Source organism: Scyliorhinus canicula, chromosome 2 (genome assembly GCF_902713615.1).
Source record: "Scyliorhinus canicula chromosome 2, sScyCan1.1, whole genome shotgun sequence".
Classification (NCBI taxonomy): domain Eukaryota; kingdom Metazoa; phylum Chordata; class Chondrichthyes; order Carcharhiniformes; family Scyliorhinidae; genus Scyliorhinus; species Scyliorhinus canicula.
Genome location: NC_052147.1, coordinates 131,505,891 through 131,794,248, shown reverse-complemented (window position 1 = coordinate 131,794,248; position 288,358 = coordinate 131,505,891). Strand labels below are relative to the sequence as shown.

Genomic DNA, 288,358 nt, shown 5'->3' with positions numbered 1-288,358 from the left:
ACCGTTCTGGGTTCATGAGGCGTTCCATTGCCTGCATGGCCATTTTCTCTTTCTCTCTTAATTTAGGACAGGGGTGTTGAGGTAATGTTTTACAAGACGGGTAAGGCTTTCGCTATGTTCCGCTCACAAAACTCCCGACAGTTCGTCGCAACAAAAAAGCTCTCAGGTTAACCGTACAACCCTGTTAGTTCATAAAAAGAACTTAAGTAAAACACACTTCCGAATTATCTTTATTGGTTTGAACACCTTGATTACTTGTAATTTTTCCTTTTTCTTTACTCAGATTTCTAATTCTAATTTTTGGGTCCTCGACGGAGTGGGGGTGCCACTTGTAACCGCGTCCCGTCAGGAAGTCGACACTAAATGTTGCTCGTTTTACTGGAGTGTGATTAACACGCCTCCGTTTAAAGGCCGTGTGCTTAACACTACTATGGCTCTGTATGTGTAATTATGCTCGGAGTCGCCAGGTGCCGTATTGACAGTGCCGGCCCTAGGATTGCTGGCGCCCCGGGCAAGCAGAACTTCAGCACCCTGGGGGAGGGGGGGGGCGGGGCCGGGGGGGCGGGGCCGGGGTGGCGGGGGCCCGAGGCGGGGGGGGCGGGGCCGAGGCGGCGGGGGGCCGGGGGCGGACGGAGGGGGGGGGGCGGGGGTGGGAGCGGGGGGGGGGGCGGAGGGGACGGGGGGGGTGGAGGGGGCCGCCCTGGGGGAGGGCGGCCACCGCGCATGCGCTGGTTGGCACCGGCCCAACTGCGCATGCGCGGGACCCGAGTCTCTGGCGCCCCCTAGCACATGGCGCCCCGGGCGACTGCCCGAGTTGCCGGTACCTTGGGCCGGCCCTGCGTATTGAGACACCGTCACAAGTATATCAAGGTCAGGTTCAAAGTAATAAATCCGTACACCGATTAGTAAGTCCAAACGATTGGTGTTTATTATAACAAATATAATAAATACACATGCATACGCTAAAGAGACTAACTTACTTCTAATACTAAACAACTAAATACTTATCTAGACAGGAACAGGCAAGGTCAGGGGACAAGGCCTTCGTCCCGTTCTTGGTCTGCAACTTTCTGATTCGCAAAGTTGTCAAGATCTAGCAAGGTCTGGATTACGTAGCGATCGTTGTGTTGGCACTTACAGTTCGATGGCTGATGCTCAACGGCCGGTGATGAAAACTGGAGTCAGGGTGCGATGTAACAGGTCTGGGCCGGAGCTAAAAACAACAGACCTGGGCCGGAGCAAGCAGATCGAACCATATGCGGGACCTACTCTTATAGGTCCTATAAGTCCGTGCCCCCTTGGGGCGGTTCTTTCACCTGCCAGGTATCGATTGGGTCTCTCCCAATCGATATCTTCCAAACTCCCCAATCTGAGGGTCGTTCCTCGATGGGTGGGGCGGTCCCTACGGCTCTTTGTGTTGGTTGCTTTGGCGCCATTCTGTCTGGGCGTCTACGGAAAAGTATCCATTGATACTTAAATGTTTCTATTGTGCGAGGTCTGGATCTGGATCACCTCATTACTATGCAGATCTGTTTCCCATTTGCACCTTTGGCTGAAACTCTGCACCTGGCCAGAAACTGGTTTCTGTACGTGCAGAATGCAAAACAGTCTTCTGCAAGCTGCTTGTCCTCACTAAGACTGTTTTTCCCTGTAGCCTTAGCAGTTCTCCATTTTGTAGCCCAGTGTCCATCTTAGATGGCTACATTTCCATTAACATTTTTCCAATCCAATGGAACCTGTCCCGTGTCCAGGGAATTTTGGAATATTTTAGAAACAATGGATCTACTATCTCCACGGCCACTTTCTTTAACAAACTAGGATGTAGGTCATCAGGCCCAGGAGTCCTGTCTGCCCTCAATCCAAATAGTTTGTTCAGTACTGTTTCCTTATTGACGCTGATTGTTAGAATCATAGAATCACTACAGTGCAGAAGGAGGCCCTTTGGGCCATCAAGTCTGCACTGACCCTCTGAAAGGTTACCATACCTAGGGTCAGACCACCACCCTATCCCCTTAACCCAGTAACCCCACCAAACCTCGAACCTTTTGGACACTAAGGGGCAATTTATCATGGCTAATCCACCTAACTTGCACATCTTTGGACTGTGGGAGGTAACCGGGGCACCCGGAGGAAACCCACACAGACATGTGGAGAAAGTGCAAACTCCACACAGACAGTCACCTAAGGCAGGAATTGAACCCGGGTCCCTGGAGCTGTGAGGCAGCTATGCTAACCACTGTGCTGCCCTTCTAAGTTCCACCCTTTCTATTACTTCTGAAATACCCATTCCTATAGGGATGGTACTAATGCCCTCCACCGTGAAAACTGAGGCAAAAATATTGAATTAGCATCTCTGCCATTTCTGTGTTCCCCACTCCTAACTCTCCCGTTTCATTTTCCAAGGGATCAACATTCACCTTAGCAATTCCCTTTCCTTTTATGTTCTTATAGAAGCTTTTGTTATCCTTTTTAAAAATAAATTTAGAGTACCCAATTCATTTTCCAATTAAGGGGCAATTTAGCGTGGCCAATCCACCTAACCTGCACATCTTTTGGGTTGTGGGGGTGAAACCCACGCAGACACGGGGAGAATGTGCAAACTCCACACAGACAGTGACCCAGAGCCGGGATCGAACCTGGGACCTCGGCGCCGTGAGGCTGCAGGGCTAACCCACTGCGCCACCGTGCTGCACCTTTGTTATCCTTTTTGATATTGTGCGCTTGTTTTCTTTCATAATTTACCTTGGTTTTTTTTAAATTACTTTCTCAGTATCTCTTTGTTTATGTTTGAAAGTTTCTCAATCTTCCAGCCTGCCACTGGTCTTTGCAACATCGTATACCTTAGTTTTTGTCTTTATAACGTCCTTCATCTCCTTGCTTAGCCATGGATGTTTTTTTTTAAACCCCTCTTACCATCTTCTTCCTCCCTGGAATATACTATAGTTGTGAGGAATTGAGTGTCTCCTTAAACAACTGCCACTGTTCATCAGCTGTCCGAACTTTTAGCCTTTCTGCCCACACTACCTTTGTTTAATTCCAGAACACTAGTGTGGGACACCACTTTCTCACCCCCAAACTGAATTTTGAATTCTGACATACTATGATCACTATTTCCTCGAGGATCCTTAACTATGAGGTCATGGGCAGCACGGTGGCGCAGTGGTTAGCATTGCTGCCTCATGGCGCGGAGGTCCCAGGTTCGATCCCGGCACTGGGTCCCTGTCCATGTGGAGTTTGCACATTCTCCCTGTGTTTGTGTGGGTTTCGCCCCCACAACCCAAAGATGTGCAAGGTAGGTGGATTGGCCACACTAAATTGCCCCTTAATTGGAATAAATTAATTGGTCACTCTAAATTTATTTTAAAAACTATGAGGTAATAAATTAATCCCTCCTCATTACACATTACCAAATCCAGAATAGCCTGCTCCCTGGTTGGTTCCACAACATATTGATCCAAGAAACAACCTTTTCTTTTAAATTATTTTATCCCAAATTTTCAACATTTTTACAATTTACAACAAACACAACCCCCCTAAAACATTGAACTTCCCACCTCCCCCTCTGCCCCTCCCTCAGCAGTTAACGGTAACCAACTCTCCAAAATGCAAAATGAATAAACCCCAACAATTGTCAAACCCATCACTCGCCTCCCCGCCCTCAAGAGCAAATTTCATTTTCTCCAGGGCCAAAAACTCCAGCAGGTCCCCTCACCACACCGAGGCATGGAGAAGCTGACCTCCACCCCAACAATACCCGCCTGCGAGCAATCAGCAAGTGAAAAGCTAAGACATCTGCCCCGCACCCGCCTGCAGCTCTGGCCAATTTGCGACCCCTGGATTCCTCGAGACCGACTCCACATCCACATGCAGAACCCCTGAAATGATGCTGAAAACCATCCTCCAAAACCTTTCCAGCTTCGGACAGGCCCAAAACATTTGTACATGGTTCGCAGGGCCCCTCCCACATCCCTGACTGACATACTCCACCCCTCGAACAGCTGGCTCATCTGGACTTTGTAAAGTGTGCCCTCTACACAACCTTCAGCTTTCATGTTGAATGGTAGGACCTTAGGGAGTACCGTGGAACAGAGAACCGTTGGAGTTCAGGTGCACGGTTCTCTAAAGGTGGAGTCACAGGTAGATAGGGCAGTGAGGAAGACTTTTGGCATCCTGGCCTTCGTCAGTCAGGGCATTGAGTATAGAAGTTGCGAAGTTATGTTGCAGTTGTACAGGACGTTGGTGTGGCCGCACCTGGAGTATTGTGTTCAGTTTGGTCGCCTTGCTGTAGGAAAGATGTTACTGAACTGGAATGTGTGCAGACCAGATTTGCAAGGATGTTGCCAGGACTCAAGGGACTGAGTTATAGGGAGAGAATGGACAGACTAGGACTTTTTTCTTTGGAGCGTAGGGGACTGAGGGGTGATCTTACAGAGGGGTACAAGATCATGAGAAGCATGGATAGGGTGAATGCACTCAGTCTTTTTCCCAGGGTTGGGGAATCAAGAACTAGGTGGCATAGGTTTAAGTTAAGAGGGAAAAATTAATGGGAACCTGAGGAACAATTTTTTTTACACAGAGTGTGGTATGTGTGTGGAATGAACTACCGGAGGACGTGGTTGAGGCAGGGACCTTGACAACATTTCAACGGCATTTGAACAGATACATGGATAGGAAAGATTTAGAGGGATGTGGGCCAAATGTAGTAAAATGTAGTAAAACCAGGGTCTGGTTTAGCACACTGGGCTAAATCGCTGGCTTTTAAAGCAGACCAAGCAGGCCAGCAGCACGGTTCGATTCCCGTACCAGCCTCCCCGAACAGGCGCCGGAATGTGGCGACTAGGGGCTTTTCACAGTAACTTCATTGAAGCCTACTCGTGACAATAAGCGATTTTCATTTCATTTCAAATGGGGTTAGCTTAGATGGGCATTTTGGTTGGCATGGACCATTTGGGGCTGAAGGGCCTGTCTCCGTGCTGTAGGTTTTATGATTCTATGAACACCGTTGCTCTATCCGCAAGCATGATCCCAACCTTTTGGTTGCTTGCCATTTCAATTCAGCACCTTGCTCTCATGCCCACATGTCCATCCTCAGTCTGCTGCAATGCTCCAGTGAAACCCAATGCAAACTAGAACAACACCTCATTTTCTGATTAGACACTTTACAGCCTTCTAGACTCAACATTGAGTTCAACAACTTCAGACTGTGAACTTTCCCATCCATTTTGACTCCCCCTTTTTATTTTTCAGTTCTCTTGGTTTGCCCCAGTAGAACCCCACCCTTCCCACAGGCCATCTGTCCCTTATTTTTCAGTTTTGCTTCCACTTAGCACTGATCTTTGTTCTTCTATTATTCCGATAGTTTACCTTTCTGCTACTATTAGCACTTCTTCAGTCCTTATTGCCACCATTAACACCCCCTTTATCTTATGTCTATGACATCGTTGCCAATCTCTCCTCAGCTCTGACCTTCCATTGTGCCCCATGTCTCTCTCCAATTCTATAATTCATTGCAGTTATATCTCTCCAGTTCTGTAGATGGGTCATATGGACTCAAAACATCTCTATCCACAGATGCTGCCCAATCTCCTGAGTTTTTCCAGCAATTTCTGTTTTTATTTCAGATTTCCAGCGTCCGCAATATTTTACCTTTATTACTCATCTGTTTCTCTGTCTGTTCTGTCGTTCCACTTCCCCCTTTGCCTGTGGCCATTTAGGAGTTGCACTGTGATAGTGAGTGCCTGTGACTTGCATGTAATCGGCAAAGGTCTGTGAAATGAATTGGTTTTTTTTTAAATACTTTTTATTGAAGAAATTTTTCAGAGTACAAACATTTTAACCCCCCCCTACATTTGAGTTATATCAAAACAAAGTCAAACCCCCCTACTTAACAAGAATCCCCCCCACCCCCTACCCGCGCGCCCCCCCCCCCCCCCCCCCCGCCTCCCCCCCCCCGCCGACGAACCGGCCGCCAGACCATCTTGTCGTTTCTGGCAGTGTCCTCGGGCAGGCCTTGCCCGTGACACCACCGATACCGTGTTTCCTTCGTTGTTATCCCCCCTCCCCCCCCTCCCCTCCCCCACACCCTCCCCCCCCCTCCCTCCCGCCCTCCCCTCCCCTCCCGGGTTGCTGCTGTCACGACCTCAGTTTCTATCTCTGATCTAAGAGGTCCAGGAAGGGTTGCCATCGCCTGAAAAACCCCTGCACCGACCCTCTCAGGGCGAATTTGATTCTTTCCAATTGGATGAAGTTTGCCATGTCGTTTAACCAGGTGTTAACACTTGGAGGCCTTGCGTCCCTCCACTGAATCAAGATCCTCCTCCGAGCCACCAAGGACGCAAAGGCTAATATTCCAGCCTCCCTCGCCTCCTGTACCCCCGGCTCCACCCCAACCCCGAAGATCGCAAGTCCCCACCCTGGCTTGACCCTGGACCCCACCACTCTCGACACCGTCCCTGCCACCCCCTTCCAGAACTCCTCCAGTGCCGGACATGCCCAAAACATGTGTGCATGATTCGCAGGGCTTCCCGAACATCTGACACACCTGTCTTCACCCCCGAAAAACCGACTCATCCTTGTCCCCGTCATGTGGGCTCTATGCAGTACCTTAAATTGAATGAGACTCAGTCTCGCACATGACGACGACGAGTTGACCCTCTCTATGGCGTCTGCCCACGTCCCATCCTCTATCTGTTCCCCCAGCTCTACCTCCCACTTGTCTTTCAACTCCACTACTGGTACCTCCTCCACCTCCTGCATAATCTTATAAATGTCCGAGATCTTCCCCTCCCCGACCCAGACCCCTGATAGCACCCTATCACTCGCCCCCCTGTCGGGAAGCACGGGAAACCCCTCTACCTATCGTCTGGCAAATGCCTTCACTTGGAGGTACCTGAACGTGTTCCCCGGGGGGAGCCCGAATTTCTCCTCCAGCTCTCCCAAGCTCGCAAACCTCCCCTCTATAAACAAGTCCTTCAGTTGCCTAATGCCCACCCTCTGCCAGCTCCGAAATCCCCCTCCTGTATTTCCCGGTGCAAATCTGTGGTTCCCTCTTAGTGGTGCCCTTATCAAACCCCCCACTTCCCCCCTGTGACGCCTCCACTGCCCCCAGATCTTGAGGGTGGCCGCCACCACCGGGCTCGTGGTATACCTCGTGGGAGGGAGCGGCCATGGTGCCGTTACCAGTGCCCCTAAGCTTATGTTGCCACAGGACGCCCTCTCCATACACTTCCAAGCTGCCCCCTCCCCTTCCATCATCCACTTTCGTACCATCGATGCATTTGCCGCCCAGTAATATCCTGAAAGATTGGGTAACGCCAGCCCTCCACTATCCCTACTCCGCTCCAAAAAGACCCTTCTAACTCTAGGGGTGCCATGTGCCCACACGTACCCCATGATACTACTCGTTACCTTCTTGAAAAAGGCCCTAGGGAGGAAGATGGGCAGACACTGGAACAAAAACAAGAACCTCGGGAGGACCGTCATTTTAACTGACTGCACCCTCCCTGCCAGCGACAGCGGCACCATGTCCCACCTCTTAAACTCCTCCTCCATCTGTTCCACCAGCCTAGAAAAGTTCAGCTTGTGGAGGGTCCCCCAGTTCTTTGCCACCTGCACCCCCAAGTACCTGAAACTTTTTACTGCTCTTTTGAAGGGGAGCCTCCCAATTCCCTCCCCCTGGTCTCCCGAGTGTATTACAAAGACCTCACTTTTCCCCAGATTTAATTTATATCCCGAAAAGTCCCCGAACTCCGCTAGTATTTCCATAACCTCCGGCATTCCCCCCTCCGGGTCTGCCACATACAGCAACAGGTCATCCGCATAGAGCGAGACCCGATGCTCCTCCCCTCCCCTTGTCAGTCCCCTCCACCCCCCTGAACCCCTCAGTGCCATCGCTAACGGTTCAATCGCTAATGCAAAGAGTAAGGGGGATAGGGGACATCCCTGCCTAGTACCTCGATGGAGTCCAAAATATTCTGACCTCCTCCCGTTTGTTACCACACTCGCCATCGGGGCCGAATAGAGCAGCTTTACCCACTTGATAAATCCCTCCCCAAACCCAAACCTTTCCAACGTCTCCCACAAGTATTCCCACTCCACCCTGTCGAATGCCTTCTCCGCGTCTAGCGCTACCACTATCTCCGCCTCCCCCTCCACTGCCGGCATCATGATCACGTTTAACAATCCCCGGACATTTGTGTTAAGTTGGCGTCCCTTCACGAACCCCGTCTGGTCTTCATGGATTACCCCTGGCACACAATCCTCTATCCTGGTTGCCAGGACCTTTGCTAACAGCTTGGCATCTACATTTAAGAGGGAGATAGGCCTGTAGGACCCGCACTGGACCGGGTCCTTGTCCCGCTTCAAAATCAAGGAGATCAGGGCCTGCGACATTGTTGGGGGCAAAACCCCCCCCTCGCGCGCCTCATTAAAGGCTCTCACCAGCACTGGGCCCACCAAGTCCACAAATTTCCTGTAAAACTCCACCGGGAACCCATCCGGCCCCGGCGCCTTCCCCGCCTGCATCTGGCCTATCCCTTTAATTAGCTCCTGCAGCTCTATCGGCGCCCCCAACCCTTCTACCAGCTCCTCCTGTACCTTTGGGAACCTCAATTTGTCGAGAAAGTTCTCCATTCCCCCTCGCCTCTTCGGCGGTTCAGACCTATACAATTCCCTGTAGAAGTCCCTGAAGACCCTATTCACCTCTTGCCCCTTCTGCACTACGTCCCCACCCCTCTCTCTCACTCCCCCAATCTCTCTGGCTGCATCTCGCTTACGAAGCTGGTGTGCCAGCATCCTGCTCGCCTTTTCCCCGTACTCATACGCCGCACCCTGCGCCCTTCTCCACTGCGTCTCCGCCTTCCTAGTGGTCAGTAGGTCGAACCTGGCCTGTAAACTGCGCCGCTCCCTCAAGAGCCCCTCCTCTGGTGCCGCCGCATATTTCCTATCTACTTCTAGGAGCTCCCCCACCAGCCTCTCCCTTTCCTGCCTCTCCTTCCTCTCTCTGTGTGCCCTTATGGAGATCAGCTCTCCTCTAATCACTGCTTTCAGGGCCTCCCAGACCGTCCCCACCTGCACCTCACCCGTGTCGTTCGTACCCAGATAGTTCTCAATGCCCGTTCTAACCCTTCTGCACACCTCTTCATCCGCCAACAGCCCCACATCCAGGCGCCACAACGGGCGCTGATCCCGCGCCTCCCCCAATTCCACGTCCACCCAATGTGGTGCATGGTCCGATATCGCAATGGCCGAGTACTCCGTGTCCTGCACTCTCGGTATCAGCCCCCTGTTCAATACGAAAAAGTCTATCCTGGAGTACACTCTGTGGACGTGGGAGAAAAAAGAATACTCCCTCGCCCTAGGCCTACCAAATCTCCATGGGTCTACCCCTCCCATCTGCTCCATAAACCCCCTTAACACCTCTGCCGCTGCCGGCCTCCTATTCGTCCTGGAACTCGATCTATCCAGCCCAGGGTCCAACACCGTATTAAAGTCCCCTCCCATGATCAGGCCCCCTGCCTCCAGTCCCGGGATGAGGCCCAGCAGGCGCCTCATAAAGCCCGCGTCGTCCCAATTCGGGGCATACACATTCACCAGCACCACATTCTCTCCCTGCAACCTACCCCTCACCATCACATACCTGCCCTCCTTGTCTGCCACCACTTCTGCCGCCACGAACGACACCCTCTTTCCCACCAGAATCACCACCCCCCCGGTTCTTGACATCCAAGCCTGAGTGGAACACCTGTCCCACCCACCCCCTTCTCAGGCGGACCTGATCTGCTACCCTCAAGTGAGTCTCCTGCAACATCGCTACATCAGCCTTCAGTCCCTTCAGGTGCGAGAAGACCATGGATCTTTTAACCGGCCCATTCAGCCCCCTTACATTCCACGTAATCAATCGGATCGCTGGGCGACCCGTCCCTGCTCCCTGTCGATTAGCCATGTTCTGTCCCTTGCTCGCCCCGGGTCATCCCTCCCTTTCTGACCCGTTTCCCATAGCGATGCCCCCCCCCCCCCCCCCCCCCCCCCCAGCTCTCCCCTTCTCGTCCCTGGTCTTTCCAGCAGCAACCCGGTATCTCCCCCTAACCCTCCCCCCCCCCCCCCCCCCCCCCCCCCTGGCTAGGACCCCTCCTAGCCGCAATGTGCCCAACATCGTACTCCCGAGAGTCAGCTGATCTCCGCTGACCCGGCTGCTCCTGCCACACTCCGACTCCTCCCGGTTCGAGGGGGGGGGAGGGGCCTCCCCCCCCCCCGCCATTCCACTCTGACCCCGCTCCAGCGCGGGAAAGGCCGCCATTACTGGCCACGCCCCACTCTTCTCCCCTCCTCTCTCCTCCATCCCGCGCGCGGGAAAAACAGAGGAAAGCCCGCGCTTTCGCCCGGCCACACCCCGCCCCGCCATCTTCCACTCCCCCCCATCCCCATCCACGCCCGTGAAGGATCCCCTTAAAACCCCAGAGATAAACCCACATGATCAACCCACTCCCCCCCGTCCCGTCTTCCCAACTTAACAATATAAATACCCAATGGCAAATAAATACATAAATACTTAACTACATACTTAAATAACAAAATAATTAACTAGCTATCAACTAACAATGTGCTTAACCATCACCCTCCGTCAAACAGTATAAATAACCACAGATAACCATAACCAGAGAAGGAAGAAAAAACAAAAAAAAAGACCAAACACCCGAAGAAAAAGGGGTAAAAAGGGTAAATGACTAAGGGAAGTTGGAAACGGGAAGAAACACACCATAAGAAGAAAACGACCCGCAATAGAAATTTCAACAGTTCAAATATACAGAAACACCAAACAACTCGAAACCTTCAAGATATTCAAAAAGTCAAACGTTCAAGAAAAACCAAACAATCCAAGAAACTGTTACCCAGCTCCGACCTGGCCTGAAAAGATAAGGGCCACTTGCTCAATCAAGAGTACCCAGGCGGCTACGACCGCCGGTGCTCCCAGGTTTTAGTTCATGTCCAGCTTTTCTTCTTGTACAAAGGTCCAGGCCTCCTCTGGGGACTCAAAATAATGATGTTGGTCCTTGTAGGTGACCCACAAGCGCGCCGGCTGCAGCATTCCAAATTTGATCCTCTTCGCGTGTAGCACCGCCTTCGTCCGGTTGAACCGGGCCCGCCGCTTTGCCACCTCCGCATTCCAGTCCTGGTACACCCTTACCGTCGAGTTCTGCCACTTACTGCTTTTCTCCCTTTTTGCCCACCTCAGGACTTTCTCCCGATCACATAGACGCTGGAACCGCACCAGCACCGCCCTCGGGGGCTCGTTTGCCCTAGGCCTCCTGGCCATGACCCGGTATGCCTCTTCCAGCTCCAGGGGCGCAGGACCGGCCCCTTCCCCCATCAGGGAGCTCAGCATCTCCGCAACATATCTCGGGAGATCCGACCCCTCCAGGCCCTCTTCTAGGCCCAGGATCCTCAAATTTTTCCTCCTCATCCGAGTGTCCAGCTCCTCGAAACGGCTCTGCCACTTCAGGTGGAGTGCCTCGTGCACCTCCACCTTTGCCCCGAGGACCGTGGCCTTCTCCTCCCTCGCGGTCATCTCCTGCTGCAGCTCTCTGATCGACGCCTCTTGGGTCGCCTGGGCTCCCACCAACCTGGTGGTCGTCGCGTTCATGGACTCTAAGAGCTCCACTTTCAGCTCCGTGAAAAAACGGAGGAGAGCGGCCTGCTGCTCCTCCGCCCATTTCCTCCATTCCTCCGGTGCGCCGCCGGCCGCCATTTTGATTTTCTTCCTCCGCTTTTTTTGGGGAGCTGCTGCCACTTTTCTTGCCGCTCCACTCCGAGTACCGACCATAAAATCGGTCTAGTTCTCCTCAGGGGACCTTCCCCCACCGGGATTCGTCTTTTCAGCACCGTTGGGGCCCTCCAATTGGCCCGAAAACACCTTTGTCGCAGGAGCTTCCAAATGTGCGGCTTAGCTAGTCATAGCCGCAACCGGAAGCCGTGAAATGAATTGTGACCCACTGTCTGAATAACAGAGTGACTGGTAGACTGTACTTTGGAAATATTTCAGTCACTGATGTAGGACCATTTAGGGCTGTTGCAGACTTCATAGCAACATACTCTGTACTCATACATAGTCCATAGTAGTCAATCACCATTAGTATGGACCCTGCTGATGGAAGTCGGCTGAATAACTTAACTGCTATATCCTCTCATGGACAAGCCAATAACAGTGTGCTGTGTACTGGTTCTGGTGAATTGATGTTTTGACAAATTTTTAAAAAAATAATTTAGAGTACCAAATTCATTTTTTCCAATTAAGGGACAATTTAGTGTGGCCAATCTACCTACCCTGCACATCTTTGGGTAGTGGGGGCGAAACCTACACAAACACGGGGAGAATGTGCAAACTCCACACGGACAGTGACCCAGAGCCGGGATCGAACCTGGGATCGAACCTGGGATCCCGGCGCCGTGAGGAAGCAATGCTAACCATCACGCCATCGTGCTGTCACGTGTAATAATAATAATTCCTTATTGTCACAAGTAGGCTTCAATGAAGTTACTGTGAAAAGCCCCGAGTCGCCACATTCCAGCGCCTGTTCAGGGGGGGCGGTATGGGAATTGAACCCGCGCTGCTGGACCTGTTCTGCATTACAAGCCAGCTGTTTAGCCTGCTGTGCTAAACCAGCCCCTGTATTTTGACAAATTGACATCCATGACATATTCTAAAAAAAACTATTCCACATCTTTCTCCATTCCTGACTTTGATTCACAAATGTTGCTTAGTGCCAACCATTGCCAAGTGACCCTCAAGAGCAAATGTCATCAGTTTGGGGCTAAGCTTTTGTGGCACTACAAGTTAAAAAGTTTTTTTAATTTTCCAATTAGTCTGGTGCAGCCAGGTAAGTGAAACTCTTTATAATTCCAAACATTGAGGACCCGCAGCCGTTCAAGAAGTAGCTCAATGTACTGGCTCCAATCTTCCAGGCCTCCGGGAAGGCTTCTAGCTTACCGAACAGTTGCATTTTGAACTTTTAGTCCATACGTTCCAGGTTATTAAGCGTTCGAGGTGGCTGGGCGGTTCCACAAGCGAGTCGCCAGTGTCTCTCCACAATCCAGTCTCTGTTGGGACAACGAACAACACCGGGCCCTGCTTGGGCTGGCTTTTATGTGCAAGTCTAATGAGCTCCAGCTGGGTGGCCTCTGTAGGGGCTGATTTAGCACAGTGGGCTAAACAGTTGGCTTTTAATGCATAACAAGACCTGTATCGGCCTCCCCAAACATGGCACTGGAATGTGGCGACTAGGGGCTTTTCACAATAACTTCATTGAAGCTTACTTGTGACAATAGAACATAGAACAGTACAGCACAGTACAGGCCCTTCAGCCCACGATGTTGTGCCGACTATTTATCCTAATCCAAGATCAACCTAACCTACACCCCTTCAATTTACTTCTGTCTATGTGCCTGTCTAAGAGTCGCTTAAATGTCCCTAATGACTCTGACTTCACCAGCAGCATCCTGGAAAATCTCCTCTGTACCCTCCCCAAAGCAATTATTATTACCCTGCCTGGGAAGCTCGTACTCCACAGGTCCCATGGGGAGATTGTCAATGGTTCCCCGTGGTCCTCATTGGGGTTATGACAAGGATGACGAATGCATCCAAATAAAAGAGTATTGCAGGGCAGCACGGTGGCGCAGTGGGTTAGTCCTGCGGCCGCACGGCGGCGAGGTCCCAGGTTCAATCCCGGCTCTGGGTCACTGTCCGTATGGTGTTTGCACGTACTCTCCGTGTTTGCGTGGGTTTCGACCCACAACCCAAAGACGTGCAGGTTATGTGGATTGACCACACTAAATTGCCCCTCAATTGGAAAAAAAAATTAATTGGGTACTCTAAATTTAAAAAAAAAATAAGAGTATTGCCAGAATGGAAGGCCAGATTATACTCCCAACAATTTAGTTTTTCACCCATACTTCAAACAGAGAAATTATCTCACAATCTTCAGACCAGCCAGATCTATTCCTGGGGAGGAGGGCGGATGCCCTTGCCTTTGCCTCCCTGATTGCCCGCCATAGAATCCTGTTCGGCTGGCGGTCAGCAGCATCACCCAAAGTTGCAGACTGGCTGTCCAACCTCTCGGAATCTCTCCAAATGGAGAAAATCTAATTTGCCATCAGAGGGTCAGACGACGGCTTCCACAGAACGTGGGAGCCATTCATCCAATTGTTCCGGGACTTGTTTGTGGCCAACAAACAAGTAGAAGAATAGCCAGGTAGCCAAGAACCAGGGGAAAGCAGCCAAAGCCTGAGAAGGAGAGACAGACCGGGAAGGGGGGGTGGGAAAGCTCAATCTAAGAAGAAGGAAAGGCGAACCACAGGGTCGGAGGGGGAGGGGGGAAGAGACAGGGAAGAAAAGAGGAGTGCCAGGGAGGTAGGTGGGGAGGGGGGGTGGGGGAAGCAGGGAAATGTTAACTACCTTGACATCCACAGGAACAGAGAAAAAGGAGAATACAGGCGGAGGATAGGAGGGCCGGCTGAAGCAGTAGTGTGCACGAGAAGACGTCAGCGAAGTCCGTCCGGGAGTAGCAAGGGGCAACACCGGCACCAGACCCATTCGAGGATTGCCCTCCGGAAGTGCCTCGCTGGCACAAACAGATGCCTACATATATACACACACACACATATATATATATATATAACCTGTGTATATAACGGCAAATATACTCTGTTCAAAAATCCAATAAAAAAACATTTATTAAAAAAATAATTTCTTTGTTTTTAATGACAGACTAATCATCACTAAAATATTTTTGATTCAACATTCTCCAAAAAATACATCAAAGTCATTTGGAAATAGCGAAACGCTGAGCAAGGACTCAGCAGCAGCAGTAACCATGCATCAGTTACTCTTGAAGAATTTATCATGAATTTCCTTCCATGTGCTCTGAATAGCCAATGGCAAAGTGAATCATTGACACCTCTTTTCTTTTGAGTGCCACATAATGTATTGTAAAAAATAAAGAGTACTGCATTTAATGTAACGTCAAATTGAACTGTCTTGTACTGTACTACTATTCTTTTACAAATTTTTTTATTTTAGAAAATATTTTATTGAAGCATTTGTAATTTTCACAATTTAACATGTTGACATTTCTAAAACAATCGCGCGGGTCGATGCACAAAATATCCCCTAAAATAACAACAAACAATAAACCACATCCCCCACTTCTCCCGCCCTGTCACCAATTACCCGTATACTAAGTTCCCTGTTTCTTTTACAAATTGAATGAATAAAACATGTGTTTTGGAGAAAACTAGCTTAATATAGGACTGATCATACTTCAAGGGCAATAGTACCACTTTACCAAATAAAACAGCCACAGTGGACAAAAAAGGTGAGATATAACCTAAAATTAAACGGAAAAGCAGCAAATGCACACTGAATGTTGTAGTTCCAGGGATCTGGGAAAGATATATAGAAGAGGAAAGCAATACTATAAAAGTAAGCTGCAAAATGTAAGGTGTTTGTCTGGGTGTGAACCTGGGAACAGCCTGTACAACACACAGTCCTGTGTTAAGGCGCAAAAAGCAAAGCCAGGCAAGAGCACAGTGGGCGAGACACCCATGGTTAATGTTCGTCGTTAAAGGTTCACTTCAACAATAGAGGAGGAAAGATGGGAGAGGCTTGAGTGGTGCATGAACACCACCATGGACTGGTCCAGTTGAATGGTCAGTTTCTGCATCAAAAAAACACTGCATTTCTTTCCAGGCCTTCTCCAGAAAGAACATTCCAGAATGTGATAGGCGACGGTCTCTTCCCTATTGCAGTTACATTGAGGACAGAATGATGTACTGCTGAGACTCCATGATAGTAGAAGAAAACAGTCATGAAGGGCAATCTAGGTAATTTAAAAACGGTTGTGAGTAAGGGTGTAAATGGAAATGGTTTTTTAAAAATTATTTTGTGTCAGTCTTCATTGTAAAGAGATATTCTAGGCAAATGCCAGGGAATATTCTCGGCATTCCAGGGAAATTAATACTGAATCAAGGACTGCAACTAACTAACTTCTATGCAAGCAAGAAAACACATTAGAAAAAAATAATGGCACAAAAGACTGACAACTCCATTGGACCTGATGATATTAAAGGATGTAAGTGAGGAATTTGCAGATGCGTTAACCATAATTTGACAAAGTTCTCTCAATTCATAGATCATCCCTCTAAATTGGAAAATTATTCTAAAATGGCGAAAGAGATAAACCAGGAAATCATATACCTGTTAATCTAACATTTGTTGTGGGGATATTATTGGAATCTATAATTAAATATAGCCACAATCATATTGGAGGAGCAGCCTCAAGAGGCTAAATTGCCTACTCCTGCTCTTAGTTCTTATGTTCTAAGAAAGAACTAGTCTGTCTAATTCCAGTTTCCAGTTCTTGGTCTGTAGCTCTGTAGGTAACAGCACCACCCGGGGAGGCACGGTTGTACAGTGACTACTGTCATGATATGCAGACATGCACATAATGAGATACAGACAGGCAGCTAATGAACACAGAGAACAGGACATAACCAATCAGCAGGCAGAGCACTTGGGGGTGGTTTCCCACTATAAAAGGCACGAGGCACTCACACTCCACCTCTTTCCACTGGGGACATCTACAGAGTGAGTCAGGGTGTATATATCACATAATATCTCTAACATGTGGCTAAGAGCTAGTCTGGTTCAGTCAGACAGAGTAATCACACTTAGGTTAGCAGAGAGTCGAAATCACAGAGAACTGAGCTAACTGTGTGACAGGTTCAATATATCAGATTGAACCAACCTCAAGGTCTGGAGTATCTTTCAGTTAAAGCTGCATCCAGTTGCAGCCTGTGTTATCTCAGTGTGCTTAACACGACAACTACCACTGTTGCCTCACAGCATCAGGGACCTGGGTTCAATTCATGCATTGGGTGACAGTCTGTTTGGAGCTTGCACGTTCTCTGCATGTCTGTGCAAGTTTCCTCTGGGTGCTCCGGTTCCCTCCCACAGTCCAAAGATGTGCAGGTTTGCTGGTTCAGCCATGCTAAATTGTCCCTTAGTGTCCAAAAGGTTAAGTGGGGTTACTGGGATAGTGATAACGCTGGGATACAAGCGTTGGTGCAGACTCAATGAGCTGAATGACCTCCTTCTGCACTGTAGAGATTCTATGATTTAAGCATAAATCTGGTGTTCTTGATTAATAAGGGGATCAGGGGATATGGGGAGAAATTATGAGAAAGGAGATGAGGAACATATCAGCCCTGATCGAATGGCGTAGACTCGATGGGCTGAATGCCCTAATTCTGCTCCTATATTTAATGGTCTTAATATAAAGTGACCGAGCACTTAAATAAATTTTGGTTGATTCAAGAGAACATGGATTTGTAAAGGTTTGGTCATGTTTAATGAATCTATTTGTCTTTTCCAAGACACTAAAGTAAGTGGACATGAGAATGTCTACGAATGTATTTTAGAAGGATTTTCAAAAGGTTCCATAAAAAGACCAAGCTAAAATTATAGTGTCTGGAATTGAAGGCAAATTATTGTCCTGCTTATAAATTTGGTTAGGTGGCAAGAGAACGAGAGTAGGGATAATGAATATGTACTTAAAAATTGGAAATAAATAACTTATATTGTCCCATGAGGATCTGTGCTGGGCCTCGAGTGTTCACTGTATTGTTATGGGCCAGGGTTTAGAAAACTCCAAGATATATCATGGAGTTCACCTGACCTTTATTGATTTTGGTTACGATGAGCACAAGGGCCTGTATTCAAGTGTTATTCAACAGAGGCTTTAAGCCCTTTTAATCAAAAGCAAGCTTTATTCTACGAATTTAGTTAACATTTTTATAAACACACACAGTAAGCATTTTTATCAACTACAAATATAACTACCCCACACAGCTACAGTAATTTATGTATAACCCTTAATAAATTCCCCCAATTTAATAACAAGATCCCATAAACCAGTACCCCCTTTTCTAAGGTGTGGCCCAGCCCACAGCACTCAAGACCAGATATGGATATACTTGTTTCCTTTCCGAAACAGCAGGTTTGAATTCCTTCCAGAAAACAGCTATTTCTTTTCAAGTTATCAAGCAGTCTGGAAACATCTTTTAAAATGAAGATAGAGGGGCAGCAAGTTGGTGCAGTGGGTTAGCCCTGCTGCCTCACGGCGCCGAGGTCCCAGGTTTGATCCCGGTTCTGGGCCACTGTCCATGTGGAATTTGCACATTCTCCCCGTGTCTGCATGGGTTTCACCCCCACAACCCAAAGATGTGCAGGCTAAGTGGACTGGCCATGCTAAATTGCCCCTTAATTGGAAAAAATGAATTGGGTACTCTAAATTTATATTTTTTTTAAATTAAGATGGAGAGAAAGGCCCAAATGCTTCCCTTTCTGAGTACAGCAGCCAAATGTGAAAACGAAAGCAAAAAAACCCAGAGCCACCAAAACAGCCCCAAACCAAAGCAAAAGTAAAACCAACTCCCAGAGCCACAGCCCAGCTCCACCCACACAATGACATCACAGAAGCCATGTGATAAGACAAAAACATTTCTGAATGTTTATTCATGGATTAAGTAGCACAATAGAGAGAAATATTGCCAATTTATCAATAATACAAAGATTGGGGATATAGTGAACAGTGTAAACAGAAGCAATTAATTATATTTACAGATTAAATGACTAGGCAAAATATGGCAGATGGATTTAAATGAAGGTAAGCATGATGCCTCTCATTTAGATTTGAAAATAAAATATCCCAGTCGTTTTTAGATGATGAAGAGCTAAGAACAGTGAAGTCCAGAGAGACTTTGGAGTCTATGTACACAGATCACTGAAAAATAATGGTCAATTAAATAAAAGTACACAAAAAGCAAATGGAAAGTTTGCCTTTCTATCAAGGGGACTACAGTATAAAATGGAGAAAGTCTTGCAACAGCTATACGATGCTCTAGTTCGACCACAGTTGGGCATCACTTCTTAGAAAGGATATGCTGGACTTGGAAGGAATGCAATGCAGATTCATCGAAATGTTAAGAGTTTAAATTATGAGGAAAGACAACATAAACTAGAATAATTTTTCCTGGAATATGGCTGGTTACTCGGAGATTTGATTGTGGTTTTTAAAATGTATTCATTCACAGGAATTCTTGATGTGGAGATGCCGGCGTTGGACTGGGGTGGGCACAGTACGAAGCCTTACAACACCAGGTTAAAGTCCAACAGGTTTGTTTTGAATCACTAGCTTGCGGAGCGCAGCTCCTTCCTCAAGTGAATCCATTCAGAAACAGGCCATTCAAAAGAGAAGTTAAGAAATAGTTTTACATGCAAACTGTGGCAAAATATGGATCTCTCTTTCCATAAAAAGCAGCAATTAGTAAACAACTTTGAATTGGAAATCAATAGATTTTTTTTGGTAGTCAAGGGAATAAACCAATTTGGAGCCAAGACTTAACATGACAAAGGCACACCCAGCTCAATTAATTAATCTCACTAAGATCTGGGACTATCATAGAATTTACAGTGCAGGGGGGCACGGTGGTGCAGTGGTTAGCACTGCTGCCTCACCTCGGGTTCGATCCCGGCCCTGGGTCACTGTTTGTGTGCACAACCCAAAAATGATGTGCAGGGTAGGCGGATTGGCAACGCTAAATTGCCCATTAATTGGAAAAAAAGAATTGGGTACTCTAAATTTATAAAAGTAAAGAATTTACAGTGAAGTAGGTGGCCATTTGGCGCATCGAGTCTGCACCGGCCCTTGGAAAGAGCATCCTATTTAAGCCCACACCTCTACCCTATCCCCATAATCTAGTAACGGTAATTTAGCATGGCCAATCAACCTAACCTGCACATCTTTGGACTGTGGGAGGAATCTGGAGCACCCAGAAGAAACCCACGCTGACATGGGGAGGAAGTGCAAAACCACACAGACAGTCACCCAAGGCCAGAATTGAACACAGGACCTTGGAGCTGTGAGACAGCAGTGCTGACCACTGTGCCACCATGCCCCCTAAAAGTGGACTTCAGTGGAATTAAAATAAGGCAGTTCTACAAAGAGTAAATCACACCATAAGATCACCACCCAGGCAGTTAACATGAAAATATATTTCAACAGTGTCTTAAAAAAAGTTTTGTGTCTCAGAATACAAATGCTTTAACTTTTATTTTAATTTAAAAATGTTAGGTTCTCTCATGGGATTAGCTGACACGTTACTGAAGCTGCTTGTACTGGAGAAAGAAGGGCAGTAAATGAACAATGACTTGTGGCACAAGTGGGAGAGCTCTCACACAGTCTAGTTAAGCAATGGCCTCATATAGTCAAACTCAGAGAAAACAGTCCAAACTTCTCCATTACCATCCTTGTGTCTGTCAGGACAGACACAGCTGAGATCATGGCACTATGGAGGCAGTGGCCCTGGGATTCCTCAAAGTTGCTTCTGGATCCATGAAGTCTCATGGCACTTGGTCAAACATCGACATGGAAATCTCCTGCTGGTTACCATCTCCCACCCACTCTCAGCTGATGAATCGGTACTCTTCAATGTTGAGCATCTCTTGGGAGAAGTACTAAGTGTAGTAAGGGCACAGAATGTACTATTGGGTGGGGGACTTCTATGTCTATTATCAAGAGTTGCTCAGTAGCACCCCTACTAATTGAACTGACTGTATCTTGAACGACATAGATGCTGAACATGGCATCTATGAGCGAATCAACATAACCTGGGCTTGACCTCATCCTCACTTTACTTGTCCACGATGCCAGGAGTAACCACCCACAAGACCTATCCCCACACTGAGGACAAACTCCATCATTGGTTTACAAGTGCAACAGGTGATTAAGAAGGCAAATGGAATTTTGTCCTTCATTGCTAGAGGGATGGAGTTTAAGACTACGGAGGTTATGCTGCAATTGTATAAGGTGTTAGTGCGGCCACACCTGGAGTATTGTGTTCAGTTTTGGTCTCCTTACTTGAGAAAGGACGTACTGGCGCTGGAGGGTGTGCAGAGGAGATTCACTAGGTTAATCCCAGAGTTGAAGGGGTTGGATTATGAGGAGAGGTTGAGTAGACTGGGACTGTACTCGTTGGAATTTAGAAGGATGAGGGGGGATCTTATAGAAACATTTAAAATTATGAAGGGAATAGATAGGATAGATGCGGGCAGGTTGTTTCCACTGGCGGGTGACAGCAGAACTAGGGGGCATAGCCTCAAAATAAGGGGAAGTAGATTTAGGACTGAGTTAAGGAGGAACTTCTTCACCAAAGGGTTGTGAATCTATGGAATTCCTTGCCCAGTGAAGCAGTTGAGGCTCCTTCATTACATGTTTTTAAGGTAAAGATAGATAGTTTTTTGAAGAATAAAGGGATTAAGGGTTATGGTGTTCGGGCCGGAAAGTGGAGCTGAGTCCACAAAAGATCAGCCATGATCTAATTGAATGGCGGAGCAGGCTCGAGGGGCCAGATGGCCTACTCCTGCTCCTAGTTCTTATGTTCTTATGTTCTTATGTTATATGGAATTACCACGGTGTTAATGAGGTATATTCAGGATCAACAACAGCAATAAAATTGTATTCCACCAGTCTGTATCCTCATGCCATGGCATGTCCAACCACTATTAGCATCAAGCTGGAGAATCAACCCTGCACAATAAAAGAGCATGTCAGGAGCAGCACCAGGCGTATCTAATGTCAAACTGATGAAGCTAAAACATATGCATGCTAAACAGCGGAAGTAGCATCATACAGAGAGAGCCAAGTGATTCCGTACCAACAGATCAGATTAAAGTTCTGACGTCCATTCATATCCAGTTGTGATTAAAGAACCAGTGGGAGCTGGAGGCGCTATGAACATTCCCATTCTTAGTGATGGTGGAGCCAAAAGGCAAGACTGAAACTTTTGCAACAATCTTCAGCCAAAAGTGCTGAGCAGATGATCCTCCTGAGTTCACACGATGAATGAACGGGATTCAAAATTAGGACTATGGGTCGTGACAACATCCTGACAACGTCCAGGTACGTCCTTTTGACGGAACCAGGACAAATCCAGCCATAAATCTATTCTTAATCAGCAGCAAAGTGCCCGCATCGACCGTGCTGTCAAGCACTTACTAACCAATAACCTACTCATTGATGCTCAGTTTGGGTTTTGCCAGGACGACTTGGCTCCACATCTCTTTTCAGTTTTGGGCCAAAGAACTGAATTTGAGAGGTGAGGTGAGAGTTACTGCCCCTAACATCAAGGCAGCATTTGACCAAGTTGAACCATCATTATATTGAAGTCAATGGGAATCAGGGTAAAGTTCTCCACAAGCTGGAGTCATACCCAGCATAAAGGAAGATAGGAAGAAGGAGTTGTGCTTGGAGCCCATATCTTTTTATTAAAACAGTTAAAAATATATACAAGGCTAAATGGTGCAAACACTCATTTTGTGTTGGAGAAACAGGATATCCTCCCCTCAGTACCAAGGTACGGGGAGGCGGGATGGATACTCTGATTATTAAAACAGTTCACAACACGTTTCTACAAACAACAAATGGTACAAGCACTAAACTTTGCGCTGGAGACCAGATACCCTTGCCTCTGTACCAACAGAAGGGAAAGGAAGGGGGTGGTGGGGAGAGATGGGAAAGGAGGGTGGTGGGGAGGGAGGGAGTTGGAGTATTGGTGGGTCCAATAGGACACTGCCTGAACTATCTACAGAGGCAGAAAAACAAAAGAATCTTCAATTATCATGTGCCAGCTTCTGGAGTTCCCCAGAGGGGATGAGGGGCGATATAGTGCCAGCACGAGTGAGCCCCGCACCCTGCTACAGAGCGTCTCGTGCACCATGGGCTCCCGACACTGGGCAGCTGACACCTTTCCGAAGTCACCCTCTGGGCCCGAATCCTCCACCACACTGAGTGCGGCGGGCGACATGGGCCCACCACCCAACCCAGGGCCTTCCTTGATCCCACCACCGGGATCATCGACAGGCGGGATCTCCTCAGGCTCCTCCCGGGGTACCGGGCCAGTGATACAAGGTGGTACAGTTGCCGGCTCCGCCCCCACTGCCTGGTCACTGGAAGGCCCCAAAAATAACTCCGGAAACAGGTCTGGGATGGTGGCAGAGGTGCCAGAAGACAGCAGTTTAGACAGAGGGTCTTCCAAACTATAACCCGCTAAGAACCTAAGAAGCAGGGGGTTATCGCTGACCCCCTCCCCTGAGAAATTGAACAAGTCCGGAGTGCTAAATTGTACGGGGCTGGTTTAGCACACTGGGCTAAATCGCTGGCTTTTAAAGCAGACCTTTTTTTTTATAAATTTAGAATATCCAATTCATTTTTTCCAATTAAGGGGCAATTTAATGTGGCCAATCCTCCTAACCTGCACATCTTTGGGTTGTGGGGGTGAAACCCACGCAGACACGGGGAGAATGTGCAAACTCCTCACAGACAGTGACCCAGGGCCGGGATTCGAACCCGGGTCCTCAGCGCCGTAGGCAGCAATGCTAACCACTGTGCCACCGTGCCGCCCCTTTTTAAAGCAGACCTAGGCAGGCCAGCAGCACGGTTCAATTCCCGTACCAGCCTCCCCGAACAGGTGCCGGAATGTGGCGACTAGGGGCTTTTCACAGTAACTTCATTGAAGCCTACTTGTGACAATAAGCGATTTTCTTTTCTATTTTTTCTCCTGGGTGGAACGGACTGTCTCGAGTCCCGCCCGACCCCGAAGCACACTGCTCGGGGGACAGCGACAGCTGCTGGGAGTTCCTCACTATCCCCCTGCCTCTTTTCTTTTGGGGACAGGGTGTGACATCTATGGGAATGAACCTGGAGTGACGCTGTTTGCGGGGGAGAGGGTCACACACCGGGGAGATCTCATTCTCTGGAGACCCCTCCAGGCTGACTCCTTGTCCTTCAATGCTTCTCTCCAGAATGTGTGGCTGGGACAGAGGACCCTCTGGTTTTAGGTCGCGCACATCACTATCGCCACCCAGAGGGGCCCGCCCAGAAGTGTTGCCGGGCCCGGCATCTGATGGCGAAATGTCACCGTGCTGAGGGTATTGCTGAGTGATGGTGGGGTGAGGTGTACCGGCTGCACCCGAGTCAGTAGCCGGGGCACTGGGTCAGTCAGGGTCAGAGGGTCAGGAGGATCCAAACCTGACCGCTGGCGAATCGCCCTGTTGGTCTTCCTCTCAGCCTTCCGGCCACACGGCTGTCCCCTCAACTCCGCGCCAGTGGAAGTCTGTTCCAGGACCTCCTCCCGGGCCAGGCAAACAAAGACCTGGCGCTGGAAGGAGAAAATATGCTTGAGGATGGGGTCTTTTTGAAAAAATATAAATTTAGAGTACCCAATTATTTTTTTTTCTAATTAAGGGGCAATTTAGCGTGGCCAATCCACCTAACCTGCACATCTTTGGGTTGTGGGGGAGAAACCCACGCAGACATGGGGAGAATGTGCAATCTCCACATGGAGAGTGACCCAAGACTGGGATTCGAACCTGGGTCCTCAGCGCCGTAGTCCCACTGCGCCACATGCCGCCCCCAAGGGTAGGGTCTTTGATGATTAGGGTGAGAGGTATCACCCCTGACCGTACCTCCCCCAGTTGTTGGAGGTGGTTGAGGAGGAGCTCCGTGGGAATAAAAGGCAGGACATTAGAGAGAATAGTTCTCTCGGCAGTGGCCTCCAGCGGGTCCACCGCCAGGTAGATCCTGCCCACCGTGAGCCCTTTTTCCAGGCGAGGTGGACCGCCCGCTCAGCTCTCAAAAAGAAGACATCTCTGCCATACACCTTCGAGGCTGCAACTATGGTCGAAGAGTCAACAACTTCGTCCATAGCACAGACTCAAGCCTCAATTTAAAAAAAATAAATTTAGAGTACCCAATTCATTTTTTTCCAATTAACGGGCAATTTAGTGTGGCCAGTTCACCTACCCTGCACATCTTTGGGTTGTGGGGGCACGGTGTACCCCAAGTACAAAGGAGGAAAGGGAAGGGAGGAGCAGGAAGGTAAGGCACAAAAGGACAGGCTGGTGCCGAGGAAAATCTTGTGGGCTGGTCCCCCCAAAAGGTCTTTGATCCAGCAGTGGGTGGGGGAACAGGGTCTTCAGCCCAGCAAGGGTGCAGCAAAACAGTCCATGGATATTATCCTGTCTCGGAGTTATCGGCAGATGAAAACAAAGATAAAGTCCAGTTGCACTGACCTTCTTCTCTTCGTCCCCTTCCAAGTGTTGCAGCAACCTCCTGTTTGCTGGGAGGCCTCATGCTCTAGGGCTCTGTCGGTGAAAGTCAGCAAACTGCAAACAGTCCCAGCTCCAAGGGCCCTGTAGATGGAACAGGCAGCAAACAGTCCCAGCCCCTCCTCCTCTCCTTCTGCTGCTGGCTCTGGAAATGCAGGGAAGTAGGCAGGCAGTGTTTCAATCCAGTCCCAGGCTGGAACTCGATCCACTCCAGGCCAGGCCAAACCTTCACCTGTGAAGACTGCATTCCCTCTCTTGCAGCTCCCTGGAACATCCGGTGAGCTTCAGATAAACCAGGCAGCAGCAAATGTCATCCTCCCTCCTTTCTCCTTCATCCAGGCAATTCAGCATTGGCCACACTAAATTGCCCCTTAATTGGAAAAAAATAATTGGGTACTCTAAATTTATTTTTAAAAAATCTGTAAGCCACTGAATGTTGGGCACGATTCTCTGCATCCCACGCCGGAGAATCGTGGGAGGGCCGGGCGAATAATGCCACGCCGCCCTGGCACCCCCCGCGATTCTCCCACCCCCCAAAATGGCGTGTCGCGTTTTGCGACAGGCTGCTCGGATGGGCCGAGCGGCCTGCCAAACCCGACCAGTTCACGCCGGCGCCAACCACACCTGGTCGCTGCCGGCGTGAACAGCGCGCGACCGGTGTGTGTGGGGCCTGTGGGGGGCGGAGGGAGAATCGAGCACCACGGGCGTGCTCAGCAGATGTCTGGCCCGCGATCGGTGCCCACCGATCGTTGGGCCGGCGTCTCTAAAAGACACACTCTTTTCCCTCCGCCGCCCCGCAAGATCAAGCCGCCATGTCTTGCGGGGCAGTGGAGGGGAAGACGGCAACCGCGCATGCGTGGGTTGGCGCCGGCCAACCTGCGCATGCGCGGCTGACGTCACTTCGGCACTGCCAGCCGCATCATTCCCGGCGCGCCGCTTTGACGCAAGCGTCAAGGCCCAGTGCGCGGAATTCACGTGCCGCCGCTCCTAGCCCCCCCCCCCCGGAGAATAGGGAGCGAGAAGCAACCTCCGACGCCAGAGTGAAACACTCCGGGCGGACTTCTCCGCTCCCCACGTGGCGTGGGAGGGCCTCCCGACATTTTCTACGCCCCCCTGGCGCCCCCAGTGATTCTGCCCCCCTCTCGGAAAAATTGCCGCTCGCCGTTTTTAACCGCGAACGGCGATTCTCCAAGCCCGATGGGCTGAGCGGCCGGCCCTTCACACCCGTTTCACCACGGCAGCAACCACACCTGGTCGCTGCATTCGTGAAACGGGCGCCGGATGCCCGTTTGGGGCATCCAGGGGCCCGATTGGGAAGGGAACATGGCGACTGTGCTCCGGAAGGGACAGGCCCGCGATCGGTGCCCACTGATCGTTGGGCCTGCGTCCAAAACGGACGCACTCTTTCCCCTCCGCTGCCCGGCAAGATCAAGCCGCCACGTCTTGCCGGGCGGTGGTGGAGAAAGACGGCACCGCGCAAGCGCGGGTTCGCGTCGTCTGCGCACTGATGTCATCCGCGCATGCACGGGTTCCTGCGCATGTGCGGATGACATCCCCGAAGCACCGTTCGGGCGTCATTTCCGGCGGCCGAAGTCGCGGCCGGGAACGACGGGGGCCCGCTCCTAGCCCCCCGGGTGGGGGTGAATTAGGTGCGGGGAGCGGGTCCCGAGGCCGTCGTGAACCTCGGCCGAGTTCACGACGGCCTCCGCGATTTTTGGAGCCGGCGGAGAATACCGCCCTCCAGGTTTCACTCCAGCGTCGGCTATTTGTCTCCCTTTGGGAGAATTGCGCCCGTTATCTTTATTAATAAGTGGCATTTGACCTGTGTATAGATTTTGCTTAATGGAAGTTTAGAAATAGATAGAAAAGTAAGCTCAAAAACTTTCTTTAATTTTGTGTTAGAGCTGTTCAACAGTTAAATGAAGAGCTGTTTTTTTTCCTTGATTTAATGGGGTAAATTATGTCTTAATAATAAAGTTTGTTTTATTATAAAGATCCCTCATTGTCAGTGGAATCATTCCTGGAGCGAAGTATCCTTTCCTCACAGTTTACAAATTGAAAAATTAGTACATAGTACATAGAACATATAGTGCAGAAGGAAGCCATTCGACCCATCGAGTCTGCACCGACCCACGAAACCCTCACTTCCACCCTATCCCCATAACCCAATAACCCCCTCCTTACCTTTTGGTCACTAAGGGCAATTTATCATGGCCAATCCACCTAACCTGCACGTCTTTGGACTGTGGGAGGAAACCGGAGCACCCGGAGGAAACCCACACAGACACGGGGGAGAACATGCAGACTCCTCACAGTGACCCAGTGGGGAATCGAACCTAGGACCCTGGCGCTGTGAAACCACAGTGCTATCCACTTGTGCTACCGTGCTGCCCACAAAAATTGTTGGGGTTCTGTCCGGTTTTCCTAATATAAATTGGGGTTTGGTCTGGGTACTATAACACAATACACAGGCTTTGGTTGGGAAGTGGTAAATAACATTTACACCACACAAGGGTCAGGCAATGACCATCTACAACAAGAGAGAGTATAATCACTTCCCCTTAACATAGTAATTATTACTATTACTGAGATAAAATACAAGAGCAGATATGTACTTCTGAGGCTGTATAAGGCTCTGGTCAGACCTCATTTTGAGTATTGAGAGCAGTTTTGACCCTGTATCTGAGGAAGGATGTGCTGGCCTTGGAAAGGGTCCAGAGGGGGTTCACAAGAATGATTTCTGGAATGAAGAGCTTGTCATATAAGGAGTGGTTGAGGATTCCGGATCTGTACTCATTGGACTGGGGGGGGGGGGGGGGGGGGGGGGGGGAGATCTTATTTAAACTTAAAGGATACTGAGAGGCCTCGATAGAGTGGATGTTGAGAGGATGAGTCCACTGGTCGGAAAAATTAGAACCTGAAAGTGAAGGAACGATCCTTTAAAACTGAGATGAAGACAAATTTCTTCAACCAAAGGGTGGTGAATCGGTGGAACTTTTTGCCGCAGAAGGTTGTGGAGACCAAATCATTGAGTGTCTTTATGACAGAGATAGATAGAGTCTTGATTAATAAGGGGATCAGTGGTTATGGGGAGAAGCCAGAAGAATGGGATTAGAAACATATCAGCCATGATTGAATGACGGAGCAGATGGGCCGAATGCCCTCATTCTGCTGCTATGTCTTATTATGGTCTTATATCAATTCCTGAAGCTCACAGTTAATCAGAACTGACCTGGACCAGCCTTGTAAATACTGTGGTTATAAGAGAAGGCCAGAGGTTGGGATAGTGTGTGGTGAATGACTCGCCTCCTAACTTCCAAAAGTTTTTCCATTATCTGCAAAGCACAAGTCAGTAATGTGATAGAATCCTGTCTATTTGCTTGGATTAATGTCCATCATGGTTCCAGGGATGAGGAACTTCAGTTGAAAAAGCTGGGGCTGCTCCCTCTGGAGAAGAGAAAATTAAGAGGAGATTAAGAGGAAATTTGTGAGAAGTATTCAAAATCATGAGTGTCTCAACAGAGTACATAGGAAGAGACTGTTCACATTGATGGAAGGATCAAGAGCCAATGATGCCAATTTAAAGTGACTGGCAAATGGATCAATAACAACATGAAGAAAAATATTTTTACAAGACTTCCAGTAGCGGCCATAGAGTGAGTGGCCGGACACAGGGCTGCTTTGGCTCAGAGGCGTTGGTTTGAGCTCTTTTTACCTGCAAGTGTAGCACAAGGTGTGTAGTTTCGGCAGAAAAGTGTAGCAGAAGGTGTGGAGGAGAAGTTCTCCATGAGTCGCATGTCTACTGGTTACTGGACCCAGCAAAAAACAGTTAAGGACCTGGCCAAGGAACTGGACGAGACCTGTAGCGCAGCAACAATTGTGAAAATGGCAGAGGGAAAGGGTTGTCACAAGTGGGAAAGTCCCAGGTGGATCAGTTGATGGCTTCTATCAGAGAAGGGTTCCGCCAGCAAAATAAGGACATGCACAAGGACTGGTCGAAGGCCATTGAGGTTGCGGTAGTACCCCTGAGAGGATCGAAGGAACGAGTGGAGAAATGCCTCACGGCACAGGGCTCGCAGATACAGGAGATGGAGAAGGTGATGTCTGATCACAGTGAGCGGGTGTCGTTGGAGGTGAAGGTGGGGATCCTGGGGAACCTTTGTGTGGTGAATGTGATTCACACCGGATTATAATCTGTATATACATCTCTCTATATTGTAAGTGCAGTTGCACTACCTGACCACCAGGGGGAGTAGCTCTGGGAATGCTCGAGAATTGTACTGGGCTCCTCCCTTGGCTCCGCCCAGGACTCCTCCCCCTGGAGCTGCTGTATAAAGATCAGTGCCACATGGTCAGCCGGCCAGTTCACCGAAAGTTCAATGGCTAACAGGCTGGCTCTGTTGTGAGTATATTAAAACCGCTATTCTAATCTTACAAGCACATGTCCGTAGAATTGTTGGTTCCAACACTTTGCAAGTTGCTGAGGACAAAGATAGAGGAGCATGAAAACAGGTCCAGGAAGCAGAACCTATGTATCGTCAGCCTGCCAGAGGGTATGGAAGGTACAAGAGCCATGAGATACGTTTCGAGGATGCTGGCAAGGCTGGTGGTGGAGTGGACAAGGCCCTAGCGGTGGATAGGGTGCATATGTCTCTAAGGCAGAAGCCGAGAGTGGGGAAGCTGCTGTGGGCATTGATTGTGAGGCTCCACAAATTTGTGGAGAAGGAAAAGATCCTGTGGTGGGTCAGGGAGAAGTGAAATTGCGAATGGGAGAAGAACCAGGTCCGTATTTACTAAAATATTGGCGCTGGGCTCGCAAAGAGGCGTGCCGGATTTAACAAGGTCAAGGCGGTGTTATATCAAAGGCAGATGTGGTTTGGGGTACTGTCTCTGGCAAAACTGTAGGTAACTTTCAACTGTTTGGAGTACTATTTTGAAATGCCAGAAGAGGCCAATGACTTCATAAGAGACCATAAATTGGGGTAGAACTGAATGTTGATGGGAGATGGAGAAACTGAATCTGCAGAGGTCAGGTGATGTGGGTATAGTGGGTGGCCGGAAGGTGGAGATTTAGTCTTTTTCAAGGGCAACTGCCCCCCCCCCCCCCCCACACACACACCTGCCGTTGTGGTTTTTTCCTTTTGAAGGGGGTGACCTGTGGTTTTAGGTGTTTAGGTCTTTATTTTTCTGGGGGAGGGGGCCCACAGGGAGCCATTTGCACAGGCCAAGATGGGAATGGTGGATGGAGGGGTAGGTAGGAGGGGCCTTCGGGCAGGAGCTGCCATGCTGAATGGGAGCACGGTGGGGAAGGTGTCTGCGGGAGATAGCCAGGTTGGTGGAGGGGCCGGGTATGCGACGTGGTAGAATTGGAGACTGAGCGTGGTCATGGGTAAACCTGGATGGGCCTGGTTCAGGGCGAAATTCAACGAGGTAGAATTGGAAGGGGATGATGGCAGATGGTAGAGGGGAGTGGAGGCATAAGCCTCCTTTAAGGTTCGTAACATGGAATGTACGGGATACTGGACAGACCAGTTAATAGGTCTCGGGTCTTCGCGCACCTGAGGAGTTTGAAGGCGGGGGTGGTCTTTTTTCAGGAGATGGCATCTCTGGGTGAAAGATCAGGTCAGCTTGAGGAAGGGATGGGTGGGACAGGTATTGCATTCAAGGTTTGACTTAAAGTTGTGGTGGGTAGCTATCTTGATGAGCAAAAGGATGGCGTTTGTAAGGACCAAAGAAGTGCAGGGCGGGGCGGGGGGGGGGGGGGGGGGGGGGGGGGAAGGTACGTGATAATGAGTGGGGTGCTGGAAGGGATGCCGGTGGTGCTAGTGAATGTGTATGTGCCAAATTGGGATGATGTGGGGTTTTTGAAGGGGTTGCTGGGAGTGATCCCGGACCTAGACACCCTCCAGTTGGTAATGAAGGGTGATTTTTTTTTTTTTTTTTTTTAAATTTAGATTACCCAATTATTTTTTCCAATTAAGGGGCAATTTAGCGTGGCCAATCCACCTACTCTGCACATTTTTGGGTTGTGGGGGCGAAACCCACGCAGACACGGGGAGAATGTGCAAACTCCACACGGACAGTGACCCAGATGAAGGGTGATTTTAACTGTGTGTTGGAACCGACACTAGATTGGTCAAGTCCATGTCAATAGGAAGGTTGAGAATGGCGAAAGAGGCTAACTTTCGGTGGCGGCTATGCGGTAAATGGCCGTGGACTTGGTGGCTCCCGCGTGGGGAATTTGTTTTTAACCTAATTGGGCTTTCCAACATAATCCCAAAGTCAGGATTCCAATCAGCGAAGTTGTCGGCAAACTTTTTGAGCGGTCCGACATGCACCCAACAAAGAATAACTGGAGGGGGAAAAAACGGCAGCAGACAGATCGCGAGGCTCTGGAGAGCACGGTTGAAGGCATGATGTTGGCAGGCCTGGAGCTCCCTGCCCAATGGTCTACGGCACACTTTTTAACTACTCAATTTCAAAAGGAGAGGATGGAAACCTCCGAAGACCTGATAAGGGCCATTGACCCGATAAAAGCAGTAATGGAGAGGTTTGAGCAGCTGAGTCCCAGGGAGCTTCGCTCCAAACAATGGAGATGTCTGTCACCGATTACGAGGACCGGCTGGCTGCGATGGAAGCAGAACTTTCCCTGATTGCTGGTGGTTTTTAAAAGGTCTGGGATAGAGTGGACGACCTGGAGAGCCAAGAGCAGCAGCTGAATGTCCAGATAGTGGGTCTCCCGGAGGGGCTGGAAGGTTCGCAACCTTTGGAGTATGTGGCACAGATGCTGCGGAAGCTGGTAGGTGAGGAGGTTTTAATCACCCCCAGAGCATACAAGGCACTGAGAAGGAAACCAAAGGCCAGGTGAACAACCAAGGGCGATGGTGGTGCATTGCATCGATTCCTGGACCAGGCAGGTGAAGAAGAGCAAGTGGGAGGGGAGCGTAATCAGGATATACCCTGATTAACCTGTGGAATTGGCTAAACGCCGTGCTGGTTTTAATAAAGTCAAGGTAGTTTTCCACAAAGAAGGTGTGAGATTTGGAATGCTGTATCCGGCCAGTCGGTGGATCACCTTCCGTAAACAGTAATACGTCTTGGACACCCGAGGCAGATAAGTTTCTTCGAAACCAAGGGATTGGGAATTTGTAAATATGTAAAATTGTTAAAATGTTCTTGATCTGAGTCGTTGGGGATTGTGTTATTCATTTGATTGCTGTGTATTCTAATACTGTTACTATGTTCTTCGATCCATCACTCTCCGGTTTTCTTTTAGATTCTAATGAGGCAGGTCTGGTGCTCATGAGTTTATTAAAAATAAATTTAAAGTGCCCAATTATTTCTTTTTTCCAATTAAGGGGCAATTTAATGTGGCCAATCCACCTAATCTGCACATCTTTGGGTTGTGGGGGTGAAACCCACGCAGACATGGGCAGAATGCACAAACTCCCCACGGACAGTGACCCAGGGCCGGGATTCGAACCCGGGTCCTCAGCGGCAGTGCTCATGAGTTGGGGGGATGGGGGTGGATGGGAGAAGCGGTATCTACTTGCTCGGTCACTTTCCTTTTTATTGGTCTGGGATCGGGTATAGGTTTAAGGTAGTTGCGGGCCTCCTGCGGGGCCCACCATGCTGGTGTGAAAACCAGTAAACAGAAGAGATGTGGGAGACAAAATGGTGCGAGGAGTGTAGGGTTTCGTATATTTATTTATTTTGGTTTAACTTGAGGGTGAGGAGGGTGGGAATTGGGAGAGGGGTATGGGATAGCCGATAGTTTGAATTTTGTTAAGGTGCTGCAATGTGGAGGTCGATGGCAGTGGAAACCTAGCGGTGGCCCCAAAAGGTGCGGCTTGAGGACCTGGGAGGGTTTGGCTCCAACAAAAATATGGCTGATTTGACTTCAGTGGCAGCCACAACCAGCTAGGTCACATTCACGGCAGCTCCCGCCAAGATCAGGATTTTGGGCCGCTAAACGGGACGGCGGAGGCAGAGACCGGTGTGGGAACGGATGCTGGAGAGGTTCCCCCCGGTGCTGTATGGAGGGAACCAGGAGTGGGGCCGTCAGACGTGCAATCGCTGGAAAGAAGGCTGCGAAGGTCCGGGAAAAGAAAATGGCAGCCCGAGTGGATCGAGAGGTGTGGGCCCAGTGGGCCAGAGAGCAGCAGGAGTTTCTGAGAAACTGTTTCACAGAATTAAAAACGGAGATCTGGCCCCCATGAAGGCCTGTATGGAGAAGATTGCCGAGGTCCGGAAGGCACAGGAGAAGGCAATCAAGGAGGTGGGGAGGAAGGTGGCGGAGAATGAGGACGAGATCCTGGGCCTGGCGGTGAAGGTGGAGGCGCATGAGGCCCTACATAAGAGATGGCAGGAGAGGCTGGATGACCTCGAGTACAGGTCTCGGAGCCATAATCTGCGTATCCTGGGGCTTCACGAAGGTGCGGAGGGGGCGGACGCGAGCACATATGTGACCGCAATGTTGGGGACGCTGATGGGCGCGGGGGCCTTTCTGCGGCCCTTGGAGCTGGATGGGGCGCATAGGGCCCTCGCCAGAAAGCCAAGGGTGAACGAGCCACCGAGGGCGATGGTGATAAGGTTCCACCGTTTTGCAGAGAGCGAGGTGGGTGCAATATGAATTTGGAGAGAAGGTGAGCTGCATGCTGGTTCACCAGGTATGGAGGCAAGCTGCATCTAGGAAAATTCTGAGGGTGCAGACAGGGAAGGGGGAGGTAGTGTTAGAGCCAAGGAGGATAAACAAAGCATTTAGGGATTATTATGAGAAGCTACACAGGGCCGAGCTGGGCAGTGAGGAAGGAGATATGGGACGGATTTTGGACGGGCTGGAGTTCCCCAGGCTGGATGAAGAGAGGAGGCAGGCGCTGGAAGAGCCGTTGGAGCTGAGGAAGGTAATGGATAGTATAAGGGGGGATGAAGTCGGAGAAGGCCCCAGGGCCGGATAGCTACACGGCAGGGTTCTATAAGGAGTTCTAGACAGAGATGGCATTGTATTTGCTGGGGTTGTTTAGTGAGGCGCTGGAAAAGGGGGAGCTGCTCGAGACATTGACACAGGCATTGATTAGGTTAATCCCCGAAGATGGGGAAAGACCTGCTGGAGTGTGAGGAATATAGGTCTATTTCACTATTAAACACAGATGTGAAAGTTTGACCAAGATAGCAGCCGGGAGGATGGAGTGGAGTGTACCAGGGGTGGTCACTGAGGACCAATCGGGTTTCTAGTAACATTAGGAGGCTGTTAAATCTGATTATGACCTGTCGGCGGGGTGGGTACTGGAGGTAGTGGTCTCTGGATGCGGAGAAGGTATTGATTGGGTGGAGTGGAGGTACCTGTTTGAGATCCTGGGAATGTGTTGGTTTGGTCCGAAGTTTGTGGCGTGGGTGCGTCTGTTATATGCGGCCCCGGTGGTGAGTGTACGGACAAATGGCATGAGTTTGCGGAGCTTTGGGTTGCACGGGGGAACGAGGCAGGGGTGTCCGCTGTTTCTGCTGCTGGCGATAGAGCCCTTGGCGATGACCCTCAGCGGGTCAGTGAAGTGGCAGTGGATTGTGAGGGGGAGTAGGGTATACCGGGTGTTGCTGTACGTAGTCAATCTGTTGCTGTTTGTGTCTGAGACGCTGGAGAGAATAATAATAATAATAATCTTTACTGTCACAAGAAGGCTTACATTAACACTGCAATTAAGTTACTGTGAAAAGCCCCGAGTCGCCACATTCTGGCACCTGTTTGGGTACACCAAGGGAGAATTCAGAATGTCCAATTCACCTAACACCACATCTTTCGGGACTTGTGGGAGGAAACCTGAGCACCCGGAGGAAACCCATGCAGACACAGCGAGAATGTGCAGACCGTCCGCACAGACAGTGACCCAACCGGGAATCGAACCTGGGACCCTGAAGCTGTGAAGCAACAGTGCTAACCACTGTGCTACCGTGCTGCCCTGGACATACTGGAGAGGTTTGGGGCCTTTTCGGTATAGAAGCTAAACGTCGGGGAATGTGAGGTGATCCTGGTGAATGCGGCAGGTCAGGGGCCAAACTTGTCGTTTAGGGTAGCCAGGGATAGGTTTAGGAATTTAGGGTCCCAGGTGACAGGATGGTGGACAATTATGCACAAGTGGAATTTGACAACATTGATGGAGGAGGTTAGGGGGGATTTTAGGAGGTGGGATAAGTGCACCTGACATTGGTGGGGAGGGACCAGGTGGTTAAGGTGAATGTGCTGCCAAGGTTCCTGTTTGTATTCCAGTCCCTCCCGAGCTTTATCTCCAAGGCTTTTTTCCGGATATTAGAGACAGTGATCTTGGTGTTTGTCTGGGTGGGGAAGGTACCAAAGGTAAAGAGGGCTCTGATTCAGAGGCAGAAAAGGGGGCTGGCGCTCCTGAACCTGCTCCATTATGACTCAACGGCAAACATGGAGAAGGTGAGACATTGGTGGGAGGGGGTGGGGTTAGACTGGATTAGGATGGAGAAGGAGTCCTGTAGAGGGTTCAGCTTGAGAGCCAGGGTGACGGCATCACTTCCGCTGGTGAGGTATACGGGGAGCCCGGTGGTGCAGTCTACAATCAGAGTGTGGAACCAGTTGAGGAGACACTTTAGGATGGAGGGGATATCGGTGCTGACACCGTTGTATGGAAATCACAGATTTAAGCAGGGGGAGCTGGATGACATGTATAGGAGGTGGAGGGAGATGGGAGGGCGAGGGATTTGTACTTGGAAGAGAGGTTTGCAGGTCTGGGAGAGGGTGGAGCTGCCGAAGGGAAGTGAGTTCAGGTATATGCAAGTGAGGGACTTTGCGTGGAAGGAATGGAGAGTGTTTCCCAAGCTGCCGGAGTATACCCTGTTGGAGCGGCTGCTGCTCCCACATGTGGAAGGGGAGGGGAGGATTGGTGCTATATATGGTTGGTTGAGGGAGCAGAGAGGAGCGCAGATGGTGAGGATCAAGAATAAATGGGAGAAGGAGCTTGGGGGGGAAATAGGATGGGGAGTGTGGAGTGAGGCGATGTGCAGGGTAAATTTGACCTCCTTGTGCACGAGGATGAGCTTGATTCAATTCAAGATGGTGCACAGGGTGCATATGACCCGGGCGAGGATGAGTGGATTCTTTCAGGGGTGGCAGACGAGTGTGAGAAGTGTGGGCGAGGGCCAGCAAACCATGTGCGCATGTTCAGGGGCTGTGAGAAGTTGGGGAGATACTGTGAGGTGGTGTTTGGGAAGCTATTGAAGATTGTGGGGGTAGAGGTCAGGCCGGACCCAATAGTGCCGATCTTTGGAGTGTCGGAAATGTTGGAGCTGATGGAGGGGCAGGGGGCCAATGCCGTGTCCTTCGCCTCTCTAATTGCCCAGTTAAGGGTATTGCTGAATTGGCGGTCCGCAACGCCGCTGGTGGTGGGGCCTGGCTGGGGAACCTGTATGACTTCCTTTGGCTGGGAAAAATCAAGTTCGAGTTGAGGGGATTAGCGGAGGGCTTTGAGGTGGGGACTGTTCATGACAATGTTTGAGGAACTGTTTGTAGTTGGGAGGGGGAAGAGGGAGGGGGTAAAAAAGGGGGGAAAATTGTACAAACTGGGAGTGTTGAGATGTTATTCACTTGTGTTGTTCTATTTTTGAATATGTTTGGAATAAAATACATTTTTAAAAATTGTTTTACACAGCAGGTTGGGGTCTGGAATGTACTGCCTGACAGTGGGACAGAGGCAGATTCATTTATCACTTGAAGATAAAATTGGATAATTGTCTGAAAACAAGAAAAATTGCTGAATAGACTCCTTATGTGCTGTAGCCATGCTATGACTTTATGTTGCATTGTCAAAACTTCACTTGTTACTCATCTCCAGTATAGACCATCTTGACCTGCTGCATTTCTTGTGGTGATGTGTTCTACAATGGCATAAGAGAGAGAATTCCAGGATTTTGCTCTGCTATGGTTACATTTTTTAGGATTGAGCTGAACAAAAAAAAGGAAAAAACAAGTAAATTTACTTGAAACAGATCATCTTGTTATCATGTTGCTGCTTGTGGTATGTTGCTGGGCACAAATTGGCAGCTGCTTTTCCTACAGTACGATAATGACTGCGCTTCAAAAATACTTCAAGCATACTGTGGTGGCTGGAACTCGAAAATAAAAACAAAGTGTTGAAATGTTGGGCGTGATTCTCTGAAAAGATTTCTAAGTGTGGTAGCAAGCGGGAATTGCCGTAAGCTTCCCGGCGCTTGGCCCAGCGAGGCTGACAACGCTATTCAACGTTAATTGGCCCACTTAACAAGGCTTCACGGGCTGATTCGCTGGGACCACGCTCGCCAACACCCCCTCCCCACCCACCCCCCCACCCGCAAACAAGATTGAGCAGCACTTACGGTGCACTTTTTACAGAAAAGTAAGCCCAGGGTGGCACGGTGCACAGTAGTTAGCACTGCAGCCTCATGGCGCAGAGGTCCAAGGTTCAATCTCAGCTTTGGGTCACTGTCCGTGTGGAGTTTGCACATTCTCCCTGTGTTTGAATGGGTTTCATCCCCACAACCCAAAGATGTGCAGGGCAGGTGGATTGGCCACACTAAATTGTCCCTTAATTGGAAGAAATGAATTGGGTACTCTAAATTTATTAAATGAAAAGGAAACCAGCCCCAAGCTTCTGGGACGCTGATGTTGGAGGCTGCGAGATGCAATGGAGGCCAGAAGAGATGCCCTGTTCCCCCAAAAGTCCCAGAGGGTAAGCCATATGGCAGCCAGTGCTGCCTGGGACGAGGTGGCGGTGGCTGTGGGCAGCGGGAGTGTGACCAAGAGGACTGGCCTCCAGTGCAGGAAGAAGGTCAATGACCTTAAACAGGCAGCACATGCTAGTTGACACCATCACCCCCCCCAACTGAGACCCGCCCCCTCACCCCCCACAAGAGCATCTATCCCCCTCCCCTTCAACCCTCCCTCCACCCCTACTCCCTTCAGCCCTTCCTTCACACCCTCCCTCCCACCACTGTGAACCATGCGTGTGGCTAATGATGTCCACTATGTGTCTCCTCAGGAAAAGTTCTCCCACAACTGTCGGAAGAGGGCCCAGACTGGCTGGTTATTAAAGCAGAGCAAGTCAAGGGAAAGCCGAACGAGCAACATTTACTGCCGACCTCTGACGGGACTCGACTTAGAAGTGGCCCCCCCCACTCCGCAAGAACCCAAATTTTGAATTAGAAATCCAATTGGGGGGCAGCACGGTGGCCTAGTGGTTAACACAACCGCCTCACGGTGCTGAGGTCCCAGGTTCGATCCCGGCTCTGGGTCACTGTCTGTGTGGAGTTTGCACATTCTCCCCGTGTCTGCGTGGGTTTCGCCCCCACAACCCAAAAATGTGCAGAGTAGGTGGGTTGGCCATGCTAAATTGCCCCTTAATTGGAAAAAATAATTGGGTAATCTAAATTAAAAAAAAAAAAGAAATCCAATTGGGAACAGAAAGAACCACGAGTGTTTAAGCAGTACTGATCAATCCTGCAGAATTCGGAAGTGTGTTAATGGATGCGTACTAACAGGGATATAAGGTAAACCTGATAGATTTTGTTGCGAAAAACTGTCGGGAGTTTTGTATTCCGGAAATTAGCGTAATCCGTAACCGTGTTTGCATCACCGCTTTATTACCCCCTGTTCCAAATTTAAAGAGAACCCACAGAAATAGGAAAAATGGCAATGAAGGCAATGGAACGCCTTATGAACTCGCAGGAATTCGTGGTCGCAGCGACCAGTAGAGTTGGACAGTGTCCCATTTGGGAAGATGAGATTAGGAAGTACCTCAAAGGGAAAGGATGGCCCCTTTGGAGTGAATTGTGTGCAAATGAGGAAACAGGCCCCGGGAGTATAGGACATACTTGGTGGGAGAACCTGACAGAGATTTGCAAGAAGAGCTTGGGAAAAGCTCGCAAGCCGATGGCAACCGTGTCCTGTCTGGCACAATTGCGAGGCACAGAGGAGATCGTTAGGACGCTCCGTAAAGAGATAGAGGAGAGAGATAGGATGAGTAAAGTAGATGTGAGCGAGATAGAGAAGGAGAACATAGAGTTAAAAGGGAGTTTGGCAGCAAAAAACAGAGAGGTGGATGATGCCAAGAGGACACACCAGTCTTGTCTGGCGCACTTGAGCAGCTTCCAGACCCAGTATGACAAGGCCTACCAGGACACACAATGTGCAGTCCTGGTAAGACAAGAAACAGAACAGCAGGTAGAGGCATTGCAGAAACAGTGCAGCGATTTAAAGGCAGCCCTACAAGCACTCCATGCTTCCACAACGGAACAAAGGCAGACCTCGGTAGACCATGCAAAGTGCCGGAAACAGATTGCAGAATTGCAATCTCTGCTTTCAGTCCAGAATGGCTTTCAGAGCACATTCGTATCCCAGCTAGATGAGGAAAACGGCCCCGATTGGCAAAAATTAAATGAAACAGCCCATAGGTACGTACATGGAACATGTATACAGGAGAAAAGAAGAGCACCCCAACCCCCCACAGAACAGGTAGAACACACCCCCATGAATCCGGTAACCACACACCGCAGTGCCGCAGCGGACGGAGACACGGATTTCATGTACACAACCCCCTTAACCGTGACCCAATTACGGGACGCGTGCGAGAAAATCACACCGTTCCTCCCCACTTCAGACCCCCACCAATTCTTTGCAAAAGTTAAGCAGCAGGCCACTATGTACGGCCTGGACGAGCGAGAGCAAGTGAAGCTCACAGTTTTGAGCCTAGATCCTTCCGTCGTAGCAGCCCTTCCCGACCCACAGAATGTAGGAGGAGGCAGCCAAGCAGAGATGCACAGCGATCCTTGATGCGATCGGCTATAACCAAGGAGACCCGGTAGAAGGCCTGAATAAATGCAGGCAAAAGAAGACCGAGCACCCCACAGCGTTTGCTGGACGCTTGTGGATTCATTTCACGACAGTTTTCGGAGACTTAGCCCGCGCCCATTTGTCCTCAGATAACATAGCCAAATGGACTCGAATCCTGATCTCTCACGCCACAGAGGCAGGACAGAGAGCTTGCGCAAATTATGACCCCTCAGATGAGGCCCACAACGAGAAATGGGTTTTAAAAAGGTTGTCCCGCGCGTGGGAGCAATCCGTACACAATAAGACCAATTTTACGAAACCCGATGAAGAGCAGGCAGATGCAGACATGCACGCAGTAAAAACGCACCAGAACCCTGCATGGGTAAATGAGGGCAGGAACAGCCCACCCAGAAATCGCAAGAATGTTACAACTGTGGTCAATTAGGACACTTTGCACGAGAGTGCAATGCCCCACAGAAAGCACAGAGAGCCCAACAGACAGGCACCCTAAATAGGGATAGGGCAAAGCCTATTCACAGTGTAAGCCCCCGTTCAGACCAGGGAGACATGAACGGCACAGACTGACGGTGTTCGGGCTCCCCAACTTGGGTCTGTGACACCCTTTGGAATAGGTCTGGCCGACCGGTCGTTGCAGCAAAAGTACGGGGTCAGCCCGTTGAATTTCTTTGGGACACAGGAGGGTCCCGCAACACACTTAATTCCTCCACCATGTTTCAGAAGGACACATGGCCCACTACAGACACCATCACCCTCAGCGACTTTACAGGCCACTCACAGCAGGGACACATCACAGCCCCACGTCATTTTGGCTCTTTTGTTTCAAAAGTTTTGTTTGTTTTGTAGTAACCCTTCGGTTGCTTCCCCCCCATGCTATTTACATCCTCCAACACTGGGATGGTAAATCGCACAGGCTGTGAGACGGCTCGCACTGTTTTAGTATTTTCGAGTGTGTCTTGTCCAGAGATTCGGTTTTTAAAAAAATGAGGGAGTCACAGATGGTGACCAATTATAAAGGGTAATTGGCACTAAAGGGCAGACAGGCTAATACACGCGATGTTAAGCAAGATAATAACAGATATTATGCTTGTGTTCACAGAATTCCAGAAGCTCCAGAACAAGAAGAGAAGAAAGAAGAAAAGAGAAGATGAAGACGACCTTCATCTTTATTGTAGGGATCATAGGATCCATCTGGTTGTGCGCGAACGCGAACCCCCTCACCCCCACCCCACAGGCTGTCAATGATTCACTCCCCCATAGCACACAGAGCCCAGTAACAGGCAACAGTACCCCAACATGGTGTGATAAGTTTATCACATGGTATTCCCTTTCGTATGTTGTTGAAATACTTCTAGCACTGGCGATACTCTGCAGCATCGTGCAGACCATTCACATGAAGAAATGGCAAAGGAGAGTCTACCGCTCTCGCACCCCGGTATACAGGATTAGATCCCCTATTTTCGGTTTCCACCAGGCCCCCGAACCCCTTGACATGTAATAAAGTACGTTCGTTTTGTTTGTGCGTCTCTGTTTGTGAATAAAGAAATGTGTTTGTTTGGTGAATAAAGGATTGTAAAACTCTGTGTTTGACTGCCAAACCAGAGAAAAAAATTTGAATGCTGCTATTTGTACAGTTAGGAAGTTAGTGTATTTTTGAATGGTTTAAGTGAGAGTAGTTTATTGAGGATAGTTAGAGGTTCCAGTTTTTTTTGTTTTGTAATGCATGTCCTTAATGACATAGCACCCCCATAGAGTTTTGATGATGTGTATGTAAAATTGTTTAGTTAAAAATTTATTGCATAGTTAGGGTCAGAGTAGAGCCTAATCATGAGTGCCCGCTTGGTCAGAGGACGAAGACATCGCAGTAATGTGATCCTTCACGTTTCGCGTTGAGGTTCACAAGGAAGGAGTGTAGCCACCTGGGGTGGCCACATACCGATTTCAAAATGGACACTCGCAAGGAGTGCAGGGAAAATTGGACTACACCAGAGAACACAAGCAGGTGCAAGGTTTCCTGTGTATTAAGATTTGCCGAACCAAGGGCAGCACGGTGGCCTAGTGGTTAGCACAACCGCCTCACGGCGCTGAGGTCCCAGGTTCGATCCCGGCTCTGGGTCACTGTCCGTGTGGAGTTTGCACATTCTCCCCGTGTCTGCGTGGGTTTCGCCCCCACAACCCAAAAATGTGCAGAGTAGGTGGATTGGACACGCTAATTGCCCCTTAATTGGAAAAATAATTGGGTAATCTAAATTTATAAAAAAAAATTTAAAAAAAATTAAAATTGCCGAACCCAGACAGAACTGAAACCAATAGCCATTAACATATTAATGAGCTATCTCTAGGACAAAAAGAGACAGTGAAACAATTGGGACCAAGGACAGATTCCCCAGCGCTAGTGGGAGCTAGAACAAAGACAGGCCAACAACCACCTAGGGCCCGCCCAACGATCAGGGAACAACTCCAGTATTGGAGAAAATCGATAGGAAAGATTGAGACATAGTCCAATTAATTGGGACCAAGTCCGGGGTCCATCCAAAAGGGCACGATGTTAAGTAATTGGTTAAGAGACATTCCAATTAATTGTCTCATTTATGTTAAGCGTTCAATGATTGTCTCATTTATGTTAAGTGTTCAATGATTGACACTGATATGTAAAGGGGCTTCAGGTGGCCTCGGGCTCTGGTGATGTGTAGAGTCTTGTGCAGAGTCTATTGGGAGAAATAAAGGTGTGTTGGTGAAAAGGGAACAGGACTTTTGTCTCTTCATACCACAGCATGGAGTATGTTTAACAATGGTAGCAGAGGATGGTTGCTATGCAAGTGTGAAGGTTTGAAAGATACAATTTTTCCAGATCAAAGCAAGGAGTGAGTGAACAGGACTTTTGTCTCTTCATACCACAGCATGGAGTACGTTTAACACACGAAACCCCTGGGGACTATAAGATAGCGTCCCCAAGTTCAGTTTGGTCTCTTGGCCTTGGCTCTCAGTGAGGAGAGACCTGCCTAACAACTCTTGGCCTTGGCTCTCAGCGAGGAGAGACCTGCCTAACAGCTCTTGGCCTTGGCTCTCAGCGAGGAGAGACCTGCCTAACAGCTCTTGGCCTTGGCTCTTAGCGAGGAGAGACCTGCCTAACAGCTCTTGGCCTTGGCTCTCAGTGAGGAGAGACCTGCCTAGCAGCTGCATCAACCAAGTAAGTCTCAGATCACGCACACTACGAGATAGACGCTCCTAGCTACTATTCCGTACCAATTCGAAGCCAGCAGAATCAGAACCGGACAAAGGCCATTGTTCCTCTGATCTGGTGGGCCATTTGAAGCTAAGTATAGGCTTTTAGTAGTGGTGATAGTTTAGTAAGTAGAGTTTATGCATGAGTAATGATTGACTGTGTGTATAATAAATGTGTATTGATTTCAAACTTACAAACTGGTGTATTGAGTTATTGATCAGTACTTGGCTTTGAACCTTGTGGTGGTATCAGAAAGATACCTGGCGACTCTAGAGCAAAGGTTATTAAAACAGAGCAAATTAAGGGAAAGCCTAACGAGCAACAATATTATGACATGCATGCTTCCACTCTGGACTCATTATCTCCAGATGACACCGTTAGGATCAAAATTCATGATGGAGGCTGGTCTGCTCCTGCCAAAATCATCAGACAAACAGCACCCAGATTATACATAATTAAAACATCTGAAGGTAACATCCAACGTAGAAATCGTAGACAACTCAAAAAGATTCAACCACAAAATATTTTGCCAGATCTACTCTCAACAAAACTATCTTTCAGGATACGCTAACCAATAATCAAAGCAACACTGACATGCAAAGAACTCTCAAGAAATCAGAATCACCACCTCGTCCACTGAGAAGATCTATGAGAAGCAGAAACCTAATTGACTGAACGTGTAAATGCTCACAGTCAGTTTGTATATTCGTTACTCATTTTGCTCTGTACAAAGTTATACATATCATGTTTTTGGTTCACTTATAGTTCTACATTTTCCCTTTATTAAAACACGAAAGAAAAGTTAAAAAAGGGGGATGTAACGATATGTATATGTGCATATTACTAAAGGGTTAATAATAACATCTGGCTGTAACACTACCATTGGAGACACCATGAGATCCACCTATAAGTATCAGTTCCCAGAGGATCTTGGTCTCTTTCAACCCAGGAGTGTTCAGTAAGCAATTGATGCAGATGGTCTGATGGTGTGATTCTGAAGAAACCACGAGTCTTCAACTTAAGCAAACTAATTTATTAAAGTAACAATTGATTATATTTGAGTTTGACACTGTTCAGAACTGTCTCTAGAAATCAAGTAATTCAATATGATTCTCCAACTTCCACCCTAAACACATTAAAGAAGCCATCCCCTATGAACAAGCCCTCCATATACACAGGATCTGCTCAGACGAGGAGGAGCGTGACAGACATCTACAGATGCTGAAAGATGCCCTCGTACGAATGGGATATGGCGCACGACTCATTAATTGACAGTTCTAACGCGCCACAGCAAAAAACCGCACTGACCTCCTCAGAAGACAAACACGGGACACAACCGACAGAGTACCCTTCGTCGTCCAGTACTTCCCCGGACTGGAGAAACTACGACATCTTCTTTGCAGCCTTCAACACGTCATCAATGAAGACGAACATCTTGCTAAGGTCATCCCCACACCCCCACTACTTGCCTTCAAAAACCGCGCAACTTCAAACAAACCATTGTTTGCAGTAAACTACCCAGCCTTCAGAACAGTGACCATGACACCACACAACCCTGCCATGGCAATCTGTGCAAGATGTGCCAGATCCTCGACATGGATAAAACCATTACACGTGAGAACACCACCCAACAGGTATGTGGTACATACTTGTGCGACTTGGCCAACGTTGTCTACCTCATATGCTGCAGGAACGGATGTCCTGAAGTGTGGTACATTGGCCGAGACCATGCAGACATTGCCGACAACGGATGAACGGACATCGGGTGACAATCGCCAGGCAAGACAACCTTCCAATCGGGGGACACTTCAGCAGTCAAGGGCATTCAACCTGTGATCTTTGGCAGCCTTCAGGACGTGCGACAACACAGAATCGCCGAGCAGAAACTTATAGCCAAGTTCCGCACACATGACTAGGGCCTCAACCAGGACCTTGGATTTGCCTTGAGACAATTCACACCTCTTTAACCTGGGCCTAGCCCTCTTTCTGGATCTGTAAAGACTTAATTACCTGCAAATGCTGGCAATCAAAGTATCGTCTTGCATCTTTGACTTTGTCTATACGATTCTGGAACATACCTCTTCATTCACCTGAGCAGTGCTCCGAAAGCTAGTGATTTGAAACAAACCTGTTGGACTTTAACGTGGTGTTGTAAGACTTCTTACTGTGCTCACCCCAGTCCAACGTCGGCATCTCCACAACATAATATGATTGTAAGCAAAAGTGTATGATAGATAGCTCTCAGTATAGTTAGTATTTAAGGTTGTGAATCAGTTAATACAATCATATTTAATTACTTGATTTCTAGAGATAGTTTTGTGGAATGTCGAACTCAAATATAATCAATTGTTACTTTAATAAATTCGTTTGCTTTAAGTTGAAGACTCGTGGTATCAACAGGATCACACCATCAGCATCAACAGCAACTAGTAACGACATATATGACTAGACCCAGTAATACAACAGTGACATTGATAGTTATAGTAAGCGGTGTTTGGTCAGAATTAGGGGTGGTTGGTGGAATTAAAGCTGCTGGGAAGATCTACTGGTCATAATAAAGGCAGTTTAACCGTCACCCCTTCGCCCGACTGTCAATCTCGCCGATCCAAATAAACGTATACCATCGGTTTCCACCGTCTGCCGCTAGAGTGTGCACTTTCCCTCAGGAAGAACCGGCCTTGTTTACATCCAATTCTCCACACCCGCTCGCAGCCCAGGCTGCCGGGGCCTTGAATGGAAGGCGGTGGAGGTCTCCCGGGGCGACGGATGGGGGCGTGGACAACACGTGCCGCGTGACGCATAAGTGGGTGGGGCCAACGCTTGCCGATCCAATCAGCATCGAGGGCGTACGGTTCGGGTGTGCGCGTTCAACCAATGCTGAGCGGCGGGGCGGCGCTGGCGGAGCGGAGAGCAGAGCGCGAGCGGCAGACAGGTCCCGGCTGAGGGGAGGAAGACACACACACACACACACCAAAGGAAGACATTTTCACGTCAAAAAAAACCCACCGCATTGGCTTCACAGCCACATCAAAGCTGCCCGGGACCGTAGGTGCGAAATTTTGTTCCTCGAGTAAGATGGCTCAGCGGGTTCGTCGGAACGGCTCACCGACCAGCGCGATGAGCGGGAGTAGTGGTGGTGGTGGTAGTAATAGTAGTAACAGTACTAGTGGTGGTGTTGGCCGCCTTCAGCCCATGAGAGCCACCGTACCGTTTCAGTTGAAGCAGGGCAGCCCGACGAGGTGTGTTGGTGGAGCAGGACGGCAGCAGCAGGCGGCCACCTCGCGGAGCAGCCCCACCAGGACTCAACAGCAACTGCACCAGGCGGCCGCCGCAGCAGCAACTACCACCTCTCCTTGCTCCTCGCCCACCCCTCTGTGGGCCTCGGGAGCAGATTCTTCACGGGTCAGACACAGGAAATCTCCAGAACACAAGGGATCCCCAGAACGGAAGAGCCCCAACTCCCCCATCTGCAAAGGTACTGTTCCAAACACTAGCCATCGCGGAGGGTGGGGGAGGGTTTAATCAAGTTTTTTTGGTAATCTTCCGAAGAAACGTGATAATCGTTGAAGTTTTTTATTATTGTTTGTCGGACTATGCATATAGTTCACTCTTGATAAACAAGTAACTGATGCAAACTTAGAAATTTTATACGTTAACTTGTTTCTAATTCACTTTTCTTTCCACTGTCGATTTTCTTCCTTCTCATGAGGGTATTGCTAGTTGGGATATGCTTGTACAGGCCATTGTTCCCGTAGATCGACACAAGGAGCGTCAGTCAGTAGGCTGCTGATCTGATAACACGACCAAGCAAGAAAGTGTGGGTTTTCCCTTGAATGGCTCCACATGCACACTTTTAAGCAGGAGTATTTGATGCTGATCAAGGCTCCAGCCATCTTTCTCTTTCTCTGTATTCTCTTTCTCCCTGCCCCCAATTTTCGCTGAGACTAAACGTAATTGTGGAACTGCTGCTCAGGGTGAGATCAGCTAATAAAACACAGACTGCAGATCATTGCTTTGTACAGCATTTCCTCCATCCCGATACAATCTTTGGTGGGGGTGGGGAAGAGGAATGTAGATCCCCAGGGTAAGTAATGCAGTGCCATGTTTTTCAAACTTTTTTCCGGGGACCCATTTTTACCAGCTGGCTGACCTTCACCTCCCACCATTTTCTCTTACCTTTAATTGCGAGAGGTGAGCCTGCTTAGTCCTCACAATCAAACTCCAATCAGGTTCACAGGAGCAGAGGGCTAAGCGCATATCGGGTGCAGGATTCAGTCGGTTGATTTGATTCGATTTATTGTCACATGTACAGTGAAAAGTATTTTTCTGCGGCTGAGGAACGTACACAGTATGTACATAGTGGACAGAAGAATAATCAACAGGGAACGTTGACAAATGGTACATCGACAAAACAGTGATTGGTTACAGTGTGGGAACAAGGGGCCAAACAAGCAAATGCATGAGCAAAGGCAGCATCGGGCGTCCTGAATAGTGTTCTTACAGGGAACAGATCAGTCTGAGGGGGAGTCGTTGAGGAGTCTTGTAGCTGTGGGGGAGAAGCTGTTCCTTTGTCTGGATGTGCGAGTCTTCAGACTTCTGTACCTTCTACCTGATGGAAGGGTCTGGAAGAAGGCAATGCCTGAGTGGGAGGGGTCTTTGATAATGCTGTCTGCCTTCCCGAGGCAGCGAGAGGTGTATACAGAATCCGTGTGGGGGTGGCAAGTTTGTGTAATGCGTTGGGCTGAGTTCACCACAGTCTGCAGTTTCTTGCGATCTTGGACTGAGCCGTTGCCATATTAGGCTGTGATGCAGCCAGATAGGATGCTCTGTATCACACATCTGTAGATGTTTGTGAGAGTTGATGCAGACATGCCAAATTTCTTTCGCTTCTGCAGGCAGTAGAGATGTTGTTGGGCTTTCTTGACTGTTGCATCATGGTGAGTGGACCAAGACAGACTGTTGGTGATGGTGACCCCCAGGATCTTAAAGCTATCGACCAACTCCACTTCGGAGCCACTAATGCAGATGGGAGTGTGTGTGTGCTGCGCTTCCTGAAGTTGATGATCAGTTCCTTGGTCTTCCCAACATTTAGAGAGAGGTTGTTTTAGTGCACCGTGCAACCAAGTGATTTATCTCCCTCCTGTAGTCTGATTCAATCGTTGTTTGAGATGCGGCTCACCACAGTCTTATCATCCGCAAACTTATAGATTGAGTTGGAATTAAATGTTGCACACAGTCATGGGTGTATAGGGAAGTACAGTAGAGGACTGAGCACACATCTTTGCGGGGGCTCCGGTGTTGAGGGACTATTGTGGTAGAGGTGCTGTTGCCTATCCTGACAGATTGCGGTCTGTTGGTGAGGAAGTCGAGGATCCAGCTGTACAGGGAGGGGTCAAGTCCAAGATTTCAGAGTTTGGCTATTCGTCTTGTTGTGATAATGTGTTGAAGGCAGAGCTGTAGTCAATGAACAGCAGGTCTTACATAGGTGTCCTTGTTGTCGAGGGTGTTCGAGTGTTGATTGCAGAGCCAGTGAGATGGTGTCTGCTGAGAACCGGTTGCAGTGATGGGCAAACTGCAGTGGATCGAGACTGTCTAGAAGGCTGGCAGTGATCCCTCATGACTAGCCACTCGAAGCATTGCATGATAAGACGTTAGGGCCACTGGTCGGTAGTCGTTGAAACAGGCTACCTTGTCCTTCTTTGCTACTGGTATTATGGTGGCCTACTTGAAGGAGGTGGGGACCTCAGAGCAGAGGAGTGAAGTGAAGATATCTGCAAATACACTATCCAGCTGGTCTGCGCAGGCTCCCGAGTGTTCTCCCATGAACTCCGTCGGGGCCCGTCGCTTTCCGCGGATTCACTGTCAAGAAGGCAGCACATACCTCCTGAGGCTGTAATAGTGGGTATGGGTGTGTCCTGGAATGTTGGTGCGGATGGCACTGATACATTGGTTGACTGCTCAAAGCGGGCATAGAACTTCTTCAGATCATCAGGTAGGATCATCCTTTGTGCTGTCTTCGTTGTTGTGAAGGGCAAAAGCAACAAAATGCTTGTTTTACTCTGCTCCGGATACTCCTCAGACGCTCCTCAGCTTTTGACAGCCTCTGACTTGTGCTGAGTTTTTAATATGCTGTCACAGCTGAGGCGCAGAAGCTCAGTTTCTGCATTTGGAGTCAGCTGCAAGTTAACAATTGATTCTGGGGTCTCAACCTCAACCGATTTTTCACGCCCTCCCTTCTCTCTCAAAATCTTAAACTTCTCTGGAAAGTAGCGACCAAAATTGTTGATCAGCGCAGCCAGATGCAACTGAATAAGACCTGCCCGTCCAGTTACAGTTTCCTGACTAATGCTGTTTTCTTCGATGTGTTGAAGCAGCGTGGGAAACGTGTAGTAATTTTGGCTTTGCACTCGCAATTGCCAAACTTTCAGTATCTTTTGGAAAGCCACAATTTCTTCAGTGCTGAAAGCTAACTTCATCCTTCCCTTGAAATTTGAGGTTCAGTTCAATTTGAGGTTCAGAATTGAAAAGATGTCTGCAAGGCAAGACATAATTAGCGTCCAAGTTTCATCAGCAAACAAATCAGCCAGAGAGGACAATTTCTTGGAGTAAAGCGTGGATTTCGTACCTCCGTTTGTAAGCTCTTGAGTAGCACCTGACCCCATGACAGCCAACGTACTTCTGTGAGGACTAGTAAATGTGTGTGCTCAGCCCCCATATCGGAACACAGAGTGTCAAAAAGTCTGGTATTGTGTGGGCTGCATTTAATGAAATACACAACTTTCACAATTTCTTTCAACACCACTTCAAGATTGGATGGAATTCCTTTCAATGCCAGTGCCACACGGTGAATAAAACAATGATTCCAAACAATGCCCTGACCAGCCGACTCCTTAATCCTTACTATAACTCCGCTGTTTTTTCCCAGTCATGTTGGCTGCTCCATCGTTTGTGATTCCTCTGCAACGAACCCAGTCGAGCCCGCACTTTCCAACCACAAAATTATTCAAAACTTCAAAAACCTCGGCACCAGTCGTGTGGGTTGGTAAAGCCAGATAGCATAGCTAATCTTCAACAAATTAATTGTGCCAAACATATCTAATGTAAACTAGCAAGGTTGCACAATCTGAAACGTCTGTACTTTCATCTAGTTGTGTTGAGAACTCCGCTGATTTTAAACGAGAAATAAGCTGGGCTTCTAAATTCTCAGCAACATCACAGATTCTGCAAGCCACTGTTATTACTAAGCATTTCACTTTTTCAACAAACCTCTCATCTGTGACCGTACAAACTATATCTAATGCTGCAGGGAGAATTAATCTCTTTGCTACGGTGTGGGGCATTTTCTCTTTAGCTACACGGAAGAAGCTGATTGTACTTTGTCGTTCAATGTAAATTTCAGCTGATGATTTAAATTCTGCTGCAAACTTTAAAAAAAAAAATCCAGAGGTTTATCCTTGAACTCGCCATGCTTCGTCTTCAAATGCCTTTATAGTTTTGAGGGTTTTAAACTTTCATTTGCTAACATTTCCCTGCATCTTACACACATGGGCCTTGCATCCTGATTTGCATTGGCGCAATTAATAAATCCATACCGTAAAAAATCGACTTTTTTCTGCTTTGTGCCTGATTTCAGCTTCTTTAATGGGCTGTTCACCAGAGGCGCTGGGAACTCACACTGGCACTGCTTTGTCTTGCTGTGGATTTTCCTGAGCCACTCTCTCCTGCAGGTTTAGTTGTGAGATCCTGGCCTGTTTCTGAGTCTGGTCCTCTCTTCCTTATAACAAAACGATCCATTTTAAATTTTACTTGCTGACAAAGTGGAGGAATCGCAATGACCCGTGTTTATGGGCATGTGACCTCTGCCTTGCTTCAGGCACGAAGATTACAATGAATTTTAAAAATCATCTGCGTCAGCTCGTTGGCATCAGGGGAAGGCAGTGATTTTCACTGGTTTCTGCGCACACGCACCGATGAGTGGGCATGCATGCGCAGTAAACACGTGTTTAAAAAAAATCTGGTTGCGGCCATTATTTTCAAGCCGGCTGTTGTTTGTGAATTCACGCGATCGGGAACGCCACGCTGGACGTCTCCATGACCCCCACTTTGAAAATGGCTGCTGTTAACACTTCGGGCTGGGGCAGGGTCAAGGGAAATGCAGATTCGGGGGAACCACAGATTTGAGCCAGGGAGGTGGGATGGAAATTTTCGGAAATGGGAAGAGAAGGGGATTAAGACACTAAACGATTTGTTTCTTAGGGGTCGGTTTGCAGGATTGAGGGAGCTGGAAGCGAAGTATGGGCTGGATCAGGGAGAAATGTATAGATACATGCAGGTTCGAGATTTTGCCAGGGAGGAGATACAGCTTCCTGGAGGAACCGGCCTCTACATTGCTGGAGGAGGTGCTGACGACAAGGGGACTGGAGAAGGGGGTAGTGTCAGTGGTGCACGGAGCTATTTTGGAAGCGGATAAGGCACCACAGGAAGGGATGAAAGCAAAGTGGGAGGAAGAGTTGGGAGAGGTTATAGAGGAGGGGGTCTGGTGTGAAAACCTCCATGTGCGAGATTGGGGCTGACGCAGCTGAAGGTGGTATACAGAGCACACCTTACGAGGGCGAGGATGAGCCGATTCTTTGAAGGAGTAGACAATGTGTGTGAGCGTTGGGGGGGGAGTGGGTGCTAATCACGTTCATACGTTTTGTTCCTGTCCAAAGCTGGAGCATTACTGGAAGGAGGTTCCTAGGATAATTTCTAAAGTGATGCATGTGATACTGGATCCGAGTCCCCGGGAGACCATATTCGGGGTGTCGGACCAGCCAGGGTTGGAAACGGGTGTGGAGGCAGATACCGTAGCCTTCGCCTCATTGATCGCCCAAAGGCGGATCCTGTTGGGATGGAGATCGGCCTCTCCACCCTGTGCCCTGGCGTGGGGTGTTGGAATTCTTGACTCTTGAGAAGGTTAAGTTTGAACTGAGGGGAAGGACGGAGGGGTTCTACAATTCATGGGCATTATTCATTATGCACTTTCTTTTTTTTAATAAATTTAAAGTACCCAATAGTTTTTTTCCAATTAAGGGGAAATTTAGCGTTGCCAATCCACCTACCCTGCACATCTTTGGGTTGTGGGGGCGAAACCCACGCAAACACGGGGAGAATGTGCAAACTCCACACGGACAGTGACCCAGAGCCGGGATCTAACCTGGGACCTCGGCGCCGTGAGGCAGCAGGGCTAACCCACCGTGCTGCCTTCATTATGCACTTTCAAGAACTGGATAACATCGAACATTAGTTGGGGGGGGGTTGTATTAAGGGTGACTATGGGTATTTTTGGAGTTGCGGTGGAGCCGGGAGTGCAGGAGGCGAAAGAGGCCGGTGTTCTGGACTTTGCGTCCCTAGTAGCCCGGCGGAGGATCTTGCTACAATGGAAGGATGCGAGGCCCCCAAGTGTGGAGACCTGGGTCAATGACATGGCGGGATTTATAAAGTTGGAAAGGGTTAAATTTGCCCTGAGAGGATCAGTACAAGGGTTCTATAAACGGTGGCAGCCATTTCTGGACTACCTGGCTCAAAGATAGGTATCTTGGTCCCGGGGGGGTGGGGGAAGAGAAGGAAGGGGGGGGGGGGGGGGGGAGGAGAAGGAAGGGGGGGGGGGGGAGGAAGGAGGAGGAGAGTGAGAGAGAGATGCTCCTAACTACAGTTACTATATTTGTTTGTTCGCTACGGTTATGTAACTTAACACTGGGTTAACTTAAGTTGTTGTTAATATGTTGGGTTGTTCATTGAGGAGGGGCGAAGGTTTATGATTGTTGTTATTACTGTTATCGTTGGTATTTTAGAATGGTTTGATGTGTAAATTCAAAATTTTTCAATAAATATTATTTTTTTAAAAAGGGTGACTATGGGTAACCCCTGATTCCTTTTTGTCATTTGTTTATGTTAACATGCGGGCTGATGTTTGGGGGTTGGTGGGATGATGGGATCGTTGTTATTGTTATGGGGTTCGACATATTTGTTGCTGATTATTGTTTTATTGTTGGGCGTAAATTCGGGGAAAATGTGAAAAAAGGAGGAGAATAAAAATATTTTTAAAGAAGAAAATGGCTGCTGTAGTGTGCGTGTTGGGGGCATGCGTGGAGATGTGTATTCTTTCATTTTTCCTACCCTAGTCTCGCTAGAAATTGGGGAGGCAATCGGGAAGTGAACCAATTTAATGGGTAACAATTCTGGTTTTTTTTTCTACCCGTTGTCATCAGAAAGGCATCATGAAAGAATATAGGCTTCCTATAATATTTGCTCTGAGAATCTGAACAAGACACACATGGATGAGAGCCGAGCTATTTTGTTGCATTGGTGTTTTGTAGTATTAATTTAGCCAGTCCAGTGGTATCATGTTTTAACTTGGGTACTGGAATTCAGTTTGCTGTAGTGTCTTTTTAGATAGGGGTAGCATTGTGGATAGCATAACTGCTTCATAGCTCCAGGGCCCCAGGTTCGATTCCGGCTTGGGTCACTGTCTGTGCGGAGTCTGCACATCCTCCCCGTGTCTGTGTGGGTTTCCTCCGGTTTCCTCCCACAGTCCAAAGATGTGCAGGTTAGGTTGATTGGCCCTGATAAATTGCCCTTCGTGTCCAAAATCGCCCTGAGTGTTAGGTGGGGTTACTGGGTTATGGGGATAGGGTGGAGATGTTGACCGTGGGTAGGGTGCTCTTTCCAAGAGCCGGTGCAGACTCGATGGGCCGAATGGCCTCCTTCTGCACTGTAAATTCTATGAGATACTGTAATGTTATCCTCTACTGATGGCTTCTAAGGTCCTTGTTGAAACAGTTTTGAATGTTCACTAGAACATTGCCATTAAAACCTATCGGAAAATGCAAGAAACACATGGCAAATCTAATCGCATCTGGGAAGATAGAAACTGAGTTACCATTTCGAGTAGATGAGCATTCATTGGAACTTAAAAGGTCTTAAGCCTGAAATGTCAAATCACTTTCTTGCTTGTCTGACATGAGTATTTCCAGCATTTTCAGATTTCAACTATTTACAGTATTTATCTTGTATATCAGCTTTTCAAGATCATAGAACATGGGGGAAGGGATTAGGTTGAACTGATCATTGTTGAATGGAAGTTGCTAAATTTAAATTTACAATAGTCTTGCACAGGTATTTTGGAGTTCTCCTGTTCTATATAGAAAGTCTTGTCCCCAGGCTGTATCTGATGCAAGTAACAGTCTGTGTCTGTGCAGCAAGACCTGGATTGTATGCAGGGTTATGCTAAGTGATAAGTTACATTTAACCCACACAAGTGCCAAGCAATGAACATCTTTAAGAGAATCTCAACATCTCCCCTTAACATTCAATGGCATTATCATTGCTAAATCGCCCTCTATCAACATCCTTGGGCTTGCATTGTCCAGAAGCTCGCTCAACTGGACCAACCATATAAATACTGTGGTTACAAGAGCAGGTCAGAGGCTAGGAATTCTGTGGCAAGTAACCACATTTTTACTCCCCAAAGCCTGTCCACCATCTACAAGGCACGGGTTAGGATTGTGATGGAGTACACTCCATTTGCCTAGATAAGTGTAGCTCCAAAATCGGGCGAAGCTCGACACCATCCAGGACAGAGCAGCCCACTTAATCAATACTCCATCCACCACTTTAATCGTTCACTCCGAAGTGTCATCAGTATGTACCATACACTGGAAGCTGTGCAGCAACTTGCCAAACCTCCCTTCGACTGTAGCCTTCAAACTTGCAATTTCACGGCAGCACGGTGGCCTAGTGGTTAGCACAACCGCCTCACGGCGCTGAGGTCCCAGGTTCGATCCCGGCTCTGGGTCACTGTCCGTGTGGAGTTTGCACGTTCTCCCCGTGTCTGCGTGGGTTTCGCCCCCACAACCCAAAAATGTGCAGAGTAGGTGGATTGGCCATGCTAAATTGCCCCTTAATTGGAAAAAAAAAAATAATTGGCTAATCTAAATTTAAAAAAAAACTTGCAATTTCACCACAAGGACACTGGGTGTATCAGTACCATATGGACGACAGTGGTTGAAGGTGACTTGCAATATAATCAATAATAATAATAAAATCTTTAATGTCGCAAGTAGGCTTACATTAACACTGCAGTGAAGTGACTGAAAATCCCCTAGTCGCCACACTGCAGCGCCTGTTCACGTACACTGAGGGAGAATTCGGAATGTCCGATTCACCGAACAAGCATGTCTTTCCGGGGAGGAAACTGGAGCACCCAGAGGAAACCCACGCAGACATGGGGAGAATGTGCAAACTCCACACAGACCGTGACCCAAGCCAGGAATCGAACACGGGTCCCTGGAGCTGTGAAGCAACAGTGCTAACCACTGTGCTAAATTAAGGATGAGCCACAAGTGCTGGCCTAGCCTCTGACGCCCACATCCTATGAATGGGGAAAAAAGTAGCCACTACCTAAAATGTGAAATACTCTGTTTCCTGGTCCTGATCTTTTTAATCAGCTTGCACAACCCACAGTGACTGTTATAAGATTTGTATGCTGCTTATTTTTTGTGCTATTTTGTTCAGTTCACACAAGTGAGCGCTGCAGTTAGTTATTAACCTGATTTATGTTCACTCCTAACAGTGCAATCTTTCAGTCTCACTAAGTTTTTGAATGCAAGTGAGCAGACCAATATTGCAATGGAGGAATAATGAGTTGATGTCATCATAGAATTTACAGTGCAGAAGGAGGCTATTCGTCCCATCAAGTCTGCACCGGCTCCCGGAAAGAGCACCCTACCCAAGGTCAATAACTCCACCCTATCCCCATAACCCAGTAACCCCACCCCACACTAAGGGCAATTTTGGACACTAAGGGCAATTTATCATGGCCAATCCACCTAACCCGCACATCTTTGGACTCAATATCCTGAAAACGATCCACACGTTGGCACACTCAAAAGAAACAGCCATCTTGTGTTACGTAGGACCCTTAAAGAGCTTGGAATGCCTGATCAATTTTTTGTGTTATCGTATTTGAGAGGAATACTGACTTGGGATTAAGTGAATTATCAACTTTTCAAATACTGTCATGGAATCTGATACATTAAATGGGATCCAAAATATGTTTGGGGCATAGTCCAAATGAGGAGAAGTTTTCCAAGTCCCAGTTTTAAATCTTTATCTGATCTTTGTTACCTTGCCCGCAATATGGGCAAAAAAGTGCATGGGATTTTTTCTGTTTAGCTATATTAAAAGCACCGATGTGCATTTCTAGTGCCATGCTTCAAGTGAACCAGTTATAATAGATCTATGCCATAATTCTGCTTCACACTTTAGCTCAATACAATAGCTGCAACTAAATTTGAAGATGTAGAAAATGTACCGATGAAAGGCAGTGGATATCTCAAACCAAGTACAAAAAAGGCAATGCCGCTGTTTCTCACCTACATGCTGCTTCTCGATCACATCATCTAAAAACCTAAACACAGATATGCCAGTTGCACCCAACTTTACCCCTCCAACTTCTTGCTCTACCCTCCGCTACCTTATGTTTGTTTGACATCTTTAGCAGTGGTTTTGCTACTGGATGTGTATCCATAGGTTTGGCTGATCTAGAGAAATGTGTTCAAAACCCACAATGGCAGCTAGGATGGCAATTGGTTATGGAAATGGAAAATCTAGAGTTTAAAAATTAGTAATAGTAGAAACCAATATAAAATGCTAGTTTAGCCCTAGCTGGTGTGTTGTGCCCTTCTGGCAATTGTTCTTGAAGAATGATGCAATGGCTTTGGAGAGAGTGAAGAAGAAATTTAGAAGAATGGTTCCAAAGTTGGAAATTATAGTTTTGTGGATATCTGGGAAGCTGGGTTGCTCTCCTCAGAGAAGTATATAAGAGTTTGAGAGCCAGAGCAATGTTTAAAATCACGAAGTCTTGACATAGTTTTCATTTACACTTTCCAATGATTGAAGTGTCAATAACCAGAACCACCGATTTTAAGGCGGTTGCCCAAAGTGTGATGTAAGTGGGGGGGGGGGGGGGGGGGGGGGGGGTTGGGGTTCCGGGGGGGGGGGGGGGGGGGGGGGGGGTTGGGGGGGGGGGGGGGGGGGGGGGGGGGGTTCCGGGGGGGGGGGGGGGGTTGGGGTTCCGGGGGGGGGGGGTTGGGGTTGGGGTTCCGGGGGGGGGGGGTTGGGGTTGGGGTTCCGGGGGGGGGGGGGTTGGGGTTGGGGTTCCGGGGGGGGGGGGGGGGGGGGGGGGGTTCCGGTGGTGGGGGGGGGGGGGGGGGGGGGGGGTTCGGTGGTGGGGGGGGGGGGGGGGGGGGGGGGGTTGGGGTTCCGGGGGGGGGGGGGGGGGGGGGGGTGTTGGGGTTCCGGGGGGGGGGGGGGGGGGGGTTGGGGGGGGGGGGGGGGGGGGTTGGGGTTCCGGGTTCCCCCAATAAGAGGTTAGAATTTGGATGCATCATCTGATACTGATTCACTGTTAACTTTCAAAACTGAATTGTGAATAAATACTTTGAAAGAGAAAAACGCATTAGGGAGAAAAAGCAGAAAAGCAGCCGGAACTGGATTGCTTTTTGAAAGTCAAAAGTCAGTGGGCCAAATCGTCTCTTTCCCTACTGTAGAGCCTTATGATTCCTTGACTCCAATACGTGTTGAAGGTTGTGTTTGAGCAGAGTAATTTTGAGCTTTGCATCTTGTTCAGATAACCAAATAGAATTAAAAATCAGCAAAGGAGAAAAGTTAGCAATAAAAATGTTACAGGCGATCAAATAATACAAGGACTGATGCAATTCTCGAGATGAGTCATAGAATCATCGAATTTACAGTGCAGAAGGAGGCAAAATTGTCCAAAATTCTATGATTAACCTAGGACAAAAGTTCGGTGCAACATCGTGGGCCGAAGGGCCTGTTCTGTGCTGTATTTCTCTATCTCTATCTCTATCAAGTCTGCAACGGCTCTTGGAAAGAGCACCCTACCCAAGCCCACACCTTAGTAAAATCAAATACTAGTGTTTTGTGTTTTAAACAAAGGAGATTACAAGGGGATGAGAGAAGAACTAGCTAAGGTAGACTGGGAGCTAAGACTTTATGGTGGAACAGTTGAGGAACAGTGGAGAACCTTCCAAGCGATTTTTCACAGTGCTCAGCAAAGGTTTATACCAACAAAAAGGAAGGACGGAAGAAAGAGGGAAAATCGACCGTGGATATCTAAGGAAATAAGGGAGAGTATCAAATTGAAGGAAAAAGCATATAAAGTGGCAAAGATTGCTGGGAGATTAGAGGACTGGGAAATCTTTAGGGGGCAACAGAAAGCTACTAAAAAAGCTATAAAGAAGAGTAAGATAGAGTATGAGAGTAAACTTGCTCAGAATATAAAAACAGACAGTAAAAGTTTTTACAAATATATAAGACAAAAAGAGTGGCTAAGGTAAATATTGGTCCTTTAGAGGATGAGAAGGGAGTTTTAATAATGGGAAATGAGGAAATGGCTGAGGAACTGAACAGGTTTTTGGGTCGGTCTTCACAGTGGAAGACACAAATAACATGCCAGCGACTGATAGAAATGAGGCTATGACAGGTGAGGACCTTGAGAGGATTGTTATCACTAAGGAGGGAGTGATGGGCAAGCTAATGGGGCTAAAGGTAGACAAGGTAGACAAGTCTCCTGGCCCTGATGGAATGCATCCCAGAGTGCTAAAGAGATGGCTAGGGAAATTGCAGATGCACTAGTGATAATTTACCGAAATTCACTAGACTCTGGGGTGGTCCCGGTGGATTGGAAATTAACAAACGTGACGCCACTGTTTAAAAAGGAGGTAGGCAGAAAGCAGGAAATTATAGGCCAGTGAGTTTAACTTCGGTAATAGGGAAGATGCTGGAATCTATCATCAAGGAAGAAATTGCGAGGCATCTGGATAGAAATTGTCCCATTGGGCAGACGGAGCATGGGTTCGTTAAAGGCAGGTCATGCCTAACTAATTTAGTGGAATTTTTTGAGGACATTACCAGTGTAGTAGATAACGGAGAGCGATGGATGTGGTATATCTGGATTTCCAGAAAGCCTTTGACAAGGTGCCACACAAAGGTTGCTGCATAAGATAAAGATGCATGGCATTAAGGGTAAAGTAGTAGCATGGATAGAGGATTGGTTAATTAATAGAAAGCAAAGAGTTGGGATAAATGGGTGTTTCTCTGGTTGGCAATCAGTAGCTAGTGGTGTCCCTCAGGGATCCGTGTTGGGCCCACAATTGTTCACAATTTACATTGATGATTTGGAGTTGGGGACCAAGGGCAATGTGTCCAAGTTTGCAGATGACACTAAGATGAGTGGTAAAGCGAAAAGTGCAGAGGATACTGGAAGTCTGCAGAGGGATTTGGATAGGTTAAGTGAATGGGCTAGGGTCTGGCAGATGGAATACAATGTTGACAAATGTGAGGTTATCCATTTTGGTAGGAATAACAGCAAACGGGATTATTATTTAAACGATAAAATATTAAAGCATGCCGCTGTTCAGAGAGACTTGGGTGTGCTAGTGCATGAGTCACAGAAGGTTGGTTTACAAGTCCAACAGGTGATTAAGAAGGCAAATGGAATTTTGTCCTTCATTGCTAGAGGGATGGAGTTTAAGACTAGGGAGGTTATGTTGCAACTGTATAAGGTGTTAGTGCGGCCACACCTGGAGTATTGTGTTCAGTTTTGGTCTCCTTATTTGAGAAAGGACGTACTGGCACTGGAGGGTGTGCAGAGGAGATTCACTAGGTTAATCCCAGAGCTGAAGGGGTTGGATTATGAGGAGAGGTTGAGTAGACTGGGACTGTACTCGTTGGAATTTAGAAGGATGAGGGGGGGATCTTATAGAAACATTTAAAATTATGAAGGGAATAGATAGGATAGATGCGGGCAGGTTGTTTCCACTGGCGGGTGACAGCAGAAACTAGGGGACATAGCCTCAAAATAAGGGGAAGTAGATTTAGGACTGAGTTTAGGAGGAACTTCTTCACCCAAAGGGTTGTGAATCTATGGAATTCCTTGCCCAGTGAAGCAGTTGAGGCTCCTCATACATGTTTTTTAAGGTAAAGATAGATAGTTTTTTTGAAGAATAAAGGGATTAAGGGTTATGGTGTTCGGGCCGGAAAGTGGAGCTGAGTCCACAAAAGATCAGCCATGATCTAATTGAATGGCGGAGCAGGCTCGAGGGGCCAGATGGCCTACTCCTGCTCCTAGTTCTTATGTTCTTATGTTCAACCTTAACCCAGTAACCCCACCCCACCTTTTTGGACACTGAGGGCAATTTAGCATGGCCAATCCACCTAACCTGCACATCTTTGGACTTTGGGAGGGCACCCTGGAGGAAACCTGCGCAGACACGGGGAGATGTGCAGACCTCCACAGACAGTGACCCAAGCTGAGAATTGAACCTGGGACCCTGGAGCTGTGAAGCAACTGTGCTAACCACTGCTACGTGCTGCCCGTTCGGTAGAAAGTCTGGGGATTTTAACCTGCATTCTATTAAACAGGTATCCACCATGGGGCAATCTCACGCAAGTGGAAATGTTTTTGAATTATGAAGGACTCTGAATTACAGATTCCTCCATTGAACTTGGTTCCAATGAATATGGAGGGAACAATAAGCAAAGTAAAATTGCATGACATTCAGGATAGTATAAGTAGAAATCAAAAGCATGCCAATTAAAAAGGTAATTTTTAAACCAGTGTATGATGGGAATGGCAAAATAAGGTAAGTATTGGAATGTAAGTTGGATTGTTTTAAGAAGCAAAAATAATTTATTTTGAATGGTCTATAGAAACAGAAATAAGCCATTTAGCCCCTTGAACCTATCCTATTTCGCATTGTCAGCAAACTTTGATGTCTCAGTTTAATCTGCTGCTGTTAAAGGTACAATTTAGCCAAGTTTGAGTAACTATCAAAGTTGTGAACGGCATTAGTGGAAAAGAAAAAATAACTTGCTCTAAATTCCCAGGAAGAAGATTATGGAGGAGTGCAAGAATTTTCATGATGAAAACTTGGTTAGAAACATTCATTGATAGAATCGCTACAGTGCAGAAGGAGGACATTTGGCCCACCAAGTCTGCACTGACCCTCTGAAAGAGCACCTTAGCTGGGCCCACAGCCCCACTCTATCCCTGTAACCCAACAGTCCCATTGAACCCATTGGACAGTGACAGTTTAACATGGCCATCCCACCTGACCTGCCCATCTTTGGACTTTGAGGGGGGGGAATTGGAGCACCCAGATGAAACCCACAGGGAGAATGTACAAACTCCCGTGATCCAAGGCTGGAATTGAACCGGGTCTCTGGAGCTGTGAGGCAGCAATGCTAACCACTGTGCTACCATGTTGCCCTTTTGAGTATATTGGGATTAAATAGACTGGCTTCTCTTTTTAATCTTTGATTTTGCAGAAATGATGTCTGTACAGAAACTGCTTAAATTTTTCAGCAGCATTGGCGAAAGAAATAGAAATGACAGGGTGTACAATAAAGGGTGAAAATGGTCTGAGACTGTTTCCACTGTTGATCAAGATAGTTTAATGAAAGGTAATATAAGGGAACATCTTGTTCGGCTAGTCATAATTTTTCAAACATATTTTCAGACGATGTGAATTTTGGTGGAACAGATTCAAATACACCTTGGATGAGCACTGACATTGAGCAGACATAGCACCATACAGTTAACATGGGGGACTTGAGATTTGGGAGAGAAGGTTATGCACTTATTGGACTGAGCAGGGAAGAGATAAAAATGCAGAGGTATTTAAATCTGTATTTAGCCCTCCTTCAATACTTTGCACTTATGGTCTCCCTACTTCCAAGAAGATTAAGAAGTCTTGCAACACCAGGTTAAAGTCAAGAGGTTTGTTTCGACTCACTAGCTTTCGGAGCACTGCTCCTTCCTCAGGTGAATCTTTTTTTTTGGATCAGTCTGTTGAGTTGGTTCCTTGGTCGGATCTGCGGGTAACTGTCTGGAGTGTTCCTGGTTGTTGAGTTGTAGGTATACTTTTTAGTAGTCCGTTCTGTTCAGTATAACGGTGACCCCTCCTTTGTCTGCTGGTTTGATGACAAAGTTGCGATTGGTCTTGAGAGCCTGGATGGCATTGCGTTGTGCTTGGGTGATGTTCAGGGCTGTCTTGTGAATGTGACTGATGAATCTGTCATTGTCGCGATTCCGGACTGCTTGAGCATACACGTGGAGTCTAGGGCAGCAGCCTTCCGGAGGGGTCCAATTTGACTCTTTCCCCTTAGGTTGCAGCACTGCAGATCTCTTGGTTTACTGTTCCGGTTCATTGGTTGTCTCATTGGATTCGCTATCGGGCTCTTTGGGTCTGTGGAAGAACTCCCAGAGCCTCATTCGCCTGATGAATTCCTCCGTGTCTGCCACGAGACTGATGGGGTCCATTTTGGAGGTGGTGCAGAAATTGAGCCCTCTGCTGAGGACTTCAATTTTGTCTGGTTGAAGGGTATAGTCACAAGTTTACAATAGATTTCCCTGTATTGTTTTCTACTGTTGGTACCGGGGGTGGCTTGGTTGCTGTGGTGGTGATGCAGAGTTTCTCAAGCTTCCTGTTCCTGGTGTGCATATAGGTGGCATAGTACCGTTGTCTTGTCTGTTTGGCGGTGTCCCGCAGCTGGTCTGCTGCGTCCTGAGTGCAGGTTGAGTAGATGGATTCTATCTTGGTTTCCAGGTTGCAGCGCCTGCTGCAGAGCTGGTGTACGAGGTGGTTGAGGAGTGCGAGAGAGGTGGCAGAGTCTCTCAGCTTAGTACAACAAAGAACAAACGAACAAAGAACCAGAAAAGTACAGCACAGGAACAGGCCCTTCAGCCCTCCAAGCCTGCGCCGACCATGCTGCCCGTCTAAACTAAATCTTCTACACTTCCAGGGTCCGTATCCCCTCTATTCCCATCCTATTCATGTATTTGTCAAGACGCTCCATAAACGTCCCTATGTCCCTGCTTCCCACTACCCTCTTTGTAAAGAATAAAAAATGCCTCGTACATCTCTAAACTTTTGCCCCTCGCATCTTAAACTTATGCCCCAATGTTTGACCCTTCTACCCTGGGAAAAGGCCTCTGACTATCCACTCTGTCTATGCCCCATAATTTTATAAACCTCTATCAAGTCGCCCCCCAACCTCCGACGTTCCGGTGAGAACAAACTGAGTTTATTCAACTTTTCCTCTGTAGTCTTTTCGGGATCTTTTTAAAAATAAGTTTAGAGTTGTAATTCATTTTTCCAATTAAGGGGCAATTTAGTGTGGCCAATCCAACTACCGTGCACATCTTTGGGTTGTGGGGGCGAAACCTACGCAAACACGGGGAGAATGTGCAAACTCCACACGGACAGTGACCCAGAGCCGGGATCGATACTGGTACCTCGGTGCCGTGAGGCTGCAGTGTTAACCACTGTGCCACTGTGCTGCCATTTCCTTTGGGATCTTGTCTGCTTTCTTCCATCCTTGTAGAAACATGATGTCAGTGTCTATATGCGCGATCTTCTTGGAGATCCTCTCCACTTTGTGCAGGCAGTTTGCGGGGTCGATAGTAGCCATGATGTGGAGATGCTGGCGTTGGGCTGGGGTGGGCATGGACTGGGGTGGGCACAGTAAGAAGTCTTACAACACCAGTTTTAGACTCGCTAGCTTTTGGAGCGCAGCTCCTTTCTCAGGTGAATTCCTCCGGTGAAGAAGCAGCGCTCCGAAAGCTAGTGAGTCGAAACAAACCTGTTAGACTTAACCTGGCGTTGTAAGACTTCTTACTGTGCACTGCCCAGTCCAACGCCGGCATCTCCACATCCAAAGGAATGTTCAGCTGTTGGGGAGTTTACCAAGTAGTGCTGCATGATTTGCCCAACATTAGGAAAATTAACATACAGTTAAGTTGTGTACCATGAGTCAATTTTCTCCTGAAAAGAGTGAAGGCTGGATGGGTGGCATGGCCGTACAGTGGTTAGCACTGCTGCCTCAGGGCGCTGAGAACCCGGGTTTCGATCCCGGCTCCAGGTCACTGTCCGTGTGGAGTTTGCACATTCACCCTGTGTCTGTGTGGGTCTCACTCCCACAACCCCAAGAAGATGGTTGGTAGGTGAATTGGCCCTGCTAAATTGCCCCTTAATTGGGGAAAAAAGAATGGATACTCTAAATTTTTCATTTTTTTTTTTAAAAAGGAAGGTTGCAAAGGGGATACAGCAGGATCAACTTTACTTAAAAGTGGTAAGCATATGGAAAAAAATGGTAAGCATATGGAACAAGTTACTGGCGGGTCAACAATATGTACAGGCTTTGAGAAGGTGCAAGAAACTTGCCAATCATGACAAATTGCTTTTTGAAAAATTCCGCAATCACTTAAAAGCTCCCCTCCTTTTCACAATGATAGTAACTGACATTTCTAATGTCCAAATCAGCTTTTAAAGGGGTGGGGCGACAGTTCATAATGTGTCTTAGATTTGTTAACTGAGTTGTCTTTTGCCTGCTTTATTTCTATATGTAAAACAGTCATTGAAATTGGCGGTTGAAGTGCTAGTTGAGATGTTAGGCGCTGTATAAATCCAAGTTCTAACCAGTTTGCTGGAGAAATCTCTGGAAGGAATGCACTTTTAAAAACCTGGTAAACTTTCCAAATGTCAGACATTGATTTCTAATAAAATGCTGATTGAAACACAAGTATGCAATATTACATTAAAAAAAAAATTTAGATTACCCAATTATTTTTTCCAATTAAGGGGCAATTTAGCGTGGCCAATCCACCTAGCCTGCACATTTTTGGGTTGTGGGGGCGAAACCCACGCAGACACGGGGGAGAATGTGCAAACTCCACACGGACAGTGACCCAGAGCCGGGATCGAACCTGGGACCTCAGTGCCGTGAGACGGTTGTGCTAACCACTAGGCCACCGTGCTGCCCGCAATATTAAATTTTTAACAACAATGTCAAACTGATATACTGAACTTTAGTAATGAAGTTAAGATTTACAGAAGAGATGCAAAAGTACTTTAATGACGGCAATGTTTTTGACTTCAAAGGGGTCGAGTTTAAATGTGAATCAATTAATGAGCAAGAGCAGTAAACAGCAACTGATTTGAGGCTAACGTGGCTGAAATAGGCCCTGTCCTTTTAAGCCAAACAATTTAATCTCATTAATTATAGGAGAGATCCAGGTGAGAGGACCCTGAATACATTAAGAGCTTCCCGAAGGAAAGTCCAATAGATTGCTGGCACTGTGCTAATGACTACTGGATATAAATTTGCCAGAATGTACAGCTTTCCCACAACACCGATCTATTGACTTTTTGATCCCATTATAGATGCCCCTAACATTTCCCATCAAAGAAAACTGCTCCAAGGAGATGAAAGACTGGGGAAGTCATGAATGACTGCAACACACAGTTGGAGAGATGGGTCAACAAGGCCTTTAGTTGTGCTCTGGAGAGAACATAGTCACTGGTGCAGCTCTGAACATGAGAGCCTGCAGGTGTGGAAGCAAAAGATATCAAACCCCCAGTCAAGGAATTTAGCAAAGCTATTGACTTGTTTGTTGTTGGCAAAGCTCCAGGAGATGTTATACAATATGATCTTGTCTAGCATAAGAAACTGGTGCTCCAACTTCTGCCCAAACTTCTGTGACAGAATATGCATGATGCAAAAATTGTGACCCTGTGCAAGAACAGGGGTGACAGTGGTTGTAACGACTATCGAGGCATCTCCTTGCTGAACATTATGGGGAAATGATTTGCCCATATTGTCCTCATCAGTTTGCAAATTTTTTCTGAAAACATATACCCTGAATCACAGCATTACTTCAGAACTGGGGGAATCACAATAGACATGATCTTCAGTCCAGCAACTGCAGTAAACAAAGGAGGCCACTGTATATTGCTACCATCGATTTTCACCATGGAATTTGTGCAGAGTGGCCTATATGAGGAAGTGGAAGGGTGGGTTAGTAAATTTGACGATGACTCGAAGGTTGGGGGAGTTGTGTTGAGGGTTGTTGCAGGTTACAACAGGACATTGACAGGATGCAGAGCTGGGATGAGAAGTGGCAGATGGAGTTCAACCTTGATAAATGTAAAGTGATTCATTTTGGAAGGTTGAATTTGAATGCTGAATACAGGGTTAAAGGCAGGATTCTTGGAAATGTGGAGGAACAGAGGGATCTTGGGGTCCACATACATCGATCCCTCAAAGTTGCCACCCAGGTTGATAAGGTTGTAAAGGCATATGGTGTGTTGGCTTTCATTAACGGGGATTGAGTTTAAGAGCCGCGAGGTTTTGCTGCAGCTTTATAAAACTCTAGTTAGCCCACACTTGGAATATTGTGTCCAGTTCTGGTCGGCTCATTATGGAAGGATGTGGATGCTTTGGAGAGGGTACGGAGGAGATTTACCAGGATGCTGCCTGGACTGGAGGGCATGTCTTATTTATAAAAAAAAGGTTGAAGGAGCGAGGGCTTTTCTCACTGGTGTGAAGTGGGCAGAGAGGTGACTTGATAGAGGTGTACAAGGTGATGAGAGGCGTGGATAGCCAGAGACTTTTCCCCAGGGTGGAAATGGCTGCCACGAGGGGACATTATGGGAAAGATGTCAGAGGTAGGTTCTTTACACAGAGTGGTGGGTGTGTGGAATGCACTGCCAGCAGAGGTGGTGGAGTCAAGAGTCATTAGGGACATTTAAGCGACCCTGAGACGAGCACATGAACAGAAGTAAATTGAAGGGGTGTCGGTTAAGTTGATTTTGGATGAGGATAAATGGTCGGCACAACATCGTGGGCTGAAGGGCCTGTACTGTTTATATTCTATAAGCTGCTGGATAAAATTGGATGTTTTTCAAAGTGATGTTTTTGTACATGGGCATGGTCAGCTATGATGAGGCAGTGGCGCAGTGGGTTAGCCATTGGGTCAGATAGGATTGTATTCTGGTACTGAGCCAGGATAGTAATCGAATGGATGACTTGTACACCCACAGACTGTCTGTATGGTGAACTCTACTGGATCATGACCTACTGGATGTCAATACCTCAGCTGCAAGGATATCTATCTTCAAACGGGATGGGAAGAAGCCGGACATTGATACAGACAGTTGCTAAAGGTGGTGACCTTGTAGAAAAAGCAGAATATTAAACGTTAGTAGCTGATGCAGAGCATAAAAATAAATTTGGGAAGCAAAGGGTCTAATGAGGATTAGTTTTGCAAGACTACACCTGTACTAGCTACAGTTTTGGTCTCCTTACCTAAAGGGAAGCCGATGTGATTCCTAGGATGAGGAGGCTGCCCCCTTGAGGAGACAGAGAGAGAGTAGAATGGGTCCATAATCTCGAGTTCCGAAGAGGTGATCCAGTTGAAAAATATAACATTTAGTGCTGATGTTGCAAAGCTTTTTCACTAGGCTGGATAGGCTAGAACTTGAGGGTATAGTCTTGAAGATAAGGGGTTGGCTTGAAGGGCAGAAAGTAAAATTCCAAGATCCAGCTTTTGATGTCACATACATTAACTACTACTTGGATACACATCTGGTTACCATTTTGTGCTTTGGGGCCTATGGCACGAGCCCACTTAAAGTTTGGTTAACTGGTTCATTTGAGTTCACCTTGATTTAAGAATCACGGTAGCAAAGTGGTTAGCACTGTTGCTTTAAAAGAAATTTAGTGCCCAATTCATTTTTCCAATTAAGGGGCAATTTAGCGTGGCCAATCCACCAACCATGCACATCTTTGGGTTGTGGGGGCGAAACGCATGCAAACACGGGGAGAATGTGCAAACTCCACACGTACAGTGACCCAGAGCTGGGATCGAACCTAGGACCGGCACTGTTGCTTAACAGCGCCAGGGACCGGGTTCGATTACCAGCTTCGGTCACTGTCTGTGCAGGGTCTGCACGTTCTCCCCAGGTTTCCTCCCCCAAAAGATGTGCTGTTAGGTGAATTGGACATTCTGAATTCTCCCTCTGTGCACCCAACAGGCGCCGGAATGTGGCGACTAGGGGATTTTCATAGTAGCTTCATTGCAGCATTAATGTAAGCCTACTTGTGACACTAAGTATTTTATATTGGTTTACAGAGGAATTAATAGCCTGTTGTCCAAATGGGGAAGAGAATGTGGGATAGAACATGACCTTTGAGTTTTCCATTAAGAGCTATATTATGATTTATACTCCCCATTTTACTGCTTCTGGAAGCAGACCCCCCCCCCCCCCCCCCACAGGAAGTGGGGCTGTTATGCTCCAGTTTCCTCCCCACAGTCCAAAGATGTGTGGTTTAGGTCCTGGGGGTCAGGTTCACCATGCCATTTAATATTCATGAACCACTCGTGTTGAGGCAATAACTGTCTCCAGCAAGAGATATAGCCATGACATGCAATGGATATTATCTTGGTTACCTGATGATGCAAACTTATGTGCTAACATCTCCGAGACTGACACAAACATTAATTAATCTGACCTGACCTATTTCAGGATATAGACAATAATTTTGACTAGGCAGTTCCACATAAGAAGATAAGAACTAGGAGCAGGAGTAGGCCATCTGGCCCCTCGAGCCTGCTCCGCCATTCAGTGAGATCATGGCTGATCTTTTGTGGACTCAGCTCCACTTTCCGGCCCGAACACCATAACCCTTAATCCCTTTATTCTTCAAAAAACTATTTATCTTTACCTTAAAAACATGTAATGAAAGAGCCTCAACTGCTTCACTGGGCAAGGAATTCCATAGATTCACAACCCTTTGGGTGAAGAAGTTCCTCCTAAACTCAGTCCTAAATCTACTTCCCCTTATTTTGAGGCTATGTCCCCTAGTTCTGCTGTCACCAGCCAGTGGAAACAACCTGCCCGCATCTATCCTATCTATTCCCTTCATAATTTTAAATGTTTCTATAAGATCCCCCCTCATCCTTCTAAATTCCAACGAGTACAGTCCCAGTCTACTCAACCTCTCCTCATAATCCAACCCCTTCAGCTCTGGGATTAACCTAGTGAATCTCCTCTGCACACCCTCCAGCGCCAGTACGTCCTTTCTCAAATAAGGAGACCAAAACTGAACACAATACTCCAGGTTTGGCCGCACTAACACCTTATACAATTGCAACATAACCTCCCTATTCTTAAACTCCATCCCTCTAGCAATGAAGGACAAAATTCCATTTGCCTTCTTAATCACCTGTTGCACTTGTAAACATGGAGAGTTTAATTAATTATCTTAATCTATCAGGTCATCAAGTGATAATTGCAAATGAAAATATTTGCAAATATCTTCGCAAACATATAGCAGCTCAATTTGGTATGTTATGGGACTGTGTGCATGGTCACCCCCCCCCCCCCCCCCCCCCCCCCCCCCCCGGACTCGGGCGAGCAGCACTCTTAAATTAACCATTAATTCTCAGACAAAAAATCTTTATTTATATCCCTCAGTTGCCACAAAGTCTGAGTTCTGTTGTCCAAAGTTAATGGAGTGTACTATGTTGTAATTTTTGAATTTTTCATTCTCTCTGCTGCTTGACTTAAAGATAAATGTCCATTACGCATCCATGGATCAAAAATAAAGGAGGGGGGAAGGGAATGAACAAGAAGGGCCCTTACAGGTACAGCAAGTGTTGTGTTTTGATTTGTTGGATGACAATGACCTGCAAGGCAAGTTAAACTTTGTTAACATTCTGTGGATTTTGAGGTGCTTCGGTAAACCTGTAATTAAACCCCTGCATTAGAAGCACTGCATGGGGTTTATCACCATTTAAAAAAAAAAAATCCCCTTTTCTTCTGGAGACACTTTGCCTCTGTTTTCTCACCAAACTGCTTTTGGAATTGCTAGTGCAATTGTTTACGTGTTCAGTGCATTGCCAATTACATGCCACAGTGCTAAAAGTATGATTCAAAATATGTCTTGTTTTAAGAATCCAAGAAAAATCAGGTATGATAGACCTTTCAGCTCATGGAACTTTGTGCTTTTTGCAGACCCTCTAATTTACACTCCATCATAGATCAAAAAAAAAGTTATAACTATTGGCTTAGGAATTCCAGTTTTTTTTTTTTGTTTTAAATTGTGAAGTTGAGAAACTAATCTTCGCTCTGGTTGTCCAAACTGTATTTTTATTTAGCCATTTTTCATTAAAATAAATTTAAAACCATACAACTTTCTCTTGGCCACTGGACTCTCATGTTAACTTAAGTTTCACAGGTGTCAGCAGTTTTCAAATATTTCACCATTCTTGCTGTATCAGCCGAGTTAACTGGAAGGTAAGGCAGATATTCAACATGAACTAACAGGGCAGACTAATAGTTCACTGGAAATTCAGGATGTCTCTGGCATCGTACACGGTCAAAGAGGGCTTATTTTTCTACAGGGCATTATACAGTAGACCTACTGTTGATTCAGCAGCGGACCAAGCTAGTCCTTCATTTGAAATTTCCATGTGGGGCCCTTCCGCTAATGTGTTGCGTTTCTTATCTGTTAGCGTAGTAATGAATATTTGCCTAAATTGGAGCAGGATGAGGAAAGATGGTGTAATTTTATATGTTACCACAGTCCATGTAGAGAATGGTTTATTCACTTTTAAGCTAAGTTTTTAGTTGGTTGGATCATTTTGAGTTGATTTCTGCCATGTAATTTTTCAATAGGAGTTTTTTTTTTTATAAATTTAGTGTACCCAATCATTTTTCCAATTACGGGGCAATTTAGAGTGGCCAATCCACCTAGCCTGCATATTTTTGGGTTGTGGGGGCGAAACCCACGCAGACACGGGGAGAATGTGCAAACTCCACACAGACAGTGACCCAGAGCCGGGATCGAACCTGGGACCTCAGCGCCGTGAGGCCGCAGTGCTAACCCACTGCGCCACCGTGCTGCCCTTCAATAGGAGTTCTGATTGAAGGGACATAAGTTTTTAAAGCTGGAAAAGTAATGAAGTTTTATTACTTTTGTGAAGCGCAACCCTTAGGGTCTCATGGACTTCCATGTCACTTGTCAATTCTGACTTCACTGCTGCAAGGTTTTACAAATGTTTTTCTGATAGCCTTCATTGGTCTACATTTTATTCTTTGCGTAAGATGTGGACGGTGCCAGCAAGGCCAACATTTGTTGCTCATCCCTAATTGTCCTTGCACGGAGTAGCTTGCTGGGCCATTGGGGAGGGTTGTTAATAGTCCACCACATTGCTGTGGTTCTGGAGTCCCATCGAGGCCAGACTGGGCAAGGATGGCAAATTTCAGATCCTAAAGGACAATTGATGGTCGCTGATCGTGAGACTAAATTTCAATTTGGGGTTTCATTATTTGAAATTAAATTCCACCAGATGCTGTGGTGGGATTTAAATTCATTTCCCAGTTAATTAGCCTGGGACTCTGAATTACCACTGCACTTTTCTCCCCCTTTGTAATTTAATCTTAAATTTAAGCATGTGCTCAATTGTAGTTTTATTTTGTGGCAAATGAACAAACCTTTGTCATGCACTATTACTCAGAATAATACAGTGCAGAAGAGGCCCTTTGGCCCATCAAGTCTGCACAGATGCATGAAAAACAGATGACCTGTTTACCTAATCCATTTTGCTAGCACTTGGCCCCATAGCCTTAAATGTTATGAAGTGCCAAGTCATCCAGGCACTTTTTAAACGATATGAGGCAACCTGCCTCTACCATCACCCTCAGGAAGCGCACCCCAGACCGTCGCCACCCTCCTGAGTAAAACATTTTCCCTCAAATCCCCCCCCTAACTTCCTGCTCCTAGGGCAGCACGGTGGCGCAGTGGGTTAGCCCTGTGGGCTCACGGCGCCGAGGTCCCAGGTTCGATCCTGGCTCTGGGTCACTGTTTGTGTGGAGTTTGCACATTCTCTGTGTTTGCATGGGTTTTGCCCCCACAACCCAAAGATGTGCAAGGTAGGTGGATTGGCCACGCTAAATTGCCCTTAATTGGAAAAAATGAATTGGGTACTCTAAATTTATTTTTAAAAAACAACTTCCTGCTCCTGACCTTCAACCAAGGGGAACAGCTGCTCCCCATCCACCCTATCCTCATAATCTTGTACACTCGATCACGTTGCCCATCAGTCTTCTCTGCTCCAGTAAAAACAACCCAAGCCTATCCAACCTCTCTTCATATCTTAGATGTTCCATCCCAGGCAACACCATGGTGAAGCGCCTCTGCACCCCCTCCAGTGATGTCACATCCTTCCTATGGTATGGCAACTGCTCGGCCCAGGACCGCAAGGAACTTCAGAGAGTCGTGAATACCGCCCAGTCCATCACACGAACCTGCCTCCCATCCATCGATTCCATCTACACCTCCCGCTGCCGGGGGAAAGCAGGCAGCATAATCAAGGATCCCTCCCACCCGGCTTACTCACTTTTCCAACTTCTTCCATCGGGCAGGAGATTCAGAAGTCTGAGAACACGGACGAACAGACTCAAAAACAGCTTCTTCCCCACTGTCACCAGACTCCTAAACGACCCTTTTATGGACTGTCCTCATTAATACTACACCCTGTCTGCTTCATCCGATGCCAATGCTTATGTAGTTACATTGTATATATTGTGTAGCCCTATTATGTATTCTCATGTACTTTCTTGAATTCTGTTCAATTCCCTTTCTTCCAATGTACTGAATGATCTGTTGAGCTGCTTGCAGAAAAATACTTTTCACTGTACCTCGGTACACGTGACAATAAACAAATCCAATCCAATCCAATATAATGTGGCAACCAGAGTTGCACACATTACTCCAGCTGTGGCCTCACCAAAGTTCTATACACCTTCAACATGAGCTCCTTGCTTTTTTAATCTACGCCTTGATTGATAAAGGCGTCTCATAAACCTTTTCCACCACCCTATTAACTTGCCCGTCTACCTTCAGAGATCTATGGACAAACACACCACGGTTCCTTTGTTCCTGAACTTGCCAGGTTCATGCCATTCATTGAATATTTTCTTGTTGCATCACTTCTTACAAACTGAATCACCTCCACTTTTCAGGGTTAAATTGCATCAGCCACTTTTCTGCCCATTTGACTATCCGATCTGTATCTTCCTGTAACTCAAAGACACTCCACCTCGCTATTAATGACCCGGCCAGTCTTTGTGTCGTTCGCAAGGGACACTGGCTTCCAGTCACTAAAGCAGCCCTATGTCATCACTCTCGGTCTCCTACAGCTCTGTCAATTTTGAATTCATCTCATTAAGTTACCTTGTATCCCATGTGCATTTGCCTTTGTTATTGCTAAGCCAATTTTGAATCCACCTCATCACGTTACCCTGTGTCCCATGTGCATTTGCGTTTGTTATAAGTCTTCCATGTGGGACCTTGTCAAATGTTTTGCTGAAATCCATGTAAACTAGATCAACTACCCTACCCTCATCTACACACCTGGTCACATGCTCAAAAACTTCTATCAGATTTGTTAGGCATGACCTTCCTCTGACAAAGCCATGCTGACTATCCCTGATCAAACCATGCCTTTCCAAGTGGATATAGATTCTCTCCGTCAGAATTTTCTCCAATAGTTTCCCTACCACTATCGTGAGACTCTCGTCTGTAGTTCCCTGGCTTGAGACGGCACGGTAGCACAATGGTCAGCATTGTTGCTTCACTGCGCCAGGGACCCGGGTTTGATTCCCGGCTTGGATCACCGTGCGGAGTCTGCATGTTCTACTCGTGTTCTCGTGTCTGTGTGGGTTTCCTCCAGGTACTCTGGTTTCATCCCACAAGTCCTGAAAGATATGCTTGTTAGGTGAATTCTCCCTCTGTGTACCCGAACAGGTGCCGTTGTGTGGCGACTAGAACATTTTCATAGTAACTTCATTGCAGTGTTAATGTAAGGCTACTTGTGACACTGATGAATATTCTGCAACCTTTCATAAATAGTGGGACCACATTAGCTGTTCTCCAGTCCTCTGGAACCTCGCCCGAGGCTGGAGAAGAATAAAAAATAAAAAATGTTGGGTCAGAGCCCCTGCAATCTCCTCCCCTCACTTCCCACAGCATCCTTGGACACAATTCACCTGGACCTGGAGATTTGTCCATTTTTAAACCTGCCAACAGCTCCTTGTCACTCCTTCTGACAATTTGCTGGAGAACATCACTGTCTCTCTCCCCCAGTTCTACAACTACTACCTCATTCTCTTGGGTGAAGACCGATATGATGTATTTGTTCAACACCCTACCAATTTCCTCTGGCTCCACCACAAATTTCCTTGATGGGCCCTAATCCTTTCCTGGTTATCCTCTTCCCATTGATGTACTTGTAGAATATTTTAGGTTTCCCCTACTTTTACCAGCCAGAGCTTTCTGATATCCCCTCTTTGCTTTCCTTTTTAAAAAAATTTACAATACCCAATTATTTTTTCCAATTAAGGGGCAATTTAGCATGGCCAATCCACCTACCCTGCACATCTTTTGGGTTGTGGGGGTGAGACCCAAGCAGACATGGTGAAAATGTGAAAACTTCCCATGGAGAGTGACCCGGGGCCGGGATCGAACCCCAGTCCTCAGTGCCATAGGCAGCAATGCTAACCACTGTGCCACAGTGCTGTCCAGGACAAGTGGTAGTTGTAGGGGATTGATAGCATCCTTTATAAGCAGGATTGAGAGTCCAGCATGGTATGTTGCCTGCCTGATGCCAGGGTGAGGGACATCTCTGACTGGCTTGAAAGAATATTGGAGGGGGAGGATCCAGTTGTTGTGGTCCATGTTGGGACAAACAACATAGGCAAGACTAGGAAAGAGGACCTATTGGGGTATTATCGGGCACGAGGGACTAAATTAAAGAATGAGCCCTCAAGAGTAGTCGCACACAGGGCAGCTCCTGCTTGAAGACGTGGAAATTAGCTCTTTTTACCCTCAATACCCACAAACAAGTGTAACTTCGGAAAGTGGAGCTGAAGGTCAGAGGAGAAGTTACCCCCCTGGGAGTGACACGTTGGCTGGCTACCAAACTCGGCAGAAAAAATTGAAAGACGAGGAAAAGGAGTTGGAAGAGACCTGTGGCGCATTGAAAAGATGGCAGAGTGGAAAGGATCAGTGCAAGTTGGAAGGCCGTAGATGGAACTGTTGATGGCCTTCATCAGGGAAAAGTTCCGTCAGCAAGGAGATGCAGGAGGATAGATTAAAGGCCATTGAAGGGGCTGTGGCACCCTTGAAGGGCTCGATGGAAAGGGTTGAAAAATGCCTGGAGGCTCAGGGGTCACAAATCCGAGTGATTGAAAGGGTGATCTCTGAACACCGCAGTAGAGTGGTGGCACTGGAGGCGGAGGTGGGGCTCTTAGGTGACTGTTGCAAGTAATTGAGAGCAAAGGTGGAGGAGCAGGAAAACCGGTCGAAGGCAGCATTTGCGAATAGTTTGCCTGCCTGCCTGAAGAGTGGAAGGTACGAGTTCCACGAGGTACGTCTCTGTTGTGGAGGGGTTGCTGGATAAGGCCCCGAAGGTGGACAGAGTGCACAGGTCTCTGAGGCGAAAGCCAAGAGCAGGGGAGCCACTATGAGCGGTGATCGTGAGACTCCACAGGTTTGTGGAGAAAGCAAAGATCTTGCAGTGGGCCAGGGAGAAACAGAAATGCAAATGGGAGGGGAAGCAATATCAGGACATTGGAGCTGAGCTGGCAAAACGGTGTATGGGGTTCAACCAAGGTTGTGCTGTATCGACAGCGGATCAGTTTAGGGTGCTCTACCCGGTGAAATTATGGGTGACCTATGAAGGTCGGGAATACTATTTTGAGACCCCAGAAGCAGCCAATGACTTTATCAAGGAGCATAAACTGGGGGAGAACTGAATTGAACAATTTTGGGAGACTGAGGTGCTGGTAATCTGGAATAATGAAAGATACGGGTTGGGAGGGTATTTATTTTTTCTCTGTTGGGTCGACAATGGGTTGCAGGGGTGAAACGTTTGTAAGGGGACCGCTGTCTCCCCCACCCCATATCTAATCTAAGGTGAATATGCAGCCAGTGGGCGCGCATAGTCTGAAATTACCATCTCCGCGTACTCTGCCCCCTTCACTCCTATCAGCACTTCCCAGCTCACCACAAAAAAGTCCATTCTTCAATATGGGGAGGCGATGGCATAGTGGTATTGTTACTGGACTAGTAATCCAGAGACCCAGGATAATGATCTGGGGACCCGGGTTCCTTTAGGTCAAGTATGTTGACCTAAGGAAATCTGCCATCCGTACCAAGTCTGGCCTACATGTGAAAGAACAAAGAAAAGTACAGCACAGTAACAGGCCCTTCGGCCCTCCAAGCCTGTGCCGACCATGCTGCCTGTCTAAACTAAAATCTTCTACACTTCCTGGGTCCTTATCCCTCTCTCCCATCCTATTCATGTATTAGTCAAGATGCCCCTTAAATGTCACTATCGTCCCTGCTTCCACCACCACCTCCGGCAGCGAGTTCTGGCAGGGAGTGAAGCAGACTGTCATTGGAGGAGGACTTTCCTACTGAAATCTTCAAACTCACTGACCCGTCTTACCAGCATTTTCAACAGTCGGTCCAAGAGCCACATAGAGGGGTTTCATGCAGGCTGTGGGTTGGACATACCTGCTTTTTGTTACTCATTTTTGGGTCTTGATGTTGAGTATGGATGCATTATTTAACAGTGGAGGACAACAAATGTTTGTTCTGATCCAAGTAATCTGACTTGAGGTGCACCACTGATAAACTGCCACAATCTTGGGACCTTGACCTGTTTGGTGAACAACTTTGTTGTCATTTGAAGATAGATGCAATTCACATCAGCTGGGCAACTGAGACTCACAGTACATCTCAATCAATGAGATCCAAGGATTAGGAAATAAACAGAAGTATGAGGCTACATTTGTCAAACTGGATGAAAAATTTGAAAGAAAGGATGAACTGAAAATGAACGACAGGAATTGACATTTATCATCCAACAATTTACTACATATTGGAATGAGATTATATAGGTTAAGTTGATCTCTTTCTGAGCTGGAGCGGTTGATTGACTTTGTTCAAAACATGGTATTTCTTAAAGCAGGTACCAATACTCGTGCTGTTAAGTTCTGTCTCTAATTTGTTGTGGTGCGTATAATGGACAATTAATGTGCAAATCCACTAAGTTCTTAAAATAACAGGAAGGCGAGGGATGTGATGTAATTTACAGGAGCAGCACAAAAAAGCCAATTTTCACATTGTATAATGGCGTATCCTGTTGTTTTTCCAGAAAGTTCTGTCCCATTGGAATTAACTTGAGTAATGGATAGAAAATTCCAGCTTTAGTTGTGTTTTGGGAAATTGACACTTGGTGTGTGCTGCTGTCAGCAATCCATTTGTAGCGGAGGGTAGCATTGTTATATTAACTTGTCTGGCCCAAATGAGGGATCTGAGTAATTTTTTTTATACCTAAATTGACCAATCTCAAGAAACCTGTCAGCTTTGTTCACACCAATAGAGTTTGTGATCATGGAAGGAATTAATCAACTTTTATCCTGTCCTTGCGCAACATCTCTGCTTTCAAATGGTTTTCAGCAAGCCATCAGTGGCTGTGAACAAGGGTTCAAGGTTTGGATTTTGTTTTCCATCTCACTTGAAGTACAGCTGTTTGGTAATGCAATGATGTAGCTGACTGGTAGGTTTGAGGTTTCTCCTGAACTCCTTTGTGAGCCTTTGCAACACTCACTTTGTGGGCTTCCTTCTGGTCTGGTCAGGGTCACCTCACACACAAGAGTCGTCTGCTTTCCACCCGTCTGCTTTCCACCCGTCTGCTTTCCACCCGTCTGCTTTCCACCCGTCTGCTTTCCACCCGTCTGCTTTCCACCCGTCTGCTTTCCACCCGTCTGCTTTCCACCCGTCTGCTTTCCACCCGTCTGCTTTCCACCCGTCTGCTTTCCACCCGTCTGCTTTCCACCCGTCTGCTTTCCACCCGTCTGCTTTCCACCCGTCTGCTTTCCACCCGTCTGCTTTCCACCCGTCTGCTTTCCACCCGTCTGCTTTCCACCCGTCTGCTTTCCACCCGTCTGCTTTCCACCCGTCTGCTTTCCACCCGTCTGCTTTCCACCCGTCTGCCTCTGGTGTCTCTGAGACGCCTACTTTATCCCCCCCTCCACTCGCTTTTCCAGAAACTTCTGGAAAAATAGCACGAATCTGAATCTAAACCGATTGGAACCATGGAGTTGAAATTTTTCCAACAGCTCCTTAAAGCTGACGAGCCTTCTCTCCATGTACAAGTCGCCAAATCTCTCCAAACCCATCTCCTCCCATGACCTAAACTTCAAGTTTAAACCCGCCGGCAAAAAGAGGTGATTGCAGATCTAAACCAACAAAGACATGGAGCTAAGTTTAAAATGCTGTCTGAACTGCTTCCAAATTATCTATGTGGACACCACTTCTGGATTCGAGGAAAATCTTGCCGGAGAGTTTCGAGGAAAATCTTGCCGGAGAGATTCGAGGAAAATCTTGCCGGAGAGAACAGAGAACAGCAACGAGGCTGGAACCCTTATAAGAACACACCTCCATAAGGAACGCAGAACACTAAAACACCCTAGTACCATCTCAATATTGGCTGCCCAATAATAAATTGGGTAAAGCATGGCGCAGTGGTTAGCACTGCTGCATCACGGTGCCAAGGACCCGGGTTCGATCCCGACTCCGGGTCACTGACTGTGTGGAGTTTGCACGTTCTCTCCATGTCTGAGTGGGGTCTTGCCCATAACTCAAAGGTGTGCAGCGTTAAATGAAATGAAATGAAAATCGTTTATTGTCACGAGCAGGCTTTAATGAAGTTACTGTGAAAAGCCCCTAGTCGCCACATTCCGGCACCTGTCCGGGGAGGCTGGTACGGGAATCGAACCGTGCTGCTGGCCTGCTTGGTCTGCTGTAAAAGCCAGCGATTTAGCTGAGTGAGCTAAACCAGTGGATTGGCCATGCTAAATTGGCCTCGATTGGAGGAATAAAAATAAATAAATTGGATGAAGCTAAGCCTCCTGACTGTCTATCTTTCTGGAGGAACGCCCTGCGGGTCCTTGGGGTCTTCACATAAATGAAAGAGTACACTAATTTGTTAATTCTGCCAAAAGAGGACTTGGGGAGAAAAGTGCGAAGGCACAAAAAAAAAATCAAATCTCAAGAGCACAGCGATACTGCATGAAGTGTTTTCGAGAGGAAGTGCATGGGAGGATTCTGGGAAGGGAAGAGGGGCTCGATGGTAACAATGGGACAGGGTGGGCTAAGCCTGGATATGGGGGGGGGGGGAGGGGGTGGAGATGGAGATGAGAGACCCTGGTCACGACAGTTACATGGAATGTGAGGGATCTGTTGGAGAGCGGTTTTCAGTGTCATCTGATGGGGTAGTGCTCGTGAATTTGGAACCAGGGCCCCATGAAGTCTTTTTCCGGGGTCGGACCAACTCGGGTGGCAGGCTGGTGTGGGGGCCGATGTTAGCCTTTGTCTCACTGCCCGGAGGTGGGTCCTGTTGAGGTGGAGGTCAGCTTCTCCATCCTGTGACACGGCTTGGCGGATATCCCCACTCCACCCCATCAAACAGCTTTTCTGCATCAAAGAAAACCTCATCTCTGTTCGGGTACTGAAGAGGACAACGTTTAATAGCCGACATATATTGGCTGACAATTGCCGACCCTTGACAGAACCTGTCTGGTCTTCTGAGATCACATCTGGAGGCAGGACTCCAACCGCAGTGCCAGAAATTTTGTTTAACTTGGCATCTGTGTTCAGAAGTGAAATAAGTCCAGACTTTAAAAAAAAAAAATCATTTTATGAGATGTGGCCGTCGCTGGTTAGGCCAGCATTTATTGCCCATCCCTAGTTGCCCTTCAGATGGTGGTGGTGAGTAGCCTTTTTGAACCACTACAGTCTCTAAGGTGTAGCTACACCCACTGTGCTTTTGAAAGGGAGTTCCAGGTTGGGGGTGGGATTCAGCAATGGTGATGCCATTGAATGTCAAGGACCGATGGTTCAATCCTCTCTTGTAGGAGATGGTTATTGCCTGGCACTTGTGTGGTGCGAATGTAACTTGCATCTTGTCAGCCCAAGCCTGATATTGTCCAGGTCTTGCTCATTTGCACATGGACCGCTTCATTGTCTGAGGAGTTGCGAATGGTGCTGAACATTGTGCAGTCATCTGCGAACATCCCCACTTCTGACCTTATGATGGAAGGAAGATCGTTGAAGCAACAGAAGATGGTTGGGCCAAGGGCACCAGTCTGAGGAGCTCCTGCAGAGATGTCCTGGAGCTGAGATGTTAGACCCACATTTCGTAGGGTTCATGTCCCCAAGGGTCAGGGTCTGGGAAATAGAGGCCTGTGCAAGTGTTACTGGCAATGAACCTCTGGATAGGGAGTCATTAAACCTGTCTAAAATTAGAGGGATCAATTGTTCCACGAACTTCTTAGATAACTCAATGGGGAAGTTATCAGGGCCAGGAGCTGCATCAATGAATTAAAATGAAATTAAAATTGCTTATTGTCACAAGTAGGCTTAGAATGAAGTTACTGTGAAAAGCCCCTAGCTGCCACATTGCGGTGGCTGTTCAGGGAGGCTGGTACGGGAATTGAACCGTGCTGCTGGCCTGCCTTGGTCTGCTTTAAAAGACAGCGATTTAGCCCAGTGTGCTAAACCAGCCTGGCATCAACCCAATACATTTCTGAATGGGCCCAACGGGGATTCTAACTCTTCCCACCTCTCCCTATCCTCCACTGGGATGGATAACCCATTAAAAAAATCAGTCATAAAATGAACTCTAAGCTGTGGGTCTCTGATCTATAGAGATCCCAATAAAAAGCTTCAAAAGCCACATTGGCTCTAAGTGGGGTGGAAACTAGACTGCCACTCGAGTCCCTTATCAGCACAATCTCCCAGAAAGGTGCCTGCAGCCTCAGCTGATGAGCTAAAAGGTGACTGGCCTTCTCCCAATGTTCATAATAAACACCCCTCGACTGTCGCAGCTGGCACACTGCCTTACCTGTCAGTCATTCAAATCCTCGCAGTCCTTTCCATGCACGTTTTTTGGGAAATTATCTTTCCCCCTTAGGGTTTCCTACAACGTTATAGGCACGATAAATTCACTTTCATTAGATTTAACATATTCCCCCGTGGCGGTGGACACGAGTTTGCAAAATCCTTTGTCCACTAACAATGTCGTATCAAATTTCCATGGTGGATGTTTGAGCCAGCAACTTGTTAATAAAACCTGCATCGTCCCAGTTTGGAACATAGACATTAACCAGGTGCCTGCCAGAGACTCACAAACAATAACATGCCTATCGTTGGGATCCGCCAAGATCTTGGCTGCAGAATATTGAACCCTTTCATTGATTAAAATTGTTGCACCCCGGGCCCAACCATCAAAGCCTGAATTAAAAACCTGTCCCACTCATCCGCAAATGAATCTCCTGCAGAAACACCACATAAGCAATCAAACTTAAGGTGAGCAAATATCCTCTACCTTTTCACTGGGCTATTCAACCCCAACATTCCAGGTGCCCCTCGCCCTCCACAATTCGAAGTCCGCTTTTTCCACTAAAAGGGATTATCCAACAGATCCACAAAGTACAGCAACCAGGCCAATCCAAGATAGCTGCCAAACCCACAAGCAAGACTAAGCCAAGAAAAATGTCAGCATTCATGTTGAAAGGGCTAGAATACAAGACCAGAGATATACTTCTGAGGCTCGATAAGGCCTGGCCAGATCCCATTTGGAGTATTGCGAGCAGTTACACTATGCTCTCTTGTCCATCACCTCTGGAATTCAGCTTTTGGCAACCTTGGTTAAATGATGCACTAATGAGGTCTGGAACAGAGTGGTCCTGACTGTCAAACTTTGTATCAGTGAATGGAGTTTTGATGAATGAGTGCCACTTAATGACACTCTTGACCACACCTTGCATCACTTTGAGAGTTGCCTGATTTGAGAGTTTTTAGCCAGATTTGAATTATCCTGCTTGTGGACTGTATTTGGGGAGTATGACCATTATTGTGTAATGCTAATTTTGTAGCTGCACTGAAACAGCTTGGCTGGAGACATGGCTAGTTCTGGAGCACAAGTCTTAAGGACTGCTGTTGGGATGTTTAGGGACCAGTAGTCTTTATATCCAGTGGCTCAGCTGTTTTTTGATATCACGTGAAGTGAATGAAATCGGTTGAAGACTGGCATTTGTGATGATGGGAACTTGGGGAGAAGGCTGAGATGGATTATCCATTCAGCAATTCGGTTGATGATCATTGCTTCAGCCTTGCCTTTTGCATTGACATGCTGGGATTCCCCTGAATTGCGGATGAGATATTTTTGGAACCACCTCCTCTTATTCACTGTCATTATGCTGTTATTATGCATGCCATTAATGACTGGATGTGACAGGTCTGCAGAGTTTTGATCAGATCCTTTGGTTGTGCGAGTGCTTTGCTTTGGCTATAGTATGCCTCGTCTGCATGTAATGTAACTTCACCGGATTGGCATCTCCGATAATCAATGAAACCAGATTTGACTCTGGTTCGATTGTAATGGTAGAGTGAAGAATATGCATGGCCATGGGATTAGATTGTGGTGGAATAGACACCCATAGTGTCTCACAGACATACAGTTTTTGAGCTGCTAGCTGTATTTGAAGGAAAATGTAGACAATAGCAGGAGCTAATGGATTGAGAGGGAGTCTTGTTAGGTGTAGTGAAGCTTAAGTGGGAGGAAGAGCTGGGGAGGGAGTTGGAAGCTGGGTTGTGGGAGGAGGCTCTGAGGAAGATGAACGCGTCCTATTCATCTACAAGGTTGTTCACAGGGCACATATGGCCAGGATGAGCAGGTTTTTTCCGAAGGGGTGGAGGATAGGTGTGGGCGGTGCGTGGAAGTGCTCGCGAATCATGTCCACATGTTTTGGGCCTGTCCGAAGCTGAAGGGATTCTGGCGGGTGTTTTTCCACATTATGTCGGAGTTGTACTGGATACTACTAAGGCTGCCAGCCCTGATAACATCCCAACAATAGTACTGAAGACTTGTGCTCCAGAACTAGCTGTGCTACACTGCTGTCATCTACTCAAAAGTGTAGAAAACTGCCAAGGTGTGTCCTGTCCATGGATTTGTCCTACTTGGCAATCGGGTGAATTACTACCCAACAATTGCGCCTCCTTCATTGGCAAAGTGATACAAGATATCATCAACCGTGCAATCACTAGACACTTAGCGATCATTAAACTGCTCACTGATAAGTTTGGGTTCCGTCAGGAGCACTTGGGCTCCTGACCTCATTATAGCCTGGGTCCAAATGTGGACAAAGGAGCTGAATTCAAGAGTTGTCCATGTTAAATCTAAGATGGATACATTTTTGTTTGGCAAAGGTGTGGGCCAAAGCCAGGTTTTATGGAGTTAGACCATAATTTCATTGAATGGTGAAATGGGCTCGTGGAACTGAATGGTCTACACCTGGAATCCAACTATCTCCCCACGACATTCAATGGCATTAGCATTGCTGAATTCCCTCATTTTCAACATCCTGGGGGTTACCATTGACCAGAAACTGGACTAGTCATGTACATAGAAAATATGTATATGCTGTCACTGCAAGAGCATGTCAGAGCTGCGATCTCTGGGGCAATTAACACACCACCTCACTCCCCGAAGCCATCACCAAGGTAACTTACTTGGACCAACACGGCTCCAACACCACTCAAGAAACTCAATACTCTCTGGGGCAAAGCGTCTGCTTGATTGGCACCTATCCACAAACTTGAAACCGTTATTCTCTCCACCTCCGATGCACAGTGGCAACAGTGCACTTGCAATATGCACTGCTGTAACGCACTATATGCCTTCGACAACTTGTGACCTTTACTGCCGAGAAGGGCATGGGCAGGAGATGCATGGGAATATCATTAAATTGCCCATTAGCCATACACCATCCTAACTTGGAACTGTATGCTGGCCTTGCTAGTGATGCCCACGTTACATGAAACAATTAAAAAGTAAGTTAGGTGATATAGTAAGCAGTATAGGTGGGAGCAGGAGTTTGCAACTGATCATTGCTGGATTGCGGTCAGAACTGTGGCAGTTAGATTTCAATGTGGGGAAGTATGAGAGCATCCAGTTCAACCTAAAATGTTGGAGTATTTTCTAAATGCAAGTGGCAAATTGTGAAGCAAACATTTGGGGTGCAAATATCTTGCCAAAAACTAGATAATGAGCAGCAGGGATGTAGAGTAAAGGAGGTTAAATTAATTTAAGGTACCCTACATCCATTATTTAATTATTTTTCATTTTCCAGAATACTTGCACAACTGAATTGTGAACCTCTTATCATTCAACAGCTGCCACAGATCAACAAGGATTAAAACATATTGTCTCAACTCTTAAGTGCTGAAACATTACAAATTTCTCGGTACGTGGTAAAAGCCATGCAAGAAAAAAGACATAAAAGAGATGTGCACTGGGGAAGATTGAAAGATGAGTCGAGTCAGAGCTTGCGAAAAAGCAGCTGCTCCCGTTCTCATATCATGTGAAAGCCCCCCTGCATTTGATTTTCAATAGACATTTGTTTACAGCTGTAACATTACTAGTTAACCAAGTACTGGAAGCCAAACTCTTGTACATTGGGTGAAGTTTGCAGTTATTCAAAATGGCTAAACTGAGCTAAATACCTGCTGAGGTCAAATTTGACATTGGGATATTTGCTAATTTCCATTCTCTCTTGCTTTATGCACATTCACGTTTTGAGAGGGTCGGTGGGAGACCACTGTAGTAAGTGGATGTTTGCTAATGTCCAGGAGAAAGCAGTTCCACAACTAAAGCAGTTCCCCAAATGTTGTTGCCATATGATATTCAGGGTAGGTAGCACTCCACTCTGACAGCCACTGCTTCAGTGCAGGTTAGATATTTGTTCATTATTCTGATGCTTCTGAAACTATGGACGAATATAGAAGCATCAGACATGTATTTAAATAAAGCTGGTTTTCATGGGTCACCAGTTTGACTCCCAGTGTCCTGCACAACCTCGATTCTTGTTTTTAAGTACCTGATTTGTTTCAGTACTTTAAGTAATTAAAGCTGATAAGGAAAAGAATAATTGTCAAATTCGTCCTCACTTAGCACCATTGTTTACTGAAACAATAATATGAAGGTATTTACATATTCTCCTCCTTTTCAATCACTGTGGGTGATGGGCTAAGGTCTGATATTTTAATAGTGGTTACGTTTATCCCTTTTAGTCATGGTATTGTCTGTATTTATACTCGTTTATCCACTTGGATGTTTTGAGCACAACCTGTTATTTCATAAATCACAGGAAGCTCTAAAATAGGTTTACAAATTGCTGGCATTGCCAGCTTATTGACTGCTGCTAACACCAATGGACGATGAGGTTTACGGTTAATGGCAAAAACAAAACCTCCCTGATGTTGACAGCGATAATGGTGCAAGTAATTGCCGTTACATGGGTGTAGTAAAATAGTATTATGAACATTTGAGGGAATTAATGGTTGAATAAAATTCTTATAGAAAATGAAAGGCAAGATATAAAGATGCTGGAAATCTGAAATAACAACACCATGCTGCAAACACTCAGGTCATTCAGCATTTGCAGAGAGAGCTGGGGGAGGGGGGTTTAACAGCCCTCTTCCAAATTTTGCTTAGTTGACACAGCAACAGTGCCAGGTCAGAGAAGGTGTTCTGACTAACGTTTCCAGTGTCTGAAGCATTGAGTGGTCTCTGGCTCTATTCAGAGGATGATGAGGATGGGGTGAGCATGTTTCAAAGGTGGAAAGTTAACTATCAATAACACTCATTGATCAAAAAACATAATATTTATTTGTTCTCGGTCAAAAACTATTATTCTGCCTTTGAGCATGTCAAAGGCTGACTTGAATGAAAAATTTGTCTCCCTTAACCACTAATTTATATATATTAGTATCTGAAATAGCTAGGTTTATTACTGTGAAACATTTTGTCTTTAGTTTCCTCTAAGTCATAAGGAGTGTGGATGATGAATATTATGGGAAGTAATATATAGGAAGATGTCATATACCAACATTTCTTTCTCTTGGTGAACCAAGTCAGTTGTGATTTTGGTTAGGGTTTTCTTGGAGGTGCTGCTCAAAAAAACCCTTCATTGCTGAGTGGCATTCTTCCTTTTTATATTCCAACTGTTTCACAGGGTTGCCTCCAATGGCAAATTGCATCATAGGGAGCACCTTCTAATGTAAATGGCTTATTTGTCAGAGCATCAAGCCCCCCGTTGATAGACTTTTAACTTCTCGTAAATCAAGGTGTTTTTGTTGTACACGGGTCCTTGAGAGCAAGGGAATGAGGGTTTTTTTAAAAACTTTGGTTTCTGGAGGGACATATTTTGAGCTGATGAAGGTATGGGTAATACTGTCACTGAGTTATGGAGGAATTCAAGGGCAATATATTGAGATCACCTCAGTGTATTGCATGAGGCTGAATTGTGTTGGCTTGTGATTTTAAAAAAAATGTATTCCTTCCAATCGTCTCTTAATGCTGAAACTAAATTTGGTGTTAATAGAATCATATCAGACACTTCCTCTCGAAGTTTAATTGCTGTGCCATTTTTGTTACATGTACTGACTGTATGATCCCAAATCGCCTGTTTTGTCACTTTCTTTTGAAGTAAATATCTAACTGAACCGCAGTATTGTGTTCTACTCTGAGCACACTCATGCTCTGTATGAAGAATAATTTCCTTGATATGACTTCACTTATTCTGTTTCCTTGTTTGGATTCAACTGATGTCGGGAAGAGTCATTCCCCAGCAGCCCTGTCACTTTGCTTTGTATTTAGAATGTTTTCTTTTCTTATTTCAGTTGTCAAACCACTTAATTTTGAGCAAGGGTGGTTGTGAAGAGGAGTAAAAGTGGACAGTGCATATTCTGGTGGGTTAATTAGAGGTCCAGTTTTCATGCCACTACACTGCCAGAAAGGAGGTGGTGATTTATTTTCTCTGGCATTTGAGGTGGTTTCCTGAGATATAGCGAGTTGGTTTTCACAATGTTGCAATGTCTACTCTTGTGATTCTTGTCAACAGTATTTACTGCTAGTTTTATACATTTCCTCTACATGAGGGGGCACAGGTGATGAGCCACTCAACACTAAAGCCTGAATTTAATTAGTTGTAAATATGAGTAAATTGATACGCAGGAGTGATTGCAAGATGGTTAGTTACCCAATGAGATTTAGAAAAATGCCTTTATAATGTTCTGGAACTGGAGCATTCTTTGTTAAATGGTTGCTGGATATTTTTGTCTGCAGCTGATGCTGTTTGCATCTTTCCTGACGCATTATTTAATAGTAAATAGGTTTCAAATTCAGTTTTGGGTAAATACCGTAAAACCATCTGCATGTTCATGAAGAGTGTCCCCAACATGTATTAATTATAAATTCTCATCCTTGTTTTCAATTTCTCCATTTCCTCACCCATCCCTATCTCCTCTCCAGCCCACAACCTTTTGCATTCTGGCCTCTTGCACGCCTCTTATTATAATTGCTTCACTATTAATGGATGTGCCTTCAGCTGCACTCCTGAATTTCCTTCCCAAACCTCTCCACACCACTACCTCTCTTTCCTCCTATTTAGGCACTCCTTAAAACCTAGTCCTTTGGCCAAGTTTTTGGTTATCTACCCATATATCTGTATTTGTATCAGATTTTGCTTCATACTGTTCCTGTGAAGTGCTCTAGGATGTTTTATGTTTTAAGTTGCTGAATTATTACATGTTGCAACATAAATAAAACAAAGCAGCTAGTATATTTTTCATTTTTCTGGAAGCACTACAGACTCATTACGATGATCTCAATTAATAAATACATGAGTTCCAGATCCATTTGGCCCGGGGGGGGGGGGGGGGGGGGGGGGGGGGGGGGGGGGGGTGTTCGCAGTTATTAAAAATGTGCCAAAGTAATATGTGGAATATCTGAATAGATGGGCTAGATAGAACAAACCAAGTTTTATTCTACATGGAGCTGTTGGTATCTAAATCAGACAGAACTCAAGTTCTGTTCAGTGATCCTCAGTTGAAATTAACATGCCTTGACAGCTGAGGACATAACCAAGTAGGTTGTAATGACCTTAGTCTAGACTGCTGCCGGTCACTCCAAACCTCATATTTAAATGATAGCAAAAGTACCAGAAGGGACATGAGTAGACCATTCAGACTTTCAACCTGCTCCAAACCATTCATTATGATCTTGGCTGATCATCCAATTCTGTGTCCGGTTCTGCTCTTCTCTCTCTTCCCCCCCCTCCCCCTTCCCTCAAACCACCATCACATATCCCTAAATCCCTTTAGCCCTAAATGCTATATCGTCTCCTTGAAATGTACAATATTTTGGCCTCACTGCTTTCTGTGGTAGCTATTGCACAGGCTCACCAACTCTTGGGTGAAGACATTTCGCATCTCAGCCCTAATTGTCTACCTTGTATCTTCAGACTGTGACCTCTGGTTCTGGACTCCCTGCTATCAGGGACATTTTTCCTGTATTGACCCTGCCTAGTCCTGATAGATATTTGTTGGTTTCTGAGATTCCACTTCATTTTTATAAACTGCAGCAATATAATCCGAACTGACTCGATAATCGTCCTCATACATCAGTCCCGCCATCCCAGGAATCAGTCTGGTAAATCCTTTGATGCACCCCCCTTGATAGCAAGAACATCCTTCCTCCGATAAGGAGACCAAAACTGCAGACAATATTCCAGATGTGGTCTCACCAAGGCCCTGTATAATTGCAGCAAGACACCCCTACTCCTGTCGTCTATTCCTCTTGCTATGAAGGCCAACATACCATTGCCTTCCCTTCTTTGCTACCTGCTGCACCAGCATGCTTACTTTCGTAACAGGTGGACAAGGACCCCTAGGTGTCGTTGCACCATTCCTCTCCTCATCGTTAGCCATTCAGATAATCTGTCTTCCTGTTTTGTCCTGCCAAAGTTGATAACCTCACATTTATCCACATTGTACTAGCATGCTGCTGTGGCATTTTCCCACTCGCTGAACTGCATCCTCCTCACAGCTCGCCCTCCCACTCAATTTGTGACATCTGCAAATTTGGAGATATTACATTAAAGTACCTTATCTAAATCATTACATAGAATTTACAGTGCAAGAAGGAGAGCCATTTGGCCCATCGAGTCTGCACCGGCTCCTGGAAAGAGCAACCCTACCCAGATTAACACCTCCACCCTATCCCCATAACCCAGTAACCCCACCCAACACTAAGGGCGATTTTGGACACTATGGGCAATTTATCATGGCCAATCCGACCTACCCTGATATCATTGGACCGTGGGGAGGAAACCAGAGCACCCGGAGGAAACCCACGCACACACTGGGAGGATGTGCAGACTCCACACAGACAGTGACCCAGCCGGAATCGAACCTGGGACCCTGGAGCTGTGAAGCGATTGTGCTATCCACAATGCTACCGTGCTGCCCTATATATAGTGCGAATAGAATGAGTCCTAACATTGATCCCTGCCAAGCCTGCCAATTTGAAAAAGAGCCATTTATTCCTTTATTTGTTTCCTGCCTGCCAACCAGTTTTCTATCCATCTCAATATACTACCTGCCACCTCATGTTCTTAATTTTACACGCTAATGCTTTGATGTGGGCTTCATCAAAATCCTTCTGAAAGTCCAAATAAACCACACCCACTGGCATCCTCTTGTCAACTCTACGCTTCAAAGAATTCCAGTAGCTTGCCCAGCATGATTTCCTTTCAGAAATCCATGCTAACCATGTTCGGTCTCTCCAACTGTTTTAGAAAATCTCTGATAATGGACTCTAGCATTTTCCCCTCTATTGACGTCCGGCTGACTGGTATATAATCCCTGTTTTCTCCTTCGTATCCCTCTTTTTAAATAGTGGGGTTACATCCCTCCAATCTGTAGCAATTGTTCAGAGACTATAGCATCCTGAAGAGTGATCACCGATGCATCACACGTTACAGGGCCTTTCCTTGGAATATCCTGGAAGGAGATGGAGACCCTGGGGATTTATCGGTCTTTAATCCCATCAATTTCATCAACACCATTTCCCTAATGATACCTATTTGCCTGATTCTTTTCTCTCAACCCTGTGTACCCCAACATTTCTGGTATGTTATTTTTGTCCTCTGTGACGAAGAGAGACACCGTATGTATTCAGCCATTTGGTTAGCCATTTTTTTGTTCCCCAGTATAAATTCCCCCTGTTTTTGACTGTAAGGGACCTACATTTGTCTTGAGAAAATCTTTTCTCTTCACATAACCTATCAAAGCTTTTAGTCAATTTTTATTGTTCCTTGCAATTTACACTCGTCCTCTATTTCCCCCTTTTTATCCCTTGACCCTCTTTTGCTGAATTCTAAACTGCTCCAATCCTCGAGTCTACTGTTTTATTCTTGGCCAAGTTGTATGCCTCTTCCTTGGGTCTAATACTCTCGCTAACTTCGCTTGTAGGCCATGGTTTAGCCACTTTTCTATTTTATTTTTGGTGCCATTTTTGTGAACAGTTGTTGCTCTTTGAATGTTTGCCATTGCATATCACTGTCATCCCTTAAGTAACGTTTCCCAAATCTATCATAGCTAACTCATGCCTCTAGCTATCATAGTTCCTTTATTAAGATTCAGGACCTAGTCTCAGAATGAACTACAAGCACCTCCCATCTTATTATGGTCGCTCATCCCTAAGATTGCCTCGCACAACTAGATCACCAATTATTCTTTCTCATTGCACAATACCCAGTCTAGTTTGGCCTGTTTCTCAGTTGGTTACTCAACGTATTGGTCCAGAAAACCATCCCAGTAGACACTTCCAGAGATTCCTCCTCAGATTGTTATTAATTTGATTTGCCGTATCTATATGCAGCTAAAATCACCTATATTAGTGTTCCTTTATTGCATGCATTTCTAATTTCCTGTTCAATACCATTCTATAAAATAAATGGCAGAACCATCAGGAACATGGGAGACACAGAGATCTGGGCGTGCAGGTCCACAGACCCTTAAAAGTGGCAGCAACAGGTGGAAATGGTGGTAAAGAAAGCATATGCATGCTTGCTTCATGGCGAGGGGGTATCAAGTATAAAAGCTCAAAAAGTTATGTTACAGTTATATAGAATGTTGGTTAGGCCACATTTGGAATACTGTGTCTAATTTGGTCCCACACTGCCAGTAGACGTGAGGCTTTGGAGAGAGTACAGAAAAGGTTTACTGGGATTTGCCTGGTCTGGAGGGTTTAGCTATGAGGAGAGATTGAATAACTGGGATTGTTCTCCTTAGAGAGACTGAGTCTGAGGGGGCGACCTGATAGAAGTTTATAAAAATTATTAGGGGTATAGATAGGGTGAACGGTTGAGGCTTTTCCCCAGGCGGAATTGAAAAATACAAGAGGGCACAAGTTCAGGTGAGGAGGGAACCTTTTTTTTTACATAGAGGGTGGTGGTGGCCTGAATGACTGCCAAAGTGAGGTGGTTAAGGCGATACGTCAGCAGTCGTTAAGATTATCTCTAAGAACATGAACAGACTGGTATAGGAAGGATACAGCCGGTTGGTCTAGATAGACACGTGATCAGCGCAGACTTGGAGGGCCGAAGGGTCTGTTCCTGTGCTGTAATCTTCTGTTGTTCTATTCCCAACACCACCACAGTTGGGGGTCTATATACAACCCCCACTAACCGTTTTTGCCCCATAGTGTTTTCTCAGCTCTACCCCATACAAAATCCACATTGTCTGAGCTCATTTCTTTCCTCACTGTTGCGTAAATTTCCTCTTTTTAGCCAGCGATGCAACCTCACTGCCTTCTCTTTGTCTGTCCTTCCTAAATACTGAATATCCTGGATGTTCAGTTCCATCCCAGGTCGCCCCTGCAACCATGCCTCTGTATCCCGACTATATCATACCGACTATGTCATACCCGTTTATATCTATTTGCATGATTAATTCATCACGTTATTGCGGTAGCTCAGTGTTAAGGCACAAAGCCTTCAGGCGTGGCTTTCTAACATTCCTTGTTCCATTCCCTGCCATGACTTACCCCTTAAAATTAAACCCGCAAATATTTAAAATCAAATAATATCAATTACTCTAGGGCCCTTTCTTCCCTGGCTCTTGCTACTACAGAATGTAGTCCTTACAAACTGATAGACCAAAAAAATGTAAATCTTGTAAACCATAAGCGATAAAGTAGTCATTCTTCCCCTGACAATACTTGCCCAATCACTTGATTCCCTTGCCCTGTGTTTAGGGCCAGGGTATAGAACTCCAAAGTGTATTAGGAAGTTAACCTGACCTATAACTTTTATGTTTAATTTTGCTAGGATAGGGCAGCACGGTGGCACAGGCATTACTCCTGCTGCCTCACCGGCGCCGAGGTCCCAGTTCGATCCCGCTCTGGTCATTGTCCGTGTGGAGTTTGCACATTCTCCCCGTGTTTGCGTGGGTTTCGCCCCCACAACCCAAAGATGTGTAGGCTAGGTGGTTTGGCCATGCTAATCTTGCCCCTTAATTGGAAATAATTAATTGGATACCTCTAAATTTATAAAAATGATTTCGCTAGGATGAGCATAAAAAAGCCTTCGCTGCAGGTGTGATTCATCGGACTTCCTGGACACTTTAATCCAAACAGCTTTATTCTCAGACTGCAGTTAGTATATATAATGTATATAAACACAGCAAGAATTTTTATCAATTAAAGATAGATACCCCATAGCTACAATAATCTTATGTATAACACTTAATGAATTCCCCCTTAATTGGTCCAATTCAATAAACAAAATCCAGTAAACCAAAAAAAAAACCTTTAAGGGGCGTGGCCCACCACACTGTATTCTCATTTGAATGGGACTTGTCCTTTCCCTGAAATTCCGATCCAATTCCAAACAGATTCAAACACCTTCCGGAAAACACTTTACCATTAAAATTAACAAGGCATTACCCAATGTGTTTTTACTGGAACAACTTTTAAAATGAAAACAGAGAAAAAGGCAAAACACTTATTTCTCTTTCTGTAGCTTCCAGCAGTCAAACTGAAACTGAAACCCCCTCTCACCTCATAGCCACAGCCAGATCCACTCTCACAATGACATAACTGAAGCCATATGAATAATACCTTTCTTTAAGGGACACTCATGTGACACCTGCATCACTATTGAATCCTGATGTCACCTCAGGAGCTCTCTGTTCAGTCTCCCTCTTTTTTACTCCACGGCTCTGCTCTCTAACCGTCTCTTTTGCTTACTAAATACCTTATTTCACTTTGACATATGTAACTTTACTTCGCTATTGCTTGTGTTGCTTACTGAAGTTCAGGGGCTACTTTAAAGGGTGGACAGTAGTACAATAGTTAGCACTGGTGCCTGACAGCATCCGTGACTGGGTTCATTTCCGGCCTTGCGTCTCATGTCTCTGTGGAGTTTGTACCCCTCCTTTTCTGCGTGGGTTTCCTCCGCGTGATCCGAGTTCCTCCCACATTTATGCAAGTTAGGTGGATCAAACATGCTTATTGGTGTCCAGGGATGTGCAGGTTGGGAATACGGGATTAGGACAGGGGTGGACATGGGTAGAGTGCTCATTTGAAGGGTCCATGCAGACTCGATGGGTCAAATGTCCTCCTCCTGTGCTGTAGGATTCGTGATAGTTTATAAATTATCCATTTTTCTACTTAATGCTATTTAAACACTTCCTAATAGCAGCATCTCACCAACCAATGAATTTTCTGTTTTCCTGTGCTGTGCTGTCACTCCTGGATTGTTTTTCAAACTCAGCCCCCTGTCCCAGTAGAGGTGTCCCTTGCAGGTCCAACTGTCTCCACTGATCTGTTGTGCTTCACCAAGGATTTATACCCTTCATAAGGAATTGAATTTTTTTTTAAAAAGGGAAGGCAAAAATAATAGCTTTTGGAACCATAAGAATATCCTGATAATTCTGTAGTTGAAACGTCAGCCTCTTTGTATGCTTCATTTTGTCTTCAAAAATGTTTTGTCAAAATTTAAAAATGTTTGTATGTTCTGAAAATAGTTCATGCAAATGTTTTCCCTTGTATATTTAGTTGAAAGGTCACGTCAGACTCTGGTGAGCCCCTCCAGTAACATCCGCCGACATCATCAACTGGACACACTTGCAAGCTCCTTACCTCACTGGTCAGTGGGCCACAGTGATGTTCACAGCCATTCTGCTCCTTGTGTGAGAGATAAGCTACACAGGTATGTCAAGCTGAATTCATTTAAGCATGTTTTGTTTGTACATGGTGTGCAGTAGCTGAGTAGGTTGTTTAGTTTCTGGAGCCATTTCTGCACTAAGTTGGCTATGGCTAATTTGTCCATTGACTCTATTTAGCCGTCTTTTCTCTAAATGCATTGTGACACCTTTTTTTCTAAACAAAAGCATTGACTCAATTGACTCGGCATCAATCCTATTTGTAGGAAGGGTTTCAGTCTGTTGACACTCTTTGCAGGGACAATGTGTGGTCTGGTTTTGTTTCTCAATGGTCAAGATCTAATTTCATTATGCCCTCTTCAGAAAACTCCAATCATGAAATAATTCCTCTAATCATTCATTGAATCCAATAATTTTAAAATATTTTGTTTAGGATCATCCCTCATCTTTCAAAACTCGAGAAAATACAAGCTATGTTTATGCAACCTGTCATAATTATGACTAAGTATCTTTATTGAGCTATATGTACCTCCTCCAAGACCAAATAATAGCTCTGCGGTTCTGTTAGAGTGAGTATAGTGTTTCAAATTGGGTTGAAAGTGTCTCGCTGGAGCATCACTCTTTCTTTACAAAGGTCCAACATTGTAGCTGTTTTGATTACTTTTGTACCTGCGCACTAGCTTTGAGTAATTTGTGTACATGATATGTGTTGTTCCTACTTCTCCCAGTCACTTGCCATGAAGCAAATGTTCCAATTTGCCTTTCTATGATCCACAGTAGATGACTGGGGTGGCACAGTCAGCAAGTGGTTAGCACTGTTGCTTCACAGCACAGGGACCGCAGGTTAGATTACCAGCCTGGGTCGCTGTCTGTCCGTGCAGAGTCCTGCACATTCTCCCCGTGTCTGTGTGGGTTTCCTCCGGGGTGCTTCCAGTTTCCTCCTACAAGTTCTGAAAGACGTGCTTGTTAGGTGAATTGGACATTCTGCATTCTCCCTCAGCATACCCGAACAGGTGCCGGAGTGTGGCGACAAGGGATTTTCACAGTAACTTCATTGCAGCGTTAATGTAAGCTTACGTGTGACACTAATAAGGATTATTATTATTACTCATACTCCTCTACATTGAAGTTCATCAGCTGTAAGGTTTTCCCAGTCAGAGTATATGATCTGGAATGACTGCTTTGATCTTGAATACAATTCGGATTAAAGGATAATGGAAGGGTGCATGAAGGTGGAGTTAGAAGTGTTGAAGATGGGGGCAACATAGTGGTGCAGGTGGTTAGTATTGCTGCCTCACGGTGCTGAGTTCTCGGTTTGATCCCGGCTCTGGGTCACTGTCCGTGTGGAGTTTGCACATTCTCCTGTGTCTGCGTGAGTCTCATCCCCACAACCCAAAGATGTGCAGGATAGGTGGATCGGCCACTCTAAATTGCCCCTTAATTGGAAAAATGAATTGGGCACTCTAAGTTTAAAAAAAAAAGTGTTGAAGATCAGCCATGATTGTGTTGGTAGAGTAGGCTCGAATGACTAAATGGCCGTATTCCAGATCCTATTTTGATGTTTTTTTGTGCTATCGTATGTGATGTTCTGAAATTACAAGCCTGATGCTGAGATAGTTCTGATGTTCCTGTAATTTAAAAGTTGCCTCTTGTAACTCGAGGTATAAAGTTGTCCTCTCTTGAAGCAGTAATGTATGTAATTTGTCAATATGAATTGGCTTGGCTGACTGCCTTGGTGTTTACTCAATTTAGTTGGGTGAAAACCCTTCCCATAATTTGTCTTTATGTTCTGTTTACATACCAAAACACCCCTCCACTGCACATTGTTGGTATTTTACATTTGCTGGTGTCAGCTTGCCTTTTATTTGTAGTATACATGCCTCATCATTGTGTGGTTTCAAGCCTAGCACAAGCTCTTAAACGTGTAATATGGGCTGATAATGTATAGTATTGAAGGAGTGTTGCAATCCAACCCTTTAAATGTTAAACCCCCAAAAGCTTGTTGGACTACATTGCTGCTTCAGTTAGATTTTGAAGACCTTGCGGCACAATGTAAGGAATAGTAGAGCATTTGTGAATCCCTGGCCAAGGTTTCTACTTCATCTAAAAATGAGATCAATTCATTTATTACTTGTTGAAATATTGCTGCATCCCAACATGATTGTCTATTGAGTAGCAATTGCACTTCCTGAGTAATATGTATGCAAATGAGATTTTGATGTTGTAATAAGATAAAATAAATGCAGATTTTCTTGGTTCCCTTTACATTGTAATGATTTCAGAATATTAACTATGGGGCGCATGATGCCGCAGTGGTTAGCACTGCTGCTTCATGGTGCTGAGGCCCCCGGGTTTGATCCGGGCCCCGGGTCACTGACCAATGTTGCACATTTCCCCATGTTTGCGTGGGCCTCACCCCCACAACCCAAAAGATGTGCAGGCTAGGTGGATTGGCCATGCTAAATTGCCCCTTAATTGGAAAAAAAATAATTGGGTACTTTAACTTTAAAAAATAAGAACATGAACCTGCACTGCTGAAGTCCAGTACGCCAGTAATTGGTAATTTCAAGATGATCAACAAGAGAGTGAGGAGCGAGATGAGGAGAAACTTCTTTACTCTGAGTTGTTGGGTTTTAGAATGCGTTGCCTGGGAGAGTGGTGGAGGCAGATTCAATAAGAGGTTTCAAAAGAGAGCTGGATATGTATTTGCAAGTTATTAATTTAGAGTGCTACGGAGATAGGTCTGGAGAATGGCACTAGCTGGGTAGCTCTTTTGGGTGCCAGTGCAAACACAATGGGCCGAATGGCCTCCTTCTGTGCTGTAAATAATAAAAGTCCATCCAGGACTCATCTGATTTTGAATTTTATCGACTAACTTTCTCAAAAGTTGCAGGTTGCTTCAGAACAGCATTGCTCATTCTGTTCCATTGGCCAAAGCAAGATAGCAGTCCACAGCAACACGTTGGCTCTAAACAGGTTTATGCACTGCCATGTTGGTACCCGAGTTGAGTACAGCAGGATGAATCCATTGTGGCCCATAAATCTCCTCTGCACCCCCACAAATCAGTTTTCACTCAATCATTCGCATAAAGAACGAAGGTGCAATGATCATGAGATAACAACCTAAAATGTGAGGTACGAGTAGAACAAATCCACAAGTACCTTTCCTGCCTGTAATTCTGCCACTTAAACAAGCTCAGCAGTGCATAGAAACCGCCACAATCTGCAAGTTCCCCGTCCAAACCATGTACCATCTTGATGTGCAACTATTGCTGTTCCTTCTCTGTCGCTGGGTCAAAAGCCTGGAAATCCCTCCTAACCACACTGTGGATGTACCTGCACCACACGAACTGCAGTAGTTCAAAGTGGCAACTCACCAATGACATCATGGGTGATTAGGGATGGACAATATCTGCTAGCCTTGCCCTTGACGCCCATATCACGTGAACAAAGAAATGGCATCTGGATGCTTTGACCACAAAAGCTCTAGAATGCTCTAGAAACACAAAACAGGTTATTGAAAAATAAGTCCTCCACCTATTTTTAAAAAATGCCGTACTTGATGGGGTACTCTGGGACCTATGATTTTCACATCTGATTAATGCAGCAGGACATGTCTATTTGATCATTATGTTTTCCCCTGGGTCTCCTGATTCAAGACTACTTGATCAATCGAAGCCTTGATCGGGTCCAGCGTATCCTTTTTCAGCTTGGCGAAGCAATCCTCAAAAAACCTCACCAGCTGCTCCGTCGACCACTGCCCCGTCTCTCCTTGGCCCTTGCCCTCCGCCATGCTATCCCGCGATACCAGCTCCGCTTGCTTCTCACTACCAGGACTGAGTCGTTTCACACGGCCACTTCTGGTCCAATTCTCCATACACCAGAGAGGGAAACCTCCTCACTGTAGCACAGTTCACCGATTTATCCCATAAAATCCGAGAAATGTCGGGGGGGAAAAGGCCCGAAAGTCCGTTACAGGCAGGAGCTATCGAATGTGCGACCTACTCCTCCATGGCCGCCACCGGAAGTCTATTTATCATTACGTTGAAGACGGATGTGTGAGCTGCTATAAAATGGGGCATTAATTACCTTCCAACAGCAGTTACTTAAAAGGTAAAAGCAAACTACTGTGGGTACTGGAAATATAAAATTAAAATAAAACGCTGGAAAAATTCAAGTCTGGCAGCATCAGTGGAGAGAGAAAAACAGGGTTAATGTTTCGAGTCTGTATGGCTCTTCAGAGATCTAGTCTTGAAACATCAACTTCGTTTGTTTTTCCCCTCTCTATGCATGCTACCAGACCTGCTGTGTTTTCCAGCACTTTCTGTTGTAATTAATTAACAGGCTGACATATGGCACATTGTTTCAATATGGACAAATATGACAATGTATACAGGAACATGTAGCAGCAATTACATAACATTAATAATTTGCAGCTGGAGGAAGGGAAATATTTGGAAATCATGCATCATGCACTGGAAGCATGTGGTCAGGTGTCAATAAGGTGAATTTGAACACATTGGACAACTGTGAGACCAACAATAAGTTGGTAATGTGAAGCTAATTTTGGAATGCAACAGTTGTAATTATCTTACCCCAACAAGGATATTGGGTGCAATGGATGTTTCTGGATCTTGGGGCAGAGTTATAAAGAAATACTTATGACTAAATTAATGTTACCGTAGGAAAGAATGGAAAGGTTTCACAGTTGGTGAATAAAGTTTCATTATTATAGGACAATGCAGTTTATTCTGCGAACCTATTGAATGAAATAATAAATCATATGGCAAGTTTGGGGTTGGCAGTAGCTGATCAATTGGTACACATTCACTACATTCTTTAGCTAGATCAACTATTAAAGCAGCTAATTTGATGACAAACATCTTGCATAGGTTAGTTTCTATGCTGGAAGTCATTTTAGCTTAATAAGCCCTTGCAACTTTTTCTGCTAAACACAAGTCTCCTCTCGCCCTTCTAGCACCAAAAACAGTCTTTTTCTTTCTCGTTTGTCTTTATCTAGCTTTCCCTTAAACGTATTTCAAAAATTGATAATTGTCGCCGATCATAGATATTAAATAGAACATAGCCTTAAATTGAGGGGTAATAGATATAGGACAGAGGTCAGAGGTGGGTTTTTTACGCATTACCTGCAACAGTAGTGAACTCGCCAACATTGAGGGCATTTAAAAGTTTATTGGATAAGCATATGGATGATAATGGGATAGTGTAGGTTAGATGGCCTTTAGTTTTTGGACTTCCCATGTCGGTGCAACATCGAGGGCCGAAGGGCCTGTACTGCGCTGTATCGTTCTATGTTCTGTAGAACATTACAGCGCAGTACAGGCCCTTCGGCCCACGATGTTGCACCGTCCTGTGAAACCCCTCTAAAGTCCCTCTACACTATTCCCTTATCGTCCATATGTCTATCCAATGACCATTTGAATGCGTTTAGTGTTGGCGAGTCCACTACTGTTGCAGGCAGAGCATTCCACGCCCTTACTACTCTCTGAGTAAAGAAGCTACCTCTGACATCTGTCCTATATCTATCTCCCCTCAATTTAAAGCTATGTCCCCTCGTGCTGGACATCACCATCCGAGGAAAAAGGCTCTCAATGTCCACCCTATCTAATCCTCTGATCATCTTGTATGCCTCAATTAAGTCACCTCTTAACCTTCTTCTCTCTAACGAAACAGCCTCAAGTCCTTCAGCCTTTCCTCATATGATCTTCCCTCCATACCAGGCAACATTCTTGTAAATCTCCTCTGTACCCTTTCCAATGCTTCCACATCCTTCCTATAATGTGGCGACCAGAACTGCACACAATACTCCAAATGCGGCCGCACCAGAGTTTTGTACAACTGCAACATGACCTCATGGCTCCGAAACTCAATTCCTCTACCAATAAAAGCTAATGATGCATGCTTTTCAGCTGTGATGTCACCTTATCAACCTATCCTACTGCCTTTGGGGGTTCTGTGGAGATTCCTTTTCTCTATACCTCTCCGTATTCTCCCCTTTATTGTGTAATTCTTTGCCTTGTTTGATCTCTCCAAATGCATCAACTCTCTTTTATGGGTTGAATTCTATTTGCCACTTTTTTGCCCAACCTGACCTATCCATTGATATCTTCCTGCGCTCCACAGCAATCCTCACTATCTACTGTGCGACCTATTAGTTGTGTCATCTGCAAACCACTTGATCATTACCCCCTACATTTATATCCAAATTATTAATATGAACCACAATAGCAGGGGCTCTGCTGTTGAACCCCCACTGGAAACCGCCTTCAAAAGCACCATTTGTTTCTTGCCACTGAGCCAATTTTGTATCGAGCTTGGTACATTCCCCTCAATCTCATGCGCTTTTGTTTTTTTAACCGTCTGCCATGTGGAACTTTGTCAAAGGCTTTGCTAAAATCCATGTCGGCCACATCAATTGCACTATTCTCACCAATCCCCTTTTTTACTTCCATAAAAATTTCAATCAAATTAAACAGGCACCACCCTCTAACAAATCCAAGCTGACTGCTTTTGTTTAATTCATGTCTTTATAAGTGACCATTTATCCTGCCCACAGAATTAATTGCAATAATTTGCCCACTACAGAAATCAGAATGACTGGTCTGTAATTGCTTGGTCCACCTTTGTTCCCTTTTTAAACAAGGGTACAACATTAGATCTCCAACCCTCCACCTGCATCCAGTGAGGATTGGAAAATGATGGTCAGACCTCCCAGCATTTCCTCCCTGGCTTCTCTTAATAGCCTGATGTACATTTCATCTGCCCAGGTGATATATCCACTTTCAAGGATGCTAATCTCTCCAATACTTGCTCTCTCTACGTTTAGCACATCCAATTCTTTCCACTCCTCCTTAACTATACCTGCATTGTCCTCTTTTGTGAAAACCGGTGCAAAATATTCAGTAAGAACCATACCCACGTGTTCAACCTCTGCACAAAAGGTAACCTTTTTGGTCATTTATGAGCCCTACTCTTTCCTTAGTGAACCTCTTACTCTTAATATATTGATAAAACATCTTGGAGTTCTCAATTTTGCTTCTCAATATTTTTCATAGCCACTTCGCTTTCTTAATCTCTTTTTTTTGATTTCACCCCTCCTCTTTCTATACTCCTAGGCTTGTCTTTATTTTCACACAATGTTTCAATTGAAATGAAATGAAATGGAAATCGCTCATTGTCACAAGTAGGCTTCAAATTAAGTTACTGTGAAAAGCCCCTAGTCGCCACATTCCGGTGCCTGTTCGGGGAGGCTGGTATGGGAATTGAACCGTGCTGCTGTCCTGCCCTGGTCTACTTTAAAAGCCAGCGATTTAGCCCAGTGCTAAACCAGCCCCAATTGATAAAAGTATTTAGTTTTATTTGCCATTTTTAGGCAACTGACAAGTCAGGAATGTATACTTCACACCACTCGCTTGTTGTATACTCTTAGACTAAAGCCTAGCCTGCCTGAATGACTTCCAAACTACAGTAATGACTTTTGAATCCTTCCTGCTACACCATTCTTTAAGTCACGGCTTTACACAACTGATCTACTCGTCCCTACATTTTGTTGCGTGTTTACTGGTTGTAATACTGAGATTTCTATCCTCCACTCTTTCTGCCATAATCTAATTACCAGCTATTGAAACTTAACTTGCAAGACTTTGAACCTGATCTTTCACATGTTGCTTGCCATGTTAACCACAACTTCTTGCCACTCACTCCTATTCAGTTTTGTTGTGTACTGTTGTGCAAGGAAGACAGCATCTCATGGGTCAGTCAGTTCAGATGGCAGAAAAGAATATCCATTTTAACTCTCACTCAATCTATTAAGTTTGCAGATGATACGACTGTGGAACTCAGCCTAGCGCATCAGACAAGCTTGCCACCCCCACATTGATTCTGTAGACCAGTGTTCTTCAAACTTTTTTTCCAGGGGTCCTATTTTTACCAACCCGGCCGGCCTTCGGGACCCAACCCGGCCGGCCCTTCGGGGACCCAACCCGGCCGGCCTTCGGGACCCAACCCGGCCGGCCTTCGGACCCAACCCGGCCGGCCTTCGGGCCCAACCCGGCCGGCCTTCGGGACCCAACCCGGCCGGCCTTCGGGACCCAACCCGGCCGGCCTTCGGGACCAACCCGGCCGGTCCTTCGTGACCCACCCGGCCGGCTTCGGGACCCAACCCGGCCCGTCTCGGACCAAGCACCCGGCCGGCCTTCGGGACCAACCCGGCCGGCCTTCGGGGACCCAAACCCGGCCGCCTTCGGGACCCAACCCGCCGGCCTTCGGGACCCAACCGGCCGGCCTTCGGGACCCAACCCAGGCCGGCCTTCGGGACCACAACCCGGCCGGCCTTCGGGACCCCAACCCGGCCGGCCTTCGGGACCCAACCCGGCCGGCCTTCGGGACCCAACCCGGCCGGCCTTCGGGACCCAACCCGGCCGGGCCTTCGGGACCCAACCCGGCCGGCCTTCGGGACCCAACCCGGCCGGCCTTCGGGACCCAACCCGGCCGGCCTTCGGGACCAACCCGGCCGGCCTTCGGGACCCAACCCGGCCGGCCTTCGGGACCCAACCCGGCCGGCCTTCGGGACCCAACCCGGCCGGCCTTCGGGACCCAGCCCGGCGGCCTTCGGGACCCAACCCGGCCGGCCTTCGGGACCCAACCCGGCCGGCCTTCGGGACCCAACACGGCCGGCCTTCGGGACCAACCCGGCCGGGCCTTCGGGACCCACCCGGCCGGCCTTCGGGACCCAACCCGGCCGGCCCTTCGGGACCCAACCCGGCCGGCCTTCGGGACCCAACCCGGCCGGCCTTCGGGACCCAACCCGGCGGCCTTCGGGACCCAACCCGGCCGGCCTTCGGGACCCAACCCGGCCGGCCTTCGGGACCCAACCCTGGCCGGCCTTCGGGACCCAACCCGGCCGGCTTCGGGACCCCACCCGGCCGGCCTTCGGGACCCAACCCCCGGCCTTCGGGACCCAACCCGGCCGGCCTTCGGGACCCAACCCGGCCGGCCTTCGGGACCCAACCCGGCCGGCCTTCGGGACCCAACCCGGCCGGCCTTCGGGACCCAACCCGGCCGGCCTTCGCGACCCAACCCGGCCGGCCTTCGCGACCCAACCCGGCCGGCCTTCGGGACCCAACCCGGCCGGCCTTCGCGACCCAACCCGGCCGGCCTTCGCGACCCAACCCGGCCGGCCTTCGACCCAACCCGGCCGGCCTTCGACCCAACCCGGCCGGCCTTCGACCCAACCCGGCCGGCCTGCGACCCAACCCGGCCGGCCTTTGCGACCCAACCCGGCCGGCCTTTGCGACCCAACCCGGCCGGCCTTCGCGACCCAACCCGGCCGGCCTTCGCGACCCAACCCGGCCGGCCTTCGACCCAACCCGGCCGGCCTTCGACCCAACCCGGCCGGCCTTCGGACCCAACCCGGCCGGCCTTGCGACCCAACCCGGCCGGCCTTTGCGACCCAACCCGGCCGGCCTTTGCGACCCAACCCGGCCGGCCTTTGCGACCCAACCCGGCCGGCCTTTGCGACCCAACCCGGCCGGCCTTCGCGACCCAACCCGGCCGGCCTTCGCGACCCAACCCGGCCGGCCTTCGCGACCCAACCCGGCCGGCCTTTGCGACCCAACCCGGCCGGCCTTCGACCCAACCCCCGGCCTCGGACCCAACCCGGCCGGCCTTCGACCCAACCCGGCCGGCCTTCGGACCCAACCCGGCCGGCCTTCGGACCCAACCCGGCCGGCCTTCTCGACCCAACCCGCGGCCGGCCTTCGCGCCCGCGAACCCCGGCGGCCTTCCAACGGCCGGCCGGACCCAACCCGGCCGGCCTTCGACCCAACCGCGGCCGGCCTTTCGACCCACCCGGCCGGCCTGTGCGGACCAACCCGGCCGGCCTTTGACCCAACCCGGCCGGCCTTTGCGACCCAACCCGGCCGCCTTTGCGACCCAACCCGGCCGGCCTTTGCGACCCAACCCGGCCGGCCTTCGCGACCCAACCCGGCCGGCCTTCGCGACCCAACCCGGCCGGCCCTTCGCGACCCAACCCGGCCGGCCTTCGGGACCCAACCCGGCCGGCCTTCGGGACCCAACCCGGCCGGCCTTCGGGACCCAACCCGGCCGGCCTGTGCGACCCAACCCGGCCGGCCTTTGCGACCCAACCCGGCCGGCCTTTGCGACCCAACCCGGCCGGCCTTCGCGACCCAACCCGGCCGGCCTTGCGACCCAACCCGGCCGGCCTTCGCGACCCAACCCGGCCGGCCTTCGCGACCCAACCCGGCCGGCCTTCGCGACCCAACCCGGCCGGCCTTCGCGACCCAACCCGGCCGGCCTTCGCGACCCACCCGGCCGGCCTTCGCGACCCAACCCGGCCGGCCTTCGCGACCCAACCCGGCCGGCCTTCGCGACCCAACCCGGCCGGCCTTCGCGACCCAACCCGGCCGGCCTTCGCGACCCAACCCGGCCGACCTTCGCGACCCATGCCGGCCGACCTTCGTGACCCACCATTTTCTCTTGCCTTGTTTGCTGCTGACAAAAATGGAGGAAATGGTTTTGGGTCCGCATGTGCACCGTTCATCATGCGCAATGCGGCCAACTTTTAAATTTTTATTTATTTATTTATTTTTGGACATGCTCCCGGCCGTTTGCAACCGGCGTTATGAAAAGCCGGCTGCTACGCGGGGATTTGCGTGATCAAGAACGCCGCAGACAATGGCTCATTGTCGCGCCCCCGACTTTGAAGAACACTGCTGTATACACCTCCCGCTGCCTCAGGAAGCATTATCAGAGACCCCTCCCACCCAGACATTGCCTTCTTCCAGACCCTTCAGGCAGAAGGTTCAGAAGTCTGAAGACCTGCACATCCAGACATAGGAACAGCTTCTTCCCCACAGCTACTAGACTCCTCAACGACGACTCCTCAGACTGATCTGTTCCCTGTAAGAGCACTATTCACAACACCCTATGCTGCTCTTGCTCATGTATTTGTTTGGCCCCTTGTTCCGCACTGTAACCAATCACCGTTTGTTGATGTACCATTTCTCAATGTTCTCTGTTGATTATTTTCTTTGTCTACTGTGTACGCACTGTGTATGTTCCCTCGGCCGCAGGAAAATACTTTTCACTGTACTTCGGTACAGGTGACAATAAATCCAATCAAATCATCCCTTTCATAGAATTCTGTACAAATATTATATTTCTTTTGCACTTGAGTAACCTGTCTTTCTGACACTTGTTTGTATTTTACACAGTAAGGACTTGCTAAACAATGTTAGAATTGTCACACAGTGGCGGCACGTGGTTCAGTGGTTAGCACTGGCACTACGGTGCGGAGGATCTGGGTTCAACTCCTGGCCCTGGGTCGCTGTCCATGTGGAGTTTGCACATTCTCCCTGTGTCTGCGTGGGTTTCATCCCCACAACACAAAGATGTGCAGGTTAGGTGGATTGGCCACGCTAAATTGCCCCTTAATTGGAAAAAAATAATAAAAATCGGTACTCCTAAATTTATATATAAAAAGAATTGTCATTCACTTATCGCCTTACTTCACTGTCCAATGTGTCTCAGTTTGTGGGGTGACCACTATTTGACATGCATTCCAGAAACGTTTCTCCATCCTGAATATTAGTGGAAACAATTTTCCTTGGGCTCAGAATTTTGCTGCTTGCTGTAAGTCATGTTTTTGGATAGCTTTTGAATTAAGCCTGATCCATATCCTGCAGTGCTGCATTTGATATCGCATGATTTCCGTCTGAGCTGGTCCCTTGTTAAAATGTGACAAAGGATGTAAAATACTTAGCACCACAAAGCCCTTGTATACATTGAGGCATGGAAGAATTAAATTTCGTAATTTCCAACATGTGTCTTGATTTTTTCCAACTGTCCTTTATTTTCAAAAAGTGACGATCTCTTGTTGGAAACTTAATTCTGCTTACTTTTGACAATTTTCTAATATTGGTATTTACCTCTACCATAAAATTGCTAAATCAATGGACTCCGTGCAGACTCGAAGTTTAATTAATTGTGTTCAGTGATCCACAGTTGTTTATTGAAAACATTCCGTGCATGCACCTGGGTGTAGATATGTCATGTATACATGCTGTTTAAATGAACAGGATGTTCTTTGTGTATCTTGAACATAATGTTTCTGGTTTAATTTTTAGGTAGCTCTGCCTGTGGCAAAGTCATTAAGCACTCTCCTTTTTTAAGCTTGGTTTACTGAATGGAGCAGAGGCAATGCTAAGTTACTCTTGTATTGTATGTGCCTGCTTGACTCTGTTTAATCCAAGCTCAGTGTTGTATCCATGCAGTATCAAGTTTATTCCAACGCAAGTGGCAGGATGAAGATTTGCGTCTGCCATGTCGATCATGTTGAATTCATAATTACAGCTTTTGCCATCATAAGTGCTGAGTGGGGATGTGATGCTTTTGCAAGGAGGGAAGGAGATTCAGAATAACTTAACCTGGACTGCTCTAGAATTGCTCTGCAATTGTGTCAAAAATATAATTTGCTCCCTTTTTAACCCATAGAATAGCTAAGCAAGTTATATTTAGCTGGAGGAAATTTCTCATCCAATACTGGCTGTTGGACGAATGATCTTCTGATTTTAGCAACAATGAATGAGTCACTGGTACATGCAGATTTTCTTTACTGATTTGAAAGTTGTTATGACAGTAATCAAATTCAGGATATTCTCCTATTGGCTATTTTACGAACTGAGTTGTTAAATAATTTTCCATTTGCTGTAGAAACTCCTTCCCCTGGTTACCATTGTCCCAGACAAGTTTTGGTAAATTTGAATGTTGTCGCCTGCCCATGCTGTTGCCCGCCCCCATTGGAATTAAACATCCAAACCAGATTAACTTCTTAGCACTGTGCTTAAAGACATAGCTGACAAACTACACTTCTCGTTGTTCCTCTCAGTACCTATTGTCTGGCTGACAGACTATTATACTTGCCATAGCTTTTGTAAGTACCTACTGTAAGGCAATAACATGTTTGACCTTGCTAATCTGCCCATCCATAATAGCCTTGGTAGGAGAGACCTTTGGAAATTTCCACCATCACCATCCAGTTAATTCAGTCAACACTACAAGAAACTGTTGTGTATATTAAACCAGCCAGGGAAATGTGCCCTGACAACAGCTAGCTAAAGTAGTGAAGACCTCTGCTCCAGAACTAGCTACCTGCTCGGCTAAACTGGTTCCAGTACTGACACAATGCGAGCATCTATGTTAGGAATGGTGTAACATAAAAAAAAAACGGGACAATCAATCTGTCCAATTGAAATGAAAGTTTAAGGGAAGAAGCTTATCGACAGAGTCTGAGGCCTCTCAGGTCAGCTCTGTCCACTCCACTGACGGCCAAGGTGCTGTGGTTTAGTGATCCCAGATCCATGTGGCGACAAATGAAAGCGCACTGCAGTACTGAGTCTTCGTGCAATAGTTACTGCATCTTTGTCATTTCCCTCTGTTAGAGTTTCATCGAATCCAGTGGTGGTCATCTCCCTGAGAATTTGGAAGCAGTTTAGGCAGCATTTCAAGCTCCTTTCCCTATCTTTGTAATAATCACCGTTTCACACCAGCTAATTTGGACTCTACATTTAAATTCTGGGAGGGGAAGGGTTTGGAGAAATTTGGGGACCTGTTCATGGAAGGGAGGTTTGCTAGTTGTTAGCTGAAAAGTTCCAACCGCCCAGTTCCAGTCATTTCGGGTATTTTCAAATTGGTGATTTTTCACGTCAAGCTTTTTCCTCCTTTCCATTGGTGCCATCCTCTTTCCCGTTGAAGAACATTCTGTCTCTGGTTATGCCTGACCCGAACCTACATGGCCATATCTTTTCAATGGATTCTGCTCTGTTGAGTGTTGAGGATGAAATGGATTGGGTCACGGTCTTTTTTTTAAAAAAAGGGGTTTTCTTTTTATACAAACAAAGATGAAAGTGAACATACACAGAAACTATACATTGGTTACCATTCACTATGTATATCGGTTACAATTCATATTCCTCTACATGTGCCTAGCTTTGACTTGGCCTCCTGATCCCACTCACCCTTTCTTCCTGCCCCCCCATCCCCATGCTATCTGGCATGCCGCCTTTGTTTGTTGGATCATCCAACCGGGATGTTGGGGTAGTGCAGTGCTACGTCTGCTGTTTTTGTGTAGGGTATGGTTGGGTTCTGTGCCTCTTTTTCCCTCCCAATTGCCAGCCAAGCAGAATTATTCGGCAGATGTTTAGGGAGGTAAAGGATAGGGTGTCGGCCCTCCTCCTCATAAAGAGTTCTGGCTGTTCTGATACCCCAAAGATTGCCACTTTTGGGCATGGTTCCACCCTCATTCCCACAATCTTTGACGTTGCCTCGAAGAAGGCTGTCCAGAACCTGTCAAGTCTGGGGCAAGACCAGACCATGTGGCCGTGGTTGGCCGGGCCCCCCTGGCACTGTTTCACATTTGTCTTCCACCTCCGGGAAGAACCTACTCATTTGGGTTCTGGTTAAGGGTGCTGTGTACCACTTTCAGCTTCATTAGGCTTAGCCTTGTGCATGTGGAGATGGCATTGATCGTGTGCAGTGCTTTGCTCCAGAATCCCCATCAATTTCGAACCCTAGGACTTCCTCCCATTTTTGTCTTGTCTCATTCAGTGGAGAGCATGCTTTTCCCAGTAGTTGCCCATACAGGTTCCTGCAGTTTCCCCTCCCTAGGATGTCTGCTCTCAATAGATTCTCTTTTTTTTGTTATTCCTTTATCAGAGTTACAAAGCCAGAGCTCAAGAGATTGGACAGAGGCAAACCCCTAATCCAGCTCCTTGCCTGCTCCAAAAACCAATTCAAATTGAATCAGATTCCTGGTCCCCATAAGAGAGACATATCAGATCCAGGCATTCCACCTGACCTCACGCCCATCTTAGCCAAAAAGCTGAGAAGCGATTCCAATAGGTTCTCCAGTAGCGATGTTGCAGTGGTCATAGGCATGTCTTTGTAACCCTACGTAGGAAGTTTTGAACCTGCATGCATCTTAATTTGTTTCCCCTGGTCAGTTGGAACTTTGTCTGTACCTCATGTTGCCAGTCTGCGGTCTGTGTCGAGATCTCTGACTGTCAATTCCCGCCCATCCTGTCCCCACCTTTTGAAGGTGGAGTCCATGTTGGCTGGTGCAAACCTGTGGTTTGTTGCAGATGGGGGCCTGAAATGGACATCTTGGTTAGACCGAAGTGCTGTCGTAGTTGATTCCATGACTGTAGTGTCGCTAGCACCACTGGGCACGTTGAATGTCTAGTGGGTGGGGATGGGAACGCTGCCGTGGCCAGGGTCCGGAGAGATGTCTCCGTGCGGGAGCTCTCCTCCATTTTTACCTTTCGGCCTCTGGTTCCTCTGTACTCTTTCCACTGTTGCTGCCCAGTGGTAATATTGCAGTTTAGAAGGGCTAGGTCCCCCATGCTTCTCATTCTTTGCAGGGCTTTTTGTTGTTGTTGAAATTTTGGGTTCTCTTCTCTCTCTTTCTCTTTCTTCCCCCCCCCCCCCCCCCCCAAACACAGACACCATGATCAATTTTTCCACTGTTGCAGAAGGCCTTGGGATGTAGATGAGTAAGGATCTGAATAGGAAGAGAAACCTGGGCGGTATGATCATCTTGATCATCGGCACCCTCCTTTTCTTCACCAGACTGGTCAGTTCCACTTGTGGACCCTTGTCCAGTCATGGGCAATTTGGATTCCCAGGTAGCGGAATTTGTTTTGGGCCTATTTAAATGGCAGTCCCTCCAGCTCTGCCCCTCTTTCCCCTGGGTTCACTGAGAAGATCTCACTTTGGCTCAGATTGAGTTAGTAGCCCGAGATGGTTCCAAACTCTTTCAGGAGCTTTCTGATTCCTTCCATGCTGTTTCGTGCGTCTGCAACGTAGAGGAGCAGGACACCCGCATCGACCAAGACTCTGTGCTCTCTTAAACCCCTTCCAATTCTTTGCTGCTCTGAGCGCGATTGCTCGTCATTCAATTGGGGGCCAACAGCAGTCGGACTTTTATAGAAGTCCACAAATCCATCTTGTCCCGGGACCTTCCCCGCCTTCATGGAGTTGATGCTGTCCGTGGCTTCTCCCAGTTCTAGTGGTGCTTTCTATCCTCCCTGACAACTGGCATGTCCAGTACATTAAGGAACTGTTTAATCCCCAAGTCCCTTTCGGGGGGTTCGGAGGTGTACAGCCCCTGGTTGAAGGCCTCGAATGCTTCGTTGACCGTTTTCGCCGTTGCTGTCTCTAATCTGTACTATTTCCCTTGTGGCTGCCTGCTTTCTCAGCTGGTGAGCCAGCAGGTGGCTGGCGTTGTCTCTGGATATTCTCTCACTGAAAGCCTTGTCGGCCTGAAGAGTTGTGTTCAACCGTGGAACGTGGTAAGACATCCTCCCCCAAAATGATAAGTCGATGTCGGGGATTTCTGCCATGGTCTTCCTTATAAACTCCGTATTGTCCCTCTTGGGAGCATAGATGTTCACCAGCACCACCGGTGTTCCAAGTCGCCACAGCCTGTTGCAGCCAGCTAGTGGTGCTTTCTATCCTCTTTACCATCCTTGTACCTATGTTTCTTCTATGATTCTCCCCCCTCCATGTTTTCTTCCTCACCCTCTCCTGATGCTGTCCCCCTCCATACCCCCCCCCCCCCTCCATCCCCCCCCCCCCCCCCCCCCCCCCCCCCCCGTTGCCAGGAGCGCTCTCCATAGCGGGAGATGTGCCAAGGCCCCCTTGACCAGCTTCTCTGGTCAAAATCCTACATCTCTCTACCTAATGGTATTGTGGGAGTACCTTCATACCTTTAGGACGGGCACGAAAGTAAAGTTGAAAGGGACAAAATATGCACATTTAGTTTGTGACAGTATTGATGCAATGACTATTATGCCTTGATATGAAAAATACTTGACTGAACTATGTTTGTCAACCTACAATTGCTTTTTGGTGGTGTCATTGAAAGAGAAGAGCCTGCGATCACTTCCGCATGTTTTAAAATCTTCATATGCTCATTCTATTCCATTGAGTATCCCGATGTTTGTGGGTGCAACTTTTGGACATGAAGAGGGGATGAAAAAGTAAGGTTAAGGGGGGGGGTTGTTGGGTTACGGGTATAGGGTGGATATGTGGGTTTGAGTAGGGTGATCATTGCTCGGCACAACATCGAGGGCCGAAGGGCCTGTTCTGTGCTGTACTGTTCTATGTTCTATCTATGGTTGTGCTTAGGTTTGTTTCTCTGGTGGAGTATGCTGCATATTGGTAATTTTTTATTTTAGCATTAGTCCATATGACTCTGAATTCATATGTCATTGTCAGTTTCAGCAAAACCTCCATGGTCATTGTTGGAAGGTTGAAATGAATAATTTAATAATGTAAATAGCTGGGAAAGGTTTGGAGAGGGAAGAATAATGACAAACAAATGTCCACGTTTCGGTTTCATTTTCCCTGTCGGAGAAGATCTATTAGTTCCACTTAATTTCTTCTCCGTTTAGCCTTCATTCCATTAGGTTACCATTGTAAAATCACATGACTGCTTGAATCCTACTTGAAACTGACTTGGGTTGTTGCCGCAGATATCTTGTGGAGCTAAATCTCCTGTGATTCTATTTTTCATTAATTCCAGATGCTATCCTGATTACTCGTAAGAACCTGGTGTAGGTCAGAGTTCCCCTACTGGGCTCATAGCACATGCAACTAAGTATTTCGCCATATTTACAAATTCTGAATCGGTCACTAGCACTTTCATGGCTTTTCTTGTGACGGAGCATATGTTTGTATCTGTCTTTCAGATGAAGTGGTATACCCCCTGGAGTGGGCATAAAGGATGCCATGCAATTATTTTGAAGAGGAGCAGAGGAGTGAGTTCTTCCTCGTGTCTTCCCCAATTCTAGTTATAATTTCATTTGTGCGCACATTGGCTGTATGCTTCCTGTGCTGCAATGCAGCTACACTTCAGAAGTACTTAATTGGCCCTAGCCATTTGGGATGTCAGATCATGAGGCACTGGCGGGTAACCTTTAAATTGCACAATTACATGATTCAATCATGTTGGATAAACGTACTGAGCCATGAGGGCTACTGAAGACGTTGCAGCTATATTACCATGTTTCTTTGCAGATTGCTGAATTTAATTGCAGCTGGCTGTGATTGGTGAGCAGTTTGAAACTTTAGGACTACGATGTGTAAGGACAGTGCTGATAATGAATGACTAGCTATAGAAAGATACTAAAGTATGTGTACTTCTCAAGTGACTGTGGATATGTCAGGGAAATTGATTCTGTGCTAACTGTGCAATGTTATTAATTTAAATAGTTTTAACAACAGATCCCTGAAGTCTTAGCTCACTGGTTTAGCTTCCTTGCATGATTAATGCTTTGCGAATCTACATTTATATAGCATGTTCATGTTGCATTCTTGAAATTTGAATAGGTCCATTTTACTTCTGTGACATTGATTTTTAAAAATGCAACCCAGTAGGGAATGGATTTCAGGATGTCTTATGTGAAACAGCGTTTTGTTTGGAATGCTGTCGTTCGACATGCTGTTGTGACAAATTGTTAATTTTGCTTTCATTTTATTTATGAATACAACTTGCTCTCTGAAAGAAAAAGGTGTCTGAAACAGTGCAAAACCAACTCAGCAAGAATTGTAGGGAAGATTAGTGTCATCCAGTCTTATTTTGCCAAAGTCTAAACTAGCACAGACTTGTACATTGCAAAGGATATAACAAGCTTTCTTGATTTAATTTTGAAAGCTGTACAATTTTTTTCATTACCTCAGCATTTTCTAATATTCTAATACTCTGCGATAGTGATCCCAAGAAAACCTCTTTGTGAGAGTCAAATCAGAGTCGTCATATTCTTAAAAATTACTGGAGAAGGCAGTTTTAATTAGTTAATTTCTGTTGAAAACATTTTCACTGTAGTAATTCACTGAAACACTGGAGCAAAGGGGTGTGCCATGGACTTGTCTGTTCCATATATACCAAGTTAATTTCTCCCAAGATATTATGATTTTGGTTGGGGAGTTCCAATAATGTTCATTCTAGCCTGAGGGTCCCCATGCTAGTTGAACTGGTTAATGCCCCAATTGCAGCGCCCGCTTCCTTCCAATCATCAATGGGAAAGGCTGGGAAAATGACCCTGTTTTAAAAAAAAATAAATGTAGCTTCGAACAAAACATGAGCTTCACTCTCACTCTGTTACCAGTGAAAATTTATCAATTGTCACCTACTCGCTGGGAAAAGCTGTTAGAATATTGGCAATGAAAATTCAAATTACGCCCGATTCCCAGTTGTCTGTACAGGATTCACAATGATCTGTGCCTAAAGGAGTTCTGTGCCAGCTTGCAAAGTGATTTAAATAATTTCCAACTTTTATTTTGAAGAGCAAATCTGGTTTTGCATGCATTTTCTAAATTTTCTGCATTTGCAGTGAAAAACTTGCCATTAAGGATGCAGTTACTTAATTCCGTGACTTTTTTTCCCTGTATCTTTCACATCCTTCTCCAGTTTCTCTCAGATCTTCCTTCATAGGGCAGCACAGTGGTTAGCCCTGCTGCCTTACAGCGCCGATGTCACTGGGTCGCTGTCCGTGTGGAGTTTGCACATTCTCCCCATATTTACGTGGGTTTCGACCCCACGACCCAAAGATGTGCAGGATAGGTGGATTGGCCATCGTAAATTGCTCCTGAATTGTGAAAACATAAATTGGGTACTCTAAATTTATAATTAAAAAAGAGCTTCCTTCATGTCTTCTCTTCCATCCTCTTGTCCAAGAGTGTCACTTCGTGCTCCTCAACCGTATTCCCACGAAATGATTGAACACCCAACTTTGCCTCTGTTCCCAAATTAACCAATATTGTTAATGGCTCTTTCTCTTCAGGTATTGCCCCTCTCTCCTTTTAAATCTGCAGTCATCATCCCTCTCTTGAAAAAATAGCAACCCTTGAACCCAGATTATATCCCTCATCTTTTTTGACCTGCTTCCAGCCTTTTTATGTGGTTGATCACACATCCTACTCCAGTGCATCTCTGTTGTCTTCTAGGCAGGACTACTTTCAACTTGGTTCCATTCTTCTTCATCAAATCCTGTCAAGAGTATCACTTGCAATAGTTCGCTCCTTCCTCTGTCCCTCACCCAAGGATCAATCCCCCCACCTTTTTAATTATACGCACGCTGTCCCTTGGCAATATGTGGGCAGTGGGCAGCACGGTAGCATGGTGGTTAGCATAAATGCTTCACAGCTCCAGGGTCCCAGGTTCGATTCCTGGCTGGGTCACTGTCTGTGCGGAGTCTGCACGTCCTCCCCGTGTCTGCGTGGGTTTCCTCCGGGTGCTCCGGTTTCCTCCCACAGTCCAAAGATGTGCGGGTTAGGTGGATTGGCCATGCTAAATTGCCCGTAGTGTCCTAAAAGTAAGGTTAAGGGGGGGTTGTTGGGTTACGGGTATAGGGTGGATACGTGGGTTTGAGTAGGGTGATCATGGCTCGGCACAACATTGAGGGCCGAAGGGCCTGTTCTGTGCTGTACTGTTCTATGTTCTAATATCCGAAAGCGCAACATTAGTTTTCTAATGGTTAGTTTAGTATGCTGAAGACAGCCAATTCTGCTTTGCCACTACCTCTCGATGACTCCATTTATTAAATTATCCAGTAATGAGCAGACTTTTTTTTCAATGAACGGTTTGGAAGACTAAAACCTTTTGTTTTGATCCCAGCTCCAAACTCCAGTCTTTGGTCACCAATTCCATGATGATGGCCTGAGATCTAGCCAAGCCTGTTTGAAACCATAGTGTCATATTTCACCCAAGATGGACTGTGTGTTGTTCCTCGTGTCTTAATAAAGCTCGTAGTCTCAAAGATGGAGAAGATGCTTTGTTGTGAATTTGTTCTGTCTTCAGAGCTTAACTTACGGCTACCTCAAATGCTGCCTGTCTGTGTCCTGCTAAGAGTTCTGCCTTCCGTGAAGTGTGTTGTCACTTCCTGTCCCTGTGTATATATATATATATATATAGCTCTCCCGAGCTCCCTCTAGTGCTTGCTCAGTTGTATTGCATCTAGTCAGATCTACAATCACCACAGACTGCACTCACCATGTAATAGCAATAATAATCTTTATTATTGTCACAAGTAGGCTTACATTAACACTGCAATGGAAGAACTGTGAAAATCCCCTAGTCGCCACACTCTCGTGTCTGTTTGAGTACACAGAGATTTCAGAATGTCTAATTCACCTAACAAGCACTTCTTTTGGGACTTGTGGGAGGAAACAGGAGCACTTGGAGGAAACCCTAGCAGACACTGGGAGTACACAGACATTTGATTTGATTTATTGTAACATGTACCAAAGTACAGTGAAAAATATTTTTCTGTGGCTGAGGAACGTACATAGTACGTACAGAGTAGACACACGAATAATCAACAGGGAACATTGATAAATGGTACATCGACAAAACAGTGATTGGTTACAGTGTGGAACAAGGGGCCAAACAAAGCAAATACATGAGCAAGAACAGCATAGGGTGTCGTGAATAGTTCTTGCAGGGAACAGATCAGTCCGAGGGGGAGTCGTTGAGGAGCCTTGTAGCTGTGGGAAAGAAGCTGTTCCTTTGTCTGGATGTGCACGTCTTCAGACTTCTGTACCTTCAGCCTGATGGAAGGGTCTGGAAGAAGGCAATGCCTGGTGGGAGGGGTCTCTGATGATGCTGTCTGCCTTCCTGAGGCAGCGAGAGGTGCATACAGAATCAATGTGGGGGTGGCAAGTTTGTGTAATGCGTTGGGCTGAGTTCACCACAGTCTGCAGTTTCTTGCGATCTTGGACTGAGCCGTTGCCATACTAAGCTGTGATGCAGCCGGATAGGATGCTCTCTATCGCACATCTGTAGAAGTTTGTGAGAGTCAATGCAGACATGCCAAATTTCTTTCGCTTCCGCTGGAAGTAGAGACGTTGCTGGGCTTTCTTGACTGTTGCATCAACGTGAGTGGACCAGAACAGACTGTTGGTGATGGTGACCCCCAGGAACTTAAAGCTATCGACCATCTCCACTTCGGAGCCACTAATGCTGATGGGAGTGTGTGTTGTGCTGCGTTTCCTGAAGTCGATGATCAGTTCCTTGGTCTTTCCAACATTTAGAGAGAGGTTGTTTTTGGTGCACCGTTCAACCAAGTGATTTATCTCCCTCCTGTAGTCTCATTCGTCATTGTTTGAGACGCGGCCCACCACAGTCGTATCATCCGCAAGCTTATAGATTGAGTTGGAGTTAAATGTTGCCACACAGTCATGGGTGTATAGGGAGTACAGTAGAGGACTGAGCACACATCCTTGCAGGGCTCTGGTGTTGAGGACTATTGTGGAGGAGGTGCGGTTGGCTACCCTGACGGTTGCAGTCTGTTGGTGAGGAAGTCAAGGATCTAGCTGCATAGGGAGGGGTCCGGTCCAAGATTGCGGAGTTCAGTTATTCGTCTTGTTGTGATAATGGTGTTGAAGGCAGAACTGTAGTCTAAACAGCAGTCTTACATAAATGTCTTTGTTGTTGAGGTGTTTGACTGTTGATTGGTGATCCAAGTTGGGAATCGAACACTGGACCCTGGCGCTGTGAAGCAACAGTGCTAACCACTGTGCAATCACTGAGACTATCTATTTCCACTTCCTGTAATATTGTCTGATTTTGCCTTTGCCTCAGCTCATAAGCCTTCACCATTTGTTACTGTGGTAACTTGACCAGGAAAAAGGTAGTTAAATACGAATATGCACAGGTAATAACAACAAATGACACCATAGCACTTAGTGATGACATCAGTAATGAATTTAAATGAGATGCATAACATTCTAATACTTCCCTTCTCAAAATGTAATCCCCCGTAAAGACAGAAATACAATGAAACAAATGCCGTAATTATACATCACTCTTTTGCGACTATGCTGTGATCAGCACAGTACCAGTGGTTACTCCATCAACTCTGGTGGCGCGTGACTTAGTTCAACTGAACTTGTGGGCGCAGGAGTAGGTTGAGTAACTGCGTGAGTGTACCTGTGCTGAAGTAGAGCCCATTAGAAGTCCTGATACAACAGGCTGACGGTGCAGACTCGATGGGCCGAATGCCCCCCTCCTGCACTGTATGTTCTATGTAACAGAAACCATTGCTGGTTGAGTTTGCACAGCAGCATTTCCTTCTGTTGTGTTAGCTGGAACTTTTGCTGTCTCTGAGTCATGGAATAGACTAATATGGCCTTGGTGCCTGTAAACAACTCTTCCATTGTTCAATTTCCCCACCAAAGAAACTGGACCAGTTTGGGTAAGAATAATTCCAGGTAGCCAATGCTGCTTGCTATCAAAACTCCTGATTTAAACACTACCATTCGGGTTAAAACATCTCTCCTTAGCATGATATCCTGTTTCTCCTTGTGCCTTTCTTGTCTCCTTCCCACATTTGCTTTGACATCTGGATGCAGCAGATCCAGGTGAGTCTTTGGTTTTCTACCCATCAATAATTCAGCTGGTGAGAGACCCTGTAGTTGTTTGTGATGTGATGCGATGTTGAAATAAGAACCTCCGGAACTTTGTCCCAATCGCGTCATCTGCCACCTTCCTCAATCCTTCCTTCAAGGTCTGAATAGCTCGCTTGGGAAAGTCTCTAGCAAAAAATTGTCTCTGGAGGACACACAACCTGGGTTGATAAATCCACAAAAGAGAGACGACTTATTGCGTCCTCATTAGCATTGTCCTCCCATGTCCTGTACACTATGCTGTACTGATATGCTGACAATGTGAGCTCGGCACTCTATTCTTGGTGAGACCATGGGAGGAATACATTTTTACTTGCTGAAAAGGCTAATCAATGGTTAGTGTTATAGATTGTTATTATTATGCATCTTATTTAAATCTATTGCCGATGTCATCAAGTGCTATGATGTGATATGTTGTTACTTTTGTGCATTCTTATTCAACTATTGTTTTGTGGTCAAGTTACCAGTTACCTTGAGACTTGACTGCTCCAATGCACCCCTGGCTGACCACTTGCATTCTGTCCTCCTGTAAACTTGAGATAATCCAAAACAATTCCTGTCCGTTTATAAAATTGGGACAAGCTCAGTAACCCTGTAACCCCTGTGCTCACTGACCTGTATTAGCACCTGATCAAGAAATGCCTTGATTTTAAAATTCTTAACTTGGTTTTCAAATGTCTCCTTATCTCGCCAACCTCCAGCTCCATAACTGTCAGATATCTAATTATGGCCTCTTGAGCATCCCTAATTTTAATTGTTTCACCACCAGTGACTGTACTTCCAGTTGCCCAGACCCTTGCTCTGGAATTCCCTACATATTTGTGCCCCTCAATGTCATTTATCTCCCTTTACGATGCTTGGGATCTACTTCTTTGATCATGTGATTTAAATATCTCCTTTTCTGGCTTGCTGTCATTTTGTTTTATGCCACTGTGAAATTTGTCCTTTTGGGGTGCTTCATTAAGTTAAAGGCTCTATGTAAGTCTTTATTGTATTACTTTTGATAATAGAACTTACATAAAAGCAGCTCCTGCTGTTTGGATTGGAAAATAATTAAATTGAATTATATGATGTATTTTTATTAGCTAGTGAAATTTATTTGTTTTGTGTAGAATGTACAAGTTATATGCACAGTAGAAAAATGAATGCATCTCTAAAAATTTGTCAGGCTGCATGTGTTTTTAAAAATCTATAACCCTCCCCTTCCCCCACCCACAAAATTAAATTATAAATGTCAGTTTAACTCAGTTGGCAATATTATTACCTCTGAGTTGGGAGGTTATGCCAATATTGGACTTGGAGCATTATAATCTGGGCAAACACTTTGAGTTGTCATGATGAAGTACTGCATTTTTGGAGGTACAGTCTTTCGATGCTGTGCAGAGCTCTGGTTACTTGTGCCCCTTTTCAAGTGGATGTTTCAGATCCCAAAACAATTGAAGAGCAGAATACGTCTCCTGTGCCCTGATGAACATTTCTCCTCCATTTTGCTGCAATACTTAAAATGGTTGCTTTGCTTCAAACCTAATGACTGAACTCAAAACTGTTTTTATTGGATGTGAAAAACTTTTAAGATATCCTGAAAAAACACAAGCTCCTTGGAACCATGGGTGACCAGGGAAATTGAGAAGGGAGGGGGAGGGTTGGGGGGAGCGGGAGGAGGGGAGGGGGACATGGGTGAGGGGGGCACAGGGGCATGGTGGAGGGGGAGGGGTCAGGGGAGGTGATGGGGCAGGAGGGAAGAGGGGGGGAAGGGAGTCATGGCATTGCAGAATAAGGATAGGGAATCTAATAATCGGGCAGTTAAGAGGTAGGTGGCGAGGGGTGGGGTTGGTTATGTTATTGTGATGTTGTTCGTGTGTCAGTCCGCTCTGCTGTTTAGAATGTTTAAATGTTAAAATGATAAATGCTTCAATAAAATGTTTTCTTAAAAAAAAATCGCACATCTTAACTTTCACATGATTCTCCACTTTGAATGGAACATTTTTATTGCCAAAACTGCTACTCCCCTACTACTGACAGAGAACGAGGTGAAGAGAACTTGTCTCACCCAGTTCTGCTTTAGCTTTAAGTGCTCCTTGTCATTCAAAGTGAGTTTCCTGTAACCAGGCTCTGTCTACTTTCTCCTTTTTATGGAAGGCCAGGACTTTTATCCTTTTGATATGATGATGTATTCCCCACAGGTGCATAGTTTTAAATCAGCTAACACCATTGTACAGCCACCAGAAGAAAAATAGGATAGGAATTTTGTGCCATGTTCTGGCGTGCATCAAAACACATCTCTCCCATTTCAAGTCACACCAGCTGACATGGTAACCTCTGCCCAAGGCCTGTAACTTCCCCACCCACCTCCCATCCACTGCCCCTCCCATCCACTGCCCCTAACCACCAACAAAGACAAAACAGAAAGCACACTCACTATCACCACTATCACTATCTGTCGATTCCCACCCCAGTCATTTTACCATAGACACTAAAAGCTCCACTCCAAAGTCCAGTGTCCTCGCACACCTCTCAGTTCATGATCTCATAAAGTCCATCGCCTCCTCCGGCGAGTAAAAATTAAACCCCTGCTTCTAATCTGTCACCCAGAAGCGGGCAGGGTACAAAACCCCAAACTTGCCCCTTCCTTGAAGAGGGCAGCTTTTACCTGATTGAAACCAGCCCCCTCTTTGCCAGCTACGCACTCTGATCCTGATAGACCCGCAGTTCACTCCCTTCGTAGGCGACTCTCCTGGTCTGCCTCGCCCACTGCAGAATCTTCTCCTTGTCCAAGAAACTGTGCAACCCCACCACCATTGCCTTCGGCGGCTCCTCCACCTGAGGCCTCCTCTGCACCATGTACGCCCGATCCATCTTGAGGGGCAGATCAAAGGCCCCCCTCACAAGCGTTCCAGCATCCTTGCCACATACTTGGCAGTGTCTGCTTCCTCTATACCCTCGGGCACCCCGACTATCCTCACATTCTGTCGCCTGGAGAGATTCTCCAGGTCCTTCATCTTCTCTCTCAGCCTCTTCTGGCTGTCCACCACCATCCCCAGCCACAGCGAGGCCATCCACTCCTCATGCTCCCCCACTGCCTCCTCAACCTTCTGTATTGCCAGGCCCTGAGCCTCCAGCCTCTGCCCCACTTTCTCAGTCCTTGTCCAGAGCAGCTCCATCACTGTAGCCAGGTCCTCCGAGGCCTCCTTCGTCTGCTGCTGCAACCCGTCGACCACTGTGCGGTCAGTTTCGCCCCCTTGCCCTCTGCCATTTTGACCTGTCGTACAATATGAAAACTGCCCTGCTCCAACTGCTCTCTCTTTCTCGCTGCACTTCTCGTCCTCTGATCCAGGCACCAGACTCACCAGAGGAGCATTACCTTCCCATGGCACCCGGACACCTTTTGCCCTCAAAGACCCCAACGGGTGGGGAAGGACCAACAAAATCCACCTTCAGCGGGAGCCACCAAATCTGCGACCACTCCATGGCTGCCACTGCAAGTTTTCGGCTTTCGGGATTTCTACCATCTTTTCCTGTTCTTTGGAGAGATTTATTGGAGAATATAATTTGTCGCAGTCTTTCCCCAACAGTTTAAAAGTGTTGCAACTTGTAGTGGCTCTGGCTTGTTTCTTAAATCTGTTGCAAACTCGTAGTTCTGCCATTGCAAGTGGAAAACTGGCCTGTGACCATTCTTTAGGCAGTAGGTAGAGGAAAATTAACAGCTATTTTGACCCTCACCCAGTTTCTTTGCTTTCCTTTTTAGTGCTTCTCTTCTGTTTTTTTTTTTTGCTACCTTCTGCAGTGCTGAAATTTGCATTCCGCTTTCAGCAACAGTGGCTTCTCTCCAACCACTGAAAACACAATTTCGGCTCCACTTCTGACACTAAGTTACAGCACCTCTAGCATAATGCCTTTAATAGAACTGCCTGTAATTTGCTTGTCCCTAGCCTGTGCGTCATGGCAAAGGTCACATGACTGCAGCAAGCCAGATATGACCTATAGTACAAGATTGCATTTCCCAATGAGGAGATAAGTGTAAATTGTGTGCGCATTGAAGAGTAAAAAAGAAGAATGAAAAGGTATTATTGTTTTTGTGGAGAGAGAGAGAGAGAGAGAGAGATGAGATGTACATGATGGAGATGGTTACCAGGAAGAAGAAGAGCATTGCCCAAGACCAAATGAAAAGTCCTGGTGTCGAGAGACTTAAATGAAGTGGGACTGGAAGGAGAAGTGACTGACCGGAGGAGACGGAGAAGAGTGATCAACCAGAATTGTGGTGACCATAAGTAAAGCAGGAGAAGCCAAAATGTTTTTCTTGTTCCTGCATTGGGGCCACAGAGTTTTCACAGAAGTGTTTCCTCCAATGTTCAAATGGTACATTTGTTCAGCACATCAAACACAAGGGCCAGCAAACCCTGTTTTGTGAATTGCTCTTTTGATGTGTCCTGCTTCTTTCAAGGACCATACCCACATGAACCTCCAGGCCCCTCCCTATTGTCATGGGAGTGTCCCTTTAAGAAATGTTTCTGTCTTATCACATGGCTTCAGTGATGTCATTGTGTGGGTGGAGCTGGGCTGTGACTCTGTGGGTTTTACTTTTGTTTGAGTTTAGACAGGTTTGAATTGCACAGGTTTGAAAAAAGTGTCTCTATCTTTTTTTAAAAGTTGTTTCTAGACTGCTTGGTAACTTAAAAGAGATAATTGCTTCTGGAAGGAATTCAAATCTGCTGTTTGAAAAGCGGAACAGAGTAACCAGTCTTATGACTGTGAGAATGCCGTCTGCTGGGCCACACCTTTGAAAAGGGGCTTCTGGTTTTACTTGTATTTTCTTATTGAATTGGAACACTTAAGGGGGAATTCATTAAGGGTTATTCATAGATTACTGTAGCTGTGTGGGGTCTTTGTTTGTAATTGATAAAAGTTTTTTCAGTGTGTGTTTATACAAATGTTAACTAAGTTCTTAGAATAAAGCTTGTTTTTGTGATTAAAAGTGCCAAAGAAGTCTGTTGACTAACACCTGAAAGGCAGGCTCTTGTGCTCATCGTAGCCAAAATTATTAAACAGTTATAGGTCAGGTAAACTTCATGACATACTTTGGAGTTTTCTAAACCCTCTCCCATAACACTATGCACACACTTCAGGACTGTTCCATTATATTGCCTTTTCATTTCCCTCCTGCCAAAATGCATCACTTATTTTTCAGTATTAAATTCCAACTGCCACCTGTCTGCTAATACTGCTATCGATGTCCTGTTGGAGTCGATTGGTGTTATTCTCTACGTTTGATATTATTGGCAAATGTTGCCATTTTACTCCGTATTCTAATATACAAGTCAGATAATATTTATTTTTATACATGAAAAACACAGCGGTCCTAACCATGGCCCTTGGAGAATATCAGTGACTACCATCCTACATTCTGAAAAACAACCATATGCCACTACTCGTTGTTTCAGTCCTTAAGCTAACTTTTATTCAAACTGACACTGACTCTCCTATTCATTATGTCTCTATTTTCTTAACTAATCTTTTATTTGTAACTTCGTCAGATGCTTTCTTCAGATGTATATAGTCAACATCCATTGCCTTTCCTTTATCAACCTTCTCTGTTCATCAAAAAATTATATTAGGTTTGTTGAGCACGTTGTGCTTTTTACAAATAAAAACAGTGAATGCTGGAAATACCCAACACGTCTGGCAGCACCATTAGAGGGAAAAATGTTTTTATTTCTAATTTCCAGTATCCGCAATATTTTTTGCTTAAGTTGTGATGCCTTTCATCATTCTTTGCTGACTCCTTGATTAATGAGAACATCTTCGGCGAACATTCACTAACTAGTATGCTTGTCCACCTGGGAAGCACTGTGTCACTGGGTTGTGGGTTCTATGGGTCCTTGTGTGGCTGATGAGCTTGATCCGAAAGCCGCATCTTTGACTGCACACTTGGTAGGTGTTTCCGGGAGATGGGGGTTAGTCTTTGAACTCAGATCACTGGTATTCCTTTCTCGGGCTTCTTTTCCAGGCCCCCTCTTGCTATCGGGTGCCCTTGAAGAATTGTGTCCCTTCAGTCAGGAGTTGCCTCCAAGTAGGTCTCTTCTGAGCAAGGGTCTCCTAGGCGTTGACCTCTATGTTGCATTTCTTGAGGTAAGCCTTCAGGACGTTTTTGAAGTGCTTCCTTTGTCCTTGCCTTCTTTGAGCTGGGCAAAGATAATGGGGTGCACGGCAGATAAGTGGTTAGCACTGTTGCTTCACAGCACCAGGGACTCGGGTTTAATTCCCGACTTGGGTCACTGTCTGTGCGGAGCCTGCACATTCTCCTCATGTCTGCATAGGTTTTCTCCGGGTGCTCCAGTTTCCTCCCACAAGTCCTGAAAGGCGTGCTGTTAGGTGAATTGGACCTTATGAATTCTCCCTCTGTGTACCTGAACAGGCCCTCGAGTGTGGTGACTAGGGGATTTTCACAGTACTTCATTGCAGTGTTACTGCCAACTTGTGACACTAATAAAGATTATTATTATTTGCGTTGGCAGTCGGGACTCTGACATCCTAAGCATACGGCAAGCCTAGCAAAGTTGGTTTTGGATAATCATGGCCTTGATGCTGGTGCTCATGGCTCCTTTAAGGACACTAATGTGGAAAATCCGTCTCAGACAGCATTGATTGGACCTCTCCAGGGCCTTGAGGTGGCTGTACGTAGTCGAAGATTCTGAGCGGTATAGACAAGTTGGGAGGACAACTGCCTTGTACACAAGGGTCTTTTGGTGTAAGCACAAATGTTGCAGTCGTCAAAGACCCCCGTCCTGAGACGTCCGAAGGACATGCTAGCTGATGGGATACAATGTTGGACATCTGCATTAGATTTCCCTGCCCCCCTGGCAGGGGGAAATATTCGGTAGGGTTTCTCCATTGATCTTGATGGGGCAGGGACCAGAACTTGCCCTGGGGTGGGTTGGTAAAGGACATGAGTCTTCTTGAGGTTGAACCTCTGCAACTGCCGATTGATTTTTTTCTCCCTGATTCTTGCTTGTAAAACCTTGCTCATAACTAATATTGAAGTGACTGGCCTGTAGTTACATGAAATATCCTTGGACGCTTCCTGTGGCGGGGACATACTGAGCAGTCGCATGAAAGGTGGCTATGTCCCTAGAGACTCCAACCAAGGTGCTTTTGACTCAAAATTCGGTCACTAAACAAACAATACCCCATACCCTTCCCCCTGAAACATAAACCTCGTGAAGAAATGCTCTCTAACCAGCAAAGTGGCAGAAAGGACAACAAAAACAATAAGAGCCAGGAGAGGAAGGCTGAGGCCATGACAGTAGGAGTGAGGCGGAGCAAGATATGGTGGTCGAACAGAGTCACTGATGCAACCGTCGACCCTCCGAAACAAGGCAATGGATGGACTCCTGACTCGAGAACTCAAACTTAGAGACTCCATTAAGGAGGGTCACACAGCAGTGGTGAAATTGTCGGTTAGCAGATGCCTCCCCTTCAAGGAGGTGCTGGAGAGGAGAAGCTGCAGAAACTAGAGAAGGCGGCCACATACCAAAGTGAGGGGATCATCTCACTCGAAGCATTATCAGAAGGATGTGGAAGCTTTGTAGAGATTGCAACAAAGGTTCATCAGGATAAGATGTTGCCTGGTTTCGAGGGTGTTGGCAATGACGAGAGGTTAGGGCAGCACGGTGGCCTAGTGGTTAGCACAACCGCCTCACGGCGCTGAGGTCCCAGGTTCGATCCCGGCTCTGGGTCACTGTCCGTGTGGAGTTTGCACGTTCTCCCCGTGTCTGCGTGGGTTTCGCCCCCACAACCCAAAAATGTGCAAAGTAGGTGGATTGGCCACGCTAAATTGCCCCTTAATTGGAAAAAAAATAATTGGCTAATCTAAATTTATTTTTTTTTAAATGAGGAGAGGTTAAATAAAGTAGGATTGTTTTCACTGGAAAGATGGAGGCTGAGGGGAGACCCGACAGAGGACTCCAAAATTATGAGAGGCATCAACAGGGTGGATTGGTCTGAGGCTTTTTCCAAGGGTGGAAGTGTCAATTACAAGGGGGCACAGGTTCAAGGTGAGAGGGGGTAAGTTTAAGGGAGTTATGGGGGTAGGTTTTTCACAGAGTGGTGGGTGGCGGGAACGCGCTGCCAGAGGATGTGGTGGAAGTAGGCACATTAGCAACATTTAAGATGCATTAAGATGGGTACATGAATACCCATCCTTGGGCAACACGGTAGCATAGTGGTTAGCACTGTGGCTTCACAGCGCCAGGGTCCCAGGTTCGATTCCCCACTGGGTCACTCTCTCTGCGGAGTCTGCACGTACTCCCTCCCACAATCCAAAGACGTGCAGTTTAGGTGGATTGGCCACACGAAATTGCCCTTCGTGTCCAAAAACGGTTAGGAGGAGTTATTGGGTTCGGGGGAATAGGGTGGAAGGGGGGGTTTAAGTGGGTCGGTGCAGACTCGATGGGCCGAATGGCCTTCTGCACTGTATGTACTATGTTAATAGGGAGGAAATGGAGGGATACGGAATGTGTAGGGGCAGAAGTTTTTTTTTTTTAGTTAGGGCATCATGATCGGCACAGGCTTGGAGGGCCGAAGGGCCTCTTCCTATGCTGTACTTTTCTTCTTTCTTTGAAGCAGTGGTGGCGAGGTTGGTGGCGGCTCAGGGAGCGCTCCAAAGACCAGGAAAACAGGTCGCGCCACCAGAACCTGAGAATTGTTGGGCTGCTGGGGGTCACAGAGGGTAGGAACCCAACTAACTATGTTGGGAAAGTTAGTCGGGGGAGATAGCTTCCCCAAGCCCCGAAGGTGGACACTCTGGCAGAGGCCCAAGACAGGGGAACCACCAGAGGTAATTTTCACCAAGCTCCGTCAATTCCAAGACAAGGAACAGATCTTGAACTGGGCAAGGAACATGTGGTCCTGCAAGTGGGAAGGGCATACAATCTGTATTTATCAAGATATTGTGAGGACAGCACGGTGGTGCAGTGGTGGTTCGATCCTGGCCCTGGGTCACTGTCCATGTGGAGATTCCACATTCTCCCCGCGTCTGCATGAGTCTCACCTCACAACCCCAAAAGATGTGCAGAGTAGGTGGATAGGCCATGCTAAATTTCTCCTTAATTGGCGTACTCTAAATTAAAAAAGTCAAGACATTCGTGCTGTCCTGGCCAAGCGCCATGCCAAGTTCAATGGAGCCACACAGCTCTATTTAGGAGCAAGGTATGGTTCGGGATGCTGTATCCAACAAGACTTTGGGTGACCTACACAAATAGGGAACAATATTTCACCACATCGCGAGAGGCAGAAGAGTTTATCTTCAGAAGAGAGAGGGGGGGGGGGGGGGGGGGGGGAAGAGGAGAGAGAGACCGCGAGAGTGACACACACACACACCCCACACTGGGCACCTCTAATGGAGCACAAGGGAGGAGTGAACCCATGGAGGTTCACATACCCGAGTGGGAGGGAGTTCTCCTTCTCCCAGGTCACAAAGTCCATAATCAATTCATTTGTAGTGTGATAAATCAGTGCTTGCAGAGGTAGTTAGGAGTGGAATACACCGCAATAGTAATCGCCGATCACGCTCCACACTGCGTTGGTGTGAAGTTGGAGACGGGCTGGGCCCAACTCACCCCATGGAGGCTGGAAACAGCCCTCCTCAATGTCACAATCCATCAATGAGTATGTATCCTGCAACCAGAATGTGGAGGTCTCACTCTATATTCTGGGAAGCACTGAAGGCAGTGATAAGGGGGGAAATAATCGTGTAGTGGGCACTTGGGGACAAGAAGGAGAGCGTGGCTAGGTAGCAGCTGCTTGACTCCATATTGGACGTGCACCAGCGGTACTCCATGGTCCCAATTGTGGAATTACTAGAGAGAGCAAAAAGATTACAAGTGGAGTTTGACCTGTCCACCGGGAAAGCAGTGAACCAGCCCCGCCAGACATGAATATGGGGACAAGGCCAGCCGCCTACTGAAACACCAGCTGATGAAGTAGCCTGTCACGAATGAAATAGCACAGGTAAAGGACAGAGAGGCAAGCCAGTCACATCGCCACATGAGATCAATGAGGCCTTTGTGACTTACTATTGAGAACTGTACACCTCCGAGCCACCGGAGGGAGACTCGAAGATGAAACAGTTCCTCGACAGGCTGGCTATATCTGGAAAAGAAGCAGGGACTGGAAGCACCACTGGAACTGGAGGAAGTCATGGAGAGTATCAACTCCATGCGGTCGGGGAAAGCACCAGGGCTGGACAGCTTCCCGGTGGACTGCGATAAATAATTTGAGACAGCACTAGCCCCATATCTGTTGGAGATGTTCATTGACTCAATGTCTAGAGGGACCCTGCCACCCACATTGGCACAGGCCTCGATATCACTGACCCCTAAAAAGGACAAAGTGGGTCATACAGACCCATCTCACTCCTAAACACGAACGCCAAAGTACTGGCGATGGCCCTGGCAAGGCGACTGGCGAGTTGCCTGTCAGAAGTAGTCATGGAGCATAAGGTTGGCTTTGTCAAGGGAAAGCAACTAATAACAAACATCTGGTGCCTGCTGAATTTGATCGTGACTCCACCCAGGGAGCAGACACCAGAATGATCATCTCCCTGGATGCAGCGAAGGCCGATGACAGAGTCGACTGGAGGTAATGGAATGGTTTGGGCCAGGGTTCACCTTGTGGGTAAAACTACTATACAACATTCCCATGGCGAGTGTACGGACAAACGCCACCAGCTCTAAATACTTCTGATGTGGAGATGCCGGCGTTGGACTGGGGTGAGCACAGTAAGAAGTCTTACAACACCAGGTTAAAGTCCAACAGGTTTGATTCAAACACGAGCTTTCGGAGTGCAGCGGATTCACCTGAGGAAGGAGCTGCGCTCCGAAAGCTCGTGTTTGAATCAAACCTGTTGGACTTTGACCTGGTGTTGTAAGACTTCTTACTAAATACTTCTGGCTGCACAGCGACACAAGGCAGGGATACCCCTTACCTTCTCTGTTATTTGCCCTGGCAATCGAGCCACTGGCTATTGTTCTCGGATCGGCGAAAGGATGGAGAGGCATCCAGAGGGGAGAAACAGGGAGCGCAGAGTCTCATTCTATGCAGGTGACCTGCTCCCCCATGTCTCAAACCCCCGAGCCAGCATGGAAGGAATAATGGAACTACGAAGCGAGTTCGGAGTCTTTTCAGGGGATAAACCATGAACCAGTAGGGGACGGGGGGTTCATACCTTAGCCCATGACTGGCCACGGAACCACAAGTGGAACAGGCAAAGAAAGACCTGCAGAGGTGGGACTTGCTCCCGCTCTCCATGGTTTTTTTTTTGGGGGGGGTGGAGGTGGAGAGAGAGAGAGAGAGAGAGTTTCTTGCAAAGGCTTCAACAGTCAAATGAGCTCTTGCAAATCACATGGTTGAACAGGTACATTTGATCCAACTTCTTGCTTTGGGCTCTGTTCGAATTGGAGTACCATTATTGCTCTCAACCAAAAGAGCATTTTGTAGTATGGCAAGGGTTCCTATAACTTTGCTTCATATAATGGGGAAAATGTGGGAAGTAGGTCACCACCTCTTTCTTCTACACACAGCTGCCAGAGAAAGATTGATTTTAAAAAATATTTTAATTCTCCTTCTTACCCACATTTTCTCCCAGCTGCCAGAGAAAGATTGACTGACTTTCCAATGTTTTGAGTTGGTGAAATTAGATGCTGAACTCTCATGCCCACTCTTTAACAGTCCTCCCTCAGATCTATTACTTTGGATCAAGACTCTAGCTTAACATACCGTTACGTGCAAAAGGAAGACTTTCTTGCTTTATTTAATCTTCACTGCTATTTCCAGTATCTTTCCCCTCTTTTTTTTTTTTGTTTCTATCATCTTAGTTTTGCCACGTGTCCAAGATGTTCTCAGAAACTGGAAACTTTTCAAGATTGGCCTCGCCTTGAGACCTCTTGCTGTTTCCTTGAAGTTGCTGCATGCAATACATCTTCAGCTTCTTCATTTGCTTCAGATTTCTGCCAGATGTAATGTCGAACTAAAGAACTGATTGTAAGTTTATAGATTCATGGCATTTACAGTGCAGTAGGAGGCCAGTCGGCCCCTTGAGTCTGCACTGAGAGCACCCTACTTAAACGTACACCACCTCTACCCTATCTCTGTAACCCCACTGTAATGAACTCCAATTGGCTTTATTGGTTGGCCAATTGGAGTATGAGCTCCCTCAATGATAGCTCATTGAGGGGGCCCATATAAGCACATGTGTAGGCTTTGTGAGGGAGTTTTAAGTTGACTGGACTGCTAACAGCACTGTTTGTAGCTGCTCCTGTAATATCGTTATTGTAAATAAATATTGGTGTGGTGACGGAACTCCTGCCTCTTGTGGATTACTACACCCACCTAACCTTTTGGACATTAAGGGGAAATTTAGCATGGCCAATCCACCTAACCTGCATATCTTTGGACGGTGGGACAAAACCGGAGCACCAGGAGGGAACCCACGTCGATACTGGGAGGAAGTGCAAACTCCACACAGTCACCCGAGGCCTGGAATTGAACCCGGGTCCTTGGAGCTGTGAGGCAGCAGTGCTAGCCACTGTGCTACTGTGCCGCCCATAAAATGAAATGACCACTGGCAACTGTGGGATTTGAAGTGATTCCCTGCAGAGACTGGAGTCTAAATCCAGTGCCTCAGAGCTCGGTCACGATACCACAAGGAAATGAATACTCTAGGCTCTGTTGATTTACATCAGTTTACACTTGACTGGTGCCTTTAATGTAGTCCAATATCCCAAAATTCTTCGAGAGTTTTTAAAAATTAAATTTTGCGTACTCAATTCGTTTTTTCCAATTAAGGGGCAATTTAGCGCAGCCAATCCACCTACTCTGCACATCTGTGTTGTGGGAACGAAATCCACGCAAACACAGGGAGAATGTGCAAATTCTACACTGAGAATGACCCAGAGCTGCGATCGAACCTGGGACCTCGGCACCGTGAGGCTGCACTTCACAGGAGAGTTATCAAACAAACGTTTGACACTGTATCGCATAGTGATGTAAGGATAGGTGACCATTGGCCTCATCAAAGAAGAGGACCGGTAGAAATTATAAAAATAGGGCAGCACTGTGGCGCAGCGGGTTAGCCCTGCTGCCTCACGGCGCCGAGGCCCCAGGTTTGATCCCAGCTCTGGGTGACTGCCCGTGTGGAGTTTGCACATTCTCCCTGTGTTTGCGTGGGTTTCGCCCCCACAACCTAAAGATATGCAAGGTAGGTGGATTGAACACGCTAAATTGCCTCTTAAGTTGAAAAAGTGAATTGGGTACTCTAAATTGATTTTAAAAAATTTAAAACAAATTTATTAAAAAACAGAAATTACAAAAATGATAGTTGGACTATTCACAAAAGCCAAACTGTTCACCAAATGCAATGGATAAATGCGTAATTTTCAACTTGGCAAACTGACTATGTGCCAGAGAGATCTCTGCTGGGTCTGAACTATTTACAATCTATACTAACAACTGTAATAAAGGTACAGAGTGTATTGTAGCCAAATTTGCTGACCATGTGAAAATTGATCAGAAAGCAATACAGAGAGCCTACTAAAGGATATAGGAAGCTTAAGTGAGCGGGCAAAATATTGGCAGATGGTGTACAACATGGGAAAAGTTAGGTCCACTGTGGCATGATGAACAGAAAAGCAGAATATTAATCATACAGAGACTGCAGTATGCTGCGGTGCAGAAGGATCTGGGGTTCTTGTAGATGAATCGCAAAGAGTTAACATGCAGGTGCAGCTAATAATTGGGAAGTAAATGGAATGTTTGACTTTATTGCAAGGAGGATGGAATCTAAAAGTATGGAAGTCTTGCTACAGTTGTGCAGGGCATTGGTAAGTACACACCTGGGGGCCTGCATATGGTCTCCTTATGTAAGGGGGCATATATACTTGCATTGGAAGCAGTTCCGAGAAGGTACACTCGGCTGATTCCTGGAATTAAAGGATTATCTTATGAGGAAAAGTTGGGCAGGTGGGCTGAAACCCATTGGAGTTTAGACAAATGAGGACTGATTTTATTGCCGCATACAAGATTCTGAGGGGCTTAACGGGGTGAATTGTCTGGGGAGGCTTTTCCTTGTGGGGGAAATCTAGGGGGGACAGTTTAAAAGTGAGGAGTCTTCCATTTGAGGTTGAGATGAGGAGGATTTTTTTTTCTTTTAAATAAAAAAAGTTGAGTACCCAATTATTTTTTCCCAATTCGGGGGCAATTTAGCATGGCCAATGCACTTACCCTGCACATCTTTTTGTGTTGTGGGGGTAAGACGCACGCAGATATGGGGAGAACGTGCAAACTCCACAAGGACAGTGACCTGAGTTCGGAATTGAACCCGCGTCCTTGGCGCCTTGAGGCAGTAGTACTGACCACAATCCACCATGCCGCCCAATGAGGAGAGATTTCTTAAAAGGGCTGTTAGCCATTAGAATTCCATCCCCAGAGAACAGCGAAGGTGGGCCATTGAATATATTAAAGCTGAGAACAACTTTTGTCTGAGATAGCTCTTGGCTGAGAAATTTTTTTGATCAAGGTGATCCAGGATTAGAGGGGGGTGGAAAGGAAAGTGGAATTAAAGCCACAATCCGATCAGCCATCATCTTATAGAATGGCGGCACAGGCTGGAAGGGACGAATGGTCTACTCCTGGAGTCTGGCTGTCTTTTTGAGTTAATTTAAAAACAAAATATTCTACCTAGTTAACCAAGATTTACTCTTTTGGAAGTAGTGCAGAATATGTTAGTAAGGGGCATTTAACACTATTTATTGAAAGCATTTGTGATTTATCTACTATTGAGGGCGCTTTTATTTCTTATGAATTTAATGAGCCAGACCAAGCTTCCCCTTGTTGCCCCTTCCTGCAGGATGGCTGAATTGTCGGCTATAGGATGGGTGGCACGGTAGCACAGTGGTTAGCACTGTTGCTTCACAGCTCCAGGGTCCCAGGTTCGATTCCTGGCTTCCGTCACTGTCTTTGCGGAGTCTGCACGTTCTCCCTGTGTTTGCTTGGGTTTCCTCTGAGTGCTCCGGTTTCCTCCTTCAAGATCCAAATGATGTGCAGTTTTGTAATTTGGACATTCTGAATTCTCCCTTTGTGAACCCGAGCAGGCACCGGAATGTGGCGATTTTCACAGTAGCTTAATTGCAGTGTAAACGTAAACCTACTTGTGACAATAATAAAGATTATTATTGTTAGTATTTTAATGTTTGAAGTAAGTGAATATTAGCTGAAAGCAGTTCTGAGGAGCCACATTATGACAATCTTGCACACAAAAAGATAAACATACCAGGCTCAGCATGGAACTCAATTATAAGCCACTCTTGAGAGGAGACACCTACAGCATGGCAGCAACGTCTTCATTCTTGCTGTTAATTTGACCCACACGGCAATAACTGCAGTGCTAATCAGTAAACCAAGTGGAGATATTGGTGAGCTCAACCTGGATAAGCCACATCTCATCTGAATATCACCGCTTTATGCTTTTTTGTCCTTGAATTTTTGTTAACTGCTGGCAGGATGAATAATTCAAGGTATAATGGTTTCACCCGATGCCAGATATTTTCATATTCTGCTGTCGAATTAAGTGTGCTATATGATTTGGGGTTTAATTCAAATTTGTGTAAGCAGTTAGTTATTGTGAAGTGCTTTCAACTAATATTATTACTTGTGTGTTCTCGAAAATATAATTTGCATAACCTTCGTCTAATCTTTACAGTTGACCTATTTTGTGAGAACTGCAAACAGCCTCATTTTGGGCTACATAGAATTCCATTTTAAAATGAGCGTTAAACATTGGAATTAAATTGAGATGATTGAAGACTATTGAAGCTTGGCTGCCTTTAAAGTTTAAAAATAGACGTTTTTCCCCCCAAAGAGACCTAGATTCACTATTTGGAAGTGGTGAGGAATATATTAGTAAGAGGCACTTTACACTATTTAATTGAAGCAGTATGCAATTTATCTACTGTAGAGGGAACTGCATTAGAAGAGACGTGTTATCGAAATGTTCCTTGTTTGTGCTGATATCTCCTGTAATCGAAGATCAGCATGAAGCTCACATCTGTAGAATAACTCAAAAGTATTTTGTAAGAGCCGTGTATCTTGATCATGTTTTGTTTGGATGCATGCACAATATCTGTTCTGAACAGTTACTGGCACAGGCAATGTATTCAAATTGATTGGGGAGGAAGAATTTGGTATTAACGTGAATGGAAAGATAGTATGTTTGGGTAATAAACTTGTTGGGTTACAGTGGCTTTTATTCCTATCATCTTTGGCACCTCTCTCTTTCTCTCTCTTTCCCCCCCCCTCCCATACATACATACACACACACACACATTTTGGGAAGAAATATTCCAGGATAAACCCAGCCATTCTGGGATAAATCTATCTTTAAATCTGAAAGATATGAAGAAACCCTTTGAAGAATTTAAAGAAACAAGGTTTTGTTTGGAAGTCGCACAATTGAAACTTTGCCAACTTGTCAAGGTGAGTGAAATTGAATAGAAATTTAACTGTAGTGAAATGGTTAGATACATTTGCAGTGTGGTCTAAATGCACAGGAGTCATTTATGCTATTGATAGAAATATGTCCTGGTCCCATGGCCCCTCACAGCAACAGGGTTTGTGTGCGCACATCTCTGAAAACTATCTGGTCTTTTGTATGTTAAATAGAAGAGACTTGTGATCTTGCCCGTCAAGAGTTTTGAGACATGGTGTCTTTGGTGATCAGTAATGAGGATTTAGATTCCTTTTGTCCAGGAAAAGGAATAATTTGATTAGAAATAGTCAACATGGTTTTGTGAAGGGTAGGTCGTGCCTCACAAACCTTATTGAGTTCTTCGAGAAGGTGACCAAACAGGTGGATGAGGATAAAGCAGTTGATGTGGTGTATATGGATTTCAGTAAAGCGTTTGATAAGGTTCCCCATGGTAGGCTATTGCAGAAAATATAGAGGCATGGGATTCAGGGTGATTTAGCAGTTTGGATCAGAAATTGGCTAGCTGATGGAAGGCAAAGGGTGGTGGTTGATGGGAAATGTTCTGACTGGTGTCCGTTACTAGTGGTGTACGACAAGGATCTGTTTTGGGGCCGCTGCTGTTTTTATAAATGGCCTGGAGGAGGGCGTAGAAGGATGGGTGAGTAAATTTGCAGATGACACTAAAGTCGGTGGAGTTGTGGACAGTGCAGAAGGATGTTACAAGTTACAGAGGGACATAGATAAGCTGCAGAGCTGGGCTGACAGGTGGCAAATGGAGTTTAATGCAGAAAAGTGAGGTGATTCATTTTGGAAGGAATAACAGGAAGACAGAGTATTGGGCGAATGGCAAGATTCTTGGTAGTGTGGACAAGCAGAGAGATCTCGGTGTCCATGTCCATAGATCCCTGAAGGTTGCCACCCAGGTTGAGAGGGTTGTTAAGAAGGCGCACGGTGTGTTCGCTTTTATTGGTAGAGGAATTGAGCTTCTGAGCCATGAGGTCATGTTGCAGTTGTACAAAACTCTGGTGTGGCCGCATTTGGAGTATTGTGTGCAGTTCTGGTCGCCACATTATAGGAAGGATGTGGAAGGGTACAGAGGAGATTTACAAGGATGTTGCCTGGTATGGAGGGAAGATCATATGAGGAAAGGCTGAAGGACTTGAGGCTATTTTCGTTAGAGAGAAGAAGGTTAAGAGGTGACTTAATTGAGGCATACAAGATGATCAGAGGATTAGATAGGGTGGACATTGAGAGCCTTTTTCCTTGGATGGTGATTTCCAGGACGAGGGGACGTATCTTTAAATTGAGAGGAGATAGATATAGGACAGATGTCAGAGGTAGATTCTTTACTCGGAGAGTAGTAAGGGCATGTAATGCTCTGCCTGCAACAGTAGTGGACTCGCCAACACTAAACGCATTCAAATGGTCATTGGATAGGCATATGGATGATAAGGGAATAGTGTAGATGGGCTTTAGAGAGGTTTCACAGGTCGGCGCAACATTGAGGGTTGAAGGGCCTGTACTGCGCTGTAATGTTCTATGTTAAGATGGTACAGTTTTGACTTGGTAAAAGCAATTTGCCTACCTCCCTCTTGTACCCCTCCAAAGCAGATATCTATGTGTATTGATATTCAACCATCGGGATAAAGCAGTGGTAACCATGAGATACATATTGCATAAGGGCAGCACGGTAGCACAAATAATTAGCACTGTGGCTTCACAGCGCCAGGTCCCAGGTTCGATTACCTGCTTGGTCACTGTCTGTGCGGAGTCTGCACGTTCTCCCCGTGTCTGCGTGTGTTTCCTCCGGGTGCTCCGGTTTCCTCCCACAGACCAAAGGTGTGCGGATTAGGTGGATTGGCCATGCTAAATTGCCCTTAGTGACCAAAAAAGCCACAGTGCTAATCACTTGTGCGACTGTGCTGCCCTTATGCAATATGTATTTCATGGTTATTGGGTTATGGGGATAGGTTGGAAGTGAGGGCTTAAGTGGGTCGTTGCAGACTTGATGGGCCGAATGGCTTCCTTCTGTACTGTATGTTCAATGTTTCTATGAATACTGATCACATTTGCAATCCTTGTTGATTGCCAGTTCATAAAACGAGAGGTCAGCATTTGTGGAAAGGTGTTTAGTGGGATGCAGTGTTTTGCATATGGGTTTAAAAATCAGAAGAACATAGCGAATCATTAGTGATGTCTTTCATTTATAAAGGTTATTGGTTAGCATGGAAATGCAGATTTACCACCCCATTGTATAATTTCCTGAGGCGGCATAGCCCCAGAGCAGTTCTCCGCCAATCACACCCACCAGTTTATGGAAATGTTTCTGAAGGCAGTGGTATGCTTCATACTTGGCATTACCAAAGTGGCTATCAAAGAGAGTGATCTTACGTGAAGGTCTACTACATATTTTTTTTAATGTCAAAAAAATTAAACGTCAGTCCATTTTCTATACAGTGAGTATCTCACGATGCATTCCCTTCAAAAGCTGCATGTCGAACTACTTTCATTTGGAGTTTATGGGAAAGGTAGTTTGGCTGTTGAATCATGTATTTGTGCTTTTAATTAAGGACAACATACTATAAATTCATTTTGAATTTGTAGCACTCTGTCTTCTCTGGTCCATCCCTAAAATTGTTGTTAAACCTGCTGTCGAAGGTGGCACTATTGTTTTGTGAACCAATCTCTTATCTTGCAGAAGCTGAACATCAACTTTCTTGACACCACTGCTGACTTCCCATAGGATTATGACCCCCATCACCGAACATTAAGCCATTGTTCCCACCTCCTCTGGAGATCTTCCCTCCACAGCCCTCCCAACATGATAGTCTCTCCTGGAAAAAATAAAATCAGTGTCTACCTCCCAGAGCTCCGCAAATGGGACTTCTCTAATAGAGTTGTTGCTTCAGCCTGTTGTTGTTCCACAGACCCGATCCCTTTCCTTCTTGACTCTTCTAACCGTGTCTAGTTTCTTCTCACGTTTATGAATGAATCTTCTGATGCCCTCAGTCATTTCAGTCTGCTGGCACTAACTGTTTATTTTGTGCCATAGTCAATCCCGTTATACCTTACCCCCTATCAGGACGGCCTGACGCCTCTCAGCATTTTTATTGAATGAAGGCCTGAAACTTCCTACTGTCTGTCGTTTTAGTTCTCGACTACACTTCTATTCTCAGCCCTCCAAAACTGTTCTATTGAAGTTCAAGGAATAGTATGCCAGATTAACATCTTTTGGCTTGACACATGATGTTGAGTGTGGAGAGCTGTAGAGTTCAGCAATTGAGATCATAATAACTGCCTCTAGGTTTTCAGACAGTAGCTGTTGATGATTGTGCAATTGCCATTTTTGCCTCCTTAAGACTATCTTTAGTTTCTTTACTTGCCCAATTAGCATCTTCTATTACCTGGCAGCATCATCCATTTTAATCATTTAATCTCTTTAGACTTCCACCCTATCACAGATCTTCCCTCCCTTCCCCGCCTCTGTACTCAGTTAAAATCTATTGCATCTCTAACTCTTTCCAGCTCTGGTGGAAGACTGTTGATCCAAAACGTACATTTTGTTTTGCTCTCCTGACCTGGTTATTTCCAGAATGTTTTTATTATTATTGTACGATTAAATTGTTCAAAATTACACACTTAAACATGCACCTTAATGCAACCTGCAATCACCACCTCTTCCCTATGCTATGTGCAGCACATTATAAATATTAAACCTCTTGTGTGTGTGTATATATATTATACGCTTATGGCTTCATATATATTTGCGCTCATCATTTTAGGAGGTAGTTAATATGTTGTAATAAAACGGAATGGGGCTGAAGAAAATGTGTACTTTATAATTTGCTCAGTTCGTGCACATTGGTAGTGACATAAAGCTGGAATATTGTAAAATTAATTTTCCACCAACTCTTATTTAGTGCAGTTGAGCCAAGAGAACACTGTACCAAGCGAGGAGGCAACAAAGTTTGATAAGAACCCCCACAATGGGAATTTAGTGCGATGAATCTGCTAACTTGCAGGGTAAATGGCAAAATGATTATTTGAGCAGTATGGCTGTTTGTTCACACGTCTTGTGTATTCCTATGAATTGCGCAGTATTTTGATGTTTGATACTTCAGCGGTAGTTGAGAGTTTTTTTTTAAGATAATTTTTATTGAAAATTTTTTTTACATGAAAGTATTTACCCCAACTAACTATAGAATATTACAAAATGTTCCCTCTTAACAAATTCCCCCCCCGCCCGAACTCGCGCGCGCGTTGTCCCTCCCCCCCTCCCCCTCCCCAAAAACAAACAAAGCAACAATCAACATCAAACATGAACTGCGAACAAATTTGCCCGCATTACAACCGTAAATAACCCACCACACCCGTTGTTGCCCCCCCCCCCCCGATTGCTGCTGCTGCGACCTCTGTACCCTATCTTTGAGCCAAAAAGTCGAGGAAAGGCTGCCACCGCCTGAAGAACCCTTGTACCGACCCTCTCAGGGCGAATTTGACCCTTTCCAACTGAATAAAGCTTGCCATGTCATTAATCCAAGTTTCCATGCTTGGAGGCCTCGCGTCCTTCCACTGTATTAGTATCCTTCTTCGCGCAACTAGGGACGCAAAGGCCAGTACTCCGGCCTCTCTCGCCTCCTGTACCCCCGGCTCCACCCCAACCCCAAAGATCGCTAGTCCCCATCCTGGTTTGACCCTGGATCCCACCACCCTCGACACCGTCCTTGCCACCCCCTTCCAGAACCCCTCCAGTGCCGGACATGCCCAAAACATATGGACATGGTTCGCTGGACTTCCCGAACACCTGACACATCTGTCCTCACCCCCAAAGAACCGACTCATCCTTGTCCCCGTCATATGGGCTCTATGTAGCACCTTAAATTGAATGAGGCTAAGCCTCGCACACGAGGAGGAAGAATTAACCCTCTCCAGGGCATCAGCCCATGTCCCATCCTCTATCTGCTCTCCCAGCTCCCCCTCCCACTTGGCTTTCAGCTCCTCTACTGATGCCTCCTCCGCCTCCTGCATTACTTTGTATATGTCCAATATCCTCCCCCCTCCGACCCAGACCCCCGAGAGCACCCTATCGCTCGCCCCCCTGCTGGGGAGCAAGGGAAACCCTTCCACCTGGCGTCTAGCAAATGCCTTCACCTGCAAATGTCTAAACATGTTTCCCGGGGGAGCCCGAATTTCTCCTCCAGCTCTCTCAGGCTCGCAAACCTCCCATCTACAAACAGATCCTTCAGCTGCCTGATGCCCACCCTGTGCCAGCTCTGGAATCCCCCGTCCATGTTCCCCGGGATGAATCTATGGTTCCCTCTTAACGGTGCCTCCATCAGACCTCCCACTTCCCCCCTGTGTCGCCTCCACTGCCCCCAGATCTTGAGGGTGGCCGCCACCACCGGGCTCGTGGTGTACCTCGTGGGAGGGAGCGGCCATGGCGCCGTTACTAGGGCCCCCAGGCTTATGTTGCCACAGGACGCCCTCTCCATTCGTTTCCAAGCTGCCCCCTCCCCTTCCATCATCCACTTGCGCACCATCGATACATTAGCCGCCCAGTAATACCCCGAAAGGTTGGGTAATGCCAACCCTCCACTCTCCCTACTCCGCTCCAAGAAGACCCTCCTCACCCTTGGGGTGCCGTGCGCCCACACGTAGCTCATGATGCTGCTCGTCACCTTTTTGAAGAAGGCCCTAGGGAGGAAGATGGGCAAGCACTGAAATAAAAACAAAAACCTCGGGAGGACCGTCATTTTAACGGACTGCACTCTGCCCGCCAGCGACAGCGGCACCATGTCCCACCTTTTAAATTCCTCCTCCATCTGTTCCACCAGCCTGGAGAAGTTCAACTTGTGGAGAGTCCCCCAGTTCCTTGCCACCTGCACCCCTAAATATCTAAAACTCTTTCCTGCTCTCTTCAACGGGAGTCTCCCGATTTCCTCTTCCTGGTCCCCTGGGTGTATCACAAATACCTCACTCTTACCCAAGTTTAGCTTGTACCCCGAAAAGTCCCCGAATTCTGCTAGCAGTTCCATCACCTCCGGCATTCCCCCTTCTGGGTCTGCCACGTATAGCAGCAGGTCGTCCGCGTATAGCGATACCCGGTGCTCCTCCCCGCCCCTTGTCAGCCCTCTCCACCCCCCTGAGCCCCTCAGTGCCATCGCCAACGGTTCAATTGCCAGTGCGAAGAGCAGGGGGGACAAGGGGCACCCCTGTCTGGTCCCCCGGTGGAGCCCAAAATACTCCGATCTCCTACCATTCGTCACTACACTTGCCGACGGGGCCGAATAGAGCAGCTTCACCCATTTAATAAATCCCTCCCCAAATCCAAACCGTTCCAGCGTCTCCCACAGGTACTTCCACTCCACCCTATCAAATGCTTTCTCCGCGTCCAATGCCACCACTATCTCCGCCTCCCCTTCCACTGCCGGCATCAGGATGACGTTTAGCAGTCTCCGCACGTTCGTATTAAGCTGCCGCCCTTTCACAAAACCCGTCTGGTCCTAGTGTATCACCCCTGGCACACAATCCTCTATCCTGGTAGCCAGGATCTTTGCCAGCAGCTTGGCGTCCACATTCAGGAGCGAGATAGGCCTATATGACCCACACTGCACGGGGTCCTTGTCTCGCTTCAAGATCAGAGAGATCAGTGCCTGCGACATTGTCGGGGGCAGAGCCCCCCCCTCCCATGCCTCGTTGAAGGCTCGCACCAGCACAGGGCCCACCAAATCCGCGTATTTTTTGTAAAATTCCACCGGGAACCCGTCTGGCCCCGGCGCCTTCCCCGACTGCATATGCCCAATCCCCTTGACTAGCTCCTCTAACCCTATCTGCGCCCCCAGCCCCTCTACCAGCTCCTCTTGGACCTTGGGGAACCTCAGTTTGTTCAAGAAGCCCTCCATCCCCCCCTCCCCTCGTCGGCGGCTCTGACCGATACAGCTCCTTATAGAAGTCTCTGAAAACCCCATTTACTTCTGGCCCCTTCTGCACTACGTTCCCACCCCTCTCCCTCACTCCCCCAATTTCTCTAGCCGCATCCCGCTTGCGGAGCTGATGCGCCAACATCCTACTCGCCTTCTCCCCATACTCATAAATCGCGCCCTGCGCCCTTCTCAACTGTGTCTCCGCCTTTCTGGTGGTCAACAGGTCAAACTTAGCCTGCAAACTGCGCCGTTCCCCCAACAGCCCCTCCTCTGGTGCCTCCGCATATTTCCTATCCACGTCCAGAAGCTCCCCCACCAGCCTCTCCCTCTCCTGTCTCTCCCTCCTTTCCCTATGTGCCCGTATGGAGATCAGCTCCCCCCGATCACCGCCTTCAGGGCCTCCCATACCATCCCTACCTGCACCTCCCCCGTGTCATTAATGTCCAGATATCTTTCAATGCTCTTCCGGACCCTCTTGCACACCTCCTCATCCGCCAGCAACCCCACATCCAGGCGCCACAGCGGACGCTGGTCTCGCACCTCCCCCATTTCCAAATCTACCCAGTGTGGCGCGTGGTCTGAGACCGCTATGGCCGAGTACTCCACTTCCCGTACTTTCGGGATCAGTCCCCTGCTCAATACAAAGAAGTCAATTCTAGAATAGACTCTGTGGACATGGGAGAAAAAGGAATACTCCCTCGCCCTCGGCCTCCCAAACCTCCAGGGGTCCACCCCTCCCATCTGCTCCATAAACCCCTTTAACACTTCTGCCGCTGCCGGCCTCCTACTCGTCCTTGAACTCGATCTGTCCAGCACGGGGTCCAGCACTGTGTTGAAGTCCCCCCCCATGATCAGGCCCCCTGCCTCCAGGTCCGGAATGAGGCCCAGTAGGCGCCTCATGAAGCCAGCGTCGTCCCAATTCGGGGCATACACGTTAACCATCACCACTTTCTCCCCCTGCAGCCTACCCTTCACCATGACATATCTACCCTCTTTATCCGCCGCCACGAACGACACCCTCTTCCCAACCAGGATCGCCAACCCCCGGTTCTTTACGTCCAGTCCTGAGTGGAACACCTCTCCCACCCACCCCCTTCTCAGGCGGACCTGGTCCGCCACCTTCAAATGGGTCTCTTGTAGCATTGCTACATCCGCCTTCAGTCCCTTTAAATGCGAGATTACTCTCGTTCTCTTGACCGGCCCATTCAGCCCCCTCACATTCCAAGTGATCAGCCGGGTCGAAGGGCAGCCCGCCCCTTTCCCCTGCCGACTAGCCATATCCTGTCACCTGCTCGCCCCGAGTCAGCCCTCCCTTTCTGACCCGCTCCCCATGGCGATGGCGCCCCCCCCCCCCCCCCCCCACCCCTCCGGTCCTCAACTTCTCCTCCCTGGCCTTTTCAGCAGCAACCCGGTAGCCCCCCCCTTCCCCCCTCCCCCTCCCCCTCCCCCCACCCCCCTCCCCCCCCCAGGCTAGGACCCTTCCTAGCCGCGATGCACCCTCCATAGTACTTCCGTAAGTCAGCTGGTTTACGCTGACCCGGCTGCCCCTGCCACACTCCGACTCCTCCCGGCATGGGGGACGTCCCCCCCCTTACCACCCCTCCTTGACCCCGCTCCAGCGCGGGAAAGGGAGCCATTGCTGACCACGCCCCTTACTCCCACCCCCCTCCCCCCTCTGCCCCGTGCGCGGGAAACCAGAGGAAAGCCCGCGCTTTCGCCCTGCCCCTCCCCGCTCCTCCATCTTCAGTTCCACCCCCGTCCCCGATCTCACACCGATAAATAGAAAACAACCAAAAACCCCACAGGAAACACATACCCCCGGCACTCCCCCCCCCCACCCCGCCCTCCCAACATAACATTATAAATAACAGAAAAGAGAGAGAAAAAACTGGTAGAGAGAAAAAAAAGGGCCCAAAAATACGGCCAAGTGAAAATCCAACCAAAAGAAAGCCACGTGTCCAGCTTAAAGTACCAGAGCGGCAACGACCGCCAAGTATCCCCTGGTTCTAGTTCGAGTCCAGCTTTTCTTCCTGGACAAAGGCCCACGCCTCCTCCGGGGACTCGAAATAGTGGTGTTGGTCCTTATAGGTCACCCACAAGCGCGCTGGCTGCAGCATCCCGAATCTGATTCTCTTGGCATGCAGCACCGCCTTCGTCCGGTTGAACCGGGCCCGCCGCTTTGCCACCTCCGCACTCCAGTCCTGAAAGATCCTCACCGTCGAGTTCTCCCATTTGCTGCTCCTCTCTCTCTTGGCCCACCTCAGCACCCTCTCCCGGTCACTGAATCGCTGGAACCGAACCAGCACCGCCCTCGGGGGTTCGTTTGCTCTTGGCTTCCTGGCCATTACTCTGTAGGCCTCCTCCAGTTCCAGGGGCGAAGGGACGGCCCCTGCCCCCATCAGTGAGCCCAGCATTTCTGCCACATACCCCGGGAGGTCCGACCCCTCCAGCCCTTCTGCCAGGCCCAGGATCCTCAGGTTTTTCCGCCTCATGCGGATATCCATCTCCTCCAGCCGGTTTTGCCATCTCCGGTGGAGTGCCTCGTGCACCTCCACCTTTCCCACGAGGACCGTGGCCTCCTCCTCCCTCACAGCCATCTCCTGCTGCAGCTCCCGAATTGACGCCTCTTGGGTCGCCTGTGCCCCCATCAGCCTGGTGGTCGTCGCGTTCATCGACTCCAGCAGCTCCACTTTCAGCTCCGTGAAGAAGCGCAGGAGAACGGCCTGCTGCTCCTCCGCCCGTTTCCTCCAGTCCTCGGGTGCGCCGCCGGCCGCCATTTTGGATTTCTTCCCCCGCTTTTTTCGGGGAGCTGCTGCCGCTTTTTTTCCTGCCCCACTCCGTGTAACGACCATAAATTTTTCAGGGTTCTCCTCTGGGAACCTTCCCCCACCGGGAATTGCCGTTCCAGCGCCGTTAGGGGCCCTCCAATCGGCCCGAAAACACCTTCCTCACAGGAGCAGACAAACGTGCGACTTAGCTGGTCATAGCCGCAACCGGAAGTCCGAGTTTTTAATATTAGAAATAAAAGTGAGTCGAAAAGTGCTTTAATTCCATATTCATCTAAGTTGCTGCAATTTGAAAGTTTGTTGAACAGCAGAGTGAAGATGTAGAAAAAAGCCTGCTTTATAGATGATCTGTGATGGGAGGACATGTTACTGTCACTGATACATTGTGACTCCAAGGGATGGCAGTGAGCACATACATAAAAAAAAAAATTAGAGTACCCAATTCATTTTTTCCAATTAAGGGGCAATTTAGCGTGGCCAATCCACCTACCTTGCACATCTTTGGGATGTGGGGGCGAAACCCACGCAACCTCGGGAAGAATGTGCAAACTCCACACGGACAGTGACCCAGAGCCGGGGCCGAACCTGGGACCTCGGTGCTGCAAGGCAGCAATGCTAACCACTGCGCCACCGTGCTGTCCTGAGCAATTACATTTTTAAAACCGGAATCCAAAAATTCAGAGCGTTGGGTCAGAAATCACAATTTTCAACTTCATTTCTTAACAGGCCAGTGATTTTAATTTTAAAAAATAATTTTTATTGAAAAATTTTGTATTTATACAACAACATTGAACCATAATAAAATACCAACAATAACAATAATAATAGCAATCATAAACATTCGCCCCTCCTCAATGAACAACACAACATATTAACAACTTAAATTAACACAATGTTAAGTTACATAACCATAGAAAAAAATATATAGAAACTACAATAAGGATACCCCCCCCCCCCCCCCCCCCCCCCCCCCCAACCACCCCCACCTATCTTTGAGCCAGGAAGTCCAGAAAAGGCTGCCACCGTTTATAGAACCCTTGTATTGATCCTCTCAGGGCAAATTTGACAGTCTCCAATTTTATAAATCCCGCCATGTCACTGATCCAGGTCTCCACACTTGGGGGCCTCGCATCTTTCCACTGCATCAAGATCCTCCGCCGGGCTACTAGGGACGCAAAGGCCAGGACACCGGCCTCTTTTGCCTCCTGCACTCCCGGCTCCACCGCAACTCCAAAAATTGCGAGTCCCCACCCTGGTTTGACCCTGGATCCAACCACCCGTGACACCGTCCCCGCCACCCCCTTCCAGAATTCTTCCAGTGCCGGGCATGCCCAGAACATATGGGCATGATTCGCTGGACTCCCCGAACACCTGGTGCACCTGTCCTCACCCCCAAAGAACCTACTCATCCTAGTCCCGGACATGTGGGCTCGGTGCAGCACCTTGAATTGGATGAGACTAAGCCTCGCACATGAAGAGGAAGAGTTGACTCTCTCCAAGGCATCCGCCCAAGTCCCGTCCTCTATCTGCTCCCCAAGTTCCCCCTCCCATTTAGCCTTCAGCTCCTCCACTGACGACTCCTCCACCTCCTGCATTACCGTATAAATGTCAGACACCTTCCCCTCTCCGACCCACACCCCCGAAAGCACTCTGTCCATCGCCCCCCGCGAGGGCAGCAAAGGGAACTCCTCTACCTGTCGCCTAGCAAACGCCTTTACCTGCAAGTATCTGAACATGTTCCCTTGGGGGAGCCCAAATTTATCTTCCAGTTCCCCCAGGCCCGCAAACCTCCCGCGAATAAACAGGTCCTTCAATTTACTGATGCCCACCCTTTGCCACCCCCTAAATCCCCCATCAGTGTTCCCCGGGAAGAACCGATGGTTTCCACCTAATGGAGCCTCCATCGAGCCCCCTGTTTCCCCCCTATGCCGTCTCCATTGTCCCCAGATTCTTAGGGTCGCCGCCACCACCGGGCTCGTGGTAAACCTCTTAGGAGAGAGCGGCAACAGCGCCGTTGCCAAGGCACCCAGGCTCGTACCTCTACATGACGCCATCTCCATTCTTTTCCACGCCCCCCCCCATCACCCATTTACGCACCATTGACACATTGGCTGCCCAATAGTACCCCAAAAGGTTGGGCAGCGCCAGCTCGCCTCTATCCCTCCCTCGCTCCAGGAAAACCCTCTTTACTCTCGGAGTCCCATGTGCCCACACAAAGCTCAAAATACTGCTAGTCACCCTCCTAAAGAAGGCCCTGGGGATGAAGATGGGCAGGCACTGAAAGAGGAACAAGAACCTCTGAAGCACCGTCATTTTGACGGACTGTACCCTCCCCTCCAACGACAATGGCAGCATGTCCCACCTCTTGAACTCCTCCTCCATCTGATCCACAAGCCTCGTGAAATTATGCTTGTGAAGAGTCCCCTAGTCCCTGGCCACCTGCACCCCCAGGTATCTAAAACTCTCCCCTGCCCGCCTAAGCGGGAGCCTACCAATTCCTTCCTCCTGGTCTCCAGGGTGCACCACAAACACCTCACTCTTGCCTAGATTTAGTTTATAGCCTGAAAAGGTCCCAAACTCAATTAGCAGCTCCATCACCCCCGGCATCCCTCCCACCGGGTCCACCACATACAGTAACAGGTCATCGGCATACAACGACACCCTATGTTCCTCCCCACCTCGCACCAAACCTCTCCACCTCCCTGAATCCCTCAACGCCATCGCCAACGGCTCGATTGCCAATGCAAACAACAAGGGGGACGGGGGCAACCCTGCCTGGTCCCTCGGTAAAGCCGGAAGTACTCCGACCTCCTCCTATTCATGGCCACACACGCCATAGGGGCCTCATATAGCAGCCTCACCCATCTTATAAACCCTTCACCAAATCCAAACCTCCCCAACACCTCCCATAAGTACCCCCACTCCACTCTATCGAAGGCCTTCTCCGCATCCAGCGCCACCACTATCTCTGCCTCCCCCTCAATCTCCGGCATCATGATGACATTCAACAATCTCTGCACATTCGTGTCCAGCTGCCTTCCCTTCACAAAACCTGTCTGATCCTCATGCACAACCCCTGGCACACAGTCCTCTATCCTGGTGGCCATGATTTTTGCCAGCACCTTGGCATCCACATTAAGGAGAGATATGGGCCTGTATGAACCACACTGCTGGGGGAGGCCAGTGATTTTAAGTGAATGAATGTAATGAAAACAATTTATTTGAAAAGTTGAGTAGAAGTAATTCTCTAAATAAAATATGTCCCTTTATATAATAGTTTTCACAAGTAATTCCAGTTCAGTTGATCATTGCTTTTGTGGGGAAGCTAGTTAAGTACATGAGGGTCAGAGGAATAGCAGGATATGTTGATAAGGTGGGAAGAAATTTGCGTGGAGCATAAACATCAGCATAGATTTCTTGGGCTGGCTGGCCTGTTTCTGTGCTGTAAATTGCTGTGTAATTTTAAGATTCCGTTAGAAGGCATGCTTCCAAAGTATAATCATTCAAATGTCTGTGATTATGCTATTTTAATACATTACTCCAAAAAGATGGTAGTTTTATGTGGTACAAACTGATTATGATTGAATACTCAGAAGAGCAGCCAGCGCCTGTGGAAAGGAACAGAGTTGACACTTAATGATCCTGTAGCAGAATTGAAGAAATATTTATTCTAATAGGCTTTCAGTAAGTGAAAGAACAACAAAAGGGAAGGTCTAATGTGATGGAGGGCAGGAGAGATTAAATGAGAAGAGATTTCATGGCATAAAAAAACAAAAGGAAATGGTAATGGATAAAGTAAAGAAACAAAAGGATGAATCCAGGTGAATGTTGAATGATTGGATAGTCACCATCCGAATGCAAAACAAAGGAATAAAGAGAGGCAGCCGAACCAGCAAAAAAAGTTGAAACAAAATGGAAGCAGAGGTTATAATCTAAAATTGTTGTACTCAAATAAGTCTTGAAGATGGAGTTGAATGATAAGTCAAGCTTGTGTTGACCTTCATCAGAACATTGCAGTAGGCTGAGTACAGAAAAGTCAAATTGCGAGCATGGTGGACAATTTAAATGAAGAATGGCAGTAAGCTCGCTTGTGGATAGAGTGGAGATGTTCCCCAAAACTATACCCAATCTGCATTTGGTTATCTTGATGTAGAGAGGATCAAATTGTGAGCAGTACCTATGGTATACTAAATTGAAAAAGTACAAGAAAATCACTGTTTCACTTTTTGATAGTGGGCCTTGGATAGCGACAAGATGAAATTGTTTCACTTTTTGATAGTGGGCCTTGGATAGCGACAAGATGAAATTGCAGGTGTTGCATCTCCAGCGCCTGCATGGATAGGTGCTAGAGGGAAGGAAGGTGTTGGGGGAAACTGAGGAGGGAATAGCCCATTCAGAATGTTGAATGTGGAAGGTGCATAACAAAGATGAGCTTGGTGGTACCATCATGCTGGAGGTGGAGGAAATAGCAGAGAGTGATCCGTTGAATATGGAGACTGCTGGGGTGCAAGTTGGAGACAAGAGGGAGTCTCGTCATGCTTCTGGGAGGGAGAGGAAGGCGTGAGAGCTGAACTGCATGTGATTGGATACGGTAGAGGGCCCTGTCAATCAGCCTGGGTGGAATCCTTCGTCAGGGTGTAAAAAAGACATATGGGAAGCACAATTGTGGAAGGTTGCATCTTATGAGCAGGTCCGATGAAAGAACTGGGAGAATGGAATAGCGTCCTTGCAGGAAGAAGGTGTGCGGAAGTGTATCTGTTGGACCTGTGAGCTTCTCACAGAATCATAGAATATACAGTGCAGAAGGAGGCCATTTGGCCCATCAAGTCTGCACAGGCCCTTGGAAAGAGCACTCCACCCAAGCCCTAGCTTCTGGTGGATATTATTTGATAACTTGCCAGAAGTAGACACGGAAGTCGAGGAAGGGGGGAGTCAGAGATGGACTTCAATGGGGTAAGAATTGATCTGGGCTGAATAAACTGGAGTCAAAGTTGGCAGGAAAAATGGTAGTTGGACAAGGGCTACATTCAAAGAAGAGACAATTCAGGCACAGTGAAGGTATATTCCCTCAAAAGGGAAAGGTTGGGCAAGCAAACTCAGCTCACAGGATGAAAAAGGAGATAGAAATTAACATGTTGCCGATGAAGTGTGCTTATGAAATAATCAGGGAGAAATACAACGGCGAAACCGAGCTAGATATGGACAGTTCAGATAGGAAGTGAAAAGCAAGTAAGGGAAGCAGAGGGAGCATGAAAAGAGTGGCAGACAACAAAGAGTGAATCCCAAAGTCATTTATAGATATATAAATAGTAAAAGGGTGGTAAAAGGATCAGTACGACCAATTAGGGACCTAAAAAGAGATTTACACATGGCGGTAGAGGGCATTGCTGAGGTATTGAATCCATAAGATGCTACCCATGCCATGGTGAAAGAGAAGGTAATCCAGACCATGGGTGGTTTTAAATTGATAAGGAGGTTGTATTGGACAGGCTTTGTGCACTTAAAAGTTGATAAGACACCATGAAATTTATCCAAGGATACTGAGAGAAGTGAAAGTGAAAATTGTCGAGGCCGTAATTTTTTTTTGTCTTCCTTTGACCTTAAGAGTGGTGCCAAAGAATTGCAAATATTTTTTAAATATAAATTTAGAGTACCAAATTATTTTTTTCCAATTAAGGGGCAATTTAGGGTGGCCAATCCATCTACCCTGCACATCTTTTGGGTTGTTGGGGTGAAACCCACGCAGACACGGGGAGAATGTGCAAACTCCACACGGACAGTGACCCAGGGCCGGGATTCAAACCCGGGTCCTCAGCGCCGTCGGCTGAAGTGCTAACCATTGTGATACATGCTGCCTCAGAATTTCAAATATGCAATTGTCCAAAAGAGGGACCTGGGTGTGTATGGGCATAAATCCATACCCATTTTATTGTGGGGGGCACAATAAAAATCTAACAACGCCAGGTTAAAGTCACCTGCTTGAAGGAGCAGTGCTCCGAAAGCTAGTGATCCGAAACAAACCTGTTGGACTTTAACATGGTGCTGGATGACTTGTTACTGAGTGTGTGGTTGGAAGCAAATTTTATATATACACACATCAAACACAACCATAAAAAAGCAAGAAAACAGGAATGCAAATGATCAAAACATAAATATCTAACATCCCGCTCCTTTTTTTAAACCCCTCCCAACCCAATGGCAGTCCCGAGTCCCACCATTCCAATAAAATCTGTCTCCGGGCTACCAGAGGGGCAAAGACCAGCACATCAGTCTCTCTCGCCCCATGGACTCCCGGTCTTCTGACACTCCAAAGATCGCCACTTCTGGACTCAGGACCACTGTACACCCTCAAGACCCTCTGACATAACATTGGCGAGCCCCTGCCAGAATCCCTCAAGCTTCAGACAGGCCCAAAACATGTGGACCATGGTTCACGGCCCCACCCGCGCACCACCCACAACCTATCCTCCACCCCTTCAAAAAACCTACTCATCCTGGCCACAGTCATATGTGCCCATGAACCACTTAAACTGATTAAGTGCTAAGCCTAGCACACAGAGATGATGCATTCACCCTTCTCAAAGCCTCCTTCCACAGCCCAGCCTCCCACTCCCCCCTAACTTCCCCCACTTAAGCTTCACTACCCCTATCGAGGCTCCCTCCCAGTAACTCTTTATAAATTTCCGACACTCTACCTCACCTACCCCTGTTTTTGACACCACCTTGTCCTGTAGCCCCAAGAGCGGCAGGTGGGGAAAGGTCAGCACCTGCTTCCTGACAAAACCCTTCATCTGTAAATACGGGAACTCATTTCCGGCGGGCAACTCCAATTCTCCCACCAACCCCTCCAAGCTCAAGAAGCTGCCCCAATGATAGACCCCCAAACAGCCAATCCCTGCCCGTTGCCACCCCTCAAAACCACCCATCCAGCACCCTCGAACAAAGGTACGATTCCCACAGTTTGGTGCCCAACCAAGCCCCCCTCCAGCCCGGGTGCTGCCGCCACTGTCCCCACACCCTCGGGGCCGCCACCACTTCCAGGCTTGTGGGGTACCAAGTAGTTGGTGAGAACGGTAGAGCGCAACAGTGCCCCCAAGTGCGAGTTCTTACAAGAGGCTGCCTCCACCTGCTTCCATACCGGCCCTTCCCCCCCACTACACCTTCCAACCATGGCTATATTTGCTGCTCAATAATAATTCACCAAGTTGGAAGAGCCAACCCCCCCCCCCCAAAATTCCCCTTCATCTGCCCAAACAGAGTCGAGCCAGATACAACTTGTGCAGCTGCTCCCACCCCCACGTCCCTGGAATGTCCAAATACCGAAAGCTCGCCCCACCACTCTACGGCAACTCTTCCAACCTCCTCTCCTGCACCCTCGCTTTGATCTGGGGAAACCTCACTCTTCCCCATATTCAATTTGTACCCCGAGAACCACCCAAATTCTTCCAGTGTGCCATAATGCCCCCCTAACTTCCAAAAGGGTGTGATATATGGAGCAGTAAATGGCCCGCGTGCACCAAGAGTCTATGCTCTACCCCCGCACTATCCCCGCCAATCTCTTGATGCTCTAAGCGAATTGCCAATGGCTCTATTGACAAGGCGCTTCAACTGAAGAATTCAAAAGAAAATTAGATTGTCACTTGAAAATCATAGAATTTACAGTGCAGAAGGAGGCCATTCAGCCCATCGAGTCTGCACCGGCTCTTTGAAAGAGCACCCAACACTAAGGGCGATTTTGGACACTTGAGGGCAATTTAGCATAGCCAATCCACCTAACCTGCACATCTTTGGACTGTGGGAGGAAACCGGAGCACCCGGAGGAAACTCACGCATGCACGGGGAAAATGTGCAAACCCCCATGTTAAGTAATGGGTTAAAAGACATTCCAATTAGTTGTCTCATTTATGTTAAGTATCCAATAATTGACACTGATATGTAAAGGAGCTTCAGGTGGCCTTTGTGTCAGGTGATGTGCTTCAGATGGCCTTTGTGGTTTTGTGCAGAGTCTGTTAAAGTGAAATAAAGGTGTTGGTCAAAAGGAGCAGAACTTTTGACTCTTTATACAACAGCAGCTAAACGTCTAACAGATGGTAGCAGAGGATGGTTGCTGTGCAAATGTGAAGGGTTGAAAGATCCAACTTTTCCAGACCAAGGAGTGAGTGAGAAGAAAAAAACCCAAAACAAAGATATATGACTGAACCTAGGATAAAGATGGCCGGATATGACTCTTTCCACACCCCACCCCCTTATTTTCTGAAAGGGGATCGTATGACCAATGGAGAAATGAGGTAGTTATGTGGACTAAGGTAACTGCCTTGGGACAGAGAAAACAAGGTATGGCATTGGCTCTTTCTCTTCCTTATGACAGTAAAATCCGGAGCAAAGTGTTTTCTGAGCTAGAATTGGAAGAGTTAGACTCCGAAGAAAGCCTGCAGACTATATTACATTATATGGATAATATTTAGAAGGAGGATGACTTGTTAAGTGCGTGTGAAGCATGGTTGGATTTTGATAGGTTCTGGAAAATAGAGGATTTCTCCATTGAAGACTATATAATGGAATTTAACAGACTATATAAAAGGCTGCAGAAACACAACCTGGAATTTCCACAGTCTCTGTTGGCCTTTAAATTACTTGACTGTGCTAGAGTGAGCAACATTGATATTGACAGGAAAAACTGGTTTTGACAGGAGTTCAGTTTGCGGATAAGGATACCTTATTCGATCAGATGTCAGAAGCTTTAAAAAAGTTTCTGGGGAAACATTCGGTTCCGATGGCTCTGATGACCCAAATAGGTCAGCCGGCAATAAAGCAGAATATGGAAGATACACTACTAACAGGATGGCAAATCGTAAGGCTACAAACGGGTTCCAAGACTAGAGAAGGAGATCGAGACCCGGAAATTATGAAGACCGAAACCTGGTTAGAACCTACAATAGGAAGATGAACCCCAGAAATGCACGGGGCTTGATAAATCGATGTTTTCGATGTGACTCTCAATACCATTATGCTTTCAACTGTCCAACACGTTGTAATGGTATAATGGTGTTTGAAGCAACACATGACACTGAAGAATCAGAAGAGAAAAAAGGTAGTCACCGGAAAGAAGGAAGCGTCAGAAGAGGAAAAAGATAGTGACCAGAAAGAAGGCATTGTCCTATTAACAAGCAATTTTACGCTGGTAATGAGGGTGTTGGTTGCAGAATCGTTCAATTGTGCTGTATTGGACAGTGGCTGCATATCTACTGTGTGTGGAATTGACTGGTTAAAATGTTACCTGGACTTCTTGAATGCTGAAAATTGTAACAAGGTTAACGAATTTGAAAGTTCCACAAGTTTCATGTTTGGGGATGATAATACTTTGAAGTAGATCCGGTAATGTTTTACTGGCACTATAAAGGAAATCTTTCTGGCATCTTTATGATGCATGTCGATGATTTTTTGTGGGGTGGGACTAGTGATTTCAAACCTATTGTAATCTCTGGTTTGAGGAAAGATTTCAGGGTTGGAAGTCAGGCTTCCGGTGCATTTAAATATATTGGACCGGAGATCTGATAGACTAAGTTAGGGGCAACTTAGTAATCTTATTTGGCAAGCTTCAGCCCAATAGCAATTACCGTGGCCGGGTTTCACAAAAAGACGCAATGATTTCGAAGATGGAAAAAGAGCAACTGTGAAGTTTAATTGGGTAACTGAATTGGTCAGGTAAACTGACATGAGTTTTGATGTCTTAGAGTTTTTTTTTTAGAACAGTACAGCACGGAACAGGCCCTCCGGCCCTCGATGTTGTGCCGCGCAATGATCACCCTTCTCAAGCCCACGTATCCACCCTGTACCAGTAACCCAACAACCCCCTTTAGGACACTAAGGGCAATTTAGCCTGGCCAATCCACCTAACCTGCACATCTTTGGACTGTGGGAGGAAACCGGAGCACCCGGAGGAAACCCACGCACACACGGGGAGGATGTGCAGACTCCACACAGACAGTGACCCAGCCGGGAATCGAACCTGGGACCCTGGAGCTGTGAAGCATTGATGCTAACCACCATGCTACCGTGCTGCCCACCACCAGTTGAGTGCCCAATTAGCTGCCCACCAGTTGAGTGCAAAAATGAATGATCCCAAAGTGGAAGATGTAATAAGAGCAAATAAAGCCTTGGTCAAACTAAAAATGCAGGAGTGTGTTTTGAGGTTCCCTTGTTCGGTGACCGTAGGCACTTGAAACTCATAGTTTATAGTGATGCGTCCTATGCAAATTTATGTGATGGTGTTTCAAGTGCAGGAGGTTTTATAATTTTCCTTTTGGGGAACAATGGTAAATGTTGCCCTCTTGTGTGGGGAAACAAAGAAAATAAGGAGTGGTCAAAAGCACTTGGCTGCTGAGACGTTCAGCCTTGTAGAGGTGGTGGATATGGCCTTTAGTATATCTCCGATATTGACAGAAATTTTGGGATTAGGGGATTTGGGTAATATACCTATTGAGTGTCACATTGACAATAAATCCCTGTGGGAAAATGTGCACTCTACAAAAAGTGTCAATAAAAAAAGGTTAAGGATGGACATCGCAAGTTTGAAGCAGATGTTGGACAGAGGGGAAATAGCAAAAATTAAATGGGCTGACAGTAGCTATCAATTGTCAGACTGTTTTATAAAAAGAAGGGCTAGCTCACAGAAACTTTTGGATATTGTTAATGAAGGGCGCCTGTTTCTGAGACTGCTTTTTTTCCTTCCAAATGAAAAAAAAGGGGGGAAATTGTGTGTGTGTTTTTGAGTTTCTTGTAATTTTGTTTTCACGTAATTATTTTTTTCTCCAAGGAAGGGGAGACTATTATAATGGGTTGAGACATTCCAATTGTCTCATTTATGTTAAGCATCCAATAATTGACAATGATATGTAAAGGGGCTTCAGGTGGCCTTTGTGTCAGGTGTTGTGTTGTTGGCGTTTTATGCAGAGTCTGTTAAAGTGAAATAAAGGTATTGGTGAAAAGGAGCCGAACTTTTGGCACTTTATACAACAACAGCTAAACTTCTAACACCATAGATAGTGCCCCAAGCCGGGAATCGAACCTGGGGCTGTGAAGCAATTATGCTAACCACTATGCTACCGTGCTGCCTGTAAAAGGAAGAATGTTCAGTGTTATTGGCGAAGGGGGAAGAATGGTGTTGTGAATTATTCATTCAAAGAGCTGGTGCAGACATCGTGGGCTAAATGGCCTCCTTCTGCGCTGTGACAATTCTGTGATTTTTATGAATTCTGTTGTAGTGGGTCATGGTCTGGGAGGTTGGAGGAAATATTGGAGAGTTGATGCTAGGTCTCTACTAGTTAGAGATCAATATGAAAGACAACAATGGTGTCATCCCTGTCATATTTCTAGCAGCTGCAGTATTTATCCTTTGTATTCATGATTATGATTAAATGTCTGCTTCTTTGTTACCCAACAATCCTTTATTAAGTTTGGACTGGTAGTCAGAAAGAAAAAATGAGGTGGATTATAAGCAGTATCTTGTTTCACCTTCCTGACAGACTCCAAGCGCCTGGACAGAAGAGAGTTCTGGAAAGAAGAAAGGGTCCCACAAACGCTCAGCATCCTGGGGCAGCAACGACCAGTTGAAAGAGGTGAGAATTCCATTATTCCACATGTGCATTGAGGGTCAAGGGAATTTCCTTTTGTGTTTTGAAACTACATTTTGTGTTCACTGAATTTAATAGCATGTACCAGGGCTATGCATTGAACTTAGTCGATTCTGGCGCCTCAACAAATTAATTTAAGAACATAACTAAGAGCAAGAGCCCTTGATTCTGCTTCACCAATACATAAGATCATTGATAACCTTGGATTTTAATCCTGCCCACTCCCCATATTCCTTGATTTCAAGCCCAGAAATCTGTTGATCTTGAACTTGAATATGCTCAACGACTGAGCACCCATAACTCTCAGGGTAGAGAATTCCAAAGATTCACAGCCTCCTTAAGCGTATAAATCGCTCCTCATTTCAGTCCTGAAAGGCTGATCACTTTTCTTGAGACAGTGCCGACTAATTATACACTTTCCAGCTCGGGAGAAGAGCCTTCTGGCATTTACCCTGTCAAGCTCTCTTCTTTTTCAATAAGATCATCTCTAATTTTTCTCAACTCCAGTGGGTATACCTATACCCACCCTTTAAGGCAAGTAATCTTTCCTCGAATACAGAGACCCAAACCATACAAGTCTTCCAGGTGGGTTGTCAACAGAGGCCTGCACAACTGCAACAAGAAATCCTTATGCTCCAACCCCCATGTCATAAAGGCCAATATACGATGTCTTCCTAATTTCTTGCTGTCCTTGCATGTTAACTTTCAGTGTTTTATATTCAAGGGTACCCAAGTCCCTTTGAACACCAACAGTTACCACAGATTGTAGCATAGATGTCACCCTGGCATGTAATTCAGCCTAAATTTTTTGGTGCCAAAATCATGCTTTTGCATATACTTGGCATATATGGCAACCTCCTCTTCATCTGCAAAATGCTATACTTAGTTTAATAGTTGGCCTCAAATGTTCACCCCAGAAATACGTATTTTATTTGTACTTAAGTTGGTGTTTGGGATCAGGGAGGTATGTTGCGGTTGTGTTGCGAAAAACATGCAGGGGAATTTAAAACTTGCCCTCCCCCTGGCAAATGACTAATAGAAGTGGATTTCCTGCAAACAACATGAAGTATGAAGTAAGTGGCGTAAACGCAAGTGACCCATTAAGTCACATCACCAAAGTGGGTGAAGCACCCATGAATTCCGATACGTCCAGCAAGCCAAACTTGGTGGAAAGGTTTGAAAACAGTTCTAGTGAAAATGACAGCACGAGAAGGTCAAATTGGTGGTACTGGCCTGCATGCCCGATGGAACAAAATTGAAGGCTCTGGTAATTTTCAAATTTAGCCATACTGAATGTCAAGTTCCCTGCAAGGGTTTCTGTGCATGTCCACGAGAATCACGGATGGACAAGGATGGAGTGAAACTGTGGATCAGAAATGTGTGGAATAGGTGTCCCCGTGGCTCAGATAAAGAATACAGCCTATTAGTGTGGGACATGTTCAGATCCCATATAACTGATGAGATCTTGCAAAGAAGTAACACCTGCATAGTAGTTACACCAAGGGTCTAAAGTCTGTAGTTTCATTTTGGATGTGTGATTCAAGAAGCCATTCAAGATTATGTTCTTGTCGAATGGGATAGGTGGGTGATGGACTGAGGAAAAAATACCTTCACGAACAGTGAATATACGTGTGCAGGAAGTGTCTCCAGCTGAAGCTCCTGGAAGCCGGGGTTTTGGAACTGGAGCGGCGGCTAGGGACAAAATGGAGCATCCGCAGGTGGAAAGTATCGTGGATAGCACATACAGAGAGGTGGTCACACCACAGGCTCAGATTCCAGAGGCAGGTAGGGAATGGGTGACCACCAGGCAGAACAAGAGGTCTAGGCAGGCAGTGCAGAATCTCCTGCGGTCATTCCGCTGCAAACCGATATACAGCTTTAGATAACGTTGCCGAAAGTGACCTTTCGGGGAAAAGCAGCAACAGCCAAATTTGTTGCACCATTGTTGGTTCTGCTGCAGATGGGAGGAGTAAAATGTGTGGGAATGCAATCGTTAATGGGGATTCAATTGTATGGGGAATTGATGGGCATTTCTATGGTCGCCATTGAGACTCCAGGATGGCATGTTGCCTCCCTGGTGCTAGGGTCACGGATGTCCTGAAGCGGTAATACGATATTCTGGAGGGAAAGGGTGAACAACCAGTCACCATGGGACACATTGGTACAAACGACATGGGTTTTAAAAAAGGGATGAGGTCCAAAAGCAGAATATAGTGAGTTAGGAAGAAAGTTGAGAAGTAGGACCTCAAAGATAGTGATCTCAGGGTTACTACCAGTGCATGTGCTAATTAGAGTAGAAATAGCAGGATATATTGGTTAAATATATGGCTGAAGAGATGTTACAAGGGGGAGGGTTTCAGATTCCTGCGGCATTGGGACCGGTTCTGGGGGATGTGAGACCAGTACAATCGAACGGGTTAGATCTGTGCAGGATCGGGGCTGATATCCTAGGGCTGGCATTTGTTAGTTGTTGAGGATGGTTTAAATTAAAATCGGGGGTATGGGAATCTATGCAAGGAGTCTGAGGAACGGGGAATCAAGGACAAAAACAGAAAGGGTATTAAGAAAAATGACGGGCAGAGCAGCTAAGGGCCAAATTCAAAAAGAGCTGCAGTGAAAAATAGTTGAAACGGGACAAAGGATGTTAAAAAGCCGAGCTTTATTTTTAAGGCTTTGTTCCTTCACGCGTGGAGCATTCACAATGAAGTGGATAAATTAATCGAGCAAATAGATGTAAACTAATATGGTATAGTCGGGATCATGGAGACATGACTCCAGGGTGACCAGGGATGGGAATTGAATATCCAGGAAAATTTAGGAAGGACAGACAAAAAAGAAAAGGCGATGGGAGTTGCATTGCTGGTTAAAGAGGAAATTAATGCAATAGGGAGGAAAGATATTAGCTCCGACAATGTGGAATCTGTATGGGTAGAGCTGAGAAACACCAAGGTGCAAAAAACGTTAGACGGGGATTGTATATAGATCCTCCAATCTGTAATTGTGATGTTGGGAATGACATTAAACAGGAAATTAGAGACAGGTGTGATAAAGGAACATCTGTAATTCTGGGTGATTTTAATTTGGCAAATATTTATCACAATACCGTAGAGGAGGAATTCTTGGAGTGTATACAGGATTGTTTATGGATCAAATACGTTGAGGAACTGACTGGAGAACAGGCCATCCTGGACTGGGTATTGTGTAATGAGAAAGGGTATAATTTGCAGTCTGGTTGTGCAAGATCTCTTGGGATTATCGACCATAATATGATGCAATTTGTTATCAGGTGGAGAGAGATGTACGTAGTTGTTCTGAACTAGGGTGATGATCTAATAAGGAAGTTATGATGATATGAGACGCGTGTGGCAATGATGAATTGATAAAAGTGCATTAAAGGGATAATGGTGGATAAGCAATGATAACATTCAAGGAGAGCATGGGTGAACGGCAACAAATGTTTATTCCTGTCTGGCGCAAAAGTAAAATGGGAAAGGCGCCAAACCTAGCCATAAAAGGGAATTAGAGATAGGATTATATCCAGGAGAAAGGCACTAACATATTGGCCAGGGATTAAGAGCTAAAGGTGGACCAAGGGATTGATTAAGAAGGGGAAATTATGAGTATGAGAGTAAGCTTGCTGGAACTGACTGATAAAGTGACTGAAAAAGTCCCTATCTATATGTGAAGCAGTTAGAAAAAGGAGAATTTAGGGGAACAAAACTAAATACCTACTTTGGTTCTTGTCACAAAGGAGGACACGCATACCATACCAGAAATGTCTGGGAGAGGGAGGAACTGAAGGAGGTCAGTACTAGTGGAGAAATGGTATTGGGGGAAATTGATGGGATTGAAGGCTGATAAATCCCTAGTACCTGATGATCCACATCGCAGAATACTTCAGGAAGTGGCCCTAAAAATAGTAGATGCCTTGGTGATCATCTTCCAAGATTATATACACTCTAGCTTGTACAAATTGGAGGGTGGCTAATGTATCCCACTGTTTAAAAAGGGAGGTAGAGAGAAAAAAGGAAATTATGTATCAGTAGGCCTGACATCGATAGTGGGGAAAATTCTAGAATCCATTTTCAAAGATTTTATCGCAGGAGCAGACAGCATGGATGTATGAAAGAAAAATCATTTTTCGAGGATGTAACTAGTAGAGTTGATGAGGGAGCCGGAGGATATGGTTTATTTTGACTTTCAGATTTCTTTCAACAAAGTCCCACATAAGAGATTTGCATATAAAATTAGAGCGCGTGGAATCAGGTGTAGTGTATAGAAAACTGGTTGGCAGACAGCAAACAAAGAGTAGGAATAAACGGGTCATTTTCCAGATGGCAGGCGGTGACTAATGGGGTACCGCAGGGATTGGTGCGGGGACTCCAGCTATTCACAATATATATTAATGATTTAGACGAGGGAACAAAATGCAATATCTCCTAATTTGCATATGACACAAAGCTGGGTGGGAGGGTGCGCTGTGAGGAAGATGCAGAGATCCTGCAGTGTGATTTGGACAAGTTGAGTGAGTGGACAAATAAATGGCAGATGCAGTACAATTTGGATAGATGTGAGGTTATCCACTTTGGTAGTAAAATGGGAAGGCAGATTATTATCTGAATAGCCATAAATTAGGAGAGGGGGATGTGCAACGAGACCTGGGTGTTCTCACGCACCAGTCACTGAAGGTAAGTATGCAGGCACAGCGGGCGGTAAAGGAGGTAAATGGTAAGTTCGCCTTCTTAGTGAGCAGGATGTCTTGTTGCAATTATACAGTGGCTAGTGTTATGGGCCAGGGTTCAGAGAACCCCAAAGTGTATCATGGAGTTCACCTGACCCACAATTTTTAATAGATTGTGGTATGGGGTGCACATGCCCCACTCTACAGGTGTGGTACAGCAGAAATGGAAAAGTATTTTTTAAAGCAAAATAATGTTTATTCTATGAACTCGAGCTAACCTTTTTAAAAACATAGTGAACATCTTAGCACCCATTAATTCAAATACAACCCCCAAAGAATACAACACTAAGTAATCCTTAAGCTGCCCTTTTAACCTCCATAAGACTTAAAAAAGAACTTTTAACAGAAGCACATCAGGTTAAAGTCACTACTGAGAGCAGTTATTAGTTTTAAATTGCCAAAGGATTGATTTATAGTTTTTAGATTAGAGAGAGAGAGACTAATACCCCTTCTGGCTGTGACTGCAGTTATCCAGCTATGAAAACGAAATTTAAACACACCCTGCAGCAAACAGCCAAAAACAAAAGTAAAAAGCTGACAGATAGCCCAGCTCCACCCACTCTCTGACATCACTGCAGTAATAAACACCCATTTCTTAAAGCTACTCTCACTACAGATATTTATATACACATCCATTTATAAACACCCATTTCTTAAAGTTTCTCTCACTACAGATATTTATATACACATTTTTTTAAATCTAGAGGTGATGTCAGGGAAGGCAGTACAATGCTCCTCCTGCAGGATGTTTGAGGTGAGGGATGCCGTTAGTGTCCCTGCTGATTTCATCTGTGGGAAGTGCACCCAACTCCCAGCTCCTCAAAAACCGTGTTAGGGACCTGGAGCTTGAGCTGGATGAACTTCGGATCATTCGGGAGGCAGAGGGGGTCATAGATAGAAGCTTCAGGGAGGTAGTTACTCCGAAGAATAAAGATAGATGGGTGACGGTGAGAGGGGCTGGGGGTAAGCAGTCAGTACAGGGATCCCCTGTGGTCGTTCCCCTTAGTAACAAGTATACCGTTTTGGATACTTGTGGGGGGGACGACTTACCAGGGGTAAGCAATGGGGTACGGGCCTCTGGCACGGAGTCTGTCCCTGTTGCTCAGAAGGGAAGGGGGAAAGGAGTAGAACATTAGTAATTGGGGACTCAATAGTCAGGGGCACAGATAGGAGATTTTGTGGGAGCGAGAGAGACTCGCGTTTGGTATGTTGCCTCCCAGGTGCAAGGGTACGTGATGTCTCGGATCGTGTTTTCCGGGTCCTTAAGGGGGAGGGGAGCATCCCCAAGTCGTAGTCCACATTGGCACTAACGACATAGGTAGGAAAGGGGACAAGGATGTCAGGCAGGCCTTTAGGGAGCTAGGATGGAAGCTCAGAGCGAGAACAAACAGAGTTGTTATCTCTGGGTTGTTGCCTGTGCCACGTGATAGTGAGACGAGGAATAGGGAGAGAGAGCAATTAAACACGTGGCTACAGGGATGGTGCAGGCGGGAGGGATTCAGATTTCTGGATAACTGGGGCTCTTTCTGGGGAAGGTGGGACCTCTATAGACAGGATGGTCTACATCTGAACCTGAGGGGCACCAATATCCTGGGGGGGGAGATTTGTTAGTGCTCTTTGGGGGGGTTTAAACTAATTCAGCAGGGGCATGGGAACCTGGATTGTAGTTTTGGGGTACGGGAGATTGAGAGTATAGAGGTCAGGAGCACAGATTTGACTTCGCAGGAGGGTGCCAGTGTTCAGGTAGGTGGTTTGAAGTACGTCTACTTCAATGCCAGGAGTATATGAAATAAGGTAGGGGAACTGGCAGCATGGGTTGGTACCTGGGACTTCGATGTTGTGGCCATTTCAGAGACATGGATAGAGGAGGGACAGGAATGGTTGTTGCAGGTTCCGGGGTTTAGGTGTTTTAGTAAGCTCAGAAAAGGGGGCAAAAGAGGGGGAGGTGTGGCGCTGCTAGTCAAGGACAGTATTACGGTGGCGGAAAGGATGCTAGATGGGGACTCTTCTTCCGAGGTAGTATGGACTGAGGTTAGAAACAGGAAAGGAGAGGTCACCCTGTTGGGAGTTTTCTATAGGCCACCTAATAGTTCTAGGGATGTAGAGGAAAGGATGGCGAAGATGATTCTGGAAAAGAGCGAAAGTAACAGGGTAGTTGTTATGGGAGACTTTAACTTTCCAAATATTGACTGGAAAAGATACATTAGATGGGTCATTCTTTGTACAATGTGTGCAGGAGGGTTTCCTGACACAATATGTTGACAGGCCAACAAGAGGCGAGGCCACATTGGATTTGGTTTTGGGTAATGAACCAGGCCAGGTGTTAGATCTGGAGGTAGGTGAGCACTTTGGAAATAGTGACCGCAATTCGGTGACCTTTACGTTAGTGATGGAAAGGGATAAGTATACCCCGCAGGGCAAGAGTTATAGCTGGGGGAAGGGCAATTATGATGCCATCAGACAGGACTTGGGATGTGTAGGTTGGAGAAGTAGGCTGCAAAGGTTGGGCACACTGGATATGTGGAGCTTATTCAAGGAACAGCTATTGCGTGTTCTTGATAAGTACGTACCAGTCAGGCAGGGAGGACGGGGTAGAGTGAGGGAACCGTGGTTTACCAAAGAAGTGGAATCTCTTGTTAAGAGGAAGAAGGAGGCCTATGTGAAGATGAGGCGTGAAGGTTCAGTTGGGGCGCTTGATAGTTACAAGGAAGCAAGGAAGGATCTAAAGAGAGAGCTAAGGTGAGCAAGGAGGGGACATGAGAAGTCTTTGGTAGGTAGGATCAAGGAAAACCCAAAAGCTTTCTATCGGTATGTCAGGAATAAAAGAATGACTAGGGTAAGAGTAGGGCCAGTCAAGGACAGTGGTGGGAAGTTGTGTGTGGAGGCTGAGGAGATAAGCGAGATACTAAATGAATACTTTTTGTCAGTATTCACTCAGGAAAAAGATAATGTTGTGGAGGAGAATGCTGAGACCCAGGCTATTAGAATAGATGGCATTGAGGTGCGTAGGGAAGAAGTGTTGGCAATTCTGGACAAGGTAAAAATAGATAAGTCCCCGGGGCCGGATGGGATTTATCCTAGGATTCTCTGGGAAGCCAGGGAAGAGATTGCTGAGCCTTTGGCGTTGATTTTTATGTCATTGGCTACAGGAATAGTGCCAGAGGACTGGAGGATAGCAAATGTGGTCCCTTTGTTCAAGAAGGGGAGTAGAGATAACCCCGGTAACTATAGGCCGGTGAGCCTCACGTCTGTTGTGGGTAAAGTCTTGGAGAGGATTATAAGAGATACGATTTATAATCATCTAGATAGGAATAATATGATTAGGGATAGTCAGCATGGTTTTGTGAAGGGTAGGTCATGCCTCACAAACCTTATCGAGTTCTTTGAGAAGGTGACTGAACAGGTAGACGAGGGTAGAGCAGTTGATGTGGTGTATATGGATTTCAGTAAAGCGTTTGATAAGGTTCCCCACGGTCGGCTATTGCAGAAAATATGGAGGCTGGGGATTGAGGGTGATTTAGAGATGTGGATCAGAAATTGGCTCGTTGAAAGAAGACGGAGGGTGGTGGTTGATGGCAAATGTTCAGAATGGAGTTCAGTTACGAGTGGCATACCACAAGGATCTGTTCTGGGGCCATTGCTGTTTGTCATTTTTATAAATGACCTAGAGGAGGGCACAGAAGGTTGGGTGAGTAAATTTGCAGACGACACTAAAGTCGGTGGAGTTGTAGACAGTGTGGAAGGATGTTGCAGGTTACAGAGGGACATAGATAAGCTGCAGAGCTGGGCCGAGAGGTGGCAAATGGAGTTTAATGTAGAGAAGTGTGAGGTGATTCACTTTGGAAAGAATAACAAGAATGCGGAATATTTGGCTAATGGTAAAATTCTTGGTAGTGTGGATGAGCAGAGGGATCTCTGTGTCCATGTACATAGATCCCTGAAAGTTGCCACCCAGGTTGATAGGGTTGTGAAGAAGGCCTATGGTGTGTTGGCCTTTATTGGTAGAGGGATTGAGTTCCGGAGCCATGAGGTCATGTTGCAGCTGTACAAAACTCTGGTACGGCCGCATTTGGAGTATTGCGTACAGTTCTGGTCGCCTCATTATAGGAAGGACATGGAAGCTTTGGAACGGGTGCAGAGGAGATTTACCAGGATGTTGCCTGGTATGGAGGGAAAATCTTATGAGGAAAGGCTGATGGACTTGAGGTTGTTTTCGTTAGAGAGAAGAAGGTTAAGAGGTGACTTAATAGAGGCATACAAAATGATCAGAGGGTTAGATAGGGTGGACAGTGAGAGCCTTCTCCCGCGGATGGAGGTGGCTAGCACGAGGGGACATAGCCTTAAATTGAGGGGTAATAGATATAGGTCAGAGGTAGGTTTTTTACGCAAAGAGTGGTGAGGCCGTGGAATGCCCTACCTGCAACAGTAGTGAACTCCCCAACATTGAGGGCATTTAAAAGTTTATTGGATAAGCATATGGATGATAATGGCATAGTGTAGGTTAGATGGCCTTTAGTTTTTGACTTCCCATGTCGGTGCAACATCGTGGGCCGAAAGGCCTGTACTGCGCTGTATCGTTCTATGTTCTATGACACCTTCCCCCAAGAAAGAAAAACCCCCATCAACTTCAAGATGGTTTCATTTTTCACCGTTTCACTATACTTTAAGAAATGCACACAGTAAATATACATTTTTGTTTCACAAAACACAACACGCGAACCGGCATAACAATATAGTCCATTTTTTTTCTTCTTCCTCCAACTGGAATCCTTCTCGATTGACAGTCTCTTTGAACAACAAGGTCTCTGCACGATCCGTCCATTTCTCTATGCCTTGGCATTTCTCTTTAAAGTCAGATACTTTAGTTCAATCTGATCACTGAATTCCTTGTAATTCTCCAACACAGGAGCATTGGTTATCACACCTTTCAGACAGTCAAATATCTGTTGAAAGTCTGCTGTCAACTGAAATATTCAACGTTTCTTCAGCAAGTCCTCCAGTGGAGCAATCACGCTACAAAACTACCAAACAAAAATGTTCGATCAAATCCACTCATGCCAAGAAATCGCATTATTTCCCGTTGTGTTGAGGGTATCAGAAACTCCTCGAGCAAAGTGACTTGGGCTTTTCCAAATTCACTTTTGGCTAGGTTTATCACCAAACCCGCCTCCTGAAGTTGATCAAATAACTCCATCAGATGTTTTAAATGTTCTTTCCATGTCTGGCTGAAAATTACCAGATCGTCGATGTGTACCGCACAATTGGGTAATCCTGAAACAACTTTGTTAGTTAACCGTTGAAATGTGGCTGGGGCGTTTTTCATGCCAAATGGCACAACTTTGAATTGGTATATACCATCTGGAGTCACAAAAGCTGAAATCTCCTTCGCCCTTTCGGATAAAGATACCTGCCAGTAACCTTTAAGGAAATCCAATTTGGAAATCAAAGCTGATTGTCCCACTTTCTCAATACAATCCTCCAAACACGGAATATGATAAGAGTCTGTTCTTGTAACTGCATTAACCTTTCTGTAGTCCACACACAACCGTTGGGTACCGTCTGGTTTTAGTACCATCACTATGGATGAGCTCCATTGGCTGCAATCCACTTCAATTATGCCATTTTTAAGCATGCTCTCAATCTCGTTAACCTGTGCCAGTTTTAAAGGGTTAAGTCTATATGGATGTTGTTTGATTGGAACACCATTTCCTACATCTACATCATGTATAGCCATTTTAGTACATCCCAATTTATTTCCACAAACTTGCCCATGTGATATCAATAACTCTCAGGTCAGTTTGTTTTTCCTCTGGAAGATAACTTAACAATTTATCCCAATTTTTAAGAACATCCTCATTTTCCAATTGAATCTGAAGTATGTCAAATTCCAAGTCATCTGGATTTGGTTCGTCACTTTGAGTTAGAATCATTAAAACCATCTCCTTTGTCTCTCTTTCCCTTTCAAAGTAACTTTTAAGCATATTCACATGACACACTCGGTGAGTCTTCCTTCTATCTGGCGTTTTTAACCACATAATTCACCTAACTTAATTTCCTTTCACTCTGATAAGTTCCCAAAACCTTGCTTTTAAAGGTTCACCTACCACTGGTGACAGCACTAAAACTTTATCTCCAATGGCAAAACTACGAACTTTGGCTTTCTTGTCCGCTACCCATTTCATCACATTTTGGCAACTTTTAAATGTTGTCCAGCCAATACACCTGCTCTATTTAATCGTTTCCTAAAATTTAACACGTAATCCAATAATGTAATTTTCGATTTCTCACTCACCAATTTTTCCTTAATCAATTTAAGTGGTCCTCTTACCTCCATGACCAAAAATTTGTTCAAAATGACTGATTTTGGTTGACTCATTGGGTGCATCCCTAATTGCAAACAGTACGAATGGAATTCCGTTATCCCAATCCTCTAGATAATTTTGACAATAAGCCCTCAACATTGTCTTCAATGTCTGATGCCACCTTTCTAACGCTCCCTGCGATTCTGGATGGTACGCAGTTGATTTAAAATGTTTTATTCCTCAGCTGTCCATAACTTAACCTTGAGGTCAAATTTGATTCTTGATCCGATTGTATTTCTGTGGGTAGTTCATATCTAGTAAAGAATTTAAGTAACTCCTCCACAATCTTTTTAGCTGTAATATTAGGTACTGGAATGGCCTCTGGAAACCTAGTAGACACATCCATTATACTCCATTATAGTAAAAAGATATTGATTCCCACTCTGTTTTAGGAAGCGGTCCTACGCAATCATATAAGACCCTTGTAAAAGGTTCCTCAAATGCTGGAATGGGTATTAAGGGTGCTGGTTTTATCACTGCCTGAGGTTTTCCTATCACTTGACATGTGTGACATGATTGACAACATTTAACTACATCTTTATGTAGTCCAGGCCAATAAAAATGTTTCTGGATTTTAGCTTGAATTTTCCTTATTCCCAAATGACCTCTCACTGGTATCTCATGTGCAACTCGCAATACCTCCTTTCTATACCCTACCGGCAATACTACTTGATGAACTTATTCACACTTTTCATCTGCCTGCATATGTAAAGGTCTCCATTTTCTCATCAAGACATCACCTTTGGGACTTCCGGTGGCGGCCATGGAGGAGTAGGTTGCACATTTGATAGCTCCTGCCTGTAATGGACTTTTGGACCTTTTTCTTCTGATTTTTCTCGGATTTTATGGGATAAATCGGTGAACTGTGCTACAGTAAGGAGGATTTCCTCTCCGGTGTATGGAGAATTGGACGAGAAGTGGCCGTGTGAAACGACTCAGTCCTGGTAGTGAGAAGCAAGTGGAGCTGGTATCGCGGGATAGCATGGCGGAGGGCAAGGGCCAAGGAGAGACTGGGCAGTGGTTGACGGAGCAGCTGATGAGGTTTTTTAAGGATTGCTTCGCCAAGCTGAAAAAGGATACGCTGGACCCGATCAAGGCTTCGATTGATCAAGTAGTCTTGAATCAGGAGACCCAGGGGAAAACGATACGGGAGATTGAATAGAAGTTATACGACCAGGAGGACTATATAACCGTGCTGGAGAACAAGGTTGAGGTGCTGGATGATCGCTAGAAGAGGATGCAGGAGAAGCTGGAGAATAGGTCCAGGAGGCAGACCCTCAGAATCGTTGGCCCCCTTGAAGGCAGTGAAGGATCGGATGCGAGGGCATATGTGACGGTTATGCTGGAGAAGTTGATGGGGGCAGGTGGATAGAGCGCATAGGGCCCTTGCGAGGAAGCCCAGGGCGAATGACCCGTCGAGGGCCATGGTGATACGCTTCCACCGGTTTACAGATAAGGAACACGTCCTGCGGTGGACCAAGAAAGAACAGAGCAGCAAATGGGAGAACTGTGAGTTGCGAATTTATCAGGACCTGGGAGCGGAGGCTGGACAAGGGCGGGCTGGGTTCAAACGGGCAAGGGCGTCACTTTTTAAGAAAGTGGTGAAGTTCGGGATCTGTACCCAGCACGGCTGTGGGTTACGCATGAGGAGTGAGACTTTTATTTTGAGACACTGGACGATGTATGGGCATTCATTAAAGAAAAGAAGCTGAAGACGATTTAAAGGACACTTAAGTTGCGGAGAAGTTTTTCAAAAGAAAAAGAGATTTCATGTTGTTCTGGGGGAAAGTCTGGGCTGTGGTGATGATGGTAGGGTGCCTTGCCTTGCAGGGATTTGATGTGGGGGGGAGAGGGTCTTCAAGTTAGAGCTTTTCTTTGGTAGACTGGAGGGACTGTCTCTTCACTGGTTTCTGTTCATTGCATCTTTTTGTTTGTTTGTTTTTGCTGCTGTTTACTTACTGGGGAATGTGGTGCTGTTAATAGGTTTATTCATGTGGGGCTGTTAATAGGTTTATTCATGTGGGGGGGAGGTTCGAACAATAGGGAGACAGACTGTTTGGCGCCAGGGGTGGGGATTATCCGGGTCAGCATAGTTCAGCTGACTCTCGGAAGCGCTTCCTCCCACTTTGCTTTGATCCCTTCCAGTGGCGCTTTCTCCTCTTTGTTGCACGTTTTACTTGAGTGTATTATGCGTTTATTGGAGTGTATTAACACGCCTCCGTTTAAAGGCCGTGTGCTTAACACTACTACAGCTCTGTGTATGTAATTTCTGCTCGGAGTCGCCAGGTGCCGTATTTAGACACCTCACAAGTATATCAAGGTCAGGTTCAAAGTAATAAAACTGTACACCGATTAGTAAGTTCAAACGATTGATATTTATTATAACCAATATAATAAATACGCATGCATACGTCAAAGACTAATACTTAGTTCTACTATTAAACGACTAAATACTTATCTAAGTAGGAACCAGCAAGGTCAGGGGACAAGGCCTTTGTTCCTTTCTGGACTGCACCTTCTGTTCTCTAATAGTCGGCTAGAGTATAAGCATGCCGGGGTCACGTAGCGAGCGTCGTTTTGGCACTTACTGAACGATGGCTGGTGCTCAACGGCCGGTGATGAAAGACAGGATCTGGAGGCTGGGGTCGGAGTCAGGATGCAACAGCCTAGGCCGGAGTCTGGAAGCAACAGCAGATCTGGGCCGGAGTCAACAGCGGAGCCGGAGCAAAACAGACAGAACCATGTGCGGGGTCTACCTTTATAGGTCCCCCAAAGTCCGTGCCTCTTCGGGGCGGGCCTTTACCTGTCATGTATCGATTGGGTCGTTTCCCAATCGATATTTTACAAATCCCCCAATCTGAGGGTCTCTTCTCGATGGGTGGGGCGGTCTCTTTGGGTCTTTGTGATGGATACTTATGGTGCCGTTTCGTCTGGGCCTCTCTCAAAAGTATCCATTCATATCTAAATGTTTCTATTGTGCTGGCCTGGATCTTGATCACCTCATTACTATGCAAATCGTTGTTGCCATTTACACCTTAAGCTGAGATCCTGCACCTGGCCATAAACTGGTTTTGTACGTGCAGAATGCTAATTAGCCTTCTGCAAACTGCTTGTCCTGGCTAAGACTGTTTTCTCCCTGCAGCCTTAGCAGTTCTCCATTTTGGTAGCCCAGTGTCCATCTTAGGTGGCTACATTTTCCAAAATAGCTCCGTAAACCGCTGACACAACCCCTTCTCCAGTCCCCCTGTCGTCAGCACCTCATCCAGCAATGTAGAGGCCGGATCCTCTGGGAGGCTCTGTATCTCCTTTCTGGCAAAATCTCGAACCTGCATGTATCTAAACATTTTCCCCCTGCTCCAGCCCATACTTCGCTTCCAGCTCCTTCTATCCTGCAAACCGACCCCCAAGAAACAAATCTTTTAGTGTCTTAATCCCCTTCTCCCATTTCCGAAAATTTCCGTCCCACTTCCCTGCCTCAAATCTGTAGTTCCCCAGAATCGGCGGCATTTCCCTTGACCCTGCCCCAACCCGAAGTGTTGGTGAAACTGCCTCCAAATTCTCAATGAAGCCATTATTACCGGACTCACTGAGTAATTGCCCGGGGCCATCGGGAGCAGCGCTGTTGCTAGCGCCTTCAATCTTGACCCGCTGCACAAACTCTCCTCCATTCTGACCCACTGGGAATCAACCCTTCTGACCCAGCTCCGCACCTTCTCCACATTCGCTGCCCAGTAGTAATACATCAGGTTCGAAAGACCCAAACCCCCTGTCTGCCTTTCCCTCTGTAGCAGCACCTTTCTTACTCTGTTTGATTACTTTCTAAATGCCCGTATCTATATACATTGCTTCCGCTCAGATATTTGTGTATTTGCAGATCTGGCCCCCTCTGTTTACCACTATTTAAATCTTAACATATGAGGTATGCTTTCTTGGCCTATAATTTCCAATTTCTCCATGTTATTTTGCATCTGCCCATCCTATTGTGCTTCCCTACTTTTATTTTTTCGGTTTAGCATGGTCTTCAATTTGGAGTGTGGACAAATTTCCACGTCCCTCCAATTCCCAAGCCTTTGTTTTGAATAAATAAAAGGAAGCCAACACCAACCCTTGTGAAACAACATTTACAATACTCGGGTAGTAGTTTAAACTTGTACCGGTGAGTTATAAGTACTCTATTAAATTTGTAGCTCAGCTGGTTAAACTACTTGACGTATGTATAAATAATTGTTGAGTGGTGTTTCTAAAATTGTAACCCTAATTAGTTAAATAAAATACAATAGAGATGGCAGGGCAGGTGCTGGTGATGTAGCTGTAACATGCAAGGTTTTGTCGGCACCAGTGTGACCCACAGCTGCACTAAGTGTCTGAAGCTCAAGGAATTTGGGCTCAGGTGATGAGCTCGAGTTTGAGCTTCATATACTTTGATGCAAGATGGGGGAGGAGTTCCTCGGAAACCTTCTTTGATCTAGGAGACCGTCCGATGCTTTAAGTTACATCAGGTTTGGTCCATGGCCTTGGAAAGAAGGATGTGACTATGAGAAAACAGGTATGTAGATCCAAACAATGCACGGGCGGAGCTGTTACCCAATTGTCCAACAGGTTCAAGGTACTTGCAGCCTGTGTGGACACGATCAGGGACTGCAGGGAGATGACCAAACTGACCACAGCACAGAGGCACAGGGCTATCCATTCACACGTGCCGAAATTCCTATCCCGCACATTCTGACATGCCCACCCTCCTCACCCAGCCAAACTCGTTCATCCCCTCCCCTTCCATCCTCCCATCTACCTGATTTCTCCAGTTTGCCCTGGTGGGAATTCTAAAGTGGAGAGAAAAGGCTGTCAGGGCCCAAATCCCAGGCTGACATCTCTACGTTCCTTCCCCGGGTTCTGCCGTCTACCTCTTTTTCAAATGATCTCCTCCTCCTCCTCCTCCCCCCCCCCCCCCCCAAAGATCTCTACCTCCACACCCCTGGCCCTGCTGTTACCCCAGTCCAACGACATTGATTCCTGTAGCTAATATGGCACTAGGCGTACAATCCAGTGCAGGAAGGCGTTCTTCAGGCTGCAAGTAGGAGCAGCAGCTACTGGAGGCATGACCTCTACATTGCCAAATCTCAGTACTCAGTCTGGGCTTGTCAAGTTAAAGTTGGGCTGGTGGATATGATGGCACTGTATGTGTACCAAGGCCCCACCTGATTCTTCAGAAAGACCCAGCTTGGTTTTCCATTAATAGCTGCCCCACTTTCCGTAAAGCTGCACTTCATCTGTAAAAGAGCCACATGCGACTCGAGTCGTGGTTTGATCACGCCTGAGTGTTGGGTTAACTTAAAAACCAAAACACAAAGTTAATCTCTGGATTACTGCCTGAGTTACAAGTGAATTGGACTAAGATAAATATGATCAAAGAATTGAATGCTTGGATCCAAGTTTGGCTTTGAAGAAATGGGTTTCAATTCATGGGGAACTGGCACCAGTACTGGGGGGAAAGGGAATTATATTGTTGGGATGTCCTTCTCTTGAACCCTGCTGGGACCAGAGTTCTGTTAAATCGTGGAACTAGGGCTATCGAGAGGGCTTTAAACTAAATAGTAGAAGGGAAGCTTTGTGTGAGTGGAGATTTAACAGTTAACAAAAAAAGAGAAGCAATAGTCCAGGTTAGCATTCTGGGTAATGGTTATCTGATGTGTGCCAAGAAGGAATAAAATGTACAAACATAAGAGTTCACAAGCAAACAGGATCAGGCTGGCACGTTTCCTGGACCTGATGGCCTCCACCCTTGGGTCTTGCAAGAAGTCATCGCAGGAATAAGGAGTGCTTTGGCTGTAATATGTCAAAATTCCCTAGGTTCTGGAATGGTCCCTGTAGATTGGAAAATTGCAAATGTTACACCTCATGAAGGATGGATACAGAAAGCAGGAAGCTGTAGTCCGGTACCCTAACATTTGTCATTGGAAAATGCAGGAGTCCATTATTAAGGAAGTAGTAGCAGAACATTTCGAAAATAGTAATGCAATCAGGTAGAGTCAACATGGTTTTAAGAAAGGAAAATTGTGTTTGTCAAATTTATTCGGTTCTTTGAGGATATAACAAGCAGGGTGGACAAAGAGGAATCAATAGTAGATGCAGTGTATTTAGATTTCCAAATAGCATTTGATAAGGTGTGGTATTGGGGTAATATATAAACAAGGACAGAGGATTGGTGAATGAGAAGGAAACAGAGATGGGATAAGTAGGTTATTTTCAAATTGGGAAAACAGGAGTGCCACAGGAATCAGTGCTGGAGCCATAACTATATATAATATAGATTAATGCCTTGGATGAAGGGACTGAGTGTATTATAACCAAATTTTCCAATGATACAAAGGAAGATAGGAAAGCAATTTTTAAATCTGCAATCTGCAAAAAAAGAAAAAATAGATTGGTTAAACTATGTGGGAAATAATTTGGCAGATGGAGTGTAATGTGGCAAAATATGAGGGCATCCAATCTGACAGCAATAATGGAAAAACACATTTAAATGGAAAGAGACTGCAGAATCTTGCAGTACAGAGGGATCTCGGTGTAACAAAAAAGTTTGCATGGTGGTATAGCAAGTAATTAGGAAGGTGACTTGAACATTGATTTGTATTGCATGGTGTATAAAATTAGGGCAGTCTTAGTATGACTGTACAGGATGTTAGCCAGGCTGCACCGAGAGTACTGTGTACAGTTTCAGTCTCATTTTAGGAAAATTTTAGAAATTGAAGATGAGAAAATGTTGCTAGGTTGATTCCTGAGATGAGGGGACTGCCTTATTAGAAAGGTGAAGCAGGATGGTCCTGCATTGATTGGAATTTGACGAATGAGAGGTGATCCGATTGAAACATATAAGATTCTGTGGGAGCATGACGGGTAAATGCTTGGAGAATGCTTCACCTTGTGGGTGAATCTAAAAGTAGGGGAGCACAGTTTCAAAATAAAGGGTCTTCCATTTAAGATGGATGTGAGGAGGAATTTCTTTTGAGGATTATTAATCTTTGGAATTCTCTACTCCCATAGAGCACTGGAGGCTGGGTCATTGAATATATTCGGGGTTAAACTATTTTGTTTAATCTACAAGGGAGTTGAGGGTTATGGGGCACAGGCAGGAATATGAAGTTACGCCACCATCGGATCAGCCATGATCTTCTTGAATGCTGGAGCAGGCTCATGGGGCCAAAAATGGCCCTAAAATTCTAAATGGTCAACAGAAAGGAATTGCATCATATAAAAAAAACACTTGGAAAATAATTTCCATCCCTGACTTACTGGGAACGTTTACACTAAAATATGAGCCTTGTGTTGCAAAGACCAAGAAGTCTGAGGATGGGGAATGTTTTGAATTTAGCAAGAAGTTGAATAAAGGGGGGAAAGAATAAAACTATCTAAGCATGTAAGAGCTTTTACAAGTAAAAAGGAAAGTAACTAAAGTAAACATTGTTCCCTGAGAGCAGTCCTCGACTAGGTTTTGCTAACCTGCCCCAAGGTGACATACTCCATGTTCACTTTACCTTGAATGCGAAATGGGAACCTGCTTGGTCCTCACGATCTCACTTCAGTTGGGTTTACAGGAGGAGGGGGCAGTGCTCATCAGATGCAGACTTCAGCCAGTTCCTTTGTGCTGTCTTCATCTTTGTGAGAACAGAAAATCCAATCTCGCACATGTTGGTCGTTATGAAGGGCAATTGCAACAAGGTCAACACATCTTCTCCTTGACCATCAAGTCCTGGTTTGGACTTTGGATCCGGAGCTTCCACCTCAGAGGTGGGCAAGTGCCACAAGACCTCACTATTGAGCCTAAATTCTCTTGAGGTTTAGAAGAATGAGAGGTGATCTGATTGAACAATACAAGATTCTGGAAGGTCTGAACAGGGTGGACATTGAGCAGTTGTTTTTCCTAGCTTGGGAATCTAGAACACTGGTACAGGCTGAATCTTTGGAATTCTCTACCCTAGAGAATTGTGGGTGCTCTAACATTGAGTATACTCAAGGCTGAAATAGACTGACTTTTGGTCTCTTCAGAGTCTAGGGATATGGAGAGCGGGCAGAAAAGTGAAATTGAGGCAGAAGATCAGCTAAGATAATTTTGAATGGATGAAGGGCCACATGATCCACTCCTATTTCTTACGTTTACACTGCCTACACCTTGTCTGAATCGTGTTCTGCCTCAGTAGCAGCTGCTTTCCTCTGAAATTCAGTCATACTCAGCACCCAGTGCTAGATATATCAAGTGCATGTTATCGTAGCCAGATCAATCTAACATCTCTGAACAGTTGTCTGGGTTCATCCGCTTGACAGTGGGATTTCTATCTTGTGCAGAATGATAGGATCTCACAGAGCAGCTAATTAAAACTAAAATTTTCAGGTCGATTGATTGACACGAAACTTAGTCATCACCATCTCCTTTTAATTCAGATCCTTGTAAAGGGCTTTAACAGGAGGCATTTCCTCCTCCAGGTTATTTCATGAAAGGTCAGTGTAAGGAAGAGTCCTTCCAGCAATCTCTCTGCCACAAATCCATCTCAAAGTTGGATCTTGCATTCTAGACTGGCAAATGCTGTTTAATTACTGCTTGAGTTTTGACCATGAAAGTGGACATGCCTTTTCTGGTACGAGCTTTAACCTATTGTGGGATATTGCTGCCATTGAAGAAAGTCAAGAGCTTCTCTTTTTTTGTTTTAACCCATGTTTACTAAGCTTTTCTGACTTGCTACACTGTGGTTATTCGAATCCATAGAACCCCTACAGTGCAGAAGGAGGCCATTTGGCCCATCAAGTCTGCACCGACTTTTCAAATGAGCACTCGATCCATGTCAGTATTTAAAAACTCTGCGACCAGCCTGAACGAGTACGCCACTACAGTAACTGACTTCATTAGTAAGTGTGTAGAAGACTGTGTGCCAAAGAAGCAAATCCGTGTGTTTCCCAACCGGAAACCCTGGATGAACAAGGATATCCACTGCTTGCTGAAGTCTAGGTCTGAGGCGTTCAAGTCAGGCGACCCTGACCTCTACAAGAAAGCCAGATATGATCTAAAGAAATCCATCAAAGATGCCAAATGACAGTACCGGACCAAGCTCGAGTCCCAGGCTAGCCACATGCATCCCCGCCGTCTATGGCAAAGTCTGCAAGACATATCAGGCTACAAGATGAAGGCATGTAAAATTGTTGGCTCCAACGCACCCCTCCCTGATGAGCTCAATGCATTCTATGCCCGCTTTGAGCAAGAGGTCAGCGAGAACGAACCCTCTACCCCAGACGCCGCGGATAAACTTGTATGAGATCACCACTGCAGATGTCAGAGCAGCCTTCTCGAAGGTCAACCCATGGAAAGCCACTGGCCCGGATGGGGTACCCGGACGAGCACTCGGGTGTTGCGTGGATCAGCTGGCGGGGGTATTCGCAGACATCTTCAACCTCTCTTTACAACAATCTGATGTCCCTATCTGCTTCAAGAAGACGACCATCATCCCTGTACCATAAAAAAGGCAAGCAGCGTGCCTTAATGACTCGTCCAGTGGCTCTGACATCCATCATCATGAAGTGCTTCGAAAGGTTACCCAAGGCACGAATCAACTTCAGCCTCCCAGATTGCCTTGATCCACTAGTATGCCTGCCACTGCAACAGGTCCACAGCAGATGCCATCTCCATGGCCCTGAACTCTACCCTGGAACACCTAGATAACAAAGACACCTATGTCAGACTCCTATTTATTGACTACAGCTCAGCCGTCAACGCCATCATTCCTACGAAACTCATCACCAAACTCCGTGGCCTTGGCCTCGGCTCCTCCCTCTGCGACTGGATCCTGAACTTTCTAACCCACAGGCCACAATCAGTAAACATGGGCAACAGCACCTCCTCCGTGATCATCCTCAACACCGGTCCCCCACAAGGACACTGGTGTCCTCAGCCCCCTACTATACTCCTTATACACCTATGACTGTGTGGCCAAATTCCCCTCCAATTCGATTTTCAAATTTGCTGATAACACCACTGTAGTGGATCAGATTTCAAACAATAACAAGACAGAGTATAGGAACGAGATGGAGAATCTGGTAAACTGGTGCAACGACAATAATCTCTCCCTCAATGTCAACAAAACGAAGGAGATTATCATCGACTTCAGGAAGCGTAGTGGAGAACATGCCCCTGTCTACATCAATGGGAACGCAGTAGAAAGGGTCAAGAGCTTCAAGTCTTTAGGTGTCCAGGTCACCAACAGCCTGTCTTGGTCCCCCCATGCCGACACTATAGTTAAGAAAGCCCACCAACGACTACTTTCTCAGACGACTAAGGAAATTTGGCATGTCAGCTACGACCCTCACCAACTTCTACAGATGCACCTTAGAAGGCATTCTTTCTGGTTGTATCACAGCTTGGTATGGAGCCTGCTTTGCCTAAGACCGCAGGGAACTACAAAAGGTTGTGAATGTAGCCCAGTCCATCATGCAAACCAGCCTCCCATCCATTGACTCTATCTATAATTCCTGATGTCTCAGAAAGGCAGCCAGCATAATTAAGGACCCCACGTACCCGGACATGCTCTCTTCCACCTTCTTCCATCAGGAAAAAGATACCAAAGTTTGAGGTCACGTACCAACCGACTTAAGAACAGCTTCTTCCCTACTGCCATCAGACTTTTGAATGGACCTACCTCGTATTAAGTTGATCTTTTCACTACACCTTGCTGTAACTGTAACATATTCTGTAGTATCTCCTTCTTTCCCTATGTATGGTATACTTTTGTTTGCAGCGTGCAAAAAACAATACTTTTCACTGTATATTAATACATGTGACAATAATAAATCAAAACAAATCAAATGTCCACCCCGCCCTATCCCCAAACCTGACGTGCACACCCCTGGACACTAAGGAGTAATTGATCATGACCAATCCACCTAACCTGCGCATCTTTGAACTGTGGGAAGAAACCGGAGCACCCAGAGGAAACCCACGCAGACATGGGGAGAAATTGCAAACGCCACACAGATCGACATCCGAGGTTGGAATTGAACCCAGTCCCTGGCGTTGTGAGACAGCAGTGCTAGCCACTGTGCCACTCCTGGATCTGCACTCAAAGATATTCTCAGCGCAATTGGTCACCCCATAAATGGATCCTACATATCTTTTGATCAGGAATTTACCTTTATTAGCATCTAACCCATGGGTGGGCAAACTTTTCCGTGCAAGGGCCACATTCAGAAATTCACAATTTTAAAGGGCCGCATAGTATATTAAGTAAAATAATTAATATTTGAAATAGCCAAAATAAAAGGTCTTTAAAGAAAAAAAAGCACATTTATTTGAAAAACAAAGTAACTCAGTAAGTAACAGAACAATGTCAATGAGAATAATGCATCTGACTGCAGTCATTTACCAGTTTGTTGAAATCAGGTGTCAAGTTGCTTGTGCTGATCCTTAACACTGACAGAAGCACAGCCTGGCTGAGTCAACGATAAAAACGTGCGTAGTGGGGTGGATGAGTGGGGCTGCCTTATTGGTCGGTTTAGTTGGGTGTGCGACCAATAGGAGTCCAGGTTACAAACAATAATAAGGCTTATTGTTTGTAACCTGGACTCCTATTGGTCGCACAACCAACTAAACCGACCAATGAGACAGCCCCACTCATCCACCCCACTACGCGCGTTTTTATGCGGCCCGCCAATGAGGTGCCCGGAATCATAACCGGCATTTTTGAAAAGCCGCATGCGGCCCGCGGGCCCCCCTGATCTAATCATATAGCAGCAATGGAAACTGCTTATCCAAACTCGTTGCTGTCATTTTTTCCCCTTTTAAAAAATAAATTTAGAGTCCCCAATTATTAATTTTTTTCCAATTAAGGGGCAATTTAGTGTGGCCAATCCACCTACCTTGCAAATCTTTGGGTTGTGGGGGTAAAACCCACGCAGACACAGGAGAATGTGCAAACTCCACACGGTCAGTGACCCAGGGTTGGGATTCGAACCCGGGTCCTCAGTGCCGCAGTCCCAGTGCTAACCACTGTGCCGCCGTGCTGCCCTTCGTTGCTGACATTTTGCATATGTTTCTCCTATCCTCCATTCTGACTGTCTACATGGTGGAACCAATATATATCAACCAGCTGAATTATCTATGTTTTTGGCAGTAATTTTCAGATATCTGTAGTTTTTTCATTGTACTCAATATTGCCAGTAAGGTGAAAACTGTGACAGTGCAGCAGGCTATCCAGGCAAAATGCAGCTTTTGCATTGCATTTACACAACATTGCACTTATGGAGGGGTCTATCTCTCATTAGATCTGATTCAGCTTTGACAGAGGGTCATCTTGACTTGAAACATTAGCATTTTTCTCTCCCTACAGATGATGTCAGACTTGCTGAGATTTTCCAGCATTTTCTCTTTGGTTTCAGATTCCAGCATCTGCAGTAATTTACTTTTATCTCTACATCTTGCTTTGTTAAGATCATATTTTTTCTTGGAGTGGACATGAAACCAAGAGCTTCACCTCTGACTTTCACTCAGATTGCGGTTTGCAGACATTGACCAGCTGAACCACCTGCCCTTAATTGGGATGTCCTCAGAAGCTAAAGCCACATGAAGGGTTAGACTAGCATTATTCATAGATCATAGGAAATAGGAGCCGTTCAGCCCATTGCACCTGCTATGCTGTTCAATAAGATCACAGATATTCGCCTGCTCTCAGGTCATGGAATCCAAATATTAGCAACCTTCTGAGAGCAGAAAATCCTCCTCATTTCAACCTTGATTGGAAAACTCCTTCTTTTGAAACTCAGCCCCCTAGTTCTAGATTCCCTTGGAAGGGAAACATTCTCGGCATCTCCCCTGTCAAGCTACCTCAAGTCGCATCTAATTTTTCTGAAGTCTAATAGGCCTAACCTTTCCCCATAAGATACCCCTTTCATTCCAGGAATCAGCCGAGTGAACCTTCTTTGAACTGCTTCCAATGCAAGTACATCCCTCCTTAAGGAGACCAAAACTGTACACAGTATTTTAGGTACAGTTTTTTAAAATTTGAAATCCAATTCATTTATTTTTCCCAATTAAGGGATAATTTAGCATGGCCAATCCAACTATCCTGCACATCTTTAGGTTTTGGGGTGAGACCCACGCACACAAGGGAAGAATGTGCAAACTCCACACGGACAGTGACCCGGGGCCGGGGTCGAACCTGGCTCCCTGGTGCCATGAGGCAGCAGTGAGTCTAGGTACAATCTTATCAATGTCCTGCATAGTTGTAGTAAGACTTCCCTACTTTAATACTCGATCCCCCTTGCAATAATGGCAAGATTCCATTTTCCTTCCTAATTACTTGCTTTACTTGCAAATGAATCACAAAAAGTTAGCATACAGGAGGACACTCACCCAGATTCCTCTGTATCACAGCAATTGTAACATTGTGTCTCCAATTAAATAAGCTCTTTTACTATTCTTCCTGCCAAATTGGACAATCTCACATTTTTGCACGTTGTACTCTGAGTGACTACTACTACTAATAATCTTTATTAGTGTCACAAGTAGGCTTACATTAACACTGCAATGAAGTTAACGCCTCATACTGTATATTTTTATTCCGTGTATATATAGATTTCCTCATGCCTATTTCTAAAATATGAAAAACTGATGCAGATCCCTAAAATAACTGAATTTATGTCTGCCTGTGACGTTCGAACAAAATGAGCTTGCTTGGCAGGATCAGGAAAACTCGCATATTAATTCTGGGAAGCCACCCCTTGTAGCCAGCATAGGCCAAATTCAAAGAGTTATACAAAGGCCACCTGCATTTCATAACCCAATGTGGCAACAGGAGCCTGCTTTTCTGCTAGGACAAAAGGCCTTGCAGCCTTCCCATCAATTCTTAATAGTTGAGACATTTAACAATCTCAGGGACGTAGATGAGGGGTACATATACTTTGTCGAAAACAATGTGGCGATGTGAGAGTCATGTGACATGGGCCTCTGGCTTGTGGAACCAGTAACATTGCCTTGCTGAACTGCGAAGCTCACTCTCCTGTTTAATATCTGACTAGCAGGCTACACTGAAGGAGCTCTGGCCCAGTTGGATACGTGGCCCCATCTACCCTGCTTCTGCTGGAAATCTTTACCGTCACCTGCAAGACTGATTCTTCTCTGCACCTCTATCTCATTGTGTGAAGTCAACAACACTGGAAAAGTAAATTCCATGGGGGGGGGGAATGCATTTGAGCTAGTGCATCTTATGGTTCTATGGGACTGCTGCGTGTAATCAGCCCTATAGTTAATTCCTATTTAGTTAACCTTCCAAAAGAAAGTTATGTCTAATTGCTTGTTCACCCCTTAAGTTAATCAAGCAAACTCTCAATTTGTCTCCATAATTCAACCCTGGTTGGTTTTTGTCTATAGACAGCGTTTCCATGATTTCAGCACAAGTCAGCTGAGTATTTGATCATCTCTAACTTTTAATGCAGCAGATCTCAGACTGTGTTTGAAAGCATTTTTCTCCATTTAAATTATGGACACAAAACTCTTACTGACTTTTTCTTTTGCAGATTGCAAAATTACGTCAACAGCTTCAACGCAGCAAACAGAGCAGTCGACACCACAGAGATAAAGAGAGACAATCTCCTTTCCATGGCAATCATACAGCCATTATCCAACCACAGGTAAAATCACAGATGCCAGATGCATCATGTTATCTATCTCCATCAACCAAAAGTGTACTTCAGGTACAGGTAGTAACAAAAGTGAAGAGCCTTAAAGATTGGAAAATCTATCGAGTATTTGTAAGAATTGTGTATGCCGTACTTTATTTCAGGATGAGATAGATTTTTTAATCCTCCCCCTTGCTTGCCCTGTTGGCTTTCTGTATAAAATGCCATCCACATCAAACTGAAATAGGTTTCCTTCAATATCGCAAGCATACTTTAGTGAAGGTCGGAAAGTATCCATTTGATGTCATCTCCTGGAGTGGTGGATGAATTGTTCGTGCCTACATTCTTATGAGGGAGTTGACTGAGATCCAGGCCTCTGAGATTAATACTATTTGAAGCCAATGGTGGCAAGTGGTTAGCACTGCTGCCTCACGGCACCGAGGGCCCGGGTTCGATCCCGGCCCCAGGTCACTGTCCGTGTGGAATTTGAGCATTCTCCTGTGTCTGCTTGGGTCTCACCCCCACAACCCAAAATGATGTGCAAGGTAGGTATATTGACCACGCTAAATTGTCCCTTAATTGGAAAAAAATAATCGGATTCTCTAAAATTTTTTTTTTCTTAAAAGAAACAATTTGAAGCCAACACCATTAACAATGTAACATCAATTGTGACAAGTAGAATTCTGCTGCAGTGAGCCAGATCAATATGGCTGGTTGATCTTTGATATAGTTTTGTGCGGCTTCTGTTGGCGGCGTGTAGGAGGAAGTCGCATGTTGGGTGGCTCCTGCTCCAGGCTTGATTTTTTTGGTAGAATTTAATGCCCGGTCCCAGGGGCAATTTTTCCCCAAATAAATGCAGGAAGTCATAAGGAAGGAGGGGCATGTCGAAAAACCAAAAGAAAGTCGTCATGAAGAAAAGGGATGAGTAAAGGTTTACCATCGAACGAAAGGGTCAGCTCGGCAACTGGAAAGATGGCGGAGGCTGGATCGCTGGGTGGGGCCACTCTGCTTACGGCAGAAAAGTTGACCGAGTTGATGGCTTTCGGACTCCAGAAACAGTTTGCAAAGCACGTGGAGGTGATGAGGAAGGAGATGATGGCGGCACTGAAGGTGCTACAGTGGAGGAACGATTGCCCCGTTGAAGGCGGTGGTGTCGAGGACTTTGGCTGAGCTGCGGGAGCAGGGTGAGAAAATGAAGAGAGTGGAGGAGGCCTTGTCTCAATACAGCAATCAACTCACCTCGATGGTGAGGAGCTGCAGAGGGTAGTCAAGGCCAACAAAAGTTTGCGCTCAAGTTGGAGGACCTGGAAAACGGATCTAGGGGCAAAATGTGAGGACTGTGGACCTGCCCGAAGGGGTGGAGGGCCCGTGGCTGACAGAGTGCTTTGCCAAGAGCAGCATGGCAGCACAGTGTTCGGCACAGTTGCTTCACAGGGTTCCAAGTTCGATTCCCGGCTTGGGTCACTGTCTGTGTGGAGTCTGCACGTTCTTCCTGTGTCGGAGTGGGTTTCCTCCGGGTGCTCCAGTTTCCTCCCACAGTCCAAAGATGGATTGGCTAAGCTAAATTGTCCTTAGTGTCCAAAAAAGGTTAAGTGGGCTTACGGGGATGGGTTGGAGGTGTGGACTTAGGTAGGGTGCTCTTTCCAAAGGCCGGTACAGACTTGGTGGGCCAAATGGCTTCCTTCTGCATTGTAAATTCTAATAATCTAAGGTGTTGGCGGAGCTGTTGAGGGAGGGGGAAGATCACTCCTGGTACGAATTGAATTGGGCTCATCGGTCATTGAATGAGCCACCAAGAGTGGTGATTATTTGTTTCCACTGGCACCACGTGTAGGAGAAATTCCTGAGTTGGGCGAAGCAGAAGCGGAAGGTGCAGTGGGGTGGAGCTGATATACGTATTTACCAGGGCTTCATTGTGGAGTTGGTGGGGAGGCGGGCGGGCTTCGGCCGAGTGAAGACAGCACTGTACAACAGTGGTGTGTGGTTGGGCGTAGTGTTGGGGGGGGGGGGGGGGGGGGGGGGGGGGGGGGGGGAGATGATTGTATATATTTCTATCTTTTTTATTTCATACTGTTAAATGGGGTGAAGTTGCCTATTTGGATGAGCACAGTAAGTAGTCTTACAACACCAGGTTAAAGTCCAACAGGTTTGTTTCGAATCACTAGCTTTCGGTGCACTGCTCCTTCCTCAGGTGAATGACGAGGTGGGTTCCAGAAACATGTATATCGACAAAGTCAAAAATGCAAGACGATAATTTGAATGCGAGTCTTTGCAGGTAATTAAATCTTTACAGGTCCAGATGAAGCAGGTTAAAGAGGTGTGAATCATTTTTCTCTTCTGTCCACAAGGTTTATTTGAGGATAGACATTTTTGTAGGAGGGAAGACACTGTTGGCTGGGATTAGGGGATCAGAGTATTCGGCGATAGCAATTTTGGATCATGCGCCGCATTGTGTGTACATGATCTTGGAGAAGGGAACGGTGCAGAGGCCGGGGTGGAGAATGGACATGGGGGTTGCTGGGGGACTGAACATTTTGTGAGAAGATCGGGAGGGTGATTGAGGAGTACGTGGGTTTTAACTGCATGGGGGGAGTATCGCAGCCGTTGGTATGGAAGGATCTGAATGCAGTGGTGAGGGAGGAGATGATATTGTTTAAGTTGGGTAAAGAGGAGCGGGAAGAGCGTCAAGGTTGATAAATGAGATGTTAGAGGTGGACAGGGTGTTACAGATCCAGCACTTTTGGACGGAAGCTGCAGGCTAGCTTTTATCGGTTGTCCATGGGGAAGGCGGTGTGTCTACTGAGGGGGGCGATTTATGAGTATGGGCAGAAGGCATGTTGGCAAGCCAACTTTGGAGTGAGGCAGCGGTGAGGGAAATTGTCCAGGTGCGGGATTGGACAGGGAAATTGACAGTGGCCCCGGACCAGATTAATACGGCGTTCAAGAAGTTTTATGAAAATTTGTATAGGTCGGGTCCACCGGTGGAAGATCAGAGGATGCGGGAGTACCTGGAAGGATTGGCGTACCTGAGGTTGGAGGAGGAAGACAGGGCCACACTGGAGAGGTCGGTAGGGGAACAGGAGTTAAAGGAGGCAATTGAGAGGGTGCAATCCGGGAAGGTGGCAGGGCCACAAGGGTTCCCAATGGAGTATTACAAGACATTTAAGGATAAATTGGCGTCGCTGATGGTGGGGATGCTTGGGGAGGCAATAGGGAAGGGGGTGCTGCAGATTTCTAAGGCCCATCTCCACCAGTCTGACATCAATTAAGCCAATATTGATGCTTCCAATTCATGTTGACTCCTGTCTTTAAAATTTGGGAGCAAAGATTTTATTTTCAGTTGCCATTCTGCTTCAATCCCAATTCTGAGCTATCGATTTCTTCCCTCCGATTGATGTAATCACTTCCCATCCAGATTGACATGGACACCTAGACAAATCTACTGAATTCTTCGAGAATGTAGCTAGTAGAGTTGAGGGGGAGCCAGTGGATGTGGTATATTTGGAATTTCAGAAGGCTTTTGACAAAGTCCCGCGTAAGAGGTTAGTGCGTAAAATTAAAGTGCATGGGATTAAGGGTAATGTATTGAGATGGATAAAAAACTGGTTGGCAGACAGGAAACAAAGAGTAGGAATTAACAGGTCTTTTCAGATTCTCAGGTAGAGTGGCTAGTGGGGTAGCGTAGGGATTGATGTTTGGACTTAAGCTATTCACAATGTATATTAATGATTTAGTCGAAGAAGAAAATGTAATATCTCCAAGTTGTGAGAGTGGGTGTGCTCTGAGGAGGATGCAGCGATCCTTCATTTGGACAAGTTGAGAGAGTGGACAAATCAATGGCAGATGCAGTGTAATTTGGAGAAATGCGAGGTTATTCACTTGAGTAGCAAAAACGAGAAGCCAGACTATTATCTGAATAGCCATAAACCAGGAGAGGAGAACGTGCAATGAGACCTGGGTGTCTTCGTACACCAGACCCTGAAGATAAAGATGCAGGTACAGCAGGCGGTAAAGAAGGCAAATGGTCTGTTGGCCTTCATAGCGAAAGGATTCAAATACAGGAGCAGGAGTGTCTTACTGCAATTATACAGGGCCTTGGTGAGGCCACACCTGTGTGCAGTTTTGGTCTCCTTGTCTGAGGAAAGATGTTCTTGCTCGACAGGGAGTGCAGCGAAAGATTATCAGACTGATTCCTGAGATGGCAGAACTGACATTTAAGGATAGATTGAATTGGTTAGGATTGTATTCACTGGAGTTCAGAGGATGAGGGTGGATCTCATAGAAACCCATAACATGCTAACAGGACTAGACATGGTAGATGCAGGAAAGATGTTCCTGATGGTGGGTGTGTCCAGAACCAGGGGTTACAGTCTGAGGATACGAGGTAAACCATTTAGGATAGAGATAAGGGAAATGTCTTCACCCAGAGAGTGGTTGGCCTGTAAAACTTGTTCCCGTAGGAAATAGTTGAGGCCAAAACATTGCATGTTTTCAAGAAGCAGTTAGATATAGCACTTAGGGTGAAGTGGGATTAGGTTTATTAGGCTATTGAGTCGGATGATCATCCATGATCATAATGAATGGTGGAATAGGCTCGAAGGTCCGGACGGCCTCCTCCCTATTTTCTGTGTTTCGATGTTAGTCAGCAGTAGCTCTTTTATGAAACTTAACACTAAGTTCTCCGTGAGGAAAAGTAACTTGTAGCTACCCCTGCACATCTCCAAATGGTCAATTTAAACAGCATTGAAAAGATTAGTAGTATGACTTCAAATAATTTTGTAATCCCTGTAATTCTAAAGTACCGTCGGTAAGTGCTTTCCAATAGAAATTACTGACTTGCCACAAATACAGTTATTGTGACACCATTTTAGCCACATGCACTAATTTTAGTAGAAAACTCCTTACACATAATACAAGTGCCCCATGATTATTCACTTAACTATTGCTGAAAAGAGAGATATGAAAAATGAAAATCGCTTATTGTCACGAGTAGGCTTCAATGAAGTTACTGTGAAAAGCCCCTAGTCGCCACATTCCAGCGCCTGTTCGGGGAGGCTGTTACGGGAATCGAACCGTGCTGCTGGCCTGCCTCGGTCTGCTTTCAAAGCCAGCGATTTAGCCCTGTGCAAGCTTTTCATCCTGCACTCATCGGGTCAAATGTAAGAATGGTAAATTTCAAAGCATCGCAACAATTTATGCTGCAGAAGAAAGGGTGCTGATTGGTTGGCAGGTGTACTCTGGTTGAGACGTTGCTATGGAGAAAGCAATAGGGTACTAACTGTGGGCACGCCCCAAACTCCTGGGTAATTCAAAAAAGGAATAAGGCTTGAACATGTTCCTTTTGTTTGCAGAGAATGGGTTCTTGTATTTCTCTTCCAGCAAGTGTAAATGAGCCAAGTTACTGATTATCTTAAATTGGTTGTTAGTGTAGCAATCTTATAAATAGCACCCTAGCCATTTGCTCACCATACAAACTTGACACAGAAGTAGGGCTCATCAAAGCTTTGCTGTAGGAATGTGGCTGTCCAAATCAGATCATTGTTCACTTGTGTAACGTGCAAACTTGTAAATGGGCCAAAGGCCACCACTTTAGAACAGCTTGCTGCCATCCTCCTCTGGTGGGAGCACCCACAGCAAGAAAGTACAATTGTGAAATTCAAGTTGGACCATTTAGATGTGAAATCAGAAAGCATTTTGGATTTGGATTTGAGGTGAAAAGAATAGTTGGTCTTGGATATACAGCTAAGACAAAATTGAAGATTTGTTTAGCTTTGAAAAGAGTTAAGTAGAGTATGGTGACTTGTTACTTGTATCAAATCATGCAATATATACGGCATACATGTAAGATGCATATGACATCCATGTAAGAGAGGCTCCTGTAAATGCTTGTCTTTGTCTGCAAAAACATGATTATTGCATTTTTATTATTTTGTGCTGATACTACATAAGATGGAACAAGTGAAAGGAAAGCTATTGCACTGCTTTACATTTGTGCAAATCTGGATATTCTTGAGCAGTCAGACAACAGCACTGCACATTGTGTAAAAGATCATTTGCTGGAAAATCCAAAACCATTTTGCTTGGCATCAGTAGTAAGGAGTTTACATTTTAAAAATTCAAAGAGCAAATTAATTTGAATGGCACAAAATATACACTCAGATCAAGACTTTGTATTCAGCAGTTGAATGGTGTTTCTCTGCTGTTCTAACAGCAGGCATTGAGTTTGATGCCTATTCATATGAATGTGATGTGAGACAGCTCCAACTGATGTGTTCAGCAGTCACACGCCACCAGTTTGTATAGTACTGTATTGTTTTCTCAAATGGTGCTTTTTTTCCCCCCCAACTTAAATTTGCAGTATAATGGTGTCCTGGTTATGAGGCATTTGGCTGGCTCAAGTGGTGTGTTAATGAGGGTCAACTATGGCACAGTACCCACACTCAGAAGAAAGCACAACTTGCATTGGAGATTTTAAACAATGCAAAAAGGAATGTGACAGTACAGTGGGTGTGAGTAAATGATTTGGAGTTTAGAACTAAGTAAATCTTTTGATTTGAGAATGTTCCTGCGACCAATTTGCAGGTGTTGCTTTATATTTGCTAAAATTACACAACACTTGCTAGTAATTTATATAAACACTAAATATTATACATGCATTTCTCTACCTCTGAACCAACCAATTAGTTTATGGCCCACAGAAAAACAGACAAAAGACCAAGATCAAGGAAACATGTTTTTGATGGCAGGAAACTCTTAAAAGCTCAGTTCAAGCCCTAATTTGCATCTTTGTTGCATTGGAACCTGCATCGTAATCTTTTGTAGCTTCTGCAAGAGGTTGGATTCTTTCATTAGTCTGGTTATGTTTATTCTATACTGTTAAGTTTTGCATTAGTGCAATGTGTTCCTTGGTGAAGTTACAATATAAGGTACAGTGTGAACTAAATCTCACCTCTGCTGTTTCAAGTCATTATAAATCACACTAGTGGGAGTCCAGCGAGCAGTGATCCTTACATACATTACACTGTTAGTTTTGGTGAAGTTAAGTCTTCTAAAATTTCCCCATTGGTACAGAAGATTGTATTACTGCCAGCCTGGATCTTCATAAGTGGTAAAATCCTTCCTTTTCCCAGGTTCACTAACAAGGCATTATCATTGGGTTCAAAGTAGACATAATTAACCATGCATTCGTATTGATGTGCTTGTTATAATTGTATTGGCTAATGCTTCTTGGGGCTTCGAATTATTCAATGTTCGTCAGTGGTTCTAAATCAGTGTTCTTCAAACTTTTTTTCCGGGGACCCATTTTTACCAACCGGCCAACCTTCGGGACCCAACCCGGCCGACCTTCGCGACCCACGCCAGTCGACCTTCGCGACCCACGCCGGCCGACCTGCGCAACCCACCATTTTCTCTTACCTTGTTTGCTGCTGACAAAAAAGGAGGAAATGGTTTTGGGTCCCTTTGGCCCTCGTACACTCTCCTCCAATAGAACCTGTTGGATGAAGGTGTCGGAAAGTATGGAAATCAATCTGTCAAAAGTTCGGAATTTTTTTCCTGTAAAATTTTATCAAATAAAACCCCTCCTGAACTTGTAAAAAATCCAAAATATGTAAAATAAATGAAAAAAATAAATAACCCCCCCCCCCCCCCCCCCCCGAACTTGTAAAAAAATAAATAAAATGAAAATAAATGAAAAAAAAATTAGATGAATAAAATAAATGAATAAAAACCACTACGGAACTTGTAAAACAAAAAGCTGCAAACGTTTAAAAAAAATAGCGGCTGCACTGCGCATGCGTGCCCGATTATCGGCACGCATGATCATCGTGTGCGCATGCGCAATGCGGCAAATTTTTAAAAAACACGTTAGCGGCCAACGGCTCCGCGACGCTCCCGACACCCGCCCGTGACCCACCTGCGGGTTGCGCCCCCGACTTTGAAGAACACACTTCTAAATTGTTAAGAATGCTAGATGTGCTCCTGTTCAAGCTGTATAACTAAGCTGTAAGGTAGATTTGTTGTAAAAGGATCCAGGGAGTGAAAGCTCTGGCCAACACTGATTTGCTAATGAGTACTTTGGATGGGGAGTCAGCATCACAGTGTTCACGTTTCTTTGCCAAGTTGCTTCAAATTTGAGGGCAGCTGTTGATGATTGACTAGATGTCTAACTCCTAAATCTGATCCCAAACTACAACTTGCATTTATAAATTGCCTTTACTTTAGGAGAACAGTGCACCATTTTGTAATTGGACAACTGTTATCACCAAGTCAGAAAAGATGGCATTTGGAAGGGTGACTAAAAGTTTAAAAACAAATTTCTGTAGGTGCTGGAGATCTGAAATAAAAATAAGTAGTGCTGGAAAACCGAGCTGGTCTGGCGGCATACGTGATGAGAGAAACAGAGTTAACGTTTTGAGTCCAATATGATTCGTATGGAATGCATTCATTTCCAAAGATGAGCCATAGAAAATAGAAACAGGAGGAGACCATTCAGCCCTCCAGACCTGCTCCGCCATTCATTATGATCATGGTTGATCATCAAGTTCAATACCCTGATCCCGCCTTCTCCCCCACCCCCCCATATCCCTTGATCCCTTTAGTCCCAAGAGCTATATCTAATTCCTTCTTGAAATTACACAATGTTTTGACCTCAACTACCTTCTGTGGTAGCGAATTCCGCAGATCCACCTCTCTCTGGGTGAAGAGATTTCTCCTCCGTCTTTATCCTCAAACTATGACCCCTAGTTCTGGACTCCCCCACCATTTGGAAACATTCTTTTTGAATCTACCCTACCTAATCCTGTTAGAATTTTATAAGTTTCTATAAGATGCCCTCTCACTCTTCTAAACACCAATGAATAATAATCCTAACCGATTTAGTCTCTCCTCATATGACGGTCCCGCTATCGCAGCAATCAGCCTGGTAAACCTTCACTGCGCACCCTCCATAGCAAGAAATCCTTCCTCAGATAAGGACATCAAAACTGCACACAATACTCCAGGTGTGGCCTCACCAATGCCCCATACAATTGAAGTAAAACGTCTTGATTCCTATACTCCAATCCTCTCACTATGAAGGCTAACATACCATTTGCTGCCTTTACTGCCTACTGTACCTGGATGCTTACTTTCAGCGACTGTTGCATGAAGATAGCAAGGTCTTGCTGAGTATCCACCTCTCTCAATTTACACCCATTCAAATAAGAATCTGCCTTCATATTTTTGCTACCAAAGCGGATAGTCTCACATTTATCCACATTTTACTGCATCTGCCATGTGTATGCCCACTGAGCCTATGCAAATCCCACTGAAGCATCTCTGCATCCTCCTTATAGCTCACCCTCCCACCTAACTTTGTATCATCTGCAAATCTGGAGTTAATACATTTAGTTCCCTCGTCTGAATCATTAATATTTAATATGAGCAGTTGGGCACCCAGCACAGACCCCTGTGGTGCCCCACTGGTCACTACCTGCCAATCAGAAAAAGACCCATTCATTCCAAATCTTTGCTTCCTGTCTGCTAACGAGCTTTTATCCATCTCAATACACTACTCGTAATCCCACGAGCTTTAACTTTACATATTAATCTGCTATGTGAGACCTTGTCAAAAGCTTTCTGAAAGTCCAAATAAACCGCATCCACCGGTTCTCCGTGGTCAACTCTACTAGTTAAATCTTCAAAGAATTAAAGTAGATTTGTCAAGCATGGTTTTCCTTTCGTAAGTCCACGCTGACTTCTGATTACACCACTGATTTCCAAATGCTGTGCTATGAAATCCTTGATAATGGACTCCAGCATCTTCCCTACTACTGATGTTAGGCTCACTGGTCTAGAGTTCCTTGTTTTCTATCTACCTACCTTTTTGAATTGTGGGGTTACATTCGCTACCCGCCAATCTGTAGGAACCATTCCAGAGTCCAAAGAATTTTGGAAAATGACCACCAATGGATCTACTATTTCTAGGGCTACTTCTTTAAGTATTCAGGAATTAAGCTATCAGGCCCTGGAGATTTGTCCGCCTTCAATCCCATTAATTTCCCCAAAACCATTTCTTTACTAATACTAATTTCCTTCAGCTTCCCACTAAAACCTGTGGTTCTCAGAACTTCCGGTACATTATTCATGCCTTCGTTTGTGAAGACAGAAGCAAAGTACAAATGTAGTTCCTCAGCTATTTTGTTGTTCCCTGTCATGAATTCTCCCGTTTCTGATGGTAAAAGGGGCCTACATTAGTTCTATTAATCTTTTTCTCTTTACATAACATTACATACATAAATTTAGAGTACCCAATTTATTTTTCCAATTAAGGGACAATTTAGCATGGCCACTCCACCTACCCTGCACATCTTTGGGTTGTGGGGACAAAACGCACGCAAACACTGGGAGAATGTGCAAACTCCACACAGACAGTGACCCAGAGACGGAATTGAATCTGGGACCTCGGCGCCGTGAGGCGTATCTTCCCCATCTTAATCAATCCCTTGTTCTGCCTTTGCCGAATTTTAAACTGTTCCAAATCCTCAGGTCTATTGCTTTTTCTTGCTTAGTTTTGTGCCTTTTTTTTTACTCTAATACTATGTCTAATTTCACTTGTAAGCCATGGTAGAACAGTTCCCGTTTTACTCTTGCGCCCAATAGGAATAAACAACTTTGAAATTCACCTTTTCGTTCCTTGAATGCCTGCCATTGCCTGTCCACTGTCCTTTCAGCAATGTTTCACAGTCCGTCATTGCCAGCTCATGCCTCACACTATCATAGTTACCTTTTATTGATGTTCAGGACCTTGGTCTCCAAATCAACTCCCTCACTATTCATCTTGATGAAGAATTCTACCATATTATGGTTACTCATCCCCAAGTGTTCTCACACAACTAGATTGCCAACTAATCCTTTCTCAGTGCACAATCCTTTCTCCGTGCACAACACACAGTCCAAGATGGCCTGTTCCCTTTTTGGTTCCTCAACGTACTAGTCCAGAAAACTGATCCTGTATACATTCCAGAAATTCCTCCTCTATTGTACTGTGATTAATTTGAACTATATGCAGATTAAAGTCACCCATAATCACAGATGTTCCTTTATTGCATGTATCCCTGATTTCCTATCTAGTGATATTCCCAACTTTACCACTGCATTTTGGTGGTCTGTACATCACCCCTATGAGTGTTTTTTGCCCCTTGATGTTTCTTAACTCCACCTAGACAGATTCCACATCATCTGTACTAATATATTTCCTCAATATTGTATCAATATCTTTAATATTAGACGTGAAACGTTAATGATTTTTCTCTCTCTACAGATGCTGCCAGGCCTGCTGGGTCTTTCCAGCACCTTTTCTGAATAAAAGTTTAGTCAGAGAAGTTTTCTGGGGGCTTTTAATGGAGATGGGAAACATAGAGATTGAAGATGTTCGGGGAAGAAATTCGAGACTGTGAGGTGAGGTGTACGAGGCACAGCTGCCATTGGCTTGGTAAAGGGAGCAGGAAAAGTTTGAAGAGACCAAAGTTAAAAGGAAACACTTCCGAGGGCTAGAATCATGGTCTTACAGCTTGGAATGAGGCCATTTGGCCCTCGTGTCCAACATTTTGTAAGAGATCCAATTAGTCCCATTTCTCTGTTGTTTCTCAATAACTCTGCCATTTTTTTCTTTTCCAATTCCCTCTTAAAAGTTATTATTGAACATACATAAAAACATGCCAATTAGGAGCACGAGTTTGTTACTCATTCCCCCCCCCCCCCAAAAAAAAAACTGCTCTGCCATTTGATAAGAGTTGATCTGAATGTAACCTCAACTCCACATTGCCACCAACTCGGTATCTTTCACTGTTTTATTTTATCAAAAATCCATCCAACTATGCCTTAAGGATATTCATCGGCTTTGCTTCCACCAACGTTTGAGGAAGAGTTCCAAAAACTCACTATCCTCAGAGAAAAAAATTAAACTGACCACTGTCTAAAATAGGCAATTTTTAAAACAGCAATCCCTAGTTCTAGTTTCTCCCACAAGAGAAATACTTTCCGTATCCACCCTGTCAAGTTCCCTCAGGATCTTGTATATTTCAATCAAGCCACCTCTTTCTCTTCTAAACCCAGCGGAAACGAGCTTAGCCTATCCAACCTTTCCCCATAATTAAATTTGCTCCTCCTACCCTTTTTGACAATACATTTCATTTCTTTGTAACTTGCTGCAAGAAAAAAAATTAAATTCCCCTCTGATTCTTTTACCAACTTAGCAAATATCTCAATCTGTGCCCTCTGGTTACTGACCCACCAACTAGTGAAATGTTTCTCATTTGCTGTTTCAAAACTCTTCATAATTGTGATTAGTTGTTAAATATTTATTTAGCCTTCTCTTCTCTCAGGATAATTTGATAAATCTGTGCTGCATCCCCTCCATCCTAAAGAGTAGTTTCCAATAATTGGACACAGTACACTAGCTGAAACTTTACCAGTGGTTTATAAACGTTGCAGTACAGGGGGGCAGTCACATGATGTGAGCATGGAGTGATTGCGTTTTCGTGAGCTCTGGCTTTGCTCACCGTTTAATGCATCTTTTCATCCTGATGCACATTTCTTATTTTTTCTTGGGCGACACCATCTCCCAGAAGTTCCTGATTGGTCTTTTTGTGAGAAGGTGCTGAGGTAAAAGGCTGAAACTTTCATTTTTCGTGGCAATTGGAATGAGCTGGGGTGGGGCCCAGCTGAGAGAGGTACAGTTGCTGCCGAGTGGGCTCTCGCCTTGGTGATGTTGTGTGCATCGGGTGATGGCCGCCTTTGAAGATGTTGACTTGTTGGAGAATTTCGGCTCTGTGGTGCAGGTCATAAAAGCTTGCGTCGAGGGATTGCGGGTTACCTTTAGACAAGAGGTGGAGGCGCACGAGAGGGTTCTTGGTTCGGGAGATGAAAGCCAGGCGGGATGTCCCTCTGAGTCCAGTCCCTGACGAGAGATGGGAGATGAATTCCCAATTGAGTTTGAGAATTAGCCGTCATGCTTTGGTAATCTTGATTTGGAGGCTGGATGAATCAGATTAGATGAAACGCAACGTATCCTGTTTCAGGGCTAGGGGTCCAGAGGGCCTACCGATCACTGATCTGATATCATCCTGTTCTCAATGCTCATCATGAGGGATTGGTGGTGGCCGAGCGGGTCAAGCCATTCCCCTCCCCCAGCCACGGCCTAGCTGTGGACCGCTTGGGTGTCAGGGAGACAGGATGGTAGAAGTAATGGTGTCTCGTGCTTCGATCAGTGGAATCCTGGAGGGTGCTCATTCAACCTGCCTTATCCCTTGCCTTCTTGTGTGACATGGAGGACATCTTCTATCCTGCAATCTACCGCGGTTCTTCGAGGACGCTGGTCGTGACTCCTTGTTGATCATGTTATTGGCTTTTTTATTATTGTCTTTTTTCCTGTAGGCGAATGCAAAATGTGAGCATGATGGCTTATTGATCATCCTTATCCTGTGTTAGTAAGATCATTTTGAGTCAATTATGGAAAGTGTGATTTGTGCACAGTTTTACTCCTGATTATTAGTAGATGGCACGGTAGCACAGTTGTTAACACTGTTGCTTCACACGCCAGGGACCCAGGTTCGATTCCCAGCCTGGGTCACTGTCTGTGTGAACTCTGCATGTGCTCCCCATGTCTGCGAGGTATCGGTTGCTCCAGTTTCCTCCCACAACCCCTGAAGATGTGCTTGTTAGGTGATTTAGACATTCTGAATTCTCCCTCTGTGTACCCGAACAGGCGCCTAGGGGGTTTTCACAGGAACTTCATTGCTGTGTTAATGTAAGCCTACTAGTGACACTAATAAATATTATTATTATTGTGTCTTATAATCCTTGTGGTTGGGGTAAGGAGAGTAACTTTTGTCACCTGCCTCATTTATGAAGAGGACAAGTGAAGCCTGGGGCGGGATGAAGGTTGGGAGAATATGTGTTGGTACGGTTAGTTCAGTCTTCACTGAGATTTTGGATTTTTCTTTTGGATACGTACATTCTTTGAATTAAGAATGCATGTGTCATTTTAAATGTCATTTATTTATTTAGCACCTTCCCTTTATTTTGCTTTCCATTGTAAGAAAGCAATACGGAGCTGGACATATTCCATCATTGATATTGGAACTGAAAGACTCCATTAATTCCAGTTGCATTATGAACATTGAGATAGCTCATTATGACTCATTGACAAATTGAAAAAAGAAATGTGCTGACAACCAAGCATTGCTGGCAGAGCAAGCATCTTTTGGCCACCAAAACTAGTGTCCCAAACAATGAAGAAGGCTTATAGTTATTTTTGCACTTAATACCTTTACAAGAGAAGTAACTCAATTGCTCATAGAATATTTTCATTAAGCACAATTTCTCTATGTTAATGGTTTCTGCATAGTTTTTATCCGGTTGGAAAAGTTTGAACAATAAAAGTTCAGGTCCTTCAGTAGTTTTGGATAGACTACTTAAATTGGGTGTGGTATACTTGCAATGTAAACTAAACAGTGCAGCAATAAAATGAAAAATGGTCCCTTTACGCACCATGCATTTACCCAGGAGTCGCATAAAATTTCTCTGTTGAGAAGATTTAATACAGTGCCTCCCAAAAGTCAACAGACTTCCTGTTTTCAAACATGCAGACGATGATGAGCAAGGATTTTTTTTTTTGAGATTAAGAATCTACCTGGTGAAGGAAGGAGCATTTTCAGCATGCATTCCATTCTTTTGCCAACACAAAACTTGTGGGAGTTACAGGTCATGCAGCCAATACCATAAGATTTCATTTATTTTTTTTGACACTCTTGGGGCGGAATTCTCCGCTCCCGCGCGGCATCGGGAAGGCCGCTCCTCGCACCCCCCTGCCCAGGGTGCTAGGAGCGGTGCTCCGTAAATCTCGGCCGGTGGGCCTTGACGCTTGCGTCAAGGCGGCGCGCCGAGAATGATGCGACGGCGCGCCTAAGTGATGTCAGCCGCGCATGCGCGGTTGCCGTCTTCCCCTCCGCTGCCCCGCAAGACGTGGCGGCTTGATCTTGCGGGGCGGCGGAGGGGAAAGAGTGCGTCTCTTGGAGACGCCGGCCCGACGATCGGTGGGCACCGATCGCGGGCCAGTCCCCTCCGGAGCACGCCCGTGGTGCTCACTCCCCTCTCTGCCCCGCACAAGCCACAAACGAGCCTTTGGCGCCATGTTCACGATGGCAGCAACCAGGTGTGGTTGCCACCGGCGTGAACAGGTCGGGAACGGCAGGCTGCTCGGGCCGGAGAATCGGCGGTCGCCGTGAAAAATGGCGAGCGGCGAATATCAGAGCGGGGGGTGGGTGAATCGCGGGGGGTGCCAGGGCGGCGTGTCGTGAGTCGCCCAGCCCTCCCGCGATTCTCCCACCCGGTGTGGGTGCGGAGAATTCCACCCTTGGTGTTTTGTCAAATTGCAATGCATCTGTTTGGATTCCATTCTGTCAGCAGTTCCAAAATGTGTAAGATTGTATTTGACTTAGTTCAAATATATTTTTTGAATATTATCTGTGTGAATATAACTAATAAAACAATAATAAACTAATTTGGCTAACTTGACCATGTACTTGTGTACTGCATTTTTCTGGCCTTTTTTGTTACTTGTGGAATTGGCATGCATTACAATACCAATGGAATGGAGGGGCAGATATTCTATTCCCAGCAACCGTTGGAGCCTAATCTTGTATAAATAGGCCATGAGCAGGAAAACAGCACCTCCCTTGGAAGGGGATTGAGAAAGGTGGAGAATTGGAGGGCATATGATCATACTTGGACAACTTCTATACAGGCAGCATTGTGTGAAAAGAACAATCAGATAGGGCATAGTGGTGGCCAATCTGATACTGCCAGTTTTCCATCACTCAGAAGTATCACGACCCAAGATGAAATTTATTTCACATGTAATCCAGTGAATTATCTGGTACCTGGAAATCATCGATGTTAGTCCCTTAACACAAGCAGTGATTATCGTTTGAAACTTTTTTGAGGGGGTGAAGGAGATCTTTATTTTACTGTATATTTGCTGATTTATCAATGTCTGTATTAATTGGTATCATTTGACTCAAACTGCATCATTTATTTACTTATTCACTGAACGTAGACATTGCTGGCAAAGCCAACATTTATTGTCCATCCACAATTACCTGGAGAATGTGGTGACGAGTTGCCTTTTTTTAACCACTGCCAACCAGGTGGCGACAGCATTGTGATGTTGGGTCGTATGTCTGAGGATTTTGATGCAGCAAGGAAGAATTATCTTGCAAGAAACCACTATCTGATATTTGTACACTTGTAAAATCATACAGCACATGAGGTCATTTTGTTCACGGTGCCTATGCCTGGTCTTTGCAAGTAAATGCTGTGAGGGGTGGGGGAGTGACTGCCTTTGGGGGGGGGGGGGGGGGGGGGGGGGACGGGGACGGACGGACGACTGCCTGGACTAATCATGTTTAGTTAAAGAGTCTAGAAAAATGACATTTTTGCATCTAATATTCTCCTACTAGGAAAATTATAAATTATGTATATAATCAGTGTGTGCTTTTATGTTGAGTTGTTTGTTGTTTGCTTGCGACAGACATGTAATCCCAAAAGCATAAATAATGATGCTGCTAGATGCTGGGGAGCAGTACTGAAGTAATAATCCAGGACTTCCAAATGTGTTTCTTATTTCACCTGCATGCTGTCATTAAACCCGTTGAAGGAGAAAGAACTTAATTAAGTCCTGGATTGTTAAGTTGGAGCTATATAGCACCTTTAACATTGCAGACCTTAAAAGGCGGCACAAAATAGACAAAATCTAGATTTTAAAAATGAATAGAAGAATGGGAGGGATGGTTGAGGATGATCAAATGTTTGGGTGAAAATTGATAGAAGCTTTTCAAGGAGAGACAAATCTAGAGTCTTGGTGATTTAGGAAGGAAATTCCAGAGAATTGAGCCAATATATAGAAACATAGTACATTTTACAGCACAGAAGGGGGCAACTCCAGTCTAAACTAGCCTTCCAGCTCTTCCTCTTTAACCATGTTGTATGTATATTTCAATTACGATGAGGGTGTTCACCTCTGCCACCCTTTCAAACTGAGTTCCAAACCCTTACGAGTCTCTGGTGAAAATAAATTGCTCCTCAACTTCCCTAATAATCATTCTACCAATTGTGTATTGACCTCAATGTTTGTGGAAATAGTGGATAGAAAAGACCAATGCAGACCCCTTAATTTCATGCAGAAATAATAATACAGAGCAGAAGGGAAGCCCATCAAGTCTGTACTGATGCATGAAAAACACCTGACCTGCCTACCTAATTCCATTTGCCAGCATGTTATGATGTGCCAAGTGCTAATCCAGGTACTTTTTAAAGCATATGAGGCAACCCTCCTGTACCACCCTCCCAGGCAGTGCATTCCAGACCGTCACCACCCTCTGGGGTGAACCTGATCTACACACCTGGTTACATGCTCAGAAACTTCTATCAGATTTGTTAGGCATGACCTCCCTCTGACAAAGCTATGCTGACTATTCCTGATCAAACCTTGCCTGTCGAAATGGGGATAGATTCTCTCCTTCAGAATTTCCTCCAATAGTTTCCCTACGACTGACGTGAGACTTGCTGGTCTGTAGTTCTCTGGCTTATCTCTAAAGCCTTTCTGAAATAGTGGGACCACGTTAACTGTTCTCCCGTCCGTTGGCATCTTCCCCAAGGCCACAGAGGAATAAAAAATTTGGGTCAGAGCCCTTGCAATCTCCTTCCTCGCTTCCCACAACATCCTGGGACACAATTCATCCAGACCTGGAGATTTGTCCACTTTTAAGCCTGCCAACACATCCAATACCTTGTCACTCCCTATGACAATTCACATCTCGCTCCCCGAGTTTTATATTTATCTCCTAATTCTCTTGGGTGAAGACAGGTATGAAGTATTCATTCAATACCCTACCAATATCCTCTGGCTCCACCCACAGATTTCCCTAATGGGCCTTACTCTTTCCCTGGTTATCCCCTTCCCATTGTTATACTTATAGAATATCTTGGAATTTTCCCTACTTTTACCAGTCAAGCTTTCTCATATCCTTCTTTGCTCTCCTAATTGCTTTTTAAGCTCCATCATGCATTTTCTACACTCCACTAATGCCTCCGTTGATTTGCTCCCCTTGTACTTGCTAAAAGCCTCTCTTCCTTATCAGCGTATCCTGAATGTTTCTCATCATCCATGGTTTTCTGGACTTGTTACTCCTTCCTATTAACCTAGATGGAATATGTTGGGCCTGTACTCTCCCCACTGCTCTTCTGTAGATTTCCCCTCAATTAACTCTTTCCAGTCTACCTTGGCCAGATCCTGCCTACTTTTACTAAAAACTGCCCCCCCCCCCCCCCCCCCCCCCCCCCCCCCCCCCCCCCCCCCAATCCACAAACTATTTTTGCAACTTGTCCATTTCTTTGTCCATAACAAACTTAAATTGTACCATGTTGTGAGGGCAGCACATGGTGCAGTGGTTAGCACTGTGGACCCGGGTTCGAATCCCAGCCCTGGGTCACTGTCCATGTGGAGTTTGCACATTCTCCCCGTGTGTGCGTGGGTTTCACCCCCACAACCCAAAGATGTGCAGGTCAGGTTGATTGGCCACGCTAAATTGCCCCTTAATTGGAAAAAAAAATTATTGGGTACTCTTAAGTTTATAAAAAGAAATTGTACCATGTTGTGGTCACTATCACCAAAATGCTGCCCCATCAACCACCTGCCTGGCTTCATTCCGCAGAATTAAGTCCAGATCTGCACCATTCCTTGTTGGACCTTCGACATATTAAGTTAAAAGGTACTCCTGTATATATTTTAAGAACTCCCTCCATGTAAGTCCTTAACATCCCAATTAATGTTGGGAAAGTTGAAATCACCTAATATAATTACCCTATTATTATTTTTATACAATTCTACGAATTGCGCACATATTTGCTCCACATTTTACTGCTGACTATCTGGGGGTCTATAATAAACACCTAGCAATGTGGGCTGTCTCTTTTTTTTTGTTCCTAAGCTCTACCCACAAAGCTTCATTTGATATCCCCTCCAAAATATTACCTCTCCTTACCGCAATAACTGCCTCCTTAACTAATAATGCAATGCCTTCCCCTCTTTTACCACCTCACCTGAAGATACTATATCCTGGATGTTGACCTGCTAATCCTGCCCCTTCCTCAACCACGTCTCTGTGATGGCTACCATATCACAATTCCATGTGTCTATCCTCGCCTGCACCTCATCCATTTTGCCTGCAATACTCCTGGCATTAAAGAGAGGCCATCCAGCCTTGTATTATTCCCTTGAAACTTACTACCGCTGTATTCCCTCTGACTTGATTGCTTTTCTGTGTTATGCTGTATCCCTATTCTGCTAACACTCTGCAACCCCTCCCCCTGCTGAATTAGTTTAAACTCCTCCTAACAGCATTAGCAAACCTGCCAGCAAGGATGTTAGTCCTGCTCTGGTTCAGGTGTTGACTGTCCCGCTTGTGCAGGTTCCACCTTCCCCAGAAACGGCCTCAGTGTCCAGGAATCTAAAACCCTCCCTCCTGCACCACCTCGTAAGCCACGCATTCATCTGCACTATTCTCCTATTTCTGTACTCACTAACACGTGGCACTGGAATTAATCCAGAGATTACAACCCGAGAAGTCCTGCTTTTTAGTCGACTATTCAACTGCCTGAATTCTTGATGCAAGACCTCATCCCTCTATCTACCTATGTCATTAGTACCAACGCCTTACCTCCCCCTTCAGAATGTTCCGTGCCTGTGTAGAGACATCTTTGACCCTGGCACCAAGGAGGCAGCATACCATTCTGCAGTCTCTTTCATGTCCACAGAAGTGCCTGTTTGTGCCCCTGACTATAAGAGTCCCCTATAACTATTCTTCTTCTGCGCTTTGACCCTCCCTGCTGAACAACTGAGCCAACTGTGGTGCCACCGTTCTGGCTGCTATTGTAGCTTTTTCCTGATAGGCCATCCCGCCAACAGTTTCTAAAATGGTGTACCTATGAGAGAGGGGGACAGCCACAGAGGATTCCTGCACTGACTGCTTGCCCCTTCTCGCGGTCACCCTTCTATCTGTCTACACTTGGGGTGGGACCATGTCTCTAAAGCCCATGTCTATGGTGCTTTCCATCACCTGCATGCTCCTAAATGCATCCAACTGCTGCTCCAACCAATCCATGCACTCTGAAAAGCTGCAATTGGGTACCTCTCCTACAGTCCGGAACGCTGGCAGTGCCTCGGATCACCCACATCTCACAAGTGAAGCACTTTACTCCGCCGACCGACATTTCTAGCACTAATTAATTAATTTAAAATAAATACTAATTAAATTAAATTAAATTAAATTAAATTAAATTGCTATATGGTCTGTATCGTTAGATTTCTACTATAAATATTAAATAATAAATATGCTAATCTCTGCCCTCCAGTTTATTTAGTTAATTAATTTGTTTTTCAATCGTTCTTAAATTTAGAGCAGTTTCCCTACCAGCCAATCGGGTCCCAGCTTTACTGTGATGTCTCTTTTCCAGTTTTTTCAGCAGTGTAAATCCTGAAACTCGCCCAGGGTAAGTTACTTTATACTCACCGCTCCGATGCTCCGCCCTCTGGCACTACTCCCTGGAGATTCTCTGCATGTTCTTCGCTGAAGTCCCACCTCCCTCTCCACTCTCCTTACTGCAGTCTCGCTTCTCTCTCCGCGCTTTTCAATTAAATGTCCTTGTTCCAAAGAAAATAGTTTCCCTTATCCAATCTTTCCTCTGCTAAAATTTGCCATTCCTGGCAACATCCTCCAAAAGTGTGATCTCATCCTTCCTGTAATGCAGTGACCAGAACTGTATGGAGTGCCACAGCTGCAGTCAAACTCTTGTTTTATACAGTTGCATCATACCCACCCTGCCCCTGTACTCTTGGGCTCAGCTAATAAAGGAAAGTAACCCAGATGCCTTTTGACCACATTACCTACCTATCCTGCTATCTTCAGGGATCTATAGACTTGCACTCCAAGGCCCCTTTCTTCCATTACACTTCTCAGAATTTAGCCATTTATTGTGTAATCCCTTGCCTTGTTTGTCTCCCCAAATGCATTTACCTCACATGCCTCCAGATTGAATTCAGTTTGGCACTTTTCTGCCCACCAACCACTCCATTGAACTCTTAAACCCTATGGCTTTCTTCCTTGCTCATTTTGTATCATCTGTAAACGTCTTAATCATGCCCTGTACGTTTACAGCTAATCATTTATAGATACCACAAACAGCAATGGACCAACACTGAACCCTGTGAAGCCCCATTGAAAACAGTCCTCCAGTCACAACAATACATATCGACCGTTTCCCTTTGCTTCCCGACACGGAGTCAATTTCGCAACGACTTGTCGCTTACTGTTCGATCCCACAAACGTTTAATTTTCTCATCTGTCACATGGGACTTTTTCAACAAACCTTTTTTGTAATGAATTTAGAGTACCCAATTAATTTTTTCCAATTAAGGGTCAATTTAGCATGGCCAATCCACCTAGCTTGCACATCATTGGGTTGTGGGGGCGAAACCCACACAAACTCAGGGAGAATGTGCAAACTCCACAAGGACAGTGACCCAGAGCCGGGATTGAACCTGGGGCCTCGGCGCCGTGAGGCTGCAGGGCTGAACCACTGCGCCACCATGCTGCCCAATTTTTCAACAAACCTTGCTAAAATCATGTAGAATATATCATATATGCTGCTACTCATCAACTATCTATGTTACCACCTCTTAAGCCATGTAGAAATACATAGACATGCTACTCTCATCAACTATCCCTGTTAGCACCTCAGAAAATTCAGCCAGGTTAGTCAGCCACAATGTTTCTTCAACAATTCCATGCTGACAAGGTGGCACAGTGATCAGCACTGCTGTTTCACAGCGCCGAAGACCCGAGTTCAATTCCGGCCCAGGGTCACTGACCATGTGGAGTTTGCGCATTCTCCCGATGTCTGCATGGGTCTCACCCCCACAACGCAAAGATGTGCAGGATAGGTGGATTGTCCACACTAAATTACCCCTTAATTTGAAAAAAAGAAATTGGGCATTTAAATAAAAAACAAATTCCATGCTGACTCATTAATTAATCCTTACCGTTTCTATATGTAGATTTATACCATAACGACTAGTTTTAGCGTTTCCCATTTTATTTGGGGTCACCACAATGCTGGTTGATAGGCATGCTCCATCTCTTCCAAAAATCACCCATTCTTCTTCCAATCTCACTGTGTTTTAAGTCTTTTCCCACTCCATCCTTCAATTTGGTTTTGGGCCTTCCCCTTGTTCCTGGCAATTCCACCCCCATCAATCGCATCAGCATAATTCCTCTCTGTCAGAATCAGGTTCCCATACCACTTCAGTCTCTTGGCTACTTTCTTCGATGCTTCTTCGATGCTTCTGCAATATTCACTGATATGACTTGTACTGTCTCAGAATTTAAAAAAAAATAATTTGCCCTCCTCCGAGGTTCAGCGGACTGGCCTGTAATTACACAAGCTACCCCTTCTTTCCTTTTTAAACAATGGTAAGTTAGCCGTCCACAATTCCCAGCACCATGCTTGTAACAAGAGGAGAGGAAAATGATGGTCAGAACTTCATCCCTTCCTTTCCTTAACCTAGGATATATTTCATGCAGGCCTAATGATTCATCCACTTTCGTGGATGTTGAACACTTCAATATTTCCTTCCTCATCGTTTATCTAACTAATATTTCACACTCCTTTACTGCAATGCCTGCTTCATTCCCCTCTTGAGAAATTTTGACGCAAAATATTCATTATGAATCATGCCCATGTGTTACAGCTCCACACAATTTATCTTTTTTGGTCAGGAAACACCCCTCGCTTTGTCTGCCCTTTTAGGCTTTTTGCCTTATCCCACTCTATACTCTTTCTGGATGCTGTTTGACATCCAGTGGGTCTAGATTTCAGAGTCCCATCCTTTTTCTTTGTGGGAGCATACTTGTTCTGAGCCCTCACTATTTTCTCCCTGATGCCTCCCACTGCTCTGACACTGATTTATCTTCAAGTACCTGTTCTCAGCCCACTTTGAACAGATTACACTTCAGCGAGGCAAAATTGGCCTTTCCCCAATTTAAAACTTATACTTTTGTTCTATCTTTTTTCTGTTCCACAATTACTCTAATTCTAACTGAATTATAATCATGCCACTAAAGTATTCTCGTACTGATACACCTTCCCAGCTTCACTTACTAAAATGAAATTCGGAACTGCCCCTTGTTGGCCTTACTATGTACTGGTGTAAAACAAAATTCTCATGAATTTTGTATCTTCTATACATTTTGCAATGAATTTACCCGAGTTAATAGGGTAGTTGAAATTTCGTACTGTTTCTGCATTTATCAGATATTTGCCTACATGTTTGCTCTTCTATCTATTGGCAGTGTCATTGATTTCTCCTTTTTTGTTACCTTGTTTATTATTACCCTTCCAACCCCACCTGAAAACCCGGTAGTCTGGAATGTTTAGCTTCCATTTCATAGAACATTACAGCGCAGTACAGGCCCTTCGGCCCTCGATGTTGCGCCGACCTGTGAAACCCCTCTAAAGCCCATCTACACTATTCCCTTATCGTCCATATGCCTATCCAATGTCCATTTGAATGTGTTTAGTGTTGGCGAGTCCACTACTGTTGCAGGCAGGGCATTCCATGCCCTTACTACTCTCTGAATGAAGAACCTACCTCTAACATCTGTCCTATATCTATCTCCCCTCAATTTAAAGCTATGTCCCCTCGTGCTGGACATCACCATACGAGGAAAAAGGCTCTCACTGTCCACCCTATCTAATCCTCTGATCATCTTGTATGCCTCAATTAAATCACCTCTTAACCACCTTCTCTCTAACGAAAACAGCCTCAAGTCCCTCGGTCTTTCCTCGTAAGATCTTCCCTCCATACCAGGCAACATCCTTGTAAATCTCCTCTGTACCCTTTCCAGTGCTTCCACATCCTACCTATAATGCGGCGACCAGAACGGCAATACTCCAAATGCGGCCGCACCAGAGTTTTGTACGACTGCAACATGACCTCATGGCTCCGAAACTCAATTCCTCTACCAATAAAAGCTAACACACCGTACGCCTTCTTAACAACCCTCTCGACCTGGGTGGCAACTTTCAGGGATCTATGGACATGGACACCGAGATCTCTCTGCTCGTCCACACTACCAAGAATCTTACCATTAGCCCAGTATTCTGTCTTCCTGTTATTCCTTCCAAAATGAATCACCCCTCACTTTTCTGCATTAAACTTCATTTGCCACCTGTCAGCCCAGCTCTGCAGCTTATCTATGTCCCTCTGTAACTTGTAACATCCTGCAGTGTCCACAACTCCACCGACTTTAGTGTCATCTGCAAATTTACTCACCCATCCTTCTATGCCCCCCTCCAGGTCATTTATAAAAATGACAAACAGCAGCGGCCCCAAAACAGATCCTTGTGGTACACCACTAGTAACTGGATACCAGTCTGAACATTTCCCATCAACCACCCTCTTTAAGCCACGTTTTGGTAATAGCAATGATTATCATGCTTCCATATGTGTAAAAGATGCCTGCAGCGCATCTGCTTTATTCTCTAAAATAAGCAAAATACTGCGGATGCTGCAATCTGAAACAAGAAAGAGGAAACTGGAAAAATTCAGCAGATTACCAGCATCTATCAGGAGCGAAACAGAGTGAATGTTTGGAGTCATGGACCCTTGCTGGAAGGAACAGTTTCTTTCAGTTCCAATGACGGGTTCATTGCTTCATAGATGCTGGCCGACCTGCTGAGTTTTTCCAGCTCCTCTGTTCTTGCTTTATTCTCTGAATTTCTTGCATTGAAATATATACTGCTAATTAGTCACAAATTCCTTTTCTGTCTCTTTTCTGGCTTCTAAATCCTCCACCTTCCCTACTTGCTAATTTTCTGCCCTCTATTTCCAACTTGCTTCTCCCCTTCTGAGACTACTTTGAATTTCCAATCCCCGCCAAGCTAGTTTAAACCCTCCCCACCAGTACTAGCAAACTTCCCCATCATGACCCTGCTGAGGTACAATCTGCCCAGCTTGTACCAATCTCCCCTCCCCCAAAACCAGTTTCAATGCCCCAGGAAGCTACAATACTCTGTTCTGCAGCACCTCTCCAGCCTCACATTCAGCTGCACAATCCTTCTATTTCTGCACTCTCTGGCCTGTAGTACTGGACATAATCTTTATTGTCACAAGGAGGCTTACATTAACACATGCAATGATGTTATTGTGAAAAGATGCTGATTACTACCTTTGAGGTCCTTAATAATTTATTTCCTGAGATCTGCATATAGGACCTCATCCATACTTCTCTCTTTGTCATTGGTTACCAATATGGTCCATGACCACTTGCTGTTCGTCCTGGATGATTCGCAGGGAAGTAACACATTATCCTGGAGTCACATCTGTGGCTGCAGAAACTCTTAAATATTGAATCTCTCATTACTGTTGCTTTCATGACTTTCCTTCACCACCCCCCCCATCCACCAAAATGTCTGCGCCGCCATATTGCTATTGCCTTGACTCTAACTGTATACCTCAAAGGAAACCATCGCTTTCACTAGTAATCAGAACTGACTACCAATTGGAAAATAAGATGCACTGAGGACCCCTTCATGACCTGCCTTTCCCTGCTTAACTGCCTGGTGGTGACCCATTCTCTCTCCGCCTGCAGATGTTTAAATTGCAGAGTGACCACCTCTTGAAATATGCTATCCACATAACTCTCAGTCTCACAGATACATCTCAGTCACACCATCTTCCGCTTAAGCTCTGAAATTCAGAGCTTCTTGTTGATGACATTTGTTGCAAGAGAAGTGGTCTTGAGTTCCCACATGACACAAGATGTGCATCTAATGGAACTGATGTGCCTTGTCATGTTTCTATTTATTAGACTATTTTCTAAACCTATCAGAAAAGGATATTAAATTTTAGAAAAACTTGAGATTTTTAACTTTTTTTGTAAAAGTCTTTAACTATTATAGGATTATATTGGATTATTTTTATTTTATAAATTTAGAAACCCCAATTAATTTTTTCCAATTAAGGGGCAATTTAGTGTGGCCAATCCACCTGCACATCTTTTGGATTGTGGGGGCGAAACCCACCCAAACATAGGGCGAATATGCGAACTCCACACAGACAGTGACCCGGGGCCGGGATAAAACCCGGGTCCTCAGCGCCGTAGGCAGCAGTGCTAACTACTGCGCCACCATGCTGCTGCTCCAACTCTACCTTGTCCCATCTCCCTCATACTTGTAGAGCCTCCTCTTAAATGCATTTATCGTATTTGCTTCAACCACTATCCATGGTAGGCGAGTTCTACATTCTCACCACTCTTTGGGTAAAGAAGTATTTTCTGAATTCCCTATTTATTTCTTTTTTTTTCTTTTATAAATGTTTTTTATTGAGTTTTCATATGACAAGTTACAAGTTATTAGAGAGAGAGAAAAAAAAAGGAAAACACAAAAATTTTTTACATGAATATTTACAGGTAAGCATCTTCATAACAATAATTGTGGCCGCCCCCTTTAGCCAGCATACATATTTTACATTCCCCAATATGGCCGAGGCACATGTTTATAGGCATTTATTTATAGTTTGGTTTTGGGCCTTGGCTTGCCATCAAACCCCCATACCGAGCCCGTAGCCCCCCTCCCCCCGGCTACCTTCCCCCGATTCCCGCCCATTTTCCCCTGGTTCTTGGCCACCCGACTATTCTTCCTCATGTACGTTGGCCACAAACAGGTCCCGGAACAGTTGCATGAATGGCTCCCACGTTCTGTGGAAGCCGTCGTCCGACCCTCGGATGGCGAATTTGATTTTCTCCATTTGGAGAGATTCCGAGAGGTCGGACAGCCAGTCTGCAGCTCTGGGTGGTGCTGCTGACCGCCAGCCAAACAGGATTCTACGGCGGGCAATCAGGGAGGCAAAGGCAAGGGCGTCCGCCCTCCTCCCCAGGAATAGATCTGGCTGGTCTGAAACCCCGAAGACCGCCACTATCGGGCATGGCTCCACCCTCACCCCCACCACTTTGGACATAGCCTCGAAGAAGGCTGTCCAGTACTCCACAAGTCTGGGGCAAGACCAGAACATGTGGGCGTGGTTGGCCGGGCCTCTCTGGCACCGCTCACATTTGTCCTCCACCTCCGGGAAGAACCTACTCATGCGATTTCTCGTTAAGTGGGCTCTATGTACCACTTTTAGTTGCGTCAGGCTGAGCCTTGCGCACGTGGAGGTGGAGTTGACCCTATGCAGTGCTTCGCTCCAGAGTCCCCACCCTATCTCCATCCCCAGGTCGTCCTCCCATTTCCTTCTTGTTGCGTCCAGTACGGTGTCGTCCCTATCTACCAGTCGGTCATACATGTCACTACAGTTCCCTTTCTCTAGGATACTTGCGTCCAGTAGGTCTTCCAATAGTGTCTGTCGTGGCGGTTGTGGGTACGTCCTTGTCTCCTTTCGTAGGAAGTTTTTGAGCTGCAGGTACCGTAGCTCGTTCCCCCCAGCTAGCTGAAATTTCTCTGTCAGTTCGTCCAGTGTTGCGATCCTGTCGTCCGTGTATAGGTCCCTGACTGTCAGTGTCCCCCCGTCCTGCCTCCACCTTTTGAAGGTGGCGTCGGTCAGTGCTGGTTTGAACCTATGGTTGTTGCAGATGGGAGCCTTGTCCGACATTTTGTACAGGCCAAATTGCTGCCGCAGTTGGTTCCAGGATTGGAGGGTGGCTGTCACCACTGGGCTGGTGGAGTGTTTTTTGGGTGGGGATGGGAGTGCTGCCGTGGCGAGGGCCCGGAGGGAGGTTCCCATGCAGGAGGCCTCCTCCGCACGCACCCACTCGGCTTCTGGCTCCTGGATCCATCCCCTTACTCGCTCGGCTGTTGCCGCCCAGTGGTAGAATTGTAGATTCGGGAGGGCTAGCCCCCCCCTGGATTTTGTTTTTTGTATGACCTTCTTTGGGATCCTAGCATTTTTACCCCCCCATACGAACGCCATGATATGTTTGTCCAGCGCTTTGAAAAAGGCCTTTGGGATGTAGATCGGAATGGATCTAAACAGGAAAAGGAACCTGGGCAGTACGTTCATTTTGATCGTCTGGACTCTCTCCGCGAGGGAGAGCGGGAGTGTGTTCCATCTTTGCAGGTCCTTTTTAACTTCCTCCGTCAGGCTGGTGAGGTTCCATTTGTGGACCCCTTTCCAGTCATGGGCTATATGGATCCCCAGGTAGCGGAATTTATTTCGGGCTTGTTTGAACGGCAGGCCCTTTAGCGCTGCCCCCCCCCCCCTTGCGGGTGTACTGGGAAGATCTCACTTTTGCTCATGTTGAGTTTGTAGCCCGAGAAGGCTCCAAACTCTTTCAGGAGCGCTATGATTCCGTCCATGCTGCTTTGTGGGTCCGAGATATAGAGGAGCAGATCATCCGCATAGAGTGAGACTCTGTGCTCTCTACCTCCCCTTCGGATCCCCCTCCAATTTTTTGCTGCCCTGAGCGCGATTGCTAGCGGTTCGATTGCTAGTGCGAACAGCAGCGGGGACAGTGGGCATCCTTGTCTGGTGCCCCTGTGCAGCTGGAAGTATTGGGAGTTGGTATTGTTGGTCCGTACACTCGCCATGGGAGCGTTGTATAGGAGCTTTACCCAAGCGGTGAACCCTGTTCCAAGTCCGAACCGCTCCAGTACCTCTATGAGGTATTTCCATTCGACTCTGTCGAAGGCCTTTTCTGCGTCCAGGGAGACGATCACCTCTTGTGTTCTCTCCCCGGAGGGGGTCATTATCACGTTCAGCAGGCGCCTGATGTTCGCGGTAAGCTGTCTACCTTTGACGAAGCCCGTCTGGTCCTCTGTGACCACCTCAGGTACACAGTCTTCTAGCCTTTTGGCTAGGATTTTGGCCAGTATTTTGGCGTCTGCGTTCAGCAGGGATATGGGTCTGTATGACCCACATTCCGTTGGGTCTTTGTCTTTCTTAGGTATCAGCGAGATTGAGGCCTGTGCTAACGTGGGTGGCAGTGTGCCCCTAGCTAGCGAGTCTGTGAACATCTCCCGCAGGTGCGGGGCCAGCGCTGTCGCGAATTTTTTGTAGAAGTCCGCCGGGAATCCGTCCGGTCCCGGCGCCTTCCCCGTCTGTATGGAGCTAATGCTCTCCATGATCTCTCCCAGTGCTAGTGGTGCTTCCAGATCCCGTTTTCTGCCCTCTCCCAAGACTGGTATGTCCAGTCCATCAAGAAACCGGTTCATCCCAGCCTTCCCCATTGGGGGCTCCGAGGTGTACAGCTCTTGGTAGAAGGCCTTGAAGGTTTCGTTAATCCTCTCTGGTTCTGTTTCCCACGTGCCTCTGGTACCTCTGATTTGCGCAATTTCCCTGCTGGCTGCCTGCTTTCTCAGCTGGTGTGCCAACAGGCGGCTGGCTTTGTCTCCGTGTTCGTACAGGGCCCCGCGTGCCTGGCGGAGTTGGTGTACTGCTTTCCTGGTGGAGAGCAGGTCAAAGTTCCTTTGTAATTCTTTTCTCTCCGCCAGGAGCTCTACGGTCGGGGCCTCGGAGTATTTACGGTCTACCTCCAGTATGGAGTCGACCAGCTTCTGCCTAGCCACCCTTTCCTCCCTATCTCTTTGCGCTTTGTAGGCAATGATTTCCCCTCTTAGTACGGCCTTAAGCGCTTCCCAGAACGTGGAGGATGAGACCTCCCCGTTTTGGTTGTTCTCCGTGTATTCCGCTATGGCCCGCGCTATCCTTTCGCTGAAGGCCTTGTTAGCTAGTAAGGCACCGTCCAACCTCCATGTGGGGCGCTGGGCCCTTCCCGTCTCCAGCCGCACGTCCATGTAGTGTGGAGCGTGGTCTGATATCACAATTGCGGAGTATTCCACCTTGTCTATCTCTGGAAGCACCGTTTTCCCCACCACAAAGAAGTCAATTCTGGTGTACACATTGTGTACTGGGGAGAAGAAAGAGAATTCTTTCTCCCCCGGGTGGGCGAATCTCCAGGGGTCCACTGCTCCCATCTGCTCCATATAGTGACTGAGTTCCCTTGCCATGTTTGAGGTTTTCCCCATTCTGGAGTTTGATCTGTCCGTCTTTGGGTCCTGTACACAGTTGAAGTCCCCCCCCCATGATTAGTCGGTGCGTCGCTATGTCCGGGATTTCTGCCATGGTCTTTTGGATGAAGCTCGTGTCGTCCCAGTTGGGCGCGTACACGTTAACTAGAACTACCGGCGCCCCATCCAGGGCCCCGCTGACAATGACATACCGTCCCCCTGGGTCCGTAACCGTCTTTGTCGCCCTAAACATTGTCCTCTTGCCAATCAGGATCGCCACCCCCCTGGCCCTTGCCCCATAACAGGAATGATAGGTTTGTCCCACCCAGCCCTTTCTTACCCGCAGTTGGTCCTGCTCCCTCAGGTGCGTCTCTTGGAGGAAGACTATGTCGGCCCTCATGTTTCTAAGGTGGGTGAGGACTCTAGATCTCTTCACTGGGCCGTTAAGTCCCCTTACGTTCCAGGTGACTATTCTGGTGGGGGGCTTCTGCCCCCTTGCTCCTGTGGGGTTAACCATATTTGTCCGGTGGACGCGCCCCTGCCCTCTTGGGTTTCCCTTTGTTAGGGGGCCGTCCAGGATGTCCACTATCACTGCTCTCCCCATGCGGTCGGGTCCCTGCGCTCCGGGGTTCCCCCTTGTCCCGGGGACACCCGCCATGGCCGTCCACTGTGTGTCCGCCACGCGGGTAGTCCCCTGCACTCCGGGGGGCCCCTTCACCCACAGACCGTACTGGGTGGGTGCTTGCAGCGGTTCCCTGTTTCGAGCCCTTGTCCGTGGCACTTTGTGGCCCTATTCCCTTTCTGGCCTCTTTTATCCCTTCGCCCCTGCATTTCCCCTCCCTGGACTCTCGCCCCCTGAGTGCCCCCCCCCCCCCCCCCCCGCTCTATCCCTTCTCCCCCCTCCCCTGTATACCCCTCCATTGCCCCTCTCTGCCCCATTCCTGTCCCCATTTGCTCTCCCACCTTTGATGGGTGATCCCCCCCCTCCCCTGCCTGGCGCCTTCCCCCCTGTTGGGGGTGCGCTGCGGCCCTGCTCTGTTGCGCGCCCCCGTCGCTAGCTTTCCTGCTAGCACGGTGGCTCCCCTCTCGGAGGTTGCTGTCCCGCTTCTCCTCTCCCCTCTCCAGTACTCCCGTTCCCTCGTGCCGGGGCCTGGCCTCCCACCTGGAGCGGGCCCTTGGGCATTGGGTTGTTTTTCGTTCTGGGTGTTCCTGCCAGGGGGGAGGGGGCTGGCTTTGCCTTGCCCCTCCCCACCCCCCCGTCGGCATGACGTTTCTCCTTGCCATGGGCCCCTCGTCCCTACTTCCCATGGCGTTTTTCCAGCCCGTGCTCCTCGACGAATCTATTCGCCTCGGCAGGGGCTGTAAAGAAATATTCCTTGTTTTGGTATGTGACCCAGAGTTTTGCTGGGTACAGCATACCAAAACGTACTTTGTTCTTGTAGAGAGCTGCTTTCGCTCTGTTGAACTCCGCCCGTCTCTTAGCTATGTCCGCTCCAAGATCCTCGTAGATTCGGATGGCGTGCCCGTTCCATTTGCAGGCTCTATTCTCCTTGGCCCAGCGCAGGATTGTCTCCCTATCCCGGTACAGTTTGGTTATAACTGCTCTCGGTTTTTCCCCTTCCTTGGGCTTCGGGCGCAGTGACCGATGAGCTCTGTCCATTTCCGGTGGGGTGGGAAACGTTTCCCGCCCCACTAAGGAGCCCAGCATCGCAGCCACGAATGTTGTGGGATTTCTACCCTCGATCCCCTCTGGCAGGCCCACTATCCTAATATTTTGCCTTCTCGAGCTGTTCTCCTGGTCGTCTACCCTGCCCTTCAGGCTCCCCTGTGTTGCACTCAGTTTCGCCATTTCCCTCTCCAGGGACATGACCCGGTCGCTCACGTCAGTCGCTGCCTTCTCCAGCTCTTTAATGGTTGCCCCCTGGGCTTCCAGTATCTTCCCTTGGGCATCCACTTGCTCCTCCAATCTGGTCAGAGCCTGCTGCACCCCTGACATGGCCGTGGTCACTGCTGCCTGTGCTGCGGCCTCTGCGTCTGCTTTTAACTCTGCCTTGATTGCCTGCAGCTGCTCCCTCACCACCTCGGCAAAGGCTTCCTTCCAATTCACGCCCCCCTCGAACCCCAGGGGAGAGGTTGCCCGCCCGTCCAGCTCTTTTGGATGCGGCGATACATCCTTCCCGCTGCTTCGCGTGTTGACTCGTTCGCCCAAGCTGGTTTGCCCTTTGCCCTTACCCCTTTTCTCTTTACCAGTTTTCTTTTGGGTTTTTTTAAAAAAAAAGAACAGAAATATAAGTCTCTTTTTTCTTTTGTTTTCTCTCCCCACTCACCCAGGAGAGTGCTGGTTTCTCTCCCCACTCACCCAGGAGAGTGCTGGTTTCTCTCCCCACTCACCTGAAGAAGGAGCCGTGCTCCGAAAGCTCGTGTTTGAAACAAACCTGTTGGACTTTAACCTGGTGTTGTAAGACTTCTTACTGTGCTCACCCCAGTCCAACGCCGGCATCTCCACATCATGACCCAGGAGAGAGAGAGAGAGAGAGAGTCCCTTTGTCCTTGCCACGTGGTGGTCACTGCAGTTGGGGGGGGGGTGGCGAGCGAGTGGGCCGGTGGTCGCTGCTGGTTGGGGGGGGGGGTGTCCCCGCTGCTGGTTGGGGGGGGGGTCCCCGCTGCTGGTTGGGGGGGGGGGGGGGGGGGGTGTCCCCGCTGCTGGTTGGGGGGGGGGGTGTCCCCGCTGCTGGTTTGGGGGGGGGGTGTCCCCGCTGCTGGTTGGGGGTGGGGGGGTGTCCCCGCTGCTGGTTGGGAGGGGGGTGTCCCCGCTGCTGGTTGGGGGGGGGGGGGGGGTGTCCCCGCTGCTGGTTGGGGGGGGGGGGGTCCCCGCTGCTGGTTGGGGGGGGGGGGGGGGTGTCCCCGCTGCTGGTTGGGGGGGGGTGTCCCCGCTGCTGGTTGGTTGGGGGGGGGTGTGTCCCCGCTGCTGGTTGGGGGGGGGGGGTGTGTCCCCGCTGCTGGTTTGTGGGGGGAGGTATCCCCGCTGCTGGTTGGTGGGGGGAGGGGGTGTCCCCGCTGCTGGTTGGTGGGGGGAGGGGGTGTCCCCGCTGCTGGTTGGTGGGGGGAGGGGGGGGTCCCCGCTGCTGGTTGGTGGGGGGAGTCCCCGCTGCTGGTTGGTGGGGGGAGTCCCCGCTGCTGGTTGGTGGGGGGAGTCCCCGCTGCTGGTTGGTGGGGGGAGGGGGGGTCCCCGCTGCTGGTTGGTGGGGGGAGGGGGGGGTCCCCGCTGCTGGTTGGGGGGGGGGGTCCCCACTGCTGGTTGGGGGGGGGGGGAAAAGAGGGCCTGCCGCACCGCTCCCGGCCCGCGTCTGGGGGGGGGGGGGGCGGGAGAGAGAAGAGGGCCCGCCGCTGCCGCACCGCTCCTGGCCCGCGTGGGGGGGGGGAGGGAGAGGGGTTGGACCTGCCGCTGCTGGGCCTCCCTGTCGCCGCTGCTCTCCGCCTCTCCGCCGCCGCCTTCCGCCTCTCCGCCGCCGCCTTCCGCCTCTCCGCCGCTGCCTCTCCGCCGCCGCCTTCCGCCTCTCCGCCGCCCGCTCCTCCTCCGCTGCTCCTCCGCTGTCGCTTCTCCTCCTCCGCCGTCCGGCCTGTCGGGGGGGGTTCCTTCCTGGCGCTTGCGGGAGCCCCTCTCCCTGCGACCTCCTCGCTCGCCGCCCGGAAGTCGAATCCCCTATTTATTTCTTGGTGACTAACTTATATTGATGGTCTCTAATTATGATTTTCCCTACAAGAGTCAACATTGTCTTTATGTCCATTCTTGTCAAATTCTTCCAAAATGTTAAGACCACTATTTGACCAATTTATGACATCTTGATCAGAACTACATGCAATGTTTTGACCCGCCGCAGGGGTGCAACTGACCAGCTGTGGTTGGCGGGCAGGGCTGGACAATCCTTTTTTTTATTTAAAAAAAAAAAAATTTAGCATGGCCAATCCACCTACCATGCACATCTTTGGATTGTGCGGGTAAAACACGCAAACACGGGAAGAATGTACAAACCCCACACGGACAGTGACCTGGGTCCGAGATTGAACCTGGGACCTCGGTGCCGTGAGGCAGCAGTGCGAACCATTGCACCACCATGCTGCCCCTAGGGCTGGACAATCCTGGCTGAAACCTAGTGCTTTGTCTGATTTTCTTATGACTTTGCTAACCTGTGGCACAATATATAATGGTTGGTATAATTGTACTACATGATCCCTTTGTTCTTATATCCCACCCAGGCTTTCAACTCTTGGATCTTGCGTTAATACTTACCCTCCATCACAATCCTAGGTCCCTCAGGTTCTGCCGCTCCTTCCTCTCTGCGCCAGTTGTGTCCTCTCTTTCAATTTCTGGCTGTGTTTTGAGCTGCTTCTGCTCCTCCTGGTTTTGGACCTGCTCTTCCACCACGCTATTTATTTTGCTCTGCTCTCACTCCTGGTGTCCAGCTTGTTCTGCCTCTTCTCTATATATTTCACTACTCTCATCTTTGGTTCCTTCTGGTCTTTGCCACTCTGCAGGGCAGTTCCAGGGGTGAAGAATGTTAGCCGCAAAGTTAGGTCGGAGATGTTGGGGTGGTTCTTCTCAAAGTAAAGGAGATTGAGGAGAAATTTGGTAGAGGTGTATAACTTTATTGCAGGTTTAAATTGGCAAAGAAAAGCTGTTCCTATTAGCTGATGATACAAGGACGAAGGGACACCGGTTTAAGATTTAGGGTCCATGATTTAGGGGGTTGTGTGAAGCATAACATTTTTATGCAGCAAGTGGCAATGATCTGCAAATTGCTGCCAATGAAGATGGTAGAATCAAAGATGAGCAATAATTTCAAAAGGATATCGAATAGCCATTTAGGAGCATATAGGAATATAAGACTTAGCAACAGGAGAAGGTAATTCGGTCTTTCAAGCTTGCTTCGCCATTCGATAATATTATAGCTGATGTGGTTAAGGTCTCAACTCCACCTTCCTGTCTGCCCCCATGACCCCTAGCTCCCCTGTCCATCAAAATCTATCTAATTCAGCCTTGAATAAATTCATTGACCCAGCCTCCACTACTTTCCACGGAAGAAAACATCCACAAACTGATGGCCCTCTAAAAGAAGACATTTCTCCTCTACTCCATCTTAAAAGGGAAACCACTTATTCTGCATCCCCTAGATCTAATCTTCCCCACAAGAGGAACCATTCTCCTGGCATCCATCCTATCAGGTCCCCTAAGGATATGAATAAGATCACCTCTCCTTCTACATTTGAGGAAAATAAACTTGCAGGTGATAGAGTGAGGGAAAGGGACTGCCTGGATTACTTTACAGGCCTGGAATGGACTCAGTTGCCCAAATTGGGCTACGCCTGAGTTGCAGTGACTCTATGGGTACGATCTACTGGCCGTGACCAGCTGGAATCGGAGCAGGATGCGACCGGTAAATACCAGGATAGGCCTTCCCTGGGATTCCCGACGGCTGTAACGCCTTGTGAGATCTAACCAGATCTTGTGAAACGTCGAGGTCTGGGTCCGCAGTTTGGCACAGTTACGTGAAGAACCCAATTAACCGTCCTAATGCCGGATCTCACTGGCTCCCGGTATCTGTTGGCCTCCCCAGGAGACCCCAAACGTGGATCAGGCGGAACAGCACCGAGGAGGTCTCCCAGGCTGGTTCGGGACATGGCAGGGTGGCACATGGCTCTCCCTTGGCCCCCAGGCACCTTGGCACTGCCAGGTTGGCAGAAGCACTGGCATGGTGTTGGTGTCAGGGTGGCACTGCTAAGGGTCGGGGCCTGAGGGGGGACCATGTCCATGAAAAGAAGGATAAGGTGGTATGAAGGTTGAGGGATGAAGGACGTGTATAAATGAGCCTCTCGAAGCTTGGGAAGGGGGGGTGCTGAAAGGCGGGAGGGGGTCCCGAAAGGGGCTTTGGGAAAGTCCGTAAAGGGCGGGGCCCTCAGCGACTACAGAACGGGGTGTCCTCACTTGCGGGGGATGTATCTAAGTGTGGATGAACCCGGAGCGAAACTCCCCAGGGCCCAAAAAATGACTAAGTGTGGTTAGATAGTGGTAGGGTAATCACTGACAGAGCTGAGGAGAAACTCCCAGCCAAACATGCCTGAAATGACACTTAAAGCACAATTTATCAGAAAAGGTTCTATGACTCTAAAAGGTGGGAGACGTGAGTGGCCAGAGTGAGAAGACAAGACAACGCAGGTTGGGATGTAAATAACATGAGTGGAGAGCAAAACTGAAGTGTTTGAGTTAACACTTAATGGGCCAGGAACTAAGTTTACATTAATGGAAAATTATAGGTGTTGGATAGAATACAAGAAAGAACTTGCATTGTCTCGATTATTTTCTCCTGACTAACTTTCAGCGCCATTGGATTATTTCCTATCTGTTAGAACATACAAATTAGGAGCAGGAGAAGACCATTTGGTCCCTTGAGCTTCCTCCACCATTTGATAAGATCATGGCTGATCTGATTGTGGTCTCAACTCCACTTTCCTGCCCACCCACAACTCTTGGATCCTTTATAACTCTTGCTTAAAAATATTCAATTACTACTGTCACAGCTTTCTGGGGAAGAGAATTCCATCGGCTCACAGCCCCTGAGAGAAAAATTCTTCTAAGCTCTGTCCTAATCGGAAAGCCCTTATTTTTAAACTGTGCCCCTAGTTTTAGTCTCTCCCACAATGGAAAACATCCTTTCAGCATCTATCCTGGGCAGAAATTGAATTCAATTTTAAAAATCTAATGATGACCATTGAAACCATTGTCTGGAAATTTGCCGTCCTTGCCTTGCCTGGCCTAAATGTGGCTCCAGAACATTAGCAATGTGGTTGACACTTAACTACCTCTGAAATGACCTAGCAAACCCACAGTTCAAGGGCAATTAGGAATGGGCAACAAATACTGGCCTACCGGTGACACCCACATCCATAAATAATTTTTTTTAAATTTCCCACGTTTTTTAAGCGTTAAATGTTAAGCTTTTGATGAGTATTTCTGCTAATAGGAAGTGACAATGTAGGCACAAACGTTTAATTGGAATAAATTTATAGCTCCAGGTTTGACTTGTTGGCCATGGAAGGAACTCAACGGGTTGATAATTTACCCGGGAACCCTTGCACCACCCCCCGCTATTTCCCATAGGGGATAAAAGTGTGAAGCCATGCTTTAAAAAAAAAATGGAAGAAAGAAGAATCCACATGGAGGCCCATCCAGTCCGATGCGAAGGGCCGACTCCAGAAGCGCCTAACCAGACCACCAACCCTGGAACCGAACACGGGACCTGGCCCAACTGACCCAGGAAGCCCCTGCCTGCAACCCAAACCTGGATTAAAGACCCCCGAAATGGCGGGATTCAACGCGAGGATCCGAATGCCCGAAGATAAACCCGTACTCGCAGATCCCAAGTAGACTCCATCTCCCTGGCCCTACACTCATCCCAGGAACATCTCGACAACAAGGACTCCTACGTCAGACTCCTATTCATTGACTACAGCTCCGCCTTCAACACCATAATCCCAGCTAAACTATCAAAGCTCTAAAACCTAGGACTTGGCGCGTCATTCTGCAACTGGATCCTCGACTTCTGACCCACAGACCACAATCAGTAAGGATAAACAACAACACCTTCTCCACGATAGTCCTCAATACTGGGGCCCCACAAGGTTGTGAACTTAGCCCCCTACTATATTCCCTATACACACATGACTGTGTGGTAAAATTTGGTTCCAACTCCATCTATAAGTTTGCTGATGACACGACTGTAGTGGGTCGGACCTCGAACAATGATGAGTCAGAATACAGGAGGGTGATGGAGAACTCAGTGGAGTGGTGTAACGGCAACAATCGCTCTCTCAATGTCAGCAAAACTAAAGAGCTGGTCATTGACTTCAGGAAGCAAAGTATCGTACACTCCACTTTCTGCATCAATGGGGCAGAGGTGGAGATGGTTGACAGCTTCAAATTCCTAAGTGTTCACCAACAATTTGTCCTGGTCCATCCATGTCAGCACTCTGACCAAGAAAGCACAACAGCGCCTATACTTGCTCAGGAAACTCAGCATGTCCACATTGACTCTTACCAACGTTTACTGATGCACCATAGAAAGCATTGTATTCGGCTGCATCATAGCCTGGTATGGCAACTGCTCAGCCCAAAACCGTAAGGAGCTACAGAGTCGTGAATACCGCCCAGTCCGTCACGAACCCGCCTCCCATCCATGGACTCTGTCTACACCTCCCGCTGCCTTGGGAAAGCGGGCAGCACAATCAAAGACTCCTCCCACCTCACTTACTCACTTCCAACTTCTTCCATCAGGCAGGGGATACAAAAAAAATCTGAGAACATGCACTAACAGATTCAAAAACGGCTTCGTCCCTGCTGTTACCAGACTTCTAAACAACCCTCTTATGGACTGATCTGATCTCTTCACGCATCTTATCTAATGAGTAGTACTATACTTCTGTATGCTTCACCCCGATGCTTGTCGATGCATTTACATTGTGTATTTATGTTTTCCCAATTTTTTTTCATGTATGGAATGATCTGTCTGTACTGCACGCAGAACAATACTTTTTGCTGGACCTTGGTACATGTGACAATAAACAAATCCAAATTGAAAAAGGAACAAATTCTGTTCCCTTTTCCACTGCATTCCTAGCTCCCCTTCAATGTGTTTAGTGTTGTTACAGCCATACTTTTATTAATTGCCCACATTTCTCTGATGTGCACAGAGCTTGCCGTCCTTATGCATTACTTGGGACCAAGAATGATAACAAAAGGTAGGCTTTCTGTGTAGCCTGCCAAACGGGACTGGTATAATTTAAATTAATATATAATTAACATTACAAGGTTAAGAGCTACAGCCACAAACCGCACTTTTGAGGATCGGTGTAGTTAAATTGGGTTTGAAGAACAATTGCACATCATTAATGTGTATATTAAACTGGAATGTGTGCAGTCTCTACGGATGGGTATTATTAATTGTGCACTTCAGCTTTTAAAGAGATACTGATTGTATTATTTTGAATCGTCAGTTACAGTCCACCTCAAGTTAGAAACTGAAGGAAGGTTACCAATGCTGTTTGAGAACCGAAATGACAATTTTTCTTTGTATATTTCTGCAGTTGAAGTTCATAATACTGTCTAAAAGGGCTTTTGAGAGATCAGGTCCAAAAGAGCTGCTGTAGTTTGAAAACATAAATATGTCCCATACAGTAATCAAAGGGTTAAACTCATTGTCGTGAGAATGATTTTGGTTAGCTGTGATTGATCGAAGCCTTGATGAAGCAGGATGATCATCGGCCCTCAACCAATAAAAGATTTGTCTTAATATTCCTTCTTTGCCCAGCAGCCCTGCTTCCCGCAGTGCGTGTATTAGCTGTAGGTAAAAGGGTTCATAACACCGCCGCCGCTGATGGGGGGGGGTTGCTGGTCAGAAGAGAGAGTTCATGCTGTCTGCAGTCTAGCAGGCTCCGTGAGGCACATGGCACTTTGTACGGAACTAGTGAAGTAAAACAGCAAAGAATAGAAAAGGTCATTTGAGATGCAGGACGCATTTTCTGTTAAAGCTACGGAAACTTGGAGCGTCATTGATATGCTAATGAAGGTTTATTGATGAGAGGACTCGGTGCTGCAGAAGAGAGGTGCGCCAGCCAGGCGATTTACATCTCTGGAATGTGCGGATGTTGTTCACATTGTCGACTCGTTAGAAGGCTGTGAAATTTATCATTCGCAATGGCTGCGAGCAGGTTAATGCAGGAGGTGAGGGACTCAGTATTAGGAGAAAAATAACGAAACGATGAGAGCATGTTTTCCGTCTGAGCAATCCCTTTTCTTGAAACAAAAATTGTCGAAAATGAACCTTGGTTCAAAGAGGAAGATGTTGTTGGAGATGAAATTGGATTATACGTAACTGATTCAGATGAACATTTAAAAACTGGTGGTAACATGAAATGCATTGATCTGTCATGTTTAAAGCAACATTTCTCTTTGAAACATTTGAGGGTTATGTTGCATTTTTACTTGAAAAATGCAGAGATACGTTGTTCTACAAGCGGGCAGATTGGTTATTTGCAGGCTAGAAATAAAATTGTTTATTGTGCACAATTGGTTTGTAATTGTTGGCACATTAGTTACTGAAACACATACATCTCCTTGATCTGAGAAATTCAATTTATTTTCAGTTGTCAAAATTAAACGTTATACCTTTCTATTGGAGATGTAAGGAACAGTAGTAACAGTTTTTCTGTAGCATAATGTTTTGAGCACATCATTCTACCAGGTCCTATATGTTGGTTTGACATTATTTAGCCGCTAGTTCTGATCAAATCAATTACAGGATACATTTATTTAACATTTAGTGTTTGAATCCATGGTCGGTATTAGCCACGCAATGTTTTTTTGATCCATAAGAATTTTAAATAGTCAAATTCTGCAATTCTACCTGAACACAAATTTGTGTTTCTGTATAAATCTAGGATGATGTGTAATTATGGTATTTTAATTAGACTTTTGCCTCTTCCCCAGCCTCTCATTTGTAGTACTCTGTGCTCCATGTTTCTTTGCTGGTCAAAAAAACAAACCACTCTGGTGTTAGGAAGTATATTAACTGCTGTCACATTAAGTGAGATCAGCAATTCAGAGTGTGGAATTGCATGTGCAAATTTATGCCTGTTGTTGCCACTGTGACTAAAATATACAGGAATCTAATGCTTTCACCAGTGCCTGGAAATAACAAATGCTGGAAGTGCACAACATCGAGTAAAAACATGTGCAGGCTGGCAGAGTGGAGGACCTTTTCTATAACTGCAAAGAGAAATTCATTGTAGTCTCCAGCCCGGTGCACATCCATGCATTAAAACTCCCAACAACCAAGTGCCATGTAATTAGTGTACATTTTTATATCTGTGATCTGATCTGTGGTCAGCCTCTGTTGAGTGGCGGTGCTCAGCAGAGGATTTGACTCCCCATAAAGAATGGGAAAGAAGAACCATTGACTGCCAGAAATGGCGTACTTATTTCAGAACAGCATACTGGAGGACCAGAGTTGGTTGCCAACCTGATATCTTAGCAGAGATTGAAGGAAAAATGAGCATTCTTGCTCCAGTTTCACTTGCCTTGGGTAAATACTGCTGAAAATTGTAAAGCAATTAAGTTTCAATTTCCCCCCACTTTTCTTGAAGGCAAATGATCTGCATTTATCTGGTAATTGACTGAAGATCATGCAAATTTACAGCAATTATGTTGCAATTGTTAATCCTGCATTGAAGATTTGACCACTGTTTGGGCTATTCTGGTTGGCAATCTTCGTAAGAGTTCATGTAGCCATTTATAAATTGCTGAGCTTCTCTTGAGTTTGAACTGGTCATCATTAACATTTTGATTGTTGTCTTATCATTTATGGTTCATTTGCTTTTGTTATTTGATAACTGAATATTTTGAAGAGGTTAATCAGCTAAGAAGATTTGATGAAAACTTTGTTTGGGGAGAGGGTTAAAACTCGCCCTTATGCTGAAAATATTGAACCATGCGAGGCCCCCCCCCCCCCCCCCCGGCAAAAGAGGTACTCCACTTGTTTGAGACTCTTGATAGAGTGGGAAATAGAGGAAGATGGTTGTGGTCATTGGAGGCTAATCATCTGAGCCTTGTATGTTGCTGCTGGAGTATCTCAAGGAAGTGCTGCCCCCCCCCCCACAAGTGTCAGGTGATGATCATCATCTCCAACAAGAGAAGACATAACCATTTCCCTGTGAGATTTAATCACGTTACCCTCTCCAAATCCCCCATCATCAATATCCTGCCATCACCATTGGGCAGGAACATTTGCTGCAAAAATCCCAATACTGTTTAATCTGGATCAGGTCAGAAGCTGGATATTCTGCAGCAGGTGGTTCACCTGACTTTCCAACAGCTCCATATCATTTACAAGGCATATCAGAAGGGTGATGAAATGCTGGCAACCTGCCTGGAGGGCAGTTTCAACAACGCATGAGGCTCGGGGACAATTTATTCTGCTTGATCAGCACCACATTCACTCACCTAAAATTCATCACTGTGGTACAGTGGCTGCAGTGTGTACAGTCTAGATGTACTGCAGCAACTTGCCAGGAGTCCCATTAGCAGCACTTCCCAAATCCAGAAGCTTCACCATGGAGAAGTTCAAGTGCATAGAAACAGCATTATCTACACATTTATGTGCATTCTGACTTGGACATGTATTGCTTATTCCTTAGTTGTCACTGAGTCAAACTCCTGGAACACCCTCCCTTACAACATTGTTTTCAGCAATGATTGAAGAAGGGTCACCACCAACCTTTTTTGCAACGGAAGGTGGAAATTAAGAATCAAAGTTGTCAGTAATACCCACAGCTGAAGAAGAATTTTTTTTTCTTTTTAATTTCTCCAGTTAAGGGGCAATTTATCGTGGTCAATCCACCCACCCTGCACATCTTTTGGGTTTTGGGGATGAGACCCATACAAACACAGAGAATGTGCAAACTCTACATGGACAGTGACCTGAGGCCAGGATCGAACCAGGGTCCTCGGCGCCGTGAGGCAGCAGTGCTAACCACTGCATTACCACACCACCTTCTTTTACGAAGAATTTAACAAATCATATTTAATCTCATAACTTGACTCCTGCTGTGCCACTCAGATAACCATTCTTTGAGACAGACTGGGCAGAGAATGCAGGTAGCCTGTTTGTGATGCAGCAGTTGTAATCCAGCCAAATTGCAACTCTAGTTTCCATCAGTGCTTTTTGAATAGCAGTGAGGAGGAAGAAACTCTGCTGATTTTTTTTTCTTCTTCAAGAAGCTTAAATCATTTGAAGCAACTCTGCTACCAGTCTGGTTAAGATTAGCAGTTTCAGTTGTCAGTTCTGCAAAATCGTGGTTAACCTTTCTAACTTGTGTTATGGCTATCTTGTGCAGAGGAATCAATATTTTAATTCATGGTCGAGAGGTCCCTATTAGTCCTAATGTACTGGGCAATCTTTATGGACTGGAATTTGGTGCACTATAAGTATTGGTACTACAAAATTTGTGACTGCCTTGGACTGCATTTTTGTAACACGAGAAGGGCCTTCATCCTAAATTCAAACAGACTTTTTTTTCGTGGAATGTGTGAGCATTGCTGGCCAGGCCAATAATTACCTCTGAGAAGATGGTGGTGGCTGCCTCTTGAATCCCTGCAGTCCGTTGGATGTAGGCTCAACCACCAGACAATTAGGAAGGGAGTTCCAGGTTTTTAAATCACGAATGTGAAAAAACAGCAGTATAGTTCCAAGCCAGGATTGTGTGAACATTCCGAATTCTCCCACTGTGTACCCGAACAGGCGTTGGAATGTAGTGACTAGGGGCTTTTCACAGTAACAATAAGCTTACTTGTGACAATAAAGATTTTTAAAAATGGTAATGCTGTTGAATGTTACAGGATTATATTCTCTCGTTGAAAATGATCTTTGCCCGGGGTATAAATTAATATATGGGGTATAAAATTCCCCATATAAATGGGGAAAAGCGAGATGTTCGTGATCCAGGCAAGAGGACAGGAAAAGAGACTGGGAGAGCTGCCGCTTAGAATGGTAGGGAAGAGCTTTCGGTATCTAGGAACCCAGGAATGGGAGGTACTGCACAAGTTAAACCTATCCCGGCTGGTGGGACAAATGGAAAGGGACTTCAAAAGATGGGACATGCTCCCGCTATCATTGGTGGGGAGGGTTCAGACCATGAAAATGATGGTCCTCCCCAGATTTCTATTTGTCTTTCAGTGCTTCCCCATCTTCATCCCAAAGGTCTTTTTCAAGTGGGTGAATAAGGTTATTTTGGACTTTGTGTGAGCGGGTAAAACCCCACAAGTGAAGAAAGTGTTGTTGGAGCGCAGTCGGAGGGAGGGTGGGTTGACGCTACTGAACTTCTGCAATTACTACTGGGCGGCTAATATAGCCATGATTAGGAAGTGGGTAGTGGGGGGGAGGGGGGGTTTGGCATGGGAGCAGATTGAGGCGGCTTCATGCGAAGACACCAGTTTGGGAGCAGTGATAACGGCACCTCTTGCGTTCTCGCCAGGCCCGATACTCCACAAATCCGATGGTGGCTCTGAGAATCTGGGGGCAATGGAGGAGATATAATAGAGTGGAGAGAGCATTGGTTTGGACCCCGATTTATAATAATCATCGGTTTGTACCGGGTAGGCTATATGGTGGGTTTTGGAGATGGCAAAGGGCAGGAATTAGAAGGATGGGGGATCTATTTATAGATGGGAGGTTTCCCAGCTTGAAACTCTTGGAGGATAATTTCGAATTGCCAGCAGGGAACGGGTTTAGGTATTTGCAGGTGCGAGACTTCCTGAGAAAACAGGTGCCGGCCTTTCCGCTGCTGCCGCCAGGGGAGATACAGGATAGAGTAGTCTCCAATACCTGGATGGGAGAGGGGAAGGTTTCAGATATTTACCAGGAGCTTTCGGAGGTGGAGCCAATCCCGGTGGAGGAGCTCAAGGGCAAGTGGGAGGATGAGCTCGGAGGAGAGATAGAGACGGGTCTATGGCGGGATGCCCTAAGCAGGGTTAATACCTCATCATGTGCCAGGCTTAGCCTGATACAATTTAAGGTAGTCCACCGGGCACACAAGACAGCGGCCCGGATGAGTAAGTTTTTCAGGGTAGAGGATAGGTGTGCGGGAAGCCCAGCAAATCATGTCCACATGTTTTGGGCATGCCCAAAGCTTAGAGAGTTTGGCAGGGTTTCGCTAAGGCAATGTCCACGGTACTAAAAACACGGGTGGTGCCGAGTCCAGAGGTAACGATCTTTGGAGTGTCAGAAGAGCCGGGAGTTCAGGGGGCGAATGAGGCTGATGCTTTGGCCTTTGCCTCCCTGGTAGTCCAGATACAGATCTTGTTAATGTGGAGGGACTCTAAGCCCCCGAGTGTAGAGACCTGGGTTAGTGACATGGCTGGGTTTTTCAGTCTCGAAGATAAAGTTCGCCTTAAGAGGGTCAATGGTCGGGTTCACCCGGAGGTGGCAGCCGTTCATCGACTTTTTTGGGGAAAATTAAAATGTCAGCAGATGCAATATTCCGGGGAGGGAGGGCCGGATTGTTGTTTTATGGTTGGGGTGTATGAAGATTAGGGTGGGGGGGGAAATGTTTATTATACCATGTTGATGTCATTGTTACTGTTATTTTTAGAAAATTTTCAAATACCTTCATAAAAATATTAAAAAAAAAAAAAAAGATGGTCTTTGCCTGGCACTTGTGTGGTGCAGATGTTACTTACCTCTGGCTGAATGTTGTTCAGGACTTGCCGAATATGGTCATGGATTGTTTTAGCATCTGAGAAGTCGTGAATACTACTAAATATCATGCAATCATCAGTGTAAATGCCCATGTCGTACCTTATGATGAAGGGGAGGTGAGATGATGGAGCAACTTGATGGCTGGGGAATTCAACATAGTGATGGTGCTCCACAACAGGATGGATTGTACACTCCATGTGAAGACTAGATTTTGTTTCTGTAAGGACGGTGTGGCAGTCACTCCTACCAATAATGCCATGGGCAGATACATCTGCGACAGGTACACATGAGACAGATAGATTGGTGAGAGTGAGGTCAAGGAGATTTTTCCTTTTTGATTCCATCTTTATTACTAACTACTGCTAGTTGGAATTTTTTCCAATTAAGGGGCAATTTAGCATGGCCAATCCACCTACCCTGCACATCTTTTGGGTTGTGGGGACGAAACCCACGCAAACACGGGGAGAATGTGCAAACTGCACACGGACAGTGACCCAGAGCTGGGATTGAACCTGGGACCTCGGCGCCGTGAGGCAACAGGGCTAATCCACTGCGACACCGTGCTGCCCGTCTCAGCCTTCTCTTCAAGGAAAATAGTCACTACTTCCCCAATCTTCATGACTGAGGTGCCTCAGCCCTGGAGCTATTCTCGTTGATCTTTTCTGAACTCGGTTTCTCACATCCTTGCTAAAGTGCCACACCCAGAACTGGACACAGTGACCCAGCTGAAGCCGAACTAGTGACTTAATTAAATTCAACACAACCTCCTTACTTTTGTACTCTGCCCCAATTAATAAAGCCCAGGGACACTGTTTTATTAATTTCTCTCTCAACCTGTCTTGCTACCTTCAATGGCTTATGCACATAGTTTAAGATGCAGGCTTAGACTGATAACACTGCAAGGAGAGATGCACAGGACGGTGAACTATGGGATATATATTGTATGAGGTTGGGAGATATGAGGAATTAATGGACTAAGATTTTGAAATTTTTGCACTTAGGGGAGTAGTAAAGATCAGTCAGGACAGCGGTGGCCTGATAGGATACGGTCACTAAGCCAACGTTTGGAAGGTCTAATGCAGGTAGGGATTATACAGTGAATGATAGAACCCTCAAGAGTATTGACAGTCAGAGAGACCTAGGTGTACAGGTCCACAGGTCACTGAAAGGGGAAACACAGGTGGAGAAGGTAGTCAAGAAGGCATACGGCATGCTTGCCTTCATTGGCCGGGGCATTGAGTATACGAATTGGCAAGTCATGTTCCAGCTGTATAGAACTTTAGTTAGACCACACTTGGAGTATAGTGTTCAGTTCTGGTCGCTACACTACCAGAAGGATGTGGAGGCTTCAGAGAGGGTGCAGAAGAGATTTACCAGGATGTTGCCTGGTATGGAGGTCATTAGCTATGTGGAGCGGTTGAATAAACGCGATTTGTTCTCACTGGAACGACGGAGGTTGAGGGGCGACCTGATAGAGGTCTACAAAATTATGAGGGGCATAGACAGAGTGGATAGTCGGAGGCTTTTCCCCAGGGTAGAGGAGTCAATTACTAGGGGGCATAGGTTTACGGTGCCAGGGGCATGGTTTAGAGGAGATTTACAAGGCAAGTTTTTTTTTTTTACACAGAGGGTAGTGGGTGCCTGGAAAACGCTGCCGGAGGAGGTGGTGGAAGCAGGGACGATAGTGACATTTAAGGGGCATCTTGACAAATACATGAAAAGGATAGGAATAGAGGGATACGGACCCAGGAAGTGTAGAAGATTTTAGTTTAGACGAGCAACATGGTCGGCACAGGCTTCGAGGGCCTGTTGCTGTGCTGTACTTTTCTTTGTTCTAACTCTCGAGTTGTTCTCCAGGTAGCAATAATCCTTGGAAGTGACTTGGTCTTGGTGGAAACACGATAGTATAATAACATCAATGGTTGCATGCTTTCTACAAAAGTGTCCAAAATTGTTATTGATGTCCTCATAGTCAAATCTTCATTGGTGTGAGATTTGAAGCTTGTCAGATTGACAATTAGAGGGCAGCATGGTGGCGCAATGGTTAGCACTGCTGCATCACAGCGCCGAGGACCATGGGCGGGATTCTCCCCTACCCGGCAGGGCGGGGGGTCCCGGCGTAGTGGAGTAGCGCCTACCACTCCGGCGTTGGGCCGCCCCAAAGGTGCGGAATTCTCCGCACCTTTGGGGGCTAGGCCCGCGCCGGAGCGGTTGGCACCACGTCGACTGGCGCGAAAACCGGCACCAGCGGCCTTTCAGGCCCGCCGCCGGTGCTGGCCGAAAGGCATTCGCCAGTTCACGCATGCACCGGTGGTGACGTCAGCGGCAGCTGCTGCTGACGTCACCACCAACGCATGCGCGCTGGGGGATTCTCTTCTGCCTCCGCCATGGCGGAGGCTGTGGTGGCGGCGGAAGAGAAAGAGTGCCCCCACGGCACTGGCCCGCCCACCGATTGGTGCGCCCCGATCACCGTGGCCACCTGGCCACCGTGGGGGCACCCCCCGGGGGCTCGCTCGCTCCGCCGATCCCGCCGCCACCAGCGGTGGTTCAAACCTTGGTGGCGGGAGAGGCCTCCCAGCGGCGGGACTTCGGCCCATCGTGGGCCGGAGAATCGCCGCAGGGGTCTCACCGCTCGACATGGCGCGATTCCCGCCCCCGCCAATTCCCGGGTGGCGGAGAATTTCTGCCATGGCGGGGGCGGGATTTTCGGCGGCCCCGGGCGATTCTCCGACCCTGCGTGGGGTCGGAGAATTTCGCCCCAGGTCCGATCCCTGCCCAAGATCACTGTCCATGTGGAGTTTGTGGGGATGAGGCCCATGTCTGTGTGGACCTCACCCCCATGACCCAAAAAGATGTGTAGGATAGGTGGATTGGCCAAGCTAAATTGCCTCTTCATTGGTAAAAAGAATTGGGTATTCTAAATGTTTTTTTAAAAAGATTGACAATCAGATCATTAATAAATAAGATGTTGCATCTTTTGCATTCTGTTTTTAAAGTTAATCGTACATATTTTTTAAGTGACTTGCATTCATTTGCAGCTTTGTACTTTCCTTGGTAATGATGTGCTGTTTCGAAATTGTGTTCTAGGCATCCATTCCAAAGACTGTTTTGATTCCAGTGGCAATTCCTATTTCAAAGTCAACGGTTTCCAGATTCCGCAACAGTGTTGAGGGTCTTAACCAGGAGATTGAGCGAATTATTATCAAGGAGAGTGGGGACAAAGAAGAGCAGATGATGATTGTAAGTGTTTTTTTCATCTAGAGCGCCATCTGGTGACAAGCTGCTAAAATAATTCAGACTAAATGCATTGATATTTAGCTTGTTTAAATATACGTGTTGTGCAGTTAAAGCAACAACATTGATCAAAAATTATTCAGGAAAGCACAGGGCTTGGTAAGTATCTAAACTGAATAATTGTGGTGGTGTATGAGAGATGTTTTCTGCCTGGGTAGATTTGCTTTTATAAATATTGCAGACAAGATCAGTACTGAGATATTGAACAAATTTCAAGCTTAGTACTCTGTTACTGAGAACTGTGGCGCTGCAAAATTTCACCAAAATGATCTGACTTGTTAGGGCTGCCCCTATTTTCTGCAAAAGCAAAAGTGGGCTGGGATAAGGTCACCCATGTGCCAAACATGAGCAGACCCTGTTGAAGCATACACAAAACATGGGGATCAAAAATCTGATTTTAGTTATCTAGTTTTCAGATACATTGGTAGCAGCCCCAAACCCCCAAAGATTGTCATTGTACAGTTTATGGACAAAGTTACAGTAAAAATCAGTTTGGGATATCTATTTTAGTATTGTGTATGTCTGTTTTAAGTTGCATCCTTTCAGACAGCTCAAAGGCTTAGAATTGATGCTGGTACAGGAATTAGAGTTGATTCAGTGTCTTACATATATATTCCAGCAGTGACCTCTAATCACCTAAGGCGACATATTTTCAATGGTCACCCTTGATCATAAAATCCCTACAGTGCAGAAGGGGGACATTTGGCCCGTCATGTCTGCACCGACTCTTTGAAAGAGCACCCCACCTCGGCCCAATCCCTAGCCCTATCCCCGTAATTCCACCTAACCTTTAGCCACGTTGGGGCAATTTATTATGGCCAATCCACCTAACCCGCTTAGCTTTGGACTGTGGGAGGAAATCCATGCAGACATGGGGAGAATGTGCCAACTCCACACTGACAATCACCCAAGATCAGCACGGCAGCACAGTGGTTATCACAGTTGCTTCACAGCTCCAGGGTCCCAGGTTCGATTCCTGGCTTGGGTCACTGTCTGTGCGGAGTCTGCACATTCTCCCCGTGTCTGCGTGGGTCTCCTCCGGGTGCTCCAGTTCCCTCCCACAGTCCAAAAATTGTGCAGGTTAGGTGGATTGGCCAGGCTAAATTGCCCTTGGGTTAGGTGGGGTTACGGGGATAGGGTGGAGGTGTGGGCTTAGGTGGAGCGCTCTTTCCAAGAGCCGGTGCAGACTTGATGGGCCGAATGTCCTCTTTCTGCACTGTAAATTCTATGATTCTATGAACCTGGGTCCCTGGTGCTCATTAAAGGCCTTCGGCTTTTATGACTTGAATGTCATCTTATTTTTAAAAACGTTTGTTCAGAATGGCCTATCCCTTGTTAAGTGCTGTGTCTTATCATTCATTAATCTCCACTGACACACCACCCCCAATTATTTTTAATTCCTTCTCAGAATCCTTTTACACCAGACTCTGCTCCTGTCTCCCCACAACCCAAAGATGTGCAGGTTAGGTGAATTGGCCATGCAAAATTGTCCCTTAATTGGAAAAGAGTAGTAATTGGGTATTCTAAATTAATTTTTTAATTAAAAAAAAATTATTTAAACTCACCTTTCATCTCTTGTGACACTTTATTTTTCCCTAACTATTCCATCTGTCTGTGATTCCCATCCCTCTTTTTAAAAAAATTTTGAGTGTCCAATACATTGTCTCCAATCGAGGGGCAATTTAGTGTGGCCAATCCACCTACCCTGCACATCTTTGAGTTGTGGGGGTGAAACCCACGCAAATGCAGGGAGAATGTGCAAACAGCACATGGAGAGTAACCCAGAGCCGGGATTGAACCTGGGACCTTGGTGCCATGAGACAGCAATGCTAACCATTGCGCCACTGTGCTGCCTCCCTTCCCTCTTTAACCTCCTATGCTGTTCCATTGCAAATCCTAAGAATTGCTTCATCGCCTCCTGCTGGTCACCTCTCTGTGCACTTCCCAATTTTAGATCTTAGTCGCCCTTGGTTTCCTGTAAGATTCTTTCAGTAGGCATCATTGACATTAAGCTGTCAAAGTTGAGCTCATTGAAAAGATTTCAATTTCCATTTTGTGTTTGGTCTCTGTTCTGCCTGCCAAATTGAGCACAATACTTGCTTTGGGAGATTCCTGCTGATCAGGAAAGAAGGGATTTTCTTTCCCCTACTTATGATCTTCTTTCTCCTGGCCCACCCTTCATATTTTGACACTTCCATTCTGTTGCAGAACCATCACAGTCCAAGTACTGTGGAACAGTTGAACCATGAAGTGAATTCCGCATTGACTACAGTGAGAAATATTTGTCATGTTTTGTGACTTGTTTTTAACTAATGTACAATTGGCAGAGGAAGTCCATACTAGTCAGGAAATCACTCAAATGTTTCAGGCCCCATAGAGACATGCTGAATTACTTGGTTCATCAGCACATCTGGCTGTGGCAAATTTGTGTTGCCATTGAGAGTGACTTTGATTCCACCGATGTGTATCAAAACAATTTTTTGATTATGCTGAACTACTACTTCTTGAAAGTAATATAGGGACACAAATACTTTTATGGTTCTTGATCAGCAAGTCAACGGTCATGACTTTAAATCACAACACATCAAATTGTTCCCTGGCCTCTTTGTAATGTCAGTTTTGGAATATATCTATCGGTTTTAATAGTGTGTTTCAGAAAATATTTTTATTAATTTTTTTAAAATATGTTTTTATTGAGGCATTTGTATATACACATCAACCACAACCAAAAAGAGAGCAACAGGAATTCAAGTAACAAATAAATATCTAACACTCCACCCTCCCTGCTGCTATCCTCAACCTTCCTGACCTTTTTTTAAAAACAGCCCACCACCCCCACTTCTGACATCTTAACTATTCTCTAAGCATCTCCGGGCAAACCCTACCACAGTCCCCGTCAAGGCGAAATTGTTCTGTTCCAACCTGAGAAATTCCACGAGGTCGCTCACCCACACCCCCAGTTTCAACGGCCCCGAGTCCATCCATTCCAACAAGATCTGTCTCTGGGCTACCAGGGAGACAAAGGCTAGCACACTCTCACCCCCTGGACTCCCGGGCCTTCCAACACTTCAAAGATCGCCACTTCTGGACCTGGGACCACCTCCACCCTCAACACCTCAGACATAATGTCAGCAAAGCCCCGCCATGATCTCTCCAGCTTTGGACAGGCCATGAACATGTGGACATGGTTTGTGCGCCCACCCGTGCACTGCCCACACCTGCTCATTCTGGCCACCCTCATATGTGCCCTGTGGACTACCTTGAATTGAATAAGTCTAAGCCTAGCACACAAAGAGGATGCGTTCACTCTCCTCAAAGCCTCCCCCCACGGCCCAACCTCCAACTCCCTCCCCAGTTCTTCCTCCCACTTGCGCTTGACTTCTCCTATCGGGGTGTCCTCCCAGTCCATTAATTCTTTGTAAATCTCCGACACTCTGCCCTCACCCACCCCTGTTTCTTACGCCACCTTGTCCTGCAACCCCGGGGGGGCAGCAGGTCGGGAAAGGACGGCACCTGCTTCCTCACATAGTCCCTTACCTGCAAGTACCGGACCCATTCCTGCTGGGCACCTCATATTCCTCTCCCAGTCCCTACAAGCTCGAAAAACTGCCCCCAACAAATAGGTCCCTAAACCACTCAATCCCCGCCCGCCGCCACCCCCTGGAAACCCGTGTCTCGCCCACCTGGAGTGAACCTATGATTCCTGCAGATCGGTGCCCAAACCGAGGTCCCCTCGAGTCCTTACATGAGGCTGCCTCCATCCACTCCCATACCGACCCCTCCCCCATTACCCACTTCCTCACCATGGCTTTATTTGTTGCCCAGTAATAATTCATGAAATTTGGCAGGGCCAGCCCACCACTCCCACGTCCCTGCTCTGGCAGCATCATCTTCACCCGTTGAGCTTTACCTGCTCACACAAACCCCAAAATCAGTGCATTAACCGCCCTAACAAAAGCCTTTGGAATAAAAATCGGAAAGTTATGGAACACAAATAAAAATCTCGAGAGAACGGTCACCGTCACAAATTGCACCTGCCCCGCCAACTACAGTGGGAGCACATCCCACCTCTTAAAATCCCCCTTCATTTGACCCACCTTCGTGCTGAATTCAATTTATGTAGCTACTCCCATCCCCACACTACCTGGGTACCCAGATATCTGAAACTCACTCCCACTACCTTGAGCGGCAGCTCACCTAGCCTCTTCTCGCCAGGATCAGGACGACCTCACTCTTCCCCATGATTAATTTGTACCTAGAGAACTGGCCGAATTCCTCCGATATGCCCATGATCCCCCCCCAATACCTTCCAGTGGGTTTGATATATAGAGCAATAAATCGGCTGCTGCTGCCCCCGCGCACTATCCCCTGCCAAACCCTTGCCGCTCCAAGTACCATTGTCAATGGCTCTATCGCCAAGACAAACAGCAGCAGAGAGCATGGGCATCCCTGCCTCGTCCCACGATGCAACCTAAAATATCCCAAACTCACCCAGTTTGTCTGCAAACTTGCTGCCAGCGCCCAGTACAACAACTGGAGCCAACCCACAAACTCCTGCCCAAACCCAAACCGCCCCAGCACCTCCCACAAGTAATCCCATTCCAGCCGGTCATAGGCCTTCTCCTCGTCCGTAACGACTGTTACCTCCACATTTCGTCCTTCCAGGGCATCATTATAGAACAGTACAGCACAGAACAGGCCCTTCGGCCCTCGATGTTGTGCTGACCTTTGTCCGAAACCAAGATCAAGCTATCCAACTCCCTGTCATTCTGGTGTGCTCCATGTGCCTATCCAATAACAGCTTGAAAGTTCCTAAAGTGTCCGACTACACTATCACAGCAGGCAGTCCATTCCACACCCTAACCACTCTGAGTAAAGACCTACCTCGGACATCCTTCCTATATCTCCCACCCTGAATCTTATAGTTATGCCCCCCTGTAACAGTTACATCCACCCGAGGAAATAGTCTCTGAACGTCCACTCTATCTATCCCCCTTATCATCTTATAAACCTCTATTAAGTCGCCTCTCATCCTCCTCCGCTCCAAAGAGAAAAGCCCTAGCTCCCTCAACCGTTCCTCATAAGACCTACCCTCCAAACCAGGCAGCATCCTGGTAAATCTCCTTTGCACCCTTTCCAATGCTTCCACATCCTTCCTTAAGTGAGGTGACCAGAACAGCGCACAACGTTCCAAGTGTGGTCTCACTCGGGTCATGCAGCATAACCCCACGGTTCTTAAACTCAAGCCCCCTGTTAATAAACGCTGACACACTATAGGCCTTCTTCACGGCTCTATACACTTGAGTGGCAACCTTCAGAGATCTGTGGACATGAACCCCAAGATCTCTCTGTTCCTCCACATTCCTCAGAACCCTGCCGTTGACCCTGTAATCCGCATTCAAATGTTTCCTACCAAAATGAATCACCTCGCACGTATCAGGGTTAAACTCCATCTGCCATTTTTCGGCCCAGCTCTGCATCCTGTCAATGTCTCTTTGCAGCCGACAACAGCCCTTCTCCTCATCCACTACTCCACCAATCTTGGTGTCATCAGCAAATTTACTGGCCCACCCTTCAGCCCCCTCCTCCAAGTCATTGATAAAAATCACAAATAGCAGAGGACCCAGCACTGATCCCTGTGGTACACCGCTGGTAACTGGTCTCCAGTCTGAAATTTTTCCATCCACCACCACCCTGTCTTCTATGTGATAGCCAGTTACTTATCCAACTGGCCAAATTTCCCTCTATCCCACACCTCCTTACTTTCTTCATGAGCCGACCATGGGGAACCTTATCGAACGCCTTACTAAAATCCATATATACTTTAATAAACGGCTAATATTGGCCGACAGATGTCTCCCCTTTACAAACCCCATCTGGTCTTCCCCTATCTCCCGGATGCAAAGTCCTCAATCCGTGAGCCAAGATCCTAGCCAGCAACTTGGCATCCACATTCAGCAATGAAATTGGACGGTACGACCCACACTGCACCTGGCCCTTATCCTTCTTTAAAATTAAGGAAATCGAGGCCAGCAGCAATGTGGTGGGAGATCCTCCTTCTCCTCATTTAATGTTTTTACCAGCAGGGACCCAGGTCCCCTAAGAACTTTTTATAAAATTCCACCAGGAAGCCATCTGGGCCTGGGGCCTTCCCCGCCTGCATCGCATCCATCACCTCCACCAATCCAATGGGCGCTGTCGGCCCCTCCACCAGGTCGTCCTCCACCTTGTGAACTCCAACCCGTCTGAAAAATGCGTCATTCCCTCCAGCCCAGCCATGGGATCCAAATCATATAGCCTCTTGTAAACATCCTCAAATACCTCATTCACTCACAGCAGGTTGAAGACCATATTACCCCTCCTATCCTTCACCTATCCAATCTCCCTCGCCACCTCCTGCTTCCTCAATTGGTGTGCCAACATCCGACTCGTCTTTTCCCCATATTCATAGACTGCCCCCCCCCCCCCCCCCTCCCCCCGCCTTCCTCAGCTGCCCCACCGCCTTACACATAGACAGCAGTCCAAACTCCATCTGAAGTTTCTGCCGCTCTTTCAACAGCCCAGCCTCCGAGGCCTCCGAATACCACCTATCAACCTGCATGATCTTGTCCACCAACCTCGCCGTCTCAGTCCGCCCCGGCTTGTCCCTATGCTCCTTTATCGATATAAACTCCCTCCTGACCACTGCTTTCAGCGCTTCACGTAGTGTGTCGTCCGAGACCTCACCAGTGTCCTTCAACTCCACATACCCCCGAATAGTCGTCCTCATCCGTTCACAAACCTCCCCATCTACGAATAATCCCACTTCTTTTTTTTAATAACAATTATTTTTTTCTAATTAAGGGGCAATTTAGCGTGGCCAATCCACCTAACCTGCACATCTTTGGCTTGTGGGGGTGAAATCCACGCAGACACGGGGAGAATGTGCAAACTCCACACGGACAGTGACTCGGGGCCGGGATTCGAACCTGGGTCCTCAGCACCGTAGACAGCAATGCTAACCACTGCGCCACCGTTCTGCCCCAATAATCCCACTTCTAACCTCCACTGCGGGCTCTGCCCCTCCCCCGATCTACCTGCAAATTTACCCAATGTGGCGCATGGTCCGAGACCAGAATCGGTGAGTACACCGAGCCGACCACCCCAGCCAACAAAGTCCTATCCACCACAAAGTAGTCGCTTCGGGAGTACATCCTATGTACATGGGAGAAGAACAAAAATTCCTTCGCCCTCTGCCGACCAAACCTCCACGCGTCCACTCCCATGTGCTCCATAAATCTTCTCAATTCCCTTGCTGATACCCTCCCAATCTCGGCCTCGACCGATCCAATTTCGATTCAATAACCGACCCCTTAATATCCCCATACCATTATCAGCCGGTGCAAGTCCAGGTCTGGGATCTTCCCCAGCACCCGCCTTATGAATTCAACGTCGTCCCAAAATGGGGCCTAAACGTTCACCAGGACCACGAGCATCCCCTCCAATTTTCCATTCACTATTACAAGTCTTCCCCCTGAGTCTGCTACTATATTCCCCACCTCAAACGCTACCAGCTTATTTATTAGGACCACCACCCCCGCATCTTCATATGTAACCCTGAGTGGAAGACCTGACCTACCCACCCTTTCCTTAGCCTGTTCTGATCCCCAATATTTGGGTGTGTTTCCTTCAAGAATGCCACATCAGCCTTTCAGCTCATCAAATGCACAAACACACGGGACTTCCTTGACCAGCCCATTCAGTGCTCTCCCATTCCACATTCCATGTGATCAGAGGGACACCCCGTCCCCCCACCCCTCTTGCCGATCAACCATAGCCCCTCTTGGGCCAGTCCGCGTCACGCAATCCTCCAGGCCCGCTCTTGGATGTCCACCTTCATCGACCCCCCCCGCGAATTGTACTTTCAACACCCCCACTCCTGTCAGCAGTCATCGTGTGTCTCTTCCCCCCCCCCACCCCCACAAACAAAACAACAATCACAACCCCAACTAACACACTAATCATCTGCTCATCCCCCACTGCGTTCCTGTGAACTAGCCTATCCAGCTAGACTGGCAGCCCCCACCCATGGCGCCTACATCCTACCTGAGTCTCTTTCTCCCCCCGCCCCCCCACACACTTCCATGGTGCAAACAACGATAACAATAAAAAAGAAAAAAAAGGAGAATAACACACTGAGAGAGAAGAAAAAGGTGCACTCACCCAGCAACTCCTCGGAGTACAAAAAAAAGGTTCTCCTCCGGCCCCCCACCCCCAAAACAAGAAAGTAACAACGATAACAGTTTTTAAAAAAAATAATAATTTACAGCAAGGGGGGCAGAGAGAACCAACATCCCCTCACACCTCCTCCAAAGTTCAATATCGTCCTTCTCCTGCCAGTCCATTGTCTCTTTTTAAAAAAAAACTCATCGCCTCCTTCGACGTATCAAAGTAATACTTGCGACCATTGTGGGTCACCCAGAGGCGGGCCGGTACAACATCCTGAACTTTACCTTCTTAAAGAGGGCAAACTTTACTCGGTTGAAACCCGCTCTCCTCTTGGCCAGTTCTGCACCCAGGTCCTGATATACCACCAGCTCGTTACCCTCCCAGGTACATCTCCTCATTCATCTCCTCTCTAAAACCTTCACATTCTTCCTAAAGTGTGGTGTCTAGAATTGGGCACACTCCTCCAGATGAGGCTCGACTGTTGTTTTATATAGGTTCATCTAACCTTGCATTTATATTCTATGTTTCAGTTTATAAAGTCCAGGATCCCATCAACCTCTTTAACCATGTTCTCAGCCTGCCCTCCCACTTACAAAGATTGTAGATGGCATGGTGGCACAGTGGTTAGCACTGCTGCTTCACGGTACCGAGGGCCCGTTTCGATCCCAGCTTCGGGCCACTGTCTGCGTGGAGTTTGCAGATTCCCCTTGGGTCTCGCCCTCACAACCCAAAGATATGCAGGGTAGGTGGATTAGCCACGCTAAATTGTCCCTTAATTTTAAAAATAATAATTGGGTACATTAAATTTATATAAGAAAAAAATACTTACAAAGATTTTATGCACATATACCTCCAGGTCTCTCTGTTCCTGCACCTCCTTTAGAACTGCACCTATTAGTTTATATTGCCTGTCCTAATTCTTTTCAAAATGTACTACTATTTTACATTAAATTCTATTTGGCCTTGTGTCCGCCTACTCCATCATATTACCTGTGTCCCCATGTACCTTCGTGCAGTCCAAAAAGTAACATTTTACCACTACACACTTGTCAGCCATACTTGCCACCGTCTTTCCTTTTGTTCAATGAGCCTTCACTTTGCAGACAAGCTAATATGAGGCACTTCATCATTTGCCTTTTGGAAGTCCATATACACCATGTCAACTACATTACCTTCACCAATCATTGCTGTTAACTCATTAAAAAACTCAATTAACTAGTAAGCCTAGCTTCTTTCTATCGTATGCTTTGTGTTGATCTCCAAACTCGTCACTGAAAGAGTCCGCGTGATTTTCTGAAGTTGACCGAGTGTAGACCACCTAAATCATGGACTGTTATTTCTAGGATTTAATAAGATGCAAGGATAGGCATCTAAAAGTTTCAGAAGTCTTTGCAATAGACATGTTTTCACTGATTTAAGCAATGGATGATGCTGGAAATTGTTGTTAAAATTATGTTCTTTAAACCTAGAAATATATCATGCAAGACACTTGATTTCTGCTTTTACCCAATGTACCCGATGTAATCTAGAAAGACTATTTTAACCTATTCAATAATAGCCATTGCAAGCCTGGCACTGGCAATTGTTTTTTAAAAATATTTTATTGAGGCATTTTACACATCAAACACAACCATAAATCAAAAGAAGCAAACTGGGCTGTAAATAAGCAAAACAATTCACATACCTTTTTAAAAAATAAATTTAGAGTACCCAATTCATTTTTTCCAATGAAGGGGCAATTAGAGTGGCCAATCCATTTAGCCTGCATATCTTTGGGTTATGTGGGCGAGACCCATGCAAACACGGGAGAATGTGCAAACTCCACACGGACATTGAGCCGGAGACGGGATCGAACCTGGGACCTCAGTGCCGTGAGGCAGCAGGACTAACCTACTGCGCCACCGTGCTGCCCTACAGCTCAAATACCTAATACCCCATCATCCCCACTGCCCTAACATTTTAACTGCTTTCAAAGAAGTCTGTGAACGGCTACCATCTCTGGGCAAACCCCTCCTCGGACCCTTTCAAGGCGAACTTTATCTTCTCCAGCCTGAGGAACTCTGCCAGGTCGCTCACCTACACCCCTCGTTTTGGGGCCCCAAGTCCCTCCATTCCAGCAAGATCCGTCTCCAGGCTACCAGAGGGGCAAAGACCAGCACATCGGCCTCTCTTGCGCCCTGGACTCCCAGGCCTACCGACACTCCAAAGATCGCTACTTCTGGACCCGGGACCACCTAACCTACAACACCTCAGTCATAACTCGGCGAATCCCTGCCAGAATCCCCCAAGCTTCGGACTGGCACAGAATATGTGGACTTGATTCGCAGGCCCACCCGCATACCACCCACACCTATCCTCCACCCCTTCAAAAGACCTACTCATCCTGGCCACAGTCATATGTGGCCTGTGGACCACCTTGAACTGAAAAAGACTAAGCCGAGCACACAAAGAGGATGTGTTCACTCTCCTCAAAGCCTCCCCCAACAGCCCATCCTCCAACTCCCTCCCCAGCTCATCCTCCCACTTGCCATGATGTGGTGATGCCGGCGTTGGACTGGGGTGAGCACAGTAAGAAGTCTTAGAACACCAGGTTAAAGTCCAACAGGTTTGTTTCAAATCACTAGCTTTTGAAGCACTGCTCCTTCCTCGGGTGAATGAAGAGGTAGATTGCAGAAACATATATATAGACAAAGTCAAAAATGCAAAACGATACTTTGAATGCAACTCTTTGCAGGTAATTAAGTCTTCACAGGTCCAGACAAAGTCACTGGAGAGAGGGATAATCACAGGTTAAAGAGGTGTGAATTATTCACACCTCTTCGAAGCTTACCCAAAGATCAGAGGCTAAATGCCCTTGACTGCTAAAGTGTTCTCCGACTGGAAGGGACCATCCTGCCTGGTGATTGTCGAGCGATATCCGTACATCCGTTGTTGCAGCATCTGCATGGTCTCGCCAATGTCCAAGGCTTTGGGGCATCCTTTCCTGCAGTGTATGAGGTAGACAACGTTGGCCGAGTCGCACGGGTATGCACCACGTACCTGGTGAGTGGTGTTCTGACGTGTAATGGTGGTGTCCATGTCGAGGATCTGGCACGTCTTGCAGAGACTGCCATGGCAGGGCTGTGTGGTGTTGTGGTCACTGTTCTGAAGGCTGGGTAGTTTGCTGCAAACAATGGTTTATTTAAGGTTGCGCGGTTGTTTGAAGGCAAGTAGTGGGGGTGTGGGGATGAACTTGGCAAGATGTTCGTCTTCATTGATGACGTGCTGAAGGCTGCAAAGAAGATGACGTAGTTTCTCTGCTCCGGGGAAGTCCTGGACGATGAAGGGTACTCTGTCGGTTGTGCCCCGTGTTTGTCTTCTGAGGAGGTCAGTGCGGTTTTTTGCTGTGGCGCATTGGAAATGTGACCGATGAGTCGAGTGCCATAACCCGTTCGTACGAGGGCATCTTTCAGCGTCTGTAGATGTCTAGTACGCTCCTCCTCGTTTGATCAGATCCTGTGTATACGGGGGGGCTTGTCCATAGGGAATAGCTTCTTTAATGTGTTTGGGGGGAAGCTGGAGAAGTAGAGCATTGTGAGGTTATCCGTGCGCTTGCGGTAACGCAAAGTGCTGAGGTGACCGTCCTTGATGGAGATGTGTGTCCAAGAATGCAATCTATTCTGGAGCATAGTCCATGGTGAGTCCTATGGTGGGATGGAACCTATTGATGTCATCGTGCAGTCGTTTCAGTGATTCTCCACCGGGGTCCAAAGGAATAAAATGTCATTGTGTATCTGGTGTAAAACGTTGGTTGAAGGTCCTGTGAGGTGAGGAGTTCTTGTTCAAACTTGTGCATGAAGATATTGGCACATTGGGGTGCAAATTTGGTCCCCGGGGCTGTTCAGTGTGTCTGGATGAAGAACTTGTTGTCAAAGGTGAAGACGTGATTCAGAATGAAGCGGTGAGTTGCAGAATTGCGTCTGGAGATTGGCTGTTGTCGGTGTTGAGTACTGAGTCTGTATATATGTTGACTTTGTCTATATTTATGTTTCTGGAACCCACCTCTTCATTCACCTGAGGAAGGAGCTGCGCTCCGAAAGCCAGTGATTTGAAACAAACCTGTTGAACTTTAACCTGGTGTTGTAAGACGTTTTACTGTGCTCACTTGTGGTTGACTTCTATCGGGGCACCTTCCCAGTCCATCAGTTTAAAAAAAAAAAACATTTTGTTAAGGCATTTAGAAATTTTTAACAACAATTTCAAGAGGAAAACCAACAACATAAGTGACACCCACCCAACCAATAACCACACCCAGCCAACATGGCTTGTATACACAGTTCTTCAGTCCCCCACTAACTAATCCTGCCTCGACCATCTCCCCCGAACACCCTCCTCCCTAACACCCGCCCCCCCCCCCGCTTTGTATCTGCTGACAGCTTAATTTTTCCTAAAGAAGTCGATAAACGGCTGCCACCTCCGGGCGAACCCTAACATTAATCCTCTCAGGGCAAACTTGATCTTCTCAAGCCTGAGAAGCTCGGCCATGTCACTAACCCATTTCCCCAATTTTGGGTGCTCCGAGTCCCACCACGCCAATAAGATCCATCTTCGGACTACCAGGGTGGCAAAGGTCAAAACATCAGCCTCTCTCGCCCCCTGGACTCCCGGGTCTTCCGACACACCAAACGTCACCACCCCTGGATTCGGAACCACCCGTACCTTCAATACCGTGGACATGACATCGGCAAATCCTTGCCAGAATCCACTATGCTTCGGACATGGCCAAAGCATGTGGACATGATTCGCGGGCCCTCCCGCCCACAGCCCACACCTATCTTCCACCCCTTCAAAGAACCTGCTCATACTGCGCTCTGTGGACCACATTGAACTGTATCAGGCTGAGCCTGGCACACAACGAGAATGCGTTAACCCTACTCAAGGCTTCCTCTCACAATCCCTTCTAATTCCTTTCCCAACTCTACCTCTCATTTTCACTTTATTTTTTTTCATAAAATAAAACGAACGTTTATTGGAGCCCATTCCATGAGCTCTTTATGCCCCTAAACTTGTGCCCCTCCATGATGCTGCTCCCACACCGACCCCTCCCCCATTACCCACTTCCTGATCATTGCTATGTTCACCGCCCAATAGTAGTTCCTGAAATTTGGTACGGCCAGCTCCAACAGCACCTTCTTTGCCCACGGGGTTTTACCCGCCCATACAAACCCAGAGATCACCGTGTTCACCCTCTTTTTAAAAAAAAAAAGTCTTTGTGATAAAAATAGGCAGGCACTGAAATGCAAACAAAAACATCAGGAGAATCGTCAACTTTACCATCTGCACCCTCCCCGCCAGTGACAATGGGAGCATTTCCCACCTTCGAAAGTCCTCCTTCATCTGCTCCACTAACCGAGCCAAATTCAACTTAGGTAGCTGCTCCAATTCCCATGCCACCTGGATTTCCAAATACTGGAAACTCCCTCCCACCACCTTGAACGGCATTCCCCCAATCTCCTCTCCTGCCCCTTCGCCTGAATCGCAAAGACCTTGCTTTCCCCGACTGCATAGCCTCCAGCCCCTCCACTTCAAAGAGCCCAATCGGGCCCCCTAGCCCTCCACCAGCACTTGTCCCACCCTTGGAAGCTTCATCCCCTTCACCCCCACTGGGTCCAAGATCGTGTTCCCCCCCTCTATCCTTCACTTTGCCTTCATATCTCCCTCGCCATCTCCCGTTTTCTTAGCTGCTGTGCTAACATCCTACTGGCCTTCTTCCCATGTTCGTACACCGCCCCCCTCGCCTTTCCCAACTGCTCCACCGCCCTCCATGTAGATAGCAATCCAAACTCCTTCTGCCGCTCCTTCAACAACCCCACCTCCGGGGCCTCCGAGTACCTCCTGTCTACCTGGAGAATCTCCTTAACTAGTCTGTCCATCTTCGCCTGTTCAACCTTCTCTCTGTGCCCGTATCGAGATAAACTCGCCTTACTGCCTTCAACGCCTCCCATACCGTGGCTGCCGACACCTCCCCTGTATTGTTTATTTCCACATATCTCCGAATGGCCTCCCTCGCCCTCTCACACACACTTCCTCCTCCGCTAATAGTCGTACATCAAATCTCCAGCGCGAACGTTGGCCCCCCTCCTTGCTCACCTGTAAATCCATCCAGTGTGGGGCATGATCCGACTCCACTATCGCCGAGTTCTCAACATCAACCACTCCCGGCAGCAAAGTCCAATCCATGATGAAAAAGTCAATCCTAGAGAACACTTTGTGAACATGGGAAAGAAAAGAAAATTCCTTCGTTCTCAGCTGCCCAAACCTCCACGGATCCACCCACCCCACCTGTTCCATAAACCCCATTGCAGTCGCTGAAGCCCTCCCTGTCCTCAAACTCAACCAATCTAGCCATGGATCTATAACGGTATTAAAGCCCCCCACTCCCATAATCAGCCGATGCTGGTCCAGATCAGAGATCTTCCCCAATACCCACCTCATAAACTCTACATTGTCTCAGTTTGGTGCATAAATGTTCACCAGCAACGCTGGTATCCCTTCCAACTTCCCGCTCACCATAACGTATCTGTCCCCCAAGTCCGCCACTATACTCCCAACTCCAAACACCACCCGCTTATTAATCAGAATCGCCACTCTCCTTGTTTTAGAATCTCGCCCCGAATGGAATACCTGCCCTACCCACCCCTTTCTCAGCCTAGTCTGATCCACCAACCTCAGTTGTGTCTCCTGTATTATTGCCACGTCCGCCTTCAAGCTTTCCAGATGCGCAAACTCACGGGCCCTCTTTACTGGCCCATTCAACCCTCTCACGTATCATGTGATCAGCCTGGTCGGGGGCACTCTTTCCCCCGGCCGATAAGTCATAGCCCTTCCTAGCCCAGCTCCCAGCCCGCTTCTCGCACCACTTCAAGCTCGCCCTTGGGCGCCCACCGTCATCGACCCTCTCCCTGTTGCCTTTCGTCAGTCACTCCCCTGTCAGCAGACTTCTTCCCCCCTCCCTACCGCCTACCCCGTAACAAAATAACAGTCCCAACCCCCAAGAAGACACTTGCCACTGCTCGCCCCCCACTGCATTTCCGTGAGCTGGCCCGCCCAGCTAGACTGGTTGCCCCTGCCCATGGTGCCAAGCAGACTATCACCCTCATTGTTTCCCCTCCGCACTGCTTGACCATCCTCCCTGTGCAAACCTTACAATCTCCAACAAACACAAAGAAGAAAAATCAACCTGCTATCCCCTGCCAAGAACGAAACAAACCCAAAACAGAACAGAGCAACGGCCCCAAACATAGTGCAAAAGTGGTTCATACAAACCGGAAGAAAACCAAAATATAAACACTCCCTCTTTAATGACCTCATCTCCTGCCAGTCCATTGTCTCTAATAAATTCCATTGCCTCCTCTGGCGATCCAAAGTAGAGTTCCTGGCCTTCGTACATTACCCACAGACATGCTGGGTACAACATGCCGAACTTCTCCCCCTTCTTAAAGAGGGCCGAATTCACCTTGTTGAAGCTCGCCCTCCTTTTGGCCAGCTCCGTACCCAGGTCCTGGTTGACACGCAGCTCGCTGCCATCCTATGTACAGCACCTCGTCTGCCTGACCCACCTCATAATCTGTTCCTCATCCAGGAACCGGTGCAATCGCACCACCATCGCCCTCAGTGGCCCGTTTCTCTGCGGCTTCCTCTTAAGCGCCCTATGCGCCGGTCCACCTCCAAGGACCGAACGAATGCTCCTTCACCTAGCAGCTTCTCGAACATTCTTACCACATATGCACCGGCATCCGCTCCTTCCGGCAGGCCCACGGACCTCAAATTCTGCCTGCGCGACCTATTCTCCAGGTCCACCACTTTATCCTGTGGCCTCTTCTGTTGATCTCTCCTCAACCCCATCTCTGCCGCCATCGAGGCGAGCTGCACCTCGTGCTCTCCCACTGCCGCCTCCACCTTTTGAATCGCCTGGCTCTGGGCCTCCAACCTCATTGCAATTTGGTCGTTCCCTGCCTTTATAGGATCCACCACCCTGGCCAGGTCCTCCAAGTTCTCCTTCCACTGCTGGGCAAACGTCTTGTGGAGAAAGGTCACTAACTGCTCCGTCGCCCACTGGGCTGGCAGGCTCGGACCCTACCCCTTCGCCATCTTCCCCAGTATCGCAGACTCCACTCCAGCTTTCGACAGTTGTTCCTTCCTTTTTCGACTATTTCTGGTCCACTAATCCATAAACCGGTGGGATACTTTCTTCTTCCACCCCCATCTGCGCCTTTTACGAACACTCAGCTCCGCCGTTATCCGGGGAAAAGGTCCAAAAAGTCCACCATGAGCGGGAGCCACCAAATGTGCAACCATGCACTCCATATGTTATGGTAGCCACAGGAAGTGAGTCCATTAGTGTTTTGTAGATCTCCGACACTCTTCCCGCACCCACCCCTGTTTCTTGTCTTATAGTCCCCTGGGGTGGCAGATAGGGAAAGGACTGCTTCCAAACAGAATCCCTCACCTGTAAATACCGGAACCCATTCTCGGCAGGCAACTCCAATTCCTCCACCAACCCCTCAAAGCTCGAAAAGCTGCCGCTCACGAATGGATCCCCAAATTGCTCAATCCCTGCCCGTTGCCACCCCCCGAAACCCCTCCATCTGGCACCCCTGGAGCAAACTTATGATTCCTGCAGATGGGTGCCCAAACCGAGGCCCCCTCCAGCCTCTGGTACTACTGCCACTGTCCCCACACCCTCAGGGCTGCCACCACACCGGGCTTGTGGAGTACTTGACCGGCGAGAACAGCAGAGGCGCTGTGAAAAGTGCCCTCAAACTCGAGTCTTTACAAGAGGCTGCCTCCATCCTGTTAGCAATTCCAACCCTTTACCTTTCCGATCACCCTCGTTGCGTCCTGCTTCCTCAGCTGATGTGCCAACATCCTACTCACCTTTTCCCCGTATTCATAGACCTCCTTAGCCTTCCTCAACTGACCTCCGCCTCACCCGTGGATATCAGTCAAAACACTATCTGGGGTTTCTGTGGCTCCCTCAACAGTCCCGCCTCTGAGGCCTCCGAATACCTCCTATGCAGAATCTCATCCACTAACGTCACCATCTCCGCCCATTCCGTCTTGTCTCTGTGCGCCCGTATTGAAATGAAGTCGTGTCCCCCCTCTCTCTTCTCTTTTCCCCCCCCCCCCCCCCCCCAATTCACCTGCATGTCCACACAATGCGTCACATGGTTCAAAACCACAATTGCCTAGTGCTCTGAACCGACCACCCCCGCCAACCAGATCCTGTTCAACACAAAATAGTCGACCCGGGAGCGTTCCCTATGCACATGGGAGGAAAACAAAAATTAATTTGCCCGCAGCCTCCAAAACCTCCAAGCGTCCACTCGCCCCATACACTCCATAAATCCCCGCGCCCCGATTCCGGGCTCGACCGATCCAATTTCGGCTCAAGAACCATGTTAAATTTCTCTCTCTCTCTTCCTCCTCCTCCTCCCCCCCCCCCCCCAAAACCTCATAACCTCTCTGTCACCCCGGTTCGAGGTATAAACATTCACCAACACCACTAGCACCCCCTCCAATTTTCCACTCACCATAACGAACCTCCCCCCGGAGCCTGACACTATGTTCCCCACTTATTTATCCAGACCGCCACCCCCTCATCTTCAGATCCAATCCTGAATGAAAGACCTGCCCTACCCGCCCTTTCAATAGCCCAGGTGCATTTCCTGCAAGAATGCCACATCTGCCTTTAAGCTACTCAGATGCGCGAACACACATGTGATCAGCCTGGTTGGGGGACACCCCCACCAGTTGATCAACCATAGCCCCTCCTGGGCTGGCCCGTGTCCCGCGCCTCATCTGGCCCGCCCTCAGATGTCCACTGTCATCAACCCCTCCCACATCATATTTCAAAAGCCCCTCCCCTGTTAGTAATTCCAACCCCCGTCGACACTCTAACCACCTGCTCAATCCCCACTGAGCTTCCATGATGTAACCCACCCAGCTAGCCTGGCAGCCCCCACCCATAGTGCTTAGCCTACCCAGCCTACCCCGCACTGATCTCTCTTTCCCCCCCCCCCCCCCCCCCCCCCCCCCCCCCCGCCTGCTCATACACTATCTTGGTGCAAACAACAACATCAGCATTCAAAGAACCCCCTCCACGGAAGAACAAAGGACAGTGGCCTCCAGAAAGAACCAGATCAGAGCCCAGCGCACTCACCCACGACTCTCCCCCACCCCCAAAGCCCCCCCACCCCCCGGGGGATGAAACAAACCCCCCAAGAAGAAAAAGACAGTGTTTTGGGGGGGAGGGGGGAGGAGAGAGAGAGAGAGAGAGAGAGGGGAATACATCGAATCTCCCCAAGCACCTCCTCCAAAGTTCAATGTCCTCCTTCTCCTGCCAGTCCATGTCTCTCTCAAACTCCATCGCTTCTTCCAGGGTCCCAAAATAGTATTCCCGACCATTGTAGGTCACCCAGAGGCAGGCTGGGTACAGCATCCCGAATGTCACCCCATTCTTAAAGAGGGCAGCCTTCACTCTGTTAAAGCCCCCTCTCCCCTTGGCCAGCTCCACTCCCAGGTCCTGGTATGCTCAAAGTTCGCTGCCCTCCCAGATACACAGTCTTGTCTGCCTGGCCAACCTTGGGATGCGTTCCTTATCCAGAAACGGATGCGACCGCACCACCATCGCCGTTGGCAGCTTGTTACCCTCATCATCAGCGCCCTGTCCGCCCAATCCACCACCAGGGGCTGTTTGAAGAACCTCCTCTCCCAGCATCTTCTCCAACATCTTGGCCACATACAAGCCAGCGCCCACTCCCTCGATACCCTCTGGCAACCCCACAATCCTCAGGTTATGTCTCTGGGAGTGATTCTCCAGATCCTCCACCTTTTCCTGAAGCTGCTTCTGGATATCACGCATCCCCCCATCTCGGCAGCCAACGAAGTAAGCTGCTCCTCATGCTCCCCCACCATCTTCTCCACATTCTGGATCACCTGGCCTTGAGACCCCAACCTCAGCTCCATGAGGTTGATCCCTGCCTTAAGCGGATCCACCGTCCTCGCCAGGTCCTCCAAAGGCTCCTTTCTCTGCAGGGTGAGCTTCTTGTTCAAGAGGTCCACCAGCGGCTCCATAGACCACTGAGAAATCTGGTTGGGCTGATTTCTTACCATCTGCCATCTTCTTCTGTGTCGCAGGCAAAGTTCTTGCTCCAACAGATCCCTTTACTGAAAACCACCTCAGTCCATGAATCCCTCCACTGGTGGGACAAATTCTTCTTCCACCATTTCTGCAACTTTTTCCATTAAAACATTCACCTGTTCATCGGAGAAAAGGCCCCAAAACACCGCCACAAGTGGGAGCTACCAAATGTGCGACCACTCACACCATGGTCACCACCAGACGTCCGGCACTGTAATTGTAGTGATCAATAAAGCATGACACAAAATACATTGACTCAACATTGAAGTATGTAGTCTTGAGCATAGATTATCTTATTGGCATCAATACGCCGAAAAAGACCAGGCAGAACACTGTTCTCAGTTTATATATGTTATGTGGTGATGTGCCTCAATTTAATTCAGTTGATCGAAAAAATATATTGCAAATAAATCACCAAATTGAAGGCAAGACAGGAGACAAATATTAAAAAGCAACGTCTTTATGAGAGTTGCTTTTGTTTATCGATTTATCACTGCTAAACTAATTTTCAAGGGTGACAGCCATTTAGGTGTTAGGTTTGAAACCCAGCAGACCACAAAGCTTTAATTTAGACTGCATTTGCTTCCTATGGTTCCATTTGCAAGGCAAAGTAGTTGCAACATATTGTGCACAGTATTTCATGATTTTTGCTTTGCTGCTTTTTTTAAAGCGGCTCTTTTTTGCCAAGTAAAGATCCAATTTCTTTTACTTCAGCGCACCTGTTTCCCTCCAAATGAGAGGGTCTTTAATAAGTTGAATAACCCAGCTGAGCCTAACAGCTGCACAGCGAAGCAATACTGAAACCAGCCTTAGTGCTGGCACAAGTCTCAGCAGATGGATTAGGGAGCATCTCTTCACTGCAAGGCAAGACAATTTTGTTTTGAATCAATAGCCACCGATTCCAAGCCACATACCTTCAACCCACTTTATTTTGTTTTTGAAATTTTTATTACTCTAGCTGTTTATTTTATGCTTTCACTGAGTTGCACAAACTTCATTTGGCCCTTACTATGGTTGTCAGAAGATGCGCAGTCCTCACCTTATGGCACTGATTGTCTGTATTGTACAAAAGTGTGAAGCCTGCTGCACACTCAACATGAGGGATATGGTGGACTCTTTAATGACTGTATCTGTTCTGAAATTTTTTTCCAGTGCAGGAATGCACTGTTGTCCAGCTGATTACAAATTCACTCTTCCAGGTGACAGCTGGAAATGTGGGCTGGGAACCTTCACCATGATATATTTCCATGTTAAGGTGCATTCTATGTTGGCTTGCACAGGTTATGAACAAAATATGGAAGTCGGGCAAAGAGTTGAGGGTCTTTAGATCCTACACGTATTTATATTCCTACCCATAGGATATGTTGAGGGATATGACTTTTGATGAACCAACACATGTTCTAATAAAGTGGCCTCACCAGGATTATGCATGTAGGCACGATTGGCTCAACTGTTACAGTTGAATACCCCATTCTTATGCACTGTTGATGATAATGGCCATTCAGACCCAGTATAAAAATCATTTGATACATGTAGACTGTTCCCCTTTTCCAGATATGCACTGTGCACACAAACAGGACAAATCCGTCCAAACTAATTATCACCCCAAAGTGATGCAAGTGTTGTCAACAGTGGTTATCCACCAATCATCTATTCCCCATGTTCAGTTTGGGTTCCACCAAGCTGCAGACCCCAATAAAACCTTGTTCCAAATATGGATGGGAGCTGACTTATAGGTGAGATGATCTTGACTGCCTTTGACATAAAGGCACCATTTACTGAATGTGGAATGAAGGAACCGTTGGGAGACAAAAGTTTTAGTATGGATTGGGGTGGAAACACTCCACTGGTTTGAATCCTATCTAGCCAAAGAGGAGGATTGTGGAATCAGCTCAGCCCTGGGATATTGCTGGAGAAATTCCTCCGGGCAATGTACTAGACCCAACTATCTTCAGCTACTTTAATGACCTCGAGGTAGAGCTTCTCATCAAGAAGAAGTTGCCTGAATCTGCTCATTGCGTTTAGTTTCGAAAATACTGTGGTCTTCGACAGTTTACCTAGGCTGTAGTTCACTCAGGACATGGGATGTATTTTGCTGGCTATGGCCTTTTTAAGCTGTGTTGGAGTGACCCAAAGTTGGAGGGATCTGTTCAGTTTTGGGACTGGGGCCACCCCTGAGCACTGTGCCGTCGGTCGTGTGACTGGGGAGATGACTCCCATGTTTGTCATCTCATCAAGCTGCTGCTGTACCTGTTTCATGAGGAGGTGGTGGATTTTTCATGGAGTGAAAAGGGACATTGGTTTAACATCCCCTCTCTGTGATCCTTTATGCATTGTTCAGGTTCCCCGGCACTGTAAAGAGATGCAGGAACTTACTTTTGTATTTGGAGCTGCGCCCTTGTTGGTTGAGTTCGTCAGTCTTTTGCAGGAGGTTCAAATCGACACGATCGTTGCAAATTAATGATGAGCGATCCTGGTTGTAGACGACGAGCAAGGGTTTTTTGGACTGTTTTGTCCTTATACTTCAGTGTCACCTGCAGGGTGCCTTTCACCATAAGTTGTAATCCTCCTGCTGTGGACAGGGATAATGTGGGTGGCAACAGCTGTTGGGTCATGATCCATAGTTTTTTGTTCAATGGGGCTCTGACGCTGGATCTCATGTATCAAAAAAAATTTGTCAGATGGCCGTTGACAGAAATGTCCGCAGTCCATAACGAGAAACCAAGATCTTTGACCCCATCCAAGAAGCATGGCTGCATGTGTTCTGGGTTTGCAATTTCGACCTCATGGATCATCGTTGGGCCTTAGGTTTGTTTAAAAGCTTTTCCTTGCACATTTTGCCTTGGTGTTCAAGCCTGTTTTACTGGAAGCATTGGGCCACATTTGCAGGACATTGATGTCGCCTGTGAGAATGCTTGGTTCCACAGCACTGACATGGTCGTTCAGCTGACCCATTCCAGTATTGCTTCCCATAAGTAACAGTATCCCTGCATCTTTGTTGCTAAACCGGTTGGACTGAGGTAGACTTTTTTGTTTTACAGGATGTGGGCATCTCTGTTAGGGCAGCATTTATTGCCCGTCCCTAGTTGCCCTTCAGATGGTGTTGGTGAGTTCCTCCTTAAACGGCTGCAGTCCCTGAGGTATAGGTACCCACTGTCTGTTTTGAGGGAGCTCAAAAAGGATGTTACCCAGCGACAGTGAAGGAACGGTGATATATTTCCAAGTGAGGGTGGTAAGTGACTTGGAGGTGAACCTCCAGGTGGTGTGCTCCCCAGGTAGCTGCTGCTCTTGACCTTCTACATGGTAGTTGTGGGTTTGGAAGGTGTTGTCTAAGGAACCTTGGCAGTGCCACTGTTCGTCAGGGGTGGATGGTTTGTGCAAGGGGGAGCAATCAAACTGGGGCTGCTTTGTACTGGATGGTATCGAGCTTCTCGAATGTTATTGGAGCTGCACTCATCGAAGCAAGTGCAGAATATTCCATTACACTCCTGATTTGTGCCTTGTGGATGGTGGACAGGCTTTGGGGGTCAGGAGGTGAGTTACGTACCTTAGGATTCCTAGCCTTTAACCTGCCCTGGTAGCCAAAGTATTAATATCAATAGTCCAGTTCAGTTTCTGTTCAATGAATCCCTCAGGATGTTGATTGTGGGAGATTCAGTGATGGTAATGCCATTGAATGTCCTGGGGCGATGGTTAGATCCTCCCTTGTAGGAAATGATCATTGCCTGGCACTTGTGTGGCGCAAATGTAACTTGCCATTTGTCAGCCCAAGCTCCGCACCACTGTTGTGTTCTGCTGCTTCGGATAACACAGGCTGCTACTTGATGCAGTCTTAACTAAAGGATGCTACAGACTCTGAAATGAGTTCAACGTGTTTATTGAATTTGACTCAAATGAGTTTGACTCTCTGCTAATCTAACTGTCGTAACTCAGTCTAACTGTACCAGCTTGCTCTAAGCCACGTGCTGGGGTGTGATGCTGCTGATCAACCCTGTCTAACTCTCTAGATGTCTGTCTGTGGAAAGAAGCAGGGTGTGAGTGCCTCATCCCTTTTTTATAGTGTTTGTCATGCCCCCTTGTGGTGATGCCACCTCTGAGTGTCCTGACTGCTCATTGGTTGTGTCCTATTCTGAGTGTTCATTAGTTGCATGTTTGCATATCATGACACACCACATTGCTGCTCTGAGTTCTGACTGTCTAACTGCATGGAATGCCTTTTCCAGGGTTAGATCCTCTTTTGCTTATAGATCTTAATTTTTATTTAAACCTGAAGCATGGCTGTATCTTGAGCATCTTTTTCTCCAAAGTCCCCAATTTTGTAATTGGTCTGCACCTTGGATTTGGATGAACTAATTTGGAAGTGTGGAATTGTGATCCATATGTTTTAAATTGAATGTGGCTGTGCAGCTTTAACAGCTGTCTGAATTTCAAGATGGTGTCGCCGGGCTGGGGGGGAGGGGGCAGACAGAGAGAGAGGCAGCCTGGATTAGCTGCCTGCGGACTTCTTTTGTTCAGCTGTTTACTTTGAAAACAGCTGAGTTGGTTGAATTGGACCTTCTGCTTTTTTATTATACTGGGCTGGTCAGTTGCAACGCTACCAAATTATTTAATTTGTTCTCTTTTTTTCTTTTTCCCTTTTGGACTCCGATCAGGCTCTGACTTGGGGATGGAATTTCAGCGATGGCTTTCTTTCAAACCCTCGCAAGGCAAATTTGACCTTCTCCAAATGCAGGAGTTCTGCCAGGTCACTCAGCCATACCCCGCCTTTGGCAGCTCCATGTCCCGCCAGCACAACAAGATCTGTCTCCGGGATACCAGGGAGGCAAAGGCCAACATGACGGCCTCACTCCCACCTGGACTCCCAGATCTTCTGACACACCTAATATCGCCACCTCCGGACTCGGGGCCACCCCCACACCCAGAATCCCGGGCATCACGTCTGAGAATTCCCACCAGAACCCCCTCAACCTCAGACATGCTCACAACATGTGGACGTGTTTTGCACCGCCCCATACACAGCCCACACCATTTCTCCGCCCCTGCAAAGAACGGGCTCATCCTTGCTGTCATGTGGGCCCTATACACCACCTTAAACTAGAGGAGGCTTAACCTCATACACAACGAGGACGCATTCACCCTCTGCAAGGCCTCATTCCACGTCTCAGCCCACACCTCTCCGCCCACCTCCTCCCATTTACGCGTGGGCAGCACGGTAGCACTGTTGCTTCACAGCTTCAGGGTCCCAGGTTCAATTCCTGCCATGGGTCACTGTCTGATCGGAATCTGCACGTTCTCCCGTGTCTGCATGGGTTTCTTCCGGTTTCCTCCCACAAGTCCCTAAAGACGTGCTGTTAGGTAATTTGGACATTCTGAATTCTCCCTCAGTGTACCTGAACAGGTGCCGGAATGTGACGACTAGGGGATTTTCATAGTAACTTAAATTTTTTTTCCAGTTAAGGGGGAATTTAGCGTGGTCAATCAACCTATCCTACACATCTTTGGGTTGTGGGAGTGAAACCCACACAGACACGGGGAGAATGTGCAAACTCCACACAGACAGTGACCCAGGACTGGGATCAAACCTGGGTCCTCGCCACCGTGAGGCAGCAGTGCTAACCATTGCACCACCGTGCTGCCCCCATAGTAACTACATTGCAGTGTTAATGTAAGCCTACTTTTGACAATAAAGATTATTACATTACATTATGCTTAATCTCCTCTACTGGAGTGCCCTCCCTCTCCATCAACTCCCTGTCAATGTCCGACACCCTCTTCTCCCCAATAGCATCCTCTGACAACAACTTGCCCTGCACCACCAGAGGCGGCAGCCCTGGGAAGGGCGGCACCTCTCTCCTCACAAGATTCCTCACCTACAGGTACCTGAAACTATTCCTTTTGGGTTCAAAAGTGTCCCCGAACTCTTCTAGACCTGCAAACGTGCCCCCTATAAACAAGTCCCTAAAGTACTCTATCTCCACCTGCCACAACCCCCGGAACCTCATATCCAGCCCCCCCAGCACAAAGCTGTGATTACACACATCAACGCCCTCTAACCCAAAATGCTGCCTGGATGGCTCCACACCCACAAAGTCAAAACCACCACTGGGCTCACAGAGTATCGGACCGGCCAGAATGCAAGGGACGCCAACAACAGTGCCCTCAGACCCATCGCCCCACATGACACCGTCCCCACACCAACCCGTCCTCCACACCCCATTTCCTCCCCATTGCGTTGTTCACCGCTCAGTAATAATTCATGAACTGGGCAACGCCTGTCCCCCCTACTCATCCCCTCTCCAAAAACACCCCTGTCACCCATGGGTCTTCCCCTCCCAAACAAACCCAGAAATTACTACGTTTACCTTCCTTTTAAAAAAAGGACTGTGGAACAAAGATGGGGAGGTTCTGGAACATGAACAAGAACCTGGGCAGCACCGTCATTTTAACCGCCTGCACAAGCCCGCCAGTGACAGCGGCAACACATCCCACCTCTTGAAATTCGCCTTCATCCTGTCCACCAGCTGTGCCAAGTTCAATTTATGTAACTGCGCCCAATCACACGCTGCCTGGATTCCTAGATACAGAAGACTTGCCCCACCACCCGGAACGCCAACTCTCCTAATCAATTTATACCCTGAAAACTGGCCAAATTCCCTCAAGATCTCAGTGATCCTTTCAAAGTTCCCACCGGGTCCAAAATATATATCAATAGATCGTCCGCATACACCGAGACTCTGTGTTCAGTTCCGACTACCCAACCCCTGCCCCCAAACCCCTTACCAACTCCTCTACTCCCTAAGTGCCATCGGCAGCAGATCTATCGCCAAAGCGAAAAGCAATGGGGAGAACGGGCACCCTGCCTCGTTCCCCCAAATACCTAGAACTGATCACCTGGCTACTCGCCATCAGTGCCCTGTACAGCAGCTGAAGCCACTCCATGAACCCCTGGCCAAACCCGAACTGACCCACCACCTCCAACAGATGCATCCACTCCACCTGATCAAAGGCCTTCTCCGCATCCATTGCCTGTACAACGTCTACCTCCTGCCCCTGGAGGGCATCATAATAACGTTAAGCAGCCTATGCACATTTTACGCACATTCACCGACAACTGCCGCCCCTTCATAAAGAGTGTCTGGTCCGCCCCATCACCCCTGGCACACAATCCTCTATCTGCGACGCTAACACCATCGCTAACAACTTCTCATAAATATTAAGCAATGATATCGGGTGATACGACCCACACTGCTCTTGGTCCATATCTTGCTTCAAAATGAAGGAAATGGACGCCTGTGACAATGTGGGAGGGAGCTCCCCCCTCCCCACCTATCACCTTGTTGTATATCCTCACGAGCAGAGGCACCAAACCTCTTTTAAAACTCCACTGGGAGCCTGTCTGGCCCCAGGGCCTTCGCTGCCTGCATCACACCAACACCATCCATCACCTCCCTCCATGCGATCAGGGCCCCCAATTCCTGCAAATGCTCCTCTTCCACTATAGGGAAATCCAAAGCATCCAGGAACCATCTCATCCCCAAGCAAAGGCTCCGACTTGTACCGCCTTCTGTAGAAGACGTCAAATACCCCTTCTGGATCTGACACCATCTTGCCCCTCTCATCCTCACACTACCAATATCCCTTGCCGCTCCCTGCTTCCTCAGTTGGTGGGCCAGCATCCTACTTGCCTTTTCCCTGTATTCACATGCTGTCCCTCTGACCCTCTGCAATTGCCTGTTTTCCCTGTGGACATTAACCCAAATCTATCTGGAGCCTCTGTCTCTCCTTTAACAACCCCTCCTCAGGCTACCAAGTACTTCCGATCCACCCTCAGAATCTTATCGGCCAGCCTTGCAACCTCCTCTCGCTCCACCCTCTCCCTAATTATTGTCTCCCACAGCATGCAGTCCATGACCTCCTCTGTGACCTCCTTCAGCTCCACATAGTCCCGGATGGCAGCCCTTACCTTCTGCCCCCCCCCCCCCCCCCCCCCCCCATTTAACCTCCACTGCGGCCGTTAGGCCTACCCCTGTGCCACTCGCAAATCCACCCAGTGCGGCGCGTGGTCATGAATCAGGATCGCCGGATACTCCGAGTCAGCCAACCCTACCAGCAGCGCCTTATCCATCACAAAGAAATCAATCAGGGAGTACACCCGATGCACATGCGAGAAGTACAAAAGCACCTTTGCCTTCGGCCTCCCAAACCTCCATGGGTCGTTCTCCCCCCCATACAATCCATGAACCCCCTAGCCACCGCTGATACCTTCACACCTTAGGCTCGGATCTAGAACAGTGTTAAAATCCCCCCCCCCCCCCCATTATCAGCCGGCATTTCTCCAGGTCCAGGATCCTCCCTAACACCAGCCTCGTAAAGCCAACGTCATCCCAGTTTGGGGCATAAACATTCACCAGGACTACGGGCATCCCCTCCGGCTTCCCCCTGACAGTAACATACCTACCCCCTGGATTGGCCACAATGCTCCCACCTCAAATGCCACTTTCTTATTAATCAACACCGCCATCCCCCTCGTCTTCTTGTCCAACCCCAAATGGAACACCTGCCTCAACCATCCCTTCCTCAGCCTCATCTGGTTCTCAACCTCGGGTGCGTCTCCTTTCAAAAACACATCTGCCTTCAGATTCCAAATGTGCGAAAACACGCGACCGCTTAACTGGCCCATTCAGCCATTGCACGTTCTAAGTAACCAGCCTGGTCGGGGTGGCCTCCCCAATCCTTCCACTGCTGATCAACGACACCCCTTTTTAAACCATCCTCCCCCCTCCTTCTGCCCGGGCCCACATTCTTCCACAACAACCAGCAAACAAAGAAAAACAAAAGACACATCTGACATCTCCTCAATCTCTGCCCCAATCCACCCATCCAATGTGCTCCACAATTTACAAAGATCTCCTCTCCAAAGTTCAATGTGCTCGCACTCCTCCCAGTCCATGGTCTCTCATAAAATCCATTGCCTCCTCCAGCAAGTCAAAATGAAATTTGTGCTTTTCGTGCGTCATCCACAAGCGGGCGGGGTACAAAACCCCGAACTTCACCCGATTATTGTAGAGGGCAGCCTTTATCCAATTATACCTGCCCCTCCACTTGGCCAGCTCCGCATCCAGGTCCTGGTAAATCTGCAGCTTACTCCCCTTCCAGATATATCTCTTGGTCTTGCCTCAGACGCCTCAGGATCTTCTCCTGATCCAAGAACCGATGCAGCCTCATCACTACTGCCCTCGGCGGCTCCCCCACCTGCGGCCACCTCAGCACCCTGTGCGCTCGATCCACCTCGAGGCGTGGGTCAAAAGTCGTCGACTCCATCATTTTCTCCACCATTCTCTCCACATACTTGGTGGCCTCTGCACCTTCAGTGCCTTCGGGCTACCCCACAATCTGCAGATTCTGCCTCCTGGAGTGGTTTGCAAGATCTTAAAACTTCTCCCTCAGCCTTTTTTCTTTTTTTATATAAATTTAGAGTACCCAATTAAATTTTTTTCCAATTAAGGGGCAATTTAGCATGGTCAATCCACCTAGCCTGCACATCTTTGAGTTGTGGGGGCAAAACCCACGCAAACATAGGGAGAACGTGCAAACTCCGCATGGACAGTGACTCCCCTCAGCCTTTTCTGGCTGCTCAACACCATCCCCATATCCGCCTCCAGCAAGGTCAATCGATCCACCTGCTCCAACACCAACTCCTCTACCTTTTGGATCACCAGGCCCTGAGCCTCCTGCCTCTGCTTCACCTGCTCGATTGGCACCCTAGGTGGCTCCATTACCTTAGCCAAATCCTCTGAAGTCTCCTTCCTCTGCTGCTGAAATTTGCCATTGAGGAATTCTACCAGCTGCTCCATCAACCACTGGGCGGGCAGCATTGCCCCCTTGCTCTCAGCCATCTTCTCCTGTGTCGCACCACAAAAACATTCATGCTGCAGCTGCTCTCTCTTCCTTGTGGCACTCCTTGTCCAATGAGCCATACACCAACCCCACCAGAGGAGCATTACATTCCCCGGACGTTCATGCACCTTTTGCCCTCAAACATCACACAATGTGGGTGGGGAAGGACTGAAAAAATCCACCTTGACGGGAGCCACCAAATGTGGGACTGCTCAATCCATGACCACCACCAAGAGTCCCAACAGATTCAAACTCTGAGCAGTGTTTTTGGCTCTGACCCATTTCAAAAGCTTAGCAAATAATAGTCCTTAAACCATAGATCAGAGTTTATCTCTGAATTTTAACTACTGAACTCTTTGGAGATGACCTGAAGTATTGAAAAAATTTTGGAATTCCGAACCATGTTTTGAGATGTCAGGACCTTTGATTGCCAGGAGAAGATGATAAGAATAATTGCTGATTTGCTTTGAAAAAATTCTGATCTTGTATCAACTGGCCCATATACAGATGCTTGCCTTCAGGTGCAGATCTGTACCTTTTGTCGTGTTAATTTGGATGATTGGTCATTCAAAAATTTTCAAAAACCAGAGTTTTTTTGATGACTGACGAGATTGATCTTTTCTTAGAATTGAGCATCCATAGTGAACATAGAACATTACAGCGCAGTACAGACCCTTCTGCCCTCGATGTTGCGCCCTCCTGTGAAACCGCTCTAAAGTCCCTCTACACTATTCCCTTATCATCCATATGTCTATCCAATGACCATTTGAATGCGTTTAGTGTTGGCGAGTCCACTACTGTTGCAGGCAGAGCATTCCACGCCCTTACTACTCTCTGAGTAAAGAAGCTACCTCTGACATCTGTCCTATATCTATCTCCCCTCAATTTAAAGCTATGTCCCCTCATGCTGGACATCACCATCCGAGGAAAAAGGCTCTCAATGTCCACCCTATCTAATCCTCTGATCATCTTGTATGTCTCAATTAAGTCACCTCTTAACCTTCTTCTCTCTAACGAAAACAGTCTCAAGTCCTTCAGCCTTTCCTCATAAGATCTTCCCTCCATACTAGGCAACATCCTTGTAAATCTCCTCTGTACCTTTTCCAATGCTTCCACATCCTTCCTATAATGTGGCGACCAGAACTGCACGCAATACTCCAAATGCGGCCGCACCAGAGTTTTGTACAACTGCAACATGACCTCATGGCTCCGAAACTCAATTCCTCTACCAATAAAAGCTAACACACCGTACGCCTTCTTAACAACCCTCTCAACCTGGGTGGCACCTTTCCGGGATCTATGGACATGGACACCGAGATCTCTCTGCTCGTCCACACTACCAAGAATCTTACCATTAGCCCAGTACTCTGTCTTACTGTTATTCCTTCCAAAATGAATCACCTCACACTTTTTTGCATTAAACTCCATTTGCCACCTGTCAGCCCAGCTCTGCAGCTTATCTATGACCTTCTGTAACTTGTAACATCCTTCTGCACTGTCCACAACTCCACCGACTTTAGTGTCAACTGCAAATTTACTCGCTCATCCTTCTACACCCTCCTCCAGGTCATTTATAAAAACAGCAGCGGCCCCAAAACAGATCCTTGTCGTACACCACTAGTAACGGACACCAGTCAAAACATTTCCCATCAACCACCACCCTTTGTCTTCTATCAGCTAGCCAATTTCTGATCCAAACTGCTAAATCACCCTGAATCCCATGCCTCTGTATTTTCTGCAATAGCCTACCGTGGGGAACCTTATCAAGCGCTTTACTGAAATCCATGTACACCACATCAACTGCTTTACCCTCATCCACCTGTTTGGTCACCTTCTCGAAGAACTCAATGAGGTCTGTGAGGCACAACCTACCCTTCACAAAACCATGTTGACTATCTCTAATCAAATTATTCCTTTCCAGATGATTATACATCCTATCTATTATAAACCTTTCCAAGACTTTTCCCACAACAGAAGTAAGGCTCACTGGTCTATAGTTACCGGGGTTATCTGTACTCCCCTTCTTGAACAATGGGACAACATTTGCTATCCTCCAGTCTTCTGGCACTATTCCTGTAGACAAAGATGACTTAAAGATCAAAGCCAAAGGCTCAGCAATTTCCTCCCTAGCTTCCCAGAGAATCCTAGGATAAATCCCATCTGGCCCAGGGGACTTATCTATTTTCACACTTTCCAGAATCGCTAACACCTCCTCCTCAAGCCCTTCTAGTCTAGTAGCCTGTATCTCAGTATTCTCCTCGATAACTTTGTCTTTTTCCTGTGTGAATACAGACAAAAAATACTCATTTAGCACCTCTCCTATCTCCTCGGATCCACGCACAACTTCTCACGACTGTCCTTGACTGGCCCTACTCTTACCGTAGTCATTCTTTTATTCCTGACCTATCTATAGAAAGCTTTAGGGTTATCCTTGATCCTACCTGCCAAAGACTTCTCATGTTCTCGCCTGGCTCTTCTTAGCTCTCTCTTTAGAGCCTTCCTAGCTAACTTGTAACTCTCAAGCGCCCTAACAGAACCATCACGTCTCATCTTTACATAAGCCTCCTTCTTCCTCTTGACAAGTGATTCAACTGCTTTAGTAACCCATGGTTCCCTCACTCGACCACTTCCTCCCTGCCTAACAGGTACATACTTATCAAGGACACGCAGTAGCTGTTCCTTGAACATGCTCCACATTTCCATTGTGCCCATCCCTTGCAGTTTTCCTCTCCAGCTGATGCATCCTAAGTCTTGCCTCGTCGCATCATAATTGCCTTTCCCCCAGCTATAACTTGTGCCTGCGGTTTATACCTATCCCTTTCCATCGCTAAAGTAAATGTAATCGAATTGTGGTCACTATCACCAAAGTGCTCACCTACCTCCAAATCTAACACCTGTCCTGGTTCATTACCCAGTACCAAATCCAAACGGTGAACAGTGGTACCCGGGTATACCACTTGAGGATCTCGATTTTTCAGACAAGACTTCCTCATTTGTGTTCAACATCAGCAAGATGACCTCAGTAGGGGGTAAATGTATGGATTTGTTTTGCCATAATCTCACCCTGAACAATTGTTCCCACTTATGGGTTTATTTTGCATCATTTTGAGTCACTATTAAGCACTCTTTTTATCTATCCCGCTTGCTGCCCACCATGAGGTCACTTCCCAGTTGTCAGCATTGCAAAAAGAATCTTTGGATTTAGTTAATCATGTAATCACATTAAATGACCTGATCATCGTATTGGTATCTCCATGAGGAGAAAATCTATGCTCGTCACATCAGGTTTTTTTTTAAAACAGCTTCAGTGTGAAGAATCTTGTCTTGCCATTATCGTATCAGGCAGCTTAAGATGAAAGTGTTTCAGTTTCTTCATGAGGCATGTAATGTAGGATTCCACCAATCCATATTATACAATTTATATCTGTAGGAAAGCTTCTTAAAGGCTTTCATTATCAAATATACACTTTATTTATTGGTGCCATAATCCTCTCTTCAGTAATTGAATTATGATATACCAGCAATGTTATTGCATTGTAACATGTATTGTTTCTCAGTTTATGCATTCTTCTATTCTTTATATTGTTCCAGTTTGGAACATTAATCTGCATTTGAGCCAGCTGCTTTATGTGTGCGTTATTAGGGTGTTCCAATTACGTGAATCCCAATGTTGTTTTCTGTCAGTCAGAAAAGGAAACTGTAGCCCAAACGAGACCTTGTGTGCAGTCTTAGATTTCATAGAATCCCTACAGAGCAGAAGGAGGCTATTTGGCCCATTGATTCTACACCGACCCACTGAAAAAGCAGCACCCCACTGAAGCCCACACGCCCACCCTGTCCCTGTAGCCGCACCTAACCTGCACATCTTTGGACCCTAAAGTGCAATTTTAGTACAGCTAATCCACCTAATCTGCACATTTTTGGAGTCGGTTTGGTGAGTTGGGTAGGAGAGTTGATAAAGATCCCTGACCATCTGCAACCATTTCTAAAAAATGATATCCATGGTGGTTTTATCTTGCTCTTGCTCCATGATGATAGTGTGGCAATATTTGTACATGGAAGTTCCCTTTTAAAAGGGAAGATAATGTTGATTTTAGGAAATAGAAGGGAAGAATTTGCATTTATATAGTGCCTTATGATGTGTCTCAGGGAATTTTAAAACCTTGATTTGCAGGATCTCCGAAACACCGCAACAATATTGCACATGTGGCAAGGATCCACAGACAATAGTTAGTTGAATGACCAGTTGATCTGTAAGCATGGCTTTATTGGTGATGCTTGCAGCCCACAGCAGCTACATATTTTCATTTATTTCTGCACATCTAATTATCCCGTAATTGTGGGGACTTCTGGTGGCAGCATATAGGAGGAAGTTGCACGGTGGGTGGCTCCTGCTCGAGGCTTGATTTTTAAAAAAAAGAATTTAATGCCTGGTCCCAGGGGCAATTTTTCAACAATTGTTTTTTAAATTTCAGAGTACCTATTTCATTTTTTCCAATTAAGGGGCAATTTAGCGTGGCCAATCCACCTAGCGTGCACATTTTTGGGTTGTAGGGGCGAAACCCATACAAACACGGGGTGAATCGGCAAACTCCACATGGACAGTGACCCAGAGCTGGGATCGAACCTGGGACCTCGCCGCCGTGAGGCTGCAGGGCTAGCCCACTGCTCCACCGTGCTGCCTTAATTTTTCAACAATAAGTACAGGTAGGAGGAGGGATGTCGAAAAACCAAAAGAAAGTCGCTATGAAGGAGGGGGCGAGTGAAGGTTCAACATTGAGCGAAAGAGTCAACTCGGCAACTGGAAAGTTGTTGGAGGCTGGGTCACTGAGTGGGGCCGCACTGCTCATGGCAGAAAAGATGACCGAGGTGATGGCTTTGGAACTTGAGAAACAGTTCACAAAGCACATGGAGGTGATGAGGAAGGAGATGATGGTGACAATGAAAGTGCTGGTGGAGGAGGCGATTGGTCCCGGTGAAGACAGGAGTGTCGAAGACACGGCCGAAGTGCGGGAGCAGGATGAGAAACTGGAAGGGGTGGAGGGGGCCTTGTTGCAACACACATTCAGCTCGATGGGTCAGGAGTTGCAGAGGGTAGTGGAGGCCAACAAAGGTCTGCGAGTGAAGGTGGAGGACCTGGAAAACCAATCTAGTGGCAAAATCTGAGGATCATGGGCCTGCCTGAAGGGGTGGAGGGCCCATGGCCGACTGAGTACTTTGCCAAGATTTTGACGGAGCTGGCAGGGGTAAGTCCCTCCCGGTGCAAACTTGGCCTAAACCAAAGGTGAGTGAGCCACCAAGAGCGGTGATTATTTGTTTCCATAGGTGACGGTGAAGGTCTTGAGTTGGGCAAAGCAGAAACAGGCGGTGCAGTGGGCTGGAGCTAGTATACGTATATACCAGGACTTATAAGTGGAGTTGGCGATGAAGCAGGCTGCCTTCGGCCGAGTGAAGATGACACTGTATAACAGTGGGGTGCAGTTTGGTATAGTGTACCCAGTTAAGTTGAGGGTGACCTACAACTCCGAAGACTTTTACTTTGAGGCGGTGAAAGCGGTGGAGGCGTTTGTGAAGACAGGAGGACTGGGACGGAAGTGAGAAATGGGACTCGGGACTGGTCTTGGACTGAGGGTAGAGGGGATGGAAGATTGTATATAATTCTATTTTTTATTTCCTGTTATGTTTTAAGTGGGGTGAAGTTGCCTATTTGGATAAGGTAGGAGGTGAGATATATTGCAATGACGGTTTTCTTGGGTTTGTGTGTTTGCACTGGGTTTGTTTGTTTGAAGGGGATTTCTTTGTTTTCCTGGGATTGGGTAGGGGGGAGGGGAAGGGAAGGGGAGTAGGTCCTGGGCAGGGGCCTCCACTCTAGCAAACTCAAGCTGGCTAGAGAAGGGGAGTGTGGTGGGGGGTGGGTGGCTGCGGTCATCGGAACTTGGTCAAACGGGTTTTGATGGGCCTAAGATGTGTGAAAAATGGAGGGAGTGGACTGTTACTGGATGAGGTGTTTTCGAGAAGTGGATGGGGGGATTCTGGGAATGGGGAGGGGGTGGTTTGATGGCAACAAAGGGACAGGGTGGGCCAAGCCAGTGGGCAGGCCCGGAATTATGATGATGGTGGATAGGAGGGATGTGGGGGAGGCTCAGAGTTCCAGTCAGAATGGTTACATGGAACGTGAGGATTTTAGGGAGGTGGGGCAGTGAAAAGCTCCAGTGTGTTTGCGCACCTGAAAAGCTTAAAGGCCGATTGTGCCATGCTACAGGAGACTCATCCGAAGGTGAAAGACAGGTGAGGCTCCGGAAAGGCTGGGTGAGCCAAGTATTTCATTCGGGGTTCGATGCTGGTGGGCGGGGGGGGAGGGGGGGGGGGGGGGGGGGGGGGGGGGGGGTTTGATGGGTATGAGAGTGAGGTTCCAGATGGTGAAGGTGGTGGCGGACCAGGGGGTAGATATGTGATAGTAACAGGGGAGGTTGGTGGCTTTGGCAAGTGCGTATGATCCTGACTCGGATGATGCAGGATTTGTGAGGAAGCTGCTTGGGGCTATTCCGAACCTGAATTCGCATGAGCTAATAGTGGGAGGGGATTGGAATCTGGTGCAAGAGTATTAAAATGGATAGGTCACAGCCACGCCTGCTCATCCAGGGGGGGAGGCGCTGACTGGGTTTCTGAGCGAAATGGGAGGGGTGGACATGTGGAGGTTCTTGCACCCTAGCGAGAAGGCATTACTGCCGGGGTTTAGGGGATCGGATTCGGCGATGGTGATCGCAGATCTAGCGCCATATTGAGTGAATATTGTCCTGGAGAAGGGGGTAATGCAGAGACGGGATGGAGAATGGAAGTGGATTTGCTGGAGGACCGAAGATTTTGTGAGAAGATTGGTATTGAGGAGTATGTGAGCTTTAACTGTACAGGAGAGGTATCACAGGCGGTGGTATGGGAGGTCCTGAAGGCGGTAGTGAGGGGAGGAGGTAATATCGTTTGAGGACAAGGTGGATAAAGAGGAGAGGGAAGAGCATCAAGGGCTTATCGAGGAGATGTTGGAGGTAAACAGGAGGTATGCGGGGATGCAGACCCAACACTTTTGGACAGAAGGAGGGAGTGCCAGGCTAACTTTGATTGTTCACAGGGAAGGTGGTGCCCCACCTAGGTGGGCGCAAAGGGCAGGACAAGATGGGGCACGTGAAAGGAAGGCAGCCATTCTCAAATATTAACGATTATTAAATGTAATCACGATGCGGCTGATGGAAAGGAGCCGGAGGTAGTAAGTTGCGTTAGATGCGGAAAAGGCATTTGATCGATTAGAATGGGGGTATTTCGGGCAGCACGGCGCAGTGGTTAGCACTGCCGCCTCATGGCGCCAAGTCCCAGGTTTGACACCGGTTCTGGGTCACTGTCTGTGTGGAGTTTGCACATTGTCCCCATGTTTGCGTGGGTTTTGCCCCCACAACCCAAAGATGTGCAGGCTAGGTGGATTGGCCATGCTAAATTGCTCCTTAATTGGAAAAAATTAATTGCGTGTTCTAAATTTATTTTAACAAAAAGAATGGGGGTATTTGATTGAGGCGCTTGAGAGGCTTGGGATTGGGCCGAGATCTGCGGAGTGGGTACAGCTATTATATAAGGAATTGATGGCGAGTGTCCACACAAGCAACATGAGTATTTTGCTCTTCACCGGGGGGACCTGGCAGGGGTGTCCTCTGTCCTCTCTGTCGTCGTTGTAAGGAGCTCGGGACTGTGGAAGGGAATAATACAATGGGGAATGGAACATAGGGCGCCGGATTCTCCAGTTGCCGACATCAATATCACTTTCGACGATCGGCCGGAGAATCAAAGTTCCTGACCGCCGTCATTGCCTGAGCCCCCCCCCCCCCCCCCGATGCTCTGCCTCTGACCGGCCGAGGTCCCGACGTGTAGTCTCATTCGTCGGGAACACGGCGTGGCGGCAGCGGAATCAGTGGGGGACTTTGTTTGGGGGGGGGGGGGGGGGGGGGGGGGTCCAGGGCGTGAGAGCCGACCAAAGGGGGGGCACTATTTCGCGTGTCGGTTTTGCAAATGGCGTCCGTCAGGTAGCACAGCACGTCTGGTGCAAGCCGCCGCTGTGCGCATGCACGGCCATGGACCCAGCAATTCTCCAGGGTGCTCTACGCCGTCGGCATGCTAGCAGCGCATTTAGATTGAGTTGCATGCTTAATTGCTGAAACACAAGTGAACAACTCCATTTATATTTATTTTTTAAATTTCACTTCTGTGAGTACTTGAAGCATTGTGTGAGAAACTTTTAGATATTCCCTTGGAGCTGAAGGGAGATATTTCTCATCCTGCTCACTGCTGGCAAGGAAATGATCACGGAAATACATTCTCAACACTGAAATATGTAGACTTTTCTTCAGAAACCAGGCTTTCTTGCAACAATATTCTGGCCAGCAGAACACGTGCATAGATTTTGGTATAGGGGTTAATTATTTGCATCCACAAAATTGATTCTTGGAAAATATTTTTCCCTTTTTTTTATTTACCCCTTTTCCTGAAGGTGCCACGTCTTGCTAGATTTGTGTTTTCAAATAGAAGTCGCTGCTGAGCCACAGACATCTAACATTGTCTCAGCCATATTCAAACTCCCGACAGCCAGTACAGGTACATATAATTCTGGAGTATATTTGCTGAACACAATTCAGTGTGAAATTTTGTTTTCTCACACCAATGACATATTTCCCCATTGCCTGGGGGAGCAAGCGTGGTAGCTGTACTGGAATTAGTTTTGCCAAGTGTTTGACGAGTTCTGGAGCACCTGTTGTCAGGGTCCATAGACTTGGTCATATCCAGTGTCTTCATCTATTTCTCGGTAGCTAATGGAGTGAATCCAGTTATCTGAAGAATGACATCTTGTGACGGTGGAGACCTCGGGCAGAGACCCAGATAGATCATCCAGTTGACATTTCTGGCTGAAGATGATTGAAAATGCTTCAGTCTTGTCTTTTGCACTGACAGGCTTGGCTCAGCCATCATTGTGGATGGGGTATTTGTGGAGCCTCCTCCCCATTATTCAATTGGTCACCAATATTCACACTGCGTGTGGTAGACTGCAGAACTATGATCTGATCTGTTAGTTGTGGAATCAGTTAGCTCTGTTCGTAGCATGCTGTTTCTAATGCCTGACAAGCATGTACTGCATTCAGTTTCACTGGGTAGACATTTCATGCCCTCCTACACACCTCATTGAACCAGCGTTGGCCCCTTGGCTTGTTGATAATGGTCGAGTAAAGGGTATGCCAGACCACGAGCTTACAATTTCTGATTGAATACAATTCTGCTGCTGGTGAAGGCATGCAGCACCTCATGGATGCATTGTTTGAGCCGCTAGATCTAATCTGAATTTCACCTGTTAGTAGTGTCACATAACATGATGGGGCTTGTTCTCTGTGTGAATAGGAGACTTTGTCTCACAAAGACTGTGTAGTGGCCACTATTGTATCTGTTCCTGACGCAATTGATATCAGCGACTGATAGATTAGTGAGAAAAAGTCAAGTAGGACTTTCCTGTCATGTTGATTCACTCACGAATGGTTCATCAGTTGTAGGAGGGAAATAGGTGATAATCAGCTGGAGGTTTCCTTGCCTGCCTTTGACCTGAAGTCATGAGACAACAGGGGGTCCAGAGTGGGTGTTGAAGACTCCCAATGCCTCTCCATTCCGACTATACAGTATTTGCTGCCACCTCTGGGACATTTGTCCCTCTGGTGGGGCAGGAAAGCCCAGAGAATGCCATTGGCTGTAAGATATCATTAGGTGAGTATGACTGTCAGTCTGTGAGACAGCTCTCTCAATTTCTCCCCAGATGTTATTAAGGAGGACCTTTCACGATCAATGGGGCAGGGTGTGCCTTTGTTATTTCTGGCATCTAGGCCAATGTCAGGCGGTCCAGTTTTATTGTTCAACTTTCCTGTAGTCGTTTGATACAACTGAGTAGGTTGCTAGACCATTTTAGAGGGTATATAAGAGCCAGACAGATTCCTGTGGGTCTGGTATCATATGTAGGCCATTCAGGGTAAAAGCAGCATTTCCTCCCCTGAAGGACTTGAGTGAACCAGGTGTTTTTTAATGACAGTCTGATAGGTTTTAAGATCATTATTAATTCGACCAGCATTTGGGCAGCAAGGTGGCGCAGTGGTTAGCACTGCTGCCTCACGGCGCTGAGGTCCCATATTCGATCATGGCCCTGGGTCACTGTCCGTGGGGAGTTTGCACATTCTACCCGTGTCTGTGTGGGTTTCACCCCCACAACCCAGAAATGTGCAGGCTAGGTGGATTGAACAAAGAAAAGTACAGCACAGGAACAGGCCCTTCGGCCCTCCAAGCCTGCGCCGACCATGCTGCTCGTCTAAATTAAAATTTTCTAAACTTCCGGGGTCCATATCCCTCTATTCCCATCCTATTCACGTATTTGTCAAGATGTCCCTTAAACGTCACTATCGTCCCTGCTTCCACCAGCTCCTCCGGCAGTGAGTTCCAGGCTCCCACTACCCTCTGTATAAAAAAAACTTACCTCGTACAGCTCCTCTAAACCTTGCCCCTGGCACCTTAAACCTATGCCCCCCTAGTAATTGATCCCGCTACCCTGGGAAAAACACTCTGACTATCCACCCTGTCTATGCCCCTCATAATTTTGTATGCTTCTATCAGGTCACCCCTCACCTCCGTCATTCCAGTGAGAACAGACAAAGTTCATTCAACCTCTCCTCATAGCTACTGTGGTGATCGGAGATCTGAGTAGATGCAATACAACTGAGCAAGCACTAGAGGGAGCACGGGAGAGCTATATATACACAGGGACAGGAAGTGACAACACACTTCACGGAAGGCAGAACTGAAAGCAGGACACAGACACAAGCAGGCAGCATTTGAGGTAGCCGTAAGTTAAGCTCTGAAGAGAGAACAAATTCACAATAAAGCATCTTCTCCACATTTGAGACTACGAGCTTTATTAAGACACGAGGAACAACACATGGTACCAGGAGTTGCTTCAGACGCTTACTACAGGACAACTCAGCTGCAGACACAGAAAGAACAAAATGGCATGGAAATCTCCTACTGGACATTCGACTTGGGAAGACATCGCTGATTCGAGGATGTGGCTTGGATACCCACCTCAGCTGGACATGACTGGCAATGTAAAAAATATCTGGAAAATGTTTAAACAATTGTTCGATTTATACATCATAGCTAATGATGTAGCAGCAGCCTCAGACGAAATTAAAATAGCAATGCTCATCGCAGGACATGAAGCTAGGAAAGTATATAATGGATTTAAATGCTCAAAAGATGAAGACAGCAGCAGCTTACAAACAATACTAAACAAATTTGAAGAGTACTGTAAGAAATTTGAACAGCACGGTATGTTCAGAGGTCAAACTGCACAGAGACTGAGTGATGCAAAACTCAAACAATCAAAATCAGAACAGACAGGTTTCAGTCAAGAAAAGTACAGATCAAAAAGAAGAAATAACTTGAATTTTTCACAAAGCCAAAATGCTGCAATCCAGTCCAGATCGAAAGGAAAAGGTAACTTACAACTTTCAGAAAGAAAAAAACGCTGAAATCCGCGATAAAATGGCATCCGACCACATTTTACAGTCTTGGGCAGACAAAGAACTACAAACTGCGTCTGCGCATGCGCAGGGAAAGGAAGCCACGCGCAGTTCCAACCACCCGTTTATCGTTCTGCGCATGCGCAGTTTAAAAAAGTTCGAGTTATTGATCGTTATGCGCAGTCTCAAAATGTTTCGGTCGCGGATCGTTATGCGCATGCGCAATGGACACAAAACCACACGGTAAAGGAAGGCCGATTTGCGCATGCGCAATTAATTCCTACGCATGACGTCTGAACATCCGGACCACGCCTACTTAAAAGGGAAATGCCCGAAAATTGAAAACAAAATACTTAAAGCGGTAAAACCAAATTTTCTTGCCTCAGAACACAAAAACGCCTGAACTTAAACCAGCAGTTGAAAACAACTTGCACAACACCCTGGAAAAAGCAGTCTGCACCACCCAAAGTGAAGAGAACAAAAATAAATCAAAAACAAAAAAAGATGATTTGTTTTTCGAAGATTACTACTTAGACATGGCTGAGTTATTCGGATATGCTGATCACAGCATCAGCGACACGGTCGCAAAGCTCAACTCTAATCTACTCGTAGTAGATGAATCCAACACCATGGTGCCATGGCAGATCGTCGATACATTGGATGACAGCAATACCCAAGACAAAGACAACGCCACACAGAAAGACTCCACAGAGCGAGAGATGACAGGCTCCACAGTGCGAGTGATGAAAGACTCCAAAAGGGAAGCAAGCAAACACTCCCTGGCGAACACCATGCATGAACAAGACCATGAAGGTCAACCCGCTGTATCTGAGCAACCGCAAGCAGACTATGAAAGTCTACCAAGCTCACATGAACAAGAAGAAGACAATCTACCCACTGCATGCGAAAACAGTGACAAGGTGATCACACTCGACGTACAGGATCACAGCGAGACTGACAGTTCTCAGCTTGTCTGTACAGACGCACAGAGTCCAGAGAGACAACGGCAATAGAAACCAAGCAGATTTTGACTCCATAAGAGGAGCACCAAGAGTCCAGTGAGACCACATCAACAGAAACCATGCAGATTTTGACTCCAGAAGAGGAGCACCAAGAGTCCAGTGAGACCACGCCAAAAGAAACGATGCAGATTTTGACTCCAGAAGAGGAGCACCAAGAGTCCAATGAGACAACATCAAGTGAAATCATGACGATTTTGACTCCGGAAGAGGAGCACCAAGAATCCAGAGAGACCGCGTCAAATGAAATCGCGAAGAATTTGACTCCAGAAGAGGAGCACCAAGAAAGCAAAGATGAGGAATCAAATCCTCCACAAATGACTGATGTCACCAGCATCGATGCAACATCAGATCATTCTCACCATTCTCGAGACGAACCGTTCAATGCAACAGATTCCACAAAGGACACTCGCACCAATAACTGACATTGACTCAAATTATCCACACGGGACACTCATTGAGCATAAGAAGAAAAACAAAAGCCAAAAGAAGCACAGAAGAAACGAGAACAACAACAGCAAGAACAAAAGCAACATGAAGCACGATAAGAACAACAAAAATCGCAAGAAGCACTGCAGAAACAAGAACAACAACAGCACCAACAAAAACTACAAGCACAAAGACTACAAGAAGAACAACAAAACCAACAAGAAGCATAACAAAGATAGCGACAACAACAAAGACGGAAACGACAAAAACAGCAACAAGAACGGCAACGAAAACAACAAAGACAGGAACAAAGATAGCGACAACAACAAAGACAGAACCGACAAAAACAACAGCAATGAAACAACGACTTGTGCAAAATGGTACAACTCGGCACATGAAGGACAATGCCACAGCACACTGCAAAACAACGACAAGACTGGAAACATGCCATGGTATGACAACGAATCGCACAAACTCACATCTGCTCCAGAACAAGCAAGCACACCAGCTTTCAAGGCAGATGACATAATAAATCGATACCACAAGCACAGAAAAAAGTCCATGTCAGTCAACATCAGTGGTTCGACCATGCATTGGGTACTTAAAATAACAAGAACACCGACAACATTCACCACATCAACAACAACAAAAGAAAAAACTCTGAACAAATTCATCAAGTATGGACTCATAAATGTTTTTATTGAGTGGACTCATAAATATAAATTGGTTTTGTAAAATATGCAATAGCACCATCACTTGTATAGATATACATATCATAAGTAACTGTTTTGTACAATTTTCTTTAACGATGTACAGAAAATATGTAAAGAAAAAAGGGGGGATGTGGTGATCGGAGATCTGAGTAGATGCAATACAACTGAGCAAGCACTAGAGGGAGCACGGGAGAGCTATATATACACAGGGACAGGAAGTGACGACACACTTCACGGAAGGCAGAACTGAAAGCAGGACACAGACACAAGCAGGCAGCATTTGAGGTAGCCGTAAGTTAAGCTCTGAAGAGAGAGCGAATTCGCAATAAAGCATCTTCTCCATATTTGAGACTACGAGCTTTATTAAGAGACAAGGAACAACACAGCTACTACCCTCCATACCAGGCAACATCCTGGTAAATCTCTTCAGCACCCCCTCTAAAACATCCACATCCTTTTGGTAGTGTGGCGACCAGAATTGAACACTATACTCCAAGTGTGGCCTAACTAAGGTTCTATACAGCTGCAACATGACGTGCCAATTCTTATACTCAATGCCCCGGCCAATGAAGGCAAGCATGCCGTATGCCTTCTTGACTACCTTTTCCACCTATGTTTCCCCTTTCAGTGACCTGTGGACCTGTACACCTGGCCACGCTAAATTGCCCCTTAATTGGAAAAAATCAATTGGGTACTCTAAATTTATATTTAAAAAATTAGACCAGCATTTTATTCCAGATGTATTAATTAAACATTGTAAAAATATTAATTGAATTAATTAGGTATATTTATTTTAAATCATGATGTTTTAGAAAGCTAGCACCATTTATTGAGCCACATGAATCACTGTCAGTAGAACCATGTAGACCTTCTGTAGAAGGATTGTTTAGATCCGAAACGTAAACTCTGTTTCTCACCACAGATACTGCCAGACCTGCAGAGTTTATCCAGTATTTTCTGTTTATAAACCAACAAGGATTTAGTTCAATCTCAGTTCCAACTGAGTTAACTAATGTAAGCCAAGTTATCCTCATCTAACCCCCTCCTTAATTCGTGTTTCCAGAGCATTAATCCAATAACATTACTATGCTGCCAGCACTAGCCCACCCATGTTCAGCTAGTAACTACCCATTTCAGATTGAATATGGAGGAGCACTGATTTATTAGTTGAGAGAGATTAACAGCAAGAATCATACCGCTTAAGCATCACTGCAGCCCCAGTTGATTTTATGTTTGATCCTGGTGTCCCGACGCAACCAATTCGCCCTTTTCATTCAAAAGCAAAATAAGATAAAGTCGCCATAGTCCCCAGATGACCACCGGCTGCTTTTCCCCTTTGGAGGGGAGCTGATAACTGGTGATTTAACCTGAGGATCACCACACCTCAGGCCCCGGGCAAGGTTGAGAAGGCGAATACCTCAGCCAATATGGGAATTGAACCTGCGATGCTGGCCTTGCTCCGCATGATGAACCAGCTGACTAGCCAAATGAGCTAAACTGGCCCCCACAAAGGCAAAATACCGCTGAAATCTGAAATGAAAATGAAATGCTGGAAACACTCAGTAGGTCTGACAGCATCTGTGGCAAGAAACAGTTAACATTTCAGATTGATAGCTCATATCCTAGTAAATTCAGAATATCTTTCCTGAATTTCAATTTTGTACCCTTGCATCAACTCCTGTTTTTATCTTGAGCAAAATCTGTATGAGATGCTGCTCACCTTCCAACTGGGCAAATTAAAGCCCTCAGGACATTTCACCTTTCTCCTCCATCTTAACCCATTTTAAAAATATTCCATACATTTTTTTGTCTCAATGCAAACCCTCCCACACCGGGCCATCTGTCTCTTGTTCTTGAGTTTGCTATATTTTTAGTGCCATCTCTCCCAACTACAGTATAATATCCAACACGTTTTCCCTCACTTCAATTGTGAAGAAGAGTCAAGGGACTCTTCTGTTTTCTCTCCCTGCAGATGTTGCCAGACTTGCTATGTTTTTCCACCATTCTCTGTTTTTATCTTCTTTGTTCCCCAAAGCCAAGGGATTTGCATATTTGGTTGTAAAACATTTTTGCTCTCAGGACCCCCCCCCCCCCCCCCCCCCCCAATAAACTGATCCTGCAACATTTCATGACTGAGTTAATTCTATATTTCCCTTTTCCGTCTGTTTAAATCCAGTTTCTTGTAGTCCTTCGTTATCCACCAGTCCAGGTTCCAAATCTACCTTAATTCATCAGCTCTGAAGAAAGAATGTGCACTTCTCAAACTTGCACACATCCAAAAGCAGCCATTGACATCCTTTTGAAATGTCGCCAGTAATACAGGAACTTTAACTTCAGTAGGAGAATGTGGGAACTATGATGAGAGTAATTACACTAATTGGATAACTCTTGCACTTTGATTTTGTGTTAGCCACAAGATACTCCAGATGGACATCGTGCTCCATTTCCCATACAACAGAGAAGCAGCAGCACCCGCAGTATTGACACTCAGACCCCATCAGGAATGGATCGGAGCAGTACCAGCAGCAGCCGGTCTCAGTCTGTTTCACCAACATTCCTCACCATAGCCAACGAGGGTAGTGGAGAGAGTCCATGCTATACTGAAGACCTGCTTACAGATGGCAGAGAGAAAGGTATTGGAGCCAGTTGGGGGCTAGTATTGTTTTGATAATTCTGCTAACCTGCATTTATTTATACTTGAAACTCTTGGATTTTATTACATTTCAATAACTACCCATCTAAAAAGCTGCCATGATTTCAAATTATATCCTTCCTGCAGCGAGTAGCCCAGTGATCGGTATGGTTGGGTGACCTAATGGAATTCTTGTACCTGGAGAAAGTCAAGTACAACATCAGGGGGGTCGGTTGAGGGGATCTACCTATGATGGCCATTCATTGACTACTTTAAGGAATTAGTCAACATCAGTTGCTAAGTTAGGGGGTGGGAGGTTTGGAGTTTTATTTTTCCTTTCTTTTGTGGGTGAGGTGCATATGATTGGTTGTTTTTGTTACGTAGTTTTGTGTTACATCCACTGTTTGTGATGTTGGATTTGTTGTAAAATTTACTGTAAATGGAAAATCTTTAATTAAAATATTATTGTATTCTTCAATTTTGTACGTTGTGGCTGCCCCTAAATGCAAGACTGCCAAAACCAGATAGAATACCTGACACAGGCATAAACCTTACAACTATTCTTCTGTTGAAATCTCTTGCTTCGAGCTGTGGTTAGGTTTGCTTATACAAATACTGAATCTTGTATTCCGTCCTGATGCAGAAAGTGGAACCAGCTCTCCATTACCCAAGTATGCCTCATCTCCGAAACCAAACAACAGTTACGACTTCAAACGAGAACCACCGGAAGGTTGTGAGAGGGTGAAAGCCTTTGAGGAAACTTCGTGAGTATAAGGCTACATGTGGAATGCATCAGTTAATCGGTGTCAATTCATTGCTTACCTGGGCTTCAAGGTTCCACATGGCTTGTGATCATGTCCACAGCTATTGTTTTATATTCTTGCAGGGCTATAACCATCAAAATGTGGATTATTGAGTGATTATTCTTTGTAGTTTGCCTATTTTTCTTCCTAATTTTTAAAGCCGTTTTGTTCTTTGTGAGGATAACCCATTTCTTTATATGTTTTCTCCAGTCAAATTTCCATAACAAGTAGAATATCCATTGGTCCAGATAGGAGGTGTAAAAGAAGACCAGCAACTATTCAGGCCTATTTATTTTTTCTCTTTTGTCTGAGACTCTAACATACTGGCAGTGGTATGTAAATATCCTTGTTGGTTTGGAGCCATGCACATTACCAATACAGCAAGCTTTAAAATTGTTGTGTCTCTATTTGGATACATCATCTTTCTATGATGACCTAGTATGATCAACCTGGATGGGAGTAATACATTTAAAGTCATTTCACATCTACTTTGCTTAGTATCTGAACCAATACATTTCAGGGACCCACAAATGTGATTACCAATTTTAAATTCTACTCTAATCTTCTTCCTAACACATTCCTCAAATGCTGCAATACCATCCATAAAAAATAACCAACAGGAGACATGCAGATTCCTGAACGTTTTCCTTTATGTTACTTTTATTTTAAATTGCAGGATCTGCTTTTGGTTGAATGTGAAATAGTTTCAAGTAAAGCAGATCTCACTGAAAAATACCCCTGAAGCATCATTCAGGCCATAGGCAACATTTGTTTAGTTTCCAGTGTTTTCTTTCTGTATCTGCCGCCTCTTTGAAGGTTTCAGAAATGCTTTCTCTGATATGTAATGTCTTACTGAAATGCAGCTTTTATTAAGTTGTCCTACACTGCCATGAATATTTGACCAAAAGAGCTAAAATGATTTAGAAGATTACTTTTCCAAAAATGGGCGAATCCTTTTACGTATCACCCATTCATAGAACATAGAACATACAGTGCAGAAGGAGGCCATTCGGCCGATCGAGTCTGCACCGACCCACTTAAGCCCTCACTTCCACCCTATCCCCGTAACCCAATAACCCATCCTAACCATTTTGGTCACTAAGGGCAATTTATCATGGCCAGTCCACCTAACCTGCACGTCTTTGGACGGTGGGAGGAAACTGGAGCACCCAGAGGAAACCCATGCAGACACGGTGAGAACGTTCAGACTCCACACAGACAGTAACCCAAGCCGGGAATCGAACCTGGAGCTGTGAAGCACCAGTACTAACCACCGTGCTACCGTGCCGCCCAACATGGTTGTTAACTTTATGCATGAGTAAGCAGTCAGCGGGCATGAGACAGAGGTAAGACCAGCCTTGGGAGAGAGTCCTCTAGCAACATCCTTGCTTTAGTTTTAGAAGTCCAAGAGCTTTCCCAGTCCAAATCCACTTGTGACAACAATGGTTGCCTCTTATCTGGTACCTCAGCATAAACTGTTTGACCCCCCTTTTTTGTTTTGCCTCTCTCATTAGGGGTTTATCCTCCAATTTATTGTCAGCCATGAAAGTTTCACAATTGTGAGAACCTCGGTTTCTAATTCTTCATTGCATTTACTATTTAACTGAAATTTAGTGTTTAAGTTTCTTCAAGTCTGCAGGGATAAACAAACTCTACTGAAGAGTAGCTGAAATTAATTAATTCGGTAGCTACTTCAATCTGATTTAACATTGCTGCCTCACAGCACCAGAGACCCAGGTTCAATTCCGACCTTAGGTGACTGGAGTTTGTACGTTCTCCCCGTATACAAGTGTTTCTTCCGGGTACTCCCTTTTCCTCCCATAGTCCAAAGATGAAAATGAAAAAATGAAATGAAAAGATGTGCTGGTTAGGTGGATTTGCCATGCTAAATTGCCCCCGAGTGTTCAGGGATGTGCAGGTTAGGTTATGGGGCGGATAGGCAGGGAAGTGGACCTGGGTAGAGTGTTCTTTTGGAAGGTCACTGCAGACTCGATGGGCCAAATGGCCCCTCTCTGCACTGTAGGGATTCTGCATTTATTTTTTTGAATAAATTTAGAGTACCCAATTACTTTTTTCCAATTAAGGGGCAATTTAGTGTGGCAAATCCACCTACCCTGCACATTTTTGGGTTGTGGGGGTGAAACCCACGCAAACACAGGGAGAATGTGCAAATTCCACACGGGCAGTGACCCATAACCGAGATCGAACCTGGGACCGTGGCGCCGCGAGGAAGCAGTGCTAACCACTGCGCCGCCATGCTGCCCCTCTCTGCAGTTTATTTAGCTGCAGCAGGGCAGATTCATCTCAGTTTCAGATACTACAAATGCAAGGGTCACTGCGTGCGGTTGGGTCACTGCGTGCGGTTGGGTCACTGCGTGCGGTTGGGTCACTGCGTGCGGTTGGGTCACTGCGTGCGGTTGGGTCACTGCGTGCGGTTGGGTCACTGCGTGCGGTTGGGTCACTGCGTGCGGTTGGGTCACTGCGTGCGGTTGGGTCACTGCGTGCGGTTGGGTCACTGCGTGCGGTTGGGTCACTGCGTGCGGTTGGGTCACTGCGTGCGGTTGGGTCACGGCGTGCGGTTGGGTCACGGCGTGCGGTTGGGTCACGGCGTGCGGTTGGGTCACGGCGTGCGGTTGGGTCACGGCGTGCGGTTGGGTCACGGCGTGCGGCTGGGTCACTGCGTGCGGTTGGGTCACTGCGTGCGGTTGGGTCACTGCGTGCGGTTGGGTCACTGCGTGCGGTTGGGTCACGGCGTGCGGTTGGGTCACGGCGTGCGGTTGGGTCACGGCGTGCGGTTGGGTCACGGCGTGCGGTTGGGTCACGGCGTGCGGTTGGGTCACGGCGTGCGGTTGGGTCACGGCGTGCGGTTGGGTCACGGCGTGCGGCTGGGTCACGGCGTGCGGCTGGGTCACGGCGTGCGGCGGGGTCACGGCGTGCGGCGGGGTCACGGCGTGCGGCGGGGTCACGGCGTGCGGCGGGGTCACGGCGTGCGGCGGGGTCACGGCGTGCGGCGGGGTCACATAGTTGAGAGTGTGAAGTTGGGAGTTTGGTAAGTGAGGGCGTTTTGTGAGTTGGGGAAGGAAGTGTTCCTCTCTCTACCTTTTTCAGCCTCCAGTAGTTGGTGAGTTTTCTTCCTTTGCGCTCTCCTGGCTTTGAGACAATGCAACTGGCAAGCCGGTTGGTCAGTGTGTTTCCATTGTCGGGGACTATGGTAAATAGCTGCACAATCTTAAAATTTAAAAGTTTTAAACAACCCTTCACTCCCTGTTAGCAAGAGCCAAGTTCGGATCACCATGGGTGTCTCAGCTGCTTCCTGCTCAGCGGGAAGAAGAGTGGAAGAGAATTGGTGGTGGGGAATTTGATAGTTAGGGGAACAGACAGGCATTTCTGCTTCTGTGGACATGATTCCAGGATGGTATTGCCTCCCTAGCTGGTCAAGGCTGTTACAGAATGGCTGCAGGACATTATTAAGGGGGTCGGTGAATAGCCAGAGATGGTGATTCACGTTGATAGTTCAATTAGTTTTAATATATTTGTGGAAAAGGACAAAGAGCAAGAGTTATTGTTCTAAATTGGGGTATGGCCAATTTACTAAGTTAAGAGGTGATTTAGCTAAAGTGGACTGGAAACAATGACTTAAACGTAAATCAGTGTCAAAGCAGCAGGGTGCATTCAAAGGGAGAGATTCAAGGTGCTTGCAGTAAATATGTTCTCACAAGAAGAAATAGGGGAACGGCCAAATATAGAGCCCTTGGATGTCAAGGAGATAACATGGACATAGAACATATAGTGCAGAAGGAGGCCATTTGGGCCATCGAGTCTGCACCAACCCACTTAAGCTCTCACTTCCACCCTAACCCAATAACCCCATCTAACCTTTTTGGACACTAAGGGCAATTTATCATGGCCAATCCACCTAACCTGCACGTCTTTGGACTGTGGGAGGAAACCCACGCAGACTCGGGGAGAACGTGCAGATGCCTCACAGACAGTGACCCAGCAGGGAATCGAACCTGTGATCCTGGTGCTGTGAAGCCACAGTGCTAAACACTTATGCTACCATGCTGCCCTAATGAGGCTTACAAGGAAAGCTTGTGTCAGGCACCGAGAACTTAATGCTATAGAAAATTAAGAGTCTAGAAAGTGGAGTGGTGAAATCAAAAAGGAAATTAAGAAAGAAAATTGTCAAGTAAAATTAAGATGAAGTCAAAAATAGCACTGTCCTTTCTTACTTTCCGGTCTTTTTTCCATCCCCCAACCCCACCTGTCTATGGACCTCACTTCTTGGTCGTCGTCATGAACATTCAACCAATATTTGAGCTTGCCTGTATCTTTTACTGCATGCCCCACAATCATTGGATTCCCATAGAATATATGTCACTGGACAACCAACTCTAGGCAAAAGCAAAATACTGCAGATGCTGGCAATCTGAAGTAAAAACAAAATGCTGGAAATACTTGGCAAGTCAGGTATCATCTGTGGAGTGAAAGAGAGTTAACAGTACTTTAACCAACTGTTTTGCATGGAATTACAGCTCTTTTTACAGACCTCAGTGTGTTGTCATCACCAAACCTAAAGCAATAGTACAGGGTGGCACGGTGGTGCAGTGGTTAGCACTGCTGCCTCACAACGCTGAGGGCCCGGGTTCGATCCCAGCCCTGGGTCACTGTCCGTGTGAAGTTTGCACATTCTCCCAGTGTCTGCATGGGTCTCACCGTGTCTGCATGGGTCTCACCCCCACAACCCAAAGATGTGCCGAATGGGTGGATTGGTCGCACTAAATTGCCCTTTAATTGGATAAAAAAATAATTTGCCAATCTAAATTTTAAAAAACCTATAGCAGTACGTTTATATTCCTTAACCATGTGTATTGTAACCAATCTGGCCCACACATGGTTGAAGTACAAGTAATTTATAGTACTGCACAATTAGAGTTTGCAACTAACACATTAAACGCTGAACTACTACTTGTGACAAGTATAAAATATCTGGATTCATTATCTTCATCCTCTTCCTCGGAATTCTCTTTGTCACGTGTCATTTTGAGAACCTTGCTTCTTTATTTTGGACAATTTACTCCATTATGGTACTCCAGATGTTACCTGGATTAACTGTTTCTGGGATTCATTCGCCTATTATTTTTGTTCACATTATGTCTGCTTCTGTACAGCTGCTTTGCTGCTAACTCTCCCAATCTTTAATTCTTCCATTGGATTAATGCTTGCATCCAATGACAAAGTTAATTGATGAGGGAAGGGCTGTAGATGTCATATACATGGACTTCAGTAAGGCGTTTGATAGTTTCCCATGGCAGGTTGATGGAAAAAGTGAAGTCGTATGGGGTTCAGGGTGTACTAGCTAGATGGATAAAGAACTGGCTGGGCAACAGGAGACAGAGAGTAGTGGTGGAAGGGAGTGTCTCAAAATGGAGACGGGTGACTAGTGACCACTGTTGTTTGTGATATACATAAATGATCTGGAGGAAGGTATAGGTAGTCTGATTAGCAAGTTTGCAGATGATACTAAGATGGGTGGAGTTGCAGATAGTGAGGAGGACTGTCAGAGAATACAGCAAAATATAGATAGATTGGAGAGTTGGGCAGAGAAATGGCAGATGGAGTTCAATCCAGGCAAATGCGAGGTGATGCATTTTGGAAGATCTAATTCAAGAGCGGACTATATGATCAATGGAAGAGTCCTGGGGAAAATTGATGTACAGAGAGATCTGGGAGTTCAGGTCCATTGTACCCTGAAGGTGGCAACGCAGGTTGATAGTGGTCAAGAAGGCATACAGCATGTTTGCCTTCATTGGACGGGGTATTGAGTACAAGAGTCGGCAGGTCATGTTACAGTTGTATCGGACTTTGGTTAAGCCACATTTGGAATACTGCGTGCAGTTCTGGTCGCCACATTACCAGAAGGATGTGGATGCTTTAGAGAGGGTGCAGAGGAGGTTCACCAGGATGTTGCCTGGTATGGAGGGTGCTAGCTATGAAGAAAGGTTGAGTAGATTAGGATTGTTTTCGTTGGAAAGATGGAGGTTGAGGGGGGACCTGATTGAGGTCTACAAAATTATGAGAGGTATGGACAGGGTGGATAGCAACAAGCTTTTTCCAAGATTAGGGGTGTCAATTACAAGGGGTCACGATTTCAAGGTGAGGGGGGGAAAGTTTTAAGGGAGATGTGCGTGGAAAGTTTTTTACACAGAGGGTGTGGAACCGGGACTGAGGGAGGATTGAAGAAAGCGAGAGAAGAAACAAGACTATGCCAACAATCCTACTAAGGCTATGGTGACCACAAGTGAACAAGCAAACTGGTTCATGGATCCCCAAGTTGAATTTCATCATTCTTTTTATATAATCTGTTAAAGTCCATGATATATTCTTTTGTGGAATGACCACGTGTTTTCTAAAATCTGACCATGCCTCGCAGACATTTTCTTTTTTTTAATATAAATTTAGAGTACCAATTCATTTTTTCAATTAAGGGGTAATTTAGTGTGGCTAATCTACCTAGTCTGCACATCTTTTGGGTTGTGGGGGCGAAACCCACGCAAACACAGGGAGAATGTGCAAACTCCACACGGACAGTGACCCAGAGCTGGGATCGAACCTGGGACCTCGGCGCCGTGAGGCAGCAGGGCTACTTACTGCGCCACTGTGCTGCCCCTTGCAGACATTTTTAACCAATCATCCTTCCTGGGAACTCTGATTAAAATGGTCATATGGTTCAGGCTCCGAGAATATTGGAGAGTAATCAATTTACATTTGTGTTCTGCCACTTTCCATTGTGGCCACTTGTTTTAGCTTTTCTTGCCTGCAAAGGGTTTTCTTAGTTTCTGCCCTTCACCTTTAAGCAACCACCCTGTGCCACCATGTTATATTCCAGCATTACTGATGTTGAAAGATAGAACTGGGTCCAATATTTGCACACTTTTTAAATAATAGAAAAGCCGATCAAAAGTTTTGGGGGGGAAAAAATTTACACACTTTTCTAAACACATTTACAGAGATTAATATTACAAGCATCGATTCCAAGCCCAACAACCACAGTTGTTTGTCCCCATATATAGGGGCACATGGGAATCTCCAGTTACTGTCCACCACCTTATATAATTAAATACACAATTAACATAAATTGGAATTGTACAGCATTGTTTATGACCTCCGGATATCCCAAAGCACTTTTCAGCCAGTGAAGTACATTTGAAGTATAATGTAGGGAACACAGCAACAGTGAGATAAAAGAACAGGTGGGTTTTTTTAGGGATTTTGGTTCAGGGATAAATATTAGCAAAGACACCTGGGAGAAGTCCCCTGCCCTCCAAATAGCGCAGTGGAATTCTTAGCATCCACATGGATGTCCCTCAGTACTGCTCTGTACTGTCAGCCTGGATCACGTGCTGAAGTAACTGGAATGGGACTTGAATTCACCAATCTTCTGACTAAGATGACTCACTCAGCCAAGGATAAAAGATTGAAATCTGGAGACTATACTAGCACTAACTGGCTGTGCCTGGGAGCTTGTCAATTGATCGTGATTACTGAATGTTGTAAAACTTAATTGGTTTGCTTTTGTTGATGCTGTATATCCTTTATTCCAGACCAAAACAGCTGAATGAAATTCCTCAGTTCTTCTGTCCAGATAAAAATAAGGTGAACTTTATCCCCAAAAGTGGCTCTGCTTTCTGTCTGGTCAGTATCCTGAAACCACTCCTGCCCACGCAAGATCTTACATTGAAGGGCTCCAATCATGGCCTCATCGTTCCTGCAGCAGTCATACCCACAGTATCGCTGGCACAACCTATTCCTCTGCCAATGCATGTGGAGCAAGATAGAATTTCAAGAGGAACCTGCATGGGGCACCTGCAGGCTTCGGTACACCAGCAGTCAGCGCAAACAGACGAGTTGGAGAAATGAACCAGTGAAGCAGGCCTTCGCTGGGGTGACCTATGACAACATCACATCTGCAGCTCTACTACTTGGCAATAAGTTTTCAGGCCCAGGGTACAGGGGGTTGGGGGAGGGGGGTTTCCAATCAACAGCAACATTTAAAGAAATGCCTTCCTTTAGCAGGATGTTGACCTTTTCACAATGGGAAGTGATCCTGCTATGGTGCATGACATTTGGCATACTGTATTTCAAGTGTGTGTGTGGATTGTTCCCCCATACAGGCACAGGGACTAAGGACTAATCTATGGAATGGCACAAACTTGAACAAGGTGATTGGACAAAACTTTACTTGAAAGGACTACAGCTGTCACTATTTCCCCCTCCTCTGTGGAGCCTTATCTTTTAATGGTTCCTGTTCTGTTTACATTTAAATAAAGATTATATATATATTATATATATGGTTAACATTTCCAAGTTAATCAAAGGCAAGTGAAAGCCTGCTTTACACTAGTGCAACACTTGAGTGCTACAGTAGTTCTGTTCTCAGGAAATTTTCCTCATTTTGTTTGTGCTCATGTATATTTGTTGTATTACTGGCCAATTTCACATGAGAAAGATAACCAGGTAAAGTGGAGAGTTCCCAAATTGGTCATCCCGATATGTGGAATATTACTCTTTTGACCATGTTACAAGTACTATAAGTGTAGCACGGGATAGTGAATGAAACAGTATTAAAACTTTTCACTGTCTCAGCCCTTTCTCATCCTCCAATGACTGTTGATCATTGCAATCACACTGGTGCAAACTGTGCTTGTGGACCAGTATTACTAGGTACAGTAGTATTTTGCCTGTTCCCACTGCCTTTGGTGTGCTTACCTCTGTTTGAAACTGCTCGATTTTAAACTGCCTAAGGTCTGGTGAATTCTGACAAATTATAATGCTTTTTTAGTTTTGCATTCAGTCACAATTTTAAGTCCAAATGTTGAAAATTTAAGATGGTTGTATTTCTTCTTTGCAATTGGCTGTGAAGAAACACTCCTGGAGTTTTAAAATACACAATAGATTCTTGGAATAAGAGAAAGCCGTTGCAATTTTATAAAGTATGTCTCTACCTTCTGCTTCCAACCATCCACCATCTTTATTTCAGGTGATGGGAGTATGCTCAGACTGTGGAAAAACTAATCAGTTTCACTATTCATTGAACCAAATCAAACAGCACTTTTTGTATTGTATTGTTGAAATTACCCATAGTGTTTAAAAGTTAGGAAATGTGAGCAATCTAACCACGAGTGCAAGGAATTCACCCTTGCTCTTGCCTCCCTATCAATCACAAAATGTTTCTTAGCTGTTTCTTACTCAGCTGATTAGAACACTTGGGGCTCAACTTTGATTATCTGGGTTGACATTTCTCCAGGTAAGTGTAAAGGCAGTGGAGGTACTAATCAACTATGATCTAATTAAATGGCAGAATAGGCTTGAGAAGCTGAATGACCAATTCCTGTTCCAAAAAGCTTTGTGGTGACCAGTTTTTGTAAATGTAAGTTTGCATGTTGTTTGATGAAATACACTTCCCACCCATTAGGAAAAATGGGTTGGCAGTATTATTAGTTACTGATTTCTCTCAATTTGTTCATTTGTGCTTGAATTCATGGGGTGTGGATTTGTGGAGTGCATGTTATAACTGAACGTGTATGCAGTCAGGAACACTTTAAGTGATGGTGTCTATGTTGGGATTTTCTATGTCATTTCTGATCCGATGACTCGATGAGCTAAGATGGTGGTAGTTGCTGGAATAGATCCTGCTGTGTTTTCAGAAAGTTTTACGGTTGGTCTGGTTCTGGGGTTTGAGGTGGATGAGTAGTTTTTCCGCAAGAAGGAGCCTCCTTTCTATTGCTCCTTTTTCAGCTCAAAGGATAATGGTCAAACGTGTAGTGCATGGGCTCTCAGATTTTGCTTCAGAGCTTGCAATGTGTGCAACCTGAGTGTGGGGAGGTTTTCCTTCTTTACATACATTCAGGAAGTATTGGCCTCATTAGCCAAGTACATTGCAGTAAACATGTTTTTATATATTACAACCATAAAGCCTTAGAAATAAAACACAACATCCATAGAACCTTGCAGTCTTTACATTTGGGATCCCTAATTTCAGATTTACTTTTAAAATAACACAGCTTACACAGCCTTCAGGGTGATGGATCAAGAGTTTGGAGAATATCTCCTAGGTATGGCAATTTGGTTCCAGCTGCCCGAGTAGATCTGCACCAGTCAGGATTTTTTTAATTCTGTGAAAATCTGATTCTTCGAAAGGGGAGCCTATCATTAGCAAGTAGATGTTTTGAGTATATAAGTTGGCAATAAGTTGAATTCGGATGGGAGTGGAAACAGTAGGGCCTGTTACAGATTTTAATGTTGGAGTAATCTTTGGCCTTGTGAAATCAGCTTTGCACAATAACAGTCCTTGATAATGTCATTTATCTTCAATTAAAAGCTATAAAATGAAGTTGCTAACAGGCCAAGTCACCCATTGAAATGAGTGCACACTGTTAATAGAGGAAGTAGAACAAGTTAAAAATGACTTTCAGCAACCAAATGGACCAAAGTATTAAATAACCTCAGCCGCCTCTTCTCCTCTGCCTCTGGTGCCTGGATATTGTTCCTGTAGTTTGGTGACCAAAACCGTACCCGGTACTTGGGGCATGTACTCACCAATATCTTGTACTGACTCAGTCACATCCCGAGATTGGCACTCTATCCTTATGTAGTCACCTCTTTTTAAGAGCTAATAATTAACTACTTTCCAATCCTTGGATTAAATTCCCACTTCTCATCCTGAATAATAGTAGCAGAGATGTGACCAATTTCACAAGCCACTTAAGTGCCCTTGTATGTATCTCATTGGGTCCAGTGCCTTGCCTTCTTTTGACTTCTTCAACGCATCTGCAATGACCATTTCCATGTATAATTATCCTGTTTGTTGCAAAATGCATTTATCAAAAAAAATGACAGTTTTAATATTCTCTCCTGCCACTCCTCATTTTCTATTGTTTGCTGTGCTTACCATTTTCTTATCTTGTTATATTTTCCTTGGTTCATTGTGTTATCTGCAGCTAATAGCCACCATTTTGACATGCACATTACTCCAAACAAAGCAGACTGAAAACACTCCTTATTTTGGGTAAGGTTCACTGTTGCAAAGCTCCTAGTGCCAAATGTGTTGATTCTTGTGGTCTGGGAACTTGCCCTGTGCAATGTGGTTTGATTAGTGATAATCAAACTAAATTAGTACATAAATGGCTGCAGTTGTGTGTTGGAGTGAAATGTTTGCAGGACCATCTGAGGATTACATTTACAATCTGGCAAGGAATGCTCTGTGAAATGTTCATACCCACCATGCAGAACCAACCGCAAGTCTCAAGCATTTTATCGCGGTATTTCACCAACAAAACCTCTCAGCAAATTATAAATTACCTGCTCGGTTCGAGGATTGCATGGAGGCAAGAGCCATTAGTGGACAACTCAAAATATAACACCTTCCAATTCTCATTATTTAAGGTGATGTTCTCATGTGAAAGAGGCCTCTACTTATTGAAGCTGGGTTAATTCAGTTAATTTCCTCTGTGTTTAAAAAACCTTAAAATTGCTTTGGCATTTTTCAGAAATTTGGGGTAAAGAAAATGTTTTAATTGTTAGTATGTTTGGGGAAAAAAAAGTTGTATAGTAAATGTAATGTCTATTTTCTAAAGCCTTTTCTTATGCTGAGCTTTGTGTACTAGGTCTAGAAATACTCTTGGATTTCAAGATCAACATTAAATACTATTACTGCAACAATCTAATCAA

General features: G+C 46.6%; 1 protein-coding gene across 1 annotated transcript; it reads left to right on the top strand.

Moving 5' to 3' along the window:
* Nucleotides 1-46,163: 46,163 nt before the first annotated feature.
* LOC119958402 (protein FAM117B-like) lies at nt 46,164-284,975 on the top strand. Its single transcript, XM_038786919.1, is given in 10 exon segments — nt 46,164-46,759; nt 94,235-94,308; nt 94,310-94,336; nt 94,339-94,392; nt 155,597-155,689; nt 181,358-181,471; nt 229,954-230,106; nt 275,604-275,826; nt 276,469-276,589; nt 284,233-284,975. Coding segments are annotated over 10 exon segments (1,575 nt in total). The 5' UTR covers nt 46,164-46,359; the 3' UTR covers nt 284,549-284,975.
* Nucleotides 284,976-288,358: the final 3,383 nt, after the last annotated feature.